The following is a 288358-nucleotide window of genomic DNA, read 5'->3' as shown; positions in this document are numbered from 1 at the left end:
ATACATTACCTCACAGCAGTCCATTATAAAGAGGGATAGAGAAAACACTTTTCTGCCATCACCACTGACCAAGTGTGCCCCCAGAGTTAAATCTCTCAGACGTCTGTGATGTTGCCTGACCTGTTCAGTGTGTGAAGCCAGATGTAGCTAACCTGTGGCATTGTGTCATATCCAAGTGAACATGAAGAAGTAGTGGGATGTGTCAAAGTCTGGGCATTGGCCTCAAGCAGAACAGTATAGCACAGGACAAACTGAGGCAGGCAGCTGATTGCTGCAGAAACAGCTGAGGAGAAGGAAAGGCAGAAGGCCTAGGAGCTGGGTGAGGCCCAGAGAATCTGAGGTGGCATGTCAAGTGTATTCAATACAGGGTTCATGTTTTCAATTAGAATTGTTCTTAAACCACTACAAACTAGCCCAGAGTTTGGCACATTGACATTGCAGGCCCTCAGTAAAGGTGGATAATGAATGAGTGAATACGTACAAGACATCGTTAGGTGCTTGGAATACAATAGGAAGGAAAGTACAGATTTCCGGCAGATAAATTCACCAAGAAAGATTAGGAATCAGTTAGTTCTTTTTGGGGAGCTCAGTTATGCTGAGGGCAGCCTGGACTTTTCAAAAATGCTATCCTGACCTGGGTTCCATGCTTTGATCACCAAAACATTTCCACATGATGAAATTTTAAGTATTCCCTGAGGAGCATTGTATTATGTATATATATAAATATACATATATATTTATATATTACAATGTTTTGACACCTTGAAAACCCTTCCTAACTGGAGAGCGACTAGCAATTCTTAGAGATAGCAAAGGGCCCAGCCAGGAGCGCACCCTTGATATGCAAACTGAGCCATCCAGAGCCAGACCTCTGTCTGCCTGCGCACCTCAGGAAGCAGTATTCCTTTGCATTACTTTTCCCAGGGCCAGGCACCAGGAAACTAAGGACAAGGACCACCCCTATAGCTCAAAACCCCATAAAATTATTAAACTAGCCAGCCCTAAACTAGATATCCTGTTCTGCCTTGCCCTTCCCGGGAAATCCCAATAAAACTTCTGGCCTAAACCTTTCCCCTGGCTTCTGGCTTCTGCCTCCTAACCACCCTGGTGGTTTTCCATGTGGCCCTTCAGGGTGTGCCATGCCTCTTGCCTCTAGCACCTATGTGCATAATAAACTTTGTTTTGTGTTTTTCCTGAACCTCTCCTGTATCTCCTCTTGAGGTATTACCTGACTGACCATCTCGGAAAGAATACGAAATGAACACCAAACTATGTACAAGGCATTATATAATTTAAAAATACATATATCTGTATATATTTGTATGTATGTATGTGTTATATCTGTATCTGTGGATAAATCTATATATATGTTATACTTATATCCATGTATATATCCATACATACACTATATATTGATCTGGCATGGCAGATAGCATATCACTCATAATTTTTAGAGATATAATTATTAAAATATTAACTACAACCACTTACTCCTACAATAATTATAACAATCATATAGCACTTACATGTCCTATGCCCTGTTCTGAGGGTTTTGCCAGTGTCACCTTATTTTATTCTCACAACAGTTCTATGAGATAGTGCATAGCCAATATATCCTGTAGGACTTTTTCTTTGAATTAGTGTATATTCTATTTTAGGGCAGTTTTAGCTTTCAGAAAAATTAAGTGAAAAGTACAGAGTTCCCATATACTCCCTCAGCCCTGTACACACACCAGATTCCAGTATTATTAACATTTTGTGTTGGTGTTGTACACTTGTTACACTTGATGAACCAGTGCTGATACATTAACTGGTGTTCACAGTTTATATTAGGTTTCACTCTTGAGGTTGTGCATTCTATGGTTTTTGACAAACATATAATGTCAATATCCACTATTCCTGTATCATATAGAATAGTTTCACTGGCTTAAAAATTCCATGTACCGCACCTGTTTATCCTCCTTCCCTCCCCCAAACCCCTGGCAACCACAATCTTTTTGCTATCTCCATAGTTTTGCCTTTTACAAAATGTCATATAGTCGCAATGATGTAGTATGTAACCTTTTCAGACTGACTTCTTTCACTTAGCAACGTGAAAAGTTGGCGCAAGGGGAGCCGTTTTAGAATGGAGTCAGCGCCACAGTGCTGGAGGAAGTGTTTTGCACGTCTTACTCTTTGAACCTTTGGAATGTTCGAACGGGGCAAAATAACCTTTGGACTGGGTCAGAGAAGCACTGTCTTCCAAAGTGCTGTTTGTAAAGCTTACAGGAAAGCGTATCTCCGAACTATAGGACTAAAAGTTAAGGACGTTCTTTAGAGTTAACACCACCATGTATAGCTGAAGAATCACAGTTTATTGGACCAGTAGAAATTCCTTCCTTCTACTCATGTAATTATTGTCCTTCCCTTTCTCATAAAAACCCCTTGCCTTCACCTCATAAAAAGAGCACTATTTGGTTTCTTCACGAATCAGTGCTTCCCAAATAGCTATTCTTTGTAATCTCAAGTAAATTTGTTGCTTCTGAATTCAGCCTTTTATTTTTAGGTTAACAGCAATATGATTTTAATATTCCACCATGTTTTTTCCTAGTTTGATAACTTATTTCTTTTTATTGTGGAATAGCATTCCATAGTATAATATACCACAGTTTATCCACTCACCTACTGAAGGACATCTTTGTTGCTTCCAAGTTCTGGCAATTATGTATAAAGCTGCTATAAACATTCTTCTATAAATTTTTGTGTGTGTAGACATAAGGTTTCAACTCATTCAGGTAAATACCAAGGAGTACAATTGCTGGATCATATGTTGATATCTCCTGTAGGATTTTTATAGGTGTAGCTACAGGGATCCCGAAAGGTACAAGCCTAGTTATGAGGGTCACCATACTCAGGGAAGCCGGAAGCTTGGTGTCCTCATCAGGTATTTATAGCTCTTTTCTATTCCTCCCAGTCCAGATTCAGTTTACCATTCAGGAATCAGTGTTACTGTAAACAACAATGTCTAGGAACATAGTTGATATCTCTCCTTTTTCCAGGAGAACATAGCTGGTTAGTCAACCAATGTTTACATGTCACAGAACAATAATAGGTTTTGTTAAACCCTTTGCTCCCAGATAGGTACTTTCATTTCCCCCATTTCTCAAATGAAGAAACTGAGGCACAGAGAGTCAAGTAAGTTACCCAAGGTTACATACCTAGTAAAAAAGTAGAGCCAAGAATCACACTCAGGCATCTGGCTCCAGAGGCATCTGTTCATAAATGCCACCTCAATCATTATTTGCTTTTCTTATAAATGGAGGTGTTGTTTATGTAAATAAGTCATGAGTTAATATTCCTAGAATATTGGTTATAAGCCTGTGACCACTAAACTTGCTGTAATGCTGATTTTATCCAAGAGCCTCTATATTTCTGTGCTTTGGGGAAATTTTTTTCAAAGTCTCTAATTTCCGGGACTGGGGAAGTCCCCAGGATTTCTGGGGACTCTCACCGACTCGAGGCCTCCAGATCTTCTCTGACTCAGGCCCCTGTACCAGAGTTTACTGTCTCTACTTCCCACAAAAACCATGATGCAGAACTTGGCCACTTTACTGGTTTTCACAAGAAACCCAGTCACCTCAAGTTTTTTTGTGATTTTGTAAAATTTCCTGAATGTGCATGAGGTCATGGAGAGGAGTCACCTTGCTTATTTTATAATATTCCATCAAATATGACATTTGCTCCCATCCTTTGTTCTCCTTTTTCTGTCTCTCTCTCTCTCTCCTCCTTCTGCCCCACCCCAGTTACAAATAGATTTCTCTTTTTGCCTCTCTTTCGTCCTCAGAAGGCTTCAAACTATCTAACACCTATACCCTGTGGGAAAGTTTTCACTCTTTTTTTTTTTTAATTAATTTATTTATTTTTGTTACAGATGTTTCTCCTTTTTCCCCTACTGATTCTCCCCATCCCCCCTCCCCACCCTGTCCCCAGCTTTGTTGTCCATGACCTTTGTTCATGCACACATGCATATAAGTTCTGTGGTTTATCTCTCCCCCACCACCCCCTCTTCTGGGGATTGTCATTCTGTACCCCACTTACACGTCTCTGGGACTACCCCATTCTTAGACTGTTATGTTCATTATATTCCACAAATAAGTGAGATCATATGATACTTGTTTTTTCACTCTTTACGGGCTCCTCAAGTTTTTTCCATAAGAAAGGTGAGTTTCCCCCAAGAGGAACTCATGTACCATTTGTTATATATTTTTCCATCTGATTTTATTGTGATGCACTTAGGTGATCAGCAGCCCATTCTGATGGGCCTTCGGTGACTAGACCATACTTGATGACTGAATAAATGACCAAAATATTTCCAGAAAGGTATCACTAGAGATCTTTGTTTAGTGTATTATGTTCTTGTCTTCCACTTTTAATTTTCCTTTCAGTGTAGCCAACCAAATGGTAGAGAGAACATTAGTAATTTCTTATTTCTCATTTAGCTGAAATTGTACTTTTCTTATAAACTTCAAGTTCTACAACCTAGGAATTATTTTATCCAATTGGTCTACTCTGTGTCATCAAATGTTCATTAGTTCTTACTTAAACGGGTCTTTATTTACAATGCCTGTCTTTGTGAATGTTCAGCCAAAGCTGTGGTTGGCATGTTAACAACAGTTTGAAACATTTCATCTCTCATTCATCATCTCACTCTTGAACTAATATTTTTATATTTGCCATGTGATGTAATTTAGAACAGAGCTATCAATTTCTTGTGAGATCCTGTATTAACTAGTTTTTAGTTCAATTCTACTCTACAAATATTTTGAATGCCTGTGATTTGCAAGGCACTATGCCAACTGGTTGGAGAGATACCAAGATGAATATGGGTCTGTCTCTTACCTCAAGAAAGCTTCGAAGGACAGATAAGACGTGAACCTCATGACTGTAACATAAAGTAGCACATAACTGTCACGAGAAAGAAACAGGTATGAATATTTTGCTATGGGATTTTATTTTATTTTATTTATTGATTTCTAGAGAGAGAGCAAGGGAGAGGGATAGAGAGATAGAAACATCAATGAGAGAGAACACTGACTGGCTGCCTCCTGCATGCCCCCGTGGGGGATTTGGCCCATCACTTGGGCATTTGCCCTGACCAGGAATTGAACCAGTGACCTCTTGGTGCGCGGGTCAATGCTCAACCACCGAGCCACACAGGCCAGGCAATTGTTATGGGATTTTAAAAGGAAAGGTTGATCACATCCAGTTTGGAAGATCAGGAGATGGCTTTGGATTAGGTCTTCGAAGACTAAATAGAATTTCAAGAGATCGGAATGATGGGGAGGGTGGGAGGCCCACACAGGCGATGCTCTGGAAGTGAGAAGGTAAGGGTAGCAAAGTGCTCTTGTTTGGCAGGAGCACTGATGTTGAGAGAGGACTTTGAGTGACAAGGTTGGAAAGGTAGGGTATGTTTCAAGAAGCTGAAAACCTGCCTTAAAATAGTAGAAATAGTTGAGGCTGGAAAACCTTCCAGTCATGAAGTTATAAGCAGTTTCACCCTCTGGGGTAAAAACTGGAATTTACTTTAGAGCCAAATTGCTAAATCAGTTTTTGTAAACATCATTTCAATGAGCCTTTTAATTGTGTGGGTATAAGGGCAAGTAAACATTCACTGTTTTTCTTAAAGAAGGCCCAAATGCAATGAAGTAACCCAAGTGCAAATGCTTTGAACAGTCTATTTAGTAATGTAAATTGGGTGTGGCTTAAGCTCTATTATGTTCCTGCCGTTATCATTTCTTTGCTCAATCTAGATTTAGAATTTCTTAGGTCTGAAAATTGCTGGTTGTTCTTGGAAGATGTGTTGATGGGTTCTTTCCCAAGAGTTTGTAAGTGATCAGCAATGAAAACCCACTGCTGTAAGGGTTTGAAGGACCAGCCTACTCCTCACTGCATGCTGAAGAAAAGGCTGTAGAGGAATTGCATTTGGCCTGTGGTATTGCTTCCAGGCTGGATTCCTGGTGGCCCACATGTGCTATTACATAGGACTAGACAGCCTCGGGTTAATAAGTGTGGTCTGAAAGGGTTGGACCTGCTGAGCCATGGTATCCTGACGGATACTGAAAAATGATGGTAAGGGGTAGATGTCCTTAGTACCACTCATCCTGGCAAAACAATCCTAAATCGGGACTTGAGGGCTTTGAGGACAATGATTTTCTCTCTCTAGGCCTGGGTATGCTACTGGGTCTGCACTCTAGCATGAACTTTATAGGAGAATTTGTGGCAGAGTGAGCTGACCCACACTGAGGCAGGAACCACTTATTTCAAGACTCTGAGGTCATGTTTTAACCTGTGGGCTCTAAGAATAGCAGCTTTTAGTCGCGGTTTGACATTATTCTTTGTGTTATGCTTGCGTTACCCTCAAGCTCTGAATGAAGTTTTGTTCCAAAGCTACAGCCTGGCCTCTGGTGTGCCGTGAGGAATTAAGGTGTGCCCATCCAGGGTTTGGAGTGAGAGGTCACAGGCATGACGGGCACTGTCTCTGAGTCCTGAGAGGATCTGAGCGGCGGCCGTCACCAGAGGAAACAGCTGGGCCTTCTCTTGAAGTGCAAGGGCAGCAGCGGCAGCCACACAGAGGGCTGTGGAGGCAGCCAGCCAGCCGGATCACGCATGAGGCAGTGCCCTGGGGAACTCTGAAAAAATAACCTTGAGAAATAATGAGAGAAACTTAACTGAAGGACATTCCACAAACAACTAGCTTGTACTCAAGAATGTGACTTTCATAAAAGGCACAGAGAGGCTGAGAATCCATTTCAGAGTAAAAGAGACAAGAAACATGGCAAGAAAAGGACATGTGTGATCCTGGAATGACTCCTGGGTCAAAGAAATAAATGCTGTAGAGGACATGTCATTACGGGGATAATTGGTCACATCTGAATATGGGATTATGTTAGATAATAGTAATATATTACTGTTTTCTTCAATTTGATTATTGATTGTGGTTATGTAAGAACACATTCTTGTTCTTGGGAGGTATTTAGATCTTTAAGAGAGCCCTGGCCAGTTTGGCTCAGCGGTTGGAGTGTTGGCCCGCAGACCAGAGAGACCTGGGTTCGGTTCCCGCTAAGGACACATATGTTGGTTGCAGTTTGTCCCCGGCCCTGGTTGGGGTCATGTGGGTGGCAACCACTCGATGTGTCTCTCTCACACTGATGTTTCTCTCTCTCTCTCTTCCTTCATCTCTGCCTCCCCCTCTATCTGAAGATAAATGCAAAAATGTCCTCAGGTGAGGTTAAAAAAAAAGAACCAGAGATCTTTAGGAGATACAATCGGTATTTAGAAATGAAAGGTCATGATGTCTGCAACTTATTCTTAAATGGTTTAACCGTGACTTTACTTAGATGTATCCAATAGTACATCTTAGTAAGGCCTGAGACATACTGGTGACTTTATTTGGTAATATCTTTGCAAGACCTGGGAGATACACAGTATATGTTTATAATTCTTAATACTCTATCCATAAGCACTGGTAAGTATACATACTACATAATAATGTATCCCCTTTTCCTATGCCCTGTAACAGTGATTTGGAGATGGAGCCTTCTTTTCTCTTTTTTAGTCCTCACCCAAAGATATGTTTATTGATTTGAGAGAGAGAGAGAGAGAGAGGCACATCAATGTGAGAGAGAAACATCTGTCAGTTGGCCCCGTACACACCTCAACCAGGAATGGAACCGGCAATTTAGGTATGCGCCCTGACTAGAATCTTTTTAGTGTATGGGATGACACTCCAACCAACTCACCCACCTAGCCAGGGCAAGATAAAGCCTTCTAATTGCTTTGCTTTATATGATATATAACTGGTGTGCTGACTGACATGCTTGGTTCACTTGCCATCCAGAAAACATTTTGATTTAACTCATTTTTGCCTCTAACAATGTGCTAATAACGTTGGTTAATAATGAACGAAATAAATTGAATAGCTATATAAACAGAACTTAAAGGAACCAATGAACTTCTGTATCACTCGATGAGATACATAGCATGGGCAAAAAGGAAATTAAAAATGAACAAATCTTCCTAATGAGATCAGCGGACAGACCCTATGCAGAAACATGTGTGTGCTGTGGTATCCTCTTTAACCCAGATTTACATGTGGTTTTAATCTAGTTCCTCTATGACTTGGATATGTTCTGGCCTTATTCCTTCCTAATTGGGGATCCCAGCAACTGGCTCCCCTGAGTTCAACCTTGTTTCTGGCATTTGCTAAATCCATCTACTTGATGCATCCAACCTTGAGTAGATGAAGATCTTGATTTCTGTCATGCATTTCCCTCCCTGAGGACTAATAAATTAGGAACCACATTGAATTGAATGTCAAGCCCATTCCAAATTATTGACCAAAACATAGAATTTTTGGCTGGGAAGAAATAACTACCAAACCTTATTGCAGAGCTTGTATCCAGTGTTGTGTGTGTGTTCTGTAGGCAGAGTAGGCAAGGAGGTGAGAATTGGTAGATGTTAGCCAAAGCCAAAATTTATATCTGTCCATTTAAAAGTACTGTGCTAAGCCCTGAGGTTTTGTGAAAAGATATGGTTTCTAGAGAAGGGAGGCACCTGAACACATAACAGAATAAACATTTGGAAAGTGCAGTGATGTTGATTTGCATAGGAATCACCAGGGGACCAGAGCTGTAGTTCTGAATGCGGACTTACAAATTAGACAGACTTGAGGTTGATATTAGCTGTCTGAAGTCATGTGGTTCTGGAAAAGCAATTAAACCACGTAGACCTCATTGTCCATCTGGGAGTAAAATCTACCTCATAGGTTTGTTGTAGAAATTAAGTGAAATAATGTAAGTAAAGAACATAAAACAGTGCCTGGAACAGAGTAAACACTCCCTAAAAGGATAATAACTAGGGTTATTATTATATGTATAAACTATGTATTAGTAGTGTTAATCTGGGGCAAAATTTGAAAACTGTCAAATAATGTTTCTCCTAAAAAGGAAAGATGTGGGTCATATTGCAGTGGTTTCACTAACAAATCAGCTACAATTAACCACATTTCTTTTTTGACATGATTACCACCACACCTAGTTACTGCCAAGTCAGATAAAAAGAGCTAAGTATTAGTGGGTTTTCGCAAGGCAGCCAGCGGAGTCTTTCATACCACCCCGTTAGGAGTTTGGGGAAACTGGTTAGGCCAGGAGATGGTACAGGCTGGTGGGTTTGCACGTTGTTGATACCTTTTACCAAAGGGGGATGTAAATGTGGAGAAAAATGTATAGGGCCATGGCTTTTCCCTACGAATTCAAAAATGTTATGAATAAATTAGAAAAGAGCATTAAAGGTAGTCTCATAATACAGGACTTTTCGTGAGAAGAGATGAATAATATGTTACATGATGGATTCAGGACCCCAGATGAGCTTTCTCCACAGACCAGCGAAACAGGTCTAGGCTCCTTGAATTTTTTTTCAATGTGTAATCTTCAAAATAGTTGTAATTATTATAGACTGTATGGTCTGAATTCACAAAGAAAACAATAAATCTCAAGTGCTCTACTCCAGGCTAAAAGCAGGGAAAATATTAAACTATCCATTTAACAATATATTAGAAATGTATTCCTTCTATAGAAAGAGAGACATTGTGCTTTAAATCATACAGTATTTCTGTTGTACTAGATATGATATGATACAATAAGATTCTAACTCAGTTTCTTGATGTTCCAGTTTTATCATTTTATCATTCAGATAGCTGAAACTTTTGGTGACAAAATATAAGCTTTCTCTCTGAATTTTATTATAAGCTTCCAAATTACACACAGATTTTGGCCTCAAGATTAAAATGAACGTATTTCCCCTAAGCAATTGATTACTCAAACTTCCCCCTTGGTGTTTAATAAAACCGGCATGGGTATTTGCATAGCATTGTGCCTTACACCACAGTTTATTTGCTTCTCTTTCCATGGAGCCTTATAGGTTATGTTGAGTTGAAAATATGTCATCTCAATAGAGAATATAGATATACTTAAGTGAGACAGATGTTTATTACAATCTTTCTACTCCTTGGAACCTCGATAATAGCCTTCTCAGATATGAAAAAGCAAAGTGAATCTGTACAATAATCTGTGCATCACCAATCAACCGCAGCATCCTTCTGGAATGCATTAGTCTCTCCTTACATTGGGGTTAACTTTGTAAAGCAAGTAACTGCTGAGGCAGTGACCCAGTTCCTCCTTGCTCAGCGCCAGTGGAGATTACCTTTGGTGTGCTCACACGAAACCTCCACTGGGTGGACTTGTGTCCCCCTAAAATTCCTGTCTTTCACAGAATCTCAGAATGTGATCTTATCTGGGAAAAGCATCTTTACAGATATAATTAGTTAAGATGAGGTCATATTGGAGTTGGGTGAGGGCTAAGTCCAATCTAACTGATGGTTGGATAGGAAGAGAGGAGTCACAGACCTGCACACAGAGGAAAGGTGATGTGAAGACACAGACACACAGGGAGAGAGCACCAGGTGGTGACAGGCAGAGGTGGAGTGATGCATCTGCAAACCAAGGAACACCAAGGATTGTCTGCAGTACCAGAGGCTGGATGTGAAACAGTCTCCCCTGATGCCCTAGAAAGCATGGCTCTGCCACAACTTTGCCTCAGACATTCAGCCTCCAGAACTCAGAATTTAATACGCCTCATCCTCAGCTTGGACATCTCTCCCTAGGCCTCTCCTGCCCCTCCTACGTGCCCCCTGTGCACACTGTGCTTTGCCCAACCTTACTCATCTCTCTGTGTTGCACTTGCTCATGTGTGTAGCAAACAGGAATTTTACTCTTCCCTACTCAGGTACAAGAAATGTCACATTCCATTATTTCTAAAATTAAAAATAGATGTGCTCCTCATTCTCATCCTCTTGAATCATAAGAATTCAGTCTTTGGGCTTCCTCCCTGTCCCACACTCCCATGAGATTACCCAAGAATTATGTGTTCATATAATAGCAGAAAACTGGTTCTCCAGCTGCACGAAGCAGTTGCATGCTGACCTGTTGGGTACTGGTTGTCTGGTGAACTCAGGACAACCCCCCACCCAACAGTCCTCTCCACCAGCTGCAGGAGGACAGAGACTTCACAGCCGCTCAAAGCCTCAGCATGGACTGGCAAGTCGATTTGACTCCTCACTAAGGCAGTGATTCACCTCACTGTACAACTGTGTACACCTCACTACCACATAAAGCAACCCCTCAAACTTAGTACTTCCATCTGCATGTAGGGAAACCTCCGCTCCCTGTCCGCCATGCGCGCGCGCGCGCACACACACACACACACACACACACACACACATTTTCATAGGAGCATATTATAGTAGCCAAAAAGTGAAAGCAACCCAGGTGTACATTAACAGATAAATATATAAGCAAAATGTGGTACATACATACAATGGAGTATTATTCAGTCTTTGAAAAATGAAGGAAATTCTGACATTTGCTATAACATGTATAAACCTTGAAGATATTATGCAAACTGAAATAAGCTAGTCACAAAGGGAGACTGTATGATTCCACTTATATGAGGTAGAGAAGTAAAATTAAGATGCAAAATAGAATGGTGGTTGCCAGGGACAAAGGGGAAGGGATAATGAGGAGTTTTGTTTTTTAAATGGATTCAAATTTTTAATTAGGAAGATGGGTTCTGTGGATGGATGGTGGTGATGGTTGCACAACAGTGTGAATGTGCTTAATGCCACTGAGTTGTACACTTAAAAATGGTTAAGACAGCCTGGCCCATGTGGCTCAGTGGCTGAGCATTGACCCATGTACCAAGAGATCACTGATTGATTCCTGGTTAAGGCATGTGCCCAGGTTGTGGGCCAAATCCCCAGTGGGGAACATGCAGGAGGCAGCCAATCTATGTTGTCTCTCATCGATGTTTCTATATCTCTCTCTCCCTGTCCCTTCCTCTCTCTGAAATCAATAAAAATAAATAAATTTTTTTAATGGTTAAGATGGTAAATGTGTTACGTATATTTTACCACACATTTTTTAGCATTTTTTAAATACTAAAGCAAATAAAATAAAACCCAAACAAGGCAGTTTGACTTTTAGCCAGTTTTATTATTATTTTTAAATTATCTGAAGACAGTGCATCTTAGTATTGCCTGAACTCCGGGCAGACCACACCATATCCACCAGTTGGTATTCTCCTGGACTTTGGGCAAGTTACTTAATTACTTGGGCAAGTCACTTAATTACCTTTTTTGCAAGATCAAGGTAACTTCTTCAAGGAGTTGTTGAATGAATTAAATAACTGCCCTTGGCACATATAATTGCTTAGCAGTGGTATTGTATTCATTTTTAAATGAGTTTAGGTACCAGGAAAGTGATAGAGATAATGTTGGCAGAACTAGAAACTGGCAGCATGATAAATGGGACCTTTATGAAGAGAGAATTTTGACTGTGTGTAAGATCAAGGAGATCTGCTTACAGCTCTCTTGGCAACAGTTGGAAAATTAGAAGAGAACATGGAGTGATAGCAGCCATGTTTAGCTATAACTAGAGCTTCCTCTCTTGTAAAGTTATAGGGATAATCTTTAGAATGCTTTTCTTTACCGTGTGTAAGAAAGTGCAGTGTGCGGTTTTAAGCTACAGTTTCACTTTGGTGATGATGAGTTCCAGTGAGGGTCTAGGCCCATCTCACTGCTGCTACTACCCACCCACCCCAAGCAAGCATCCTGCCCATCCTTGAAACGAACAGGAGTCAGCCTGGCAGATTTATGTTGCTCCCTTCACCTACACAGCACCTGGAAGGCACATTGAGGCACTAGCCCCAGCAACTTGGTCGGTGTCTCTTTGATCTGCTTACAGCTCTCTTGGCAACAGCTGGAAAATTAGAAGAGAACATGGAGGGAGAGCAACCATGTTTAGCCATATTTAGAGCTTCCTCTCTTGTAAGGTTATAGAGATAATCTTTAGAATGCTTTTCTTTACAGAATGTATTAATTTTCAGAGGCAGTGTCTGCTTCTGCAGCGCGAAGGAAGTTGTTCTTGTTCCTGCAGAAACAGGATATCATTGACCACATCTGACATAACAACACAGGGAGGACCCTGGTGTCTTTGCTAAGTGTATGACACCAGCTGCTGTTACAAGAGTTAAAAAAAAAAAATAGGAAAGCCAGTATAGTGTACAGAGCACATACCACACAAAATAATCACTGCAATGTTTTTGGTTCTAAAATTAAAGACTAGTAACTTAATATGCTTTTGATTTCATTGTTTTTATTAATTATGGAAAACAAATTTTCCCTATCCCCAGCATAATAGCAGGCAATTTCAAACATGTTTTATTATAACTGACAACTACTAGGGGGATTCTGGGATGCAATAGCAGTAATGTCATCAGAATTAGGTAGGAAATTAATTTTTTCTAAAGAGTGAATAAAATAATAATAAGCACTATTTTTCAAAGGAAGTAAAGACAAGTGATATAAAGAAAATTATCCGCCCTGGACGGTTTGACTCAGTGGTTGGAGAGTCAGCCCGCAGACCAGAGAGTCCCAGGTTCGGTTCCCGCTAAGGGCATGTGCCTCGGTTGCAGTTTGTCCCTGGTCCCGGTTGGGGTTGTGTAAGTGGCAGCCACTCGATGTGTCTCTCTCACATCGATGTTTCTCTCCCACATCGATGTCTCTCTCTCTCTCTCTCTCTCTCTCTCTCTTTCCCCCTCTCTCCCTCCCGCTCTATCTGAAGATAAAATGCAAAAATGTCCTCAGGTGAGGATTAAAAAAAGAAATAAAATTATCTTATCTTATTTGACACACCATAAATAAGTATCCAGTGAATCTAGGCAGAAGTTTTTTAATTGAAGGACATTCTAAAAGGCTGCCATTTGAATGAAAAAATGAGTTTTCTGTACCACCACTAACTACCACCACCACCGCCTCGTCTTTCTTCCTGGATCCTGGTGAAAATGTAGAAAGAAACATGTTAAAATGTAACTCAAACCTGGAGAAGAAACAGAACTCATATAACCTAAATTAGGCATAGGATTCTTACTGACAAGAGGAAGGAAGGGAGGAAGGAAGTAGGAAGGAAAAGCAGGAGGGAGGGAGGAAGAGGGAGAGGAGAGAGAGAGAGAGAATGCACTTAAATGTCTTTTCAGTCTCTGTTATTCAAATTGTGGTCTAAAAGCTGCAAAGTCGGCCTCAGCTGGGGACCTGATAGAAATGCAGATTTACAGAACCATAATCTGGCCCTGGCCGGTTTGGCTCAGCGGTTAAAGCGTCGGCCTGCAGTCCTGAGAGACCCGGGTTCGGTTCCCGCTAAGGGCACGTACCTCGGTTGCAGTTTGTCCCCGGCCCTGGTCAGTTGTTCGGGTGGCAGCCACTCGATGTGTCCCTTTCACATCGATGTTTCTCTCTCTCTCTGTTCCTCTCTCTCCCCCCCACTCTAAATGTAAATACTGATGTGTCAAAACAAACAAACAAACAAACAAAAACAGAACCATAATCTGCATTTTCATAAGGTCCTCCAGATGGTTTGTGGTGCGAGCAGCACTGTCCCAGAACTGTGCCAGACGAGACCGCGGCAGGGCCTCAGCCACACTCTCCTTCGTACTGAGGTCTGGTGCCCCAGCTGGAGAGAGCAGAGACAGTCCAGGCTGATGCCAGATCAGGAGGCAAAGTGGTCACCAGAGCCGAGGCGGGGCCCAGGCACAGGGTACAGGGTACACCATGTCTATGCCACACAGAAGGCATCGGCCACGGGACTGAGGCCTGTGCCTGGAGATGTGGCTGGAAATCAACCCAAAGCCCTGCCACTCTGAAGATTGTGTGTGGTTAGAAATCACCTTTGGAAGCCAAAGGGCTGAGAGACACATTCTCTGTGTGTCTGCCTGGCTACTGTGGAAGCCATTTTGTTGTGAATTCTGTCCCTTTCACACAACAGGGCTTTAGAACTGAGGTTACTCTGGAAAGTGTCAGGTAAAAAAAATTTTAATTAAAATAAAGCCATTTGACAAAGGAAGTTTTGTTGAAGTAAGAGAGAATTTAGAAAGGAGTGCATTAGAAGGCTCTTGACTGTCAGATTGTCAATGAAGAATTATCAAAGACACTGCTTATTTAGGCCCTGGGACATGGCTACCAACAAACCTCCAACCCAGGAAAACCCATTAGTGAGCACCCTCTCAATAGCCTCTTATAAAGAAGATGTCAGTAAGAACAAACAAGTAAGCCCTCCCTCTTGACAAAACAGGACGTCATTCTGTTGATAACACGTAAAAAGGGAAGTACTTTATAGAGGTCAGTGAATCAAATGATACTTCAGCAAATAAATTCTCAATCCAGCAATTTTGACATAGCCAAAATAAACTGAAGTTATGTTGGGCAAGGACGTTTGTCAATACTACTTAAAATGATTTGTTCTATAGAAAATATAAAACCCTCCCTTTTCTGGAGGGTCTTGGAGCTTCTCATAAGGAGAATACTATGTGGTCAAGAATCTTCCAAGCTGTGCCAAATTCAGCTCCATTGCTAGAGTAACCAAACCTGGTGAATGGGACATCCTTTGCTTGCCTTAATTCAAGGACAGATTTCTCTTTATAGTTAGGAAAAAATATTTTTTAAATAAGAATGTTATACAAGGAATAGAGTGGTGAGGATCTTAGAGAAAGATCCCTTCCAGTAACCAGAGTACACCACAAGATCTTGGACCCTGTTCCTTCCTTCATATTTGGCATTAACCAGTTTTTTGTCCATGTCCAGACTAATGCTATGGGCTGCATAAGCAGTGAAGTGCTACAATAAAAGTCTCTGTTCATCCAGCATAAAACTGTGTCAATATGCAGACTTTTAAGATCCAAGAGGGGCTTTTGTGCAGAGAAAGAACTATTTACAATTACCTTGGCTTTAAGTTAATATTTACTTATTAACATTACAAAATTTAAAACCTAATTTCCTTACATTTTAAGTGCAGTTTGCAAGTCGTGTTATTCTATTTACTATTTTTTTTTTTTTTAATCCTTACCTGAGGACATTCTTGCATGTATCTTCAGAGAGAGGGAGGAAGAGAGAGAAAGAGAAACGTCGATGTGAGACACATGGAGTGGTCGCCACCCACACGACCCCAACTGGGGCCGGGGACAAACAGCAACTGAGGTACGTGCCCTTAGCGGGAACCAAACCTGGGACTCTCTGGTCCTTGTGCTGACGCTCTAACCACTGAGCAAACCGGCCAGGGCTCTATTTACTATTTTAATAAAATATTAATCATTTTTACTTATTCTTTTACTAATATTTGATTAACTCAAACTAAACATTCTAAATTCTTTTTGGTTTTTTTTTTTTTTTTTTTTTTTTTTTTGGTACATGCCCCTAGTGGAAACTGAACCCGGGACTCTCTGGTCCACAGGCCGATGCTCCAACCGCTGAGCCAAACCAACCAGGGCCATTCTAAATTCTTCTTAATAATAATTTCCATTTATAAACTTAGTTAATTTCTCAAGTTATTTAGGTACTTTCTTAAATATATTAACTATATTTTACATATTTACTCTTCTCTCTTAAGACTTCAAGTGTTTGACAAGGTAAACTAAACAATCTTTAAAAGCAAAACAATTCCATAAGCTTATAAATTTAATGCAAAAATATATAGTGAATCTCAAATTATACCAAAAATATAAGAACTATTCATAAAATTAGCTAAATTCTTATGCTTATGAATTTAAAATTATAAGTCTGAAATCAATAATGCAGGTAAAGCTAAAAACACACGGTAATGTGTTAGATTCTCTTTTTTTTATCCTCACCTGAGGACACTTTTGCATTTATCTTCAGATAGAGCAGGAGGGAGAGAGGGAGGAAGAGAGAGAGAGAGAAACATCGATGTGAGAGAGACACATTGACTGGCTGCCACCCACATGGGCTGGGGGAAAATGCATCCGAGGTACAGTACATGCCCTTAGCAGGAACCAAACCCAGGTCTCTCTGGTTCACAGGCTGACGCTCTAACCACTGAGCAAAACTGGCCAAGGATGTTAGATTCTCTAAAGTATTACAGTTTAATACATGCAGTAGATTACCCCAATGATTACTTACTTATTTTGTTTTTTTGTTTTTTTTAATCCTCACCCAAGGACACTTTTCCATATTTTGCTCAGATAGAGTGGGAGGGAGAGAGAGAGAAACATCGATGTGAATGGGACACATCAAGTGGCTGCCACCCACACGACCCAACCAGGGCCGGGGACAAACTGCAACTGAGGTACGTGCCTTTAGCGGGAACCGAACCCAGGTCTCTCTGGACCGCAGGTCGACACTCTAACTGCTGAGCCAAACCGGCCAGGGCATGATTACTTATTTGTATACTTTACACAAAAGTATTATTTTTGGGTTGGTTGATTTTATTATATCTAATTTTAATTCTAAGCTCCATATGGTTGCAAGGACATTTACCTGGAAAGAAGTGAAGCAGTAACATCCTAGTCAAGTTGAGTGACTGTGATGACCATGAGACCCTGAGATTGTTGCTTATCAATTAGAGATTCCAGGCAGGGACAAAATCCTGAGGATACATACTTGCAAAGGGAAGAGCTGTGACAAGAGAGAATTCTCATATTTGTTTCCTGGGTTTGTTTTACCTTTTTTTTTCCTTCAGTTTTATTTTTTTCATAATTATAGCTTGATTTTGGTAGATGGAATTCTGCAAACCACCTGACTCTTTCCTGAACTAAACTAATCCCTTTATTGCATGACTGTGTCTGTATCTTTTTAGATCTTTCTCAGACAACAACTCTCCATCTCCTAAATGTCATCTCAGATCATAAATTTCTCTCAATCTGCTGTCTGGCTTTGTGACCACAAATCTAAAAATTATACTCATAGGAAAATGTTATGCTAATCATTAGTATACTCTAAACTGAATCTCTGAATACCTGTAGGCAGATTATTAGAAAGTTTAAGAGAATTGACCCACACCATTTACATTGGATGTGTCACATAATAGATTGATGAATATATTGACAAATATATATTCAAAAATCCCTATACACATACATAGCATACAAAATTGGGACTATACTGAAAATATTTTAAAACTGTACATTTATCAGCTGTTATGCCACAAATATTTTCTCTTGTAATTTAATATTCTTCAGAAATGTAATGACTGTTGAGAATTCTAGTTCTGAAATGGAGGAAGAACTTTCTCCATGGACCCACTCCCCAGCAAAACAACCATATCTTGTGAAAATTATAAAGCAAACAAACAACTATTTGAAGTCTTTGGAAATTGGCCTAAGTGTATACATATAGCAAATGAAGACACACTTATTTAAATATATATATATATATATATATATATATATATATATATCCATAAGAACAGCAAGTCTATGCACTTGAGCCATGACCTGTTTCCTCCTTCACCATCCCTAGCTCATCATGATGAAAGTGCCAATACAGGTAGGTATGGCCAAGAAGATGAGACTGCCCCTACCCTCAGCTCCTAGTAAAGGGGATGGATAACTCCCCAGGACAAGCAAACCCACCAGCATTTCGCATCCTCCTAGTTCCAAGTTGCAGAGGCTAAATGGGGAGTATGGCTAAGAGGGTGGAGGCTCCCTTCCTCCATCCAACCTCCATACATGTGGTAAAAGCTCTATTCTGCACACAGCAGGCCAAGAATACTGGGGCTCCAATTGACCTCACTGGAGGATATTCCCTCCCTTTCATGCCTTACTCATAAATCAGGTGTGTTACTCTGATAAAAGTGGACCCCTTTCTCTGCCTTTAGCTCTGGAGCAATGGCTCAGAGATTTAGCCCAGGAGTCAAGCAGTACTTAAGGAAAGAGAGCTCTGAAGTACTGCCCAAACAAACTGACATTATTTGCAACAGAGAGTGAAGAAATTCAAGCCTAAGGGCACTCTTGAAAATAGCAGAGAATTTGGTGGTAAGCAGTTAACAGTGAACTGGTACCTCATGAAAGCAAGAAGCTAAATTTGGCCACCTAGTTTATCAGTGAAAGCCAATGAAAACAACAGCAATGAACTTCTATGTTTCCCCCCCTTTTTTTAAATCCTCACCAATTTTCCATTGATTTTTAGAGAGAGTGGAAGGAGAGGGAGAGAGAGAGAGAGAGAAACATTAATGTGAGAGAGACACATCGATTGGTTGCCTGCTGCATGACCCTGACTGGGGCCAGGGATCAAACCTACAACCCAGATGTGCCCTTAACTGGGAATCAAACCCTTGATCCTTTGGTCTATGGGGCCAGTGTTCTAACCGCTGAGCCAAATCAGCCAGGACTGAACTTCTAGGTTTCAAAAACACATATCCTCAAAGATTGGTCTCAAGAACTACCCCTGCAAAGGAACGTGAATGTAATTGGGTCACGCTATGGAGCAATTTATGCCCCAGGACACGGCTGAATACTATAAGGTACTCAGGCAGCAATTAAGCTCAGGGTGACTGTGCACATGCCCAAGAATATGCCCTCTGAGGGACAACATGCAGGCTTTACATTGTGGAGAAATAGATTTGATTGATGTAGTCTAGCCAAGTTACTAAACAAATAAGCAAGCAAACAACAATAAAAACAAGCCCCAGAATGAGGGACAACAATATCCAGTGTTGCTACAATATAGTATCTAAAATGTTCAGTTTTCCACAAAAAAGTATGAGACATGAAAGAAACAAAAAACAGGAAGTATGACCCATACATGGGAAATAAAACAGGTACAAAAACTGTCTGTGAGAGTCCCCAGATGTCCAATTTAATAGATAAAGACTTCAAAGCATCCACTATAAATAATGTTTGAAGAATTAAAGGAAGCCTTGCTTAAAGAAATAAAGGGAAGTAGGATGACAGTCAAAGAGAAATAAATTATAAAAAAGGACCAAATCAAAATTCTGGAGTTTAAAAAAAACAAACAATAGTGGAAGTGAAAAATTTACTAGAGGGGCTAAGTAGTATATTTGGACTGGCAGAAGTTAGAATCGGCAGATTTGAAAATGTATCATTACAGATCATACAGTCCAAAGAATAGGAAAAAAAAAAAAATGAAGCAAAACAAAGAAAGCATCAAAGAAATGTGGGATACAATTAAGCACACCAGTATATGTGTAATGGGAGTATCAAAAGGAAAGGAGAGAGAGGAGTAGACAAAATACTCAAAGAAATAATGACTGGAAACTTCCCTAAATTAATGAAAACATTAATCTATGCATCCAAGAAACTCAAAGAATTCCAAGCACAATAAACACAGATTAACATTTAGAAATACCATAGTAAAAATGAATTATATACTTTAAATGGATAAATGCTAAGTTATGTGAAATATATTTCAATAAAGCTGTTACCAAAAAAAAAAAAATGTAATGCTGTAATAACTTACCATGACTACAAAATAATCTCTTACATGGATATGATAATCTGTAATAAATTTAATCATTGGTCTGTTTTAAACAATTTTGTTGTTTTTAATTTTGAGTATGTTAAATAATGTTTATAATAACCATCCTTATAATAAACTGCATCATTTCTGATATATCTGCAGGATAAATATGTGCATAGATAAACCTAAAAAGGAAATATTTTACAATAGTAACAATACTTATCTCTGAGTGGGGAAATTATGGTGACTTTTATTCTACTTTTCTCCATTTTCAATACTATATTATTTTTATAATCAGAAGAAAATCAAAATAATTATATTATTTACATTTACATGAACTTGGAAAGAATTAAGTAGTTGAATATAATATATACCTAGAAATAAATGAACCTGTCATACAAGACTCCTTGACAAAATGACTCCCAACTTCCTCAGCAGTCCTGTCCCCCAGCATTCATCAATCTCAGCAGGGACATTTCTCACCGAGGTGCAGTCTAATGTGGTCGTACAGAGCACGCTCAGTGGGCCTGCACTGCCTAGGTCTGAATCCCTGCTCTGTCACTTGCTACCTGAGGGACCTTGGGCAAGATGCTAACTCTCTTTTTTTATTTATTCCTCACTAGAAGATATTTTTTTATTTATCATCAGATAGAGTGGGAGGGAGGAAGAGAGAGAAAAACGTCGATATGATAGAGCCACATTAACTGGCTGCCTCCCACATGACCCAATCTGGGCTGGGGATGACCTGCAACCGAGGTATGTGCCCTTGAATGGAATCGAACATGCTACTCATTGTTCTGTGGGCCAGTGCTCTAACTCCTGAGCCAAACTGGCCAAGGCTCTAACCCTCTTTTAAGTCTTAGTTTCCTCATATGTGTAATCAGGATCATCATAATTACTGTATGTTCCTACAAGATTAAAATGAGAATTAGTTGAGTTTACTAGCTAGACACCAGTAATAATCTGCCATTATTTTTCTTCCTAATAGTTCTTCCATATCTCCACACTTTTTTAATGCATTTGCTCTATCTAGAATGTATTCCACCTTGTTCCCTCCCTCTATTTCTCTTCTGACAAGCACCAATCAGCCTTTAAATTTCAACCAGACTCACCTCTCTCAAGCCTACTTCATTCTACCAAAGTATGTATTTCTCCTCTGGACCTCCAAACCATTTATTCATTACTTTTGCCCTCTTTGCATATAGAAGAATAACTATAGTGTAGATGTGACGGAAGCACGAATGTTCAGAAAAGAGAGGCTCGAAGAGCTCTGTGAGCATATTGCAAAGGAACACACACTATATTCTTAAATTGTGAGCTTGAAGCAACTAAAGATGGAGAAAACAAGAGTTTTCTGCATTTTGGCGTATAAGTCCTAGTTACTTCCTTCTCAAAGACATTTCCAACACCTTCTCACATGGAGAACAAGAAACAGAAACTTAAATTTCATCCTTTAATTTAGGAAACATCTGTAACCCCAAACCACATTATTCTAGAAGGAAATCAGATGGAGGAGTGATAAATGAGTTAGCAGAACACAAGGAGGTATTATCTATGTGCCTGCAGAGCTGATACTGTCCAGAAGTAAACTGATTTGACTCACTGGATCCCAGTATGGCTCAGAAAGTGGAGATACCAGTACCTTGCAAGGTAAGGATGAATGTTAATAATAATAAGATTGTTGGAAAGTCTGTAAAAAGAAAAATTGGGTCCTTACATCTTCATTCCCACCTCTCTCAGCCTGGCGACCATCCCTCTGGAGAAATTTGAACCAGAGAGAATACTAACAAAGAGAATGATGAGTGAAAACAGGATGTCAAACAAATATATGCATATTCAAGCTCAAGAGCCCTGCCGGCTCCTCTCCCTTGTCCACTGTGAATGTGAACGTCCAGGTTTACACCTTCCAGTAGGGGGTTGGAAGGTTCTCCCCTGGAGAAACTGACCACACGCACCAGAGAAAGTCCTTTGGCTATTGACATATGGAGTTCATAATGAGAAAGCAGGCTGGCCACACCTCTACACCAGGGTTTCTTAACTTAAGCAGTGTTGACATTTTGGACCAGATAATTCTTTGTTATTGAGGGGTGGGGCAGATCAAGGAGAGGGCTCTCTTCCTGGTTTGCAGATAGCCATCTTGCTCAGTCCTTGCATGGCGGAGAGCCCAGAGAGAGGAAGCAAGTTCTCTCTAGTCACTTTGGCATCCCATCATGAGGGCTCTACCCACATGCCCTGATTACCTCCCAAAGACCCCACTTTCAAATACCATCACACTGGAGATCAGGGTTTCAACATATGAATTTTGGAGGGATAGCTTCAGTTCAAGGCACCTGACAGCCAATTACCTTATTAGATATGAACAGTCTAGGTAGCAAATGTTCCACTAACAATCAAATAGATGAAGCAATTTGATACATATATAGATACCAAAAAATTAGATTTTATTCCTACACTATACACAAATAAATTCCAGATTAAATGAACATATAGAATAACCTTATAATCCTAAAATGGGAGAGACATTCTTGATTGAGGAGGAAAAAAGAATCCATGTTTTTTGTCATGTACCATCTAAATTTTATCCACTAGTCATTGTTGGCAAAGTATCTAGAGTTATAGCATTTTTAAGGGCCTCTCATATACCACAGACATGAAAAGAAAAATAATGCTTGCTCTAAAATTTTAAAGCATTTAATTAAATGTTTACAAAATATGTCAACTGGATAACTCTAACTTCTTTCAATAATCATATAATTATATATAATACAATTTATATCATAAAAACAATAATATTTTACACATAATAAAATTGGGAGACTATAAAAATTGTTGCAAATTTTTAAATGTTACGAGAATATGCTTCGTGTGGAACATGGAAGCAGTTTAGTGAGGCTGATTAGATACAGGGAAGAACATAGGTCCTGGTTTGTCTCTGAGAAGGTCTGGTTACTCCCAGATACCCCTGTTGTACTGCCCAAAGACAGCTCCATTTGGCCCTCATCCTGTTCTCCCCTGAGCACATTACTTCTCGGTGGCATAGATGTGATGACTACAAAACAACTCCTTAAAATGTGAAGCTGTTTTCTGGCTTTGGGCTTAATTGCTTCTCAGAGTTATGCTCTTCTTTCCCCCTCAAAGCAAACCTTCTAGAAACTGACCCATACTATGCAGTTTTATGCATAATGCATGCTCAGTGAAAGACAGAAAAGCCCCAATAAAGTCAGCTTCATTTTCTCTATTCTGGTGTTATTTCTTCCTAATAACCTTCTTGGGAAGCAGTATCTACTTTTATAATATTCATCTGCCAGTTATCTCAATGATTCTACATACCAGCAATTTACCAGGAACCATAATTGACAGTACCAATTATTCATAACTGTAACTTTTTATAAGTACATTTACATTTACGTCACCTCTCCATTCATTTCACAGTGAGAGGAAAAATTCAGAAACTAGTTTCTGTTTTGATTCTCTCTTATAAGTACAAGAACAGCAGCTAAAATATATTTTAAAGTCCTGAAAGAATTAGTTGTATAATTTTACACTTAGTTAGACTCATATCTAAGCAGTTATTTGTGTCTTGGAGGCCTATGATATCAAAATGAAATCCTTCTATTTATGCTTCTATTATAACATTTCTTACATTCAATTGCAGTTAACGTTTTCCACAATCATCTCTCTTGAGTTTCTTACTATGTTATCTCTATATCCTTAGAAATAGCATGTGCTTAGTTCCTATTAGATGTTCAATACATGTTTCTGAAATAATTAATTTGTACATTCCAACGAATTAATATAGAAATGATTAAGCTATATCATAATTTATCTTCAAGTAATAATTTGCAGTGCATTTCAAGGCTACTGTAATCCATCTCCAATAATTCTCTACTCTGAGTATTGCATATTCGTTTTTTATTTCTTTTGCATTATCTCCATCATCATACTGATACACTCTGATTTCCTCTTTTTTTTTTTTATTAATTAATTTTTGTTACAGATGTTTCTCCTTTTCCCCCCACTGTTTCCCCCTCCCTTTCCCTCCCTGCCCTTTCCCCAGTTTGTTGTCCATGTCCACTGTTCATACATACATGCATATAAGTTCTGTGGTTTATCTCTCCCCCACCACCCCCCTCTTTAGGGGATTGTCAGTCTGTACCCGACTTCCGTGTCTCTGGGACTACCCCATTCCTCAGACTGTTATGTTCATTATATTCCACAAATAAGTGAGATCATATGAAACTTGTCTTTCTCTGTTTGGCTTGTTTCACTTAGGATGATACTTTCAAGGTCCCTCCACACAGTCTCAAAGGATAAAAGATCTTTCTTTCTTACAGCTGCGTAGTACTCCATTGTGTATATGTACCACTGCTTTTTTATCCATTCGTCTACTGATGGACACTTGGGCTGTTTCCAGATCTTAGCGATTGTAAATAGTGGTGCTACAAACATGGGGGTACATATATTCTTTCTGATTGGTGTTTTAGGCTTCTTAGGGTATATTCCTAGAAGTGGGATCACTGGGTCAAATGGAAGTTCAATTTTTAATTTTTTGAGGTAACACCATATGGTTTTCCATAGTGGCTGCACCAGTCTGCATTCCCACCAGCAGTGCACTAGAGTCCCCTTTTCTCCACACCCTCACCAACACTTGTTGTTTGATGATTTGTTGATGGCGGTCATTCTGACAGGTGTGAGGTGATACCTCATTGTTGTTTTAATTTGCATCTCTCTGATGATTAGTGATGATGAGCATTTCTTCATGTTTCTTAGCCATTTGTATGTCCTGTTTGGAGAGGTGTCTATTTAGTTCCTCTGCCCATTTTTTAATTGGATTCTTTGTCTTCCTTTTGGGGAGTTGTATGAGCACTCTATATGTATTGGAAATTAACCCCTTATCTGATATATCATTGGCAATTATGCTCTCCCATACAGTGGGTAGCCTTTCCGTTTTGATGATTGTATCTTTCGCTGTGCAGAAGCTTTTGAGTTTGATGTAGTCCCATGTGTTCATTTTCTCCTTTGTTTCTATTGCCTTAGGTGATGTGTCAGTAAAAATTCTGCTGCATATGATGTCTGAAATTTTGTTGCCTACAGTCTCTTCTAGGATTTTTATGGATTCATGAGTAACATTTAAGTCTTTTATCCATTTTGAGTTTATTCTCGTGTAGGGTGTAAGTTGATGGTCTAATTTCATTTTTCTACAAGTAGCTGTCCAATTTTCCCAGCACCATTTATTAAAGAGGCTGTCCTTACTCCACTGTATGCTCTTGCCACCTTTGTCAAATATTAACTGAGCATATTGCCTTGGGTCCATTTCTCGGTTCTCTGTTCTGTTCCACTGGACTATATACCTGCTCTTCTGCTAGTACCAGGCTGTTTTGATTACAATGGCTTTGTAGTATAACCTGAAATCTGGTATTGTGATCCCTCCAACTTTGTTCTTCCTTTTCAAGATTTCTGTGGCTATTCGAGGCCTTTTTTGGTTCCATATGAACTTTTGAAGTAATTGTTCTAATTCTGTGAAATATGCCGTTGGTATTTTGATGGGGATTGCGTTGAATCTATAGATTGCTTTGGGTAATATGGACATTTTAATGATGCTAATTCTCCCAATCCATGAACAGGGTATGTGCTTCCACTTTTTTATATCTTCCTCTATTTCTTTTTTCAATGACCTGTAGTTTTCTGCAAATAGGTCCTTTATTTCTTTGGTTAAGTTTATTCCTAGGTATCTTAATTTTTCTCTTATCTTAAAAAAGTTATCTTGATCCCTTTTCTCTCTCCAACTATTGCCCCAAGTCTCTGCTCCCTTTACAGAAAATCCTTTCCAATATTTACTATATTGTTTCCAATCCCAGTAAGGGAATGGGCAGGGGGAAATGGCTTGGCTGATTAATCATATCCTGGAAGCAGCAAAAATGTGAAATTAGAGACATGTAAGTCTGGGGAAGACTTGTTGTGTATAGATTTCTGGGAGTGGCCACAAAGAGTGTGGATCTTTGTGTTTTGCTTTAATATCTACCAGAAAATACCCACCACCAAGGAAATACTCGACAACGAGGTGGAATCAATAACTCTTCTTAGATGACCCAGTGCTTACATGTGTGCTCACATACAGAGTAGCCATGTTGGCAGGGTTGGAAGCTATGCATGGGCTCAACATCACAGGTTCTCTTACCGTGGCTGACCTTACTATTGCAACTGCTGAAAATAACCTGGGAAGCAACAGAGACTAAAGCTATGTTCTCATTATAGTATCCCCTGAAAAGTCCAACTAGCTTCTTGGAAAAATTGGTTATTTCAGATCCTTTCAATCCTGGAGGGGCATTAATTAGTCTTTGACACTTACTTTGGATAAGAGTCTGACTTATCTATCTGCAAAACTTTTGACAGCACCACTCTTGAAATGCTTATAGAATGTACTTTACCAACATAGAATCTCATGTAACATTACCACAGACCAAAGGAGCCATTTTACAGCAAAACAACATATGATAGTGAGCATGTAACCATGGGATGCACTAATCTTATTATATACCACACTGAGTCAGCCTGATAGGTCTTGGGAAAGGTTTGATTAAGGTGCCAACTTGGCAACAATGTCCAATGGGGTTGCCACAGAGTCCGTTAGAATGTAATATGCCTTTAACAATTGCATGCTATATGGTGCCTGTTCCTCACAAGTGCACTGCACAGATCCGGGAACCAAGGGATTGGCTCCTCTCAACACTGCTCTCATGGGTCCACTTGCAGAATTGATGTTTCCCATCCCTACAACTCTAGGTTCTGCTGGACTAGAGGTCCTGGTTCCTGGGAAGAGGGAATACTTTCACTAGGCACATAATCACATTTCACTGAAGCCAGAACTATAAACAACAAATGCCTGGTTGGTCACTTTGCACTTCTCACATTCATGAGCCAGCAGGCAAAGAAAGAAGTTAACTCTATTGGCAGAGATAACTGACTTTGATTATAATGAAGAGGTAAGGTTACTGGGATAGTATGGGTCAGAGAAGAGTTTGCAACTCAAAGGACTTAGAGCATCCTAAGGACTTCCATTCCCAATGAAAACAAGGAACAGACAAGTGCAGTAACCATGGTCTGACAGAATAAGGCAACCAAGGCCTCAGATCCCGAGAGATGAAAGGCTAGGTCATTCCACCAGGCAAGGAATCCTGAGAAGCTGAAATACTGGCCAATGGTGAAGAAAATATAAAGTGGGTTGTAGAGGAGGGGGATGAAGAATTTCAGTCATGGTCTTGGGAACCACTGTAGGAACAGGAACTATGGCTGGTTTATTTTAGAAATTATACATAGCCCTCACCCTGAAGAGTCAGTTAGCAGTAGAGCATATCTGAGTAGTGTAAGGGTTAGACTGTAACCGATATTTATGGTGCCTTGCACACATGCTCTCAGTTCATCTGAAGAGAGTGTAGCTAAGATGGAGCAGTTGAGGGCATCTCTCTCAACTTACCACAGCCTCTCTATGGTTTTCTACCTAATGATATACCAATTTTGTCAAAACTTCAAGTTTTGTTTTTAAATGATTTGACGGACAGTGAAGGTATTATGAAATATTAAGGTTCAGAATTTCAGTTAAAAGATGATGTCACCAGCATAAGTAACAAAAGAAAAAATAAACTGGACATTATCCACATTAAAATTTTAGTGCTTCAAAAGACACCATGAAGAAAATGAAAAGACAACCCTCAAAATGGGAGAAAATTTTTGCAAATCATGTCTGCTAAGGGACTTGTATCTGGAATATAGTAAGAACTCCTGCAATTCAATGATGCAAAGACAAGCAACTCAATGAAAAATGGGAAAGGATCTGATTAGACATCTTTTCAATGAAAATATTCACATGGCCAACAAAGTGCATGAAAGATGCTCAACATCATTAACCCCCAGGGAAGTGCAGATCCAAACCACAATGAGCCACCATTTCACACCCTATAATCAAAAAGGATGAGTATAATAATAAAAAAGACAGATAATGATAGGTGTTGGTAAAGATGTGGAGAAATTGGAACCATGTACATTGCTGGTGGAAATGTAAAATGGTATAAACAGTCTAATAGTTCCTCAAAATATTAAACATAAACCTATCAGTCCCATTCCTAGGTGTAGACCCAAGTGAAACGGAAACATACATCCACCCAAAACTAGTACACAACTGTTTATAGTAACATTATTCATAATAGCCAAAAATGAAAGTAACCCAAATGTCCATCAATTAATGAATGAAATTTATCCATAAAATGAAATATTCAGCAATAAGAAATTAAACACTGATACTCGATCCAAGAAGGATGAACCCAGAAAACATAATGCTCGGTAAAAGAAGCCAGTCACAAAAGATCACATATGGTATGATTCTAATTATGTGAAATGTTCAGAATAGGCAACTTCATAGAGACAGAAAGTAGATTAGTAGTTTGCCTGGAGCTGGGATGTGGGAAGGAAATTGGGAGTGTCTCTTGATAGGTACAGGGTTTTAGGGAGGAAGTAATAAAAATGTTATAAAAATTAATTGTGATAATGGTTGCCCAACTTGGAATATATCAAAAGTAATGAACTGAATACTTTAAATGGATAAGTCATATCGTATGTGAATTATATCTCAGTAAAGCTATTATTTAAAAATAGGATAAGTGAAGGTATGGGGAATATGGAAACTCTCTGTACTATCTTCCCAATTTATCTATAAATCTAAAACTATTCTAAAATGTTAATTTAAAAAATAACAATGTCACCAATCTGAACTGTTGCTTAAAATGATGAAGATTCAATGTGGGGAGATCCACAGTAAACTGATGAAGAAATATTGGTTTTGGTGTATCAGGCGAAGTTCAATCAGAGGCAGAACCACTAGGTATGTAATATACACATAAAAGGATGGGGCATAGCAGTTTGTTATTATGTGATTGTGAAGCTGCTTACTGTATCTCTGTAAGATTGTCTCTGGAAATCAGAAAGGAAGATTGACATAAATTTAGGGAAAGCAAACACAAGCTAGAGCCCACAAACATAAACTGGAGCCCAGGAGGATGTACTGGAATTTGTGTCAATTGCTGTGGCTCCTGACCTTGATGTACTGATATCCTGTGGAAGCCAGTGGGAAGCTGAGCTGACACGCTCCCCACTACGGAGACAAGGCGGTGCAAGTTGGTGTCTCATTCTCCTGGAGAAAGGTGTCAGCCGGACTCAATGATAAGCTGAACATGCACATCCACCTGACCTCAGGCTACATCCCAAAGGGAGACTACTGCTTCAAAAGAAAATTAAATAGAATCTAGACTCTCATAATATAACATCCTACATATTCAAGATACAACTGAAAATTACTTATTATATAAAGAATCATGAAAATCACAACTTGAATAAGAAAAAAAAAAAAAAATGCTTATCCAGTGCAGTTTACTGCATCTGTTTATTCCAAGAAAGTTAGAATTATCTGACAAGGATTTTTTTTTTCAAACCATCACCCAAGGATATTTTTCCATTTATTTTCAGACAAAGTGTGAGGGGGAGAGAGAGAGAGAGAGAAACATTGATGTGAGAGAGACACATCAATTGGCTGCCTCCCCCATGACCCCAACCAGGGCCGGGGACCAAACCACAACCAAGATACATGATCTCGACCAGAATTGAACCCACAACTCTTTGACCAGAATTGAACCCACAACTCTTTGGTCCTCGAGCCAACATGCTAACTGCTGAGCCAAACCAGCAAGGACCCTGACCAGGATTTTAAAGCAATCATCATAAAAATACCGCAAAACAGAGTTATAGCCTGGCCAGTGTGCTCAGTTGGTTGAACATCATCCCATGCATCAAGAGGTCACCAGTTTGATTCCCAGTCAGGGCACATGCCCAGGTTGTGGGCTCAATCACCAGTAGGACTCACACAGGAGGCAACTGATCGATGTTCTCTCTCACATTGATGTTTCTCTCTCTCTCTAAAAATCTATTAAAGTATATTTTTAAAAAATAGTTATGAACTTCCGGTCAAGATGGCGGCGTAGGTAAACGCGGTATTGCGTCCTCCCACAACCACATCAAAGTTACAACTAAACTACAGAACAACTATCATTCAAAACCGCCTGAAATCAAGCTGAATGGAAGTCCTACAACTACGGAATTAAAGAGGAATTAAAAAAGCAGCCACAGGGAGACTGGTAGGAGGGGCGGAGGCGGACGGGCTGGTCCCACACCCACGTGTGGCGGATAAAAATCAGGAGGACACCTCAGCTGGGAACATCCTCTCTGAGGACTGAAGGGTCCCCATCCCACACCAGGCACCCATCTCAGGGTTCCAGTGCCAGGAAGAGAAGTCCCCATAACTTCTGGCTGAAAAAACCAGCAGGAACTGAGGCTCAGGGAGGCTGAGGCGGCTGGAGCCCCAGGCAGCTCCTTAAAGGGCCCGCGCACGGACTTATCGGACTCTCTCCCTCTAAGCTCGGAGGGGAGGCAGCTCGAGGGGCGCCAGAGACATACAGGGAAGAACTGAGCTGTTTGGCACTGGAGCAAGGGCTGAGGGGGTTTTCTCCGGGACAAACATGCTGTCAGAGGCCTTTGTTCCTTTGGTGAGCCCTTCCCAGGGGCGGCAGACAGTCACCATATCTGGGACTCCAGCAACCTGGCTCACACTGGTTGCCCTGCCATGGTGATTCCCTGAGGCCCCGCCCCACCCAACTTTTAGGCGCACCCAAGCTGTTGCCAGTTGCTTAACCATAGGATTGGCCTGGCTTGGATCCTGCTTCAGGTTTTCCTTAATTCTTTCAAACAAGCAGCATCTGGCCTCAGCTAACCCCATACCACTCATGAACTAATACACAGAAACAAACACAGGGAGGCAGCCAAAATGAGGAGACAAAGAAACAGGTCCCAAATGAAAGAACAGAACAAATCTCCAGAAAAAGAACTAAGTGAAATGGAGATAAGCAACCTAACAGATGCTGAGTTCAAAATACTGCTTATAAGGATGCTCAATGAACTTAGTGAGAACCTCAGTGAACTTAGTGAGGGCCTCAAGAGCATAAAAAAGGACCAGTCAGAAATGAAGGAAGCACAGTCAGAAATGAAGGAGTCACTAACTGAAATAAAGAATAATTTACACAGATTCAATAGTAGAGAAGGTAAAGCCAAGAAGCAAATCATCAATTTGGAATACAAGGAAGCAAAAAACACCCAATCAGAACAGCAAAAAGAGAAAAGAATCCAAAAAAATGAGGATAGTGTAAGGAGACTTTGGGATAACTTCAAGCATGCCAACATTTGCATCTTGGGGGTGCCAGAAGGAGAAGAGAGAGAACAAAAAATCGAAAACCTCTTTGAAACAATAATGGCAGAAAACTTCCCTAACTTGGTGAAGGAAACAGACATACAAGTCCAGGAAGCACAGAGAGTCCCAAACAAGATGAACCTCAAGATGCCCACACCAAGACACATCATCATCAAAATGCAAAAGGTTCAAGACAGAGAGAGAATCTTAAAAGCAGCAAGAGAAAAGCAGATTATTACCTACAAGGGCGTTTCCATAGGACTGTCAGCTGATTTCTCAAAAGAAACTTTGCAGGCCAGAAGGGAGTGGCAAGAAATATTCAGAATGATGAAAAGCAAGAACCTACAACCAAGATTACTCTATCCTGCAAAGCTGTCATTTAGAATCGATGGCCATATAAAGACTTTCCCAGACAAGAAAAAGTTAAAGGCGTTCATCACCACCAAACCGTTATTATATGAAATGTTGAAGGGTCTTTTTGAAGAAAAAGATAAAATATATGAACAAGCAAAATGGCAACAAATACATATCTATCGACAATTGAATCTACAAGCAAAATGAACAGGCAGAACAGAAACAATCTCATAGATACAGAGAACATTTTGTTGGTTGCCAGATGGGAGGGGGTTTGGGGGGGGACGGGTGAAAAATGTGAAGGGATTAAGAAGAACAAATTGGTTGCTAGACTGACAAACCTCAAAGAGAAGGGGGGTGGGAGGAAATAAACCAAAGAACTTACATGCATAACCAATGGACACAGACAACAGTGGGAAAAGGCAGGAGAGGGGCGGGAGTGGGGAGGAGAGGGTCAATGGGGGGAAAATGAGGAACATTTGTAATACATTCAACAATAAAGATAATAAATAAATAAATAAATAAATAAATAAATAAATAAATAAATTTTTTAAAAAAGAAGTCAGACAAGGGCACACCCTGTGTGACTCCATCTATATAAAGTTCAACCCCAGGCAGAACTGCTCTGTGCTGTCCGAAGTCAGGGTAGGAGGTTTCCTTGCCATGGGTGACAGGTAAGGACCGAAGGGTTGTGAGGGGACAAATCTTGGGTCTGGTAATGTTCTCTCTCTTAATTGGGTGCCGATTACATGACTGTGCCCAGTTAATAAAAATTCATTGAGCCGTTTTAAAAAAATAAAAATAAATAAATAAGTTATGAATTCTCCTAAAACAAATGAAAATATTAAAAATCTAACAAAAAAGTTATAAACAAAGATTATAGTACTGAACAATACAATAACAAAAATAAAATCTCAGTGATGACAGAGAATACAATTAGAATCAGTACCTTAAAAACAAATCAATAAAATTTACGCTATCTGAAAAACAGAAAGAAAATAGTCTGAAAAAAAGTCTCAGAAACCTATAGGACAATAACAAAAGAACTATTTTGAATCATTGAAGTCCCAGGATTAAAAGAAAGAGAGAGGATGGGACTGAAAAGTATTTAAAAGAATAAGGACTGAAAACTTCCCCAAAAGTCTTTGGGGAAATACAAACCTACAGATTCATGAAGCTGAGAAAACCCAAGTAAGATAAAACCAGATAAATTTACATCAAGCACATCATAATTAATCTTCTGAAAACTAAAGACAAAAAATCTTGACAGCAGCCAGAGAGAAATGACACAATGCTTATAGGGGAACACCAACTCGAATGGCAGAGATTTCCCACTGGAGACCATGGCGGTTAGAAGGAGGTGGCACAACGTTTTCAGGAGCTGATAGTAAAGAACTGTCAACCGCCCTGGCCAGTTTGGCTCAGCGGTTAGAGCGTCGGCCTGCGGTCCTGAGAGACCTGGGTTCGGTTCCCACTAAGAGTGCGTACCTCGGTTGCAGTTTGTCCTCGATGTTTCTCTCTCTCTCTCTGTTCCTCTCTCTCCCTCCCACTCTACCTGAACAAAAAAAAGGAAAAATGTCCTCAGGTGAGGATAAAAACAAAACAAGAACTGTCAACCATGCATTTTATATCTGTCAAAAATATCCTTCAGAAACTAAAGAGAAATGTATTGTCAGACAAAAGAAAACTAAAGAATTTGTTCATTAAAAAAAACCTTCCTTTAAAGAATAGCTAAAGGAAGTTCCCTAAACAATAAAGAAATGATAACACAGGAAGGTTTGAAATTTTAGAGAGGAATAAAAAACATAAGATGGGATACAAATAAAGGAAATTTAATAGATTATCCTCATAAGTTTCTTTTTTAAAAAATTTACACTATTAAAGTGTATACTTCAGAGTTTTTTTTTACTGTATCTACAAAGTTGTGTAAACGATACCACTATCTAAATCCAAATTATTTTCATCACTCCAAAGAAACCCCATATCCATTAGCAATCACTTTCTATCCTACATTCCTACCCATCTACTTTCTGTCTCTATGGATTTGCCTCTTCCAGTCATATTCAACAAATGCACATTCTTTTGTGAATAACTTTTTCATAGACCATATGTTTTTAAGCTTCATCTATGTTGTAGCATGTATAAGTATTTCATTCCTTTTTGTGGCTAAATAAGATTCTTGTATGGATGTATCACATATATTGATCCATTCATCAGTTGATAAATGTTTGGGTTATTTCCTTTTCAGCTATTATGAATAATTCTCCTTTGAACATTCATGTACAGGTTTTTATGTGGGCATATGTTTTCAGTTTTCTTGGGTATATACCTAGGAATTGAATTGTTGGGTTATATGGTAACTCTATATTTAACCACTTGAGGAATTTCCCAAAGTGGCTTATTATTTTACATTTCTACCAGCAATATACAAAGGTTCCAATTTCTTCACATCCTTAACAACTTGTTGTCATTTGACTTCTTGATTATAGCCATTCTAGCAGTGATCTTATTGTGGATTTGGTTTGTATTTCCCTAATGACTAATGATGTTGAGCATCTTTTCCTGTTGGAAATGGCTTGTTGACCATTTCTGTATTTTTTTTTGGGAAAATGTTAGTTTTGTATATGGTTCAAGATAAGGATCCCACTTCATTCTTTTGCATGTGGATACCCAGTTGTCCCAGCATCACATGTTGAAAAGATTATTTTTCCCCATTGAATTGTCTTGATACCTTTGTTGAAAATCAATTAACCATAAATGTCAGGGTTTATAACTGGATTCTCAATCTATTCCATTGTTACCATTGTGCCTCAAGTGTTTCTTAAATCATTTTAATGGTGGAAGCAAAAATTATAACACTATCTGATGTGGTGCTCAATTTATTCTAATATTTAGGACAACTACATTTAAAAAGTAGAGAAGATAGCCCTGGCCAGGTTGCTCAGTGCATCTTCCCATACACCAAAAGGCTGCAGGTTCCATTCCTGGTCAGGGCACATACCTAGGTTTTGGGTTTGATCCTGATCAGGGTGCATACAGGAGGCAACCAATCAGTGTTTCTCTCTCATCTCTCTCTCTCCCCTCCTCCTTCCTCTCTGTCTAAAATTAATAAAATATATCCTCAAGTGAGGATTTTAAAAAAGTAGAAAAAATAAAGAGGCCTAAAAGAAGTAAGTTTTCTGAACTTCATTCAAAGTGGAAAAACACTGATACCAGTATGATTGTGATAAATTGCATGTCTATATCACCATACCAAGAACAAGTTCTAAGAAAACTATATAAAGGGATCTAAATGCAATGACACCAAACAACAGAGCATCAGAATACACAATAAAGCTATCTCCACCCTGAGAAAGAGGCCAGCTGATGGGCTAGAACAACTTGTGTAAATACAATGGATTTGGGACAAATGCTTACATACCTTGCACAGCTGCTGTGCAGGGAGCCAAAAGACAGGAACAATATTATACTCCAGAGAGAGTGCCAAGGACCAAAGCCAAAGGCACATGTCTAGAGTGGTGATTATAGGAAGGAAGACTTTAGAGGATAATGCAGTCAAGACTCAGAGAGCTGGGACTATAGAGTGCAGAACTGTAGCTGGAAACACAAAAACAACAGCAGCAAGAATACCAAGGCAGAGTGAGGGATTTCTTGCTACAGATGAACAAGTGGCATGTCCAGATAGCTGGTTGTGTGGAATTCAGGGATCCTTTTAAAAGGCCTATAATATCATTAAAATTTGAAGATGAATTCATTATGACCCAAACTTTTCCCAAAATAATAAAAAATTTACAAACATTGAGCACTTCCTATTTGTCAGGCAATAGCAACATGTATGCCTTATCTAATAATTTTCACAATAGCCCTATTGTATTAGTTTTCCATTGCTGCTGTAGTAAGTTGACATAACCTTGGTGGCTTACAACAACAAAAATTGATTATCTTATAATTCTATAGGTCAGAAGTCTTACATGGGTCTCACTGGAATAAACTTAAAGTGTTGGCAGGACTGTGTTCCTTCCTGTATACTGTTGATAGGACTTGTTTATTGCCTTTTCCAGCTTCTAGGGGTACCCACATTCCTTGGCTTGTGGACCCCTTTATCTTTGTAGCTAGCAAAGGCAATTCAGGTCTTTCTCACATCACTTTACTCTGACCTCTTTTGCCTTATCCTTTCTCTCACTTTTAAGGACCCTTGTGATTACATTGGGTCCCCAGATAATTCAGAATAACCTCCCCATTTTAAGGTCAGCTGATAGCAATCTTAGTTCCATTTGCAACCTTAATCCCCCTTTACAATGTAAGGTAACACTTATAGGTTCCAAGCATTAGGATGTGGACATATTCAAGAGCTATTATTCTGCCTACCACACCTGGTATAATCCATAAATTAAGATCTGAAGCAGTGATTCCCAGCTGGGGTGATTTATTTCAATACAATGTGCAATGTCTGGCGATAGTTTTGTTGTCACAGCTGAAGAGAGTGTTACTGGCATCTAGTGGGTAGAGACACCAAACATCCTACAGTGCACACCCCATGCCCCTACAATAAAGAATTATCAAACTGTCAGTAGTGCCACTTTTGAAAAACCCTGGTCTAAAGAAGCCGAGACTTGGAGAGGATAAGTATCTTGACTATAGTCATAACTAATAAGTTTCAGGGCCATGATCTAAACCCAGGTCCACCTGACTTTATATCATAGACCCTTTCCAGCTTTGCACACACAGCACTATGCCATGAATTGTCCTGTGACAAGCAAAACTGAGTGTCACCTCCATGGATGTACTCATACACAATGAAATGAGGAGTTTTTTAGTCTCCTTATTCTGACGATGCATATGTCCAGCTCCAAATGCTTTGATGATTTGGACAGAGCAGTCTTGTTTAGTAGTTGAAGCAAGTGTAGTTATTTCATGGAAGCTTTCATTGAACATAGTTCACTCAGGTCTTAGAGTAATAATAATAATAAAACAAACCCAAATGTGTGGAGGAGCGTGCTCTTTCAGAGCCACAGGTAAGAAAGGAATTGGTCCTGGGAGATGAAATGTCATATCAATCTTTTGCTTCTATTTACCCAGCTCCCTGGTTTCTGTTACACCACTTACCAGAATGTCAGTTGCTGACAATGTTCAGAAATATGTGTTGCCTGTGAGGATGGAAAAATACCAGAGTGTTTGCATTCCAAGTAAGCACTAAGTGTAAATCTTGCAAAGTCCTATCCCAGTATATTTACATAGATGATAAACCATGTAGGAAAGCAACACATGATACTTGTCATCTAACATGTGAAAAAAAAATTTCTTTAGTATAATACAACAAAAAGTAGATTATTGAGTCACAGAAGATTTTTTTAATGATAACATAGTTTACTGTTTTCAATAATCACATCATTAACAACCCATTGCATCTGAACATTAACATTGCATAAACCATTACATCATTAAATAAACACTAAAAATAATTATAGCAACATTATTTTCTAGAGCCACATGTTCCCTGAAGCACCAAGAATTCATTTGAACATAATTATGGTATCTCAAATATACAAATGTCAGCATGAATTTAAAAGACTTTAATTAGAGAACACCTTCAGCTTTCATTGGGTAAACAGTTACATTCCAACATCAATAACAGCAATTCAGATAATTACATATTTGTGTAAAGGGTTTACTTGGTCTAAATTATTTAACAGTTTGAATCAATTTTATTGCCTTATAGAATTTCAAATTCAGACTATCACAGTTCCACTAAAAAAGAAAACGTCAGCTAAATGCAACATGTATATAAAGAAGTTGTGCATTTTTTAGAAGTGGTCACTTATGATTTTAGGCTCTATAAAAATCAATCACCCTGCTGTCTCCCCTGAGTTTTACTGATGAGAAGATTAATCCATTTTCCAAGAAGCTAGCGACTTTCCCAAGGTCATCCAGGTCCTGAAATCAGAACTAAGACCAAATCTCAGGTCTCCCAATTCCAAAATTCTTGAGATGAGAGATCACATCTTCCTCATTCCTGTTCTGTCCTGAGGGCACAGAGTAAGGTATCTGCTGACTCAAATTCTCAGTCTAATATTCTATCAACTTATCACGTTCTTGCAAATGTCTTGTTTTTTGTTCAAAGCTAATATTCATCTAAATTCTCAGTCTATCTGATCACCCCCTCCCTGACCGCCCCACAATCCTTGGACTGGCCATAATCTAGGAACTAAAGGGGATTTACTGGCCTCCTGCTGCAGGTCTATGGTCGATGTCCGTTCTGATTGTCGGTTCTTTCCATAGCTACTGCTAAGGGCTGTGAACACTGCCCTGATTCATATCTAACAAACTTCAGACTCTACATTAACTTACCTTTCCTTTCATTTTAAAATGGATGAGAATAATAATGGTTCTATTCATAGGAGTTGTGGATTATATGGAATCATTTGTATAAGGTTCTTAACACAGTGCCTGGCATCTAATAAACTCAATGTTAATTAGTATTATTATTATTACTTTGCTAGCAAAAATTGTGTGCTTAAAAGAAGTCAGTGCAGAGCTATTTAAGATGCTTAAAATGCCAAGTTCAATATATTTAAAATCTAAAATGATTTTTATGTAATTAGAATAAGAATAATTAAAACCATAGCAATTATACTTGGGTAGAACCTTAACATGTTGACAAAGTGCTTTCTCACACATTATTGAACTTATACCATGAACTAAAAAGTCGTGGCTAATCTTAGAGATTCTGTGGTAATAATAGGCTCATTTCAGTTAAAAGGAGAGTTAAATACAATTTTAAGTTGAGAAACACTAAAGAAAGCTTAATGCACAATAGATTTCTCCAATGCAGTGTCTGAATTCCAATACTATAATAAAGATAATAACTTTATTTTTGCCAACCCTTCCTCTAAAATGCAATTGTTTTTCTAACTGCCGATAGCTCAGGCTAAAGGCATGAAATATATTTTCTTAAGATATATAATACCTACTGCCCCAGGGCAGTCAGGGCTTCTTAATAAAATTTAAAACAGGACAACTGGGAATAAAAACAGACCAGAAACTACTTAAAAAGAACAGAGAGGTAGAGAATACCAGACTTCAAAGAGTGAAAGGTGGGCACTGAATTTATTTTAATATCTTGGCAACTATGACAGACATTGAAAGCATCTTGCGTAACATGGTCTATGTTTTTTCCTGACCAAAAAAAAAAAAAAAAAAAGCAAACATTGTCTACAAATACATACTTTCTCCTTGGAACAAGTAGTACCAGAAACATAGCCAAAACTCTTCTGATTTGAGTGTGAATCTCTTAGGATTGACTCATTGTCTTATGGGCAAGAGGTCAGGTGAGGAATTTAGAGTTTTCCTATTTAGTTAGCATTCCTGTCACAGTCGAATGAAAATCTGCCTGCCTTTGCCTGGTTAACTTTTGCCCTTCCTATGTACATCATGTAAAACCATAACGTCAGTCAAAGTTAGACTCAGCTATCAAAATAAAAGAAAATATATTGCAATTAATTTAATATGTAAAAATTCATTATTTATCATCATTAAACTATAAGATAGCCCTGGCCGGTTTGGCTCAGCGGTTAGAGTATCGGCCTGCGATCAGTCCCAGGTTCAGTTCCCACTAAGGGCATGTACCTGGGTTGCAGTTTGTCCCCAGTTGGGGTTGTATGGGTGACAACCAGTCAATGTGTCTCTCTCCCATCAATGTTTCTTTCTCTCTCTCCCTCCCGCTCTATCTAAAGATAAATGCAAAAATGTCCTCAGATGAGGATAAATAAATATAAACTATAAGATAAATTTCAAATGATTAGAGTACTAATAATGACAATAGCAATACTATGTATATAAAACTTTATAGTGTACAAAAATATTTTCACAGACATTATTGTAATCGACTAATTAATTCAATAAGTATTTATTGGACATTGACTATGTGCTGGGTATGTGAGCTAGTAGAGAATAGTATAAAATACACTATTATTCTTGCCTTCTCAGACTCACAGTTTAGTGGAGGAAGTTATACCTTGAAGAAATAATTGACTGAATAATTAATAAATGTGATAAGTGCCATGATGAAAAAAGGGATATGAGAGTGTCCAACAGAGAATCCTGGCATAGACCAGGAGGTCAGGTAAAGCCTCCCTGAGGGACTAAAATGAATGTTGAGACCTGAAAAATAAGTGAATAACTGTTATGCAAGCAAAGAAGAGAGTGAACATTAGATGCCAAGGAAATAGTCTGTGCAAAGGGTCAGAGTTGGGAAGGGTCACAGACTCTTCCAGGAAGTGATGAGAGAACACCAGTGTGGCTGGGCGTCCAGAGCCAAGAGACAAGTCACATAAGATTAGAGAGAATAGGCAGCGAGACCAAGGGTCACATCATGCGGAGCCTTGAAGACTATAATCTTTTAAGGATTTAATCATAGGACCTCATAAATTAGTACGTATTGGTGGATAGTGAAGGGCAACACTAGCCATAATACATGGGTGGGTTCCATGTGGTTTCATTTAGTCACATTAAAGAAGGTTGAATATTGAGCCAGCTAGCTTCAAACTACAACCAACCACTGTAAAAGAGTCACCTTGCCTCTCTAGGTATCTAAATGACTTCAAAGAATAGACTGTCAGGGTATTGTTAATAACAGTCAGGCTTTCTTACCTTAATTCTAATTCTGACCCACTGCTTCATGATTGAAGGCAAACTTTTAGCTACTCTGAGCTTCAGCTTTTTTTATTTACAGAATGAAGATAGTTTTTTTTTTGCCTCACCTGGTTATTCTAAGGATTAAAAAAGAAAAGCACTTTGCAATGAGACAATAAGTGCTCAGTGTTGATAGTTTTATGATTCTGAGTCATGCAATGTTTTCCTCAGTGAAATTCCTAAGTTCTAAAAGGTTTTAGAATGTCCTCTTTTATATGATTAAAAAGTAGCTTGGTGAGGCCCTGGCAAGGTAGCTCAGTTGGGTAAAGGGTTGTCCTGATACACCAACGTTGAGGGTTTGATCCCTGTTCAGGAAACATACAAGAATCAACCAATGAATGAGGTGGAACAACAAATTAATTTCTCTCTCTCTCTCTCTCTCTCCTTTCCTTTCTCTAAAATCAACAAATAAAATTTTTTTAAAAAACTAACTTGGTGTAATAGGAAAAGCTTTGAAGTTGGAAACACCTGAAGTTAAATGCTAGTCCTAGTATTTCCTAGCTGGGTAACAATGGATTTTTCATCTGCTAATTGGGGCAGTAAATTATATCCCCATTGTTATTTTAAGTATTAGATGCTATAACATTGGTGAGTCTCAAGCTACAGTCTCTATTATGTAACAGATCAGCAGTAAATGTTCCCTACTTTTAGCACTTTTTTCAAGGAGAAAAAAAAAATGTGTGTTGCTTTTAAGAAAGTAGTATAAACTAATGGTTCACAGATTTCAAACACACATGGGAAACACTTGGGGATTTGTTCAAATGCAGATCCTATTTTGGTAGGTCTGGGATGAGACTCCAGGGTTAAGCATTCCTTTAGAGCTCACCAGTGCTCCTATCCCAGTGGTTCGCAGACCACACTTTGAGTAACAAGAGTCTAGATCAGTGGTTCTCAAACTTCCTAATGCTGCGACCCTTTAATACAGTTCCTCAGGTTCGACCCCCAAAGGGGTCACAACCCACAGGTTGAGAACTGCTGGTCTAGATGATGGGCTAGTTTACAAATACCATTAGCCTATTATCTACAACAGAATAAAAGTTAGCTTATACTGGGATGGATCTTGGTAGGCCTCCATGCTTCCTGGAAAAAGGATATAAACTCTAGCACTTTTTATTGTTTGATTCCATTAATATTTCTTGATCCAAAAATAAGCAACATATTCCCACCATAGAAAAATCTAGCCCTGGCCAGTTTGGCTCAGCGGTTGAGCGTTGGCATGTGGACCAGAGAGTCCTGGGTTTGGTTCCCGCTAGGGGGATGTACCACAAAAACAAAAACAAAACAAAACAAGAAAAGAAAAATCTAGTACGAATCATTCTTAATATAGAGGTTTAGTGATAACTCATTTGAGGCTCTCTCAAGAATACTAAGAAAAACTAAAGGTGAAGAGGAACAAAAATGTGCCTATTACAAAGAAAAACAAAGTTTCTCTGGCTTTTTAACTAAAAGAGTGATTATGGAAGCCAAGAAATCACTCTAACTGTGGCAGAGAAGGTAACAAAGAACAAAATTCCTCTTTTTTAAAATTGTGGTAAATATATATAACCTAAAATTTACCATTTTAAAGTATACAATTAACTGGCACTGAATACTTTCACGTTGCTGCAACCATCACCACTATACAACTCCAGAACTTTTTAATCATCCCAAACAGAAGTTCTGTGCTCATTAAGTAATAATAACTCTCCCTGTCCCCACTCTCAGTCTCTGGTAACCACTATTTTACTTTCTGGCTTCATGAATTTGACTAGTCTAGGGTCCTCATACAAGTGGAATTATATGATATCTATCCTTTTGTATCTGGCTTATTTCACCCAGCATAATGTCTTCAAGGACCATTCATGTTGTACCATGTATCAAAATTTATTATTTTCAAAGCTGAACAACATTCCATTGCATGTATATACCACATTACGTGTAATCCATCAGTCCAGTGGTAGACTTTGGGGTTATTTCCACCTTTTGGCTATTAAATAATACTGCTGTGAGCACTGATGTACAAATATCTTTTTGAGTCCTGTTTTCAGTTCTTAAGGTTATGTACCCAGAAATTGTTGGGTCATACAATTCTATGTTCGTTTGTTTGTTTGTTTGTTTGTTTATTCTTTTGAGGAACCACCTTTTCTACATCCGCTGCACCATTTTTATATTCCCACCAGGAACACCTGTCTCTGTGAAAAGAAGAAAAATCATATTTTTCAATAAAGAATCATTTTTTAAAAAATACAATGGGATTGCAAGCCCCTCTCAAAAGGGGCTACCTTTTGAGCTTCTGATCAGATAAATATTTTCTGATCACATATTTTCCCCCAAATATTTTGTTTTTGGTGCTCCGGGTTCAGTTATAGAACAGAAAATGTTCATCCACCCGGTGTTAGCAAAGCCAAACATAAACACCAAGAATATTGGTTATTTTATTGGATCAGTTTGGTGTCATCCAGAATAAAGGAAAGCGAATGCTCAAAAGCCCAAACTTCCCAATGGTGTGTAGGTTACATAGTATATAGAACAAAATCACAAGACACAGTGGATTGAAAGTTCAGGGTCATACTGGGAGCTGATTGGTCAGAGATGAGGTAAGGGTGATAAATCATTTCTTCAGGTCTTGAGGACAGTTCCAAGGTCTGTTCCAGTGTCCCGCTGTCTTGGGTCATTCTACTTTAGGGCTCAGGAGCCAAAACATGTCACGTCAAGATATTATCTTTAGCCTGCCAGAGGTCCAGACCTTGTGACTATTAGTCAGGTCTGAGCTACTGTCATCTTCTGCCTCGGGGGTTGCTGATTATACCAGGAAAAGGGTAGGTCTTCAAAGAAATTTCTGTAGACAAGGAAGCTATTAGTGTGCTATAGCAGAAGGAACAAAGTATTTTGGGTGTAGTATCAGAAAGAATAGGGGAATGGGGTCAAAAGATTTGGGTTCTAGTCCTGACTCTGCTTCATACTAATTGTGTGACTTTGAATGTCACTAAACCACTCTAAATCTGTTTCTTCAAATGTAGACTAGGAATAATAGAAATGCCTTTTCCACTGATGTGGAGGCCAAATGAGATAAGGCATATCAGTGATCTTTATACAGGAAACTGAAACCCCAAGGCAACACCTCCCAAACACGTCCTACACGCACGCGCGCACATACACACAGGATTTCCACTTTTATTCATTTTAAATATTAGATTTCTCTCTAAGATTGGTTTGAAGAAAGAGCCCTGTGGCTAACAGAAATTGAAAACTGCTGAAATATGTGGTCCTTGCTTCCTGTCTCATTTCTTTCTCTTTTAAGTTTTCTCTTTTCAACTTTTCCCCCCCTCCTTCCTGGCCATCTTCACACATGAAGATCTTTCTAATAGAGTAGAAAGTGCACCAAGGCAACTCTTTTTTTAAGTCCCCTGCTCCTCCCATTTTTCTTTCTTTCGTTGCTAAATTCCTGTAAGGAGTGACCCCACCCTCTGCCTCATTTTCTTTCCACTGCTCTCCTTTTTGTCTCTTATTACCTGAATTCTGGCCTGAGGACTCCATTGCAACTATGTACTTAAAATCAACTCACTAAATTCCATTCCCATTCTCTCAATAGCTTTTGAAATTTTTACTCCCTCCCTGCTTCTTGAAACCCTTTTCTTGCTGGTGTTCAGCAAAATGATGAGCTTCTGCATAGCCCCTCCTCTGGCAGCTGCTTTCTCCTTGACGACTCCTGTCCCAGGACAGTGGTGGGTCCTCAAGGATCGGTTTTGAGCCATCTGCCCCTTTCCCCTCTGTCCCTTCCTCAGAAACCTTATCCAGCTTCACAACATCAGCTGTCACGTTAGGAAGAAACAAGTACCTCTCCTGGGCTCCAGTTCCCTGGCCTCAGTTGCCTGCTGAACATTTCATTTGGCAATTGGTGATAATGATAACTGAAATCATTAACCTAGTCCAAAAATACCTTCCCTTCCAGACTTCCTATCTATGTTATGGCATCTATACTGAAGGTTGTACTGAGATACCCTCATACTTGTGTAATCCCTTGTTCTCATCTCTTTCTTCCCACATCTGCTTAGGCACCAACTGCTATTGATTCTTTCACTCCGGTGCCTCTGAAATCTCTTCCTCCTATGTCATTCCTCTAACATTCTGATCTAGTCCCTTTAGCAATAGTCTTCTGCAGAGACTTTGTCTCCTGTGTCTGTCTTCCTTCAGCTTTTTCTGTGTACCATTACTTTACTTTACTCAGTGTCCTATTAAAAACCTTTAATTCCTCCCTTTTACTTCTAAAATACAATTCACACTCCTTAAGCTGGCATGCTGACTCTTCTACAATCTGACTTCCACTTACTTTTCCAGACAAATTTTCTAAGTCTCCTTCACTTTAAATTGTAACTTAACTTTAGTCAAACGTACTGACTCAATCTCTTGTCCAAGTTCCAAGAAGTGAGAGTTCCAAGAAGAGAGAGTGTTATAAACTCATTTTGAATCAAAGGCCCAACTCTGTCCAGTTGGCCACCATCTAGGAGTCATGGTCATGCTAAATTTGCCTTTCCTGAATATGGATAGAGGAGTTTTCTACACACAATGTACAGACAAGGAGAAAATTATTTCTAGTAGTAAGAGAATGCTAAGTCAGTGCCAGCACCAAGAAAGGGTGGTGAAGAAGCTTTAGCCCCTTTTCCCTGACCCTTCCTAATTAACTTCCATCTTTCTTTAATGAACATGGGATTTAAAATTTCCTCAATCTTATGCAAATATACTCTCTAGTCTCCTCCCCCATCTAGGAAGGCTGCAGACCACAACCTCTCCCTCACCCCCAACCCCCAGTAGCCACTGAAAGTCTATGCAAAATGGTACACTTGTTGGACATTTGCTGTGGACAAAATGACAGCTGATTTAAGTTTGTTTATTTGCATATTTGTTTTTGAGGCTACAAATATGATATTTGTACTGAAAGTATTACAACCTGAAATTTGATATCCCATATATAAAGGATTGTTCCAATATTTTGCTTTCTTGACTCTCTTATCAATTATTAGGATAGATAACAGACCCTGCTGTGTATAATAAGCCAGAAAGATACTGGTTATAACAATTGTTAACTCACTTATTTTGTCTTTACCAACATATTTTGAATTCTATATTGTCCTAACTAAAAGTTGCTATTAATGTCATAGAATAAACATTAAACTTTAGCATTAATATGAAGAATTGTTTTAAGAGAATGGGAAAAACTATTATGGATCTAATAAGCAGGTTAAGAACTTGACATTGAAATGAATTTGTCAACAAAAGTAGAGGAAAAATGTGGAAGTGTCTTCACATTGTGTAAGAGATAGAAATTCTATAATCTAAAGAGATGTCGGAGAGCATCTAAGTTAAATATCCATATTATTCTTTTTCATAGTTTTATTGGATAGATTTCACATTCCATAAAATTTACCCATTTAAAATTTATAGTTCAATATTTTTTAGTATATTCACAGAGTTATGCAACCATTATCAAAATCTTTTTATAAAACATTTTCCAGGCTAAAAAAAAAGTTTGAAAATGTAGCCCCTGGCAACTATTAATCTACTTTGAGTACCTGATTGCCTGTTCAGGACATTTTACATATGTGGAATGATAAAATATGTGGTCTTTTGTGACTGGATTATTTCATTTAGCATGATGTTTTCAAGTCTCATTCATATTGTAACATGTAGCAATACCTCATTCCCTTTTATGGCTGAACGTATACTTCGTTGTGTGGCTATGCCCCATTCAGTTTATCCATTCATCATTTGATAAATATTTGAGTTGTTTTTACTTCTTGGTAATAATTAGTAATGCTGTTAACAATTTTGTTTTAATGTGAATATATGTATTTATTTCATACACACACACACACACACACACACACACATATGTAGTTGTAGAATTGCTAGGTCATATTCTAACAATATATTAAACAATATCAACTACATTCTTAATAGTTTTAGAAACTGCCAAACCATTTTCTGAAGTGGCTATGCCATTTTACATTCTAATTTCTCCACATCCTTGTCAATACTTGTTATTGTCTGTCTTTTTTATTGTAACCATCTTAGTAGGTGTAAAGTAGTATCTCACTGTAGTTTTTAATCATCCTTATTTTTAGCAAGAGGAAACTGAAGCCTTGAGTCTTATACTTTGTGTCCCAACTAGTCATGGGCAAAATCTGACCAACAAGCTGTTATCTTAGACAAAGATATGGAAGAATACCTAACTACTTGTTACTCTTGGTTAGTAGAAGGTAGAGAATTAGGAAAGAAAGCAGAGAGACACTATTAACTTGTTTCTTTATACTCACCTATTGCTAAAATGAGTATTGTATATATTTGTATTGCTTTAATAATTAAAACAAAAATAAAAAAATAATAATAAGAAAATTCATGTCTTCTGATTCTTAGTTCTGAAACCTTCAGGAGTTTGGGCTAAAGTCTTTTCTGCATAAAGATTATGTACACATATGTGTGTGTGTATATATATATATAGTATTGATATGAGATAATACGTTTATGATATTATAGGTATATAAAAACTTACTTAAAATACTAGCTAGGTCAAACAAATAGAATCTGAGAGTTCTGTGGCAAGAGTTACACAATGGCTAATGATTTGCCGGAATGTTTGGATAAAAGTGTTACACTTTCAGTGTTTTCAGGTTATGAAGCATTTGGCTGGAAGAAACTTTTTCTTGTGATTAAAACGCAATAGAGATATGGTGGGTCATATTCTCCTTGCTATCTTTGAACATAGTTTAATAAATAAAAAAAAGACTCATGACTTGATAAGCTCAAGTAAGCACCAGGTTGTGCCATTTGAGCAGATTTGCTGCCATGCATCTGAGGACTGTTTCTTTCTGATCTGGTGTGACACGTAACCCACAAAAAAGCATTTATACATTATCCAACATTAAAAAGAAACCAAATAAATTTAAGTGATTTTCTATATTTAACAGCAATAAAACCATATGGATTAAATATAGTTCAAGTGAGTAAAATTTATGATTTTTTTAAAACAATGAAGCCCAATGGATCTTCTATAGATCCTCTCAAAACTTTTTTGATATATTTTTTATATATCCATATTTCATCAGGATATGCAAAAAATATGACAGATATAATACATTTTCCATAATTTTATTCTTTAAGTACTATATGGTGCTCCCTTTCAGTTTTAGCAAACTGTCTAGTAGATTTTAAGCAAAGCTCAAGTAAAAGAGAGAGAGAGAAGCAGATTGAGCAGGACCTTAACAGTCTCTCAATCCAGTTATTACTACTAATCAACTATCTACTACCTATAAAATTTATACTGGAGAATGAAAGCTTTATAATAAATACTCCAAAAAAAAAGGGTTTAAGTTAAGAAAGAAAGGATACAAATTCAAACAGTAATGGAAATAGAAGAGAGTTACTCTGCTTTTTTTGCAATACCTTTTTGAAAGTCAGTCAGTGGAAACCAACAAGAGTGACTAGCACTTTATGAGGCTCTAGGAATGTGTTTGGGACAGATAGTATCAGAAATGACCCAATTTCAAAAGGATAACAAAGAATGCAAATTCCAAAGACAAGAATCTACCACCAACAATGTGCCTTTGCTTGCTCTAGAACTTCAGACCTTTGGAATGAAGAGTAAAAATTAACTAATCATCATAACATGGATTTATAGAGGTAGATCTAAGAAGACTGGCTCTAGAACACATAGTAATCTATTGCTTTACATATCCCTGACACTAGTTAAAATTTCTAAGGAGCTGAATTTGTAAATCTACTTGAGATGAAAAACAGGCTCCTCTGGTCAGAGCCCTAGAGGTGTAGGTAGGGAAGAAAATTCAATTCAATAGTCCACTGAGTATCTTACTATATGTTTTGTGGTGTGTAGTTTAGATAAAAATATTCTAATATAAATGGAAGAATCCATTTAAAAATATAGGTGGCAAAAAACAACTAGATCACAATACTGGATATCAGGTTATACTACAAAGCTGCTGTAGTCAAAATAGCCTGGTACTGGCACAAGAACAGGCAAATAGATCAGTGGACTAGAGCAGAGAACCCAGAAATTGACCCAAAACATTATGCTCCATTAACAAAGGTGGCAAGAGCATACAATGGAGTAAAGACAGCCTCTTTAATAAATGGTGTTGGGAAAATTGAACAGCCACATGCAAAAAAAAAAAATGAAATTGGACCATCAACTTACAACATACACAAGAATAAACTCAAAATGGATAAAAGACTTAAATGTGACTCGTGAATCCATAAAAATCCTAAAAGAAAATGTAGGCAACAAAATTCAGACATCATACGCAGCAGAATTTTCACTGATAGTACATCACCTAAGGCAACAGAAACAAAGGAAAAAATGAACACATGGGACTACATCAAACTAAAAGACTTCTGCACAGCAAAAGAAACAGCCATCAAAATGGAAAAGAAACCCACTGTATGGGAGAGCATAATCGCCAATGATACATCAGATAAGGGGTTAATTTTCAAAATATATAGAGTGCTCATACAACTCAACAAGAGGAAGACAAAGAACCCAATTGAAAAAAGGGCAGAGGACCTAAATAGACACCTCTCCAAACAGGACATACAAATGGCCAAGAGACATATGAAGGAATGCTCAATATCACTAATCATTAGAGAGATGCAAATTAAAACAACAGTGAGGTATCACCTCACACCTGTCAGAATGGCCACCATCAACAAATCATCAAACAAGTGTTGGTGAGGGTGTGGAGAAAAGGGGACTCTAATACACTGCTGGTGGGAATGCAGACTGATGCAGCCACTATGGAAAACAGTATGGTGTTTCCTCAAAAAATTAAAAATTGAATTGTCATTGTAATCAGTGATTCCACTTCTAGGAATATATCCTAAGAAGCCTGAAATACCAATCAGAAAGAATATATGTACCCCTATGTTTATAGCAACACTATTTACAATCACTTAGATCTGGAAACAGCCCAAGTGTCCATCAATAGATGAGTGAATAAAAAAAGCTGTGGTACATATATACAGTGGAATACTATGCAGCTGTAAGAAAGAAAGATCTCTTATCCTTTGAGACAACATGGAGGGAACTCGAGAGTATTATGCTAAGCAAAATAAGCTAATTAGCCCTGGCCAGTTTGGCTCAGTGGTTAGAGCGTCTGCCTGCGGTCCGGAGAGACCCGGGTTCAGTTCCCACTAAGGGCATGTACCTCGGTTGCAGTTTGTCCCCGGCCCTGGTTGGTCGTGCGGGTGGCAGCCACTCGATGTGTCCCTTTCACATCGATGTTTCCCTTTCTCTCTCTTCCTCTCTCTCCCTCCCACACTGTCTGTACAAAAAATGGAAAAATGTCCTAGGATGAGGATTAAAAAAATAATAATAATAAGCTAATTAAAGAAGGACAAATACCACGTATCTCACTTGTTTGTGGAATATAATCAATAGGGAGGGCTGATGAACAAAGTGGACCCAGAGACATAGAAAAGAGTACGGTTCAGACTGACAAACCTCAGAGTAGGGAGGTGGGGGAGGCGGGGGGATGCATGAGATGAACCAAAGAACTTGCATGCATGTATGCATAACCAATGGACATAGATAATAATGCTAGGGGGTTGGGGGATGGAGTGGGGAAGGAGGGGGTCTGGGGGGAAGGGAGAAACATCTGTAACAAAAGTTAATTAATAAAAATTGAAGAAAAATAAAATAAATAAATAAATACAACAACAACTAGACCTTAAAAAATGTTTAACATTAATATTCATTCAATGTTATGCAACTAATAAAATATTTTGGAATGGAAGAGAGGTAATGGAGCTCAATAAATTCACTAAAAATGTAGATATATAACCAAGTCACATACTTTCCCCTAAGTAATATCATCTAAACCTGTGCCCATTATATTCACCAAGAAATAATGTACTGTTTTAAAAAAATTTCATTCTGCTCTTTACCTAGTTTATAATACCTTGACTTTTTACCTCTTCTTACTAATTTCATTTCTTATATGATTAGCTCACTTTGTCTGATGCCAGGGCTCAGTTTGACTTAGCTCATCTCCGCTCATTCAGAGGCAGATTCAGGTTAGTACAGATAGAAGTTTACATAATCTAGGGGCCCTCTTACAAGAAAATAGTACAAAATTACAAATGCAAAATTAGGTAAAAATTAGAATAATAAAAATCACAATAAGTTTAAAATTTTTTTAAATGCTGGGCAATACCACAAATAATACAAACTCCAGGAAAATCACATAATTTTATTAATTAACTGCCTGACATACCATTATAATGCTCCTAGATATTTTTTGTTTAATACTCTTTAGTAGTTTCTTTTTGCAACAGCTATTTTGTAATACTGTCTTCTATAAAAATAATGGAAAAGTAATTCAGTGTTTCCTCCAGCATAGTTGATCAAAATTTGTTTTATTTATTTATTTATTTATTTTTTATCCTCACCTGAGGATATGTTTTTTATTTATTTGAGAGAGAGACAGAGAGACAGAGAGAGAGAGAGAGAGACATCAACTGGTTGTCTCCTGTACAGACCTTAACTGTGATCGAACTTCAAACCTAGGTAAGTGCCCTGACTTGGAATGGAACTTGCAACCTTTTAGTGTACAGGACAATGCTCCCACGAACAGAATGACCCAGCCAGGGCAAAATTTGTTTTAAATATTGAAGTTAAGGATGTATAAATCATCCTAACCTCATATATAGACATATTTGCTGTTTTCAGTTCTGTCACATGTTTGTGCCCTAAAATCAAAAGAATTTTGATCAATTCAATTTCACATAATTCCCATCACAAGAGAAAGACATACATGGTGTCTTGATAATTGTAGATGTTGCATCATTATATATATTCCAACTGGAAGACTATAGTGATTCCTAGGTTTTAATGCAAACTAAATCCTCTGCTTACAATTTTATATATCTGATGATTGGAAGAATTTTTCATAGACTAGCTTAGAACATCTAAGACACATTTCTCCACCACTTACCTACATAGTCCTGGTAAGAGGTGCAATAGGACTCATTCGTGTTGTATAAGCCTTGGCTTTGCACATTTATGTCATGATGATGAGTGGATCAGCATAGTGGGAGGCAGAAATATTCCCAGAAACTGTTCCTTTCCCAGGTCACGTAGCTATAACTTAACTAATCACAGAAATTACTGCAAACCACATGAATATATTTTATGAAACCTAAACTAAATGCATCACTAATTGAACTTCCCCTTACCAGAATCCTGTAATACCCATAGCCACTGCAGCATAGCTAACACAAACGCAAGTACTACAGAAAGGAAGTCAAAGGGGCAAGAGAATACTGTTAACTGAGGGTGGCTAAAATATCTTTATTTTCTAAATTTTGCAAAAACTTATGACATGTGAACACATTGCTAAGGCCTTCTCCAAAGCCTCAAAAAGACGGGATGTGAAGCTTCAGCATCCCTGGCTCCAGTCTGCTCCTGATCTCCTTTTGTCTCAGTTATTGAATGCTCATTCTGTGAGCAACACATGGTGAAGCATAGATATGGCCACACAGAAATAAATAATGTGTTGTAAAAGTCTGCTCCTCCAGGAGAAAAATAACTTTCACTATTATAGTGAATAAACTTTACAGTTGGAGCTATATTCCTCTGAGTCTTCAGAAACCTTTAATTGAATTGTCTGGGAGAAGTGAAGGGAAATAGCCTAGTTGAGAAAACAAGGAACAGTACCATGGAAATGAAACTTAGGTTCAATCAGGTTCTGAGTGCCAGCCCACCTTGAACACTAGCCCAGGGCTGTTATCACAGGTGTGTGTTAGGCAGGGCAGCAGGTGTGGCCTGGAAGAAAAGAGGCCCCAGTAGGGGAGATGGAAAACATCAAAGATTAACTATGCTATCTAGACAGTTTATGCCGGTGACAGAGTTTACCAGGTGCCCTAAAATAAATCTAGATGTAGACTCTGAGGTCAGCCCAGCAGGTGGGATTTACACAATCAGAAGGAAAACAGGCAGTATTAGAAAAGTGTTTTAAATCCTTACATATAATTTATCCTTCCAAATTAGATCAAGATTTATTTGTATCTGAAGGCAGGAGTGATTAGATGACTTTCTAAATCATTCATCATCAATCTATGATATAATATAAGAGAAGAATGAAGATTTATTCTCAGAGAAAGATGAAGGTTATATATTGTAGGTTTGAGGACTATTCATGTAGTGCTTTCTACAAATCGCCTGGTGATGTTTCATCTTTCATGGCAACAGTTGGCTAGTCTGTTGTAAATAAGCTAAATAAGTCTTGGTTGCTTTAAAAAAATGTTGTTATATAGTTCTTTAAAACATCAGATATTTAATGTATTTATTTCCCCACACAATTGGATAAAATATTGGGGGTGGGATATTTTAAAACCTGAGCATAAAATGAAATTGAGGTCAAACTGGGAAGGTGAAACAACATGCTAGAGATTTTAGTGATCGAACTCCAAATCAGTGCCAAGATTGTATAATGACAATGCTCTCCTTTTCAGCCCTTCATGTCTGGCTTAGGTAAAAGTCACCTACAGAGGTAAATGCCAACAATGGCTTTTGAAAAAGAAGCTTGCAAATACTGTAATAATTTTAAGAAAAAGGATCTGCAATTGTAACTACATAAAAATATTTACCTATCGCCGGGCCCGTGTGGTTCAGTGGTTGAGCGTCGACTCATGCACCAAGAGGTTACCAGGGCACATGCCCAGGTTGTGGGCCCAATCCCCAGTGAGGGGCATGCAGGAGGCAGCCAACTGATGTTCTCTCTCATCAGTGTTTCTATTTCTCTCTCCCTCTCCCTTCCTCTCTTTCTAAATTCAATAAAGAAAAATTATATATATATATATATATATATATATATATATATATATATATTTACCTATCAATAGGACTGGAAAGTAACATGTATAAATAAAAATGAGCACTTCACGGATGAAAGAGTAATTTTTTTTTAATTTTTTAATCTTGTTTTTCTTTCGGGGTCTCAATAACAATGATTTGAAAATGAGTGCATCAGCCCAATAGTGCATCCAAAGTAGCCACAGGCCGAGCCTCTCAGCCAGTCATACTGGGGTCCAGTCCCATCCAACAGCATACCTGCAACAACCATGGTTCCAACACAACAGAAGGGTGTATGCAGCTTACACAGGAAAACACCCTGGAGTACCTGGCTCTGGTGGCCAGTGGGGATTGTGCTCCTGGGCCCCAGAGGGCCACTTCCTCAAAACCAGAAGACATAGCTGATCTTTCTACTACATAGAAACAAACACAGAGAATTAGATAAAGAAACATGTTTTAAATAAAAGAACAATATGAAACCTCAGAAAAAGAACTAAATGAAATGGAGATATAAGCAATCTACCTAATAAGGGTTAAAAGTAATGGTCATAAAGATGCTCACTGAACTTGGGAGAAGAATGGATGAACACAGTGAGAACTTCAAAAAAGAGATAGAAAATATGAGAAAGCATCAGTCACAGTTGAAGAATACCATAACCAAAATAAAAAATACTCTAGAGGGAATCAAAAGGAGATTAGATAATACAGAAGAATTGATTGACAAACCTGGAATTAGAGTATGGAAATCACACAAGCTGTACAGTAAAAGAAAAGAAGAATTTTTAAAACTAAGTATAGTTTAAGAGACCTCTGAGACAACACTAAGTGTATTAAATTCTCATTATAGAAAAAATAATAGCTGAAAAGTTTTCTAATCTAGGAAAGAAAAGAGACATCCAGATCCAGGAAGCAGAGTCCCAAAGGAGATGGACCTAAGAAGGTCCACATTAAGACATATTATCAAACTGTAAAAAATTAAAGATAAGGAGAGAATCCTAAAAGCATTAAGAGGAAAGTAACAAGTAACTTACAAGGGACTCTCCATGAGACCATGAGCTGATTTCCCAGCAGAAACTTTGCAGGCCACTTCCAATGTCTAATAATTTTAAAAAATAAAATAAAACTTTTATCAAAATAATCTTAACATTCCCAAAAAATGTAGGACATGAGTCTCTTAAATTAAAAGGATCCACTGAGTGCTCAGTACATGAATTAAACACAAAAGCATATTATGATATTTCAGGGTACCAGGGTTAAAGAAGATCCTAAAGATTTCCTAAGGAGGAAAACAAGGTTTACATAAAAGGATGTTTTCAGAAAGGCATTCAGACTTCTTGGTAGCAACACTGGATACTAGAAGACTATGAAACAAGGCCTTCAAATGTAAGAGGAAACATTAATTCTAATCTAGAATTCTAAATCCAGACAATCCAACTAAGTATGGGGCTAAAATAAAGTTTAGACTTGCATGGTCTCAAAATTTTACCTTACCATGTGCCCTTTCTTAGGAAGCTACCAGAGAATGTGCTTTACCAACACAAAGGAGTAATCTAAGTAAGAAGGTTTGGGATCCTGGAAACATAAGATCTCACGCAGGAATGCAATGAAGGGAAGTCCCAGGATGACTACTGTGTCAAGAAAGTAGGATGGGGATTTCAGGAAGTAAGTCTCTAGAAAACTTAGAACAAAGTGTTTAAGTATATGGAAAATATAGGAAATAATGAGACAGATGTTGGGAAATTAGGTGGAAAGAATAAGATAGGTACAAGGGAAACTAGGTTAATGATAAAATAAAACAATTAGAACTACACCAAATACACATTTTTGGATGAGTGTAACTGTGTCACAAAAGTAAATTTGAAATTTTATTTTATTTTATTTTTGGGGAGAGAAAGAGAGAGAGAAAAAAAAAAACAGAGAGAAACATCCATCGGTTGCCTCCCACATGTGCCCTGACCGGGAATCAAACCCGAAACATGCCAGTGTACGGGACAGTGCTCCAACCAATTGAGCCACAACCAGTCAGGGAGAAATTTTATTTCTTAAATGTTATTATTTTATCTCAGTTTAGTAATCATATTTTAGAAGTTTGACATTAAAATATACAATGGTCTTGTCAGCAATTTGATTGATCTTTCAGTCATCATACTGCACAACTGCAATAGGTGCTCACTTTCAACAAGATGTGCACTACAGAATACTTTTTCAGAAAAAAAATATTACTCAATAACTTGTTTTTTTAAAGGGAACTATGTCCCCTGTTTAGGCAAGTCTCAAAATATTTTTATTTCCAGAAATGATGCATAACGTAGTGATTTCAACAAGCTTTATTTAAATTTTAACCTCTGTTGGCTCAAAAACATAATGAATTATCTACCTCTTTAAAAGTAATATTTTGAAATTTTGTAGTTTTTCATCTTTTATACTTTTTTTGCTATCAAGATAGTTGTACCCAGCCTGGTTGGCCACAATGGCTCAGTTGGTTGAGCTTTGTCCTGTGCACGGAAGAGTTGCTGGTTTGTTTTCCAGTCAGGGCACATACCTAGGTTGTAGGTTTGACCAGGGATCGAGGCATGTACAGAAGGCAACTGATCAATGTTTCTCTCTCTCACACACTCCTTTCCTCTCTCTAAGCATGTCCTTGGGTGAGGATTAACAACAACAACAAAAAAAGGCAAATTATATCCAGTGACAGATCCATAATAATGCTTTAGATAATTTTTCTATGAGTTACGGTTGAACAAATATACTTTGTTCATATTACTATTATATACGCTTAGATAAATTTTGATTTAATTAAAAAACAAAAACAAAAATATCTGGCCAAAAAATAAATTAAATCAAGAAAGGAAAATTTACAAATTTTTTTAAAAGTACATTATAGAAGTAGAAAATAGAAACAATATCCTTTCCCACCCAGAACAAAACAAAGTCCGTTTTGAAAGAACCTATGTTTAAGGTCTCCAAAACATTGGCTTGGAAAATCAGCAATTGGACTGAATTCCCAAGAGTAGAGGGGAGATTACTTTTGAGAATTGTGCTGTCTCATTTCTAGAAGGTTCCCTTTTGCAAGACAAAGTATACCAATCTTTATTGCTTACTGGAATTTAGAGTTAAAGGCAGTCTGATAAAAACAGATTCGAGATCTGTCATTGTGATGTTAATGACTGTTATCAGTAATACTGCAACTCTTGAAGCTAAAAGGAAGCCAGTTTGGTTTGTCAAGTGGGTCTTATGACTATCTTCTGGTCAAAACCGGACAGTGCAAGGTCAAAATACGAAAGCCAGACATGTGTTTCCAAGCAGCCTAGCCTAGGTCAGTAGTGTTAGAGTCTTTTATGTCTCATTTAAATAATGTTAAGAGAAAACAGTTCTGTGTGGTCTTGGGCAATTTACTAAACCTGTTTGAGACTTGTTTTCTCATCTGTAAAATGTGAATAAAAATACCTACCTCATTGGGAGGTTGTGAGAAATAAATGAGATAATGTTTACAAAGCACTTAACAAAGTACCCAACACATAGAAATGACTTGAATAAGTGGGTAACTCTATTATGTGAATAATCAAACTTGACCTAACCTGTTTTGCAGAGGCTGCTCCCAGAGTGTCTTTTAAGTAGATGACTGCTGAAGGTCAGGAAAGGAATTCAGGAGAGCAGACCTAGGACATTGCTGGGAAAGCAAAGGATCTTCTATGGGACTATAAATCCTGTGAAATATTTTATATATGTGCATATATATATATATATATATATACATATATATATCAAATTTTTACACAAAACATTAGAAATTTTTAAAATCTGACATTTTAAAAGTGGTATGGAGTAACTTAAGAAACTTTAAATCAAAATAAATATGGTAAAGTAATTAGAAAGATGCTCTCTTGACCAGGAGAAATACATGGTGCTTTTTTTCTAGGAGCTACAGTGAATACAAAAATGAACCAGACATGAATTCTGCCTTCATGGGACTTACAGTCTTTTAGAAGAGTTAAGACATGGTCACTGGACATAGCCACTGGTGGAATAAGGTATCCCATGTGAGTATACAACCAAGGATTAGCCAGATGTATGTGCCCATGTGTGACTTTGTGTCCTGAGCAGGTGATGAAAGATGAAGGATGATGAGAAGAGACTGTTGGCTTCTAGATCCCAGCTGCAGTGGGGTATGGGGACAATAAAGGTGTGGCATCTATGACACATGCTTCTGTCTACCTGACAAAATCCCCTGCCTGTTTTTCAGCCTCCCATCCATTCTGTGAATCATCACTACATCAGTCAATAAATTGTTCATAGTGTTTTCTTTCTTTAAAAGTAACCAAAATTGGCTACTGTGTTTGTAACCAAGAATCCTAACTTATTTAGAAATTTGAAATTTGCCTTTTGGGGAAAATTTCATGGAGGGTAGAGCAATTGAGTTGTATTTTGAAGAATACTGTAAATAGCGGCAATGTGGTACAAGAACATTTCAAAATAATAAAATTGCATGAATAAACAAAGGCATCTGGTGGGAAATTTACTCATTCATTCTCTCAATATGTATTTCTACATACTGTGGATACAAGGGTGGACAAAATAAGATAATAGTTGGAGGTTGGGGGAAGTAAAATGGGGTGAGGAAAAAGGGTTGAAATGACAATAATATTACAGAAATGAAATTGGCCAGATTTGTAACTGACTGGATATGGGCAAGGGGTTGTGCACCCAAGTGACCAGGAAGACAGTTATTAACATAAGGAAAACAGGAAGTAAGTTGGGCAGGGAAGGTGATCATTTCTATTATAGACTTGGTGAATTTGAGTTTTTGTTTTTTTTAATGTTTTCATTGATTTTTTTTTTTAGAGAGAGAGGTAGGGAGAGAGAGATAGAAACATTGATGTAAGAAAGAAACATTGATCACCTGCCTCCTGCACACCCCCTACTAGGGATTGAGCCTGCAACCCGGGTATATGCCCTGACTGGGAATTGAACTGGGACCTCTCAGTCCATGGGAGGATGCTCAATCCACTGAACCACACTGGTTGGGCTGAGTTTGAGGTTTAAAGGGGCAACTTGCTGTAGAAATCTAGCAGGCAGTCAGAAATGAGGGACTGAAACTTGAGAGGACCATAGGGCTGAAGATTGGAATAGAGATTTTGAAGTTCATGTTTATAGAAGTAAGAGATTGTGAAGCAATAAGAATATGGTCGTGGTGGAGGGACACAGGTGTCTCTCCGTGTTTGTGTGCATGTAGTAGACTGACAAGAGAAGGGGTCTAGCAGAGATCTTTGAAGATCTGTGTTTAGGGCTCCAGAGAGATGGTATATATACATAAATAAATGTAGTCCCATGTAGAAAGGGGTGTGTCCTAAAAGAAGTACAGATGGTCTTAAGGACTTTATAAGAAAGAGATTGCTTCCAGTTGAGGAGTTCAGGAAAGGCTTCATTGAGGATGGGTCTTTAAACTGCGTCATGTGGTATTTGGGATTGGATTTGGGGAACCTGGGGCCTTGATGGGAAGAAGTGGGTATTGGATTCAGAAGGAATAGAATGAGCAAAGACAGGGAGATGAAAGCACAGTACTTGGCGTAGTTCAAGGCCTAGGGCTTTGCAGATATGAGTAGCTCTAAAGATTGTCATGGGAGTTGTGTAGGAGCCCGAGTGTTCTCTCCCCTCTCTGCCACTTCTGGTCACTTATTTTCCCAAATGATCGGTGTGATTTTTTTCATTGATGACATTTTTCAGGCCCAGGCAAACATTATTATATCTACTTCTTTGTGAACTTTTCTCATTGCTGCATTTGTTAGAAGTCTGAGCAATGTCTGTGATTTTACTTAAACACGAAGATTGTGTCATCTGAGATTATTGGGCAGGTGCAGTGTCCACAGATTATGAAAAGTATTTCTACCAGTTATCTCTTTCATGTGACTAAACTTTGTCTAGAGTAAAACCAACTTGTTTCTCGTGGCCTTGTTCCAAGTGATTTTTAGACATTTGGTTGGTTTTGTTTGCTTTGCAGGGCTGTTTTTTAATAAAGCACTCCTTTGGTTTCAATCTTTTTTTTTTTTAATCCTCACCCGAGGACATTTGTCCATTTACCTTCAGATAGAGCGGGAGGGAGAAAGGGAGAAAAAGAAAGAGAAGCATCAATGTGAAAGATACATATCGATTGGTTGCCTCCCACCGGACCCCAACCAGGGCCACGGTTGAATCTTGGCCAGAATTGAACTCGGGACTCTCTGGTCTGCAGGCCAATGCTCTAACCTAACCAAACTGGCAAGGGCTCAATCTTTTTTTGTTGTTTGTTAATTCTCACCTGAGGCTTTCTTTTTTCTGTTGATTATTTTAGAGAGTAGAAGGGAGGGATAGGAGGTAGGGGAGAAAAAAGAGAAAGAAACATCTATGTGAGAGCGAGCCACACATTGATTGGTTGCCTCCCACACTCGCCCCTACTGGGGCTGGGATAGAACCTGCAACCCAGGTACATACCCTTGACTGGGAATCAAACCCCAGACCCTTCAGTGTATGGGCCAATGCTCTAATCACTGAGCCACACTGGTCAGGACTGGTTTCAATCTTTTATTAATATTGTTGTTTGTTTACAGTTTATCTGTTCCTTTATCTTCCCCTGTGTGTGCTATAGTTTTACTATTAGCACTGACTCGTAGGCTGTATGGTTCACCAAAATTGCCAGCACATACACGGCAATTAGAGTCTTTTGCTTGCTGGGGTTGGATAGATTGCTCGAATCAAGGAAACAGGCAAGAGTCAAGCTGTCAAGGCATGCTGTTGCCCACAAAGTATTTAGGTAGTATTGACAAAATTCATGTCACCTACAATAGGCCCATTTAGAAATCAACATATGAAAAGTATTAAGGAAAATCATGTGTGCAAACTTCAACTTGGTCAATGACTCCATCTTTTTCAGTCAACTGTGAGAAGATTTGAAATAAAAAGAGAAAGCAAGTATCATAGAATATTTGAATTTTTTCAAGGCTTTCCAGAAAAACAGTAGACAAAAACAAACAAAAGACACATAACAGGAACTCTAATGAGATACAGCACAATCTATGGTACCTGTAGTGAAAGGTACCATTTCTGGGAGGAGAACCACTGTGAACACAGGAGTTTTATACTAGAATTCAGTTTGGCTAAAGCAGTAAATTCACATAGCACATTCCTTGTCCCTTTCTATTGTGGTAAAATATACCTAACATAAAATTTAGCATTTTAACAATTTAAAAAAAAAAAACAATTTAACATTTTAACAATTTAACAATTTAAAAAAAAATTTAGCATTTTAACAATTTAATAGGTCATAGCCAGTCAGAGGCAGCCAGTCGATGTTCTCTCTCATCGATGTTTCTCTCTCTCTCTCTCCCTCTCCCTGCCTCTCTCTCTAAAAATCAATAAAGAGAAAAAAATTTTTTAAATAAATAAATAAAAACCTATAAAACTATGAACAAAAGACTTTGAAGACAATGTATTGTCATTTGTTTGCAATCAAGTCTTTTTAATTTTGTTATTAATTTTTCATGTTTCATTGTCCTTTTTAACATCCCTCTTTTATTTTTCATTATTTTATCTTTTATGGTGAAATTGCCTTAAGACCAACTGGTTATTCAGCAAAAATGCTTGAGGCAAAAGTGCTTGTTGCAGAGATTATGGCAAATGTGCTCACGGTGAAAATACCTGATGTGGGTCTCCTAGCTTCTAATTTGTTGTTGAGATGGCCTTTGCCATTCTGATCCACGGCCCCTTGTATGTGACTTGTTTTTATTTTCACTCTGGAAGATTTGAAGTTCTTATTTTTGTGTCCATTACACTGAAATTTCACGACATGCCTTGATTTAGTTCTTTCTCTATCCATGATTCTAGGAAAATTGGCTATCTCGGTCTGGAAGTGTGTGCCCTTCAGTTCAGCTAAATTTTCTTGAATTATTTCTTCCCTACAATTTTCTCAATTCTTTCTTTTTGAAATCATCCTTATTTGGACGTTAAACCTGCTGGACTGGAACTCCAATTTTTAAATCTTTTCTCATGTTACCCATATCTTTAATTTTTTCATTTTGATTTGGGGAAAATATCAACTTTCTTTTCTTTTTAAAATATGTTTTTATTGATTTTGTAGGGAGAGAATAGGGAGAGAGAGAGAGATAGAAACATTGATGTGAGAGAGAAACACCTATCGGCTACCTCCTGCACGCCCCCCAGTGGGAACTGAGCTTCCAACCTGGGCATGTGCCCTGACTGGGAATTGAACCAGGATACCTCAGTCCATGGGACGATGCTCAGTCCACTAAGCCACATCAGTTGAGTCCCAACTTTATTTTCTAACCCACTTATTAAATATTTTTTTTAATTAAATTTAATTTTTGCTGTCATGGTTTTACATTTTAAAAGAAGTTTCATGTCTTCTTTTTATATCATCCTGTTCTTATATAATTTCTCTCTCTAAAGATATTGTTGTCTTTTTGGAGGAGGGTGTTCTCTGTATTGTTTCTGTTTTCTCTGTTTTTCTGGTTCTATTATCTGTCATGCTATGGGATTTATTCAAATTTTGGCAATACTTTTTTTTCTTTTATATTTAAGAATGAGATACTGTTATGCTATTTGCAAGTTCCATGTGCATGAGTAGGACTTACTTTAGAATTATGTGTGGACCCACTTATTTGGTTGGAGGAATCCAGATTGATAGCATCTACAAAACTTTTGCGTTGGGCAGGTCCACTTTTCTAAAAGAGAAATCTTCCACCCTCTTGCCTCAAGGATATAAACTTGTCTGTCAACAGTAGTCAAATTCTCATTAATCCCACTACTTTTCATATGGTACTCTAATCCCATCCTGAGCTCTGCCTGGTGAACCCAAACCAAAGCCCATCTGGTTCAACCCATCCAATCTTCTCCTGAGGCAAAGGGAAGCGAGTAACCTGTCTGCACGTGGTTAGAGAGGAAATTTGGGGTTCTAACCACTTGTTTTAAAAAACTTCAGTTGATCCTTGTTTTCTTTGAGCCCACTTGTATCTTTGCCTTCCAAAACAGCTGAGGTCTCTCATTTCTGAGATGATTCTGGGTCTTTGAAGCAGGAACTGGCCAGAGGTAGTGCTCTCCATTTGTAAGCTTAGGTTTTAGCTTTCTGTTCTGCTAAGACATGTATAACTTATCCACTCACCTTCAGTTTCTAAAAGAAGAATTTGTCAGTTTTCATTTCTCTTCCTCTTCTCTTTGTCTTTCTGGGTTTATGCCTTATTTTCTTCTTTCAGTGTCATTAGTACAGTTTGGAGAGGAAACATTGATGAATGCATGTCATGTAATCGGCTGTGTTTATCCAGAAGTCCTCTGACTGATTATTAGTGTATCACCATGGAAGATGTTTGTCAGTTAGTGTTGAATTACTAGTCTAGAGAAACCAACCCTCTGGAGAAATTTTCCTTCAACTGCTCTTAATTTCATTAAATATTCATCATTGCATTATAAACATTTTACTTTTACTCATGGTTTGTATATTTAACAAATACATTTTGTTATAAAATAATATATGTTTATCTTACAAATGTGGCAAATAATATATGCTTATCTAGGAAATTTTGGCAAATTATTTTAAAAGAAAAACTACAATCCCACCACTTCTAACATTTAGAGGATATCACTCAGGGTCTATTTTTTGGTAATATATAGTTTACTTTATAAACTACATCAAGTAAAGAAACTGAATTAACAATTTAAAATCTTCCACAAAGAAAAGTCCTGATCCAGAGAGTTTTACTGGTGAATCCTATCGACATTTATGGAAGAAATGATTGCACTTTATGCAAACTCTTTCCGAAAATAGAAGTGTAAGGATTATTTCCAAATTCATTTTTATGAAACCAATATTACCCTAATACCAAATCCAAACAAAGAAAATACAAAAGAGAAAACTACAAGACAGACGGAGCAGAGCTGATCTTATTTTCAACATTTTAACCTATCTGAGACTGCCTGAAGGACTGGTCTCTGTTTTGTCTAACTTGGATCTCTGCGGGTGCTGCTCAGGAAAATTGAAGGGAGACTGACCCACACACATCTGCGGTGAGAAATTATGGGTGGAGGCCCCAAAGAGAGACACTTTGGGATGTTAAGACATTTAAAAGCAGCCATGTACATAGGGAAATAAAAGAAGATACTCATGGGCCCAGGCAAGATGTGTGTTCAGCCAAGACCTAAAAAGACCTTAAGATTTCTCCTTGGGCTGACCCCAGAGCTTAGAACCAAGGCTCAGCTAATTAATGAAGAACTTCCTTGGCACAGAGCCAGCCTCCAAAGACTGGGGAAGGTGGCTGTTGTTTCAAATGTCCAGTGTTTAATAACAACAACAACAAAAACCACAAGGCATACAAAGAACAGAAAACATGACCCAGTCAAAATAAGAAAATAAAGTGGCAGAAACCAGCCCAAAAGAAACATAGACATCACACTTAACAGACAAAAACTTTAAAAGAACTGTCTTAAATATCTTAATATTTTTATATTAATATATAATATTAATGCTTTAGTCACCATCATGCTATTCCACTCAGCATTACTTTTAACCAAGAAACTCATTTTACAGCAAATAAAGGCAGCAATGTGTTCATGTCCATGGTATTCACTGGTCTTACTATGTTGCCTATTACCCTGATGTAGTTGATCTGATAGGATGACAGAATGGGGTTTTTCTTTTTATTGTGATAGAAAGTGTACTATTTTTTTTTTTTTTTACTCCTCACCTGAGGATAGTCTTCCATTTCTCTTCAGATAGAGTACGAGAGGGAAGGAGCGAGGGTGGGGGTGGGGTGGGGGTGGGGGTGACACATTGATTGGTTGCCTCTAGCACAATCCAACCAGGGCTGGAGACCTAACCCAATTGACCAGAATCAAATCCTTAACTCTTTGATCCACAGGCCCATGTTCTAACCACAGAGCTAAACTGGCCAGGGCAAAAATGTACTATTTTTATCATTTAAAAGTGTACAATTCAGTGATGATAAGTACATTCACAATGTTGTATAACCATCACCACTATCCAGTTCCAGAATTTTTTTAAAATATGTTTTTATTGATTTTTCAGAGAGAGTGGAAGGGATAGAGAGAAACATCGATGTGAGATAGAAACATTGATTGCTGCCTCCTGTATGCCCACTACTCGGGATCAAGTCCACAGCTAAGGCATGTGCCCTGATCAGGAATCAAACCAGGACCTCTCAGTTCATGGGATGACATTCAATCCACTGAACCACACCAGCCAGGCCAGCCAGTTTCAGAAGTTTTTCATCATTTGAAACCAAAACCCCATACCCATTAAGTAGTCATTCCCCATTCTGCCCTCTCCCCAGCCCTTGGCAACCACTAATTGGCTTTCTGTCTCTATGCATAGTTTGCCAATTCTGGATACTTCATATAAACAAAATCATATAATATGTAGCCTTTTGTATCTGGCTTCTTTTGCTTATCTTGTTTTCCAAAGTTCATTCATGTTACAGCATTGGAATGCCTTTGAAGACTCAAAAATTGCTCCATCTGGGTGGCAACACCCTGTGGGCCTAGGATAATATTCCCCAGGTTTTGTTCTAAATCTGAATATACATCCACAGTCCAGGAATCAAGGCATAGCACTTGGAGTGAATCCTCTCACTTTTACCCCTAGTAAATCACAGATAAAATTTTACTTACCATTCCTGCAACTTTGGGCTCTCCTGGTCCAGAGGTCTTAGTCCTCAAAAGGAATGCTTCCACCAGGGTACATTGCAAGAGTTCAATTAAACAGAAAGTTGATTCTGCCACTTTGTCATTTGGGGATCCTCGTGCTACTTAACTATCATGCAAAGAAGGGGGCTTCTCTAGCACCTGGAGTGATTGATCTTGAGTATTACTCATATTTTGAGTTGCTGCTACACAATGGAGAAGGGAGGAGTATGCCTGGAATGCAGGAAATAATGTGGGGTGCCTCTTTAGTACTTAGTACTTGCATATTCTGTGATATGAGTTAATGGAAAACTACAACCCAATAGAAGTAGAACCTCTAATGGCCTGGATCCTTCTGGAAAAAAGGTTTGGGTTGCCCCACAAGGCAAGGAACCACTATCAGCTGAGATGCTTGCTGAAGGCAAAAGGGATATGAAACAGGTAATGAAGAGAAAGTAATTGTAAATAGTAATTAAGGACTGTAATAGGAGCATTTTTTTTCTCATTTTGATATGAACATATTTGTTTACTGTATTAACCAATTAGTACTCCCCTCTGTCCCCCCAAATATGTTAATAGTGGGTAACCTTTTATCTTGGTATTTAAATTATAGGCTATCAAAGGGATACTGGAACTCAACAAGAAGAGGAATGGATATCCCTTACTCTATTGTCTTTTGAAAAGGGAAGGGGTTGTTATGGATTGTATGAGAGATAGTTGCATCATATGAACATAAGCATGATTTTGCTATGGTCTTTATTTGAAAATTAAATACAATTAAACAAAGTGTGTATAGATGTCAAGTTGACAAGAGTTGGACTGGGGAAGTTTTGTACTGTCAACTTAGCTAAGGTAGAACTACATTTCCCAGAATTCTCTTTTACGATTTTGGTTTTGGTTGGCCCAGTGATAGAAATTTGCAGAAGACTTAAGTGGGAGGGAAGCACCAGCCGTTACAGTTGGGAGGTCCATGCAGGGTCCCAGGCACTATTGCAATTCTGCACATGATCTGTTGCCTCACCTCACTGGCAAGAGGAAGCAGCGGGGCTTGCAGCTCCTCCAGCTTCTGTGTCCCTGGACAAGGCACACGTGTAGCAAATCTCTCTCTCTCTCTATATGTCATCCTCCTATTGGTTCTGTTTTTCTGGAGAACACTAATACACCCCCCTAATCATTGTAAAAGAACAGTGAAAGCAGTTGAAGTTATCCCATGGTGTAGTGGAAATACATAGCTCTAAGATCACACAGAACAGAGTTCGGTGGCTAAATCATTTATGGTCTTGGAACCTGATTCCTCATCTGTGGAGCCGAGATCAAATGTTTACTTATGTGGCTGTTATGTAGGGTTCAATTCAACACTGTATGTAAAATACCTATTATGGCTCACAGTGGGTGCATAGCAAATGTTAGCACCCCACTCTGCTGAGGGAAAATGTGCTGTTTAGTTAGTGCCCTGAGTCTTATTAAATAATTTAATTGAGCCCTGGCCTGTTTGGTTCAGTGGTTAGAGTGTCGCCCCATGGATCAAAGAGTAGCAGGTTTAATTCTGGTCAAGGGCATGTACCTCAGTTGTGGTTCATCCCAGCCTGGTCTCTCTCACATAGATGTCTCTCTCTCTCTCTCTCTCTCTCTCTCTCTCTCTCTCTCCCTCCCTCCCACTCTGAAAATTTTTTTAAAAGTGATTTAATTGAACTGAGTCTCTTAGATATTAAACATGATGTAGTTATTTGGCACATACTGTCTGATATCACACCAATACCACCTTCTGAGCGGTTAGTTGTACCACAGAATTCAAACATTATTTGAGGTTAGTTCTACCACTTATCTGTGTAAGGTCTACCTAGGGCAAATTATATTTCCCTGAGCCTAGTTTCTATGTAAATACTACTATCTCAGTGTTGTTTTTCTTTTCTTCTTCTTCTTCTTCTTCTTCTTCTTCTTCTTCTTCTTCTTCTTCTTCTTCTTCTCTTTCTTCTTCTTCTTCTTCGGCGTCGTCGTCGTCTTCATTGTCAGAATAGGAGAAAGTGTTCAGCTTAATCTTAAGCATACAGTAGACGCTCAATACATCTACTAGATATCGTGGTAGGATTAGGGTTTCAAAGATCAGCTGGGTCAGTTGTGACACTAAAGGAGAGCTTAGCATTTAGTGAAGACAAAATCCATGAATCCACAGTGGAAGTTATATTTCTTTTAAGAGTAGAGAGCAGACAAGTAGAAAAATACCCATGGATGAGATAAAAAGTTTTAAGTGATATAAAAGAAACAGATGTCATGGAAAGAGGATAAAACGTCTTGCAGATACTTGGTGATTTATGGGATTATGAGCATTTAGTACCTGCTCTCATCAGTAATGGCTATGCAGTACTTTCCACCTTCCCAGTGGCCAGTCATAGCAAATAAGTGGAAGGGTGGGTGCCTGAGAGCAGAGCCAAATTAACAATTTTGCCAGCAGGGGAGAGCTTGTTCCTGCTGACGTCCTAGAGGTTGGAATGCATTTGGAACAATGGGTTGCAGCTGAAAAGCTTTGACAGTTTAAATAAGAAGAAATGTGACAAAGGGAACCTGCAATTTATACATCCAGCTTACAAACCAGGTCAAGAGTTCTTTACATTCTCCTGCTTTCTAAAAATCAAAGCCAACAAACACTTTTGGTAAAAGGGCAAGCAGTCTCCTTTTTTCCTTTGTCTTCTTAATTCATCCTTTCTCATTTTTTCCAGTGCACTTTTTCTCAGTCTCGGTGTTTTCCCTCCACCCCTTCGCCCCTTCTCACTGCCGCATCACCGGCTCCCCAATTCCCCGCTTGGCCAGGGACCCGCACCTGCCAGAGAAGCGCGCGAGCCACAGCCCCGCCGAGGGACTGGCCGTGACGTAGCCGGGAGCACGGTGCCCGCGCGGCCCGCTGACGTCACTGCCGCAGCGGTCCCGAGCAAAGCCCAAGAATGGGCATTCGGGGAGGGAAACGCGGCGGTGAACCCCGCGGTCAGGGCTGAGCGCTGCAACTGCGCTGCGCGCTTGGGTTCCTGGGTCGAAAGGCCGGAGTCGCGCCTCTCGCGCAGGCTGAACCCACTCCGCACCCTCAGCGCTCTCGAATGCAAGAGTTTAGCGATGAGGGGAATGTCCCTACCCGGCGGGGCCTCGTGCGCACGCGCCTTGGGTGGGGAGCAGAGAGGGGAGAGGGCCGAGGGGGCTGCGGATTGAGGTTGGCAGGGGAGGAGGGCGGTGTGTGGCGCGAGGACAGCGACAGAGCTCGGGGTGCAGAACAGAAGGAAGGCGGCTCGCACCCTCCGCCGCTAGCCGTTTCCCTGGGCGCTGCGGCGGCGCGGGACGCGGGGCCTGCGGCGCGGCGTCCTGACGTCACGGAGGCGGCGGCCGTGGTTGGCGCAGGGTCCGCGGCTGCAAAGTGTGAATTACGCTCGGCTCGCACCGCTGGAGGAGTGAAGTCAGGCTCCGGGAGAGCAGACGGGAGGGGAGGGGAGGGGCAGGACGGCGGCGGCGGTCCGAACTGGTGCTGCTCCGGAGCACGGTGCATCCCGGGTCTCGACGCTGGCTCCAGCCGTCTTTTCTTGCATCGCTGTGCTCTGCCCTTGTTCCGCTCCAGCTCTGCTCCTCTCGGCGTTAGAGCCCTGGGGCGGTGGGGTTCCCCCTCCGACTTTGCCTGCGCTGCCCCCGCTTGCACCCCGGAGCCGGACGCGCGCGGGTCCTGGTAACTGTCGCCGCGGCCGCCGAAGCGCCTTCCCGCCGGCGGCCAGGGCGCACTGTTCGAGTGGCGGAGGCGCGAGCGCGGCTCCCTGGCCCCGAGTCGGCACACGCCCGCCCTGCCCCCGCCTCGGCCCGGTGCCCCGCAGCCGCGGCCCCTTCCCAGCGCAGGGGCCGGCGGCCGGGGCAGGGCGGACGTATTCAATGGAAGTATGTTACCAGCTGCCGGTGCTGCCCCTGGACAGGCCGGTGCCCCAGCACGTCCTCAGCCGCCGAGGAGCCATCAGCTTCAGCTCCAGCTCCGCGCTCTTCGGCTGCCCCAATCCCCGGCAGCTCTCACAGGTAAATTGCTGTCGTCCCCGGGGCTCACACTTGGGGGCTTCTCTCTTTGTTTCCCTCTTCCCACCAGTCTTCACCTCGGCGACACCCCCAGCCTCACCGTTCTCACAGACCCAGCGTTACCCATTGTTTGGGGCTTTCTAGGCTGGCCCTTTGATTTGAGAGACGTTTCTTTTATCCTCGGGACTGTCCACGCTCAGTCCCCAGCCCCCAGGCCGGTGGTCTCCGGGAGCCCTTCAGACCCTCCCCACCCTTCTCAGAGGTTTAACCCTCATGAATGACTTTGTCTCCTTCCTTTTCTCGACGTCTCGGTCTGGAAGTTGGGCCTCTTTTCTTTAGTTGTGGCCCTGGCACACCTGTCCCCCCCACACACACACACACCTGTGCGGGGTTCGCGCCTCGCCTCCCCCGGCTCCCGCGCGCCCCGTGGTGCTCAGATGAACCTGCGGTTCTCAGAACAATAGACAGATTCCCTGTTGCTGTTCTGCCAACTCCGCAATTCTGTAGATGGACCCCTAAGTGATATCGGAGAAACAAGTATCGAGAGTGTTTTCTTAATGCCTCGGTTTCTGCAAAGTTGATAGCCAGGGATCAGTTTTGTTTTTAATTTGATAAGAAGATTTTAGGAGAGAAACTACGGATGAACACTCATAGAAAGACTTTGTTTTGAATGGTCCAATAACAGTTGCTTCTGAGAATTTCGTTTTTTTCTGTGGTGATGCTGTTGGCCCACTTCTTACTTTGTGCTGACTTTGATTGCCAGATTTAAAATAAGGAGGCAAAAATAATTGTATGTTGTTTACATTTGAACTGAGTGCCCTCCATTTCTGCTGCCAGAATGTTACATGTTCATGATCACTTTTTAATTCAAATGTATTTATTTTTTCTGTTGGTTAATATTAATATCTTTTCTCTCTCTGATGATATTGTAAATATCTCGAACGGGGTCTCTGTTGTTTTTTAAACAGATAGTGTGGAGCACCTGGGTAGAGATATTGCTTACAACAGGTGTGTCCAGTAAATATTTGTCATTTGCTTCCTTGCCTAAGTTGCTTGTAGAGAGAGAGTAAGAGCCTGTATTTGGGTTTCTCTATGAATTGTTATTTAAAATCAGACTTCTTTCATAGGACAAGGTGATATACTAATGAAGTCAGAGCCCTCGTAAAAACTACTATGATACTAAGTGACATTTTAAATAGCACTACATTGTTATTTTGAAAGTTAGGTTCAGGATCTCACTTTATAGTACCACTTAAAGCATTTTTAGGTTGCAAAATGAATGTTGAGGAGATTGATGCAGGGCTGAAAAGGGCTTTTAATTGTAACTTTTCACTTTTAAATATTATTTTACTTTCTCAGATCAGCAGGCACATGACTAATACCCATTTCCTATTCAATCTAAATAATAAAGGCAATAAGTAATCAATTATAAAATCTAAAATATGAATAGTTACTTTTGCTCCCTGAGGAGAATATGAATGGGAAGGGAGATTTCAAGGGAATTAAAAACAAGTAAGGCTGTTGGCAGGAGTTTTACCTGATATCTTAATTAATCTAAAGAGACCAATTTTAAGTTGCACTCCTTCTTGACTCATTTCCTAGCCTTAGGTTTTACTGGGTAATGGAATGTAAAAAATAGGATTGTGGCAGATAAAGCAAATTATGTAGCCACCATATTTTACCAACTCTTAAAACTTTAAGAAAAATTTCTATACCTCAAAGTGAGTATATTGGAACTTCTGAAAATTTGGTCAGAAATTTTCCTGAATTAACACTTTTCTAATCAATGTTGCTCAACATTAAAATGATGGTAAACTTACTATGATGCTGAAATGGGTATGCTTATTGTTACCAAGACTAAGAGTATCATTTAATACTAAAGCATATGTTGATAGTGATTTCTTTAGCTAAATGGGAATTTGTAATAGGAAAAATGATAGAAAATGTTGGAATCTTTTTCAGAGCTCTATAAAATAAATAGTTAAGTCAAAAACTTTCTTTAACCTTGAATCTTCAGTTTCTAAGTCTAAAGAAACCTACAGATATAAAAAGTTTAGGTGGTTTGTAGTTTCACTTAAAAGACTTAAACTGTTTTTGGTTTCTAAGGCACTAAATAGAACAGTTTTTTTTTTGTATTAGAGTTTTACTATCTTAAATATGTTGCAAACTAATAATCTTTTCAGTTCTTCACCATAATATTGAATCCCAGGTCCTGGTAATATTAAATATTTGTTGAATGAGTGAATAGATAATGAAGTTGTCTCTGAGCCTCAATTTTAAATATGAAAACAATGTAAGGACTTTCATCAACATATAGGAATAACTTATTTATTCGCATGTTGGTTTGGAACTTGTAACTATAGATTTTAGCAGATTCAAGAAATAGAAGATTTTAAGCAACCAAATAGATTTGCTGAACCTCTCAATGCCTGTGTGTTTCAGGCAAAATTATGACAAACTTGTTTTCCAAGTAGCAGCAAATTTGAAGGTGGCTGGGAGGCTGCTAGAGTCATGTTCACACTGATAGTGGCAGAAGCTGACAGCTGACACACCAAAAGCCAGGGATCAAAAGAAAAACTCTTCAAAGCTGCAACTTGTACAAAGGCACCCTGGGGACATACAGTTTAGGCACTTGAGTGTTGTACAACACAGCAATTATTAGAATAATGTAAATAGAACCTATTTTTTTCAAGGTTGAAGATTTGTGCTGTGTGTTTGCTTTTAAAAAGTTCTCCAGCCCCACAGGTGTAGCTCAGTGGTTGAGCATCTACCCATGCATCAAGAAGTCACCGGTTGGATTCCCGATCAGGGCACATGCCCAGGTTGTGGGCCTGATCCCCAGTGGGGGACATACAGGAGGTAGCCAGTCCATGTTCTCTCTCCTCAATGTTTCTCTCTCTCTCTAATATCAATAAAGAAAAAAAATTTTTAAATAAAAAAGTTCTCCATGCCGAACAATTTAGGTGTTGGTTACTAAATGGACAAGTGTGAGGTATCTGGAAAATCTGTTTATGTGGAACATCAGCTCTTCCAAGGATACCAAGTAAATGAGGTATTAACTTTTTGTTTTAAACCAGGTTGTGCACTACTTTCTCAAATGGTTAATAGGAGTTTTTTAATTATTTGGAAAATAGGGATAATAAAAGAAGTTTGTTTTTGCCATTTGATACTGTTGATAGCTGGGATTAAAGATTTATTGTGCTGATAAAGTTCTTATTTGGAAAAAAAGATTGCGAGAGCAGAAATTGTCTTGTTCACCGTTGTGGCCAGTGCTTTGCATAGGCAGGTACTTAATTAGGTGTGGAAGTTGAGTTAGTAGTTTGATGGCAACCAAAGCACTGCACCTGGGATTTATTTCAGTGAAATTTTTTTTTATGTACTGAAAATTAGTCTTATCTGGGTCAGAAACTTGAAATGTCATTTTAAAATTAATTATAAATCTATGATATGTGTTATTACTGAACAAAATATTGGGATCCAACATGTAAACATATGCTTTTAATACCATAAGAAGCTAAATTTGATTTCTAATTTAGCATCTATGTCTTATTTTTTAATAGGCTGGTTTTTATTTTTAGAGCAGTTGGAAGTTCACAGCACAATTGAGTGGAAGACACAAAGGTTTCCATGCACTCCTCCTGACCCCAGACATGTACACCTCCCCCCCCTTATTAACATCCACCACCAGAATGATACATTTGTTATAATTGCTGAACCTGTATTGACACATCACTATCACCCAGAGTTCATAGTTTACATTAGGGTTCACTCTTGGTGTCTTTTTTTTTTGTAAAATACAGAAACTATTCCACAAATACTAAACACCTTCTGTGAATGAGGCTTCTTGTGTTAGTTACTGAGAGAGATAAAGAATTAGTAGTTTAAAAGTGATCACTTGTGCCCTGGCTGGTTTGGTTCAGCAGTTAGAGCATCAGCCTGCTAACCGAAGAGTTGGGGGTTTGATTCTGGTCAAGGGCACCCGTACCTTGGTTGCAGTTCAGTCCCTGTTCAGGGTCGTGAGGGAGGCAACCAATTGATGTGTCTCTCTTAAACATCAATGTTTCTCTCTTTCTCCCTCCCTCCCTCACACTCTATCTGAAGAAATGGAAAAAAACCCTTGGGTGAGGATTTTAAAAAAAGAAGATCACTTGTGAGCCTGCCAACCTAACCAAGTTTTTCTTTATATATAAACATTTTCGCCTGTAGTCAGTGTACCTCTGTATTGTTTTTAGCAGTGTTCTTAGTATATGACAAGTTATTGAAGGCCCTATATGTGCCAGAATAGTTCAAAACCCCTCAATAAAAGTTAATATGATTATATATGATGCAATTTTTATATGGAGTTATCAAGGTGTGGTGAGACTACAGGAAGGTATGCCTAAATTTCCTGGGTAAATCAGAGGAAGCTTCATGTATTACTTGAGGCTTAGGCCAAGACCTGAAGGTTAAGTAGGTGTTTCTAGATAAATGGGTGCATATAGGGGGAGAAGGAGATGTGGATCAGCACTGTCCAACAGAACTTCTGGGAATGATGGAAATGTTCACTGCAGTATCCAGTGTAATAGTCACTAACCATATGCAGGGTGGGCAAAACTAGGTTTACAGTTATGAGTATGTAAAACCAAGTTTATTCTTTTTTTTTTAAATCCTCACCCGAGGACATTTTTGCATTTATCTTCAGATCGAGCAGAAGAGAGAGAAACATCGATGTGAGAGAGACACATCGAGTGGTTCAACCCCAACTGGGGCCGGGGATGAACTGCAACCAAGGTAACGTGTCCTTAGGAGGAACTGAACCCGGCACTCTGGTCCGCGGGCTGACACTCTAACCACTGAGCCAAATCGGCCAGGGCCAGAATTTATTCTTGTATTATTTATTAGTTATTGTATTTTCCATACGAACAACTATAAAACTACTTTTACCCACTCTGTATAGCTAGGTGAGCCCTTGAAATGTCACTAATTTGACTGAGGAACTTAATTTAATTTTTATTTTTTTATCCTCACCCAAGGACATTTTTTTGCATTTATCTTCCTATAGAGCTGGAGGGAGAGAGGGAGGAAGAGAGAGAGAGAAACATCAATGTGAGAGAGACACATCAACTGGTTGCTACCCACACGACCCCAACCGGGAACTGGGGGCAAACTGCAACCAAGGTACGTGCCCTTAGCAGAACCGAACCCGGGACTCTGGTCCGCGGGCTGACACTCCAACTGCTTAGCCAAACCGACCAGGGCTGAGGAACTTAATTTTAAATTTAGTTTTATTCAGATATCTATACATGGGTAATGGCTATTATATTGGCAAAACAGATGTATAGTCTTACTGAATGATCATTAGTAATGACGTAATGTTGCTCTATCACTAACATTCTCTGAATGTTGGACATTAGTTACTTTCAGGTTCTTGCTATTGTACACAAAACTTTATTTAATACCCGTATGCCTATTTGATAAAGTCTTTAGAATGGAATCACTAGGTTGGTTCAATACCTAGTAACATGTTTTGGCTCTCTAGAATGCTCTATCCTTTTACAGTACCAAGATAAATGATCATATCTCTGTTGTCTACAATATGTTATTAGATTATACTACAGTATACTTATTTAACAAACATTTTGTATTGTATAAGCATTTATATAAAAGTTTTCCTACGTTAGTAGATGCACTCCGTGAAGATCCACGGAGTTAGTTTTAACTTGCCATAAGTCTGTATATATACTTCCTGAAGTGTTTTTTGTGCATTTGCATTTCCTCTTTTGTGAAATTACATTTGCATAGTCTGAATTCACTTATAAGGGCTCTTATATATCAGACATCAGTTTGTAAATGTGTACTATTCCAAATTACTGTTACCATAGTAGTTGCCTCTTCACAAATCTATATACAGAAGCCAGTAGAGGGGATATTATGAACCAGAGTGGAATACCCTCTGGGAAGTGGTGGGGTACCCCCAGAGGAGTGGTTCCTTTTGGCTCCCTTCCTCCCAGCCCACTCCCAAAATACTTGTTCTTTTGGGACCTTGGTTTCATTTTTCTGTTTTCAGAAATGCATCATATTTGTATTTAAATTTAATACTACCATGTTTTGACTTTTACTTCTGAACTAATATATATTTATACTACAAGTAAATGCTCCAACAAAGTATTAATGTAAATTTATAGTGTATTAGGGGTGTAGTTCTGTTTGAGAGTACGGTTTTCAAATTGCTAGTTTATAAAATGTCATCAGGAATGTGGTTAGTCTCTGGGATTTAATTTGCCCAGATTTTGCTGCTTTGTTGTTATGCCTAGAGTTCTATCAGTTGCACGTATTGTCTAAGCAAGAATTCTTTTGTAAGCACAAATGTTCTGCAAGAGGTAAAATATTAAGTAAGCCCTTTACAGGAGTTAAGAGATTAGGGAGCGCACTTTGGGGAGAAACAGGGAGAGGTACCATCCATTCTCTTTGAGGCAATTTGATAAGACTTCTGCTAATACTTGAGTATACATTTCAACCTACCTTCACTCCCTCTTCTTTTACTTTTGAAAAGGGATCAGGGAAGTGACTTCTTTTCTGGAGATGGATATAGAGACAAGTTTGGGAAGAGAAAAGCTAAAGAAAGGGGAAGTGGACAAAATTTAGCTTGTCAGTTTTTTGTCTAGGATCATTTCGTCATTTAGTTGGACTAAAGACACATAGGATATTTAGGTGACTTAGAACCTTCATTGCATGCAGATCCTCTTAAGGAATTTAATTTTTTTCTGTATTAAAGAACTTTCTCACATTTGTTTGTGTTTATATAAAATCAACTTCTAATTTGGTTAGAAGTGTCTTAACTAAAGATCTTTTCATAGTTGGATATTCTTACAATCCCTTTGGCCACTACAGAAAACCACAACAATTAATTTTTAATCTTCCAATTAAAAAAAAAACTCCAGCCCCGGCCAGTATGGCTCAGTAGTTAGAGCATCGGCCTGCAGACTGCAGAGTCTCAGGTTTGGTTCTGGTCAAGGGCACATACCATACCTGGGTTGCCGGTTCAATCCCCTGCCCCAGTCTGGGTTGTGTGGAAGGCAATGAATTGATGTGTCTCTCTCACATCTATGTGTGTCCCTTCCCCCCCCCCCGCCCAACTCCATCTTTAAAAAAAAAAAAAAGGAAAAGTTTCTTTGGGTGAGGATTTAAAAAATAATAGAATAAAAACAACTCAAAACTTTTTTTTTTATCCTCACCCGAGGACATTCTTCCATTTTTTTGTTCAGATAGAGTGGGAGGGAGAGAGAGATAGAGAAACATCGATGTGAAAGGGACACATCGAGTGTTTGCCACCCGTACGTACGACCCAACCAGGGCTGGGACAAACTGCAACCGAGGCATGTGCCCTTAACGGGAACCAAACCCAGGTCTCTCTGGACCACAGGCCAATGCTCTAACTGCTGAGCCAAACCGGCCAGGGCAAAACAACTCAAAACTTTTTTATTCTGGCTACAAATTGCTCATATTTTATGATTAATTTGAATTGAGAGAAAATTGAGTGTTTATTCTCTTCCACATTTTAATGCCCTGTTCTTGCCTAAAAGTAACATAGATAGACTGTTGATTTTTATACTATTGCCAAATGTGCCTTTCAAAAGGATATTCACAAATAAATGATACTTTTGTGCTCAGGTTTAAGTGTTCATATGATCAGTATATGAGGAAAGGAACAAAAACTACATTTGTAGATGAGCCTTCTGAGCTTGCAGGGCTTCATTTTGACTGCTGGCAAGTGCCTTTCCTAAGGTACCTGTGTCACTGCTTCTGTGGCTGACCTCAGAAGTGTTTCCGCTTATAATTTTGAATAGGAATTTTGAATTGCTACTCCATGCCTCCACCTGCTGGTGGGGATGGCTCTGTTTTTTTTTTTAAGATGATGGCTAGAGGGAGGAGAGGACAAAGGTAGTACAGAATAGCAATTGGGGGAAAATAAATTATTATTTGAATAATTAAGTTTCAGCAAAGCCTCCTCTATTCCTCAGAGTTTTGAGGAAACCACACTCTAGCTCAGGACCATATAAAGTACTTGGCAAATGTTCTCGGTAAAGTTGCAGTAGCGTTGGCTTCAGTAATGACTATATTTGTTTCCATTGATTGAGTACCTCCTACATGCCAAATGCTATAATTGATGTTTTTAACCTTTAAGAAAACTTTGTAAGTGATATTACTCCCATTTTTACCAAGGAGTAAACTGAGTTTAGAGACATTAAATCACTTGCCTGAGGCATCACAAGACGATCAAGAAAGGCCTCTCATGTTTCATAGCCTCCCTTTAAAACTGGCCTGCCTTCTCCGTGAAGGTGAGTGGAATATAGTTAAACTTTTAGGTTTATAAATCTGGATTAAAAAAATACAAATTTGATGATTTGAGGTGATTATTTGAAGTGATAACCTCCTTTCTGGTCTTTTCAAATTACATCTGGAGTATTTGTTTTAGATGCCATGTTCTAGGAGGACAGGCAGCTAAATCATGCTCTGAAGTTAGTGACTAGGGTGGATATGTTTGACTGAAGAAATTGGAGACATTTATAGTCTGGAGAAAAGACTCAGGATTTGGGCCGAGAGGGTTGGGAATGGAAGTGGGGGAGTGGTTGGTGAGAGATGATAGAGCATTGTGTCTTCAGTATTTGTAGGACCACCATGTGAACAAGAGGAAGAACAGGACTAGTTTAGATTTGATTGGTTGTATGTTGTCTTTCTCCTAGCACAAGAGGAAGTTTATTTAGCATGCAAAGTGAAAGCACACTTGAAGAGAAGGTTAGAGTGGGCTGCTCAGAGAGCTGTCTTGGCCCTTTAGAAAGAAAGTCACAGAGACCAAGAAGTAAGCCAGCGGGAATGTGTGGACTCAGGAAACAAGTTACAGAGGCGAAAGGAGGCCCTGGAGACAGGTTCAGGGGCTTAGTCTGGGGCAGCTACGGGCTGCCCGCTGCTCCCCTGGCTGCAAGACCCCTGGGAACCTGTAGAGCTTAGGAGAAGGAAAGCAAAGCTACAGGCCTGAGGAAAGGAGGGTGGGGGGTGAAGGGTGCAGGGAGGCACCAGCATGCTCCAGTGAGAGCTGCCTGGTTGTACATTCTCAGTTGCTGATATACAGGAGAAGATAAAAGCTTCAAGTTGTTACTTATCCAAGGTAACACAAGTAGGTAGTGGAAGTGGACTAAACTCTGGGTCATTCTTACCTCAAAGCCCATGCGCTCTCTTCTACTTCCTTTTACCACATGGGGAAAGGATGTTACCTCAGATGATAGAATAAGGGCTTGCAAAAAGGGGGGAAAGCTGGATGTATTTCAAAATGCTGACTGAAGCTATCTATGGATGGTGAAATTATAAGTAATTTTAACTTTTTGTTTAGAATTTTGTGTAATTTTACCAACGTAGTTTTTTTTTTAAAAACATGATTCTCCTTTTAAACCACAATAATCCTAGAAGAAGTCAGACAAGTTGATTTGGAGCCCAGATCTCTGATGGAGATGTCTAGAGAGAGAGTGGGCTGTCTCATGAGATTATAAATTCCCAGTCGGTGGTTAAGACAATAGCTTGAAATATATTTGGATAAGGATATTAACAATGGGATGAACTCTGTGATTCTTTCCAGCTTCATGATTCTGTAATTCTTTGGGTAACTGAGTTATATGCATGACAGGTATTTTTGTGTAGCTCTAAGAATTATAAAGTAATTTCACTCTCCATGGGATATACTGGGAAGTACATTTAAGTAGAGTTGTCTTGAAGAAGAGCTATTTGACGACAGCTTGTGAAGAGATGTTGACAGCAGTGAAAGGAGTAGAGATGTGAAGAAAGTTAGGAGTTAGGTCCTAGGAACTGATTTGACTTGGGAAGTAAAAAAAAAAAAAAATCGGTCACTTTAATTTGGAAGACTAGGTAGATCATTAAGCTAGTAACAGAGGTACAGGTAGGAAGAGTAGTCAGGTTTTGGTTTTCTTTTGTGTATGTGGGGGCAGAGGAAGGAGTAGATGGTAAGTTTACTTTAAATATGTTGAGTTCAGGTGTTTGGGGAGCATCCAGGTAGGGATGTCCAATAGCCAGTATCTTAGAAGGTTAGGACTATGATAAGTTCTGACTTTTACTATAAGGGTTTTCAAACATTTTTGCTCTATATCCTTTCAAAGAACTTGAACACCAAACAAATAGAAAACTATATACCTTGTACATCTAGAATTTTTCCTTTAAGTTTTAGTATTTGTAAATGGTGTCATTTTTGATGTACAACTTAAATCATGATTTTAAATATATCCAGGATAATTTTAACAATTTAATATCCCCCTGTTATTTTTTTTAAACATGTGAAAAAATGTTTTAAAGACATTTTACATTCCTATTTTTCTCTTTGAACTCCTTTTTTCTATTTTGCCATCTGTACATATTACCCTAATGTATCATTTTATACTGGAAAGCATTTTCTCAATCACACTATCATACTCTTCTACAGAAAAAGTAATTAAATTCATTCATGAATTTAATTGATGGGAATAAATAGCGCTTTATTTTAGCAGTGTCATCCAGTTCTGAGTTCTATGCAAAAATAATTATAATTTAAATATTTAAAATTTCTGATGTCCACAAGTCTGTGTCAAGTTTATTTTAGACTGAGTTGTCAATACAATGATACAATACAATAATTGTCAGTGGACAATCAAGACAACATGTGAATTATAAAATATAGTAAGTAGTAAATAAAACAGTAAGCCCTGGCTGGTTTTGGCTCAGCAGTTAGAGTGTCAGCTTGCAGACTGAAGGGTTGTGGGTTTGCTTCCCTGTCAAGGACCCATACCGGGGTTGCAGGTTCCATCCCTGGCCCCTGTCGGGGTTTGTTCGGGAGGCAGCCAAGTGATGTGTCTATCTTACATTGATGTTTCTCCTCTCTCTCCCTTCTTCCCACTCTACCTAAAAATTCAGTGGAAAGAGGTCCTCGAGTGAGGATTAACAACAACAACAACAACAACAAAATCATAATAAATAAATAAAACAGTAAAATTTTGTTGGAAATGCATTTTATTTATTTTAAATTATTTTCTAAATATATTTTATTCATTTATAAATATTATTAGAAAGGATGGGGTTCTGCATTGATTCTCTTTTTTACTCTAATAGTGAAAGTATTGAGAAATCTCATTCACAAATTTAGTAGATGGTAATAGTGTTTTAGTAATGCTACCTATTCTTCTGAGTTGACAACAAAGTGATCCACAATTGAAATTATTTTTAATGCTTTCTCAGGTAGTACCTGGATTTGATTCTCCCTCAATTTTCATGGAAGTAAAAATTAGTGACTCCTTGACTTGAAAAACATTTGATACCTTGTCTGTAGAGTAATTAACTCTCTCAACATGAATATTGTGAACTCTCCTTTTAACTCTCAGGTGTTATTAGACCCCATCTCCACAGTAACTTTCAAGAATTGTTGATAATTACAGCTTTCATTTATGAAGTGGCAGAGGAAGAGAGATGAAATGGGAAAGGAAGTAAACGAAAACTGACTGGTGTCAGCAGCATGGTTCTAGAAAAGTGCACATGGGGAAGTTGAGAACCTAGTGATCAATTCTCTTGAAACTCTCCATGCTCGTATACTTCCCAGGGTATGTGTGCATGAGCCAGTGTGTTGTGGACCGCTGGTTTACTGTCTCTGTGCTCATATACTTCCCAGGGTATGTGTGCATGACCCGGTTTGTGGACCACTGCTTTACTATACCACCTTGTTATTAAGGTAACGAAGTGTTGCTGTATTTTACCATTCTCCATAGATACACAGAAATAATACCTTATACATCAGTTATTTTTCTGGTTTTTGATTGTTTCTAATCCTGGATCTCCATACTCTAGACCTTCTTTGTTAATATAATCAGATATTAATGCTTGAAAGGAACCTATCAGTAATTTAATTCATCTTCAACATTTTAAAGGTTTGATGGTTGAGACTCAAAAAGATTGATTTCTCGCCCTGGCCGGTTTGGCTCAGCGGTTAGAGTGTCGGCCTGCGGTCCCGAGAGACCCGGGTTCGGTTCCCGCTAAGGGCATGTACCACGGTTGCAGTTTGTCCCCGGCTCTGGTCAGTCATGCGGGTGGCAGCCACTTGATGTGTCCCTTCACGTCGATGTTTCTCTCTCTCTCTCTGTTCCTCTCTCCCCCTCCTACTCTACCTGAACAAAAAATGGAAAAATGTCCTCGGGTGAGGATAAAAATAAATAAATAAATAAATAAAAGATTGATTTCTCTAAGATCTCACAGTTAGAAAGTGGAAAAGTTAGAGCTTTGAACTTAGTTCTCCCAACTTTGAATCTTTATTTTATTTATTTATTTTTTTACTATATCCCTCTCTTCCTTGTAAAACAGTGGTTCTCAACCTTCCTAATGCTGCGGCCCTTTAATACAGTTCCTCATGTTGTGGGTGACCCCCAACCATAAAAATATTTTCGGTGCTACTTCATAACTGTAATTTTGCTATAGTTAAGAATTGCCATTGGAAATATGTGTTTTCTGATGGTCTTAGGTGACCCCTGTGAAAGGGTTTTTTGACTCTCAAAGGGGTCATGACCCACAGGTTGAGAACTGCTGTTGTAAAAGGCCTGGTGTGTAGGACTTTCTTAAGTAGCAGTCTTCAGTGAACATTATACCTTGTGTAGCAGGTCTTTAATTCATTTAATCATCTTTTTATAGACTACTGATTATTTGGACTAGTTAGAGTACATACACACTCAATTTAAAAAAATGTCTGAGTTACTTCTACTTAAACTAAAATCAGATAAAGCAAAACCAGTATTGAAGGTATAATGGGCCAGTTGGGAAGCTACCATTTGATTAGTTGAAATGTGATTTATGTATAACTTAACAGAAATAACCTTTTATAAAGAAAGATATATTTTACCTATATTTTAAAAGTTAACTAAGAATAAAGCTTTTTTTTTTTTTTTTTTTTACTTTGGGGAATAAAAGAATTAATATTCCTTATGTACAGAGAGACTACTCTAGCCTTTTATATATTTACTAGGTATGAAAGGGCAGGTGGTGGAATATTTGGTAATCTTTTTAACTTTGTTTTACTTTTTGTTTGAATTATTCATAGTGAATGTATGTTAAAAATGAAGTTATTCTAAATATCAAACTTTTTAAAATGGACTATCTTTTTAGAGAACTTGTACGTTCACGGCAAAACTTAGAGGAATGTGCAGAGATTTCCCATATACCTCCTGCGCCAATACATGCATAGCCACCACCACCACCACCACCACCACCAGAGTAGTATATTTGTTACAATTGATGAACCAACATTGATATATCATACTTATGCAAATCCATACCATACATTAGGGTTCACTCTTGGTATTGTACTTTTCTGCGAGTTTGGACAAATGTATAATGACATGTATCCATCATTATAGTATGATAGAGTATTTTCACTGCCCTAAAAATGCTCTGTGCTCTGCCTAATTATCCCCACCCCCATCTCTAGCAACCACTGATCTTTTTACTGTCTCCATAGTTTTGCCTTTTCCAGAATATCATACAGCATATAGACTTTTCATATTGGCTTCTTTCACTCAGTAATATGCATTTAAGATTCCTCTGTGTTTTTTCATGACTTGGTAACTCATTTCTGTTTAGCACTAAATAATATCCCATTGTGCCATACCATAGTTTATCCATTCACTTACTGAAGAGCATCTTGGTCACTTCCAAGTTTTGACAAAGGTTTTTGTGTGGACATAAGTTTTCAACACCTTTGGGTAAGTAGCAAAGAAGTGTGATTTGGGGGATCATGTGGGTAAAAGTATGTTTAGTTTTGTAAGAAACCACCAAACTGTCTTCCAGAGTGGCTGTACCATTTTGCAGTTGCATTGTTGTTTGAATTTGCGTTACCTGATGATATATGATGTGGAGCATCTTTTCATATGGTTATTTGCCATCTATATTATCTTCTTTGGTGAGGTGTCTGTTAAGGTCTTGGGCCCATTTTTTTAGTCGAGTTTGTTTTCTTGTTGAATTTCAAGAGTTCTTTGTATATTCTGGATGACAGTGCTTTATCAGATGTGCCTTTTGTAAATATTTTCTCCCACACTGTGGCTCGTCTTCTCATTTTCTTGACATTATCTTTCACAGAGCAGAAGTTTTTAATTTTAATGAAATACACTTTATTGATTTTTTTTTTTTCTCATGGATCGCCATACTCTCAGTGTTGTATCTAAAAAGTCATCGCCATATCTAAGGTCATCTAGATTTTTTTTCCTAACTTTCTTCTAGGAGTTTCATAGTTTTGTATTTTAAATTTAGGTCTATAATCCCTTTTGAGTTGATTTTTCTGAATGATGTAAGGTCTGTTGTTTTAAGCCACTCAGTTTGGGTTACTTTGTCACAGCAGCCTTAGGAAACTAATACAAATGGCTTTGATTGCTTTCAAAGTATTTGTTTATTCTTTCAAACAGAAGACATGTACTAAGCACTTTTTATGTGCCAAGCGCTCTGCTAGGTATATCAAAGATCATTCTTGGAGTTTAGTCTAGTAGGAAACAGCTATACAAATACATAAACACCCATACACTTGATAGGTATTCTCATTAGGACAATATATGAAGTTCAGTGGTGGCAAATGGAGCTGGGAGAACTAGGAAAGATTTTATTTTTAATTTTATTTATTTATTTTTATTTTCTTTATTGAATTTAGGGAGAGAAAGAGAAACATGAATGAGAAAGAACATCATTTGGCCGCCTCCTGCATGTCCCCCACTGGGGATTTGACCCACAACCTGGGCATGTGCCCTGACCAGGAACTGAATTGGCAGCCTCTTGGTGCATGGGTTGACATTCACTCAACCACTGAGCCACACCAGCCAGGCTTATTTTTAATAATTAATTTTTTTAATCCTTTCCTGAGGATATGTTGTCATTAATATTCAACCCCCACTGGGGCCGGAGACCAAACTGCAACCCAGGTACCTGCCCTTAACCAGAATCAAACCCGCAACTCTTTGGTCCGTGGGCCGATGCTCCAGCTGCTGAGCCAAACTGGCCAGGGCAAGAAAGGTTTTATTTACAGAGACCTTTGTGCTTGGTTTTAAAGAGCTGAAATCAGACTCTGGAATTCTGCTTGATTCTGCCAGTACTAGTGCTACCATTCCTACCCAGTTCAGGCAGGCTTGGCCTGCCGCAGTAGCTACCTGTCACTAGAATTCTCTCTACAGATCTGATGAAGTAATACTTAATTTTTTTTTTTTTTATCCTCACCTGAGGACATTTTTGCATTTATCTTCAGATAGAGTGGGAGGGAGAGAGGAGGGAAGAGGGAGAGAGAAAAAAACATCGATGTGAGAGAGATACATCGACTGGTTGCCACCCACACCACCCCAACCAGGGCTGGGGACAAACTGCAATTGAGGTGCATGCCCTTAGCAGGAAATGAACCCCGGCCTCTCTGGTCTGCAGGCCAACGCTCTAACCACTAAGCAAAACCTGCCCAAACTGACAAAGTAATATTTAAAATGCAGTCAGATTATGCCACTCCGCTGAAAACATCAGTGAGTTCTTATTACAGTGAAGATTAAATCCAAGCTCTTTTTCATGATATGGCCCCATATTAAGTGATCCCTGCCAACTTTTCAGTCTCATTCCCTTTCACAGTGGTCTTCTTGCTGTCTGTGAACTTGCCAGGTTTGGGCCTATCTTTGACTTGGCACTTGCTCTTCCCTGAGGCTCAAGCAAGATCTTCCCATGGCTCATTGTCCTTCAAGTCTCAGCCCACTCTTTGCAGAGGAACCTTCCTTGATCATCCTATTTAAAATAGCACCTCTCCCCCATCCATGCTGTTACCTTGTTTTGTTTTGTTTATGGCACACACCACTAACTCAATTTATTTGTTCTCCCTGCCTGGCTTCACCCACCTTACTCCCAGCCCTGCCACTGTGGAATGTGTGGTCAGGAAATGGGGATCATGTTTACCCTACTCACTGCTATGCCTCACATAGGAGGTGTTCTATACAGAAGAATGAAGAAAACTTCCTCTTTTAGTCTCATGTTTATCATGTCAGATCTCTTTATTATGAATCCCAAGTTGTTTTTTTATAATTTCATTTTATAGTCCCTATTTCTTCTCACCCAGTCCCTCTTTAATCTTTTTACCCTTTTGAGCTACCCTCTGTGCTATTGGAGCTATCTTAATCTCTAAATTTATTTAATGTTACTTTTTAAAATTGATTTTAGAGAGGGAGGAAGGGAAAGAGAGAGAGATGGATGGATGGATGTGAGAGATACATTGATTGGTTGCATCCTGTACACCTCCTAACCAGGAATCGAACCCATGACCTTCCGGTGCATGGGACAACCAACTGAGCCACATCAGCCAGGGCTATGTAATCTTATTTAGGATACACTGAGGTTTAGAAAAGTTGCTCAAAGAAACACAGCTGTAAATGGTGTTTTGAGGATTTGAACTTAGAGCTCTCTGACTAGAGCTCCTCTCTGTTGTACTGGTTGCAGGGCTGATGTTTTTGGCAAGTGGGAGGTAAATATCAGAATTAGAATAGGAACCCCATTTGGAATAAAAATAGCAAACACTTACTGTGTGTTCTGTAAGAACTAGGTGATGTTTGTTAAAAGGAATTCTAAAAAGTAACTTGAATTTTTTTGGACTGATATTAATATGTGCTTGTTATAAAATATATGGAATATACAAAAAATATAAAGAAGGAAAAAGAAAGTAAACACCAAAAGAAAGGGAAAAGTAACACCCAGAGATAACTAGTTAACATTTTATAACATTTCATCCAATATTTTTCTGTGCAGAAATAAAATATTATGATGTCATTTTCATACATAAATCTTTCCCTAAATTTGGAAGTCATTTTCTAATGTAATTACTAGATCAAAACATGTTATCAAATTTCTTTCCAGAAAGGTGGTATCAATTTATATTTTAGTGAGCAGGATGTGAGTGCCTTTTCATACCTTGCTAATTTTTTTAGTTTTTATTTCTTTGATTTTTGTTGATATTAAACTTGAAATATATATTTGTTAATTACCTACTATTTCTCTTATATGACCTGTCTATATCCATTGCCTATTTTTCTGTTGATATTTTAAATCAATTTTTAATTGTTTTTACTTATAATGAACATTTTGTCATATTTGTGGCAAACTTCCATTTTTTTGCCTTATTTTTAATGATGTTCTACCTACACTAAATCTTTTCTAACAAGTATTAGTCTCTTTAGTGATGTAATCATGGGAGTAAATATTTCATTAATAGAAATTCTCAGTATTTTTAATTATTTTACATACAAACTTATCTTCAACATACTAATTTGATAAAGATATTTTTCATTTTAATAAGTTGTGTGAAATAATTGTCAATAAGAAATTATCACTAATTATCTCTCTTTATATTTAATATAAGGTAGAAGAAAGGGGACAAGATAAATATTATTCTTAGAACTGTGAATATGGAATTTGGAAAGAAAACTTTTATGCCAGGAACATTTGATTGAAAATGAATGAGTTGAGTCCTTCTGCATGTTACTGCTGAAGCACTGTCACTGAGAAAGCAATTGGCACGGTCTCTCCCCTCAAGCAAATATTTTAAATTTTGTAGTAATACCTCAAATTTTATAGTAAAAGAAATGGAAAAAATAGGGCCCATTTATTTTTATTTAATCCTCACCTGAGGATATTTTTCTGTATTTATCTCCAGATAGAGTAGGAGTGAGGGAGGAATTGTGGGAGGGAGGGAGAGAGAGAGAGAAACAAACATCCATGTGAGAGAGACACATTGGCTGCCTCCCACTGGACCCCAGCCAGGGCCAGGGACGAACCGTAACTGGGGTACGTGCCCTTGACTGGAATCAAACCTGTGACTCATTGGTCCATGGGATGGTGCTCTAACTGCTGAGCCAAACTGGCCAGGGCTAAAATCTTTACATTTTTAAAGGGAATTTATATCTTACAAACATTTAGTTATTTTCTTTCTGGTTTATAATATTAACATAAAAGAGGTCAATTTGAAGATAAAAGCAAAGCATAGTTTACCTGAAATGTGTAGAACCAACATTTTCACTTATATTTGATGATTCACAGTGAAAATACTCCAAATTCATTTTCAGAAAAACTTTCTGGAAGTGATTTCAAGGATTTTTGTGGTTGGCCTCAGCTCATTTCCATTTGAAATGTAGTTTTAATAACTTTGACAAGGCTTTCCACTTTCATTTTCCCATAACCGGTGTTTTTAAATTTTCTTTTTAAATGTTAGGATACCTTGGAGCAGGATTCAAGTGGGCTAATCAAGAAAAGCCATTGAAGATATGAAAATAGAATTTTATAACTCTTACATATATATTTATTTTTAACCGTATTTTCTTAGATCCTAATTTTTATCTGTGTTGCTTTGAGTACATAAAAGTGTATGGATATACAGTAAGTCCTCACTTGTTGATAGGCTCTTGGAACTGTGGTGAACTAGCATATAACGAAACCAATTTTACTATAGGCTAATTGAGATAAAATATGGCATTGCATTCACATTAAAATGTAATAACATTGTTTTGGGACCTGCTGTAAATTATAAATAAATGCACTACAAGTTTTGAGACCACTCCCTCAAAATATGTGTATTGCTATGAATTCTTTCACACACATACTATGCAGAAATGTATATAACATTTCAAAGGGTTCTTGGAGTGTATTCATCATACTTCTAGAATGCCTGGAATCCCATTAAACCTTTCTTGCCTCCTGAGTCCACTTAGCTGAAGCATTTTGTCTACTCATTTGACTTTTTTAACCAACTCTGATTTCAGACCTTAAGTTTACAGCCCAGGATTAACTCTTAGAACAGCTTACTGTACACTGATCTATCCTGACTTCAGTTTGATTAGAATATGAGCTTTTTTTTTTAATCCTCACCCGAGGATATTTGTTTCCCATTTATCTTTAGCAATAATGTAAGGGAAAGAGAGGGAGGGAGGAAGGGAGGGAGGGAGGGAGAGAGAGAGAGAGACACACACACACACACTCATCAGTGTGAGAGAGACACATCAACTGGCTGCCTCCCTCATGACCCCAACCAGGGCTGGGGACTGAACTGCAACCAAGGTACGTGCTCTTAACCAAAATCAAACCCGAGACTCTCTGGTCCACGGGCCAGTGGTCTAACCGCTAAACCAAACTGGCCAGGGTGAGTATGAGCCTTTAAAAAGTAGACATTTTATTCAGCTCTGTTCAGCCCAGTGCTGCACACAAAGATAATCAGCAAGTATACAGAGTATACATCAGACCTTTATGGAGTCTTTCTGTGACCCAGCCCTACTGAGTCCAGCTTTCTGCTCTAGTCACACTCTCTCCTAGATCCTCCATCCACAGTGCCCCCTCAGACTCTGTATGGCATCCAATCATGTCTGTCTTTTTTTTTTTTCATCCTCACCCAAGGACATTATTGCATTTATCTTCAAATAGAGCGTGAGGGAGAGAGGGGGGAAGAGAGAGAGAGAGAGAAACATCGACGTGAGAGAGACACATCTAGTGGTTGCCACCCACACAGCCCCAACCAGGGCCAGGGATAAACTGCAACCAAGGTACGTGCCCTTAGCGGGAACTGAACCCGGGACTCTTCGGTCCGCGGGCTGATGCTCTAACCGCTGAGCCAAACCGGCCAGGGCCAATCATTTCTGTCTTGAAGGATTTTCTGCCATCTCAAGATGGCCACTGATGGATTTCTGTAGAGCCTCTTGAAGTGGTACTTGTATTCAGATCCTCTCATTCAGAGTTGGTAAATGACATGGTCAGAATGAGGGACAGGTTTTCAACCCTTAAGGACTTTATAACAGAACTCTAGATTTCTCCTGGGGCTGTGGTTGTCATAATAAGTTTAGACCCCTGTTGTCAGGAACCAGATGACTGTAGATAGCCCTTATCTTCAGGACCCTTTGGGACATATTCCTAGGTTAATGCACCTTCTTTTTTTGTTTGTTTGCACAAAAGTATAAAACCAGAGAGTACTAAACCAAAAGAAAATAGTTGTAAAATGTGCTTGTTAGGAACTCTACTGGCTTTTTCAGGTATAACATCAGTGACCCCCCCCCCAATCAAAATATAGTGTGAGCCACATATGTAACTTAAATTTTTTGTGGTCACATTTTATTATTTATATGTTTGTTTGTTAATCCTCAGCTGAGGATATTTTTCCATTGATTATTTTTGATAGAGTGGAAGGGAGGGAGGGAGGAAGGGAGAGAAAAAACATCAATGTCGAAGAGACACATTGATTGGTTGCCTCCCACATGACCCCGACCTGGGCCCAGGATCGAACCTGCAACCCTTCAGGGCACAGGTTGATGCTCTAACCTCTGAGCCAAACTGGCAAGGGCTGTGGCCACATTTTAACAGTAGAATAAAACAGGTGAAATTAGTTTTAATATATTTCCTTTAATCAGCTGTATCTGAAATACTAATTTAACATGTAATCAATATCTAAAAAGTTGTTGATATATTTTATATATTTTTGGAGAGCATGTCTTCATTCTGACTGCACCATTTTGAGTACTCTGTAGCCTTAAGATTCTCTCATTGGACAGTGTAGGTCTAGAAATAATGATATTTTGTTAGAGGGAATCAAGACCACCTCTCTTGTTTTTTAAATTTTTAGACAGTTTTGTAGTTATATTTTATGTATGTTTCCTCTATTCAAACTTTTAATTTTTAAGAGGCTTGGAAATATCAAGATACTTATAAATGAGCTTGATTGGCCTGGTGGTTCTGCCAGCAAAAAGCAGGCCCGTGAAGACCTCAGCTTAAAGAAGGCTAAGCTCTTTGGATGGATATGCCCAGTGGCATTGTTTGTGGATGTGGATTTTCACAGGTTCAAGGGAAGAACTGTGGCTCAGCTCAAATAGCCTAGGATTGCAGTCCAGTTTGGAGCAAATATATTCCTGGATGAGGTTGCACATAAGCACAAGAAAGACCTGAGAAACCCCAAGGTATTTACCTAATTTTGACTGACCATGAAGTTGCGTACATGCACCTACTAGACCTAAAGGGGCCCTATGGAAAGATAAACCTGGGGCAAACTTGAAAACAGACTGAAGTTCAGATGAATTAGCTTCTGTAGTCACACACATATCCATTGGCAGAGGTGGGGCCTTAACTGGCTTTCTCCATCCAGTCACAAGTTGATCTCTAAAATTTGCAAAGAGGTAACCTCTAGGAAGCCAGGCTTAAAAATAAAAATAAGAATATATTTAATACAAACTGAGCAGAGATAGTGACTACCTACCACAAGGAGACATTTTACATGTATAGCCCAGGCAAGATACTAAATAAAATCAAAAGAAAACAGCAACAATGCCTTTAAGGGGGAGAAGAGTAAGAATCCAGAGTTACCTCAATATAGCATATAAAATCTCTAGGTTTAACAGCAGAACTACAAGCTAGTAAGGAATTAGGAAATGTTGGAGTTAGTAAAGACTTCAAATCAACTATAATAAATATGTTAAAAGAGCTAAAGGAAACCATGTTTAAATAATTGAAGGAAAGTATGACAGCAGTAGGTCAATAAATGGGGATTCTCAAGGGTATAGAAATGATTAAAAACAGTAACAACCAAAAAAACAAACAAAACTACCACCCCTTGATATGATGTCATGAGAGTGTTTCACTTCCTTAGTGTTCTTTTTCAAGACTTATAACCAAGTCTGATCATGAAAAAACAACAAAGTGAAACTCAGACTTATTCTATAAGAGCACCTGACCAGTACTCTTGAAAACTGTCAAGGTCATGAAAAACTGGGAAATTGTTACGGATCAGAGTAGGCCAAGGAGAAATGACTGAATGCAATGTGGTATATCCTAAATTGGATCGTGGTACAGAGAAAGGACATTCATGGAGAAACTGATGACATTTGAATGAAATCAATAGTTTATAATTTTGTACCAATGTTAATTTCTTTCTTTTGACAAATATACCATGGTTATCTAAGGTATTAACATTAGGAGAAGCTGGTTGAAGCATATATAGCAACTCTCTGTACTGTTTTTGCAACTTTTCTATAAATCTAAATTTATTCCAAAGTAAAATGTTTTTTGAAAAACTCAAACGGAAATTCTTCACTTGAAGAATACAATACCTGAAATGAAAAATTCACTAGAAGTACTCGACAGCAGTTTTGAGATGCTAATAAAAGGAATCAATAACTTTTTTTTTTATTGATTAATTTTTGTTACAGATGTTTCTCCTTTTTCCCCCACTGATTCCCCCCTCCCCCTCCCTCCCTGCCCTTTCCCCAGATTGTTGTCCATGTCCACTGTTCATGAATACATGCATATAAGTTCTGTGGTTCATCCCTCCCTCACCTTCCCCCTCTTTAGGGGATTGTCAGTCTGTACCCTGCTTCTGCGTCTCTGGGACTACCCCATTCCTCAAACTGTTATGTTCATTATATTCCACAAATAAGTGAGATCATATGAAACTTGTCTTTCTCTGTTTGGCTTGTAACTTTAAAGACAGACCAGTAGATGCGATTCAATTTGAAAAATGTGGAAAAATGACGAAAAATGGGCAGAACCTCAGAGATCTGTGGAAAACATCAGAGTACACATATGCTTTATAGGAGTCCTAAAGCAGAGAAAGGTACAGAAAATAGCCTTTTGAGAAATTTGAGGAAAACTTGACAAATCCAGAAACTCTGTGAACCTCAGTAGGATAAATACAAAGAAACCCGTGCCTAGATGCAGCATAGTCAGTCTGTTCAAACACAGAGAAAATATTGAAAGCAGCAAGAGAAACATAGCTCCTTACATGCAGGGGAGCATCAGTATGATTAATGGCTGCCTTCTCATCAGAAACACTGGAGGCCAGGAGGTAGTGGGATGACGTATCCAAAGTGCTGAAAGAAAAACAACTGTCTATGAAAAATTCTGTGGTTAGCAAAACTAGCATTCAAAAATGAAGGCGAAATAAAAGAATTTGTAGTAAGCAGACCTGCCTTACGAGAAATACCAAAAGAAATTCTTTTTTTTTTTTTATTTTATTTTATTTTATTTTATTTTTTATCCTCACCCGAGGATATTTTTCCATTTTTTGTACAGATAGAGTGGGAGGGAGAGAGAGGAAGGGAGAGAGAGTGAGAAACATCGATGTGAAGGGACACATTGAGTGGCTGCCACCCGCACGACCAACCAGGGCCCGGGACAAACTGCAACCGAAGTACGTGCCCTTAGCGGGAACCGAACCCGGGTCTCTCCGGACCGCAGGCCGACACTCTAACCGCTGAGCCAAACTGGCCAGGGCCCAAAAGAAATTCTTAAGGTTGTCAGGAAATGACAGCAGATGGTAACTCAGATTCACTGGAAGAAATGAAGACATTGGAAATGTGAATATGTAGGTTAATCTGAAAACTAAATACATTTTTTCTCAATTTTTAACTTTTTTTTTTATAAGCATGGAATTCATTCTAAAACCAAACTTAGTGTCTATAGCATTTCACTCCTTCCCCACCCTCACCGTGTTATAGTTCATTCATCCCAGCTGTTTGCCTTTTGGGCTGTAGCATCTCAGAATTTTGTTTTAGACCTCCTTTCCATTCTAAAAAAGTATTGAAGGAGCTTTTGCTTATATGGGTTTTATGTATTGATATTTTTTATATTAGAAAATAAAACAAAAATAACTTTGTTAACGTAAAAATAACTTTTTTTTTTTAATGAAAAAATATATTTCCCAAAGCAAAAGAGTTAGCAAAGAGAATGGCATTGGTTTACCCTTTTCAAATGTCATTAGTGTCTTTGAACAGACTGACTATGCTGCATCTAGGCATTAGAAGACAGCTGGATTCTCATATAGGCTTCCACATTGAACTTGTTGCCATATGTTGTTTTGGCTGAAGTATATGAAGAAAATCTAACCCCACTCAGATTTAGTTGGAAAAGGGAGGTGTATTTTAGTAGCCTTTCCTTATAATTATGAACATTTTCCTTTGATGTCAAACTCAAGAAGTGGTAGTTGCATAATGGTTAGTTGCGGAGTGCAATCTGAAACATATCAATGAATTTTAAAATTCATTGTTATATTAAGCAATGTACTTTCTTACATGAAAACCCATTGTTTCTGTTTATTTCTACAGGATAATGAGATAAATAGAAATTTTCTGTCTGAAGTAATTACATTTGGAAAAATATTGTTAGGGTAATTGAATATTGCATAAGAATGTCTTTTGAACTGGTTTTTAATTAATTAGTATTTGAGATTTCTAAATTTAATGCCTTCTGTAAATTAGGGTTTAGTTTAAACTCCTGGAAGCTAGAATCACCGATTATCATTACTGTGTAATTAATTTAAAACTTAGTTATATCATCACCATCATTATTGTAAAAAAATCATATTTTTGATAAAATTAAATAATTCAGAAGGATATACATTAAAATTAAAGGCAATCTCTTCTTACCAATTCTCCATAGATAAGCAATGTTTATGAAAATTTGTTCACATACAGATATCTGGATATGTATTGTATATAAACACACAATAATCTTTTTTAAGTAAATGGAATCACACATATTCTGTAAATATGTACATTTTGAATATTTTCATATCAGTGTAGTACATATGTCATTCTATTTTAATTCTTTATGTTACCAGTTTGGTTATCAGAAGAAAAAAATTTAGTAATTAAGTACCACTTTTAAATTAATTTCCCCTCAAATATTTCTCCTGTTTTTTGTTTTTAATTTTTTTTCTTTATTGATTTTTAGAGAGAGAGGAAGGGAGAGGGAGAGCTAGAAACATCGATGAGAGAGAACATTGATTGGCCACCTCCTGCATACCCCCTACTGGGGATCATGCCCACGACCTGGGCATGTGCCCTGACTGGGAATCGGACCAGCGACCTCTTGGTGCATGGGTTGATGCTCAACCACTGAGCCACACCAGCTGGGCTCCTGATCATTTGTTGACACTTTTATTGGTCAAATACAGTAAAATCAGTTGCAAAACAAAATTGCGTATTGCAAAGTATGCTGGTTTTTGTGACGTTCATGGGTGTGATGTTAGAGAACTCAAAGCTATTGACAGTGGATTGACAATTGAAGAAGAGAAAATTATCAAGGGTGATGACTACTAGATGCTTCCCTACTACCTGATCTTGCATGTGTGTTTATAATTCTAGAAGAACTTATCATTGTTAAAAACTCCCCTCTTCCCTCTCATTGCCCATAAAATATCTTACTGGTATTTTTATTGGAATTGTTTGAATATGTAGTTTGGACAAATTGGCATTATTAGAATGAAACCAAATAGAGTGGTTAGAGCAGTTCCTGGCACAGAATAAACAGAAAAGACTAGCTGCTGTGCTGGATGTGGGGGTTTTTTTTGTTGTTGTTTTTTTTGTTTTGTTTTTTGCCTTATCAAATATATTCTTCACTCTCCATCTTGCTCTCTGTCTCAGGTGGCTGACTTCTCTGGAGCGCATCGTCTGGGCTCTCTTGTCTCTGCCTTCTTGTTGGATTTGGTCAATAGGCGGTCTGGAAAGAGGTAGAAGAGTGGGAGGAAAAAGGTTAGGGTATATTTCCCAGCCTGTCACCAGGTAGGGCAGGAAGTTTTTGTCTACCTAAAGCCACACCTTCTGCCAGGTGGTTCTTCTCCCATAGTGCGAGTCCTCTCCAGGGTCTGGTAGTAATGGTAGTAATAGCTTCCTGCTGTTACTAGCCCCTGGGATCTTCACCCTGCCCAGACCGTACTAAATAGTTCTTCAGTGAGTTTCTCTTCGGTTAGTCCTTTGAGTGTGCCATCAGTTTCCTGCTGGAAGCCTGGCTGATAAATCTACTCTCATCCTAATATTGAATCTTGCTATTCCATTATTCTTCGAGAATCCCTCAATAGAGATAAAAACTATCTTCACAGAACCCTTTAAATTTTTTGTTTTTTCATACCCAGGTTTATTTTTATTCGGTAGCATTTGTAAGTGGAATCTTTTCTTTCATTGTCTTTTCTAATTGTTTATATGTAGGCAAACTATTAATTTTTGTATATTTTATCACTGCATACTGAATTTTTTTACTGTTTCTAATAGTTTTTCAGTAGCTTCTCTTGTTTTTTCATAATCACCTGCAAATGCATCACTTGCAAAGAATGAGTTTGCCCTTTGTTTTTTTGTTTGTTTGTGATGTTCATGTTTAATTCTTATGCCAAACTGTTTTCTGATGAAGACAGCATTGTGCTTTATGCAAGAATGGAAACCTCAAAATAATCATCATGAAGCTTTTCTCTTCACTTTTTATTAAGAGTGTCTATTTGGAAGTGGTTAGTTATTTTATTCAAATGCATTTTAGGGCATCTTTTGAGATACTTCAAGTTTTCATCTATGATCTTTAATTTGAAAATTATCTTAGTAAATATTCTATTATTAAATTACCTTTATGTTTCTAGAATGATTCTTACCTGGTTAAGATATATTATTCTTTTAATGATTCTACTTGCTAGTGTTTTGTTGAGGACTTTTGCAGCAATATTCCTTTCTGAAAATGATCTATTCCTTTCTCTCCCCTATCCAGAGTCATGTTGTGGTGATAGTACTCTGTTGATAACCATCCTTGTATTTTTCGAGGCAGGTTAAAAACAGTAAAGCAGTACCTGGCCAGTGTGGCTCAGTGGATTCAGCATGGTCCCATGGACTGAAAGGTCCTCCCAGTTCAATTCCAGGTCAGGGCACATGCCAGGGTTGTAGGCTTGATCCCCCCCAATAGGGGGCGTACAGGAGGCAGCTGATCGATGTTTCACTCTCACATCATTGTTTCTGTCTCATTCTCCAAAAAAAACCAAAACCCAAAACAACCAAAAAACAGTAAAGCAGCAAAGGAAAGAGATAATACAAAGATCCTTAAAACACTGAAGTTAACTTCTTACCAGGGAAACTGGCATCATATATTGCTGCCTGTAGGATGTTTTATATCAAAGTTTAACAAAGTACAGTTGCTACAAGATTGGAGATATGTATGTAGTCTTAAGATGTATATGTAGCCCTGGCTGGTTTGGCTCAGCGGTTAGAGCGTCGGCCTGCGGTCCTGAGAGACCCGGGTTTGGTTCCCGCTAAGGGCATGTACCTCGGTTGCAGTTTGTCCCCGGCCCTGGTTGGTCATGAGGGTGGCAGCCACTCGATGTGTTCCTTTCACGTCGATGTTTCTCTCTCTCTCTCTTCCTCTCTCTCCTTCCCACTCTACCTGAACAAAAAATGGAAAAATGTCCTCTGGTGAGGATAAAAAATAAAAATAAAAAAAGCCCTGGCCAGTTTGGCTCAGCGGTTAGAGCGTCGGCCTGTGGTCCGGAGAGACCCGGGTTCGGTTCCTGCTAAGGGCATGTACTTCGGTTGCAGTTTGTCCCCGGCCCTGGTTGGTCGTGAGGGTGGCAGCCACTCGATGTGTCCCTTCACGTCGATGTTTCTCTCTCTCCCTCCCTTCCTCTCTCTCCCTCCCACTCTATCTGATAAAAAAAATGGAAAAATATCCTTGGGTGAGGATAAAAAAAAAAAAAAAAGATGTATATGTAAGGTATGAAGTGGTGACATATAATATCATCTTTCACATGATAGTCCTTTCATCTACTTTATCTCATCCTGTGAAGAGAAATGGGTAGGGGTATTAGCCCCATTTAACAAATGAGAAAATTTAGGTTCAGAGCAATTGCTGTTTGCCAGAGGTCATGTGGCTAATAAGGATTACCTCTACACCTAAAAACCAAATCTTCGGACTGATGGTCAGTGGTCCTTTACTCCATTATCTTGAGGAGTATAGTTAATGCAGTTTCATGAATCAGATCACCTGCATATTTCAAAACAGGCTGATTTTTTTTCTTTCAAAGTGATCATATGTGAAGAATTCAGCACTGTTCTTATAATGCATATTATAATTCATTTAATGCCTACATCTCCTTGAGGGAGCCAGAGAAAAGGATTATGACTGTGCTATAGATAGTAGCAAAAACTGGAGCTACCTTCCTACCTGCAAAGGATTGTGTAGGCTCTTCCTAGACTCAGATGGAAGAAAAACAATGTCGTCTTGTGTTCATGAGCAAATAAAATATTAAATTCCTTCCTTTTAAAAGCATGAATTGTATTTTTCTTTTTACTAAAGCAATGCATATTCATGATGCAAAATTTAGAGGAAAGAGAAACCAAAATGTAAGAATCATCTGTAATCCTACCATCTAGCAGTAACAATGGGAACATGTTGTGTAGCTCTACAATTCTAGTATATATCCATCTAAGTATATTCTCTTTCTCTTACTGTGCATAATGTTTTATAATTTTTTTAAATTTATAATATATTAGTATTTTCCATATTATGAAATATTTTATTAAAATATTTTAGATACTAAAGGCTATAAATTATTAGAAACCCAAATATATGCAGTATTTTATTGGTAAAATTTTTATATTATTAATTTATAACTTTATTATGAATTTTAAAAGGTTGATTTGATGAACAGAAAAAATTGAAATAGGGTATCCAGCAGGATACTGGTAAATGCTTATAGCAGCTGGATCTCTGAAGAAAAAATATCCCTGATTTGTGGTGTTTGCCAATTTCTATAGTGTACTTACTCTTACTGTGAAAGTGTTGATGCAGCATCACTGAATAAGTTGTTGGGAAGAGTTGTGTAGAATTGGCTGTCTTGAACCAGTGTTAGCAGCCTCTAGTTCCCCACTGGCTGTACAGCTAGACTATTTTTTGTACTTGTTAATCCTCAACCAAGGATATTTTTTGGTTGGGGAAGGTGAAGGGTGAGAGAGACAGACATCTATGTGAGAGAGACATATCGATTGGTTGCCTCCCACATGACCCAGACCAGGGCTGGGGATCCAACCTGCAGCCCAGGTACGTGCCCTTGACCAGGAATTCTGAAACCACAATTCTTCAGTCTGGTGGGCAGACACTCTAACTGCTGAGCCAAACTGGCCAGGGCCAATTAGACTGTTTTTAGTTTCAGGTAGCAAAAAATTTATACTGATTGCTTTCCTCAGACAAAAGACTGAAAATACTCAAGGTTGAGATTTAGTTAATCAGCAGCTCAACGTTATCTGTCATCACTGATAAGCGTTCTTTCTGTATTTGTGTTTTGCGATCTTCAGTATGTTAGAGTTGTCCTCACACTAGCTTCCAGCATGGTTGCAAGGTGGCTTTAAGAGTTCTGTGTATCCAGCCATGACAACTTGCAGAGGAAGAGAAGAGCTGTCTCTTCCCTTTTGTGACATTTTAAGTGTAAGGAAACACATTCCATGAGGCTCTCCCAATGAACTTACTACTACACCTGATTGTTTCACATGGCCATTTCTAAACTAGACCCTGACAAGAAAGATGGAACCATTATGATTGGTTTGGATGGGTCAGGGCCTACTCTTCAGGTGTGAGGCTGCATCCACACACTCATAAAGCACATAGCTGCCCAGACACCTAAACGAAACTTTGTTTCTTTTAGGAAGGAGAGACAGATGGGTGGGTGTTGATTACACAACCAGCAGTGTCCACTGCACAGGGGTTGTAGATGGCACTTCTAATCAGCTTCAATATTTAATCTATTTTTCTATTTTATTTTGATTGGAAAAATTGCAAATGTTAGCAGTATTCTTCTGAATTTATTCTGTGAGGCCAGTATTACCCTAATACATGCTACAACTTGGATGAACCTGGAAATACATTGAGTGAACAAAAGGTCACATTGTGCATAATCCTGTTAATATGAGGTATCCAGAAAATGTATTTCCAAAAGGACAAAAAGCAGATTGGTGGTTGCTAGGGATTGTTAGGAGGGAGAAGGACGAATAACTCCTATGGGTATGGAATTTCCTTTGGGTGGTGAAAATATAAAATTAACAGTGGTGATGCTTGAACATAGCTATCTCTAGTGACTGTACTAAAGAACACTGTATGGGAAGATTCCAAAATGGTGGTGGAGTGAATGGAAGCTACACAGACTATCTCCCAGGACCAAATTGGAATTACAACTAAAATAAAGACAAATCATCGGGGGAAAAGCAACAGAAAAGCAGCTTGCGAGGACCATATAACCAGAGACACTGAATCAAACGTGGTAGGATTTTGGAGGCATGAGAGAGAGGCTGGGGACCCACGGACAGCAGCAGTCTTAGCTGTGAGCAGTGCCCCCAGGGTTAAAATCCCAAGCCCACTCCACAGTGCAGAGGTGGGATAGAGAGCTAAAATTGTCACAGCAGCTCACCTTGGGCTCTGGCGGAGGGAGGGCGGACCGGACTGGAACTCTGTGGGGACACTTGGAATTTGAAGGGTGTTCAGGGTTTTGCTGAGTTACAGCCACGGAGGATGGTGGCCATCTTACTCTTTACCAGGACTCTGGGGAGAAACAGTGGCCCCTCCCTCAGAGATTCAACCCCACCCAGGTGGGCAATTGAAATGCAAATTGAGGCTCATTAACAACCAGCATCTGCCCCAACCTCAGGAAATCCTCTTATGCAGAACACCTGAGGGAGTTTTTCATTCAACGGAGAAACCAAGGCTCTTTAGGTAACCACGACTAGTAGCCTCCAGGCAAAAAGCTAGAGGATAACCGAACCTTTCCTAAGTTTGCAAACCTACCCAGGAAAGGAAGACTTGACAGTGGTGTTTAACATGGGTCCTCCCACACTCATCTAAACCCATTAGAGGGAGTCACAAACAGCAGAACACCAACACCCAAAGGGAAAATTTGGCAGGCTCCAAAACCCACTGAGATAGCCAAACTGGTGAAACAAAGAAACCCCAAATGAAAGAACAAGAGACCTCTAATGAAGAAGAGATAAATGAAATGCAGTTAAGCTAGTTATCAGAGGTAGAATTCAGAGCCATGATCTTGAGGAAGCTCAACAGCATGAGTAAGGACATCAACACCATGAGTAAAGACATAGAAACATTGAATATCAACCAATTGGAAATGAAAAACCACCAAGAAGAAATGAAGAATGACATAGCAGAAATAAAGAACACATTGGAAGGAGTAAACAGCAGAGTGGAGGAAGCTGAGGACTGGATCAGTGAATCAGAATACAGGGCAGAAAAAATCAACCAATCAGAAAACCAAAAGGAAAAACAATTAAAAACAGGAAGACAGATTAAGAGAACTGTGGGACCACTGGAAACATAATAATGTTCGCATCATAGGAGTCACGAAGAAGAAGAAAATGAGCAAGGATTAGAGAATATATTTGAAGAAATAGTGACAAAAACTTCCCTAATTTGGTGAAGGAAGAAGGCATTCAAGTTCACAGAAGCACAGAGAGCCCCAAGTAAGAAGAACCCAAACAGGCCCACACCAAGACACATAGTAATCAAAATGCCAAATATTCGAGACAAAGAGAGAGTCCTAAAGGCAGCAAGAGATAAGCAACAGGTTACCTACAAAGGAACCCCTATAAGGCTCTCAGCTGACTTCTCAACAGAAGCACTACAGGCCAGAAGGGAATGGCACAAAGTAATCAAGGTAAAAAAAACAAGGATCTGAATCCAAGACTACTCTATCCAGCAAGTCTATCATTCAAAATAGAAGGTCAAATAGCTTTCCAGACCAAAAAAAAAAAAAAAAAAAAAAAGGCAAAGGGAATACATTAGCATCAAACCAGCACTGCAAGAAATGTTAAAAGGCGTGCTCTAATTAGTAGAAGAAATAGGAAGAAAAATATAACCACACTAAACAAAAATGGCAATAAATAAGTACATATCAATAATCACCTTAAATGTAAATGGACTGAATGCTCCAGTAAAAAGACACAGTGGCTGATTGAATAACGAAGCATGACTCATACATCTGTTGTTTACAAGAGACCCACCTCACAACAAAAGACTCACATAGGTTGAAAGTGAAGGGATGGAAAAAACTTTTCCAAGCAAACAGAAAGGGAAAAAAAGCTGGGGTAGCAATACTCATATCTGATAAAATAGATTTTAAAAGGAAGGTCATAACTAGAGACAAAGAAGGTCACTACATAATATTGAAAGGATCTATCCAACAGGAAGATATAACATTGGTAAACATATATGCTTCCACTATAGGGGCACCAAAATATATTAAAAATCTTTTGGAAGACTTCAAAGGAGAAATTGACAGCAATACAATCATAGCAGGGGACTTCAACAGCCTGCCGACATCACTGGATAGATTCTCTAGACAAAAAATTAACAAGGAAACAGAGACTCTAAATGAAGCACTAGCCCAAATGGTTTTAATAGATATCTACAGAGAATTACACCCCAAAACTACAGAATTCACAGTCTTCTCAAGTGCACATGGGACATTCCCAAAGATAGACCACATGTTAGGGCACAAACTAAGTCTCTACAAGTTCAAGAAGATTGAAATCATATCAAGCATCTTCTCAGATCACAATGGCATGAAACTAGAAATCAATTGCAACAAGAACATGCAAAGACATTTCAACACATGGAAGCTAAATAGCATGTTACTAAACAATGAATAGGTTCCTGAGGAGATCAAGGAAGAGAATAAAAACTCCTGGAAACCAATGAAGATGAACACACAACACCACATAATCTGTGGGATGCAAGGAAAGCATTTCTGAGAGGGAAGTTTATAGCACTACAAGCCTACCTCAAGAAACAAGAAAAATTTCTAATAGACTACGTAACCTCACAACTTAAAGAACTAGAAAGCAAACGAAAAGAAAACCCCAGAGCAAGTAGAAGGAAGGAAATAATAAAGATCAGAGCAAAAATAAAAGACACAGAGACCAAAAAGAAAAAATTCAAAGGATCAATGAAACAAAGAGCTGGTTTTTTGAAAAGATAAACAAAATTGATGGACCCTTAGCTAGACTCACCAAGAAACAGAGAGAACCCAAACACACAAAATCAGAAATCTAAGAGAAGTGACAACTGACACCACAGAAATACAAGAATTGTTAACAAAAACAATGAGTAGTTATATGGCAACAAATTCAACAATCTATGAGAAATGGACAAATTTCTAGAAACACGTAGTCTTCCAAAACTGGACTGAGGAGACAGAAAACTTGAACAGACCAATAACAACTAAGGAGATTGAAGATGTAATCAAGACTCTCCCAGTAAACAAAAGCCCAGCCCTGGCCGGTTTGGCTCAGCGATTAGAGCGTCCGCCTGCGGTCCGGAGAGACCCGGGTTCGGTTCCCGCTAAGGGCATGTACCTTGGTTGCAGTTTGTCCCTGGCCCTGGTTGGTCGTGCGGGTGGCAGCCACTCGATGTGTCCCTTTCACATCGATGTTTCCCTCTCTCTCTCTCCCTCCCACTCTATCTGTACAAAAAATGGAAAAATGTCCTCGGGTGAGGATAAAAAAAAAAAAACAAAAGCCCAGGCCCAGAGGGCTTCACATGGGAATTTTACTGAACATTCAAAGAAGAACTAACACCCATTCTCCTCAAACTATTTCAAAAAATTCAAGCAGGAAGACTTCCAAACTTGTTTTATGAGGCCAGTATAATTCTAATTCCAAAACGAGAAAAAGACACTACAAAGAAAGAAAACTACAGGCCAATATCCTTGATTAACATAGATGCCAAAATTCTTTTTTTTTTATTTATTTTTATTTATTTATTTATTTATTTTATCCTCATCCGAGGACATTTTTTCCATTCTTTGTACAGATAGAGTGGGAGGGAGAGAGAGAGAGGAAGAGATAGAGAGAGAGAAACATCGATGTGAAAGGGGCACATTGAGTGGCTGCCACCGCACGACCAACCAGGGCCGGGGACAAACTGCAACCGAAGTACGTGCCCTTAGCGGGAACCGAACCCAGGTCTCTCCGGACCACAGGCCGACGCTCTAACCGCTGAGCCAAACCGGCCAGGGCGATGCCAAAATTCTTAACAAAATACTAGCAAATTGGATCCAGCAATACATCAAAAAAATTAATCACCGTGACCAAGTGGGATTCATCTCAGGGATGCAAGGCTGGTGTAATATTTGCAAATCAATAAATGTGATACACCATATAAACAATATGAAAGATAAAAACCACTTGATCCTATCAATAGACGCTGAAAAAGTATTCGACAAAATCCAGCACCCATTTCTGATAAAAACACTCAGCAACATGGGAATAGAGGGATCATATCTCGACATAATAAAGGCTTATATGTAAGACCTACAGTGAACATCATACTCAGTGGGCAAAACTAAAAGCATTTCCCTTAAGAACAGAGACAAGACAGGGATGCCCACTTTTGCCACTCTTATTTAACATAGTACTGGAATTTTTAGCCACAGCAATCAGACATGAAGAAAAAAATAAAAGGGATCCAAATTGGAAAGAAGTGAAACTCATTATTCGCAGATGACATGATATTATACATAGAAAACCGTACAGACTCCATCAAAAATCTACCAGACTTAATAAATGAATTTGGCAAAGTAGCAGGATACAAAATTAACTTCAAGAAATCGATGGCAGCCCTGGCTGGTTTGGCTCAGCGGTTAGAGCGTCGACCTTCAGTGTGGAGAGACCCGGGTTTGGTTCCCGCTAAGGGCATGTGCCTTGGTTGTGGTTTGTCCCCAGCCCTGGTTGGGTTGTGTGGGTGGCAGCCACTGGATGTGTCCCTTTCATGTTGATGTTTCTCTCTCTCTCTACCTGTTTCCCTTCCACTCTATCTGAACCAAAAAAAAAAAAAAAAGGAAAAATGTCCTCGGGTAAGGATAAAAAAAAAAAAAGGAAATCAACGGCATTGTTATAAACCAATGATGAACCCACAGAAAGAGAAACAAAAAAAACAATCCCATTCTCTATCGTAACAAAAAAAGAAAGATACCTGGGAATAAACTTAACCAAAGAAGTAAAGGACCTGTTTGCAGAAAACTACAGGATATTGAAAAAAGAAATAGGAAGATATAAAAAAGTGGAAGCACATACCTTGTTTATGGATTGGAAGAATTAACATCATTAAAATGTCCCTACTATCCAAAGCAATCTATAGATTCAATGCAATCCCCATCAAACTACCAACAATATATTTCACAGAACTAGAACAAATACTTCAAAAGTTCATACAGAACCAAAAAAGACCCCGAATAGCCACAGCAATCTTGAAAAAGAAGGACAAAGTAGGCAGGATCACAGTACCAGATACCAGGTTATACTACAAAGCTACTGCAATCAAAACAGCCTGGTACTGGCACAAGAACAGGCATATAGACCAGTGGAACAGAACAGAGAACCCGGAAATTGACCCAAAACATTATGCTCAATTAATATTTGACATAGGTAGCAAGAACATACAATGGAGTAAAGACAGCCTCTTTAATATATGGTGTTGGGAAAATTGGACAGCTACATGCAAAAAAATGAAACTAGACCATCAACTTACACCATACACAAGAATAAACTCAAAATAGATAAAAGACTTAAATGTGACTTGTGAATCCATAAAAATCCTAGAAGAAAATGTAGGCAACAAAATTTCAGACATCATACGTAGCAGAATTTTCACTGATACATCACCTAAGGCAATAGAAACAAAGGAGAAAATGAACACATGAGTCTACATCAAACTAAATACCTTCTGCACTGCAAAAGAAACAACCATCAGAATAGAAAGGAAACCCACTGTATGGGAGAGCATAATTGCCAATGATACATTAGATAAGGGGTTAATTTCCAGAATATATAGAGTGCTCATACAACTCAACAAAAGGAAGACAAAGAACCCAATTAAAAAATGGGCAGAGGATCTAAATAGACACCTCTCCAAACAGGACATACAAAGGAATGCTCAGCATCACTACTACGCAGAGAGATGCAAATTAAAACAACAGTGAGGTATCACCTCACACCTGTCAGAATGGCCGCCATCAACAAATCATCAAACAACAAGTGTTGATGAAAGTGTGGAGAAAAGGGGACTCTAGTACACTGCTGGTAGGAATGCAGACTGGTGCAGCCACTATGGAAAACACTATGGTGTTCTCTCAAAAAATTAAAAATTGAATTTCCATTTGACCCAGTGACCCCACTTCTATGAATATACCCTAAGAAGCCTGAAACACCAATCAGAAAGAATATATGTACCTCCATGTTCATAGCAACACTATTTACAATCACTAAGATCTGGAAACAGCCTAAGTGTCCATCAGTAGACAAATGGATCAAAAAGCTGTGGTACATATACACAATGGAGTACTATGCAGCTTTAAGAAAGAAAGAAAGCTCTTATCCTTTGAGATGACTTGGAGGGACCTGGAGAGTATTATCCTAAGTGAAACAAGCCAAGTAGAGAAAGACAAGTATCCTATGATCTCACTTATTTGTGGAATATAATTAACATAACAGTCTGAGGAACAGGATAGACCCAGAGAGGTGAAAGTAGGGTACAGACTGACAACCCTCAGAAGGGGGGGGAGTAGGGAAGAGATACACCACAGAACTTATATGCATGTATGCATAACCGATGGACATGGACAACAAAGTTGGGGACGAGGTGGGGGCGTTGAGGGGAAAGTGTCAATAAAGGAGAAACATCTGTAACAAAAATAAATTAATTAAAAAATAAAAAGAAAATATTAAAGACCACTTAGTGCTTAAGGAAAAAAATTGTATGGTTATTTAAATCAGTAAATTGTATGGTTTGTGAACTATATCTTAAGAAAGCTGTTTAGCCCTGGCTGGTGTGACTTGCTTGAGTGTTATCCTGTGATTCTGGTCACAACACTTGCCCAGTTTGGTGGTTCAGTCCTAGTCGGGGCACTTACTGGAGCCAATCCTGGATGTCTCTCTCTCTCTCCCCCACTCCCCTTTCTCTCCCTCTCTCCCCCTCTCTCTCACTCTCTACCCCACTCTTATTCACTTTTAATGATTGTAGGTATTCCATATTTCTGTTTTTATAACCAACTAGTTTCTTATGATAATTTTCTTTTTTTTATTTATTTTTGTTACAGATGTTTCTCCTGCCTCCCCCCTCCCCCCCACAGACACCCTCCTCCCTATCCTGCCCCCCTAAAGCATTGTTGTCTATGTCCATTGGTTATGCATCCATGCATATGATAATTTTTTTTTAAGGATAATTCCTAGCAGCGGTATGGCTAGTTAAAACGTTACGTGTGGTTTTAAACTTTCTGGTAAACATTGCCAAATTACCTTCCAGAAAGCTTATATCATACACTCAACAGTAATGTAAGTGTACACCAAAATATCTAAAATGGAGTACTAATCAAATTAGTAGTTATGGAATAATCATGGGGATATAAAGTGCAGCATAGGAAATACAGTCAGTAATATAATAACTATGTGATTGGTCAGATAGTTACTAGGTTTATTCAGGTAACCACTTAATAAGATATATAAATATCTAATCACTGTGTTGTACACCTGAAATTACTATGGTATTGTATATCAACGTAATTGAAAAATAAAAAGTTATTACATAAATAAAATCAAACAGAGTACTACTACTATCAGGGGCCCTACAGTGAAGCTGGGAAGTTGTTAAAGAAGTCACACTTTAGGAAATCGCTTCCCAGATGAGGTTTGGCCCTTGGACTTTGGTGCTTGCCCTAGAAGTAAGTACATGCTGGAACTGGCCCCCACCCCCATGCCTACTCTCACCTCAGAGTTTCATCACCTGGACCTGACCAGTCTTTTATGAACTAGCCAGCACACGATGTTAAGTAGCTGAAGGAAATGTTTCTTTGTTCCAGTTTGTGGTTTTCGTCTGTATAAGCTTTGTCTTCCTGGAGTACATTTGAATCTGTGTCTCCTTGATTTGAATCCTTTAAGACCCCAAATAAACTTTTAATGTGTTTTATAGCCTCAGATCTTTTTTTTAAATTTAATTTTGTTACAGATGTTTCTCCTTTTTCCCCCATTGACACCCTCCTCCCGATCCCCCCCAACCACCCTATTCCTAGCATTGTTGTCTATGTCCATGGTTACACATACATGCATATGAGTTCTGTGGTTTATCTCTCCCCTCCCCACCTCCTCTTCTAAGGTTTGTCAGTCTGTACGCTACTTCTATGTCTCTGGGTCTATTTTGTTCATCATATTCCACAAATAAGTGAGATCATGTGATACTTGTTGTTCTCTGATTGTCTTGTTTCACTTAGGATAATACTCTCTAGGTCCCTCCATGTCATCTCAAAGGATAAGAGATCTTTCTTACAGCTGCATAGTATTCCATTGTGTTTATGTACCACAGCTTTTTTATCCACTCATCTATTGATCGACACTTGGGCTGTTTCCAGATCTTAGCAATTATAAATAGTGCTGCTATGAACATAGGGGTACATATATTCTTTATGATTGGTGTTTCAGATTTCTTAGGGTGTATTCTTAGAAGTGGGATCACTGGGTCCAATTAGCCTCAGATCTTTATTGGTCGACATAGAAAGACTCATATCGGTTGTAAAGTTTAGTAATACAATAAAAAACAATTTTTAAATATATGGAGTAATGTTTGCCTCCCAATTAAATGTTTACTAGTCTAATTTTGAACATGTTTTATGTCTAGCACTTTAGAAACTTTTCAGTGAACAAGAGTCATAATTTCAAAATCAGCTATACTTTAAACATAGCCACCATGGTCACAGTTTGTGTTCCAGGTTCTGAACAAGAAACTTAAAATACAGCTTCTTTTTTTTTTTTAATTTAATTATTTATTTTTGTTACGGATGTTTCTCCTTTTCCCCCCACTGATTCCCCCCACCCTGTCCCCAGCTTTGTTATCCATGTCCATTATTCATGCTTCATTATCAGTTGTAAATGGCCTGTACTTGATCTAAGTGGTTCTTGTCCATAGAATGAATTAAAACTTACCGCTGCATCAAATCACTTATTTTAGTGCAGTTTTCTTAATTAAGCTGCCCTGGTAAATCTTGAAATAAGCCATTCTGATGGTCAAAATGACTGAATTTTATTTTTCTCTTTATACAACCACATATTGGAGATGTTAAAACTAACACAATTTTCCCAAGTGGTAGAGAATTCATTTCAGGCCGAGGGAATGAGTTGTGTACAACTGTGACAGTGGTAATGTTCAGTCTATGTTCAGGAAATTGTGGTTAAATTATTTGGTTGGAATTAGGGTACATATATGGTGTAAATGAGATGGGGTTAAATTTTTACCATAAAAGACAAATTGTAAGTGGTTTTCTATATTTTTTTGGTAATAAAAAAATATTCTATAGGGTGTGGAAGGATGTATGATGAGGTGCTGTGTCTGCGCTTTGATGAGAGTTAAATATTTTATGTTCTTTGGCAAGTCCTTTTAACGGTGGGCATATAGCTTTTTTCTCATATCACCTTCCTCCCACCCCCCCCACCCCCAATTTTATCATCTTTTTAAAAGAGATATGATAGTGTATACAACTGGGTATATCTCTACCAGAAGGGTATGTGTGTGTGTGGGAAAGTAGAGCGGTGTGCACACACACACACCTTGTCTTCTCATCTTCTGGACAGTATCCCCAGTTGATAATGGAAGATCCCAGGAGAATCTGGGACTTGGGCAAGGGATTCATGAATCCACATGTATTTGAAATAATAAACCTGAAAAAAATAAATCTTATACATATATACTAGGGTTTTTCAAATACAAAATGATACTGTTGTTATTAATACAGTTCATTTAAACATAACTGCTGAACTCACAATGTTGTATTACTTTGTGTTTTCTCAATCAGTTGATATGTTTTGTATTCTTTTATGAGATAGTCATTTAGGTGAGGCCACAGGAGAGGCTCAGGAAGAAACAAAGTTGGTTATACTCATAGGTCCTAGAGACGGGAGACATGGCACACCACACAGGACTACATGGAAAACACCAGCGTGGTCAGGAGGCAGAAGACAAGAACCGAGGGAAAGCATTAGGCCGTGGCTTCTGTTGGGGTTTCCACAGGAAAAGGAGGGCAGGGTGAACAGTTTAGGATTGACTAATTTGAATAATTTTGGTGGGCTTTAGGCTGTAGGACTGGTCCTAGTTGCCTGGTGCCTGGCCCTGTGATGATTAAGACTTCTTGGGGTGCTAGGGTCTGATAGAGAGAGGTGTGGCTCTGGCTGGGCCCCTATCTAAGAATTGGCTAGCTCAGGGAGGGGCAGTTTTTCCCCAGCAAGAAAGCTTAACATGTCAAAACATCATAATATATAATAGTAATTAAAAACATACATACAGTACAGGATATTAGAAGAATAACTCCTATCATGTAGGGGTGTTCAAAGTTTTTAACACTTAAGATCATTAGCATCACCTATTGCCAGCCATGTTAGATTTTCTAAAAGATTAAAATATGATTTAGACCCTAAATCATTTGGGCAAATTTCTGACTGGTTTAACATTTTTAAATACATTCCTGTTATTGATGTAGAGGACTAAAATTGGGCTATTACCATTGTGTAACAGCTGACAAAAATTTGAGAAGTGGAGCATTCTGGTCAAATTTAATGAGTACATTGATTAGTTTTTTTGTTTTTAAATTTCATAACTGTATCATACTATAACTTACAGAAACTGGCCATTTAAATGGGAGCTAGGTTGATTAATGTCTGTTCTGTAGAGAAGGGAAACCAATTTAAAGAATTTGAATCGAGCCTTTGATATGCCTGAATATATTATCAAAGCACTGGTTAAAGGGTGTTAGATGGTTTTTAAAGGTTTATAAATTTTAGTTAATGAATCTTCATTTGGACTGTGTCAGAGAATTGGATAAGGACACCTTGTTGAAGAAGATCCTGGATTATCTTTATGGAACCATATCTGTTTATTTTAATTCTTTCTCTTTTTTTTTTTTAATAATATATGTTTATTGATTTTTTTTTAGAGAGAGAAATCTTGATAGGTGACCTCCTGCACGCCCCCTACTGGGGATCGGGCCCGCAACCCGGGTATGTGCCCTGACCCAGAATTGGACTGGGACCTCTCAGTCCATGGGAGGATGCTCAGTCCTCTGAGCACACCAGCTGGGCTGTCTGTTTTAGTTCTTACCTCTTTGTGTCCAAGTACCTTCACATTATCGAAGTGAAGAAAACTGAGGCTTTTAGAATAAGCTGTCCAACAAAAGAAATCCAGAATCATGGAAGTAGGGAACAGACTGACAAACTTCTGAGGGATGGGGGGTGGGAGGGGTAGGAAGGGATAAAGCAAAGAATTTATATTCATATTTGCACAACCAATCGACATAGACACTAGGCTGAGGAAGGCAGGAGGGGGCTGGGAGCAGGAAGGAGGGGTTCAATGGGAAAAAAAGGGGGACATCTATAATACTTTCAACTATTAAAGGAAAAAGAAACCAGGCTTTTAGAATGTAATTGTATAAAAATTCCATGGTTAAAACAGAGAAAGACAAATATCATATGATCTCACTTATTTGTGGAATATAATGAACATAACAGTCTGAGGAATGGGGTAGTCCCAGAGACGTGGAAGTGGGGTACAGACTGACATCCCCAGAAGAGGGGGTGGTGGGAGAGAGATAAACCACAGAACTTATATGCATGTATGCATGAACAGTGGACATGGACAACAACCTGGGGCCTGGACAGAGAGGGAGAGGGAGGGGGAATCAGTGGGGGGAAAAGGAGAAACATCTGTAACAAAAATTAATTAATAAAAAATAAATTAATTTAAAAAAATTTCATGGTTAGAAAAAATAGACCTCAAATTTTACTCCAAGATCACATGACCCAAAGCCTGTGCTCCCATGATCCAGTTTTAAGAGGATATCTGTTTTTGCATGAATTTCAGACTTAAGAGAATTCTAAACTTTAAGGAAAATCAGATGAAATATTTTTCTTATGTTTTTTTTTATTGTACTAAAATAAACCAAACATAAAATTTACCGTTTTAACCATTTTTAAATGTACAATTCTTTGGCATTAAGTGCATTTGCATTGTTGTGCAACCATTACCTCGGTCCACTTCCCAGACTTTTTCATGATGTCATAAGGAATAGGTGTACCCGTCTTTCCCCAGCCCCTGGTCCTTTATTCTACTTTCTGTGTCCATGAAGAAAATATTATTTTCAGTGAGAGAGTTTTGTTGACGTAAGGTGATATAAATTAAGTTTTGCATTTCTTTGTAGAGTGTTGCTTATAAATGAATTTCTTTTGAATATGTAACATGTACTTCAATGAAAATTAAGTTATTTTTGCCTTTTTAATTATTTGTCTATTTTAAAACAAAGCATTATAATTATATATGCTAAGTACAGGATCTTTTGTGTTCTCTTCATTTTATTAAATATAAAAAATCGTGTTGATAAATGACATGAAACGCTATTGTTTTGTGTGGAGGTTTGTAGGTGCCCTCTTCCCATGCTCACTTGTCTACTTCTCTTTTCCTTTGCCTTGTTACCTTTAATATTGGTTTATGCATCTGTCTCTTCAACTAGTTTGTTTTTTTCAGGATAAGGACCAATATTTTTTCATTTTTGTAAGTAACATAACATGTATAGACAACCTAGTAAAACATATTTTTAAATAAAAAAAAAAATTGTGTTGATGTAAGAGAAAATAGTCCTTTTTTTTACTGCTTTTTATACATTGTTCTGGTTAGAGCTCCTTAAAGTAGCATTAGTCTTAATTACCTTTGCAGTTAAGTTCATCAAAATGGTAGTAAATCCAAAAGATGAAAATCTTTTTGCCAGCCTGCATAAATTTGTATTGTGTTCTTCCAGCTGATGGTTGTCAAATTGCACATAATTTGATTCAAGCTATTTTTTAAAATGAGGGTGGAATGTAATTATTATTGCTCATTGTATTTAATTAGTCATAGTTACTGGGAGGAGCTCTACACTTTGGCCAGACCCTGGGCTTTGGTCTTTTTTTTGTTCCATAAAACCATAACATTGTGAAAAACTCAAAGCTCAGGTTCACCCACTTCACTTTGACCTCTGAGGGTGAAAGCCAGCTTCAGAACTCTGCTTACCTTTGTGCATTCCTGCTTTTACTTAGTTTTGCCTGATGTTCCTTATTTTCTTACCAGCTCATGGAGTCATTTCAGTAGATATTTTCCAGCATTTCGGTTGTTTTCAGTGGTAGGTTTAATTCTTTACAGTAGTCCACTTTTGGAAATGCAAGTGGTCTTAGAGACTTAACTAAACAGATTCATTCTTGCCACCTAGTAAATAGTAATAACAACAATGGAATAGGAACACAGGTTTTGTCTTGATGAGCTACAATTTATTCTTGGCTTCTTCCATGTCAGTATCTGTTATAGAACTGAATGAAATAATTTTTAATATTGTGTGCTGTGTCTTGCTTTCATAAAGGAACTAAAGGAGCTTAGATTAGAGGGAGGGACTGAACCAAAACTTCTCTAGCCCAGGTCTGGAAGGAACTTTAAGCCTAAAGGGAGTTTCAGTTTGAGATTTGTTGCGCAATGACCTTTTCTAATCATTCGCTTTTTGTGTTGTATTCAAAGCTGTTTCTTACTGGCTTTACTATGACTGCCTGGCTAAGAGGGAAAGAAATGTTATTTGTATATGTGTATGTGAAAGACAAAAACAGATAGTATGGGAGGTGTTCTGTTTAGTTTGACTAGTTACCAATTGTGAGTTCTGGCATTTTGCCCTGCCAGTCTTTCCTGTTTATGAGCCTAAAGATTTTAGTTTTAAACCTCTTCTCTTCTCTCCTTGGGTAATCTTACTCACTTTATGGTCTTCATTAGCAGAGGATTACTCCTAAATCCTTCTCTCCAGCCCACCTATCTTTCAAGGCCTTGGGAGCACAAGCCCAGCGACCAATTTAACACTTCCACTTAGTTATCCCTGGAGCACGTAACCCTGTCCTGAAACATTAAAGAAAATCATCTCTCGAATCCCATCACCTTTCTTCATTCCCATGACCACTGCCCTAATCCAAGCCAGATGTCCTGAAGACTGAAGTCCTCCATTATGTTTACCTGTTCCACACACAAGGCCCAAAGTATTCTTCCAAAGTATAATTTATAAATCACTTTCCTAAATAAAACTTTTCAGTGGTTTTTTTTTTTGTTTTGTTTTCTGTATACAACTCAGACTTCTTAAAACTGTTGACAAAGTCTTTATTACATCTCTAGTCTCAACCCCCTCTCCACTCCCAACTTCACTTAACACTCTAACTGAATTAAATGTCCTTTGTGGGTGGAAGAGGATAGATATTGCTCCTCTGTTTGAAATTCAACTTTGTGCGTATATTAGGTGCCATTGAGTCAGCTTAACTCCTGGCAGCTCTATGAATGAGTGATGTCCATCATCTACTGTCCTCAGCAGCCCTGCTCAGCTTTTGTAGACTGATGCCTATGGTTTCTTTTACGACATCTATCTGTTACTCAATTTTACTGGGGTGTAATTTATACAGTTTGGTGAGTTTTAACAAATGTGTACACCATGTAACTAATACCTCAATCAAGATATTGTACTCTGCAGTCACCCTAAAAAGTTATCTTGGGCCCCTTTGCAGTCAGTCTCCCCCAGCCACTGCCCCAGACAACCACTATTCATTAGTTTTGTCTCTTCTAGAACTTCATAGGAATGTAATCATATAGAAGGTATTCTTGATTTTTCACTTAGCACAGTGTTTCTTGAGATTATCCATGTTGTTCCTTGTGTCAGTAGTTTGTTTTGTTTTATTGCTGAGTAGTATTCCATTGTATAGGTATACCACAATTTATTTTTCACTGGATGGATGCTTGTGTTGTTACCAGCTTTGATTATTATGAATAAAGTTGCTATAAATATTTATGTTCAGGTCATTTTTTGGACATGTTTCATTTGCAGAGTTATGATTGGTCCACATCCTTGTAAACACTAGATATTGTCGGTCTTTTAAATGTTAGCCATTCTCGTAGACATGTACTGGTATCTTGTGGTTGTGAACATTTTTTCATCTGCATTAGCTATTTGTATATCTTCTGTTGTGACTTGTCTGTTCAACTCTTTAGCCTATATTTTAATTGAATTATTTGTCTTACTAAGTTATATGTTTTTAATATATGTATAATAGATTCTGGATACAAGGCCTTTGTCAGATTTATGTATTGCAGATATTATCTTTGAGTCTGTAGTTTTCTTGTTCATTTTAACACTGTTATTGAAAAAGCAGTTTTCAATGATAATGAAGTCCAGTTAACGTATTTTTTGTTATCATTAGTGTTTTTTACTTAACCCAAGATCATGTGTATATTCTCATATATTTTTCTTAGAAATTGTATAATTTTATCTTTTATGTTTAGATATATGATCTATGTTGATTTTTTGTATAGCAAAAGATTACATGTTGAGGTTTCTTTTTTTCCCCATATGTTTACATAGTTTTTCCAGTGCCATTTGTTGAAAAGACTACTTCCTCTTGAATTACTTTGGTACCTTTGTCAAACATCAATTGACCACATAAGTGTAGGTCTGTTTCTGAACTCTCTATTCAGTTCTACTGATCTGTATCTGCTTTGTGTAAATACCATACTATCTGGATTACTATGGCTTCACAATAAGTCTTCAAGTCAAGATAGTGTAAATCCTCCTTTCTTGTCCCCCCAACCCTCCTGAAAAATCTTGGCTATTCAGTTTCTATGTAAATTTAGAATTAGCTTGTCAATTTCTACAAAACATGCTGGAATTTTCATTGGAATTAAAGATTAACTGGGAGAAAATTGACACCTTAATAGTATTGAACCTTCCAATCCATAATCATGTATAATAATTTCCTAAGGCTGCTGAAACAAAGTATCCCAAACTGGGTGTTAAAGCAACAGATATTTACTCTCTCACAGTTCGAGAGTCTTTAAGTCAGAAATTAGAGTGTCAGCAGGGTCATGCTCTCTCTGAAGGCTCTATAGAAGGAATCCTTCCTTGTCTCTTCTATCTTCTAGTGGTTGCTGGCTGACCTTGGCATTCCTTGGCTTATGTAGTAGATGTGTTATTCCAGTCTCTGCCTTCATTGTCATATAGCCTCCCCCCGTGTAGTTGTGTCTGTGTCCTGATTTCCCTCTTCCTATAAGAACACCAGTTACTTATATTGGATTAGAGATCACTCTAACCCTGTATGCCCTCATCTTAACTTGATTACATCTACAAAGAACCTATTTCCAAATAAGGTCACATTTCGCACATATGACTTCAACATATTTTGGGGAGGAACACAGTTCTGTTTCATAACAGCTTGATATATTTCTCCATTTTTTGTAGGTCTTTTTAAATTTCTCTGAAAATTTTTTATAGTTTTCATTGTACAGATCTTGTACATATTATTTTTTAAATTTGTCCCTAAGTATATCATGTTTTTGGATGCCATTAGAAATAGTATTTTTTAAATTTCATTTTCCAATCATTTTTACTAATATATAGAAATACAATTGATCTTTATATTGACTTTGTGTCCTGTGACCCTACTAAATTTTATTAGTTTTAGTAGTTCTTTTGTAGCTAGTGTCTTTAGGATTTTCTAAACAGTCATATTGTGTGCAAATAAAAGAGGTTTTTTTCTTCCTTTCGAATTTGTATGCCTTATTTTTTTTTCTTGCCTTAATACATTGGTTCTGACCTTCAATATCATGTTGAAGTGGTGAGCAGACATCCTGCCTTGTTCAGGATCTTAGGGCAAAAGCATTTAGTTTTTTATTGCATATGCAATGGCTGTAGGGTTTTCGTAAATATTCTTTATCAAATGAGGACGTTTCCTTCTATTCCTAGTTTATTAACAATATTTATTGTAAATGGGTGTTGAATTTTGTGAAGTGCTTTTTTTTTATCAATTAAAATGATTATATGATATTTCTTTTTAGTCTGTTAAGATGTTTAATTACACTTATTGGTGTTTTTAAAAATTAAACCAGTTTTGGATACCTGGGATAATCTCCACCTAGTCATAGTGACATCCGAGACTCTTAGGGAGGCCAAGAGAGGCCTCAACCCAGTGGCTGTGTCCAGGTTCTTTCCCTGTATAAGAGTGAATTTGAGATTGAGACAGAAAGATTCATTAAAGCACAGAGGTTTTATTAAAGTACATACTCAGGAAGTGCAGGCAGACTTGAGGAATTGTGCAAAAGGATCGGCGGGGTGGGGGGGGCGGACATAGGGCTCATATTTTGGGCTAGTGGGGAGGAACTCAAACAAGTGAATCTGGAAGAGATAGAGGCAGAGCAGGGGAGGCACCACCTTTGGAGTGAGAGGGGGAGTTTTTGTTGTTTTTTGGTTCTTTCTGGAACTGTCATGGCATCTTTGCATGGTGGGTACTGGTCTATCTGCAATGCTAATGATGTTTATAATTGCTGTAGATCACCTTCCATTCACGGGGGTGCTTGACCCTGTTGCATGGAATTGGCCCATGTTTGTCTCTGCAGTTTTCCTTTGCAAGCTTGCTTCCTCTTGCAAGCCTGTTTCCTTACCCACGGAGAGGGAAGAGGGGCCTTGTACCCCAGTCTAGCTATCCTGCCTCCATTGTATATTTCCTTTTTATATATTGTTGGATTTGATTTACTAATAGTTTCTTTAAAATTTTTTTTATTGATTGATTTTTTTATAGAGAGAGAAATGATGAAGGAGAGAGAGATAGAAACATCAATGAGAGAGAACATCCTGCATGCCCCTACTGGGGATCGGACCCACAACCTGGGCATGTGTCCTGACCGGGAATCAAACGAGCGACCTCTTGGTGCATGGGTCCAAGCCCAGCCGATGAGCCACACCTGCTGGACTACTAATAGTTTCTTTAAAATCTTTGTGTCTGTGTATATGAAGGATTTGGTCTGTGGTTTCCTCCTCTTGTAATGTCTACCTGGTTTGGTATCAGTTGGTTTTCAGCAGTTTGTGATATATTTTGGTGTGGTTTTCTTTGTGTTTCTCCTATTTGGGGTTCATTGAGCTTCTTTGACATCTGGATTGATAGCTTGTCATCAAATTTGGAAAATGTTTAGGTAAGATCTGTTGATCACTTATTCTATAGTGTTTAGTCTGATGTTAAGTACAACTGGGAATATTTTATTATAGATACTGCATTTTTCAACTATAGGTGGATTCAGATGTCCCCAGCTCCAGTACAGTAGTTCATTCCCTGGTAGTTGTTCTTTTCCTGGCCTCATGAATCTCATTCTGCACATGCCTAACTTAGTATTCAGACTCAGGAGACACACTTTCAGACTTTGGAGCCCATTATCTTCACAGCTCTTTGTGTCTGGTAACTCAGCCCTGCAAATTCCAAGTGCCTCAGCCACTGAACTCCAGTGTCTGCGTCCTCAGCTTTGTGAAACTGCTGCACTCTTCAAGGTTACTGCACTCTGCTTCCAGATTTGGTAACTGCCTTCAAGAAGAAACCTGGGCAGTTGCAGGGCTCACCTTATTTCTTTTCTCTTTTTCTCCTTTTCTCAGGGATTGTTTTGTACTACTTGTCTTAGATCTGAAAACAGTGTTTCATATGTTTCATACAGAAAGCCTAGCTCTCTAGTTGTTTATGATGAGAGGGCTAGTCTAGGACCAGTTACCTTCTCATTTATTGAAACTTGTTTATGTGTTTAGTTGGCCATGATTTTGCTTATTTCTGATGCTTACACATACTGCTTTTTCTGCTTGGAGTTCTTTTCCTTGCCTCTTGTATGACAAACTCGTATGTGTCATTTAAGGGTTAGATTATATGTCCCTTTTCCCCAGTAGTCTTCTTTGATGCTATCAAATCCTGTGTCATGCTTGGTACTCGTAGCATCTTACATTTTTTTGCAATTGTAATTATTTACTATTGTAATTGTAGCGCCCACAAAAACCTGAGATGTGTGAGGGCGAGGACTGTGTTTCATTTACATTATATCTCTTTTGCCTAACACACCATAGATGTAGAGATCTCAGAATCTCTGTCTCGCCCATCCTGTGTGGCTCAGTGGACTGAGTGTTGTCCCATGAACTGAGAAGTCCCAGTTTGATTCCCAGGCAGGGCACTTGCCCAGGTTGCAGGCTCGATCCCCAGTAGGGGGCGTGCAGGAACAGCCAATCAGTGTTTATCTCACATTGCTGTGTCTCTCTCCCTGTTTCTCTCTCTGAAAGTATATATATACATACATATATACATATACATATATATACACACACACACACACACAACATATTTAAGAAGTACCTTTTCCCAGTGTCACCCCAATAAATTTCATTTTAAAAATTAAAAAAAATAAAATGTACTTTTTAAGGTAAATGCCAGTAACTACTTAGTTGTTCTAGTAGATGTGAGGAGGTCAATATGCTAGGTCTGTGGGGAGTGGTAGTGGAAGCACTTCCCATTGAAAGCCTTTAATAACAGTAGCTCTCTTAGGCTTCTTTGATTACTAAATTATAGTATTTGCTGTTAGAATTGGCAGAGATCTTGAAGGTCATTTGTTCTAGCTTGCCCCACAATTTCCTAGACAGAGGCCAGTTTGGGGCAGCTTCTTTTAATTTACATGGTTTTGATTGTAGGAAGTTCTTAGAAAATAGTATTGAGTCAAAACCAATTTTGTACAGACTTCTTCCTATTGGTCCCACCTCCAATCTGTAATTTCACAGAATAAAGCTAAACTCCCTAGGTTATTTTATCTTACAGCACTTTAACACCTATTCTGTCCCTCTTTTTATTTCTTTGCCTAAAGCATCTCAGTTCGTAAAACTGTTCCTTAAATATTGTCTTTATCTGCATTTTATTTTTTCCTTTATCGACTTGAGAGAGAGAGAGAGGAAATGAGAGGTAGAGATAGAAACATCGATGAGAGAGAACATCGATTGGCTGCCTCCTGCATGCCCCCCCACTGGGTATCAGGCCCACAACCTGGGCATGTGTCCTGACTGGAAATCAAACCGGCGACCTCTTGGTGCATGGGTCAATGCTCAACTACTGAGCCACACTGGCTGGACTTTATCTGCATTTTAAAATGTCATGTATGTATATATCTTCCAGTGTAATATTCAGAACCAAACTCAGTCTTAAAAATGTTGCCTATATTGAGAATAGTGGAGCATTCTTGATCTGGGCACTTCTCTGACTCAGTACCTCCTAAGATTGCCTTTACTTATACACTCTTATTAACGTAGAGTGTGACCATTCTGGCCTTTTATCTATGTTTTTGTCTGTTTTAGGAAACTTTAAAAACCCATTTCCATTGTTCTACATTGGAATACATACACATGTATATCTATGTGTGTGTGTGTGTGTGTATTTTTATTTTTTTCATTTTTTGGTACGTGCCCCTAGCGGGAACTGAACCTGGTCTGCAGGCCTACGCTCCCACCGCTGAGTCAAACCGGCCAGGGTGTAATATATTTTATATCAAAGTGTAGTCTTTATTTATTTATATTTAAATCCTCACCTGAGGCTTTTTTTTTTGCATTTATTTTTAAGTAGAGTGGGAGGGAGAGAGGGAGGAAGAGAGAGAGAAACATCAATGTGAGGGAGACACATCGACTGGTTGCCACCCACATGACCCCAACCGGGGCCGGGGACAAACTGCAATCAAGGTACGTGCCCTTAGCGGGAACCAAACCTGGGACCCTCTGGTTCACGGGCCGACGCTCTAACCACTGAGCCAAAGTGGCCAGGGGAGTCTTTATTTATTATTTTAAGTTAGTTTGTAATTAAGCATGCTGGTTTACCCTTTGTCTTTTCATGTGCAGATTTGATATGCATTTGTATGATCTGCACCCTAATAAATAAACTGTGGAACATGATAAGGTCAAATGCAAAGTTCTGTGATTTATCACTAGAATTCTTCCACTAGTTTGATATCAAGTACCTAATTTGGGGGTATTCATTCAGTCAGCTAAGGAGCCTGCCTACCTGTGCTGTGGGTCTCACATTGTTCTGTTTTGTTCTTAAAGGATGTCACCAGAGACTGTGTGCAGCCTTGCTGAAATTAAGGTGTCCTGTGTCTGGGACCTTCTCCTGGTCTAATGGACTAGAGGCCTTATATTTACATTTATACTTTGTATACCCCTTTTCTAAGTCCAAACTCTACAGTTGTGGAATCTACACTACTGTGTTTTTCTTTCTGAAAATTGTGACCATTTCCATTTTTCCATAACTTAAAAAATATTTGATAAGCAAGTCTCTAAGTTCTTTTTAATATCACCAGATGTAGTTTTCTGGACCAGAAGACTTGAATGTTTGTAAAATGTTAAGGTGTTTTTATTACTTCACACTTAGACTAATCACATATCCATTGCCATCAAGTACTAGGATACTGTATAACAGAAAACTTAATTCAGGACTCTAAATCAGTATCACACAAAGGCCCTAATTAACTTATAAAACCCCCGTGTTACGATAGTTTTAAAATAATTTTTGTTTTAAAAGTTAGTTACCAAAATTTTTTGTCAGTTATACATCTCTTGAGATTCATACCATATGAAAAACAAAAAGCCCTCATGTGGTTTTTAGTAAAAGAAACAAAAAAGCCACCTTGACTTATTATTTGTTATTAAAATTGGTGAAATTCAAAGTTATAGAAGCACAGTTGGAGGGTTTTGACTATAGTGTTCACATTTTTCTACTATAAATTTGGTTATAGCTTCTACAGACACTACATTTGTATAAAGAACTCTGGGATAGGCTATTTCTGTCAACAAGATTCCAAAATTATAGACACTGATGTCAATGCAGATGAGCATAGCCTAATTTGGTGAGGAGAGGGGCATGCTGAGTCTCTATATGGATAGCTAAAGGCTATTGCCAAGATTGACAGGTGTCCTGCGGGTGGCAGAAAGCCTCAGGGATAAAATTTGCACTTGGATTGCTTCTCTAAGACACAGTGATCAAAGTCATACCTCTTATTTTTATTGATCATACCCACTCCTGAAATAGTGAGGTCTGCTTTTAATGCCTTAATTTTTTATGTATTAGTTTTATAAGCCCCAGAAAGATAAAAGTTTTTCACTTTTTTTTTTAATCCTCACCCGAGGATACTTTTGCATTTATTTTCAGATAGAGGAGGAAGAAGAGAGGGAGGAAGAGAGAGAGAGAGAGAAACATCAATGTGAGAGAGACACATTGAGTGACTGCTACCCACACGACCCCAGCTGGGGCCAGGGACAAACTGCAACCGAACCCGGGACTCTCCAGTCCATGGGCCGATGCTCTAACCGCTGAGCCAAACTGGCTAGGGCTTCACTTTCCTCTTACAGTATCAAATTCTGTTTTGGAAAGTTGAGCTGTATCCTATGCATTAATTTTTTGGTATAGTCAAGTGCTTTTGTTGGTGGTTGTTGTTACCCTGCCATATTTCAGTAAGACTTTGAGAGGTGAGAAAAGTTAATGTAAAAGAATACATTTGTTATTGGTGTAAAAGGTAACTCGTTTTTTATGGAATAATAAATTGCTTGATTCAATCTTGAAAGATTAATTTTTAGAATTTTTAATACACAATATTGTAAAGGCATGTTTATACTAATTGAATAACAGTTTTTTTTTATTTCATCTTACTGAAATTTTTTTTATTATTCAAAATAAATTAGTAGTATTTCATATTTCAACATAAGAAAAAGTTTTAAAGCACTTAGGTTCATGCCATTAAGAAAGTTAAGTATATTGTTTTAAGAAAAAACAGCTGTATTGCCTGAGATTTTTGTAAGAGATTTGAGAGATGTAAATGTGCCATTAGCAGTAAAGAATCTCTGATTTTAGTCATAAACTCAATAGCTATCTCTATTCAAAGAGGACATTTTGTGACCTGGAGGATTGTGTCTTGATTATCTCTATATTTCAGTGTTAGAAATATAGTAGAAATTTAGGACAAGGTTGCTGAGGGGACCATTTTTAGGGAGCCAACCTGTTCACCAGTGTGAAAATGAAAACCAAGACCCTAGCCCTACTAGAGCTCAGGAAAGGTTCGTTAGGGTGCTGGGCAAGCACAGTGCACCACTATCATTACAATTAAGCCTAGAGTTAGGGTGGAGCTAGAGCGGGTTAGGCCGTTATTCTTGGGTCTTCAGTATTTAATTCAGATTCAGTTATAATTTATTTGAAGCTTACTATGAGCTAGGTATTCTTTTATGGTTGTTATTTAACTCTTGGTAAGTAGAAGAAAATCAGGCCCAGAGAGGTGGTGACTTTGCCCAGTGACACTGAGCTCTTGGCAGTAAAGCTAGGAAATAAACCCAGGCTCTTGATTGGTGGAAATAATCTCAGCAGAAACTCTTTTTTCAAAAAAAATTTTTTTTCTATACTGATTTTAGAGAGGAAGGGAGAGGGAGAGAGACAGAAACATCGATGAGAGAGAACATTGATTGGCTGCCTCCTGCATGCCCCCCACTGAGGATCTGGCCCACAACCTGGGCATGTGCCCTGACTGGGAATCGAAACGGTGACCTCTTGGTGCATAGGTTGATGCTCAACCATTGAGCCATACCGGTTGGGAGAAACTCATTTAAAAGAGAACTTTTGGGACTGCCTTTCTTACTTTTTCCCACTCCGTGTCTCAATTCTGATTTTTTCCCTCTTCTTCTCTTTAGTCCTTTCTATTTACATAAATTAAAAGTACAGAGTCTTGAGTTCACCATTAACCAAAAAGACGTTTATAAAAATGTGTAAGTACTATGCCAAAGATAGCAATATTGTATTTGCTTCCCAGACCTTGAGCTTTTAAAGTGCTGATTGGAAAGGAAATATTCCTGGACCAGGCATCACAGTGTAAAGGGCTAATTTGGAGTGTGCAACCCCGGCCAGAGCAGCAGATGTCGACCTCGAGCCCATTTTAGCCACTGGCCCAGGCTCCACAGCCCCTCAGAGACGGACACCAGCATTGCTCCTGAGAGTGGGGCTGGCACACATTCTGCTACTTGTCCTGTCCCTGGGCATCCTTTGAGTTTGATTACTGCAACCTCACTGGACTACAGAGAGTAATCAGAGACCTTGACAAATCACGTCACACCTAATTTCATGACAGAATTAATGTTACTCCGATGTGTGCAAGGATTAACGTGAATGGCTTCCATTTAGAAAAAAATTTATTTCGCCCTGGCCGGTTTGGCTCAGCGGTTAGAGCGTCGGCCTGCGGTCCAGAGAGACCCGGGTTCAGTTCCCGCTAAGGGCATGTACTTCGGTTGCAGTTTGTCCCCGGCCCTGGTTGGTCGTGCGGGTGGCAGCCGCTCGATGTGTCCCTTCACGTCGATGTTTCTTTCTCTCTCTCCCTTCCTCTCTCTCCTTCCCACTCTATCTGTACAAAAAAAAAAAAAAATGGAAAAATATCCTCGGATGAGGATAAAAAAAGAAAAAAATTTATTTAGACCTATTAGTTTAATTTATACTTCATTTTGACAGGTCAAGAATTAACTTTTCTGTTAAATAAACACTTTGTACTGAGGATTGGATAGTGAAAATAGCATTATATTTGAACTATCTGGGCTATGCTCAAATATTGTAGAACCATCGTTTGTGTACCATTGACATGCTGGTGACTGTCTCCTCAAGAACTGTCATCCATGCCATGGTCCTGTCACTTGTTGAGGATTTCAGGTCCACTTCTCTTCATCTCACCACCCAGTCCAGTCCGGACAGTCATCGCCTCTCTCCTGGACCTCTGCAATGGCCTCCTAACTTCCCACACAGCCCCCCCCCCCCCCCCCCCCCCCCAGCTATACTTGATCAAAACCAACTAAAATTTTTCAGCACGTTGGCATTGGCTTTTAAGATGAAGACACAGCCCTGGCCAGTTTGGCTCAGTGGTTAGATTGTTGGCCTGCGGTTCAGGGAGACCCGGAATCAGTTCCCGCTAAGGGCATGTGCCTTGGTTGCAGTTTGTCCCCGGCCCTGGTTGGCAACCCCTCAGTGTGTCCCTTTCACATCGATATTTCTCTTTCTTTCTTCCTCTCTCTCCCTCCCACTCTATCTGAACAAAAAAGTAAAAAATGTCCTTGGGTGAGGATAAAAAAATAGATGAAGGCACATCATGGGGCCTCCCCTCTAGCTTTCTGCGAGCCTGCGTTCCAGCCTCCCGTACCCTTCTCCATACGCACTGTACTTGGTTTGGGCTGCTCCTTGGCCATCGTCATGCCTTGTCCCTTCATTTCAGCTCAGGGACATTTCAGAGACTGGGAAGAAGTCCCTCACCCCTTAACTAGGTCATAACCAGGCTTTGTTGGCGGTTTCTCAGTTCCTCTGTTGGCAGTATCTCAGGTTCACTGCACTTGGTACAGTTGCAGACGTTGATAATGTAGATGGACTAAACTGTAAGCTTCACAAGGGCAGGAGCCATGTCTGTGTTTAGTCACTGATAATGCCCCTGCCACCTACATCTCGCACGGGTGCTGGTACATAGTAGTAACTTAATACATATTTGCTGAATGCTTCGTGAAAGTTTCATGAAAGACTTTTTCTCAGCATCATGAGGATGGATGAATATAGACTCACTTTGCCATTATAGAGCTCACTCACAGCCAAGAGAAGGAGACATGTGCCAAAAACATTGTAATGTAAACTAGATTGCAGTTAGGGCTTGGAACTACTATGTTTTTAATTGAAAATGTACTGAATTCAAAATGAGTGAATTATAATGTTAAATAGCACAGACAGTATTTATGAAAGCCTATAACATTCATACAGTAAACCCAGCTCTAAAGGAAATAAAAAGTTGAACAAATTCAGTATTAAAAGTTGAAAAGATAGAATAAAATGCATTAATATCTTTAAATGCCAGGACATTATACCTATGAAGCTGGTTTATGTGGAAGAAATGAAGTTTTTTGTGCTGCCAAACATTTTTTAAAAGTTGTTTCAAAGCTCTCTGTTAGTATGAACATTGTAGAAGTGTTTGGGGCTAGCCTGAGACCTCTCTTGTCTCCATTTTGTGAGACTGTTAGGTCAGTCCTCAGCAAGGTTTTCCCTTTTTCTCTTCCAACATTACTGACGCTGTTCTCCCCCAACCCTGGGTTGTGGCATTAAGCACGCGCCGGGTAAGAAGGCTGGCTGGCAGCACATTCTCGGAGGAGTCAGGTGATCAGGTGATCGCTGTGTGAAGGCAGCTGCTTGAGGTTCAAGGCCGTCAGTGTTCCCTCTTCTGCCTCGGGACAGCTGGTTACTCTCAAACTCCTGACAAGCCTTTCTCCTTTGCTCGCTGGGGGAGGAGGGAGATTATGCCGCCAGCTTTTGATTGATCCAATGGGAATTACATTGATCTGGTGTCTGGCCTTGGTTCTTATCAAGTGGATTGCCTCTAAGGTAGGCCATCTTTATTATTACAATTATAACATTAGTTATTAGTCTTTATATTTGGTAGGAATGAAATTACTAGTCCAGTTTCTTCTCCTTTTACTTCAGTTTTTATTTCTCTAACTAAAAGAAGTATGGGTTTAACCTGTCAGCTGAAAAGCTTAAAATTATGTTTATTCTTCTCCCACCTTATTCTTCCCCAAGGACTTTTTCTGGTGTCATTCCTTGGAATAATTTCTTTAAAGAAGTTTTTATGATGAAAGCAATTCAACTTTTAAGATTATAAAACTAATAAACAATTTAGACTTTTGGTGTACATATTTTAAACATTCTCTCTGGAGATAAAGAATTTACTAATGCTTATAAATTTAAAGTATAGTTATTGAGGATTTCAAAACACAATTATAATATATAAACATTTTAAAAACTACCTCCATCATGGTCTCTCAAGGTCTTGCTGCTACTAAAATGCATGCCTTACTTATAATATACTGAAAACATTTAAAAGTATTATATATCCATTTTTTAAAAAATTTTCCTTCTAAATATCAGGCTTGAGAAATGCTTGTTAGAACCCTAGCCGTTTACCATCTGGATGAGAGTCTAAAGTAGGATATATTTAAGATTATACTATTTGAAATTATTTTTCTATACTCATATAAACATGATTATATCTTTTATCCACCATGCAGCTTTTGTCTTAATGTATTAAGAAATTGAAGATTGTTAATAAAATGTTCAAAGTGTCACTATTTACCAAGTAACACAAAAGTTCCTATAGAGTTGTTTCTTTTTCAAGTAGGGTTTTAGTCCCTAATGTCATTTTTTTTTTCACATTTAAGCATAATGTTTTAAGCATATTTGTCTCTTAGTTGAAGCAGTTCTGTTTCCTTAGGTATATGATTGAAGAACTCTCTTAAAAACCGTGTACTCCAGTTTTTCGAATCCTTATGTTTTGTGAGTTAAGAATTAATTTTGTTGCACTCACAGAGATTTACTCATTGTTTTTAAAGGATTAGCTTGCCAAGTTATTGAATGAAGGTCAAGTTAATATTAATTCATTAGTTGAATTGTGGATGTTTTCAGAGGCTTTACTTTTCATATAACCACCAAAAATTTAACTTTTTAAGCAAAAAGAATGCTAATATTTTCTTCGTGATTTTTTTTTTTAAGTACTTTGTCTAGGGAATAAGAATGGGAAGGATACTGTTCAGTGGATCAATGTAGTCTTCAGCTAGGCACTCAAACATGAGCATGTTTTTCTTGCATATGTAAGATGAGTGTACTCTTAAAAAGCTCATTGTACTGTATCAGAGAAAACTGCTTTCAGAACTTTACCTGGGCTTGATCTTTTGTAGCATGTTACTATTTTTTGGTAATGCTACCAAAAAATTAATTTAGTGCTACTATGTATAAGGCATTTGACCATCAGTTTACTGATCAGAAAAACTAAGCCAGTGAAACAGATCTCAGAGGTCTGTATGGGTTGTGAGATTTTTGTTGTTGTAAATCCTGGCTTGAGGATATTTTTTCCATTGATTTTTGTTGTTGTTGTTGTTAGAGAAGGTGGAAGTGGGGACGGGGGGGCATCAGTGTGAGAGAGACACATCTATTGGTTGCCTCCCACTTGTGCCCCTGACCAGGGCCAGGGATTGAACCCAAGACACTTCTGTGTTTGGGCTGACCCTCTAACCACTGAACCATGCCTGACAGGGAAGTTGTGACATTTTGTGTGGAAAGCGCCTGAAATATTTTTTGGCACAGAATAGGAAGGAGATCACCAAGTGTTAGTTAATGTATTATTACTTGTACCATGTAAGAGAAATAAATATGCTTTTTCACAATAGATCGTTTTAGTGGAAACTTGAACGAGATAAAAACAGTAGCCCTTAAAATATCTTTGGTTACTTTTAAAACATGTTTGTCTTTCAAAGTTATGTATTAACTAATCTCAGGAACAACTTTTACACCTTTGGTCATTTATCTTGTAAGTCAAGTCTTGTGGAAGTGATTCACCCTGATTCAGGGTAGTAAGTGTCTTAACCTGGGCCACTCAAAGCTCCTGGTAGTGGCAGCGGATCCTTTGGAACCTTAAAATTTAACTTTGTGCTGGGACATCAGTTTCTGATTAGCTCAGCTTCACTCATGTTTTGACCTATACTAGTTTGCTTTACAAGTTGTTCCCAGGATGGCTAAATTAGAAAAGTCACGAGGAGAAGCTTCTCAGCTATTTCCATTCACTGGTGAGGTAAAGCGGGATTGTGGGTGATAGCTGAGTGTTTTATGACTGACCATGTGACATAGGAATTTGGTTAAATTTGTTTTACTATTTTTATCAAAAATAGAGTTGTACTACATGGCTTTATTTTTATTTACTTTTAATTTGTCTTTATTGTTTAAAGTATTACAGATGTCCCTTTTTCCCCACCGATCCCCCCTTCACCTCATATCAGTTCTTTGGTTTATCTCTTTCCTCCACCCAACGCCCTCTTCCGTCTGAGGTGTCAGTCTGTTCCCAGTTTCCATGTCTGTGAATCTATTTTGTTCATCAGTTTATTTTGTTCATTATATTCTGCATATAAGTGAGATCATGCAATACTTTTTCTGACTGGCTTATTTCACTTAGTATAATACTCTCCAGCTCCCTTCATGTCATCTCAAAGGGTAAGAGGTCCTCTCTAACAGCTGTATAGTATTCCATTGTATAAACATACCACAGCTTTTTTATCCACTCATCTATTGAGCGACACTTGAGCTGTATCCAGATCTTAGCAATTGTAAATAGTGCTGTTATGAACATAGGGGTGCATATATTCTTTCTAATTGGTGTTTCAGGCTTCTTGGGATATATTCCTAGATGTGGGATCACTGGGTCAATTGTCAGTTTCATTTTTAATTTTTTGAAGAAACACTGTATTGTTTTCTATTTTTAAAAAATATTTTCTTTTCTTTATTGATTTTAGAGAGAGAGGAAGGAAGAGGGAGAGAGAGACATCAATGAGAGAGAACATCGATTGGTTGCCTCTTGCATGCCCCCCACTGGGTATCTGGCTCACAACCTGTGCATGTGCCCTGACCAGGAATTGAACTGGCAACCTGTTGGTGCTTGGATCAATCAATGCTCAACCACTGAGCCACACCGGCCAGGCCACTATACTGTTTTCCATAGTAGCTACACCACTCTGCATTCCCACCAGCAGTGTACTAGAGTCCCCTTTTCTCCACATCCTGACCAGCACTTGTTTGATGATTTTTTGATGGCAGCCATTCTGGGAGGTATGAGGTGATAGATACCTCATAGTTAGTCTTTTTAATTTGCATCTCTCTGATGATTAGTGACATTGAGCATTTTTTCATATGTCTCTTGGCCATTTGTATGTCCTCTTTGGAAAAGTGTCTTTTCATGTCCTGTGCCCATCTTTTAATTGGATTGTTTGTCTTCCTTTTGTTGAGGTGTATGGGTATTTTATATATTTTGGATATTAATCCTTTATCCGATGTATCATCGACACATATATTCTCCCATACAGTGCGTTCCCATTCCATTTTGTTGCTGGTTTCTTTTGCTGTGCAGAAACTTTTTAGTTTGATGTACTCTCATTTAGTATATGACTTTTATTCTTTTCTTTATTGATAATGGAGAGAGGAAGGGAGAAGGAGAGAGATAGAAACATCAATGAGAGAGAACATCGATTGGCCGCCTCCTGGAGATTGGGCCCACAACCTGGACATGTGCCATGACCAGGAATCGAACCAGCGACCTCTTGGTGCATGGGTTAATGCTCAACCACTGAGCCACATTGGCCGGGCTAGTATATGACTTTTAAAATGGTAATGTTTAAAGTATGTATGTTAAGTCTGTGCTGCAGTGTTGGTGTATAAAGCACTTGTAAATATTTTATAAAATACAATGATCCTACCCTGGCCAGGTGGTGTGGTTGGTTGGACCATCGTTCCATGCACCAGAAGGTGCTATATTAAACCAAAAACCAAGACATGACTCTTATGAAATAAATCCAAATGAGACAGAAATATTTTTGTTTCTCAGTTGGGGCGCATAATGAGGGCAACAATTCAATGTTTCTCTCTCTCTCTATCTCTCTCTCTCTTTCTTTCTCTCCCTCTCTCTCTAAAAATAAGCATATTCTTGGGTGATGACTTAAAAAAAAAAGAATAATAATAATAAATAAAATACCATGATTCTAACATGTAATTCAAATTTTTGTAGTTAGAATTTATCATTTATAATGTATTTTTCCAAAATGAGTTACTTGCCCTGGCCGGTTTGGCTCAGCGGTTAGAGCGTCGACCTGCGGTCCTGAGAGACCCGGGTTTGGTTCCCGCTAAGGGCGCATACCTCGGTTGCAGTTTGTCCCAAAATGAGTTACTTTAGCCTGGCCAGTGTGGCTTGGTGGTTGAGTGGCGACCCATGCTCCAGGAGGTCGCTGGTTCGGTTCCCAGTCAGGGCACATGCCCAGGTTGTGGGCCAAATCCCCAGTGGGGGACATGCTGGAGGCAGCCCATCAATGTTCTCTCTTATCGATGTTTCTGTTTCCCTCTCCCTTCCTATCTGTCTAAAATCAATAAAGAAAAAAAATATTTTTAAAACAAAATTAGTTACTTTATTTATTTTTTAAATTATTTATTTTTGTTATAGACATTTCTCCTCCCCCCTCCAGATACCCTCATCCCTAACCCGCCCCCCTACCTCCACCCCACAAGCATTGTTGTCTAAGTCCATTGGTTACACACGCATGCATATAAATTCTTTGGTTTATCTCATCCCTCCCAAAATGAGTTACTTTAGATTATTCTACAATAAAGGATATTTTACCTTTCTAATTAGTGGCTGTTTTAGTAAATACCCTTCCTACTTTGGAAAAACAAAAAACAAAAAACCAACCACTCTTTCTAAGGAGGACTGTTAGAGATAACAGGCTAAAATTTGTTTTAACAAGCTGCTATCCAAATTATTATTGAGCACTAGCAGGTTGATAGATGTTGACCATGACAGGGTAGGTATTATATAATAATATCTATAGTCTCATTAGTATGATCTAACTGATAGAAATATTTATTTCTGCATAATATGCTTTCCAGGGTACTGAGTTTTCCACTAAAATGGTAATGTTAAGGGAGACCTGTAATACAATATTCTAACTATCTTTGTAGTGGGGATTGGAATAGTAGGTGTGAGAGGTGTCTTTCCATACCAAGTTTAAAGTGGGTGTTTGCTCCAGAAAAAATAGTTTAATGAAACAGTGCAGGAGGCTTCCTTAGGCTATTGTATTGGGGGAAGAGGCTTTAAGCATGTTGCTGCCAGTAGTGTGTTCTATATCCTTTAGCCCCTTGGGATTGGAGCTTCTGCTCTGTAGTGTTTTTATAGTAGATTCTTATTGTATTTTTAAATTTGATTTATTTAGTGAATGTATAACCACATGCTACAAAATTCAAAAGCTGTGCATTGAAAAGTTCTTCTCCACCTCTGTGTCACTCTGCCTCCTTGGAGGCAACCAGTGTTGAAAATTAGAATTTTTTTTAAACTTTTGTTTCATTCATATTTCATATTGTTTTTTGTGTGTGTTTTGTTAAGGATACATGAAATCATGTAAGAATTTACTTGATAGTTTTCTCTTAAATGATAAGCATTAAAGGAGATAATGATTTGGGAGTTGTTTTGCATACTAAATTTAAATGAGAGCTTTAAATAAATTTTTCTTTATAATAATAGTAAAGTTTTTTTAAAGGAGATTTCTAGGTGTATGTTGAGGAGTTATAAATCTTATGCCAGAGATCTGTGAGGGAAGAACATTATTAATCTGATAAGTAAAATGCAGTCTCACTGCTTTAATGTGTATTTTTTTTGTTAATGAAGTCAGACATTTTTTTTCTTGTGTTTACTGGCTTATTTCTCTTATTGCAAATTGCATGTTTATGTTCTACCTGTTTTCTGCATTATTCATCATTTTGTAATTGATATGTGAAGCACTTTTTCCCCCCTTTCATTTTTAGGCTATTCTGTAGTCGGGGGAAATTAGCCCTTGTCATATCTGTTCAATTCATTTTTCTTGGTTTGAGGTTTGTATTTTGCCTTTGTTTATGATATATTTTACCATATATAATTTAACTTTGTAGTAGCCGAAGTGATCCATTTTCATGACTTTTGGATTTATTAGGACAGTGAGAAAGGCCTTTTCTATTTAAGAATTTTTTAATATGGTCATATTTTCTTTTCATTTAACTTCTAGGTTTTTAATATGTCTTCATATCAGTGCTATTCATTAACTTATTTGCAAAAAAACACTTATTTACCAAATGTTTATTTAGAATCTACTAAATAATAGCTACTGTTTGGAGGGACAGGAGTACAGTGGTGAATAAGATAGACACAGTTCCTGCTCTTGTGGAGATTTATTTTAGAACATGCAAACAAGGTAACAACAGCTAAGTGCTGTACAACAGCTAAGAGCATGAAGGTAGGGAGCTGTGGAAGAGGGTGATCTTAAGTGACTTCAGATTTGGTAGTCTGGGAATGCTTCTCGGAAGAGGTGACATTTCATGTAGAACCTGAGAGGTGAGAAGTGGACAGTGATGCAGTGATCCCGACAGGGGAATGGCAAGAATAAAGGCTGTACGTTTGGCGAGATTGAGGAAGAGCATGGAGGCCAGGGTGGCTGGGTCGTCATGGTGAGGATACGGTGAGAGAGATAGACACACCATGGATACCTCTGGAAATCAGAGCTTGGTGTTTGGACTTAGTGAGAGCCACTGGAGGGTTTGAGCAGTAAGCTGAAATGTTCACTCTTGCTTCTGTGTGAAGAGTGGACTAGGGGCCTAGAGATGCATCAGGAAAACCAGTCAGCAGCCCATTGCAGGTGCCCAGACAGAACGAAGAAGTGAAGATAGAGGAAGGGAGTTAGATGTGAAGGCAGAATTGGCAGGGCTTGCTGAGGGTGTTTCAGCTCTTATAAAGTTGTTTCTGTTTTAGTAATTGTATTTTAAATTTGCAATATTTGCTTTTTTGTAATACCTTCATTGATATGTAATTCACATACCATACAATTCATTCATCTAAAGCATACAATTCAGTGATTTTTAGTGTATTCAGAATTGTGCAGTCATGACCACAGTTAATTTGAGAACATTGTCATCACTGCAGATAGAAACCCTGTACCCATAACTCTCACTCCCCGTTCCCGCCTACTTTCCCAACTCGAGACAACCACCAGTCTGCTTTCTGTCTCTCTGGATTTGCCTATTTTGGACATTTTGTTTAAATGGAACCATATCCTACGTTTTACTTTGTAACTGGCTCCTTTTCCTCAATATACTGTTCTCAAGGTTCATCAGTGTTGTGTCGTGTGTCAGTATTTCATTCCTTTTTATGTCTGGATAGTACTGTTGTAGGACTATACTACATTTTATCTATCCATTCATTAGTTGATGGACATTTGGTTGTTTTCATTTTGTGGCTAGTATGAATAATGTTGCAAGATACATTTTTATATGCGTCTATTTTAAAACAAAAAATACATTTTAAAATCTCCTATCTTTCACCCTGGCCACTGTGGCCCAGCGGTTAGAGTGTCGAACCGTGGACCAGAGAGTCACAGGTTTGATTCCTGTCGAGGGCACGTACCTCAGTTGCAGTTTGTCCCTGGCCCTGGTCGGGGTCGTGCAGGAGGCAGCCAGTCGATGTGTCTCTCACGTCAATGTTTCTCTCTCTTTCCCTCCTTCCCTCCCACCCTATCGGAAGACAAATGGAAAAATATCCTCGGGTGAGGATTTAAAAAATAAATAAATTAAAAAAATAAATAAATAAAATCTCCTATCTTTCAATGACATCCTGTTTTATATTTTATAAATTCATTGACTTCTCAAATCTGAGTACACTCCTTACTTTTAAAAAATTCTCTTATTTCTTGCTAACCTCTGGATCATTTGTTGTTGTTTTTTATTTCATTCCATTTATTTTTATTTTATGTTAATTCTCACCCAAGGATATTTTTCCATTGATTTTTAGCTAGAGTGGAAGGGGGTGGGGGGAGAGAGAGACACATCAATTGGTTGCCACCCACACAACCTCCACTGGAGCGAGGATCAAACCTGTAACCCAGGTACATGCCCTCACCAGGAATCAAACCTGGGACCCTTCGGTCCGTGGGCTGTCTCTCTAACCACTGAGCCAAACCAACCTGGGCTCATTCCATTTATTTTTAGCTAATGAGTTTCTTCAGATGTCTGTGATTCTTGTTTGTCTGCTAATTCATGTTTAAAAGAAGGGAATAGTAAAGCAGTTGAGCCATATCTCTTTTTTAGTTCTGTTTACCTCTACAGAAGGTCTCTCCATGAGTGGACTTGTGTGACATACTCCAACATTGAATTTCACTACTGTGCATGCCTCACTCTGAAGCCATGTTTGTGGTCATGCTTAACCATCTGGTGTTATGACTACTTGTCCTCTTTACAAACTGTAGAGTTCAAGAGCAGATGCCATATCTAATTTCATTTTGTATATCCAAATCTCCCTTCACTATGCTTCACGAATAATAAATACATTTGTTGAATTGAATTTTATATCACGTTTAATTGTCATGCATTAAAAATGTGTGTATTTTTTTTTTTTTTTTTAGAGGCGTGGAGCTATTTCCTATGACAGCTCTGATCAGACTGCATTGTACATTCGTATGCTAGGTAAGCATTTTTGTTTTGTACCAATATCAGTTAATTTTATTATCTACTATTATTTAAAATTGAGATACTGTATATTTAATTGGGTACTTTACATCACTGTTTGCACCAGAAATAATCTATTACTGTTTGAAATTGAAGCTAGAAACCAGTGTTGCATGAGATGTGAATCAAGCGGCATTTTAGTGATAGGTAATTGAGAAATTTGGCTTAATCACTGGGACTCTGTCACTAGTAACTAATTTTAAATTGCATCCTGAGTATTCTTCCTAAAAAGAGGTAGTAGGGCTATTTTTGCCCAGTGTGGCTCAGTATTTGAGCAATGTCCCATGGACCAAGAGGTCGCTGGTTCAATTCCCAGTCAGGGCACATGCCCAGGTTGTGGGCCAAATCCCCAGTGGGGGGCATGCAGGAGGCAGCCAATCAATGTTCTCTCTCATCGATATTTCTATCTCTCCTTCTCTCTTCCTCTCTCTCTAAAAATCAATAAAAACATATATTTTTTAAAAAGAGTCTTAGAGTTGTGGAGTTGCTAAGCACTAAATAGATGGCCATGTGAACACAGACAAAGATGAGGCCATGAAATACCTGATCGGAGAGTCCTGTTGCTGGATGTATTTTGTTCTCAGTTGGCTGGCAAGGAAGACCATTTGTCTTCTAATCCCAGTTCTTCAGTGTTTTTTTTTTGTTTTGTTTTGTTTTTTTTATCCTCACCCGAGGACATTTTTCCATTTTTTGCACAGATAGAGTGGGAGGGAGAGAGAGGAAGAGAGAGAGAGAGAGAGAAACATCGACGTGAAAGAGGCACATCGAGTGGCTGCCACCCGCACGACCAACCAGGGCCGGGGACAAACTGCAACCGAGGTATGTGCCCTTAGCGGGAACCGAACCCGGGTCTCTCCGGACCGCAGGCCGATGCTCTAACCACTGAGCCAAACCGGCCAGGGCAGTTCTTCAATTTTTAATGTATTACTTAGATCCACAAAGTAAAATGAATTTTCATGTATGTGTGTGTAATTTTCTTCCTCTCTCTCTGCCAGATTTAGCTCTTTACTAACCCCACACTCTTTTTTTTTTTTTTTGTGGTACATGCCCTTAGCAGGAACCGAACCCGGGACTCTGGTCCACAGGCCAACGCTCAACGCTCAACTGGCCAGGGCTAACCCTACACTCTTGATCCCTCTTACTTTAATTCCTACTGTTAAAATGTACTGTTAAGATTCCAGTAGGCAAACTGCTCATCTTTTCTTCAAAGCATCTTCCATGATGACCCCTCATGCTTTGAATTCTTCCCTTGATTCTGTGATATTGAGCATTCCTTATTCTTCACCTACTTTTTGTTGTTGTTGGGTTGTGTGTGTGTGTGTGAAGTCATTAGTTCCTTTTCATACTCTTAAGCCTAAATGTTCTCCCGTGTCCTGTTTTAGCTCTGTTTCCTTTTTTCCCTCTTTAATGTAGCTTGTGTATCTTACCTACCTCTGTTTCATTCTCTCTGGTACATATTTTCCCCCATGAATGTTCAGCCCTTTCTTCTTCACTGTGTCCATCGCTCTCTCCAAACCTATTCAGAATTCCTCTGTCCTTGAAAAAGAGCTTTAGACTCATGTTTTTTTAAAACTCTATTGAACTTGTCCACATGTGTGTATAACAGGTACTTCATATTTAACATGTCTATTAAACAAAAGATTTGTGTTCCCAAGGCTGTTCACTTTGCAGTCTTGCCATCCCAGAAAATGTAACTCCATTCTCCTGGAGTCATTCTGACTCTTATTTGTTATGTACTCTTTGTCTACTTCATCGGAAAATCTTCTTGGTTGATTCCTGCAAAATAAAACCAAAATTCTGCCACCCCAAATGCTGTTACAATCTGATCTAAGCCATAGTTGATTTTTAACTATAGTCACGTTGTTGTACATTAGAGCCCCAGAACTTATCTTGTATAACTGAATGTTGTGCCCCTTGACCAATATTTCCCCCTGTACACCCCCCCCCCCACAAGCCATAGTTATTGCCGTGTTTATTGCTCTCACTCCTTAATTGATTTCTCTGTATCTACTTATGTGACTGTACTCAACTCTAGTCTACCCAGCCAGAATGAGACTCTTCAGACATGAGTTAAATAAATCACTCTCACTTGTACGTTCAGAGTTCTCTAATGGCTTTCTGTCATAGAGTAACTGCCAAAGCTATTGTAATGTCCCATGAAAGTCCAACGTGATCTGGCCCTACTACCTCTCTGACCTCACCTCCCACTACTTCCCTTCACTCACCTCACCCCAGCCATGCTGCCCTCTTTGCTTGACCTTGAACATGCCGAGCATACGTCCATCTAAGGGTATTTATACTTGTTCTTTCTTACGCCTGGACCGTCTTCCTCCACATAGCCTCACAGCCTCACATCCAGCAGGTCTCTGCTCAGATGCCTTTTCAGTGAGGCCGTCTCTGACTGCACTAATGAATCACTCCTCCCTCCTGTTCCTCTTACCTTACTTCGTTTTCTCCATGTTACCTGTTGCCATCATCTGAAGAATGAAATTATTTATTTATGTATTTATTCATTCATTTATTTATTTATTTTTAATTCTCATCCGAGGATAATTTTTCCTTTAATCTTCAGATAGAGTGTGGGTGGGGGGAGAGAAATGTCACTGTGAGAGAGACACATCTACTGGCTGCCTGCTGCCTGACCCTGACCAGGGCCGGGAACGAACTGCAACCGAGATATGTGCTCTTGACTGGAATCAAACCTGAGACTCTTTGGTCTGCGGGCTGATGTTCTAACCATTAAGCCAAACTGGCCAGGGCTGAAATGATTTATTTTTTATTTGCCTCATTCCGTGAAAGGATAAGCTTCATGAAGACAGGGACTTGATGTATTTCACTTACTGCTGTATTTCTCAAACCTGAAGTGTGGTTGGGTGCTCAGTAAACATTTATTGCAGAATGAAGGAATCATCGCATGAGAAAAGTGATTAATCATTATGGGATAGACTCATGGTAGATGACATGAACCTTGAAAGAAGTGATGGCCTACTTCCTGTCAAGAAGGCAGCATAAGTAAATGGGGTACTCACCTCCTCCCACAACCACATGAAAATTACAACTAAACTACAGAACAACATCATTCAGAACCACCTGACATTGAGCTGAATGGAAGTCCTACAACTACGAAATTAAAGAAGCAGCCACATCCAGACTGGTAGGAGGGGCGGAGGCGCAGACGGGCTGGTCCCATACCCATGTGTGGCAGATAAAAACCAAGAGGGACACCTCGGCTGTGAAGGTCCTCTCTGAGGACTGAGGGGTCCCCATCTTCCACCAGGCTCCCAGCTCAGGGTTCCAGTGCCAGGAAGAGAAGTCCGCATAACTGGCTGTAAAACCATTAGGAACTGAGACTGAGGGAGGCTGAGGCTGCTGGAGCCCCAGGAAGCTCCTCTTAAAGGGCCCACGCACAGACATACGTGGACTTGCTCCTTCTGGGCTCCAGCGTTGGGGAGGCGGCTTAAAAGGCATCAGAGACATACAGGGAAGAACTGAGTTGTTTAGCATTGGGGCGAGAGCTAAAGGGGCAACTTTCTCCCAGACAGACTTGCTGTGGGAGGCCTGTGTTCCTTTGGTGAGCCCTTCTCTGGGGCAGCAGACAGCCACCATATCTGGGACTCCAGCAACCTGGCTCACACTGTTTGCCCTGCCCTGGTGATTCTCCAAGGCCCTGCCCCACCCAGCTTTTGAGCTCACCCAAGCTGTTTCCAATGGCTTTACCATAGGATTGGCCTGTCTTGGATCCTGCTTCAGAGTTTCCTAAAATATCCTCAAAAAGCAGCATCTGAGCTCAGCCAGCCCCATACCTCTCATTAAGTACCCCCAGGCCTGGCACTAGAAGCAGTCAGCCTTGGTTTACAACTTGGCTTTTCCTGGGCACCTCCAAGCCCAGCACAAGAAGCAGCCATCTGCAGTTCACTTTGTAGCTTATACTGGGTGGCCCTGGGTAGAACACAGGCAGTGGCTGACCTTACCCCAGAGCCAGCACACCCAGTGGACAGCTTCAGACCACATCGAAACACCACCACCCAACCACCTCCACAAGTGACACACTCAATGATCAGACTCAGCGGGTACCAGAGCCCTCATGAAGTAAGTCTTGCTCTGTGTGTTAGGCCCTTCCAAGGGAGTCAGAGGCCAGTGGTCATTGGGCGCAGCCAATCCTTGCAGCTTATCAGCTTGAGTAAATTCTTCCCGTTGATGTGCCAACAGCATTCAAGACTCAGTTACAAGAGAAGGGTGTGCAGTCCATACTAGGGATCACCTCAAGGACCCAGCTGGGGTGGTCAGGGAGACTGTGCCACTGGATCCTACAGGACACCTACAACAATAGGCTACCCTAGAAAGCCTAAGAGATATAGCAACTCTGCCTAATACATACAAACAAACACAGGGAAGCAGCCAAAATGAGGAGACAGAGAAAAATATCCCATATGAAAGAACAGAATAGAATTCCAGGAAAAGAACTAAACAAAATGGAAATAAGTAATCAATGAGATGCAGAGTTCAAAACACTGGTTATAAAGGTGTTCAAGGACTTTAGTGAGACCTTCAAGGAACTGAGAACATCCACAACATAAAAAATGACCAGTCAGAAATGAAGGCTGCATTAACTGAAATAAAGAATAATTTACAGGGAATCAATAGTAGAGTAGATGAAACCATGAAGCACACCATTGATTTGGAATATAAGGAAGCAAAAAACACCCAATCAAAATAGCAAAAAGGAAAAAAAATCCAAAAAATGAGGACAGTGTAAGGAGCCTCTGGGACAACTTCAGGCGTACCAACATTTTCATCATAGGGGTCCCTGAAGAGAAAATAAGAAATTGAAAACCTATTTGAAACAGTGATGACAGAAAACTTCCCTAACTTGGTGAAGGAAACAGACATACAAGTCCAGGAAGCACAGAGAGTCCCGAACAAGATGAACCCAAAGAGGTCCACACCAAGACACATCATCATCAAAATGCCAAAAGTTAAAGACAAAGAATCTTAAAAGCAGCAAGAGAAAAGCAGTTAGTTACCTACAGTGGAGCTCCCATAAGACTGTAGGCTGATTTCTCAAAAGAAACTTTACAGGCCAGAAAGGGGTGGCAAGAGATATTCAAGGTGATGAAAAGCAACAACCTACAGCCAAGATTACTCTATCCTACAAAGCTATCATTTAGAATCAATGGCCATATAGAGAGTTTCCCAGACAAGAAAAAGCTAAAGGAGTTCACCACCAAACCAGTATTATATGAAATGTTAAAGGATCTTCTTGAAGGAGAACAACAACAAAAATGTGAACAATAAAATGGCAATAAATACATATCTGTCAACAATTAATCTACAAATAAAATGAGCAAGCAGAACAGAAACAGACTCATAGATATAGAGAACTTTTTCTTGCTTGCCAAATGGGAGGGGGCTGGGCGATGAGTGAAGAAGATGAAGGACTTAAGAAGTACATATTGGTTGTTAGACTGATGGACCTTAAAGGGAATGGGGGGGGGGGGCAGAGCGGGGAGAGATAAACCAAAGAACTTCTATGTATGTGTGCATAACTATGGACACAGACTATAGTGTGGGGAAGGCAGGAGAGGGCAGTATTGGGGAGGAGAGGGGGTCAATGGGAGAGAAAAAAGAGGACATCTGTAATACATTCAACAATAAAGATAAGTTAAAAAAAAGAAGTGATGCCTTACTTAGAGAAACAAAGAGTAGGCAGAAAAGCCTCAGGGCACGTAGAATTGCAGGAGCACAGGGACAGGGACTAAAGACTTAAAGGTTATGAACCTGGAGGCTGTGGAAGTATAGTGGAGCCACAGAGCAAGGTTTAAACCCTGACTCACCCTTTACTTTGTGGCATCTTTAAAATGAGATAAAGGTCCTACTGTCAGTTGGTTAGAGATTTAAATAAATAATGTCTGTAAGGCCCAAAAAGAGTGCCTGGTCCATGGCATGCTGTGGTGCTGTTTGGAGCAGTACATGTGAGCATTACTGTAGAAATAATGCTGAGCTTGTAAAGACCAAAGTGTAAGCCAGCTGAAGGCCATGGGTATACCCACTGTCAGTGAAAAGAGATTGATCAGATTACACAGGGCTGATCTGGAACATTTTAATGTTCTGTACATTTTTAAAAATTGTACGCTGCTTTAGAGTAGGCATTTTCTGTTTCTTCATATCCCCTATAGTGTGTAGTATAGTGCTAGGTACAGAGTAGACAGTTTATAAATATTAGTTTCTCCTGTGGCTTTTTAACATTTTGTGCTGAGGATTTTTTTAAAATTCCAAGTGAGTAATAAAAGATTAAGTTTAATTATCATACACTTGAGTCATCTTTCAGAAGGCTAACTTTAAAATATAGATTATAATAATTATTGTAGGAGTAGATTTTGAAAATCAACAAAAATCTTCATCTAGCTTTACAACTCAGTAAAATTTATATAAATCAACTCTTAACTGCTTATTCCAAATATATTACTAGTGAGCCATTACTTATGAATTCGATACCACATAGACCTTTGTTGCATGAGGGAGCTTCTTCCCAGATGGTAGTCTTCTAAACCTATGTTTCGTTCTTGTTCCATCCAGGAGATGTACGCGTAAGGAGCCGAGCAGGGTTTGAATCAGAAAGAAGAGGTTCTCATCCATATATTGATTTTCGTATTTTTCACGGTAAGTGTTGGCAGACACAATATTTCTCTCAGATGTTGAGTAGACTTCAGATCTTTGTAAAATTATATAATTTACCAAGGAAAAAAGACTATAAGAAAAAACTATATTATGTTTGGAATGTTTTAAAAACACTGGGTCATGATAAATGACATTTATTCCTAGATAAAGTTTGTAAAATGTTTAGAGATAATTAGAAATATGACAGCTAATGTACTTTTTCTTCTTTTTAATTGAAATGTGAAATTACTTTGGTACATTTATTTTATTTAAAAAAATTTTTTTCTCTATTTTAAAATTTTATTTTTAAATTATAGTTAACATTCACTATTATTTTGTAATAGTTTCATGTGTACAGCATAGTGGTCAGACAATCATATACTTTGCAATATTATTGACTATATTCCCTATGCTGTACTTTACATCCCCGTGACTATCAATTTGCGCTTCTTAACTTTCACCTCTTTCATCCAGCTTCCCAACTTCCTTCCCTTCCAACAACCATCTGTCTGTCCTCTGTATCTATGAGTCTATTTCTAAAAAAAAATATTTTTTTAAGTTTTTTACTCCAAGTGTTTTGTCTTCACTACTCCAGGTGTTTTTGTGCAAATGACATTTTCTAAAGGTATTGCATATTTAACAAGGTATCTCCTTTTAGTTAATTTGAAAATGTACATCACCTTTAAAGATGTCTGGTAGAATGCATATTTTGAAAATAAATGGAGGAAAGAGAAAAGGGGAAAAAACAGAACTTCTAAAACCTTTAAATATTAAACACATTAAGTCTGTTTCTGGAGAAGTTCCACTTTTGGTAATGTTGGATAAATTATTTTGATTAATACTCTATTTGAAAATATTAGAAAAATTGAAGATGTATTTGAGAATGCTTTTAAGGCAGAGAGATGTGCTACTTTTCCCCTTAATAGTATCTGTTGATTCTGGGAAAGGTGAATGATAAGCTGAGGAGAGATTCTGGTGAACACTCAAGTCTAGAAAAACAAAAACAGGTGTTTATAACTCACCAAGGGTTGGAGATTGGTCCTGGTAAACCTTCGATGTCTAAGTTGGAAACACCAAAGTGCTAAACCTTAGAAATAAATCCCAGCTTTGAAACATCTCAACCAGTGACTAGATTAAGGTGATCTGTTATTTTGATGCCCCTAGTCACCTGCTAGAAGTAAATATTAATCCTCTAAGTCTCAAATAACTTCTAAATTTTTTATGTGCAACATCAAACAATGAATTAAAAATAAAAAGTCATAAAGAGACAAGACAATGTGACCAAAAATGAAGAAGAAACAACAGGTAATAGAAATATTCATAAGGCATCCTAATTTAGAATTATTGTGCATGGGCTTTAAAATAATTAAATATAATTGCATTGATAAAAAGAAAGAGACAGGACTGAGAATGTCATTGGAATACTGAAAATTGTGAAAGAAGAACCAAATGGAAAGTCTAAAAATGAAAAATATACCTTAAATATCAACACATTGGAGATGATTTAACAGCAAATAAGACCAAAATGAAGAGATAATTAGTGAATTGAAAGATTGGTCAGAAGAAAATACTTAGAATGAAACACAATGAGGCAAAAGGAAGAAAATACAGAAAAGACATGAGGAATATGTTCAGTTACGTATTGCTCTGTACCTGTCAAGAATTGTGGAGAATCTGGGATTTTTACCTTCTAAACTAACAAGTTTGCCTGGTACTGCTTCATGGATGCTGGTAGGAGGCACAAGACTCCTGGATCAGAGACAAAGAACTTTATTATTCATGACACAGCAACATGAATATCATTCTGTGTCATTTCTTCCACCACCACCCTTCCCCATATCCTACAGTGGCAACAAGGATGGGTTTATGTGGATATTTTACAAACAACGAGTTTTCTTTTTATCACGTCTGAGTAATATGAGCTTGGGGAATTTACCCCTTTTATATAGTAAGAATACCCTTTGTCCCAGCGAAAGATCTTATTTATCCCTTAAGGATGCTAGCTGCAAACACAGTCCTGCGAAATTGGTCAGGTCATAGGTTCTTGACACATCCACGAAAAATTGAACTGACAATGGGGTCTTTGTGGAGGATTGCTTTTCTCAGTAGTAACAAATAATCCCAAAACATATGGGCATAAAACAGCCTTTTGTTATGATCATAAATCTGAGAGTTAGTAATTCAGTCTGGGTTTGATTTGTCTCTGCTTCACAATGTCCTCATCTTCACCTGGGGCAGTTTAAATAGCTAGAGATGGTTGGGATGGCTCCATCTTTTGAAAGATTCTGGCATGATTATAAATAGTAATAGCAGCTACCATCTTGATAGTTACTTCTTTTCATGAAATTCACCAAAGCTTATTGACTGAAATTCACCAAAGCTTATTGGCATCATACAGACAGGAAGGCATGGTCTCTCTACCAACGTCAAAAAAAATACAAGGAATATATGTTTTTACATTGTTTTTCATTCCTCATAAGGGCATTATTATTATTTTTTTTCATTTTCTATTTCCCCTGGTGCATGGTAATGTTCCATTCCATGTAAATGTATTTTGCCCATTATCTTGAGCTTTTTATTCATTTTAGCATTTTATGCAACCCCATACTAGGGCAGTAAGAGAATCTTTTCAGGATACTTACATCATAGCATAAAAGCTGTTAACTTTAAGCTTTGTCTTGTTCATCTTTGTGTTCCTGTTCTCTGGCAGTCTCTGGCTCATCGTAGAGATTGAATAGTTTTGTTGCATCAAATTGTCTAAAATCGGCCCTGGCCTGTGTGGCTCAGTGGGTTGGGCATTGTCCCATGCACCAAAAGGTTACAAGTTTGTTTCCTGATCAGGGTACATGCCTGGGTTGTGGGATAGATCCCTAGCAGCGGGTGTGCAGGAGGCAGCTGATCAGTGTATCACTCTCACATCGATGTTTCTCTCTCCCTAAAAAAAAACTGTTTATCTTCTATCAGTTAGATTGTATAGGGTCCCATTTGTATTTCTCTAAGTATAATGTGTATTAACTGTTAACCAAATTCAATCTGGTTACTGCCTTTCTGTTGAATCAAATATCTTGTATTGTTTTATGTAATGTTCCACTATGAAAACATAAAAAACTCTCCCTAAATTTTCCCTTGATCTTCATGTGTGTTTGATTTGGGGTTGTTTCCTGTCTTTCTACCAGGGCTGTGTTAGACTTGGATACTTGTTTCATGTTTAGTTATATGATCAGAAAGAACATCTGTTTTTGTGTGTATTTTGGGCTTAAAAGCTTATGTCATACTGATTTGTTTTAAATTATCTCTGTCTATAATATATAGTAACTCTCATAAGGGTAGATCCTATTATATTCAGAAGCTTTTTCTGCTTCTCACTTTAAGCATAAAAGTTGGTGCTTGGCATTTCCCTTTGCCATGACTTTCTTTGTTACAGTGTTTGTTTTTTTTTTTTTATTGTATTTCCTACTGTACTGCCTAGTCATTATTAACTATTTACAAGCATGTTTTTTCAGCCATTATTTGTTTGATCTGCTAAAGTGGCTTTGTTTGATCTCCTTCAAGTGTGAGCATGCCAGCCTCTACTCATAGCTGTGGTGTTGTGGACTAAGGTCATACTTTAAGTTTTAGTTTGTTCCCAATCATTCATTTGAAATAGTTTCTGGTTGTTTCAAAAACATTTCTGTCATCATTTGTGAAGATACAACAGAAAGCAATAATCTCATGTCCTTTTTCATCATGAAGGTTCCTGCCTCCTTCCTGTAACACTTTCCTCACTAAGCAGTGCTTGTAGAGATGAGCCCTGTTGTATTGAATCAAATTAGGAAGCAGCATTCTGCCCTGTGTGCGTGTATTTTTAAAAACTTATCAAGTTTTCAGGTGATTGTAAAATGCCTGCATTGAAAACTACTGGTTTCTTTTTTTTTCTTTTTTTGTTAATCCTCACCCAAGGATATTTTTCCATTGATTTTTAGATAGAATGGAAGAGGGGTTGGGGAGGGGAGAGAAAGAGAAACATCGATGTGAGAGAGACACATCGATTGGTTGCCTCCTGAAGGACCCTGGTCAGGGCCGGGCACTAAACCACATCCGAGGTACATACTCCTGACCAGAATTGAACACGTGACCCTTCAGTCCCAGGGCTGTCGCTCTAACCACTGGGCAAGACTGGCCGGGGCAAAACCACTGATTTCTTATCTACTGGATATCTTCTCTAACTTCGTAGCGTAAATTAGGGACTTTAATGGTAATGTAAGTCTACTTTGGAGAATTGGGGAAATTGGAGATTTAAGTTTAGGCTTTATTTTGTGTGCTACCCATTAAGGCCGTGTGTACTTTCTTTCCTTCTTTTTTCTCAGCTCACTAATAAGGGAATTAAAAATATAATAAAGTCTGGCTGGTGTGGCTCAGCGGGTGAGCGTCGACCCATGCACCAAGAGGTTACCAGTTCAATTTCCGGTCAGGACACATGCCCAGGTTGTGGGCCTGGTCCCCAGTTGGGCGCATGGAGGAAGTGGCCAATTGATGTTCCCTCTCATCAGTGTGTCTATAACCCTCTCCCTCTCACTTCCTCTCTCTAAAATCAATAAAGGAAAAAATAAAAATTTTTTAAAAATATAATAAATGAGGAGCTATGTTCAAGTCCTGAATTTAAGCATAAGAGGGAACCAACACAACCCATAACTGAAGAGCGGAAATGCCCAGTCCATACAATAATAAGACTAATCTTTTAAAAGGATTTTTTTATCTTTATTATTGAATGTAGTACAGATGTTCCTCGTTTTTCCCCCATTGACCCCCTCCTCCCCACTCCTGCCCCCCTCCCCTCCTGCCTTTTCCCACACTGTTGTCTGTGTCCATTGGTTATGCATATAATTTCTCTGGTTTATTTCTTCCCACTCCCCAACCCCCTTCTCTTTGAGATTTGTCAGTCTAGCAACCAATTTGTTCTTCTTAATCCCTTCACCTTTTTCACCCATTCCTTCAACCCCCCTCCCATCTGGCAACCAGCAAAATGTTCTCTATATCTACGAGAATGTTTCTGTTCTCCCTGTTCATTTTGTTTGTAGATTCCATTGTCGATAGATATGTATTCATTGCCATTTTGTTTGTTCATATATTTCATCTTTTTCTTCAAGAAGACCCTTCAACATTTCATATAATAACGGTTTGGTGGTGATGAACTCCTTTAACTTTTTCTTGTCTGGGAAACTCTTTATATGGCCATCGATTCTAAATGACAGCTTTGCAGCATAGAGTAATCTTGGTCGTAGGTTCTTGCTTTTCATCACTCTGAATATTTCTTGCCACTCCCTTCTGGCCTGCAAAATTTCTTTTGAGAAATCAGCTGACAGCCTTATGGGAATTCCTTTGTAGGTAACTAACTGCTTTTCTCTTGCTGCTTTTAAGATTCTCTCTTTGTCTTGAACCTTTTGCATTTTGATGATGATGTATCTTGGTGTGGGCCTCTTGGGGTTCATCTTGTTTGGGACTCTCTGTGCTTCCTGGACTTGTATGTCTGTTTCCTTCACCAAGTTAGGGAAGTTTTCTGCCATTATTGTTTCAAAGAGGTTTTCGATTTCTTGTTCTCTCTCTTCTCCTTCTGGCACCCCCAAGATGTGAATGTTGGCACACTTGAAGTTATCCCAGAGGCTTCTTACACTATCCTCATTTTTTTGGATTCTTTTTTCTTTTTGCTGTTCTGATTGGGTGTTTTTTGCTTCCTTGTATTCCACATCGATCGTTTGCTTCTTGGATTTACGTACTTTACTATTGAATCTGTGTAAATTATTCTTTTTTTTTTTTATTTTTTTTTTATTTTTATCCTCACCCGAGGATATTTTTCCATTTTTTGTACAGATAGAGTGGGAGGGAGAGAGAGGAAGGGAGAGACAGACAGAAACATCGACGTGAAGGGACACGTCGAGTGGCTGCCACCCGCACGACCAACCAGGGCCGGGGACAAACTGCAACCGAAGTACGTGCCCTTAGCGGGAACCGAACCCGGGTCTCTCCAGACCGCAGGCCGACGCTCTAACCGCTGAGCCAAACTGGCCAGGGCTGTAAATTATTCTTTATTTCAGTTAGTGCCTCCTTCATTTCTGACTGGTCCTTTTTTATGCTCTTGAGGCCCTCACTAAATTCGCTGAGGTTCTCACTGAATTCATTGAGCATTCTTATAAGCAGTATTTTGAACTCAGCATCTGTTAGGTTGCTTATCTCCATTTCACTTAGTTCTTTTCCTGGACATTTTTCTGTTCTTTCATTTGAGACCTGTTTCTTTGTCTCCTCATTTTGGCTGCCTCCCTGTGTTCATTTCTATGTATTACTTAACGAGAGGTATGAGACCAGATGCTGCTTGTTTGAAAGAGTTTAGGAAAACCTGAAGCAGGATCAAAGATAGGCCAATCCTATGGTTAAGCAACTGGCAACAGCTTGAGTGGACCTGAAACCTGCGTGGGGCGGGGCCTCAGGGAATCACCAGGGCGGGGCAACCAGTATGAGCCAGGTTGCCAGAGTCCCAGATATGGCGGCTGTCTGCCTCCCCAGGGAAGGGCTCACCAAAGGGACAAAGGCCTCTAACAGCACGTTTGGTTTGTCCCGGAGAAAGCCCCCTCTCCAGCCCTCACTCCAATGCCAAACAGCTCAGTTCTTCCCTGTATATCTCTGGTGCCCCTCGAGCTGCCTCCCCTCCGAGCTTAGAGGGAGAGAGTCCGATAAGTCCGTGCGCGGGCCCTTTAGGGAGCTGCCTGGGGCTCCAGCCGCTTCAGCCTCCCTGAGCCTCAGTTCCCGCTGGTTTTTCCAGCCAGAAGTTATGGGGATTCTCTTCCTGGCACTGGAACCCTGAGCGGGGCGTCTGGTGTGGGACGGGGACCCCTCAGTCCTCAGGGAGGACCTTCCCAGCAGAAGTATCCTCTTGATTTTATCTGCCCAAGTGGGTGTGGGACCAGCTCGTCCACCTCCACCCCTCCTACCAGTCTCCATGAGGCTCCTTCTTTAATTCCGTAGTTGTAGGACTTCCATTCAGCTTGATTTCAGGCGGTTCTAAATGATGGTTGTTCTGTAGTTTAATTGTAACTTTGATGTGGTTGTGGGAGGACGCAGTACTGCGCTTACCTACGCCGCCATCTTGACCGGAATGTTCTTTAAAAGGATTTTACATTGACTATTTTATCAAACCTGTCAAAATGAACATTGAATTCTGCAAACTAAGGTTATTAGAATTGCTTAAGGTAAAGAATATTGGTTATACAGTTTATCCTCATGTTCACACTGATCTAATTTTAGGTTATAAATAACTCATTTCTTTGATTTGTAATAAAGCTTGGATTGTCTATATAGTCATTTTAAAGTAATGAGATTATATGCATATTTTGAAGCCTTTTAAATGTGTGCATTTTCTGTATGTAGTACATAAAAGTATGCAGTGGTCTTTGGGTTGAAGCTGTACTGTCATGAAGAATAAATTTGGTTTTGTAAATAGCTGCAGTTATGTGTATAAAAATATTTGAATCTGCAATTAATATGGCATCATACCTCAGTGAATATATTTGATATGTATAGTAACTATAGCATAAAGTTAACTTTATTTTTTGCTCCAAAAGACCTATTACATGATTATCTCATTTAATTTTTACAACGGTCCTGTGAGGCTTATTTTGTAGTGAGGACACTGAGGATCAGGACCCTTAAATAATTTCTCCAGTGTCACAGAACAAGTAACAATGGCACAGCTGGGAATTCAGGTGCATGAGTCCAAAGCCCGTCTGTATCCTTTCTGCTCTACTGCCTGTACATGTCAGTGTGTGCTACTTTACTAAAAACCATTGCTCTGAGCACCTCACTGTCCTCCCCCATTTATCCATACATGCTGAATGTAAAAACTCTTCCAAGAAAACTTCTCATAAATAGAGATAAATGTACTCATTCCATATTAACGGGAAGCTTTCAGGTATGGCTCCTCCTGTTCTTTTTGAGGAAAATTAAAGAAAGGGGAGGTTAGAATATAGAAGGTCTTCAGATTTTTTATTCAATTATTATTCAACATGACATTGCCCTAGACTAGAGTTAAAACTTTACAGCACTGATTTTTTTTTAATTTTAAACAATCTCCAAGGGTAATTTATAATTATACGCATCAAAATGATTTTTATGATTTTAAGGTGGCAGACCCAGTGACTGGAGGGCTCCCTCTTGTGGACCATTAAAGCAAGTAGTAGTCACGTGTTTTAAAACTAAATATTAGTGACGTTTTCTGCCCTGCCATTTGGATAATAGAGAAGAGAGTCTGTGGGAGAGTTGGGAGGAAGGTGTCGATTCTTCAGCCCTTTTGTTTCCTTAACCTATTGCCTGTATTTCCTGTCCACTTTCCAATAGGAGGGAAAAGCAAGAGAAAAACATTGCTTCTGAATTTGCCTGCTAGCCCACATTTCACTTTTTTGGCTCAGAGAAGCTAAGAATGGGTGACTGGAAGTAATTCCCATTATCATTAAGTAACGCTGCTCATTTAGTTTTGGTGGAGGCTGATCAGTTTGTTCATGGTCACATCGTGAGGTAATGTGATATTTTAGAAGAGAACTAGCAGAGCCAACAGCTCTTTAATAGTAACTTGATTAATTCACGGAGCCTGTTGGCTTTCTAAGCTGGGTTGGAATGTGGGTAACCATGTAAACTAGAACAAGCCTGGGACTTAAATAGTCCTAGCCTGGCAAAAGCTGGGCTTCAATGAGAAGACAACTTTTATCTGTTGTGTGGTATGTTATGAAATAAATAATGACGTATCTCATATTACAGAATGAGTTTGTGATGATATTAGTAATAGGGTCAGATTTTATGTATCATGGTCAGAAGGTGAGGTTTTTAGTAATTATTTAAATGAAAGTTCTAGTTAAGTTCTTACAGTCACCATTTTCTGTTCCCAATTCCTTCTTTTATATATTCCTAATTACTTACTCAATACTCTTCTTTGTGGTGACCTGTACTTGCTTGTTTCACTATAAGAATATTACCTCGAATCATTGTAGGGAGTGTGTGTGTGTGCGTGTGTGCGCGCACAAAAGGAAAGCGTTGGGGGGAGGGGAGACCAGACCTGAAGGAACTAAACATTTCCATCTTAAATGATCTCACATCATGCTTCATCCTTGATTTATAGTTATTGATTCCTTTCCTTAGACCATATTTTGGAAGAGCTTCTAGGACAGTTCTAATTTTCTTTTAGAAAATGTAGTCTCCAGTTTGGCATTGTGTTTAGAAGTCACTGACATGTGCTCCTATATGCTTATTCTACTTCTGAGGGTTTATTTTAAGGGTATCAGTAAGGAAGTACTCAAAGATTTAGTTATAAGAATGTTACACAATTGTTTGCAAGAAGAATGAAGGTTAGCCTTATATCAAGGGGACTCACGCTAAAGTACAAAGTTAAATATTTTACATGCCACACTTGGCCTATGGTCTGGGCTGAGGGGAGAGGTGGGTGCAGTCCCCCTGGGCCCAGTTTAGAGAAATAGCAGAGGCACATTTGTAAGAAGCAGTCTGCCTCTTTGGCAGAGAAGGAGAGAGCCATTTGGGTAGTGAAACCCAGAGAGCTTCTCTGCTCTCTCCTAAGACTTCACTTTCATTTGCATTAAGAACGCGGTGTAAAGGGTTAGCCCAGGAAAATTCAGCCCATTTAGTAGTGACTCTTTAAAACAGAAACAGGCACATCAGGTACTTAATTAAGCAAAACAGTGGAAGAGAACAGCAGAACTTCACAGTGATTGAAAAGCACTTCACAGAAAAATGTTGCCTTCGAACTGATGAAAATTTCTAGATTTTCTGCTGCTCATTTTAAAAACTAAATGAAGCAATAACTCACTGTAAAGTAAAACTTCAAGAACTCAGGGAAAAGATAATAAGACAACAAAAATAGTTGAAACATGAATCGTAAATGTGAGCGAATGTTTCAGTATATCTCAGAAATGACATTTGGTAGGAATATAAGGTAGATTATGCACTAAACAAGATAATGAGCATAGAGAATAGAAATGGGAAAACAAAACAGTTTAAAAGATTTGGAGGAAACATGTGAGATATAGCAGACAAGCAAAGGTGTTTCAGGATAACAGTCTAGAATCTCTGAATAAAAAGCTAAAATAGTTCGAGATAACATTAAGGAAAACTTTTCAGAAAGAACAGAAGATTTAAATTTACATGTTGAAAGAACACACCATGTACCATGGAATGACCCAGAACGGTTAACACGAGGTCTGTCCTAACAAAGTCATTGGACTTGAAAGATAAAGAGCGATTCTGTGGGTGGCCATGCAAAACGATCAAGTCACTTCTGAGGGGAAAATAATGGGTTTGCCTCAGATTTTGCATTCAGTACGAGAAGACAATGAACCAATACCGTCAAATAAACTCAAAGAAGAAAAATGAGGGCCATGAATTTATACCGCATATTGATATTCAGTCTGTCCTTTAAGTACAACGACCACCATTCAAGAATATTTGGTTATGAGATACGTTGTTTTCATGAATCCTTCTTGAGGAAACTATGAAAGAATGAACCTAGCAAACAAAAGATAACTGGGGAAGCCATGGTAAAAAGACTTAACTATTGAATGTATTTAGTCTGGGGCTGAATCTAAAATTAAACTGGGGATTAGAGAGAAAGAAAACCAGAGTGCTCTGAAAAGTCACAAACATGGGAAGCGGAAGAGGCAAGAAGATGGGATAGAAGGTGATTTCCTCATGAGTAATAACAAAAGTTAAAGGATGATGTTTAAAGCTGTTAAACAAATAGAACTGTAAGCATATTTAACAAAATGAAGGCATTTTTGCACATTGTGAAGTTGTAGCAGAGCCTTTCAGTGGAAGGCTGGTTGAATAGATGATTATGGTTCATCCATATGACGGAATACTTTACAGTCTTAGAATGAGGAAGGTATTCTTTGGGAGATAGCTCTAAGATAAATAAAAAGCAAGATGCATTTAGGTAAAAGTAGTAGAAAAATAGTATAGAATGATGTTTCCATATGTTAGATTAAAAAACTCAGGGAGGATACACAAGGAACTTTAAGAAAAAGATGATCTGCCCTGGCCATTTTGGCTCGGCGGTTAGAGCATCGGCCTGTGGTCCAGAGAGACCCGGGTTCGGTTCCCGCTAAGGGCATGTACCTCGGTTGCAGTTTGTCCCTGGCCCTGGTTGGGTCATGTGGGAGGCAGCCACTCAATGTGTCCCTTTCACATCGATGTTTCTCTCTCTCTCTCCCTCCCTCCCACTCTATCTGAACAAAAAATGAAAAAAAATATGTCCTCGGGTGAGGATAAAAAAAGAAAAAGATGATCTTTTGGGGGGGGGCTTATGGTCAGTTGGAAGGGGGCCTCATAGGGGTGAGGTTTTTTTGTTTGTTTGTTTTTTTCTTTTTCTTTTTATCCTCACCCGAGGACATTTTTTGTTCAGATAGAGTGGGAGGAAGAGAGAGGAAGAGAGAGAGAGAGAGAGAGAGAGAGAGAGAGAGAGAGAGAGAGAAACATCGACGTGAAGGGACACATCGAGTGGCTGCCACCCGCACGACCAACCAGGGCCGGGGACAAACTGCAACCGAGGTACACGCCCTTAGCGGGAACCGAACCCGGGTCTCTCCAGACCGCAGGCCGACGCTCTAACCGCTGAGCCAAACCGGCCAGGGCGGGGTGAGGTTTTTTACTGTTCTTTTCTTCCTCCTTCCTTCTTGCTTATTTTTTGAAGCATGTGAGTGCATTACATATTCAAAAATTAGATTGATGAAGAAATCAAATATACCTCCCTCTCCCCTGCGTTCTGGTCCTTTATTAAATCTCCGGCAGTGCTTTGAGGTAGTTTTAGTTGCCATCTCTGCAAAGTCTTGTGGGATTTTCAGTTCTTTTTTCATAATGTAATCTTTTTAGGTGTAGGCTCCTCAGACCATCTAGGTGAAGAGAACACCTCTCTAGATGATTTGCCGTTTCATCTGGACAGGTTCTCTGTCCTTTCTTAGGTTGTCTGTGAAATAATCGCTAATTATCAAGGCCAGTTCTGTCATTGAGTGAAAGTCTGTTTATCCCATTGTGTAGGTTATTTTCAGAATTAGACTTGCTGGAAGGTTTTGGGCTCCTATGATGAGTGAGCACTCCCCCTGCGTTAATGTCTAATATTCATTCTCACCTTAATATGATCAAAACAGAACTCAATAATGAGCCCCAACTCAGGGCTCTGTGAAACAGGAAAAAGACATGAATTATGGTTAGTTTTTTTCAGTTAAGGAAAATGAAACATCTGGAAGTTGTGACTTGTCAGGAGTCAGCCAGAAAATAAGAGTAAGACGGGGAGGGTACAACGATGATCTTGGGGGAAGAGTCCTGGCTCCCAGACATTGCCAGCTGTCTTAACCACTGACGGTGTGAATCCCGCCGTATTGATACAGGGACTTAGCATGGTGGATTAAGTTGCTGGGTTTTCCCTTCAAATGAGGCTCATTAATTATTTGGATCTTATGCAGTTATCCTCCCAAAGAGATTCTCACATTTAATTGAAGATGCATTAGTTTGGACATGTAATTTGAAAGCAGTGCTTCTACTATTAGTGTATATGTGGGTGGGCACCCAGTGTAATGTAATTGCTGATGATAAAATTGTTGTTACCTTTTGTGTATAAGATAAATTGAAGTGATGCTCATGAAGTTATGTTCATGACCTTGAACTCTTTTAGGTTACTTTTCCATAATGAATAGAATACATGTCTTCTGCAACATTTTGTAAAACTGGAAAGTACTTTATAAATTCAGAGATAGCAGTGCTAGTCTTATATTAATTAGATCTCATCTGCTCCCCACATATTCACTTCATTCCACTCTGTTCTTTCCAGATCTACTGTTTTCTAAGCGAAAGACTAAAAAGGGTCACATTAAATACGCATTCCTGTAAATCAGTTTTTCTCTCTCTGTTTCTTTTTGCACATACTTGCATTTAAATAATGACAATTCTGAATGATTATGTACACAGAAGTTTTATAATAAACAGTTAAACAGTACAGTAGAGATATTAAAAGAAAACTTACGAGTAATACTGTGAGCATAGCCTTTGTAAACAGACAGATCTGTGTTTTAATATCCAGTTGTTGCCCTGCCAGTGTGGCTCAATTGGTTGAGTATCATCCCATGTACACCCATGCACCAGGAGGTCAAGGGTTTGATTGGCCCTGGTTGCAGGCTCAGTCCCCAGTAGGGGGTGTGCAGGAGGCAGCCAATCGGTGTTTCTGTCTCTCTCTTCCTCTCTCTGAAATCAATAAAACATATTTTTAAAAAATAATACTGTTTTTAAAAATCCAGTTGCCATCCTATATTGGCTCTATTACCTTGGGCAGGTTATTTAATCTCTTGTAGATTCAGCGTTCTCGTGTGTCAAGTGGAAGCTAATATTTTGACATTATTGGGGGCTAAGTGAGGTACTTCTGTGAAGCACTGGGAACATTGATTCACTGAACTCGGTCTGCCCTCATTTCCTCAAACATACTAATTCTGGTTCAAACATAATCTCTTAATACTAATAGTTTTGCATTTTGGTTCTAGTCCTTTTAATATGAGTTACATTGTCTATATCTAAATTTAACTCTACAACTGTTCTAGATACTTTCCATTTACACTCACGGAATGAAAATGAGAGCAGTGAACCACAGAACAGTGAGCATTATTTTATTTCTGCCTTATATGAGTATATGGGAACCTCACAACTCACCATAGATTTTGAAAACAGTATGTGTTTATTCAACATTTATTCAGTATATTTTACACATAACTACTTGGCACTATTTTTCAGCTTTGGAATACAGAGGTGAAAAAAAATAGTGTGTGCTGCCCTGGTCAGTTTGGCTCAGTGGTTAGAGCGTCAGCCCGCAGACCAGAGTCCTGGGTTTGGTTCCCACTAAGGGCACGTACCATGATTGCAGTTTGTCCCCGGCCCTGGTTGGGGTCGTGTGGGTGGCAACCACTCCATGTGTCTCTCACATCGATGTTCTCTCTTTCTCTCCCTCCCTCCCCACCTCCTGCTCCCCCTCTCGCTCTATCTAAAGATAAATAAAAAAAAAAAAAAATGTCCTCGGGTGAGGATTTAAAAAAAACAATAGTGTGTTCCTATATTGGAGGTCATCATTTGTTGAAGGAGACAGGTGGATGAGCAATTACAGTACGATATCAGGAGCAGTCTCGTAGGTGTGTGCACAGGCAACTTGGAGAACCCAGAGGAAGTTTTTCCCATCTCTCTTAGGTAGGGAGTGTGTGTGTGGGTGGATGTTCAGGTGTGCTTCCCTGAGTCGGGTCTGGAGCAAGCCAGACCCTGGAACATGGATCCTTTTCTTCCAGGCTAAGGAGATGGAGTTCATTTTAAGATAATAGCAGCCAGTGAATACTTTTATTTAGAGCATCATGATCGGATTTGGAGCTTACAGTAACTACCCAGAAGCATAACGACAAGCAATGGCATCAACATGCATTTTAGCATCTACATTGCCACTGTTTAATACCTACTTGTATCTTCCTTTTGCACATGTTATCTCATTTAATCCGGCACCCATTTATTATCACCATTATTTTGTAGAAAAGAAAACACAGGGTAATACAGGAGTTAGGGACTGGGCACACAAGAGAGAATATGTTTAATTACCTGCCTTTTCACCTGGTTATTCTATGTTCATGGAAGTTAAAATGAGAGATTGATTTGCTTATCCTGGTCCTCATTTTCATGTGTTTTATATTGTGAACATTTCACTGACTTAGAATTTAAAGATAACATTTTCCCCTACAAGATAGCTTTTAGGCCCTGGCCAATTGGTTAGAGCGTTGTCCCCATATGCTAAGATTGTGGGTTTTTATCCCGGGTCAGGGCACATGCAGGAATCAACCAATGAATGCATAAATAAATGGAACAACAAATTGATTTCTCTCTCTCTCTCTCTCTCTCTCTCTCTCTCTCTCTCTCTTTCTCTCTCTCATAAATAAAATTTTAGCCTGGCCAGTTAGACTTGGTGGTTAAAGCGTCCTCTTGTGGACCAAAGAGTCGTGGGTTTGATTCCAGTCAAGGGCACGCATACCTTGGTTGTTGTTTGATCTCCGGCCTTTGTTGGAGTTATACAGGAGGCAACCAATCAGTGTGTCTCTCTTACATCGATGTTTCTCTCTCTCTCCCTCCTCCCCTCCCATTCTATCTGAAAGTCAATGAGAAAATATCCTCCAGTAAGGATTAAAATTTTTAAAAAAATTTTTAATAAAAAAGAGAGAGCTTTTACCACAAGTTTGTTATTTAATCTGTTGCTCAAAAAAACTGGTTTATTCTAAAATGGTTGATAGACTTACTGACAGAGAACGTGTCAGTGTCCAGCATGGAACCACATCTTTGGTGGAGGTTTTATCACAGGGTTTTCATCCCTGTCCTTTACAGCATACGGACTGCTTTATTCTCTATTCCGTTTCCCAGTCCTCTGAGTAAAATTACCTTAAGGAAATAATTGAAAGGATACCTCATTAGGATTTGAGATGTTTTAATTGTGTAATTGTTAAAGTCTCAAATGTAACTTGGGACCTGGCTTCTCAATATGAAGCATAGTTTCAACTAGATTTTGTCTTTCGGTTCCACAGTGTGTTTATAGTGTATTGAAGCCATAGACTGAGAAATGATCATTCTTGGAAGTTAATAAAAGAAGCTGATTATTAATACAGCCTCACCCCTTCATTTTTAGTTCTTTAATAGGAATACAAAGTACCTCTTCTCTCCTAGAATTGTTGTGTAATGATTAATTTAAAAATATATTTGTATATAACTAAAAGGGGGTATTACAAGATAGTATATACACAGTTTTGACTTGCTGTAGTCACCTTTTACTTCTTTTATTTCAGCTCAATCTGAAATTGAAGTTTCTGTGTCTGCAAGGAATATCAGAAGGTTACTGAGTTTCCAGCGGTATCTTAGATCATCACGCTTTTTTCGTGGTACTACTGTTTCAAATTCTCTAAACATTTTAGATGATGATTATAATGGACAAGCCAAGGTGTGTATAACTTTTTCAAGAAACGTTAACTTTTTGATAAGTTTAATGAAGCCTTCTTCTCCCATCTGATACTGATTTATAGAGCCTTTTTTTGTATGTGAAAATCAGTTGAACCCATTTATTAAGTCAGGGCAGTTCTTTTATGATTAGGTGTTATAGAGCAAGGGAAATTTCTGAAGTAACTAAATAAATGAAAGTATTTTTATTTATTATAACATTAAGTAACAAGTAGAGCAATAGAACATTAAACTATAAGATCAGAAGACTCTTAATGCTGGGAAGAATAATATGGATTATCTGATCTAATTTCTGTATTAAATAGCTAAGGAAACTGTGACCTAAGGAACAGAATGTCTCATGACTTTCAGCCAAATGATCTTCATTGTCTCTTGCATCAGTGACATATTTTGAGGATTTAGGTGTTTCTTAATTAAACCCAGTGATTGTGAGCATTATTTTCTTTATGTAGTTTAAAAGAAATGTCTTAATGAAGTTGGAGATTAGATGAGCTTATTTTTGACCAAATGATGATTTTTAATAATTTTACATTCTATATTTTAAAAATTATTCTTTATCTTAATATTTATAGGCCAGATTTTGTAAGTTTGTGTAGATAGGGCTGGGATACCTTTACGATATCATTAAGGTGAAAAGACTTGCTTCCCTGTTTGATGAAAGAAATCAGTGGAAAATGTCCATGCCACCTTTAAACTTTAAAAAGTTCACAAGGGCCCTGGCCGGTTTGGCTCAGCGGTTGGAGCATCGGCCTGCGGACCAGAGAGTCTCGGGTTCAGTTCCCGCTAGGGGCACGTACCAAAAACAAAAACAAAAAAGTTCACAAGGTCTTCTTTATAGAATAATATTATGGTCTGTGTATGATTGGTTGTTAGTACTCTCATAATCAATCTCTACTAGCAAGAGTCTTGGTATTGCTTATGTTGATCTATTCATAAATGTATACAACAAGGAACTTTTGGAAACAATTTTTTTCTTGAAAATTTTGTGGACTTTATTTTTAAGTTAAAAATATATATAATAATCTATGTTTAATAATATAACAATCTATATAATCTGATTTTTAAGGTCATTGTAGGATTTGTTTGGTTGAAATACACTTTAATCTAAAAATTAATGTAGTAAATGTTATTTCATAAGGATGTTTAAAGAATATAAATAAATACGTATAAGTTGGGAGTGTTTTCCAAGAAAACTGAATAACATAATTTAAGCATAGCATAATATAGATGTCACATGCCTAGGTTCCAGAATCAGACACCTGATTTAAGACCCCAGCTCTGTTACTTTCTAGCTGGGCAAGTAAGTTACTTTTTGCTTGTTTCCCCGTCTCTAAATGAGGATTGAAAACAGTGCCTACCTGATAGTGTTGGTGTGAATAGTAAGACGAGTAAAGCACTTTTAACAGTACCTGGAATATAGTAAGTACTCACTTATTACAACTTATTTTTACTAGATTTTTAAAATCTAGTTTCTAGACCTTGCAACATATGAACCACACTTCTGTGATGTTAAATTATGTTCTTGAAGTTTGTGGGAGTATAGGAATAAGTTTAAAAAAACACTAACCTTACCTATACATTTATTCATTGGGAAACAAAATAAATTTGTTTTTTCAAATGGAGTTTATTCCTTTAGACATTTTTTGGAGCCAATTGGAAAGGTCATGATTAAAAGGATGATGATATATATAGCATTTCTTACAGTAAATCAATCACTTTCCATTTTCATTAACTTCTCTATGAACCATCTACAAAAGATAGTGTTATTGAAATTAAATTACAGTAGGAATGTTTGGTTTTCATTTCAGTGTATGCTGGGAAAAGTTGGAAATTGGAATTTTGATATCTTTCTATTTGATAGACTAACAAATGGTAAGTGAAGAATTTGACTTACTCAAATTAATGTATTCTCTAGATACTGCATTGATGGTACAACCACTGGTGGGTTGCTGCTTCCATTTAGTTAGGTCTGGAGCCCTCTGCTGGCAGGGAGAAGAGCATAATTTTCTCTCTTTATGACTGATCTGTAAGCCGAGTTTCAATCTCATAAGTTTCTTTATTTTTATTTTTTTCTTTATTGATTTTAGAGAGAGGAAGGGAGAGGGAGAGAGATAGAAACATCGATGTGCGAGAACATCAATTGGCCACCTCCTGCATGCCCTGCACTGGGGATTTGGGCCACAACCTGGGCATGTGGGGCATGTGTCCCGACCGGGAATCGAACCGGTGACCTCTTGACACTCAACCACTGAGCCATACTGGCCGGACTAATCTTGTCAATTTAGTTTTGATTATTGCTCTTACCTTTAGTCAAAAAATCAATCGCCATCACTTAGCCATTCCTCATTAAGGCTACTATTATAACCCCAAGTGAACATTATTATCTCATGTTCTTGATTTTTCTGTTTTGGTTTCTTTTGGATTGTGGCCATTTACAGTGACATCTTTTGAGATTGTGTTCCAGCTTTAATAGCTGCAGAGATGAGGTAGATCACTGACTTTCTGAGAGACATCCTTTCTTCCAGCTTTGTGGCTCTCGGGCTTTTCTTCTCTGCACACTGGAGAGACAGTGTGTGGTCGCTGCAGTGAGGCCCCGGCACTGCTCCCCCTGATGGGCAGGGGACGAGCTGCAGCTCCTGCATGGGGTTTATCAGAATCTGGGGAGGGTGATTCTGCTCTGTCCAGCCCACCCCAAGGTTTTTTGTTTTGGGGAAGGATTCATGTTACCTTATTGTCTTTGGGGATCAGTTTTATTTAGGGTACGTTTTTTGGCATAAAAAATGGTGCTATATGTAGTTCCACTAGACTTTGTCCCTTGTATCTAAATATCTTTTTAATAAGTAAAGCAGAGTGGAGAGCACACTGAGAGGTAGCCAGTCCTGACTGTTCAGAATAAAGTGCATCTGTGGTTCACTGCTGTCCTCTGAAATCATCCTCTTTTTCTCTTATTTTACTTTGGAATAAGGCTCCTTTTGTAAGGAAGCCAACTATAGAAAATAGATAAGCAAATACTTTATTCATCTTGAGGATCAATGTGGATCTAGCTTTTTACTATCACTACATTATTCCCTCTCTGAGCTGTGAAACATGTGTAGTGGAAATACCTTTGTAATCACCGTCTGTTTGTCTTCTGACTGTTGACAGAAAATAGGCAAAATTGTAAAGACAGTGAAGTTTGCCTGATCAGCATACCTCCCTCCTGCTTCTCTTCCCTTTGTTTTTCCCTTTTCTAGTTCTCTCCCGCCTCTCCATTGCCCTTTGGTGACTCAGTGTGGCGTTCCTCTCCCCGCCCCCACGTTGGGCTGTCCACACAGGAAAGGCTCATATCCTTTGCATAGCAGTCCTTCCTTTCAGCCTCTGTGAAAATACAGGTAGTGAAGTACCAGGTGGCTCAGCTTCTTCTAGATCCGGGAAATGCCCCTTTCCTAACGCAGCATGAATTGCTCATTTCAGGATAATATGGAAAAAACAGTGCCACGCTTAATACCTTTAAGGTTTAGCCTTATAAAACTGTACGTTCTAACAGTTCATAGCCTGTGTCTACTGGAACATTTGTCACTCATTGGAATAGTTGACTTTTCTCTAAATTTTATTTTTAAACATTTTTTCCCTTTATTTTTTTTAGAGAGAGGGGAAGGGGGAGGGAGAGAGAGAAACATCAACGAGAGAGAACATCGACTGGCCTCCTCCTACACGCCCCTCCCACTGGGCATTGGCCCACACCCTGGGCATGTGCCCTGACCGGGAATCAAACCGGCAACCTCTTGGTGCATGGGGTGACACTCAACCACTGAGCCACACTGGCTGGGCTAAATTTTATTTTTTAACAGTACTCGTTAGGGGAGTTGGTGATGAATGTGTGTAGGGTAGCAGAAGTAAAAACCATGAGACCACACTAGCTAATTAGCTCTGTGCTGTCCATTTAATCTCCTCATTCCTTTTGTGGAGAAGACGGCTGAATGGTTTCTTCTTAGGGTTGATTATTAGGGGTTAGTAGAAACTGTCAATTGTTAGCTCCCACCTATGATTTTACAGATGGTGAGATAGAGAGGGAGGAAGGGATGGAGAGAGAGAAAGAGATTTTTTTTTTCTGTAAACTACAGCTACCCAAACGTTACAAAAATTCTGTATTTGAAGAGAGATTCTTGGGAAACAAATCAGAGGAAACTTTCTTTCACTCACATTATTTAGTTAGCACTGCTTTCCTTTCAAAACTGCTTAGCCTGACATGAATTCTGGATGATATATGTACACGGTTTCCAAATGTATAGTTTTCCCTTCTTGCTTTTGACCCTGTGCTTTCTGTTTTTCTTACTCCGGTATTTTTCCAAATGCTATTATGAGGAAGGCAGGGAGGAGGCAGAACTCAGTGACTGCCACCAAGACATCTGGTCCCCAGCTTGTCTGCTGCAAGGAGGAAGGTAGTAGCGTCTGGTAGGATACAGCTGATGTTCCTTTCTCAGGGACGCGAGTGCGGGTATATGAGAGGGCAAGATACGCCTGGTCAGCCCTGAAAGCTGCCGGGCGTGTGAGGTCGCCCATCACCAGGCCTGTGACCTGGAGGCAGCCTAACCCTGTCGGGTCCCGTCTGAGTCATGTTCTGAAAATTGTCAGAGGCCACTGTACCTTTGGCATTTCTGTCCTTTGATATATTTTTATGAGGGTAGCTTTTAATAAGTATAATTTTTGTCCAAGAAAGTGTTTGTTTCCATGTTCATATAGAATAAGTTCTTGTGTGCCCATTTCTTGTTTAACATATCATCTAAGCATCACTTGTTTTGAAGTGTTTCATTGATTTGTGTTCTTATTCGCGGTTATTAAAATAGTCTGTTGGTATCTTATGAACTGAACATGAAAAGAAAATGTTTCTTGTAGCTTTTTGATTCGCTATGGGTAGTACGCTTTAATCGACGGGCTCTTGTCCGGTTCCTGTAAAGTTCTTGATGGAAGATGTCACACGTGTTTCTCACTGTGTTGTGCCCAGATTGCAGAAGAGGGTATTGTACCGTTAGACTGCAGCTTCCCTGACACTTACTCTAGATCCTGGAAATGTGTCGTTTGTGTCATTAGGCTAGGAAACTAATTTTGGGAGAACACTATCATGACCTATATACAGAAAAAATATACATTTTTAAAAATTGACTTATATTTATTAGCTTCATGTGTACAGTATGATGACATGATATTTATATATATTGTAAAATAATCACCACAATAAGTCTAGTTAACATCTGTCACCATACATTGTTATAAAATTTTTTCTTGTGACCAGAACTTTTAAGATCTCTTCTAGCAGCTTTCAAATGTGCAGGACGGAATATTAACTCTAGTCACCGTGCTGCATGTTAATCCCAAGACACATTTATATATTTATTTTACAACTGGAAATTTGTCCCTTTTGACCTCTTTCACCAGTTTTGTCCACCCGCCCCCCAACCCTGCCTCTGACAGACACAATTTATTCTATCTGTGAGCTCAGCTTTTTTGTTTTAGATTCCACATATAAGTGAGATTATGCGGCATTTGTCTTTGACTTATTTCACTTAGCCTGTGCTCAAAGTCCATCCATGTTGTTGCAAATGGCAAGGTTTCCTTCTTTTTATTTTATTTACTTATTTATTGATTGAATTTATTGGGGTTATTGGTTATAAAATTATACAGGTTTCATATGATTCTATATTACATATTGTGTGTTCACCACCCCAACTCAAGTCTCCTTCCATCACCGTCCTGCCTTTACCCTCTTCTTCCTCCACTGCCTCCCTTCCCTCTAGCAATCACCTGCTGTTTCTGTGTCTGTGACGTTGTTTGTGTTGTGGTTTGGTTTGGTTTTTGCGAGCGCGCGTGTGTTTTTTTTTGCGGGTTTTTTTTTTTGCTTAATCCCTTCACTTTTTTCATCCAGCATCCCTCCCCCCTGATAGCTGTCAGTCTGTTCTCTGTTTCTATGAGTCTATTTCTATTTTGTTTGTTTATTTTGTTCATTATATTCCACATATAAGTGAAATCATATGGTACTTGTCTTTCTCTGACTGGCTTATTTCACTTAGCATAATACTCTCCAGGTCCATCCACACTGTTGCAAAAGGTAAGAGTTCCTTCTTTTCTACAGCTGAGTAGTATTCCATTAATTAATGCCACAGTTTTTTTATCCACTCATCTACTGATGGGCACTTGGGCTGCTTCTAAATCTTGGCTATTGTAAATAGCACTGCAGTGAACATAAGGGTACATATATTCTTTCAAATCATTGTTTTGGGTTTCTTTGTATATATTCTCAGAAGTGGAATTGCTAGGTCATAAGGTAGTTCCTTTTTTTTTTTTTTTTTGAGGTAACTCTATACTGCTTTCCACAGTGGCTGCACCAGTCTGCATTCCCACCAGCAGTGCATGAGGGTTCCATTTTCTCTACGTCTTCCCAACACTTGTTATTTGTTGACATAGATCAGTAGAACAGAATAGAGACCCCAGAAATAAATCCACACCTTTATGGTCAATTAATATTTGCCAGAGGAGTCAAGAACGTACAGTGGGGTAAAGGCAGTCTATTCAATAAATGGTGTTGGGAAAATTGGACAGATATGTGCAAAAAAATGAAACTAGCCCACCTTCTTACACCATACACAAGGATAAACTCAAAATAGATTAAAGACTTAAATGTTAGACTTGAAACCATAAAAATTCTAGAAGAAAACATAGGCAGTAAAATCTTGGACCTTTCTCTTAGCAGTATTTTTTCTGATGTGTCTCCTTGGGCAAGGGAAACAAAAGAAAAAATAAACAAGTGGGACTACATCAAACTAAAAAGTATTTGCACAGCAAAGGAAACCATCAACAAAATGAAAAGACAGCTCACTGAATGGGAGAACATATTCACTGATACATCTGATAAGGGCTTAATATCCAAAATTTACTAAGAACTTATAAAACTCAACACCCCCAAAAAATCTAATTTTTAAAAATGGACAAAGGACCTGAATAGACACTTTGCCAAAGCAGACATGCAGATGACCGGTAGACATGAAAAGATGCTCAATATCACTAATCATCAGAGAAATGCAAATTCAAACCACACTGAGATATCACCTCACACCTGTCAGAGTGGCTGTCAACATTATATCAAGATTTCCTTCTTTTTATGGCTGAATCATATTCCATTTTTCATATTATTCCAATAAAATTCCGTACACATATATCAAATTCTCTTTATCCATTCGTCTAGCCATAGATACTTAGGTTGCTTCCATATCTTGGCTATTGTTTTGTTTTTTAAAATATTTTTTCTGTATTGATTTTAGAGAGAGAGGAAGGGAGAGGGAGAGAGAGATAGAAACATCAATGAGAGAGAACATCAATTGGCCGCCTCCTGCATTCCCCCCACTAGGGATCAGGCCCACACCCTGGGCATGTGCCCTGACCGGGAATCCAACCGGCAACCTCTTGGTGCATGGGTTGACATTCAACCACTGATCCATACCCGCCAGGCCATATCTTGGCTATTGTAAATAACGCTGCAGTGTTTTGGATTTCTTCAGATAAATAACCAGAAGTGATAAATAACTACATGCTGATTCATGTAGTAGTTCTATTTTTAATTTTTTGAGACACGTCTATACTGTTTTTCATAGTGTCTGTACCAATTTACATTCCCACAAAGAGTTCCCAAGGCTCCACTTTTCTCCACATTCTCATCAATACTTATTTCATGTCTTTTTGATAATTGCCGTTCTGACGGGTGTGAGGTGACATCTCATTGTGGTTTTGATTTGCATTTCCATGATAATTAGTGATGTTGAGCATCTTTTCATGTGTCTTTTGACCATCAATATGTTTGTTCAGATCCTTTGCCCATTTTTTAATTGGATAGTTTTTTTGAATATATATTCTGAAATATCTGTGAATATACCCAAAGAAAAGTTCGTGTTGTAACTGCAATAACAGCAATATAGCTCACTTTTCCACAAATACTTTCAAACCACATGGGCTCATGTTTGTACAGTAGAGTGTTGTCAGGATTTGAATGCATCTTATTGTTTAATTTCATAAAAATAGAAGATCTGAAATTTTTTTTTCTCCCTTTGAAAGTGGATATGTCAGGTAGTTTTGAAAAAGAATGTCTTTGGGGCTGCCACATTCTTTACAGTGTTGCCCGTGCAAATATTCTTCCAGGAGTTTACTTCTTACCTCAGCCATGGGCTGCTGTTGACAGCTGTTTAGGCAGTTTTAGATAATGAGTTTAGCCCAGTAGTTCTTTATAATCCTTCATAAATATTACTAAAATTTTTTAATGTGGGACTAGTTAGGTCTTTTATTCATTTTTGTAAGAATCATAGATTTAAAAAAAATATTAGAATCATGTTTATGTTGTTATTGTTCAAATGTTGGCAGTAATTATGAGCTTATACCACTTTAAAACACATACTCTATTTAATTGTTAATTTAGCCTATGGGTTCTACAGAGGAAATTTTCAAAACATTGAGAAATATAATGGAAAGTATAAAAAATTGAGAGAGTTGTATCTTGGAAGGACAAACTAAACATTATAAAAATGGTAGTTTTTCCAAATTTAATTTCTACCCTTGATGTGATTCCAGTTTTCAGTGACAAAGGAGTGGAAGTTGACCATGAAGGTGATCCCCGTTGCATGTAGCAACACTACCAGAAAACCTCGCTGTGTAGGGGCGTGGAGGGTGGAACTGGAGGGCGCCTAGGGAGTGGGAGATTCTTCATGGTTTCAAAGATAAGAGACTCAAACATGTCTGAGTGCTGATCTTACTGGGACAATATATGGAAGGGAGAAGGGAGGGGTATTTTGATTCAGTGGGGCTGGGGGCTGGGGGTGGTGGTGGGACATTGGTAGATGTTTATGATGGACCAAGGAAGGTTCCCGAGAAGCTGTGGAGAGGTAGAGGGCTTGGCTTTTGAAAGAAAGGGAAATTTGAGAGCTTGTGTTTTTTTCTGTGAAGTATGAGGCTATTGAGGATGAGGGGGTGAATAGGATGTGTATGTTGAAAATTTGAGGAGTAGAGAAAGCTTGCAATGGGCATTTTGAAAAGTGAAAGAACCATTGCACTAGAAAATACATAAGATTGCTCGATAGTATTGTCTGTAGTGATAGATTCTGCCTGGTTTTCACACACACACTCCCTCCCTCCCTCCCTCTCCACCCCCCTCCCCCTTCCCCAAGCAACTCTCAGATTTTCTGCTGCAAGTATGGGAGAGGCCAGAACTGAGTTCAGAGTTTTGATCTTGGTAGAGGTGCTCACTGACCCCTTGTACTAGCCTTATGTGTTTAGAATAAACACAGCCTCCACTTAACAAGGCAGTAGCCAAGGCACCTTGCTCTGGGACATCCCTGTCTAGCTAAAGCAGGTGGTCCAGGGTGTGTTTAGGAAGTAGTTAAGTGCAGCCATGTTTTAGGTGCTTTGGGAAGTCGACTTAAACTGAGTGTGGGACAATTTTCAAAGTTTCTATTGATTCTAATTATTTTGGTGTCTTTTCAAAAAAATCAGTCTATTAAAAAATGTTTATCTTCCGGTTATTTGGTTGTGCAAAAATGAAACAACAAAAAAGTTTTTTCTCAGAATGGAAAAAAATTGATATTTGAAGTACATAACTGTTCTAATAAGATGGGAATTTTAGACAGACAAAAAGCAGGAATTAGTACTGTCTGTGTGTATATTTAAAACCCATATTTGGATGAACGATGCAATTATGTTAGCTATTAATCTCTCTCTCTTTCTCTCTCTCTCTCTTTTTTTTTTTTTTAGGAAATAGTCTAGTAAGTTTAACCTGTCATTTATTTAGTCTTCATGGACTAATTGAGTACTTCCATTTAGATATGGTGAAACTTCGTAGATTTTTAGGTAAGTGATTCTAACTCATTTAGCAGTAGTGAGATTTATATAAGAACTTTAAAATTTTTGGTATGAGCTAGCTATGGCCAGAGCAGGTCGGAGGAAAACGAATGGCACCTGGGGTGGGGAGCTGCGGAGGCTCAGCCCTGGGTGGGGGCGCGGCGAGGAGCTGGCGCGGCCTGTGTCAGGCTCTCCCATGGGCCACAGCTGTCTGCCTGAGACGGCACCATCTCTGTCCTCGACTCAGTTTGAGGGCTGAAACTTTGAAAGATCTGGTACATTGCACTTCGGTCTCCTATTCGACAGTAAACTTTAAAGACTGTTTTGAATATGTTTAAATATACAGGGAGAAAAGTTGAAGCTTTTCACTGAATAAAGAAATATGTTGGAGAAAAATTGGTAGCATGAGGATTCCTTTTTTTTTTTAAAGGAAGAAGTGTTTTCTTTCTTTTTAAGTAACAAACGAAAATAAACTTATTACCTAGCATTTTTGAGAAACTTTTAAAGCACATTTATTTACAAATTGTATACATACAATACTGTACTAATATATAAATTATAAAACACATACAAAAATAGATATTACAGGAGTATTTAAAAGGCTACTTTAAATGATGGAATCAAAGAAATTCAGATCTCTTTCCTGCTGACTGACGGGTTGTAGTCGCCACGTTGGGGCTAGTTCTAGTTATCAGGAGACGACTTCGTTTTCGAGTGTCCTGCTGCTGGGCCACAGCGCGGGTTTGCTGGCGCACAGACAGCTCTCCTCTGGTGTTGGTCCACCTTCTCGTGATAGCATAACAGACAGGGAGCGAAAAAGAGAGGATTAGCAGAAGGTCCATCCCTACAAACTGACAGATGAATTCCAGATCCAAAACTTGCCTCCCTAATAATGTGCCCACTGGATCACTTTCATAGACCCCAATATTTACACTGTTTTAGCATCATAAACATTTTTTGTTCACTGGTGAATTACCTGGCACTGTAAATATTTGTTGAATGAATTGTACTGTTTTACTAAACTGAGAGACTCTTTTTGGTCTCAGTTGAATAGATTCACATTTTAAAAGAGAAAAAGAAACAATATTTTAAAATTTTGACATGAATACCTTTTCATTTAAAAGTTTCAAACAAGCCCAGCTGGAGTGGCTCAGTGGTTGGTTGAGTGCCGACCCATGCACCAAGAGGTTGCCATTTGGATTCCTGGCCAGGGCACATGCCCAGGCTGTGGGCCAGATCCCCAGTGGAGGGCGTGCAGGAGGCAGCCAATTGATGTTCTCTCTCATCGATGTTTCTATCTATCTATCCCTCTCCCTTCCTCTCTCTCTAAAATGAAATAAAAATTATTTTAAAAAAATACAAAAAATAAAAGTTTCAAACAAGTTATGAGTCAAAATGGCATTGATTCTTTAGGTGTACATGGAGTTATGGGGTGATCGCCATCTCTCTGAATCTGAACAGCTTAGCAGATAGCATATGGGAAGTATCCGTGGAGAAGTTGTGATTATCACTGTTTTTCACTTGCCCGTGCCTCCCATTCACAATTAGTTTGGGGGTTCTTTTTCCTTTGTTGCAGTGATGATTCAAGAAGATTACCACAGTCAGAACCCTTATCACAATGCAGTCCACGCTGCAGACGTTACTCAGGCCATGCACTGTTACCTACGAGAGCCTAAGGTGAGAGGCCGGCAGCTGGAGCAGGGGGTTCTAATGAAGTTTCTTTGCTTTACTTTCACATATTTTCCCCTAAAGTTAGTGATTTGACTCAGAATCAGAATTTCCTTCACAAGAATATGTGGAGATGTATTTGTGTGATATCCAAATGAATATCTAATAGAGAGTTGGGTGACAGTGTGAAGTGTAGGAGAAAAATCAAACTTAGAACTTACTTTCCCTTCACAGAACTTTTAAAAATTCAGTTTTTTTTTTTCTTTTCATGTTTTATTATTAATGATTCACTGTTTAATCTACCTGAGATTGATGTCACATGTCATCATACATTAATTTTTTTTAAGTCTAATTCTGGATTATTGGATTCTCCCGGAATGGTACATGTCTGTTCTTCTGCCACTTCCCCTCTGCTTTAGCTGTCGTAAGAATATAGCATTTGCATATTTCCTGATAAATTCCTTGTTCGTGGGACATCCACGCCGTACCCCCACGTTTCTACGCTGGGAGGGGGTTGCGTGGTGTGCCACGGTGCCTGGGGTTGCCTTCGTTCTCCTTGATTAGTAAGCAGTGCTTTAGAAATCTGTGTTTTAGATGCTTTCACAAATCCTAAAGAGGAAATCATTTTCTTCACCACCTTCTCCCCATTCATTGAACTTCTCCATGAACCGATTATAAGCAATACAAGAATAAACAGTAAATATTGTCTGTCTTCAAACAGGTTGCAGTTTTCCAGGCATTCAAGCCTTAGTGTTTTGTTTTTTTCAGCCTGAGATGAACTTGACACATGGGATGGAAAAAATATTCATTCTGGCATAGAAAGAAAATGTTAAAATTTGAATCACATTTTTATTTATCTCATTTAAAAATTTTTGAATTTTCATCTTTGTTTTATCAGTGCAGTATATGTTAGTTCAGTATCATAATCTATAAGTAAGTGTACCGATAGTGCTGGTATATGTCACATCTTTGTACTGCTGGGGCCAGGCTCAGACAAGTCCAGAGAGCATTGACCTAACGTTCCCTAAATGAAAGTATGTTCTGCTGAGTATGACAATGGCTGGATATGTGGAGTGCTGTAGGAACTCAAGCCAGCCATTGCTAGGGAAGGGGCTGCCAGCGAGAACGGGTGGTGTCGTGGTCAGTGGAGCTGGGCCTTAGAAGCTAAGAAGCTGGCCAGATAGTGAGAAGGGGATTCATGAAAAGTAGGTGATATATATATAGCAAGGGGATCACTTTTTAACCATTGAAATTTTCAGGCAGGTAATAAACTGTTTTACTATGATTATTTTATTGTATCAAGTAAGGTTAGTAATGATTATTGGGAGTAAAGAGGTAATTGTTAGTTTACACTGCTTTTTCTGACAAGAGTACATTGGGTATACTGTTCTGCATGTATCATCCATTGAGAGAGGGTTTAGTACAGACCTCACGTAGACTTCTGCTCTGATTACACAGCAGCCTCCTTAAACAGGAGCACCTCAGAAATAGCCTCGATTTTTAAATTCTTAATTGAAATCCAATGAACAATTTTTTGATAAAAATCTGTTGTGGGTAGATCTCATGTTAGGTGTTCTTATAATAAAAAAATCTCCTTAAACCTCATAGGTCTTCTCTGTTGGTAATGGCTGTGGTGATAAAAATACACAAACCTGTGTTGATTGCTTTAAAACCATTGTTTCTCAAAAAGATGGTTTATGCTCCACCATTTTGATTAAGCTTGTTTACAATGAAGCAGCGTAAGGATGGGCCCGCGAGCGCCAAGTCCTGCCTTCCCTCCGCGTGGTGACGCCGCCAGCACCCGCCGGCACGCAGTGGACTCAGCGAACAGTCTGAAAAGCATGAAATGGGAGGACACTGTCAACACTGCCATTTTGGGGCTAATTCAGAACTATTGTAATGGTGCAGAGTTGATTTCAGATAGGTCTGTAATTAATCATTCTTTTGTCGACTTTAGCTTGCCAGCTCGGTAACTCCTTGGGATGTCTTGCTGGGCTTAATTGCAGCTGCCACTCATGATCTGGATCATCCAGGTGTTAATCAGCCTTTCCTTATTAAAACTAACCATTATTTGGCAACTTTATACAAGGTTAGTGCAGTTTTATCATCAACATTTAATTATCATGCATTCCTGAAAATGTTTCATGTTTTCAAGAAGTGAAAATGGTTAACAAATTCTCAATGAGTGTTAGAATTTTAACCCGATTAATATTGCTCTCAAATGATATAATTCTTTATGTTCAGAAGAGATTTATTACCATTAAGTAATTCAGATGTGCTTTTTTTTTTTCCCTAAGAATACCTCAGTGCTGGAAAACCACCACTGGAGATCTGCAGTGGGACTGTTGAGAGAATCCGGTCTATTCTCACATATGCCATTAGAAAGCAGGTAGGCTGGAGTCTGATGAACTTAATTTGCTGTGAACCACGAAAATTAAGTTGGCAAAACAATTTGATAAAGTTTTAAAAATTACATTACTATGTTCAGTTGTTCCACAGTTTTCAGTTTTTGTTAAATTTAAGGGGTAAATTTTTTCATTTTACAAATTTATATCAAAATTTTAATAATTTAAACCTATAGTACAGTTAGTAGTATTGTTAGTGAATTATTATGAAAGGTCATCCCATAGATTGGAGCACTATAAAATTCATTCCAAATACACAAGGGCTCAATCAGTTTATTGCTTATTTATATAAATAGAGTTACACATTTCCATTTTGTGCTTTTTTTTTTTTTTTTTTAAGAATAAAATTTTGTGGGTTTTTGTAGATAGGAAAGGAGAGAGAGACAGAAATGTGGATATGAGGGAAACATCAATTGGCTGCCTCCTACACGCCCTCTACTGGGGATCGAGCCTGCAACCCGAACTCTGCCTGGGAATTGAACTGGGACCTCTCAGTCCATGGGATAGCGTTCAATCCCTTGAGCCACACTGGCCGGGCCATTTTGTGCTGATTTAAATAGAGCCTTAAGTTCTAGGTATAAATTGAATAGAAAGCAAACATCCTGTATAATAAATTTATCTATTAAAAATCTATTTTAGAAAGTTTCAAAACTGATAAGAAAAAATGCTGGAGTCACTTCTGGAGCTGTAGGATGAAATAATGAAGGAGCCCTGGCCGGTTTGGCTCAGCAGTTAGAGCGTTGGCCTGCGGTCCAGAGAGACCCGGGTTCGGTTCCTGCTAAGGGAACGTATCTTGGTTGCAGTTTGTCCCCAGCCCTGGTTGGGTCATGTGGGTGGCAGCCACTCGATGTGTCCCTTTCACGTCGATGTTTCTCTCTTCCTTTCTCTCCCTCCCACTCTATCTGAACTAAAAAAAGAAAAAATGTCCTCGGGTGAGGATTTAAAAAAAAAAAAAAAAAAAGATGAATGGAAAGAACAGAAAAGCTAATTTTTTATATTTTTTATTTTATTTTTTATCCTCATCCGAGGACATTCTTGCATTTATCTTCAGACAGAGTGGGAGGGAGAGAGAGAGAGAAACATCGATGTGAGAGAGACACAGCGAGTGGTTGCCGCCCACACGACCCCAACCAGGGCGGGGGACAAACCACAACCGAGGTATGTGCCCTCAGCGGGAACCGAACCCAGGACTCTCTGGTCCGCGGGCTGACGCTCTAACTGCTGAGCCAAACCGGCCAAGGCAAGAAAAGCTAATTTTTTAGAATAGATCATTTATGTTAAGCAGGCCATTTGAAAGCCTAATAAAGAGCATTAATGTGAATGAACTCAATATGATGATGGTTGTTAACAAAATCTCATGTCATTGTCCATAAACAACAGCTTTTAATAATGACTGCCTCACAGAGAGAAGATGCACTTAAGAAAACCATGTAAATGGTTTATATAAACCAAGTAATTCTAGAAAAGAGGTGTGGCATAAAAGTATGTTTGAGTATTAACATTTAAGTTACTGTCATGGTTCTTTCCTTTTTCCCTTTCATGATTTAAAAACTTGCATGTTTTGTGTAATGACCATAAGAAAAAAGCTGGACTTTATTTTTTATTTTTTTAAAATCTTTATTCATGGATACCATTTGGAGTTATGACAATACGTCTGGTAAGTAAAATTGTTTCTTGCTGAGTAAAAATACAAAAATTGCTTAAACCATACAGTGTTTGTATGTAGCAATTATCTTTTCCTTCATTAAGGTAGATTAAAATGTTTGCTTTGTTATTCCCTTTTTATCATGTTTTTGCATTTGATGATTAACCCTGTTGAATTCTTAGATTTAATACAAGTGAAAACTGAATATAAGGAACACTACACCACAGCACTTTAGTTTTCTTCTGTAATATTCAATATTGTGAACCTTTCAATCTATTGACAGCTCTGATCATTATACAAAGAAAAGATTTGTTATGGCCCATTGACACAAAAGGCAGGAATTTTTTTTTAATCCTCATCCAAGGATATGTTTATTGATTTTAGGGAGTGGGCAAGAGAACGAGAGAGAGAGAGAGACAGACAGACAGACATCGATTTAAGAGAGAGGAATATCGATCAGTTGCCTCCTGCATGCACCGTAACTGGGATCAAACCTGAAACCTTTTGGTGTACAGGATACCACTCAACCAACTGAGCCACTAGGCTAGAATTTTTTATTTTTTTTTATTTCTCTTGTTATTTGACTTGAGACGGTTTTTTAAAAAATATATCATGTATTTCTTATTTATATCAATGTTACATTTTATCCTCCAGAAAATTTGGAATAATAAATTTAGATAATTGAATGATTCTTAAATATACATATACAGCTATATACAACAGTTGCACTATACATATAATTGAATCTAAACTTTCTTAAACCATTTAGTGGAATTTCATCAGGATTTAATCAGGCATCTTAGTCAAAATGTCTGCAGGAGTGAGTTGAGGCTCCTTTTGAAACTCCCTTCTGCCTTCCAGATTTCAGACACCAGGAAGGAAACCAAGCTGCTTACCCTCAGCACCTCCCAGAGAAGAACTGCCTCAAAAAAGATACCAGTCTTAGTATTTTTTTTAAGCAAAGAATTCCATTTTGGCTGGAAAAATAAAAACATCTTTTGGGGATATTTGTGTATTGGTATTTTTCTACAAACTCGCTTGGTTTTAGTTTTGATTATTTTCGTAGTTTTTTTATGCATTCTTTAAAATTCATTTTTTTGGTGATAAGTTAAAAGCTAAGTGGCAATTAGAATATCTTAGGGCTTTATAAAGCTTTCTGAATATTAAGTTTAAGGAAAAAAATCAAGAAGTAACTGTTTAATTGAAAGTCTTGTATTTTTTCTTTGTATTTTTCTAATTCCAGGAAACAAATGGAGACTCAGATAGGTGCTTTGATACTAGCCACAGACATCAGTCGCCAAAATGAGTATCTGTCGTTGTTTAGGTCTCATTTGGATAGAGGTGACTTATGCCTAGAAGATGCCAGACATAGGCATTTGGTTTTACAGGTAAAATTGGGCTTGGAAAGATTCCATGTCTAGGGTAAATCATGTGACTGTTAGAATAAAAATGAAATATTCTAGTGTAGTGTTCAGAGTGGTTATTTGGGTCTTGAGAGACAACTGTGGGTCTCCTTCCCGGAAGGGGGTGCCCACTCCCTAGACGCTGGGGGGCTCCTTCCCAGAAGGGGGTGCCCACTCCCTAGACGCTGGGGGGCTCCTTCCCAGAAGGGGGTGCCCACTCCCTAGACGCTGGGGGGCTCCTTCCCAGAAGGGGTGCCCACTCCCTAGACGCTGGCGGGCTCCGTCCCGGAATGGGTGCCCACGCCCTAGACGCTGGGGGTCTCCTTCCCGGAAGGGGGTGCCCATTCCCTAGATGCTGGGGGTCTCCTTCCCGGAAGGGTTACCCACTCCCTAGACGCTGGGGGTCTCCTTCCCGGAAGGGGGTGCCCACTCCCTAGACGCTGCGGGGCTCCTTCCCGGAAGGGGGTGCCCACTCCCTAGATGCTGGGGGGCTCCTTTCGGGAAGGGGTGCCTACTCCCTAGACACTGCGGGGCTCCTTCGCGGAAGGGGGTGCCCATTCCCTAGAAGCTGGGGGCTCCTTCCCGGAAGGGGTGCCCACTCCCTAGACGCTGGGGGGATCCTTCCCGGAACGGGGTGCCCACTCCCTAGATGCTGGGGGTCTCCTTCCCAGAAGGGGTGCCCACGCCCTAGAAGATCACTGTAGCTCTGTGTTGTTCACACCTGGGGATTCTGACAAAATTTTTTTTTTAAGATTAGGGCACCATCAACTATGAGTATTTTATTTAGTAAGTTCTCACATCTAAAAAATGACAAGGAATTAGGTGATTTATTTGTAGCTTTATAGTTATTGCAGGCCTTGTGCTCAGCTATACAGTTCGGTTCACAGTCTTGCAGCATTTCTGGAGAAATGATTGGTGGACCTAATAGAGTCATAAAATTAATATAAAAATTGAATTTTCTTTTGCAATATTTTCTTTTTCTTTAAAGGTGTTATTTTTACTACTATTAGAGTAGATTTAAACTTAGTACAGTTGAAATTTTACTTTTTTTCTTAAAACAATGTCAATATTTTGCTTGCTAGATGGCTTTGAAGTGTGCTGATATTTGTAACCCATGTCGGACCTGGGAATTAAGCAAGCAGTGGAGTGAAAAAGTAACAGAGGAATTCTTCCATCAAGGCAAGTTACACTATTGAATACTAATTAATCTGTTCAGTTCATTTTTTTAGCATCATATGTATAAAATAACTTGGACATTTATAGGGATCTAGTGGTAGATCATTGATATTTTTAGGGGCAGTTTATAGTAGATGTACATATAACCAATAATGTACAAATTGAGCATGTTTTGAAAATCAGCAGTTCTCTTCATTATCAGATGTGTATGTATGCATTTATGAATTGAAATAGGTCAGGCTGGAAATTTTGCTAAACAGAAAGATTTCCCTGCCCTTACCCCCTCTTGTCCTGCGTGGAGGGCGTGGCCATATGAATACATAAGATGTTTTTGTGATTTAAAGCCAAGAACCAAGGATCTTCATTTCCTGCATCTTCCTTTTAGAAATCTAAGATTTAAAGTGTTTACAGGATTACGGTCCTGGGATAAAACATCCAGTAAAAGTTTTCTGCCTCCTCCATTTAAAATAGGATATGAGACCTGGTCAGGTGGCTCAGTGTTTGAGCATCGACCCATGCACCAAGAGGCGGCTGGTTTGATTCCTGGTCAGGACACATGGGTTGTGGGCCCGATCCCCAGTGGGGAGCATGCAGGAGGCAGCAAGTTGATGTTCTCTCTCGATGTTTCTCTCTCTCTCTGCCGCTCCCTTCCTCTCTCTCTCAAAATCAGTAAAAAAAAAAAAAAAAAAAAGATGACACATTTAAAATAAAATAAAATAGGATATCAGCCCTGGCCAGTTTGGCTCAGCAGTTAGAGCATTGGCCCACAGACGAAAGAGTCACGGGTTCAATTCCCAGTCCAGGGCACATACCTCAGTTGTGGGTTTGATCCCCGGCCCCAGTCCAGGTCATGAGAGAGGCAACCAGTCAATGTGTCTCCCCCCCACCCCCCTCTCCCTCCCTCAGTCCCACTCTGTCTAAAAAAAATCAATGGAAAAATATCCTCAGGTAAGGATTAAATAAATAAACAAAACAAAATAAAATAGGATATCAGCTTGGCAATCTTTTCTATGTGTGAATAATTTAAAGAACTAATTTAGAGCTGTCCTCTCCTGAGGATTAATATGTTGCCTTTTTCCTAAGGAATTTACAGGTAAAATGTAGACTTTAATTATATACATAACCAATAGGTGTGTTCCACATTAATAGTTCTCTCTCTTTTTTAAAAATTTCTAGGAGATATAGAAAAGAAGTATCAATTGGGTGTGAGTCCATTTTGTGATCGTCAGACTGAATCTATTGCCAACATCCAGATTGGTAACTATACATAGATACAACTGGTTAAAAAAATGCCACTGAGCCCTGGCTGGTTTGGCTCAGTGGTTGGAGCATCAGCCTGTGGACCAGAGAGTCCCAGGTTCGGTTTCCACTAAGGGCACGTACCTCGGTTGCGGTTTGTCCCTGGTCCCAGTTCCCAGTTGGGGTCGTGTGGGTGGCAACCAGTCCATGTGTCTCTCTCACATCGATGGTTCTCTCTCTCTTCTCCCCCCCTCCCTCCCGCTCTATCTGAAGATGAATGAAAAAAACAAAAACAAAAACGCCACTGATTTTAACTTTGTCAAGAAAAAGAGATATAAAGTATATATTTGAAATACAAAGTATCAAAAGTATGCTCAGCCCTGGCTGGTTTGGCTCAGCGGTTAGAGCGTCGGCCTGCGGTCCTGAGAGACCCGGGTTCGGTTCCTGCTAAGGGCACGTACCTCGGTTGCAATTTGTCCCCGGTCGGTCGTGCGGGTGGCAGCCACTCGATGTGTCCCTTTCACATCGATGTTTCTCTCTCTCTCTTTCTGTTCCTCTCTCTCCCTCCCACTCTACCTGAACAAAAAATGGAAAAATGTCCTCGGGTGAGGATAAAAAAAAAAAGTATGCTCATTTCTGTTTTTTAAATAATTAAAAAATTTTACTCTTGTTTTTTCCTTTTTAACCTTTATAGTTTATTCTCATTTGACTTTAGGTTGTAAAAAGTATAATTTATGCAGAACATGTAACAGTAACTTTGTTTTTGTCTTAAAACTGAAGGAAGACATTATTTGCCCTTGTGGAAGCTTTTTTGCATAATTCTGGGACTGCGTTTTCACGTGACAAAGGTCACCACTGAGCTGAACGGCTGTGAGGACCAGTGTGCACTGCTGCTCACTCTCCCTTTTCATCACTGCCTCTCGGTTCAAGTCATTCCTCCACATGCTGCACAGGCCTCTTGAAATCTAGCCTCGAATTGTCCTTTAAATCTTCACCCCAACAGCATCCCCTCGTTTACCTAGAGCAGCTGGCACCCTTCCGTGTTCCCCAGGTCCACACTGCTCCTTCTGCCCAGGGGGCTTCTTTTTCTTGACACGTCCTCCAGAAGCCACCTTCCACTCTCTCCAGCTGGTTGGACATCGTCTCCCAGCCTGGGCATGTCTCCCTGAGCTCTCAGGCCCTGTGGCCTGAGTGGTGTATTCTAGCAGCCAGCACTGCACCCGGGAGCAGCAGGCACTGAGAGCCACTGAGAGTGGACCGTAGCTGGAGGACAAGGCATGGTGCAGCGGAGCTGGACGTCTGTGCCGCTGGCTGCAGGAGAGCACAGGAAGGACGGGCGAGGGTCAGGCCTCTGCGGATAACTCAGCAAGGGTTCAAGGAATGACCGATTCTGGTAGCTAGTGTTGAGTGGGGCCTTTGAGAATTAGACTGGACATAGGGAAATGTATACACAAGCTTCAGAAAGATGAAGTTTTTAGAAATTCAGAAGGTAGCATAATACTCTGAAAAGAGGACCATGCTGTAGGCTCAGACATTCAGAAATATAATTTCTATTGTGATCGCAAAGGACCCTCACGTGGAAGACAGTGGCTAGTAACTGACTTGACTGCAGGGGGACAAGTGGACAAGATGCAGAGTCAGGCAGAAGAGTGTGGCACAGACCTATAGAAGTGGTGCAGGGACACTGGATCTCCTTGGAGCCCAGACTGGCCAGGAAAGCTGAGAAGGTTCACAGAAGGATAAGACAGGACGTAGATCTGCTCTGTCTTGATTCTCAAGTAGACTTATCTTCAAATATAGAAGACTAGGTTAGCCCTGGTTGGTGTGCTCAGTGGTTAGAGCATACGCCCACACACTGAAGGATCATGGGTTCAATTCCTGGTCAAGGGCATGTACCTGGGTTGCAGGTCCAATCCCTGCAACTGGTCGGGGTGTGTGCAGGAGGCAACCAATCGATGTGTGTCTCGCATTTCTCTCTCTCCCACTAGCCCTCCCTCCCTCTGTCTCTTTCTCCCACTCTCTAAAATAAAAATCAATGGAAAAAAAAAATCCTTGAATGAAGATTAACAACAACAAAATAATTTTTAAGAAAAACAATAGAGTAAATATAGGCAAAAAGGAATTGAAGCTAGGTGAATGAGTACTAAACTCACTGTAACTACTTTAAATGTCTTTGCCTGAGCAAATTACTCCCTAGATTAATGAGGGAACTTGCAAATGAGGTTTTAAAAAGTGCAATGTTTAAAAGGAAAAAGAAGTTGCCCAGCCCATGTGGCTCACTGGTTGAGCGTTGACCCATGCACCAAGAGGTCGCCAGTTTGATTCCCAGTCAGGACACATGCTCAGGCTGTGGGCCTGCTCCACAGTGGGGGGCATGCAGGAGGCGGCCAGTCAATGTTCTCTCTCATCGATGTTTCTATCTCTCTCTCCCTCTCTCTTCCTCTGTCTCTGAAATCAATAAAAACATTTAAAATAAAATGTAGAATGGATTATCAGAGGGACGGGGAAAGGTAAATGATGACGGTAGGTTACATCTACTGACTCCTACAGCCACACCAGGAGACAAGTAATGCTAGCTTCTCTTTTTCAGATAGTTTGCCCAGTTTATACAATTGACAGGTGCTGGTCTTTCTGATGTCAAATCCCAGGTGAAATGGGACTTGGAAAGACTCTATTTGTAGGGTAAATCATGCGACTGTCAGAATAAATTCTGACTAAGCAGTGATTACTCAAAGCCAGCATAGTCAGTAAGTAGAAACCCTATTTAATTAATATAGTTTTCTTCTTTGATAGGAATACTATTTTCATTGAACAAGAGTGTCGCATACTGGTGGGAGCCAGGCATCTGACACGTGTCTGGGCGCTGTGCAGGGAGCCCGCACGCGGGCTGGTACAGCTGGGGAGTTCCCGGGGGTGAGCCCGACCGAGCCCCGCGCTCTGCGCTGGCGCTGCCGGCCGCATCCAGGGCCCGGCCTATTCATTTCTGTCATGTGCTTAAGACCTAAAAGATTTTAGGTTAACACAGAGCCAGAAATGATAGTTAATTTGTTAGATATTAGAGGCTGGATTGAAAAGCTTTCTACAAATTGGAACAGTGGGAGAGTCAAATGAGTCACGTAAAACCTACAACGAGCTTCTGCATTTGGGTACAGAACTTCAGCTGCTCAGGCCTTAGCTGTGGCACCTGAGAAAGACCGGGCTCTGGTGGCTGGTCCAGCCTGACGTTGGTGTGGGATGGCTGCCCAAAAACTGCTGCGTTTGGCTGCCGTAGGACATCTTTCTGGTTGTCCCTTTCTCCGTCCTCACCAGGACGTAGCTCCTTGAGGGCAGATCTCGTCTGCTGTTTTCGCTGCTCTGTCCCCAGCCGCCCTGGAACAGTGCTGGCTCACAGTAGGCTCTCGGTCGTGTATATGGAGGAAACAGAAGAAATGAAAGAAAGCCTTGTTTCTAATACCTTTTTTTGTGTGTGGTACGTGCCCCTAGTGGGAACCGAACCTGGGACTCTCTGGTCCACAGGCCGATGCTCAACCACTGAGCCTAACTGGCCAGGGCTTGTTTCTGATATCTTAACTACTATTTCAGATTCCATAATTTCTGCACGTAAAAAAATTGAACCATCAGACCATATATGACTTTTCTAATTAAAAGTAGAGGGTGCTGCTTTAGCCGGTTTGGCTAAGCGGTTAGAGCGTCAGCCCTCGGACCAAAGGGTCTCGGGTTTGATTCCTGGTCAAGGGCATGTACCTTGGTTGTGAGTTCAATCCCCGGTCCTGGTTGGGGTCATGCGGGAGGCAACCAATCGATGTGTCTTTCTCACATTGATGTTTCTCTTCCTCTCCCACTCTATAAAAAAAAAAATCAGTGGACGAATATCCTTGGGTGAGGGTTAACAGTAACAAAAACTAGTGGGTGCTAACTGCTTTAATTTCTGTGAGGTTTGTTGGCTGAATGGAACCTGTGTTGCCTGTAGTAGGCATAGTGTTTTGCTGCAAAGAAAAGGTTTTGGAGATGAAGAAAATGTAAAAACTGGTTTACATAAGCAGTGATAGGTTTGAATGTACATTTCTCTTGCCCTTAACAGATCAGAAGTTAGTGAGATAATTATATATGATTTCATTGATGAGGTATTTTCTAGGGGCTTCTTCTCACCTTGGGTTGGATCCTGTGCATTAAGTCAGGCACAGTGTACACCTGAGTGCTGTTGAAGGAGCTGAGCAGTCCTGGAATCACGCGTTTGCCCTTTCTGACTATGAATTGAGGAGATCAGTATATGAGCTGTGTATAAAGTAGGACCCCAGTACACTTTGATGTTCACTTGAATGATTGTTTTAATTAATCTCCTCTGTTCTGTTTAGACTCCATTTTTGTCAGGACTTTTGGCTTATGAATTCTGACTTAAAATAAAATGACTTACTTTAATCTGACCGAGTGTGAAGATTACCATCCCTGAGGGTATAAAGAGGGAAATCACCCCCAGCTCCCCCCTTAGCCTCCAGCCATCTGTCTCCTTGGAACTGCCCCCCTCGTTCTGTGTCGCCTGCTGTCCGCAGTCCATGTGGCCACTGTGTGTTCACTCTGACACAGGAGGTGGTCGTGCAGCTAGAGGAATCATCAGAAAAGATTCAGTATGTTTGTCAGTTCACCTTTAAGTGGCTTGAGACTTAGAGTCTTCAGAGAAGATTTGTAAATTTACACACACACTAGAAACAAAGTTTAGGTAATATTGAATAGGACTTGAGAGTAAACACTGTAGAGGCATTTTAGAGATAAAGTTTCAGAACGTAATGTTGGTACCTTTTTCTCTTACTTCCTTAAGGTTTTATGACTTACCTAGTGGAGCCTTTATTCACGGAATGGGCCAGGTTCTCCGACACCAGGCTGTCCCAGACAATGCTCGGGCACGTGGGGCTGAATAAAGCCAGCTGGAAGGGTCTGCAGCGGGAGCAGTCTGCCAGCGAGGACACCGAAGCTGCGTTTGAGGAGTTGAACTCACAGTTATTACCTCAGGAAAACCGGTTATTGTGACCCCAGAATCCGTGCAACAGGCTGCCTCCTGGAGGCTTTGGAAATGTGAAGTGGGGACTGGAGTGAGGGGACTGACTTGACTGCCCAGGTTTCCACGTGGAGGGTGCCAGCATTACATGTCCAGGATTTCCTCTGTTGGATCATTTGAACCCACTTTTTAATCAGTAAGACCTGAACATACAGTAATATGGATTTGGCTCTCACGGGAAACCTTGAATCTGCAAAGCCCTGAGGAGTGACTGGAAGGAGAGGCCAAGGAAGTTTTGCGGAGCGCCACGTTTCTCAAAGCGTTTCTTCTTCGAACCATGAAACTTGAACTGAACTTTTCAGCAGAAATCTCTTGGAGTTTAAACAGCCTGATGCAACCTGGTGTATCTGTCCCTTCCACTAAGCTCTCTGAGAAATGGAAATGTGAAGTGCCCAGCCTCTGCTGACTCGATGTTTACAAATCAACTCTGAAATACTGGTTCTAAATTTGCCTTGGAGCATAATTGTGAAGGAACCACTAAGAATTTTAAAGATCAAACTTTAAACTGCAGCTCCTCCCCCCTGGTTTGCCTTTTTTCTTCTTTGGATGCCACCAAAGCCTCTCATTTGCTATAGTTTTATTTGTGCACTGGAAACTGCATTATCATAGAGTACGCCAAGCTTTCCCTCCAGTGCTGTTTGGCAGTGCAATTTTTTAAACTATTAGTTTTAATTTGGGGCGGGTGGGGAAGAACACCAGTGTCCTAGCTGTATTATGATTCTGCAGTGAAGACATTGCATGTTGTTTTCACTACTGTACACTTGACCTGCACATGCAAGAGAAGGTGGAATGTGTAAACACCATAATCAGCTCAGGGTATTTGCCAGTCTGAAATAGAGTGGGATGGGGAAGTGTGTCCTTCAGAGCAAGGTACTAAAGTCCCTTTCGCTGCAGTGAGAGGTATGTTGTGTGTGAATGGGCGGACGTGTGTCTGTGTGCATGTTGTGCATGTGTGACTGCATGTGTTCTATTTATCCATGTGGGAGAGGATTGGAAATGTACGCTTTATTTATTTTCGAATGTGACCTAAGGAGCAGCCACGCCCGGGGGAGGGGAGGGAGGGAGCTGTACAGATCGCTCCAGTTGCCTTAAACTATGCACAAAGCTAAGTGACCAAACTTCTCGTTTTGATTTGAAAAACGTGCATTGTTTTCTTGTCCCCCCCCCCCCCTTTTTGATGAAACGTACCCTTTGATGGGCCTTTTGATGTGAACAGATGTTTTTTAGGACAAAAATCTAAGGACTAATTTTAAACTTAAAACATTCCACTTTTGTAATTTGTTTTAAATTGTTTTATGTATAGTAAGCACAACTGTAATCTAGTTTTCAGAGAAACCAGTGCTTTCTTTTAGTTCAATTGTATTTCCCTTGTTACTGTAAAAGACTGTTTATCAATTATGTTTACAGTTTGTTGCAACAGCCATTTTCTTGGGAGAAAGCTTGAGTGTAAAGCCATTTGTAAAAGGCTTTGCCATACTCATTTTAATATGTGCCTGTTGCTGTTAACTTTTGATAAATAAAAACCTATCTTTTCACATTTTATCTTTGATATTTACCTTATAATTAATCCTTTGGAAACTATAATACTAAATTACTAGGAAATCAGAGATGTAGCTTCTTGGCCATAGTGTTCACTCATCAGATATGTATTCAGGCAGAGCTGGGTGCAGGCACAATCCTGTGGGGTGACCTGCACCTCACCACGAGCAGGCTGAGGGCTGGTTACAAAGATTGCTCAGAGGTCAGCTTCAAGCCCAGACTTCTTGACCCCACAGTTGGAAATTGTGTAAGACTCAACACCTCGTGCAAGTACTGCAGTACTACTTGTATTGATTGACCTTTTTAAAGTAATAAGAAAGGACCTCTTCTGTATCTTCCCAGGTCCAATTCATTAGCAGGGATGCAGTGCGGACTTTAAAATCAAACACATTGTCATTATTGGCATAGAAGAGTGATGCCCAATAGAAATATATGTGAGCCACATAAGTGATTTTCAATTTACTAGTAGCCACATTTAAAAAGGAAAATATAATTTATTCCAATGTAGTATACATACTTTATTTCAATATGTAGTCATTATAAATAGCAATTGAGATGTTTAAATTCTTTTTGTTTGGTACAATGTCTTTGAAATGTGGTATGTATTTTATACTCACAGTGCATCTCAATTCATACTAGCCACATTTCAAGTGCCCGATATCCACATGGGGCTACCATATTGGACAGTGAGGGTGCAGAAGGCTGACTGTAACAAAGCTGAGTGTTCCTGGGGAAAGTCAACTGGCCACTTATGTGTGTGGCATCACCTTGGCAAATTGGATGCATCCAGAGTCTGATAAAGATCAAGTGTTGCTATTTAAATTTACAATGGGAAATATAACTATCAATCATTCTCTCCCTTTAGGCAGATCTTCTTGGAAAGCCAGATTGTGATCAGCCGGTTACTTGGTGAGCATGGATTCTGAGCAAGGGAAACAAGTTGCCTCATGCATCCATCTCCCTATGGGGCCATACCTGCTGACATTCATGTTTATGGAGCAGGGTTCCCTCTTCCCATGGACGATGCTAGAGGTTCTCTGCCAGTAGCTGCTTCTCCACATCAGCTTCTGATTGGCACTTCCAGTAGATATGTCAGTACCTTCAGCCTTGTCTCCTCTGAACTGACCTGGGCTCCATCTGCCTGTGTCTGATTGATTGCTTCTGCTCTGATCCACTGTGTTCCTTACTGACATTCAAAGGATTGTCTGATCTCCATTCTCAGGGGGAGACTCCTCAGTGTTGCTCTCATGTCCTGCCTAATACACATAATAAACCCATTGAACTTTTTTTGTTAGTATATGTGGGGATCACTGTTTATACTGCTTTTTAAATATGACCTATATTCCTTGAACATTAATTTTCTAGAAAATTTTGAGGAAACAGTTCAGTAATTTAGATCACATTTTAAATAAGTAATTAGATATATTATGGAATGGAATGCAAAATTTTAAAGATAAAACAGGAGACTTCAAAGAATTGTTGAGCATGTAGCAGCCCATTGGGCTCTAGGCCTCTTTTCGGTCGTGGGGGGTCATCTCTGCTTGGGGGTAAAGGTTCTCAGAGAGAAAGTTGTGGGAAGTCTTAGCTTAATGAGAAAAAATCTGGTTCCTGGTCAGTATTTTACTCTGTAAATGTGATGGTTCATAATGATTCTCAATATAAAATAAGTAAATATTTTACGTCCTTTACAAACCTGGGAAATATATTTGTACCTGACATACAGGCTTAGAGGTGCTAATAATTCTTTGAAGATTCCTATAACAGTCTCTTTTTCCAAAATGCTTTTGGCTCTTAAAGCTTTCAATTTTCTTAAAACTTTCACATCAGAGGTTTATAATGTTTTCATGTATACTTTTTAAAATGTATAAATATTTTGTTTAAATCTCCTCCCAATCAGTACCTCCTTGCTTAGGAAAATACATAATGACTAATAGCTACTGATATGCATTCAGTAATGTTTTTAAATAAATGTGGATATTAAACATCATAGTGTCAGCATACATTTGAAACAAGGTTGTACAGATTTGTGCAAGACTTAGTCTGAGCGATTCCTTGCTTGCTACCTGTCCTTTGGAAGGTCCCAAAGGTCCGTGGTGGAATGACCATACTTGGGGGTGAGCTGACAGGTGTGGGGGCGGGGGCACAGGTCTCCATCTTGTCTCTTGTGCTCAGCAATGGGGCTAGTGTAAATTGGGCCATCAATGAGTGGTTGTTGAACAAGTAACTTGGTGGTTTAATTATTATGTGTTTCCTTTTTAGCTATCATTAAGAGAAATTATACTGAAAATAATCTGTTTATGCTGAAGTTATGTGGTAAGCAATATCCAAGTTCCTATTTTGTGCAGAGCACTGCACTGAATGTAATAAAGGTATTAAAAATCCAAAACATGGCCTCTGTTCTCCAAGTGTTTGGTGACTGATGTGTGAAGTGTTTGTTATTCAGTATAGCAGGTTTTCATACTGTACAAAATGAATGCAAGGTGTCGGAGCGTTTAGAATGAATGGTTTAGTTCATTCTCTTCCATATTGTCTGTTCTATTCCCAAAGCTTTCGAATGCATTCTTCATCTCATTTACTGAATTCTTCGGCTCCAGAATGTGGTTCTTTACTCGCAGCCTCTTTGGTAAAGTACTCCTGTTCATTAATTTTATCCTGAACTCCTTAAACTAAGTTTCTTGGATCTCATTGTTTTCATAACTGCGATTTTGAATGCTCTGTCATTTAGCTCACAGTCTCCCATGACTTTGATTGATTTCTGAAGAACTGTCATTTTCTTTGTGTTCCCGTGTCACTGTGGTGGTTCACATGATTGATGGGTTGTGCACCTGAAGTAATGAGCACCTTTCTTGTTTCAGGACGATACTTAGAGGTCTTTCCTTTTCTTTCAGTGGATATGCTGTTTGTAGCACAAGTTTTGTTTTCTTACCTGTGCTATTTGCCCCTGCTGTGCCTGAGTCTCAGAGCACCACCACTGGGGAGGATAAGGTGAGTGGGCGGCCGCCAGGCTTGTGAGCCTCGGCGCAGTTTCCTGGGTCCCTGTGGTCAGAAGCGATGATGCATCTCTGCTGTTGCTACTGGGCTCCACCGCAAGCGAGGGAGGGAGCCAGATTTTCAGACACCAGTGCTGTTGTTGCCCTTTATCCTCCCTGGGCCATAGTGTGGGACTTACACCCCAACTCCTCTGCCTCCACCACGTTAGCTGGGCTGCAGGCTCAGCCACAGCGGCAGGGAACCAGGTCTACGGGCCCTGTCCCTCTCCTTCCCCCACCCTGACTCCCGTGTACTGATGTGTGGGCCTCTTGGGTGTGCTAGTGGGTTGAGTAGAGAAACCTTTGTTAGGTTATAGATGTCCAAATAGGTGTAGATTTCAGGGGAGATTCAAAGGGGGGGGGGTCTTCTCTACTGTGATGCTGACTATATGATCCTTTTAAAAAATAATCTGAGGTTATGTTGTTACTGATTTTTTTTAGAGAGAAAGGGAGAGAAACAGCGATGGGAGAAACAGTGATTGCTTGCCTCCCGTCCCAACCGTGGATTGAACCCGCAACCTAGGTGTGTGCCCTGACCAGGAATTGAAACCACAACCTTTTGGTGCATGGGACAACACTCCGATCAGCCAAGCCACCTGGCTAGGGCTATATGAGATTCTTGAGCATACGTTTTAAGTGTTTATTGTTGAACCATAGCCTTTAAAATCAGGAGGCTACATATCCCAAGTTCCTTTATCAGCTTTTCAAAGAAAGTATCCTTAATGGAATGTTTAAAGTTTCTAGTCGAACATTTGAATTTTCATCTAAGAATCATCACAAGCCCTGGCTGGTTTTGCTCAGTGGTTAGAGCGTCAGCCCACAGATCAGAGTCGTGGGTTCAATTCCAGTCAAGGGCACGTACTCAGTTGCAGGTCAGTCCTCGGCCCTGGTCGTGCGGAAGGCGGCCAATTGGTGTGTCCCTCTCACACCGATGTACTCCTCCCACCCTCACTCTGAAAATAAATGGAAAAATATCAAATGAGGATTTATTTTTATTTTATTTTATTTTTTTATCCTCACCCGATGACATTTTTGCATTTATCTTCATATAGAGCAGGAGGGAGAGGGGGAAAGAGAAAGAAACATCAGTGCACATTGACTGGTTGCCATCCACATGACCCCAATTGGGGCTGGGGACAAACTGCAACCGAGGTACGTGCCCTTAGCGGGAACCGAACCTGGGACTCTGGTCCGTGGGCTGATGCTCTAACTGCTGAGCCAAAACACCAAGACTCAAGTGAGGATTTAAAAAAAGAATCATCACAAGATAGGAGGTTAGCTTTATGGGGAACAGAGACTCACTCAGATTATTTCAGGTTACATGGGGCTTTATCCCGAGGATCCGTGTTCACGGGAATGGGGACAAACTGTGAGGGCTGCTGGCAGCTGCCTGCGGTCTGATCATCTGAGGGGCAGCCCCACGCTGTCTGCTCCCTCCTCCGGCTCCTCTCCTCATCTCTACCTTGCACCTTCTGCTTAGAAAGGCAGCATAACAAGATAGTTTTTATTTTTATTTTTTATTTATTTATTTTCTGTATTTATTTTTATTGGGAGATAGGGGTTGGGTGATTGGGAGGTTATGCCCCACCAGGGTGCTGTCCCTTCTAATCTTCCTGGGATAGCTCTTGGAGCTTTTTCTTTTTCTTGGAGCCGCTGCTCTTGCTACCAGCAGCCTCTTCAGGTCCACAGCTAAGAGGCTCCTCCTTTGAAGAGAATTTCCTCTTTCTCTTGGGGGCACTCCTGTTTCCTGCCTCTTCAGGTCGCTAACCGGTCCCTCTGGGGAAAGATTTCTTCCTCTTGGGAAGATTTCCGCTGCCAGTTGTCTGTTCAAGATCACTGCTGACCAGCTCCTCCTTGGAAAAAGATTTCTTTTTCTTGGGTTTGGATAAAAAGACAGGAAGGTCTTCCGTTCCATTCTCCTGAGGAGTCTCCTGGAGCTTTAGCTTTTTCTTCTTTTTGGGTTTTTCACTTGTCTCCTAAAGGGGGAGATGAGCATATAACAGTGTCACTCACTGTATCAATACCCCCACATCCCACCCCGTTCGAGTTCCAGCAATTAAGTAGGGTAGAGAGACTGGTGGAAATGTTGTTAAATTGTCCAATGTTTCTGAGATGGTTTCTAATTATATGGATGGAACTTTGGAAATGTATCCCAAAGGTGACTCCCACTTAGGTGGGGATAAATATATTATTGAAGCCTGTTTAAAAGAAAAAAACTCACCATGTTGATCACAATAGAAGCATCATGCCCAGTTCCAGAGGGGACGCTGAAATACTATTTGACAAACTGGGCACTATGAAAATCCCAGGGAAGATTCTAATGTTGGAGACCTCCCTGTTCGCATTCCCACTATGAAACTGCTATCACCTCCAGACACACAGCCAAGAACAAACAGTAGGAATTCACACTACCCCCAGGTGAGGACTCCTGGGAGGCAGTCGAGGACAGAACATGCCCAGGGGACCAGTTCCTACAGTCCGCTCTCTGGGCTCTTGAACAAGTTCTCTCAGCACCTGTCTCCTTCCTCACACTCCTCTGGTGCGCTACCGCTAACAAGATAGTTTTTAAAGTGCTGTCTTTGCAGCTAGACAGACCAGACTTGGGTTTGGGTCTTTTGTCATCTACTAGCTGTGAGTCCTTGGGCAAGTTACCTAATCTGAGTGGCTTCCTAACCTGTAAAATATGTTTCTTAAAAGTAACAATGTTATCGACACATAGTTAAGTGCTGAATCAATGGCCTAATTCATCTCATAATCTGTTTTGTATAAACTGCTCAGAGATATAGTTGTCCTTCATGACAACTTTATTTTAGCTCCAGGTACCGACTGCCCCTCTGTCCAGGTTACCTTTTCCAGTTTCTGAGGGACTGATTGGACCAGCTTATCAAGGCTGTGTCCTCGGTCACCGACCAGTCTGAGCACTGCCAGGTGTTCCCGTGCAGAAGGGAAGGGAAGGCACAGGTTCAGTCCTGGGCAGTTTGCCTTCCAGTTGGGTTAAGGAGTATTCAGATAACCGACACCCGAGATCAGTGCCATGTATCCCCTACCCGTGTTGCTAACACCAACATTTCAGATGACTTTCCAACCACAGTATTTCTCGCCCTTTGATAAAAAAGCATGACTGGCCGATGAACAGGGATGGCCATTAGGTAACATTAACAGATTTTTCATAGCTCTGGTAAAAATCCTGTTATGAAGAGTTTGGCCCTTCTCCCCAAATTAAGGATTCTCCAGCTGGGAAGAAAGCAAGTATGAGGTACTGCCCGGTGATAGCCATAGCTGCTTGGTGTGGAATGGGAGGCACCATTTGGGTTATCTTGTTTATTTATACTCATGGTCTACTCTAACCTTATGGAGGGAGCGCTCTGTGACCTTTAGAAGAGGCTGGAGAATGTACCAGAGAGAAAACTTTGAACAGCTCCCACTGTGAGAACATTAAAGGCATCTAGCACACAGGAAGTGGATTAAGGACCAGTCTCAGAGGGAAACAAACGATTTCTGGATCCTTATTTGGTGAGGCTATTTTTATTATCCTGTCTGTTCTCAGGTACCAATAAAGAACTAGCCTGCTTACAAGATTTACAAGGAAAAACTAAAAAGAATTCTAAGCTTTTTTTCTGTGCCCATAGCGCTCTGCAAGCATGGTGAACCTTCCCCAAACCAGCCGGACTTTCTGTAGAAGTGTGGCAAGCATCAACCCCATGAAGTAACACAGTACAAGAAAGACAAGGGTCCTGTGTGCGCGCAGGGAAGGTGGTGTTACTACAGGAAGCAGAGTGGCTACGGTGGGCAGACTAAGCCGATTTCACTCAGAAAGGCTATAACTACAATGAGGCTTGAATAGGTTGAGCCCAACTGCAGATCTGAGAGAATGTGGGCTATTAAGAGATGCGAACATCTTGAACTGGGAGGAGATAGGAAGGGAAAGGGCCAAGTTATCCAGTTCTAAGCTTCATATTTTATTATGTGACAATAAAACCTTGAGGATAAAAAAAAAAATTTAAGAAATAGATTTGGTGGGGTAGCTCAGAAAAATTTAGAATCTCTAGAATGAGAAGGCAAAAGTATTCAGGAATGGTTGAAAACTCGTGAGAAATACTATGGCAATATAACTGACATTGTCATTAAACCAAGTGTCTTGTTCTGCTTGACAATCCCAGAGCTGATTTTATTGGGTTAACTCCTAGAAGTTCAAGCTTCCATTGGCCAGATTCTATTCCAGAAAGAATGTCTATTTTGGGGTAAGTTATCAGCAGGACAGTTTTTCTCAAGTATTTGTTTTTGGTAGTTGTTACCTCATGTTGTCTTCTTTACAACTTAAGACTCAGAGAAATTTTTTTTTCTTTCTTCATTGATTTTAGAGAGGGAGAGAGAGAGAGAAACATCGATGAGAGAGAACATCGATTGGCTACCTCCTGCATGCCCCCCACTTGGGATTTGGCCCACAGACTGGGCATGTGCCCTGACTGGGAATTGAACTGGCAATCTCTTGGTGCCTGGGTCGATGCTCAACCACTGAGCACACTGGCCAGGCAGGAATTCTTAATACATTGAGAGGACAGGATTCTTCCATAGAAGAGCCTGTGGAGACAACCAGAACCAAGACTGTAAGTCCTGCTGCTTCACCCCAAGCCTGTGCAGGTGTCGGGGACCAATCACACATAGGAGCAATCAGTCTACTGGAAACTACAGTAGCCTTGTATAAAAGTGATGTAAGTAATAACTTATTTAGACCCTACTTACTGTTTATAGAATGTGTTCAAAATCATTATTTCATTTAATCCTCAATAATTTTTTGAGCTGAGCATTCTTTTTTCTTTTTTTAATCCTCAACCGACGACATTTTTGCTTTTATCTTCAGATAGACCGGGAAGGAGAAAGGGGGGGAGAGAGAGACACATCGAGTGGTCGACACTCACACGACCCCAACTGAGGCTGGGGACAAACTTAGGGAGGTACATGCCCTTAGCGGGAATCGAACCCGGGACTCTCTGGTCCACAGGCCAACGCGCTAACTGCTGAGCAAAACCGGCCAGGGCATTGCTGAGCATTCTCAATATAAAAACAGGTGTGCCCTGGCCAGTGTGGCTCAGGGTTAGAGCATCAGCCCACCCACGTGGGGGTCCGGGGTTTGATTCCTGGTCAAGGGCGTGTACTTGGTTTACAGGTTTGATCCCTGACACCTGGGTCAGGGCGAATGCAGGAGGCAACCAATCAATGTTTCTCATCCCCACCCCCCACTCTCTCTAAAAACCAATGGAAAAAATATTGTCAGGTAAGAATTAACAAATAAAACAGAGGTGTGACTTGGCCAGGATCACATACACGGATCACATTAACTCCAAGTCCAGTGTTCTCTGACTCATACTATTATATATAGCAAGTCCCTGGACTAGTCAGAATTATAGTAAACATTGTATCAGGTACTTAAAATTTTTTTAAACTCATCTATTTTTTAATGTATTCAGATGTTCCCCCCTTTTTCTCTCCATTGACGCCCTCCTCCCCAATCCCGCCCCACTCCTGCTTTCTCCACACTATTGTTGGTGTCCATTGGTTATGCATATATGCATAGAAGTTCTTTGGTTTATCTCATCCTACCATCCCTCCCCCCTTCCCTTTGAGGTTCATCAGTCTAACGACAAATTTGTACTTCTTAATCCCTTCATCTTTTTCACCCATCCACCCATCCCCCACCCATCAGGCAAGCAACAAAAAGTTCTCTGTATCCATGAGTCTGTTTCTGTTCTGCTTGCTCATTTTGTTTGTAGATTCAATTGTTGATAGATATGTATTAATTGCTATTTTATTCATATATATATATATATATATATATATTTTTTTTTTTTATCCTCACCCGAGGACATTTTTCCATTTTTTGTTCAGGTAGAGTGGGAGGGAGAGAGAGGAACAGAGAGAGAGAGAAACATCGATGTGAAAGGAACACATCGAGTGGCTGCCACCCGCACAACCAACCAGGGCCGGGGACAAACTGCAACCGAGGTACGTGCCCTTAGCGGGAACCGAACCCGGGTCTCTCAGGACCGCAGGCCGAACCGGCCAAACCGGCCAGGGCTATTTTATTCATATTTTTGTTCTCCTACTTCAAGAAGACCCTTCAACATTTCATATAATACTGGTTTGATGGTGATGAACTCCTTTAGCTTTTTCTTGTCTGGGAAACTCCTGGTATGGCCATCTATTCTAAATGACAGCTTTGTAGGATACAGTAATCTTGGTTGTAGGTCATTGCTTTTCATCACCTTGAATATCGCTTGCCACTCCTTTCTGGCCTGCATAGTTTCTTTTGACAAATCAGCTGACAGTCTTATGGGAGATCCATTGTAGGTAACAAACTGCTTTTCTCTTGCTGCTTTTAAGATTCTCTCTCTGACTTTAACCTTTGGCATTTTGATGATGTGTCTTGGTATGGACCTCTTTGGGTTCATCTTGTTTGCGACTCTGTGCTTTCTGGACTTGAATGTCTGTTTCCTTCACCAAATTAAGGAAGTTTTCTGTCATTATTGTTTCAAATAGATTTTCAATTTCTTGTTCTCTCTCTTCCCCCTCCTTCTGGCTCCTCCAAGATGTGAATGTTGGCACGCTTGAAGTTGTCCCATAGGCTCCTTACACTATCCTCATTTTTTTGGATTCTTTTTTCTTTGTTGTTCTGATTGGGTGTTTTTTGCTTCCTTATATTCCAAATCGATGGTTTACTTCTTGGCTTTATCTACTCTACTATTGATTCCTTGTAAATTATTCTTTATTTCAGCCAGTGCAGCCTTTCATTTCCGACTGCTCATTTTTTATGTTGTTCATGTTCTCACTAAGTTTCTTGGAGGTCTCACTAAGTTCCTTCTAATCTGTGTTTTGAACCCTGCATCTGATTGCTTATCTCCATTTTAATTCTTTTCCTGGAATTTTGTTTTCTTTCATTTGGGACATGCTTGTCTTCTCATTTTGGCTGTTTCCCTGCGATTGTTTCTATGTATTAGAGTTGCTAATGTCTCCTAGGCTCTGTAGTGTGGCCTATTGTTGTAGGTGTCCTGTAGGATCCAGTGACACAGCCTCTCTGATCACCCCAGCTGGGTTCTCGAGGTGCACCCCTAGTATGGATTGTACACCCTTCAGTTGTAATTGAGTCTTGATTGCTGCTGGCATGTCAATGGGAGGGATTTACTCAGGCTGATCAGCTACCAGGACTGGCTGTGCCCACAACCACTGGCCTGACTACCTTGGCGGATCAGCTGTGTAGGGGTCCACCACACACAGCGAGACTTACTTGATCAGGGCTCTGGCACCCAGAGTCCGCTCATTGTGTGTGTCACTTGTGGAGGTGGTTGGGTGGTAGTGTTTTGATGTGGTCTGAAGCTGTCCACTGGGTGTGCTGCCTCTGGGGCAAGGTTAGCCACTTCTGTGTTCTATCTGGGGCCACCCGGCATAAACTACAAAGTGTTTTGCAGATGGCTGCTTCCTGTGCTGGGCTTGGAGGTGCCCAGGAAAGCCAAGTTGTGAACCAAGGCTGGTTACTTCTAGTGCCAGGCCTGAGGCCACTTAAGAGGTATGGGGCTCACTGAGACCTGAGATCTGTTTGAGAGATTTTAGGAAACTCTGAAGCAGGATCCAAGACAGGCCAATCCTATGGTAAAGTCTTTGGAAACAGCTTGGGTAGACCCGGAAGTTGGGTGGGGCATGCCCTAAGGAATCACCAGGGCAGGGCAAACAGTATGAGTTGGGTTGCTGGAATTCCAGATATGGCGGCTGTCTGCTGCCCCAGGGAAGGGCTCACCAAAGGAACACAGGCCTCCACCAGCACGTCTGGCCAGGAGAAAGCCGCCTCTCTAGCCCTTGTCCGGAGGCCATACAGCTTAGTTCTTCCCTGTATGTCTCTGCCTCCCCTCTGAGCTTAGAGGGAGCAAGTCCAAGTGAGTAAGTCGTATGTGTGCCCTTTAAGAGGAGCTGCCTGGGGCTCCAGCAGCCTCAGCCTCCCTCAGTTCCTGCTGGTTTTTCCAGCCAGAAGTTATGGGGACTTTTCTTCCTGGCACTGGAACCCTGAACTGAGAGCCTGGTGTGGGACGACCTATAAAGCTGAGGTATTCTCCTGATTTTTATCTGCCACAGGTGGGTGTGGGACCAGCCCCCCCACGCCTCCACCCCTCCTACTAGTCTAGGTGTGGCTGCTTAATTTCGTAATTGTAGGACTTCCATTCAGCTCAATGTCAGGTGGTTCTGAATGATGGTTGTTCTGTAGTTAAGTTGTAATTTTGATGTGGTTGTGGGAAGAGGTGACACTGAGTTTACCTATGCTGCCATCATGACCGAAGTCCAGGTAGTTAACTTTTTAAGCCTCAGCTATAAGATGCAGAATTACACTGTTTTTAAGATTTTTTCAGTGTGTTGAAAGAGAAAACCAGAAACTCAATGAGATGGGTGTGGGGGGAGACAGAAAAAGATTTCACCAATTCCAGAGGTATATTATAGGCTTGAATGCTTAAAGTCATCCCAAGTGACTGCCCTTCTGTTTGTTTGTTTTTTTTAATGTTTTAATGGTTTTTTAGAGAGAGTTAGAAACACTGATCGGCTGCCTTCTGCACGCCCCCTACTGGGGACTGAGCCCACAACCCGGGCATGTGCCCTGACTAGGAATTGAACTGGGACCTCTCTGTCCATGGAAGGATGCTCAATCCACTGAGCCACACTGGTCGGGCTGCCCTTCTGTTTTAATGCTGGAATCCCTTTAAGAGAAAGGTGAATGAGACAATTTTAAGAAGTAAATTTCCACTTGAAAAATGTAGAAAGCAAATTCCTCTTAAGATTCTTTAATATTGCACATGTAGCTTCTTACCTATCATAAAAAAGAAAGAAAACATGTATATAGGCTTTATGGTCCAAGGAAAATAAAAGTTTTATTTCAAAACAGTGACTTCCTTATATTGAAGCACTGGCCAAAATTCAATACTGGTAACAAATGTATAATTTCTTAGGAGGTCAAAATACATGTGTCAGGTGAACTTTATGAACTAGCTTTAAAGGCAGAAATTTTAAACCATATAAAACAATTAGAAACAATGTACATCAACAGCATGTGTAAAATAAGCCACATTCAAGTTTAAGCTGAATAACCAACCCATATAAATTACCTCAACTAATATTTGCTAACATCTAGAACATTGCACACATTTTCAATAACTTAAAAGTTAAGGTCTATCTACTCTTCTCATCTCCCACTCCCTAGAGGAAATACAACTTAAAAATATTATTTATAAACGATAAATGCAACTATTCACTCATGGTAGGAGACTCTGGCATTATCTATGGCGGAGATTAACAGAAATAAAGAAAATCATGAAGATTTATCAAGTATTGAAAAATTATCACTTGTAGCAATTCATTAGAAGCCCTAGATGAGAAAGGCAGCTCTCCGTTTTCTGATAACAGCTAAGGTTTATGTTGCATAATGTAATTCAGCAGAACAGCATTCTGACCAATGATGTATACCTTATAGGAAAATTTTTCACCTATTCAGTGTTCCATTTTTAAAGCTACTATTTTGACCAATATTAAAAATGTTCAGCTCCATTATGTCAACAATCTCCAGAAGTATTAACTTAGCAACAAGTTGTTTTTATGATGCCATTTATTAAAATGAAAGAAAAAGATGGAACATTCTGGGATTTACTTAAAAAGAGATTTAATTCAAGACTTTGATTCCTTCCTATTTGAAAACTATATTTTCTTCCTCAGAATGGATTGGCATTGAGGTGACTTCCCTTTTTAAAGGAAAGCATTATGAAATTTCAGCAGCGAGCATTGAGTAGGGACTATCCAGTCCCTACTCAAACTCCATCTATAAGAAAATGTGAGAGAAAGTCTAAGATAAGAAAAGGTTCTGTTTGAGGTAAGAAGATTTCAATCTCATTCCAACAATGTTTCATTTCAAGAAACTGGGTTATGCCAGCTTTTTGTCAATGACTAGTAAATGATTGCTGAAAACAAACAGTAGCACCCTCAGTATATGTTTTACACAGACTGCCTTATATCCAAATATATGCATACGCAACACTTGTATAGATAAATTAGTGTTAAGAATTTAAAACGCTCATCTACAAATGTTCGTTCTTCCTTCTGAATCCACATCATTGTTTTCAGAACTGGAAACCTAAACATCCTGCCTATACATTAAAAACATGTCAGAATAAGTATGTTCTGGAAAACTTCAGAACTGACCTTCTGATGTAAGCAAACACAAAGAGTGCTTTCGCTACTGCTTAATCCTCTAGTTTGATTTAAAAGGCGACTACTGAATATTAAGACTACAGAATATTAAATTCAGGTATTTACTAAACAGTGTTGATTTCTACTAGCCAAACAGCACTAACAGCTGAACCAGGTTTCTCAGGAATTTGAAACATTTTCAATTAAAGCCTTCATTTTTCCTGTAGACTTCAGCATGTGTGGCCCAAACTAGAAAAGAAACAAAAAGTATAAAGATATTGGTTCATATAACAGTAATGATATATCCCCTTCCCAATCATGGATCAAAAGGCTGGTATGTTCTATATGAAAACCAAACAGCCAGTTCATATTAAAACCTTTATGAACTGATAGTTTGTTATAAACATGACACATCAACAGAATAAAAGGAAAAGAGGTGATCACACTGCTTCCTAGAAAAGTGCAATCACCTTAGGAAGATCTAGCTTAGTCCAGTTTTACTTCTGTGAGTAAAAGAAGGAAGCACCACAAAGTTTCCTTTTCAATGTCTATAAAGGCTTTCACAGATGCTAGAATTTCTAAGATATCTGTCTCTCTGGAATAGATAAGCACATGTCTCCCATGACAGCAACTTGAATAAAAGGAAGCTCCTATCTCCACCTATGATCTGGCACACATCCTGCGAGGCCCAACCTCTTCGGAAGACTTTCAAAGGGTGCCCTAAGAGAAAATGATCTTTTTTCACTCTGAATTTCTTCAGCACAATATATAGTACTAAGATATAAATTATTATGCTTAAATATAAATAAAACACAGCATGAAAAATTTACTATTGGAAATATTAAGCAGTGAAACCAGGGGTTAAACTTTTGCTTCCTTCTTTATGCTCTTCTGTAAGTTATCTGCTTGTGTAGAAGGACCAAATCCATTTTAGTCTTGCAGAGGACACAGCTGACTAGCTTGCGAAGTGTAGGTGTCCAGCAATGGCGTGAACTACTAAGTTGTGCTAGGGAAGAGGCCTGACCTAATACTCACCAACACTGTTTCTGATGCGGCCTCTGATGCAGACTTGGGAATTCCTTTGTCAGCCTCACCTTGGCTATCACTTCGATACCGGTAAGCAAATTTCTTTTTCAGAGCCTCTGCTATGAGGGCAGCAGGGTCAGTAGCATCCACAGGTTTGGGCTTTGCATCTTGTTCTGACCTTAGAGAAGTGAACAGAAACCAAGGGGACATTTCACTGTGCCGCATCCCAGTGGGAAGTGCTTTGTGTGCCTTTCCATGCCCGACAACACTTCTCTAGCACCACATATATGCAAGGAAGACACTGCAGCACTGAGATGGAAGCCCTAGATTTGCTCAATAAAAGAGCACAAAGGTGCCCAATGAATAGCCACTTAGCTCAACTTAAGAGCACTGATTATGTTCTTCCAGGGCAAATATGGTTCCATTCTTCTCCAGAAGCCTAGTAACTGACTACCATAGTGGGTACACAACAGGTTTTATTGAGGGAATGAAGACTTTACATGAAAGGTTTATTTTGCTAATTTCTTAGTTAATTGTGCATAGGAGCCACCGGGGCCCATCTTTTGTAAATTAAAAACTTGAACTATTCATGGTAATCATGTTATAAAGCAAAATTCTCAAGAAGCCCAGTACTTTGTTTTACAAGACATTAAAAAATGAGGGAAGTGAGAAGAAGGTAAATGTATCCTCACCTTTTTACTGAACGAAGTTTTACACTGTTCATATCTTTAAGGATCTCTAGCATGTTTGGCATATCAGGTTTCTTTGGGCTGTGCTTATCCAACATCTTCCCAGTACCAGCTTTTCTCTCTCTCCGTTCTCTGATGAGATCAATGGTCGATGTACTTTGGTGGAGCACTGGTGGAGGGAGAGGTGGCGGAGGGGGCGGTGGTGGGACAGAGGGTGGTGCAGTGGTAACAGACTTGCTAGAATCTAAATCACCTACAGAAATAGGAAAAAGCAATTTTAATCCTGACAGTAACAGGCAACATTTTTAAATCATGTTAAGGACTTCTGTATATCTGAAAACAACATCCTTAAAAAGAATCTCAGTTATGTAAGTAAAAAGGAAGTTTCGATTACTTGGTTCGAAATCTAAATGCCTGAATCTCAGTCACTGTATCATTTAATCCCAAACTCTCCAGATGGAAAAGTTCCACTTAACAGGAGTGTTTTTGTGATATCAAATGTTCAAGCCTGACCGTGGTACAGTCTGTGAGAACTTTTAGATGAAATATCAAGTAGTCTGTACTGCATAAATAACTAGCTTCATTATATAGTTAGATAATTAATACTATGATAACTTTTAAAAAACTACTGGATAAATTTGTGATTTATTTTAAGTATATTCACATACAAGATTTTCTAAGAACACACCTGCATTGACTAGAATGTATTTGAAAAATTTAGATGAACTGAACAAATTTCTAAGAAGAAAAAAACAGTGTTATCTTAAATTTTTTGTTTTGGAAATTAAGAATTACAGTGGTTATATAATACCTAAAAAATTCATCTTTCTGTATAATTGGAGGTTAGAAAGTTTTCTGTTGGGTGAACTGTATTGATTAGAAGATGCAAAAAGTTTTACTCAAGGATTTTAATTATAACAGCACAACAACCATAAATCCCCCAATTACCTCAATATTTATGGTACTTTTCCTGGTCTGCCAGGAGAGGGAGGTAAAGCAAAAGAGAACTGCAACTTAAAGTTAGAAAAAGTGCAAGATTTTTTTTTTTTTTTTTTTTAAATCCTCACCCGAGGATATTTTTCTATTTATCATCAAATAGAGTGGGAAGGAGGGAGGGAGAGAAACATCAAGGACGTGAGAGGGACATACCGACTAGTTGCCTCCTGCACGACCCAATCAGGGCCGGGGTTGAACTGAGGTACGTGCTCCACAGGCTGACGCTCTAACTGCTGAGCCAAACCAGCCAGGGCAGATGTTTGGTTTTTAAAGTTACATGCAAATTTCATTTAACACTGATTAGTCAAGCACTGGGTGCCCAGAGGGCATTTGCCCTCTGTCCACCTTGGCCATATCCAGGTCGGATGAGATTTACATGTTGGATTACATTAAACTCCAGGAGCACAAGCAAAGTGGGTCAGAGGCAGAGTAACTGTCCTTATCCTTTAGACAGAATTGCTTAATCCTGAGTCTAGCAAGGACTCAGGAACAATACTAGGAAAAACAACTACTACTTGCCAGCAGGTTAATGGACTAGGATTTCAAGGCTATGGCAACTTCTCCAAAGTAATAGTGCCACACAAATAAAAGCAACAGCAGTATTAGATCAGGAGCTAGAGGACCTGAATTCAGTTTCTACTCTGGGCAACAGAAAATGACTATTAAATAAGTACTGTGTGCTAACGGTATTTTATATCACTTCCACATTTTCTCCCATGATAATGCCACAACATAGGTCCTGTTAGTCCCATTTTAGAGCAGGAAATGGAAATAGAAAGGCCAAGTACTTGCCTCAGGACTTCCAGGTTAAGTAAATAGCAGTCAACCCCGCTGTGGTTGTTTTGAGATGATCTCATGTCTGATAGGATTGGGTGCCATTAAGTTCCCATAGCACTCACCTAGGTAGTAAATCAAGTGCAGGAATTTGTGTTTTCCAAGTATGTCCACTCATCATCCTCTCTGAAAGCTCCAAGATTGTTTAAAACAAGCAAAAACCACTTAAACTTAACTGGGATCTGTACTAGACTATGCAGAGGACTGACTCTTGGTTTATGGCTGTTACTTGCCAATAAATTTTTAAATTAGTGACATTCTTCTGATTTCCAGTGTGCTGGTTAAAACAGATGTAGGACTTACAGACCTGCAGTGAGATTTGGCTGTTCTTGCAGGGTCACAATTTTGGCAATCTGAGCTCTGAGCGCAGCAAGCTCATTTTCAAGAGCACAGATCTTCTGTAGTGCTTCCTCGTTGGCCAGTGTTGTCTTCAGTGGAGGCTCTTCCGGAGACAGGTTTGGTAAGGAAAACTGCCTGCTTGGGGGCTTCTCAAAGAAAGGAAGGTCATCCTGAAAGGGTTGCCTTGACCGGACCTCTGTTCTGCAAGGAAGAGAGAAGGTTGGCTGTCACAAGCTTTGTTAAAAAAAACCAAACAAACAAAAAAACTGCCAATTAATCAGAAAATACCACAACAGAACATCTGAGAACCACTTTTCCGGCTGACCTTACATAGATCCCCTTCTGTATGTTTCAAAACAACAAAGTATTTGTGAACCTAATGTGGACACATACCAGGCATGGGTTTCTTGTTGCCATCATTCTTCTGAAGCTCTAGATAATATGCATGAGACATCACAGATTCCAACAATGTTTTTGCTAATTAATGTTTTGCTTTTAACTAAGTGAAGACACATTTTAATACTCTTTAAAAAGAGTTTTATTTGTTACTAGTTGTATTTAACAAAATCAAATCAGTAATGCATTAGCCCTTCCCCAGAGTCTTGGCTTCTACATTTCAATGTCAGTATTTCTTATGTATGATAGAAATACATCAAATTGCAATAATATGGGCTAAATACAGCATCAGAAACTGAAAAGGGGCATTACAGTTAAACCCATTCAGTAACTACATGGTAACTAAGTAACCACTTGGGTGTAAACATTTAATGTGCACTGCTCCACAGCTCCAAATGGAAGTCTGTTGGGGTTGAGAATAAAATTCAGATTTCTTTTGCACTGTCAATTTATATGCTTATCCATTTCTTCCTATTTTATATAATTAGGTTTTCCTGGCCTCTAAGCCCTTTTCCTTTCATGCTTACTGATTTCAGAAAGAGATGACTGGTTGCCTTCTGTATATGCTCCGACCTGAATGGAACCCGCAACCAACTGAGCCACACTGGCCAGGCCACCTTTTCCTCTTTTTCTTCTTCCAGCTTTATTGAGATATAATCGACAACTAAATAGTGTACATATTTAAGATGATTTGATGTGTATACATTTTTAAATAATCACCATAATCAAGTTAATTAACACATCCCAGACCCTGGCCAGTTTGGCTCAGCAGTTAAGAGCATTGGCCTGTGGACCAGAGCCTCGGGGTTTGATTCCGGTCAAGGGCACGTGCCTTGGTTGTAGTTCCCTTGCCCTGGTCAGTGTAGTGCAGGAGGCAACCAGTCAATGTATCTCTTCTCAGCCTCCCTCCTTCCCTCCCACTCTATCTTAAAATCAATGGAAAAATATCCTCAGATGAGGACTAAAAAAAGAAACTTCCCAGCTTCTCTCAGTTTCATGTGACTGAGTTTTGGCTAACAATATGTAGGCAGACCACTGTGAGTCATCCATCTAGGAAGGCTGCTTAAAGGGAGATGCCTCCACGAAAAAGTCCTCTCATCTCTAGCCTCACCCCTTCTTCTCTGGAGAGCAATGAGTGTGCAAGGTGATGATTGAGTTTGAGAGTCATAAAGGGCCAGAAGCTAACCTTGATATGGAAGCCAATGCTAAGAGTGGCAGCAAGCCTGGTTGGGACCCTGAGGACACTGTGGAGCCACTGTCAGCTCCAGACTATCCACTTTGGCCATGTTTTACTTGAAAAAGAAATAAACTACATTGAGAGAAAAATAAACTCCCACCTTGTTGAAGTCACCATAATTTTGGGCTTCTATGTAATCAAATCTAATCCTGTAATATACTAACATTAAAGTCTATTTTCGTTTTCCTTTAACTGGATATTGGTATTTTATTTTTGCTTGAGAGCTGTGATAATTTTACCTATGTTCTGAATGGGGGAATTCTTGGATTCTTAGCTTTTGTTATTATGCACTGAATTCAGGTGTTTTTCTTTATATCTAACTTTGTTCATGCCCTGTTAATTGAATTACCATACACAGAGGATGCTTCCAAATTGTTTTTTAGCTGTAACGTTATCGAACAATAAGAATGTACTAGTTTATTGCCTGGTAACTACCTTTATTAATTTTATTTGGAATATGAGTGGGATAGGAAATGTGTTGCATTACCACTTTCTTATACCCATAAGAAGGGATGGATGATTTACTGAAGCTTTGGGAGGGGGGATATTTATATAGAGTAATTATTTAATATTAGTATGTCAAATATTTATTATGCCTCAACTATATTCTTGATAACTTTTTGTCTTTAACAAACTGAATACACCCTGGCCGGTTTGGGTCAGCGGTTAGAGCGTCCGCCTGTGGTCCGGAGAGACCCGGGTTTGGTTTCCGCTAAGGGCACGCACATACCTCGGTTGCAGTTTGTCCCCGGCCCTGGTTGGTTGTGCGGGTGGCAGCCACTCGATGTGTCCCTTTCACATCGATGTTTCCCTCTCTCTCTCTTCCTCTCTCTCCCTCCCACTCTGTCTGTACAAAAATGTCCTCGGATGAAGATTAAAAAAAAAAAAAAAAAAAAACTGAATACAATAATGATTTCTTAAAAACTACTTAGTGAAAAGAACTAGGGGAACTGTGGATAGGTAGGATAGTGGTAATGACAGAATTCTAGTCTTAAGAATAATCTCGGCCCTGGCTGGTTTGGCTCAACGGTTAGAGCGTCGGCCTGCGGTCCAGAGAGACCTGGGTTCAGTTCCCACTAAGGACATGTGCCTCAGTTGCAATTTGTCCCCGGCCCTGGTTGGTTGTGTGGGTGGCAGCCACTCAATGTGTCCCTCTCACATTGGTGTTTCTCTCTCTCTCTCCTTTCCACTCTATCTGAACAAAAAATGGAAAAATGTCCTCGGACGAGGATAAAATATATATATAATAATCTGGGTAAAATACAGAAATCTCAAATGTAGAATTAACACGTTCAAAACAACAGTGTTGAGAAAGACAGAAGAATAGTAGTAACTGAGACTGAATTTAGAGGAAGAAACCAGTCAGAAGCAGAGTGTTCTCAGGACAGAGAATGGACTCCAACACTGTGGGCACCACAGGGATGACAACTGGATGGAAGTGGAACTGAGCAGAGAGGAAAGAAACAGAACCTGTGGATCAGACTTGTCTCTGTCCCCCCCCCCCCTTCATGTTCACATGCTTAAGGTAAGATACTCACATCTGAGAGTGGAAGTGAGGATGGTGGCTTGTTTTTAACAGCAAATAAAGTGAAATTTTGGATACTAGAATCTTTAGTGCTACTAAACAAAAGTTAAAATACTGTTTATTCAAGAACTAGTGGTCACTTTAGTAGAGAGCATGTCTCCACTTAAAATTCTCCTAGACATCACAGGGACCAAAAGTATGAAATGCTTAGAAGTTGGTTTTTAACTGTTATTCAAGTACGGCATTCTTCAAATCCATGAACGTGTACTCTAAAATATCCAAAACTGGAACAAGATAACAAGACAATTTGGATTAAGAGCAACAAGAAGGCATGCTTGAATATTTTATTCTCTTTACCTTCTACCCAAAATAAATTGTAAGAGAAAATTAATGAGTATTGAACAGCATTTTATACAATGTGTAAAAAAAAATTAATCTTCTACAGCTCCCTGCAACTTTTACAAGTGAATTTTATCCTTTTGTTTTTCCATCTACTGAAATTAAGGACAAAGCACTCATCAACCTGTAATATCAGTATGACCACATTAAGAGAAAAACAGCTTAGGGCCTTTATCAAAATTATTTAAGCAACATTGTCAGATCACCTATATTTTATATCCATGCTATTTTTATCATTTTGATAACGTAGATTTTGCATTTCTCTATGTGAAATACTGTTGATGGTTATAGGTTCAAACAAATCAATTACAGAAAATGTAGGAGTTTAAATGTGGACTTACAGAAGCTAAAAAGGCAAAGTAATCCTGAAATGATCATGCCTTCTCAAAAGACAGAGAGACTGACATCTACTGGAGCCCAAGAACCAAAATAAGAGTTGCTTTGTAATATTCTTCCTTTTGTATGAAAATTTTCACAGACTCCTTGCTTTAAACACACACACACCCTTTTCCCATAGACGTCTGTTCTATAAGATAGTCAACAAATAAACCATTATCAGAACCAGTCTGTTTTGTCATTTTTCAGAATAGGGGGCTATTAAGAGTTAGAATACAGAGGTAGAATTAATATAAACTAAAAGAAATACTCTTCAGATATTTTTGTGTATAATTCAGAGAAACAAAAACAAATATAAAAACCAAAAGACGGATCAAGTGTGGATGTCCCCAAAGCAGAAGACAAATAGCTAAAATATGACTGTTTTTATAAGTCATTTTCTTCACACCAACTTATGATGAGATTTCTACTCTTGATTCTTCCCATTATTTGATTTTGGCTCCAACATGCCTTACAATAGAAGGGTATAGGCTCCTATTCAGAGTGGCATTACACACAAATTATCTAGCTCTCTTATCTTTTCAATGATAGTATTAAGGACAGCCTCTTTTGGAGTACAACTTACATAAATATAACAAGGCTTTTTTTTTTTTTTTTTATCCTCACCCGAGGATATTTTTCCATTTTTTGTACAGATAAGAGTGGGAGGGAGAGAGAGAAACATCGACATGAAGGGACACATCGAGTGGCTGCCACCCGCACGACCAACCAGGGCCGGGGACAAACTGCAACCGAGGTACATGCCCTTAGCGGGAACCGAACCCGGGTCTCTCTGTACCGCAGGCCGACCCTCTAACCGCTGAGCCAAACCGGCCAGGGCAGGCTTTTTTTTTTTTTAAAGCTCCATTGACCATTTCAAAAAAGGTCTAAATTATATAATGTACCTCTGGGGTTCTTTCCCCTTATTACAGTTGATGAAAACTCAAAATCTGAGGCTGTTTTAAATTGGCCCAGTGTCCTAGGAAAGATCCCAAAATAATTTTTAGTTTAGAGAATAGCTTAGAAAGGTATAAAATACATCACGTTGTCAACAAGGTCCAGTTTAATTCCCTGAAAACATGAAATTGGGTATAAAACTAACAATCTTTTCAAAGTGAATAAGAAGTTTAATAAAGACAACTGGACTGGGGAGATTATTTTGACCAAGGGAGCAATCCATGAAAGAATTTATAGTGGGGAGCTGGCAGGAGTGTTATGAGGTCAAAGACCCAGAGTACTACTGGGATCCATCACATTAGCTGTTCAAGGCTCTGTTCAACACGAGTCTCTTGTATTTTAAAAGCCAGATTTTACTAAAAATGACATGTAATGGAAATGATGCTCCTTGAATATAGTATTTTACATTATCAGTTAATGTGTAACGTCAAGTAACTAAGATTAAAATGGGAACAAATAACACCTGTTGTTTTCTGTGAGTAGGTAACTCCTGCTCTGATTCATGGGTCAGTTTCCTGGTCTACACTCACTGGCACCTACTGAACATGTGGACTTCCTGCTTGCTGAGTCATTGCCTTTGAAATCTAGTTACTCATTGTCATCCTTTATGAGATTGGGGTTCTTCCCTAACACTCCTTAAAAAATAGCACATTCCATTTTACACTTTGTACCCAAATTTGAAAAATTAAAAGCTGGTTATCTTTAATCAAAGTCCTCAGACTCACTTTAGTCACTATACTTATATTACAGATTTTTGTAAATATGTTCATCTTGGCAATTAGATTACGAATATTCTGGTGTAAGAAAAAGGGCTACCTGTAATACTATGAACCTATAAACTTTTATTTAATAGTTTGATATGTATATAGCACTCAGAATTAAGAATTAGATACAATTAGAAATTAAGGTATTAATGTAGAATGATCAGAGTTCAACTTGAAATATTTCAATATTCCTTAAATAATGTTCTTCTACTCCAAAAGTTACTCAAATACATGACAATATCTATGATGTCTACTAGAAGCCAGAGATTATATTACATAGTCTAATTTCATCATACTTAATGCAAGTATTATGCTGTATATATATCAAAAGACTACAGCCCTGGCCAGTTTGGCTCAGCGGTTAGAGCGTCGACCTGCGGTCCGGAGAGACCCGGGTTCAGTTCCCGCTAAGGGCATGTACTTCGGTTGCAGTTTGTCCCCGGCCCTGGTTGGTCGTGCGGGTGGCAGCCACTTGATGTGTCCCTTCACGTCGATGTTTCTCTCTCTCTCTCCCTTCCTCTCTCTCCCTCCCACTCTATCTGTACAAAAAATGGAAAAATATCCTCGGGTGAGGATTAAAAAAAAAAAGACTACACATTTCCCTTAGGCTTCTATTTTTTTTTTAATCTTTATTGTTGGAAGTGTTACAGATTCCTTAGGCTTTTATTACAAAAGACAAGATGATCAGTTATATCAATTCTTTCAAAGAATCTCAGTGCTTCTTACAAAAATTAGATCTCTAATTCTGAGGCCTTTCTGTTCATTCAAAGGGAAATAAAAATGTGCATAGAAAAAAGAGGCCTTACAAAGTTCATGCCACTTTGCTAAGGGTTTTCTCATGTTATCTTTAAAAATCCTGCATTCAAGGTAGGGATTAATACTTATAATTTAGAGATGCAAGCTCCCTTCCATGGGAAGATGGTGAGACATAGATGCATCAGCCTGTTTTTTGGTGGTAGCGTGGGGGGGGGAGATGACGACACCAAGAGTACCCTTCCCAGCCATCTAGATTTACATATACAGTTTGTCACAATCAATGCAAAGAGTAATATCACACCACACTGTAAAAGAGAAAGTCTGCTCAATTTTTCTAATCACATGGGCCATGTCACTGACCTTGGAACACGGGTGTGGGGGGGGATTCACTACCTATCTGTTGACTTTCTCCTCTAGAGCGAGATTTAAATCCAATTGGGTCTCCTCTGTTTCTTCCTCACTTTGTTCAAGTTCAGATGATCCTTACCTACGGTACCTTTAGGCACCTTTTCAAAGACCCTTAAGCCAATTATTTTCAACATCACACAGTCCATTATCCAGAGCCATTATGCCAAATCAATTACTCTATAATCACAATCCCCATGACTACTCCATTATGTCACGTCCAGTGCAAATATGACATTTGTGTTTTAAAAAAATCCTATAGAAACTTCTTTTTCCAGGAAGATGGAGCAGATGTACTGTTCCATCTAACTATATTAACTCCCTGCTAACTATAACTGAAAATATTGGACACTGTATATAAAATAAGTAAATGTAATAAGACTCTGAAAAGTAGAAAGAAGGTAGATTAGCTGGGACCTTGGGAACTAAAAAACCTAAAGAAAAAAAACCAATAACAACATAGGTGAGCTCTCTCAGTTTTCCTTTTGCCTTATATATTCCAAGCTGCTAAGCCAAAAATACCATTGGATGCAGGGGGGGGATGCAGGGGGAAAAGCCTGCTTTCTCAGCTACAGGTCCAAGAAAGGAGCAGCCTCCCAAGATAGATAAATCTAGCCAACACCACAGAAAATATTGTGACTCCATCTCTACATGCAGCAAAGGCCAACTTCCACCCTCATCAGGCTGTAACAAGGTACTTCAAACCCTGGAGGAAGGCTGTCAGAGAGGGCACAGGGACTTTTAAAAAGGTATCTCACCTCCCTGTGCTATCAGTGGACACAATTTAGGGAGCCTGTAATTGCACCCCACCCAGCAGAAACAAGGCACACTCCCTTACCCGCTGGTGTAATATCACAAGAAACCTCATGGGGAGCCGGAACTCCAACTGGTCCAGCAGTAATAAAGAGCCTGCCCTCTTTGATTTCATTTATATGTGAAACAAACTAAAACAAACAAACTTTAGATACAAGAAACACTGATAGTCACCAGATGGAGCATTAGGGGATGGGTAAAAAAAGTGAAAGAGATTAAAGAAGTATAAATTATTGCCAGTTACAAAAAATGGTCATGAAGCCCTGGCCTCTCTGGCTCAGCTGTTAAGAGTGTCAGCCCTTGAAAGGGCCTCGGGGGTTTGATCCCCGGTTAAGGGCATATACCTGGGTTGCAGGTTCAATGCCCAGCCCTAGTTGAGGTTGTGCAGGAGGCAACCAACCAAATATCTCTCTCACATCGACGTTTCTCTCTATCCCTTCCCTTCCTCCCGCTTCCCCTTTCTACTGCATCTAAAAAAATCAGTGGAGAAATATCCTCGAGTGAGAATTAACAAAAAGTTATGGAGGTGCCCGGCCAGCATGGCTCAGTGGTTGAGCGTTGACCTGTACACCAAGAGGTTGCTGGTTCAATTTCCAGTCAGGGCACATGCCCGAGTTGTAGCTCAATCCCCATGTAGGGGGTTTGCGGTGCAATCCTCGTGTACGGAGTGTGCAGGAGGCAGCCAATCAATATTTCTCTCTCGCTGATGATACCATCTAGTTCTCCCTCTCCCTTCCTCTATCTCTAAAAATTAATAAAAAACATTTAAAAAAATAGTCATGGAAATGCAAAGTACAGCACAGGGAATACAGTCAATAATACTGTAATAACTGATAATATACTATCAGTTGGGTATTAATCTTATCTGGGTAATCACTTCAAAGATACATAAATGCCTAGTCACTATGTTGTACAACTGAAACTAATATATTGTAGGTCAACTTAAAAATATATATATGTATAATTGTTATTTTATTTAATTGATTTTAGAATGAGAGAGGAAGGGGGGGGGGGAGAAACACAGATTTTTATTGTTCCACTTACTCATGTATTCATTGGTTGATTCTTGCATGTGCCCTACCTGAGGTCAAACCCTAAACCCTGGCTTATCGGACAATGCTCTAATCAACTGAGCTACCAAGTCAGGGCCTATTGTTATTAAAAACACACACACACACACACACACAAACTGAATATAAAAAAAGACAATATATGCCTATTCTGGGATAATAAAGATGTTAAAATTATCTGACAGATTTTAGAGCAGCTGTGATATATAGAATTCTATACGCTATTACCATCACTTTTCAAGCTAATGAACTAATGAGTCTCTGCAAAAAAACACACTATAAAGGAGAACCAAAAAATTTTAAAACTAAAAATACAATAACTGAAACAATGGATGCGATAAAAATCAGAACGGAGAAGAGAGGGGAGAATCAGTGAATTTGGAAGACAGAACAACAGAAATGATACAATCTGAAAAACAGAAAGCAAAGAGACTGGGGGAAAAAAGTGTTAATGACCTGTGGGGCAGTAGCAGAAGATGTACTGTTTGTGTCATCGGGGATCCCAGAAGGACAAGAGAAAGAAGGCAGGTTGAAAAATACAGATAGGATCAACCCAATTCCATGCCAAGACACATTACTCAGACTTCTGAAGACAAAACAAAGAAGACAATTTTAAACAATTTGGAGAGCCTGGCTGGTGTGTCTCAGTTGGTTGGAGCATCCATGCCATATACCAAAAGGTTAACTGATCAATGTTTCCTCTCACTTTGATGTTCCATTCTCTCTCTCTCTCTTCCTCCCACTCTATCTGAACAACAAATAATAATAATAATAAATGAATAAAAAAAAGAAAGAAAGAAAGAATCTAGAGAGAAAGAACACCTTCCCTACAGTGGAAAACTTTGTGTATGACAGAGGACTTCTCAACTGAAACACGGAGGCTTGAAGAAACTGACATTTTTCAAGTGTTTAAAGAAACAAACTATGAGACTTCCGGTCAAGATGGCGACGTAGGTAAACGGGTATCGCGTCCTCCCACAACCACATCAAAGTTACAACTAAACTACAGGACAGCCATCATTCAAAACCGCCTGAAATCAAGCTGAATGGAAGTCCTACAACTACGGAATTAAAGAAGCTGCATCGAGACTGGTAGGAGGGGCGGTGGGGACAGGCTGGTCCCATACCCACCTGTGGCGGATAAAAATCAGGAGGACACCTCGGCTGGGAAGGTCCTCCCTGAGGACTGAGGGGTCCCCGTCCCACACCAGACGCCCCGCTCAGGGCTTCAGTGCCAGGAAGAGAAGTCCCCATAACTTCTGGCTGGAAAAACCAGCAGGAACTGAGGCTCAGGGAAGGTGACGCGACTGGAGCCCCAGGCAGCTCCTTAAAGGGCCTGCGTACGGACATATAGGACTCTCCCTCTAAGCTTGGAGGGGGAGGCAGCTCGAGGGGCACCAGAGACATACAGGGAAGAACTGAGCTGTTTGGCACTGGAGCGAGGGCTGGAGAGGGGGTTTTCTCCAGGACAAACGTGCTGTCAGAGGCCTTTGTTCCTTTGGTGAGCCCTTCCCTGGGGCGGCAGACAGTCTCCATATCTGGGACTCCAACAACCTGGCTCATACTGGTAGCCCTGCCCTGGTGACTCCCTGAGGCCCTGCCCCACCCAACTTTCAGGCCCACCCAAGCTGTTGCCAGTTGCTTAACCATAGGATTGGCGCGTTTTGGATCCTGCTTCAGGTTTTCCTAAATTCTTTCAAACAAGCAGCATCTGGTCTCAGATAGCCCCATACCTCTCGTTAAGTAATACACAGAAACAAACACAGGGAGGCAGCCAAAATGAGGAGACAAACAGGTCCCAAATTAAAGAACAGAACAAAACCCCAAGAAAAGAACTAAGCAAAATGGAGATAAGCAACCTAACAGATGCTGAGTTCAAAATACTGCTTATAGGGATGCTCAGTGAACTTAGTGATGGCCTCAAAAGCATAAAAAAGGAATGATGGATGCACAGTCAGAAATGAAGGAGGCATTAACTGAAATAAAGAATAATTTACACAGATTCAATAGTAGAGTACATAAATCCAAGAAACAGACCATTGATTTGGAATATAAGGAAGCAAAAAACGCCCAATCAGCCCTGGCCAGTTTGGCTCAGCGGTTAGAGCGTCCGCCTGCGGTCCGGAGAGACCCGGGTTCGGTTCCCGCTAAGGGCACGTACTTCGGTTGCAGTTTGTCCCCGGCCCTGGTTGGTCGTGCGGGTGGCGGCCGCTCGATGTGTCCCTTTCACATCGATGTTTCTCTCTCTCTCTCTCCCCCTTCCTCTCTCTCCCTCCCACTCTATTTGTACAAAAAATGGAAAAATATCCTCGGGTGAGGATAAAAAAAAAACAAAAAACAAAAAAAAACGCCCAATCAGAACTGCAAAAAGAGAAAAGAATCCAAATAAATGAGGATAGTGTAAGGAGCCTCTGGGACAACTTCAAGCGTGCTAACATTCGCATCTTGGGGGTGCCAGAAGGAGAAGAGAGAGAACAAGAAATCGAAAACCTCTTTGAAACAATAATGGCAGAAAACTTTCCTAACTTGGTGAAGGAAACAGACATTCAAGTCCAGAAAGCACAGAGAGTCCCAAACAAGATGAACCCCAACAGGCCCATACCAAGACATGTCATTATCAAATCATCATCAAAATGCAGAAGGTCCAAGACAAAGAGAATCTTAAAAGCAGCGAGAGAAAAGCAGTTAGTTACCTACAAGGGAGTTCCCATAAGGCTGTCAGCTGATTTCTCAAAAGAAACTTTGAAGGCCAGAAGAGAGTGGCAAGAAATTATTCAGAGTGATAAAAAGCAGGAACCTACAACCAAGATTATTCTATCCTGCAAAGCTGTCATTTAGAATCGATGGCCATATAAAGACTTTCCCAGACAAGAAAAAGTTAAAGGAGTTCATCACCACCAAACCGTTATTATATGAAATGATAAAGGGTCTTTTTGAAGAAAAAATATATGAACAAACAAAATGGCAATGAATACATATCTATCGACAATGGAATCTACAAACAAAATGAACAGGCAGAACAGAAACATTCTCATAGATACAGAGAACATTTTGTTGGTTGCCAGATGGGAGGGGGGTTGGGGAAATGGGTGAAAAAGGTGAAGGGATTAATAAGTACAAATTCATTGCTAGACTGACAAACCTCAAAGGGAAAGGGGTTGGGAAGAAATAAACCAAAGAACTTACATGCATAACCAATGGACACAGACAATAGTGTGGGAAAAGGTGGGAGGGGGGCGGGAGTGGGGAGAAGGGGGTCAATGGGGGGAAAATGAGAAACATCTGTAATACATACAACAATAAAGATTTAAAATAAAAATAAAAAAGAAACAAACTATGAACTCATAACCTCATATACAGCAAAAATATCCTTTAAAACTGGGCAAGAATTCTCAAATGAAGGAAAACTAAAAGAATTCACTGCCAACAGAACTACTCTATTAGAATGACTAAAGGAAATACTAAACAAAGAAAGCAGAAAGAGGAACTTTACATCAGGCAGAAAGAAAAACAGTGAGCAAAATATGGATAAAGAGACTTATTTTCTCCTAAGTTTTCTAAATTAATAGTTGAAGCAAATATACTATTGTCTGCTTATTCTAAATGTCTATAGAAAATTATTATTTTTTAAAAATATTTTTATTGATTCAAGAGAGAGAGAAAGAAACATTGATGAGAGAGAACATCGATAGGGTGCTTTCTACATGCCTCCCACAGGGACTCGGGCCCACAACCTGGGCATGTGCCCTGACTGGGAATAGAAGCAGCGACCTCTTGGTGCATGAGTCGACATTCAACCAGTTAGCCTCACTGGCTGGGCTGTAGAAAATTATTAATGACATTATATTATTAAAAAAGGAGGGTATAGGGACATAAAGGAAGACCTGAACTGCTAAAATGACACCACCAAAAGAATGTGGTATGTCATGTATATACAGTGTGATGCAGTAAGTCCTCACTTAAAGTCCTTGATAGAGTCTGTAATTTTAAGTGAAATGAAATATAATGAAACCAATTTTACCATAGACTAATTGATATAAACAAATTAAGTTCTTATGGCTTCTCATCAACGTTATAATTAAACAATGTTGTACAAAACCAACCTCATTTGAGGAACGGCTGTTCCTAGATCAACCACCATAAAAACTATACAAAGAAAGATATCTCAAAACATAGATAAATCAACATGAAATTTCAAAAAAAATTTTATCCCACAGGAAAGTAAAAAAAAAAAAAAAAAAAAAAAGGAAACAGAACACAGCCCTGGCCGATGCAGCTCAGTTGGTTGGGTGTCATCCCATGCACCGAGAGATTGCCAGTTCGATTTCTGATCAGGGCACTTGCCAGCTCAATCTCCACAAGAGGAGTGTGCAGGAGGCAGTTGATTGATGTTTCTTGCTCTCAATGATGTTTCGTTCTTCCTCCCTCTCTCTCTAAAATCAATAAAAACATATTTTTTTGAAAAAAGGAATGACCTAGCTAGTGTGGCTCAGTGGTTCAGTGTCTGCCCATGCACCAAGAGGTCGCCAATTCAATTCCTGGTCGGGGCAAATGCCCAGATTGTGGACCAAATCCCCAATGGGGGGCATGCAAGAGGTGGCCAATCTATGTTCTGTCTCACTGATGATTCTCTCTTTCTCTCCCTAAAATCAATAAAGAAAAAAATTTTTTTAAAAAAGAAATGGTTTAAAGAAAACAGAACACAGAAAAAGAAAAGCAGGAAAGGAACCAGACTGAAGCCCTAACATAACAGTAATTACATAAATGTAAATGGTTTAGCCCTGGCCAGTTTGGCTCAGCAGTTAGAGTGTTGCCCATGGACCAGAGACCCAGGTTCAGTTCCCACTGAGGGCATGTACCTCAGTTGCAGTTTGTTCCCATTCCCAGTTGAGGTCCTGTGGGTGGCGACCAGTCGCTATGTCTCTCTCACATCAATGTTTCTCTCTCTCTCCCTCCCTCCCACTCTATCTGAAGATGAATGCAAAAATGTCCTCAGGTGAGGATTAAAAAAATGAATAAATAAATAAATGGTTTATATATACCAATTAAAAGACAGACTGCCAGAGTGAATTAAAAAATATGACCCAATAATGTGCTGTCTACAAAAAAACTGTTTATTTTTTTAATGGATTTTTAATTGATTTTTTTTTGAGAGGAAGGGAGAGCAAGATAGAAACATCAATGTGAGAGGGAAACATTGATCGCTGCCTCCTGCACATCTCCTACTGGGATCGTGTGCCCTGACTGGGACTACGCTCAATCCACTGAGCCATACCAGCCAGGTTATAAGAATCTCAGTTTAGTCGTGTGTGTGTGTGTGTATTCCTTATGTGCAATTAAATATTATGAATATATTATATAGCACAATTCTATTATTATATAACAATCTGTTAATATTAATAAATTACTAAATTTATAAATATTTTAAACCTCAGAAAAAAAAGAATCTCAGTTTAAATATAGTGATATAGGCAGGATGAAAGTAAAAGGGAAAAAAAAAGATATATTATGTAAACATTAACCAAAAGAAAACAGCTGTGACTATAATAATTTAGATAACAGATAAAGTAGACTTAAGAGCAAAGAAAATTATCAGGGACATTATATAATAGTAATGATAAAAGACAGCAATCTTAAATGTATATGCGCCAAACAGTAGACCTCCAAAATATGAAAAGCAAAAACTAGCAGGACAGAAAGAAATACACAAATCTACATAATACAGTTGAAGACCACAATAACCCCTTTTGAAAGATTTTTAGAATAGAATATCAGGAAGAATATAAAAGAATTCAACAACAGCATCAACCAACAGGATCTAATTGATATTCTTAAAGCATTCCATTCACAACAGAAAATACATTCTTTTCAAGTACCCATATAATATATACCAAAATGGTTCTTATCCTGGGCCAGTAAAAAACCTCAACAAGCCCAGCTGGTGTGGCTCAGTAGTTGAGCTTCCACCCATGCACCAGGAGGTGGCCAGTCTGATTCCCGGTCAGGGCACATGCCCAGGTTGTGGGCCCAATCCCCAGAGGGGGGCATGCAGGAGGTGGCCAATCGATGTTCTCTCTCATCGATGTTTCTCTCTCCCCCCTACGGATGTTTCTATCTATCTCTCCCTCTCCCTTTCTCTAAAAATCAATAAAGGAAAAAAAAATTTTAATACATGTATGCGTAACCATGGACATAGACAACAATGCTGAGATGGGTTGGAAGGGGGGTAGGGAGGAGGGTGTCACTGGGGGGAAAAGGAGAAACATCTATAACAAAACTATATTAATTTAAAAAAAAAACTCAACAAATTTAAAAGAATGGAAATATACAGTGTGTGTTCTCTGACCACAACAGAATCAAACTGGAAATCAATTAGAAAGATGATAGGAAATTTTCCAAACATTTGGAAACCAAATCACAAACTTCTAAATTATTCATGAGTCAAGGAAGATGTCAAAGGAAATTTAAAAAATACAATTAACTGGATGAAAATAAAAATACAACAAATCAAAACTTGTGGGACACAACTCAAGTAGTATTGAGAGGGAAATTTACAGCACTAAGCGCTTATAATAGAAAAGGTCTCAAATAATATAAGCCTACACCTAAAAAAAAACTAGATAAAGAAGAGCAAGATAAACTCCAAGCAAGCAAGTGGGAAAAAATAATAAAGGGCAAAAATTAATAAAACTGAATAGAAAAAGTGAAATAGAGAACTGGTTCTTAGAAAAGATTAATAAAATTGACATAAAAAGAATAAAGAGAAGACCATTTACTGATATCAAGAATGAAACAGGATATCACTATAGACCTTATAGTTATCAAAAGGATAATAAGAGAATACATTATGTTCTCACTTAACATCCTGGATGGGTTTTGGAAACTGAAGCTTTAAGCAAAAGGCCATATAATAAAACCTATAATTAGCCATAGGCTAATTGATATAAACAAGTGTTAAGTTCCTATGGTCTATTTCTGGTCACCAAAACATCACCAAACTTCTAAATAAAGACCCACAAAACTTCTAATATTAAACACTGAAATAAATGTGAGGTGTACATATATTCAAGAAACATTGATAAGAACAAGTAATATAATTTTTCCAACCCACTTATTCCAGTTCAGGGGTGAAGAGGGAAGGAGTCTATCTAGGCAGCTCAAGATGTAAGACAGAAACCTACCCTGGACAGGACTCCATTCCACTGCAGGGCACACTCATACTCACACTGAGCTCACACACACTGGTACAAATAGACGTGCCTAACCTAACATGCACATCTTTGGGATGTGTGAGGAAAGTGGACTACCTGGAGGAAACGCACAAAGACATGGTGAGGATGTACAAACCCCACACAGACAGTGACCCTGCTAGGAATTGATTTTTTTTTCTCATCAATGTTTTAACAAAATGGTATTATTCGAGCACCTACAGCACAAAGGACTTAATACACACATAAATCTCACCATATAGATGAAATGAATCAATTCTTTGACAAGCAGAAAACTAATCTATCTTATCCAACGTCAAAGTGATAAAATAGTCCAATAATTTTACTAAGAAAATAGAACTCATAAGTTTAAAACTCCCAAAAGAAATCTCCATACCCAAGTGGTTTCACTGGAGAATTCTACCAAATGTTTAAAGAATTAATACCAGTTCTACACAATCTGTTCAGAAAACAGAAGAGGGACACTTTCTTCATTTTTATGAAGCTAATATTACCCCAACACCAAAACCAGACAAAGGGTCACATACTAAAAAAACAAACAACAACAAAAGCAACCACCACCACCACTAGGAGAAAATCTGCAGGATCTAAGGCTGGGCACAGAGCTCTTACACTGACACCAAAAATATTATCCATTAAAAGAAAAATTGATAAAGGGACTTTATCAAAATAAAAAACTTCTGCTCTATGAATGACCCCATTCAATAGATAAAAAGACAGCTATAAAGTGGGAGAAAATGTTTACAAACCACGTATCTTAAAAGGACTCATATCTAGAATACATAAAGAACTCTAACAAAAGTGACAATGCCAAATGCTGGTCAGAAGGGAAAGAAACCAGATCAGCCACACACTGCTGCTGGGAACAAAAAATGGCATGGCCTTTCTGGAAAATAGTTTTTAAGTTTTTTCAAAGTTCAACTACCTTATGACTCATAAGACCCAGAAATTACATTTAATCCAGAAAAATGAAAATTTATGTTAATTCAAGAACCTGTACACAAATGTTTCTAGCAACTTTATTTCAAAAACTGGAAAGAGCCAGATGTCCGTTAATGGTGCATGGTTAAGCAAACTGGTCCATACACTCAATACTGCATTCTGGTTCCAGATGGCGACATAGGAAGAGGGAGATCCAGAACTCATCATCTCCTCCCGCGTGAACACACCAAATCTACAGCTACATATGGAACAATTTCTTCTGGAAAAAAAAAAAAGTGAAAACTAGCCTAGCGCCCTGGCCGGTTTGGCTCAGCGGTTAGAGCGTCGGCCTGCAGTACAGAGAGACCCGGGTTCGGTTTCCGCTAAGGGCATGTACCTCGGTTGCAGTTTGTCCCGGGCCCTGGTTGGTCGTGCGGGTGGCAGCCACTCGATGTGACCCTTCACATCGATGTTTCTCTCTCTCTCTCTTCCTCTCTCTCCCTCCCGCTCTATCTGAACAAAAAATGGAAAAATGTCCTCAGGTGAGGATTAAAAAATAAATAAATAAATAAAACTAGCCTAGCAATGACTAAACATACACATCAAACAAAAAAAGCACAGTGAAGCTGGAGAGGCTGAGACACAATCTTGTGATAAACCCCACTCCAGGTGCGGTGATCCATGCTGGGAAGGAAACTCAAAACCCATGGCTTCTTCCTGTAGAGCAAAGAGTCTGAACACCACAGTGTGTTCCCCAACTTTTAAGACCTACATCTCGGAGACAAACACCCAAAACATCTAGCCATTAAAACCAACAGGGCTTCATCAGTAGATGAGTGGATAAAAAAGCAGTGGTACATATACACAATGGAAAACTATGCAGCTGTAAGAAAGAAAGATCTCTTATCCTTTGAGATGACATGGAAGGACCTGCAGAGTATTATCCTAAGCGAAACACGACAGTCAGAGAAAGACAAATATCACATGATCTCACTTATTTGTGGAATATAATGAACAAAACAGACCCAGAGACATAGAAGTAGGGTACAGACTGACAAACCTCAGACATGGGAGGGAAGAGATAAACCACAGAACTTATATACATGTATGCATAACCATGAACATAGACAACAATGCTGGGGGGAGGGGATTGGGAGGATGATGTTAATGGGGGGAAAAGGAGAAACATCTGTTAACAAAAATAAATAAATAAATCCAACCAACAGAGCTTGTATCCAAGAGACCCTCAAAGCTATAAGTGATCTGGGAAACGGCTCTTAAAAGTGCTCTTGTCCTGTAATTCACCCCAGCATCCAGTACAGAAGCAGTTGATCCTGCCCAGATTTTGAGTCTCATTTGCTCATCTTAAAGCATGGGCCTGCGGGGCAGTCATCTAACTTACACATCTAGGGGCCTGCGGGGCAGTCATTTAACTTAAACATCTAGGGGCCTGCTGGAATGTATTATGGGGATGCACGCTGGCAGGCACTGACTTGAAATGCTATCTTTTTTTCCCCCAAAACCCTAGGCTTTCTGCCCCCCCCCCGCCCCCACAGATACCATCTTTACCCTCTCTGTTCTGCCCTGCTCCAGAGAACTAGTATCCTCCAGAATGAAACTTTCATATGAGTCTGTGCCTTGTTTTTCAATCCTCACCTGAGGACACTTCCATTTATCTTCAGATAGAGTGGGAGGGAGGGAGGGAGAGCGAGCAAGCGAGCAAGAGAAACATCGATGTGATAGACACATTGATTGGTTGCCTCCCCACAATCCTGACCAGGGCCAGGGCCAAACTGCAACCAAGGTACGTGCTCTTAACCAGAATCAATCCTACAACTCTTTGGTCTACCAGCTGACACTCTAACCCCTGAGCCAAACTGGCCAGGGGTGTGCCCCGGTTTTTACGTCTAGTGCCCCAATTTTTGCGACTATCATTCAGGGGACAACTCTTGATCACCTGACTCTGAAGGCAAGGAAGTTTTGCATTCCTGGTTCCCATGGGACTAAAACAATCAAAGAGACAGTTCTTGGCAAACTGAAATATCCTAGTGTTTCCGAGGCCTATTTGCTCATCTAGAAGCTTTGACCTGAGGGGCAGGCTTCAGGTTTGGCACACTTCTATAGGCCTACAGACAGGTTCTCAGGGAACTGAGGCCAGTAGCCGCAATCTCTGCACTCTTCCTCTGCCTCTCCTTACATCCATGTAAGGTACCCTGATTTTTAAGCTGTCACCATGGGACACCTCTAGATCGCCTGACTCTTTTGGCTGGTGATACTACTTATATTCATGGGTCTCAAAGGAGTATAACCAAGGAAGAAAGAGTTCTAAAACAGAACAGGACACAGCAAGAGGCAACAGACCCAGGAACTCAATCTTTCTGTGAAAGGAGGCCTACTAGTTTAGTTTATCATGATAGTTACAACCTGAAGGGCAGGCTTCTAAATAATCTTCTTCCTGCTCTCCCTCTGCCACATTCCAGAGCACCATTATCTCTCAGAAGGGAACAAGTGTTTGTTGCTCTGGGTTTTGAGGCTGCTGCCCCTTGATTCCTTGACTCTGGTGGCCAGAGAGGCTTGCATTACAGGGTCCCACAGGAGTGTGACAGTTCTAGGCAGGCTACTACCCCCAGAACACGGCACTGAGAGTGGACTGACACACCCTGCCAGGCTTTCAGTGAAAAAGGCCTATATTTGCTTGTCCTGGAGCTTCAGCCTTAGGGGCAGAATTCAGGTTTGTCACACATCTGGAGTCTTACAATGGGGCTCTAAGGGGAATATAGGCTAGAGAACAGCATCTTCACTGTCTCCCTTTGTCTCACCACAGCTCACTGGTGTTTCCCAAAAAGCTAACATACTCTTCTGAAGCCCCAATTTTTGCAACTGCTGCCCAGGGGATACTTCTGGATTGCCTGATGGTCAGCAGGACTTATACTTGGGTCCCACAGGTCTGTATATATTTGCATACTTTAAAAGTGCTCCCTTGCCCTGGCCAGTTTGGCTCAGCGGTTAGAGCGTCAGCCTGCGGTCCGGAGAGACCCGGGTTCGGTTCCCGCTAAGGGCACGTACCTCGGTTGCAGTTTGTCCCCGGCCCTGGTTGGTCGTGCGGGTGGCAGCCACTCGATGTGTCCCTTTCACATCGATGTTTCTCTCTCTCTCTCCCTTCCTCTCTGTCCCTCCACTCTATCTGTACAAAAAAATGGAAAAATGTCCTCGGGTGAGGATTAAAAAAAAAAAAAAAAATTAAAAGTGCTCCCTTAACCCAGCTGGTGTGGCTCACTGGTTGAGCATCAACCCATGGACCAAAAGGTAACTGGTTCGATTCCTAGTCAGGGCACATGCCCTGGTTGTGGGCCCAATCCCCAGTGGAGGGCATGCAGGAGGTGGCCGATCGATGTTCTGTCTCACTGATGTTTCTCTGTCTCTCTCCCTCTCCTTTCCTCTCTAAAAATCAACAAAGGGAAAAAAGAGCCTGGCCATTGTGGCTCACTGGTTGAGCATTGACCCATGTACTAAGAAGTCGCTGGTTTGATTCCCAGTCAGAGCACATGACCAGGTTCTAGGCCAAATCCCCAGTGGAAGGCATGCAGAAGGTGGCCAACTGATGTTCTCTCTCATTAATGTTTCTATCTCTCTCTCCCTCTCTCTCTAAAATAAATAAAGAAAAAAAAATTTTTAATAAATAAATAAAAGTGCTGCCTTGGGATCTGGCTACTGATCAGCCTGAAATCTGGGTCCTGAAATCTTTCCCTTTGGAACCCTGACATGTCTTAGCACACCCTCAACTACTGGGAAGTATTAAAAATAAAATAGACTGTGTGGATAATCACAGAAGTTTGAGGGACAACTACAAGCTAGGTCAGGGTTGAAAAAGAAGGTTTACCTCCTACACAAGTCCACTCCTTCAAGACTGGGAGAGGTAGCTGTTACGATTAATGTACAGAAACCAACACAGAGAGTCTAACAAAATGAAGAAACAAAGGAATATGTTTCAAACATAAGAACAAGATAAAACCTTAGACAAAACCTTAATGAAGACCTGCCGTGTCTCCTCAGGCTGCCAACTCAAAGCGCGAGCAGTTCCAGAGGTACCTGGAGAAGTCAGGAGTGCTGGACACACTGACCAAGGGTGGTGTTTCATAAAATGTCACCCAACGAGACATTCTTTTTGGAAAGTACCAACAGGATTTACAAAGATGACATTTCCAATAGCTCCTTTGTGAATTTCCAACTATGGGATTTTCCTGGGCAAGTGGACTTTTTTGACCCATCTTTTGACTATGAGATGATCTTCAGGGGAACAGGAGCATTGATATATGTCATTGATGCACAGGATGACTACATGGAGGCTTCACATTACTGTTTCTAAAGCCTACAAAGTTAACCCAGCCATGAATTTTGAGGTTTATTCACAAAGTTGATGGTCTGTCTGATGATCAGAAAATAGAAACACAGAGAGACATTCACCAAAGGGCCAATGATGACCTTGCAGATGCTGGGCTAGAAAAACTCCACCTTAGCTTTTATTTGACTAGTATCTATAACCATTCAATATTTGAAGCCTTTAGTAAGGTGGTACAGAAACTTACTCCACAACTGCCAACCTTGGAAAACCTATTAAATATTTTTATATCAAATTCAGGTATTGAAAAAGCTTTTCTCTTCGATGTTAGCAAAATATACATTGCAACAGACAGTTCTCCTGTGGATATGCAGTCTTATGAACTTTGCTGTCACATGATTGATGTTGTAATGGATGTGTCTTGAATATACGGGTTAAAGGAAGATGGCAGTGGAAGTGCTTATGACAAAGAATCTATGGCAATTATCAAACTGAATAATACAACTGTCCTTTATTTAAAGGAAGTGATTAAATTTTTGGCACTGGTCTGCATTCTTAGGGAAGAAAGTTTTGAACGAAAAGGTTTAATGGACTACAACTTCCACTGTTTCTGAAAAGTTATTCATGAAGTTTTTGAGGTGGTGTGACTTCTCATAGGGGCTGTGGTCACCAGACCAGTGCCCCAGCCTGAAAGCATTGGCACACCGAGAAATGCTATCTAGCCTGAATTCCAGTGGTCGGGCTCTGTGCCAGCTTACTCTTCATTACAGGATCAGGTGCCACGTGCTACAGGACATGGGAGTTGCCACTTGTGGGAATCTGGTGCCTGTTCCACTACAGATGAAGGGTAGAGTTTCTCATTTGGATGAAAACCCCTTCAACCAGTGGTCTACAACTGAATCTACTATTTCTTTTTAAAAAATGACAAAAAGGAATTCCAGTGACCACAGAACTTCAATTGAGTAGTCTCTAAAAATGCTGCTTTGCTTAAGCTCTAACACTGCCTCTCAGATTTCAATTTTGAACATTGCATACCTAAGACCTTTTAAATGCATTTGCTTGCTAACTCAGAAGACTCATGGTCTGACTGCAGCAAAGGACATTCCTATATTTGTTACTGAAGAAAGGAGAAACTTTCATGTTGCATCAGGTTAAAGGCAAGGTTCAGCAGTGGAAGAACTGAGGAAAAAATTTTACAGCAGAAAAAATTTTTGCACCGGTGTTTTGGGTACCAGATATCTGGGTTCTTCTGCATAAGATGAATGATCATGATCGATGTAGCAAAGGGGATTAAAAAAAATTGTTTTCCCTACAATCTCCTCCTCCTAGGGGAGGAACTCATATGTCACTGAAATATTTAACTCATTTTTCTTTAAACTCAATACCAGCAGCTACATACCTATTATTCTAAGTTATCTGGATTCCTTAAGTACTGCTGTTTTGTTGATCATGAATGACCCTCAGGCACTGGTCCTCTGGGAGTCAGAGAGAGCACGTTACTACAGTCATGTTGTTCAACATACTTTATCTCCAGTATTCTGACACCAAGTGTCAACTGTGGTACTTCCTTCGCCTAGCATATTCATAATTTTTTCTTTTTGTTGTTGGTTTTTACCCTTTCTGTTGATTTAAACTTACACATTATTTTTACTCCTTGTGCCCAGTAGTCATTTATTCCAAAGCCACTGGACCACTTGAGTACATAAGTGCCACTGTTGAATGAAATGTGTATGTTCAGGTCTGTAAACCTAATAGTGTGACTTGGAGTGCTTCTTGCAGATGACTGACTGCTGAGTATTTACACGTACCATGGTGATATCCAAAAGTAAAATGCTTTTGTATTTATAGATTATTTCGTTGAACTATATAAAATGGGTATCAATAAATGTATTTACACCAAAAAAAAACCCTTAATGAAAAGGAGACAGTAATTTAGTTGGTAAAAAGTTCAAAGTAATTGTCATAAAGATGCTCACTGAACTCAGAACAATGGATGAACACAGTAAGAACTTCAACGATGAAACAAAAAATATAAGAAAATACCATATGTCTATTTGTCACAGAGCTGAAGACGACAATAACAGAACTAAAAAATATACTAGAGGGATTCAACAACAAATAGATGAAGCAGAAGAAGTACCAGTGAACTGAACGACTGGGCAGTGGAACTCACCCAATGAGAGCAGCAAAAACAAAGGGACAGAAAACTTATTTGAAGAAATAATGGCTCCCTAACCTGGGAAGGAAACAGACGTCCAGATCCAGGAAGCCCAACAGTTCCAAATAGGAGGAATCCAGAGACTCACACTAAGGCACAGAAGTCTGGAAACAGTGCTCCAACTCTGAAGAAGTGAGTGGCTCTCAGAAAGGCAGAAAAGCAAGCAGAAATACATCTGGTATGTCAAAAGTTTCAATTAGGGTACACACATTTCAATGATTTAAAGTTTTACATAGAAAAGACTATCACAGAAGGAATATATAGAAAGATAAAGCTGAGTTGCAGGTGTCAGGGGGTCTCAAAACAATCAAATTGCCTTGAAGCTCTTTGAGGTGCTTTTTACCAGAATGTAGAACAGGCACTGCTTTTCTGTCATCACTGACTTTTTCTTTTAAATATTTTTTCTTTATTGATTTTAGGGAGAGGGAAAGAGAGACAGAAATATCAATGAGAGGGAATATCTACTGGCCGCCTCCTGTATGCCCCCCACTGGGGACAGGTCCATAACCTGGGCATGTGCCCTGATCAGGAATCGAACTGGCGACCTCTTGGTGCATGGGTTGATGCTCAACCACTGAGCCACAAAAGCTGGGCCGTCATCATTGACTTTTAGTGTTGAAACCTTGAAGGATTTATACCTGTCTAGCCCCCATGCTTTTGCTTCAGGAAAACATTTTAGGGAGGCTCTTTCTTGGTTACTTATTTAGTTAGAGGAGTTTAAGCACCTTTTCTTTTCCTCACTGTCATACGAGGGAGTAATACTCAGTAATAAAAAGGAACAGATTATTAATATATACAACAGTTCAGATGAATCAAGAGAAATATGCTTAGTGAAAAAAGTCAGTCCCAAAAGGCTGCATATTGTATGATTCAATTTATATAAACGACATTCTTGAAATGACAGAATTGTGAAAATAGAACAGATAAGTGGTTGTCAGTAATTGAGGAGGGGCTGGAGATGGAAGGAACGTGAGGGAAACTTGTGGTATGGAAATGTTCTGTATTTTTATTTTATCGGTATAAATATCCTTCCTGGTTGTGATACTGTACCATAGTTTTGTCATTATCATTGGAGAAAACTGGGTAACGGGTACAGGGAATACACACACACACACACACACACACACACACACACACACGTGTGTGTATTTACTTTAAATCCTCACCCAAGGATATTTTTCTATTTATAATCAGATAGAGTGGGTGGGAGGGAGGGAGAGAGAGGAGCGGGGGGACATTGATGAGAGACACACAGCGACTGGCTGCATCCCACACGACCCGATCAGGGCCGGGACGAACTGCAACAGAAGTACATGCCCTTGGCCAAAATCGAACCCGCGACTCCTTGGTCCACGGACTGACGCTCTAACTACTGAGAAAAACCGGCAAGGTCACAGGAAATTTCATATAATTTCTTACAACTACAATAATCTTAAAAAGTTTAATTAAAAAAAAATCTTAAAAAAAGAAAGGCTCCTTACCTGCTAATTCTGCAATACCTGGTCTATGTTCATCTATTGCTATATACTCACTTCTACTTGTCATTCAAATCAAATTCTTTCTATTCTCTTGGATTATTTGACTTATTTTATTCAGCTAATACCCCTCAAATAAAATTACTCTTGCTAAGGTCACTGATAATCTTCCAACTTCAACACAAAATTGAAACTTGCTAGTTTAATTTACCTAGCCTCTACGTTATTTGACACTGATAACTAGTTTACTCCCCTTCCATGAAAACCCTCTATCTCTGCTTCCATGACAACACCCTCTGCCATTTCTCCTTCTGCCTCTTGAGCTGCTTCTTCTTGGGGCTAGGGGCTGAGGGATGAGGAGAGGGGTGGTTCTCTTTTTTTCCCTGATTAGTTCTCAAACGCCTATTTTGTCGAGAATACAATTCTATTCATGTCTTATATATGCTCCACGAGCACAACAATTATCAGTCATTCTATCTACAAGTTGAAGTGCAAGCATTTATTATCAATATCTAGCTATGGTTCTGGAGCAATATGAATGTCCCATACAAAACTCAAATACAACATATTCCAGACTGGACTACCTCCTCCTAGTCTCACCAATCAAAAAAAAAAATTTAAAAATCTGTTTTCCATATTCCTAGTCTTAACCCCAATATCTAAAATATTTCTATCTTTACAATTCTTCTCAGTATCTCAACTTTCTCCCTCTTTTCCATGTCTTCTATAAGTTTCTTTCTTTCTTTCTTTTTTTAATCCTCACCCAAGGACATTTTTGCATTTACCCTCAGATAGAGCAGGAGGGAAAGAGAGAGAGAGGAAGGGAGAGAGAGAGAGAGAGAAAAAAACATCAATGTGAGACACATCAACTGGTTGCCACCCACACAACCCCAACCAGGTCCGGGGGCAAACTGCAACCGAGATACGTGCCCTTAGCAGGAACCGAACCCGGGACCCTCTGGTCCACAGGCCGACACTCTAACCACTGAGCCAAACTGGCCAGGGCTATAAGTTTCTTAATTTAATCAAATTCTAATTATCTCTTATTTGGCATATTTCCTGACCTGGATCCCTTCTATTCTTTATACTGTTTGCAGGGAAATTTTACTAAAAACTAATCTGATAATGCTGTGGTGCTTAAAAATCTTCCACGGCTCCACAATGTTTCAGTAAAAAGTCTATAAATTTTTTAGCCTAACATGTATAACCTCTAAACCTCTACCTACTTTCTATAATTATCTCCTATAGCTTATCCTTCTCTGCTACCCCCTAGCCCAGAGGTTCTCAACCTTCCTAATGCCGCGACCCTTTAATACAGTTCCTCATGTTGTATGTGGGCATACTTGCATGTGGGTGGATCCACCTAGAGATGGATAAAGGAGCGGTATCTTGGTTCCTAAGACCATTGGAAATGTGTATTTTCCAATGGTCTGAGGCGACCCCTGTGAAAGGGTCGCTCGACCCCCAAAGGGGTTGCGACACACAGGTTGAGAACTGCTGCCCTAGCCTCTCTAAGCCATTTGGAGTTTCCTAAATATGCCATATAGTTTTCTAATTAGAACATTTAATCACACTATTCACTTTTCCTAGAATACAACTTTCCTATTGAATTGTCTCCTACTGACCCTTGTCACACAGCTCTAGCATCCCCTTTTTTAGAAGCCTTGCCAAACTTCTCTTATCCCACAGTGGCCATCTGTATTTACCTAGCAGACATTACAGTATCAATACTACTGGTTTCCTCTTTAATATTCTCTAGCACACCAAATATTCCCAGAGAGTTGGGACTACAATTTATCTTTGTATCCTCAATGCCTAATAAGAATAAAGAGTTGAATATGTTGAATAACTGTTTATTAGATTGATGCATAGTAATAATTTATTCAGCGTCTTTCAAATAAATGGAAGTCCCTTTCTAACTCTTATATGTTTCCTTTGCATCACAACTCACTTTGATTCAGAATATTTAGGAATCATTCTCCAGTGATGACACAAATTCCCTAATATAACCCACACTGATTTTTCTACACCAATAAGATCATTTTAATACTATATTTATATGAACATATTTATGAGTTTTTTCTGGTCTCTCATATTAGAACTTCTAAGAAGTAGGGGATTCTGTAATCTTTTTTTTTTTTTATCCTCACCTGAGGACATTTTTCCATTTTTTGTTCAGATAGAGCGGGAGGGAGAGAGAGGAAGAGAGAGAGAGAGAGAAACATCGACGTGAAGGGACACATCGAGTGGCTGCCACTCGCACGACCAACCAGGGCCGGGGACAAACTACAACCGAGGTACATGCCCTTAGCGGGAACCAAACCCGGGTCTCTCTGTACTGTAGGCTGACGCTCCAACCGCTGAGCCAAACCGGCCAGGGCGGGGATTCTGTAATCTTAAGGACACAGTAGCTATATGTATCTAGGAACTTTATAAGTACTAGCTAAGTCTTTAAAATAAACATAAAAGATGAGTGCTAAAAATAAAATAACTGGGTTAGTTACTAGAGATCAAATTCAGCTATTAAAATGATAATACTGCAAAGGTATCATCTTTTTATGTCCTATCTCAGCTCTAATAGGCTTCCAGACTGACCTTCTTCTTGTTGAGCACTCTCCTTCTTCTTCTGCTACCCATCCAACATCAGCAAAAGATGCCACTGCATCCTCCTCTGGGTGACTGGGACTCCCTTCTGTTGTAGGGCTGGTAAGCTATAAATTATAAATAGGGAAAGATTGTCATCTCACACCAAAATATTAGAATAAAACTTTTTAATGACCTAAACGAAAATCATGAGTTTTAGTGTAACAAACATATGGGCACAGTTTCATCTCTATTAAAGGTCCCCATGAAAGGGACCATTAGTTACATCATCTGTTGCCTAATAATGTATGACGATCTTTGAATTATAATTTAACTTTATTCAATTTTTATTTTACAGTTCAAATGAGACTGGTTTTTTAAAAACTCTGGTCATCCTAAAACATTAAGAAAAATTTTTTGAATTTAAGCATTAAAAATCATTTCTTCCAGTCAAGGCACATACAAGAATCAACCAATGAATGCATAAATAAGTGAAACAACAAATCAGTGTTTCTCTCTCTCTCTCTTTGTGTGTGTCTCTCTCCCTTTCTATCTAAAATCAATCAATAAATTATTTTTAAAAATAAAAATCATTTTTTCTGAAGAGATCTGGTTTTAAAAAGTAGTATAGGAACAATAACAAGTGACCAATTTGTGCTAAATCTAGGAACATTTTTAAACAGATGTGTATAGATATGTTGTTATAATGCTGAAAATAGGTTAATTGAAAAATCCTTGTAGCTCTTGATTTTTAAATAAAAGTATTGATTATGCTAAAGAACAAAATATGCAAGTAGCAGTAGAATAGAATTCTCCAGCTAACCTTAAACACATATGAAAGAACAGAATATTTTGAAATAAATACAACAAAGAAAAAGTATGCAAGTTCTGAAGTTTACCTTAAAAAATGGAAATATAATTGAATTAAATTTTTGTTATAGTGTAATGCCCAATCCAGATGGTCAATGGATAATAATTTTAAAATAAAGTTATTAAATTTATATAACACTTCCAACAAGTTGAAATGAGGTTTTAAGTGAAAAAAGAAAATGAAGATTTTTAAATAAAGAAAATAATATAAAAAAGATTTACTTATTAATGTATTTATCAAAACGGTGTGCCATAATCTATGCTTTGTTTGAACCTAAGGTTTTCATTGCCAGATCAAGCTTCTGGAAGCTAAACTTAAATAATGCTTCTTCCTCAAATGTAAAACATATCATGCAAACATAATACTAATATAGTTTAAAGTTTAAAATATCTTTATTATGAATAAAATTTTAATGAAACATATTAGCTGCTGATATATATATACCCATTATGTATCATAATTACCTATCAACTTAATAAAGCAGCATTAGAAAACTGACATTTTAAATAATATACAAGAACATCAAGTATTTTAAACACCTTAAATTGGCTTCTGGGGAGGACAGGGATACAGGCAAGAGAGAAAACACATTGTATTAAGAATAGAGATTTAAAAACCTAATCCTGAGCAAAAACAAAACTACTACTAATGGAATGAACATGAAAAGGCTTTCAAAATACCAATGTTTTGCATGCAGTGGAATAACTGGTCAGCATCAGTAAATACATCATCAAGGAAGATGATCAAAGAAAAACTAAAAATGAGATTTTTGTACTTTATGTGCTTCAGAAATTTATGCATGTGGAAATAAAAACAAACAAACAAGTAATTCAGACCCTGGCCAGTTTGGCTCAGCAGTTAAGTGTCGGCCCTTGGGCCCCACTGGTGTGGCTGAGTGGTTGAACGTCGACCCCATGCACCAAGCAAAGGGTTGCCAGTTCGATTCTCGGTCAGGGCACATGCCCAGGTTGTGGGCTCGAGCCCCAGGGGGAGCATGGAGGAGATGGCCAATTGATGTTCTCTCTCATCAATGTTTCTATCACTCTCTCTCCCTGAAAAAAAATCAATAAAAAAAAAAAAGTGTTGGCCTTCGTACCAAAGGTTCAATTCCTGGTCAAGGGTGCATTCCTGGGTTGCAAGTTTGATCCTGTGAGGGAGGCAACCAATTGATGTCTCTCTCTCCAATCAATGTTTCTTTCTCTCTCCCCCTTCCACACTATCTAAAAATCAATGGAAAAATATCCTCAGGTGAGGATTAACAAAAAAGAAACAGACATTCAGGAAAATGGGTATCATATATAACTGAAATAACTTCACTGAAGTAGCACCACATCTGATCTCAACAGCCTGAGAAATCTGGTAATATTCTGTTCCTAACCATTAGTGAGAACAGAATGGTATAATAATATTCCTGTAATATTACAATAGGGAGATTCTACGCGGGTTATGTGGAGATCCTTGAACAAGAAGATCCCCAAGCCCTGTAGAAGTTCCTAGATGATAGCGTATTAACGAGCTGTTTTGTACAAGAGAGAGATCATAAAAGTAAAATCTGGATGATGCTTTTCTAAGGTGCTAGTTCATGAAGAGCTATCCTCACCTAAGGACATTTTTGCATTTATCTTCAGATAGAGTGGGAAGGAGAGAGGGGGGAAGTAAGAGAGAGAAACATTGATGTGAGAGAGACATACCAACCGGTTGCCACCCACACAACCCCAACCGGGGTCAGTGACAAATTGCAACTGAGGTATGTGCCCTTAGTGGGAACTGAATCTGGGTCTCTCTGGTCCACAGGCTGACACCCTAATCGCTGAACCAAACTGGCCAGTGCAGTTTTTGCTTTTTTAAAAAATGTAAATTTAATCTGAGACTCTGGGCTGTATGATTTTTCAATTTGAGAGCATTTTCTACTGATATATCTCTATAATAGTCATTACTTATAAACAAAATATTTACTTTAAACTACTTTACTAAAATAGTATTATTAGATGTGAGCTTTTCATGCATGGAACAATGTTATGTTTGCCACAATGCAAGTGACCATAAAAAATTACATATCTCTGTGGTCATTAACACTATGACAAGTATGTCTTTGTTCCATTCATGAAATGACTAAGGTATCACATGAGAGTGTTCAAATTGTTGTAAATGGCATTTCCTCATATAGTTATATTATCATGAAAAAGATGTGGCAATTATGGTGGTAACATAAAATTATAAGAGATCTAATGTAAAATATATTTAGTTTAAAATATACTGATGGCTGGGTATTTTTGTTGTTCATTTTAAATCCTCACCCAAGGATATGTTTATTGGATTTTAGAGAGAGGAAAGGAGAGAGAAATATCAATTGGTTGCCTTTCATACATGCCCCACAACCTAGGCATATGCCCTAACTAGGAATCAAATGGCTGCGACCTTTCAATATATGAGAGAATGCTCCAACCAACTGAGCCACACCAACCAGGGCCGATGGCTAGATTTTTGGGGTTTTTTTTGCATTTATCTTCAGATAGAGCGGGAGGGAAAGAGAGAGAAACATCGACGTGAAAGGGACACATCGAGTGGTTGCCACCTGCACAACCCAACCAGGGCCGGGGACAAAATGCAACCGAGGTATGTGCCCTTAGCGGGAACCGAACCCGGGCCTCTCTGGTCTGCGGGCCGACACTTTAACCGCTGAGCCACACCGGCCAGGGCTGATGGCTGGTTTTAATACATTTGATTATGGATATAACCTGACCAAAACAATAATTACAAATATTGCCACAAGACACACTTTTTAGAGTTTGTGTTAAAAGACGTCATTAAACATATATATTCTTCATAAGCCTACCAAGTTGATAAATCCCATCACCCAGTGGTTGGTCCCTGTGGTATATGTTTCAGACAGATTAATAACTTGCAAAGATTTTTTTAAAAATTGAATATCACTGATTTCCAGGACTAAAACCCATTTCTAACTTTCATTTGCTAATTAAGTTGCTAAATGTTATCATCAAGCCCTAATGTTGTCTGGGATTCTATAGCTTTTGAATTGAGTATCACGATCACCCTGTATGTCATCTAGCAACTGTGTTGGAGTAAAATTTTTAAATTATTATAAAAGCCTTGGCCAGTTTGGCTTAGTGGTTAGAGCGTCGGCCCATGGACAAGTCACAGGTTTGATTCTGGTCAAGGGCACGTATCTTGGTTGCAGTTTGTCCCTGCCCCTGGCCCTGGTTGGGGTCCTACAGAAGGCAATCAGTCGGTGTGTCTCTCTCACACAGATCTCTCTCCTCCTCCCACTCTGTGTGAAGATAAATGGAAAAATATCCTAGGATGAGGATTAAAAATAAATAAATAAAATTATTATTAAAAAAAAGAAAGACCATTTCAGTTGTTGCTGAAGTGTGCACTGAGTAACATAAGCACAGAATGAGGACAACTCAGTTAATAAAGAACCGGTTAAGGTGCAGTCAATGCAGGCAAGGGGAATGACAATATGAAATTCTTGAAGTACGATTTAGACGCCACTACTGACATGCATGAATGACTGATGGGAAATTTGAAAAAGAAAAGGCCAACTTACTGAAGGTTCCAGCAAGGTCCTGTCCTACCATGGCTATTGTTAGTAGGAAAAAAATTTTAAAAATGGTGAAAGGAATAGAATTTTTTTAATCAAGGGCATTATAAAACTTTAAATTAAAATTAGTGCTTACTGATTTCTAAGCGTCCAAATTCCTTTCAGAAAGTATGGAAAAGCATTTCAATCAGAGTAAAGATTCAGTAGTAGTATTGTATTTTTACTATTTTAAGTAGTTCAACTGAACATTTCATACAATTTAAATAATCTAATATCCAATTCTATTTCAAAATTTTTACTGAAATAACTCAGATAATATATTCTAATAATGTAAAACTACACTAAGGCAATCGATTCATTTAATAAAATGATTAAAAGAAATATACAAAGCATGAACAAGAGTTGAAATACTTAGAATGAAATATTAAGAGTTAACTTAGTTCACATGTAACTTCATAAAATAAACACACTGGTACAAGGATGCTCTCAGTTTCTTGCCCAAAAGGATGTAATAGTAAACAGACTCAGTCTATTTTACCACCATTTGTTCATAGCCAAATACAAAACATGTATTCTTAAAATGAACACAGTAAATAATCTCTAGCTTTTTTCTTACAGACTTCATTATTCCTTTTTCTTTTTTATCAATTCCTACCATAGTAAGAAAAACAGAAAACAAAATTTCTGAATTTTAACATGACATACAGTGACAGCAGTAGCCCAAGAGATGTATCTGTGCAAAGAACACCAATCTGAAGGATATAATACTCAAATATTCTAGCAGAGACTCAGCCACTACTTTCTGAGTATTAATGCTTTCTATTCATGACACACCTAGAATGGGGGCAGGGGTAGTGAAGAGGAAAGGGAGGAGGAAAGTGACCAGAGAGATAAGAGGGAGGAAAATTTGTCTCTCTCTCACAATAACCTAGGAATTAAGAAACAGTATCCCAGGGTCCAACTGTGATTCCCCAGTTCTACACTTTCTATAGTAGTATTTACTCATGTTATACTTCTAGACAGTTCAAATACATTCCATATCAATCAAATTCCCCAAATGAGACATAAAAATAGCAAAAATGCATTTTCAATTTTATTACTCTAAACTGCATCCTTTATGATTTGAAGACTCTACATTTTTAATATTTCTGATGTATTAAAATAGAAGATACAGAATAAAAATAGCAGATTTATAATATGTAAGTAACAGATAAAATACCCACTTTAATACTGATATTGAATTTGAAATGACTCAGTATGCTACAAAACTGCCTGGAAATAAAAGTCTCACTATAAACAAGTATGTCTTCTGTCTTCCAGTACATTCTCAAGCAAGCGACCAATATTTTTATCTTACTTTATTCCTCTCCTTATGTTATCTATCTCTTTTCCAATAAATCTAAATAAAATTAGATTTATTTTCCAATAAATCTAATAGTCTTTTATTCTATTCATACCCTTTTAAGTAACTAATAACAATGAGAAAGTGTTATTTCCTTCTAAGGAAAGGTACCTGGCTCTAGTACTTCAGCTAACTGTCAAGGCAGATTTGGGTTGCTACCAGAAAATGCTAGATTATCTCCATGTCCTGTTACATGAACACAAATGTTGAAGCAAGTTCTTCTGCAACTAGTTTAAGTAGATAAATATGCAAAAAGAAAATTTTAATGGAACTGAGCAAATCAGAAAAAAAAGTTAACAAGTCTTAGTAAACACAATAGATACTTGAAGGAAGTTAAATGAACTGAATTCTTAGAGATTGTGCTGGAGAGACTCACTACCACAGATTTCTTTAATTTGAAAAATTACTTTTTAGAAAGTTCTAAGCTGTCAGTTTCTAGACTGATGCACAAAAGTTTTCCCAGTCAATTTGTAAGTGGGACTATAGTATAATAATGAGCAACTTACTAGTCAAACTGATCAAACACTAATTGCTACCACTTACTTAGGAACATATTTTTTTATTTTTTACCTCTATCTACCAGGAAGAGTGGTTTATGAGTATGACATAATATCAAATAAGCTCATAGGGGTACTTTTGAACTTTTAAATTAAGAGTTAAATATATCTTATGCATTTTACATGCTAATCTATTATTTAAATTGGTATAAATATATGTTGAACTTTATATTCTTAAATGTTGAACTAAAAGGTTTTGTGTATAACTGTTGTACAGAATTAATGAAAAACAAAGCTATGTGATGCATGTCTAACACTACAACAGCAATAAAGAACAAAAGCCCAAATCAAGAAAATCGCAATTTATCTCCAAGCAAAGAGTAGGGTTAGTTGTCCCTGATTTGGTGCTAGAATGCTAAAACCTAAATAAACATTCTAAATTATTCCTAATTCAGGGTTTGACTATCACCACATTCAGAGAACCACAACTACCTGTCTTTACACTGTTGTTGCCAAGGCAATAGTTCCCACAAATAACGCTAAACTTTAAAGGAAGGATGGAGAAAGCAACTTACATAGCAGGCACAGAAACATCTAAAAATAAACTAGAGGAACAGAGTAGCTGTCCAAAGAGGAAAGTGTAATAACTAAAGAAAATAATGTAGGTACCTGAAGCTCCTAGAGCAATATAAGGCCTATGTTTGAGGTCACCTGGGAAATTAACAACTGCTTGGCTTAGTATGTGCTTCTAAATCCTCACATATGTATTCTTAAGAAGGATAAATGTCTTCAAGATTTTGAATAATCACTTCGCAGAGAAACTAAGATTAGAAAGACTTTACTTTGGTTTTTATCCTCTTTTGTTTTATTGACAGTAGCATTAATAGGGGGAAAGGGTCAACAAATACTATTAAAGCTGTTTTGCCTATTTACATTTCTAATGAACACATTAATACAAAATTTGGAAATACACAGTACCTGAAACTGAACTCTTGGACACTGGATCAGAGATAAATTACTACCAATTTTCCTTACAATACTTCGAGATGAACCATATGGCTTCCCAGACCAAAGTACCTGAGGAAGTAGGAAAAAAACAAAAGTTTAATTATATGACTTATAATACTGTTAATACAAAGCACTGGACAATTACTTGCATAATATGCTGACACATTAATTACAGAATCATAATGTCTAAATGTTATGGTAAATGAGCTAATGCTTCTCAATTTAAAAAAATTAAAGAATAAAGATAAAAAAAGGGAATAATTAAAAAGAGAAAAAAGAAAATTATCTATATATGGTTGATTATTATTAATGCAGGCATTATATAAAAATACAGAAAAGTAACCACTAATTGTAAAATACTACATTTGAAGTAAAAGCGTTAATTATTTTCATTAAGTTTTTATACTGTTCTGCAAAGGAAATACTATTTTACTTCTGCTATAGTTTTGGTTTTAGAATTTTACATACACATAAGTCTTTGAAAACTTTGAGCTACTTTTGCTATAATGGACTTTTCAAAGCAAATTCATATCAGTACAAAGTTCAGGATCTGAATTTGTACCATGCACGGTAATGCATTTTGTTTGCTATACAAGAACGCCAAGCCAAGGGTGAGCAGGGGTCAAAATCCAGTTGTAGTACATTTTCTTATGAGGTCTTGTTCCCAGGAGAGAGCCCGCTTTCCCTAATTTACAAAAAGGTACTAAATGGGCTAGTGGTGGCCCTAATGAACAAAATTTCCCAGATGAAATCATAATACACAGAGGACATTATACTACACTTAAAGCTAAAACCCCAAAGCAAAATGCAAATAAAAAAACATATATGTAAAAACAACACCAAAAACCATATATATAGAGAATGTTAAATCATTACAAATTATACCTTGAGCCCGGCTGATGAGGCTCAGTGGACTGAGCGTCCTCATGTGAACTGAGAAGTCCCAGTTCAATTCCCCGTCAAGGCACATGCCTGAGTTGCGGGCTTGGTCCCCAGTAGGGGTTGTGCAGGAGGCAGCTGATGGATGTTTCTCTCTCACATGGATGTTTCTTTCTCTCCCTTCTCTCTCAAAAAGAAAAATCAATAAAAACATATATTTTTAAAAAAAATTGTACCTCTGGCCCAGCCAGTGTGGCCCACTGGTTGAGTGTCGACCCAGGCACCAAGAGGTTGCCGGTTCAATTCCCAGTCAGGGCACATGCCCAGGTTGTGGGCCCAATCCCCAGTGGAGGCATGCAGGAGGTGGCCAATCAACGTTCTCTCTCATCGATGTTTCTATCTCTCTCTCTCTCTCCCTTCCTCTCTCTAAAAATCAATAAATAAAAAGTATTAAAAGAAAAAAGTTGTACCTCTGAACTTCTCCCCAAGCATATGATCTTTCCTTAAAGAGAAAAACTATCCGTTTCGAGTGCTACCCTTGAAAGCCTAGACAGAAGAGGTAAAAAAAGGCAGTATGCTATTAAAAGCTATTTTAAAAGAAAAGAATGAAATTGATAAAGACTATTATACTTCATTCATTAAACTTTTAGTATTCAATTATATCCTAAAACTAAATAACCAAATCAGCTGAAATATATTCTGAGCAATGGACAGGGACTCTTTTTAAAGTCGCTCCATGGATGTTCTAATTTAAAGAATGAAATTGCAGAAACAGTATGGCTAAGCAATAAATGTTACTATAAACAATGGTGCCTCCAACATATAACCCAAAGTAGACTTTAGACCATTTTAAAAGTATGCGCAACTCATAAAATAAGCACAGAAGTAATCTGACTTTTTAGATTTTAGCAAACAAATCCAATTTAGGGATAACAACACGTCAGGACCATGGGGGAATATATATATAATATTTCTGGCATCTGCCTCAGCTATTATGTAATTCTCTTCATGATGTTCAAAGTTTCACTGACTGTTACCTGGAAGAGTTCCTAAAACCTACGATTGGTTACTATAACCAACAAAAACTATAACATGTGCTTTGGAAACATAAATTTAAAAGATGGTACAGATCAGCTCTGGCCTGTTTGGCTCAGCGGTTAGAGCATCGACCTGTGGTCCTGAGAGACCTGAGGGTTCGGTTCCCGCTAAGGGCATGTACCTCAGTTGCAGTTTGTCCCCGGCCCTGGTTGGTCATGCGGGTGGCAGCCACTTGATGTGTCCCTTTCACATCGATGTTTCTCTCTCTCTCTCTCTCTCCCCCCCCCCTCTCCCTCCCACTCTATCTGAACAAAAAAAAAAGGAAAAATGTCCTCAGGTGAGGATAAAAAAATAAATAAAAGAGGGTACAGATCAGAAAATTGGTCAGTATAAAGATAAGACATCATCAATGTTGAAATATGAATATTAAAAAACATAATGCAAAGTTACTCTGACACTTAGAAAGAAATTACCTGTAGTTCAGGAACTCAAATTATGCCTACCAATGTTTTTATAAAGGATTATCACACAAATAGTATCAATAACACACAAGGACAATGGGAAGCATTACTATTTACAAAATTAACATAAGAGGTCAAGAAAAAAACAAAAACTTGGGCAAGTAATTCTAAAACAGTATTTAAACAAACTCTTTACCTTATACTTGTTAATAGGTCTTGATCTTTTAAAAATAAATCCATAGGGCAATAGTATCTATATTTCAGTCATGTCTCTTCTCGAGTCTTCCTTTTAGTCACAAATCAAATTCTATGATATAGAAGTAGCGGCCCGGCCGGTGTGGCTCAGTGGTTGAGCATCGACCCATGCACCAAGAGGTCGCTGGTTCAATTCCCAGTCAGGGCACATGCCCAGGTTGTGGGCCCGATCCCCAGTGGGGGGCATGCAGGAGGCTGCCGATCCCCAGTGGGAGGCATGCAGGAGGCGGCCGGTCAATGTTCTCTCTCATCGATGTTTCTATCTCTCCCTCTCTCTCTAAAACCCAATAAAGAAAAAAATATTTAAAAAAAAAAAAGAAGAAGAAGTAGCGGAATACTATTTATGCATCACTGTGTGACAACTACATAGTCTAAAGTAAATCTCCCGACCTTCTAGTAAGCAAAGATCTTAACTGGAGATGAAGAGGACGAAAACGTCACAAAGAAAAATTTAGAAAGGATTTGCCAAGGTTAGGAGCTAAAGTTTCTGCCAGCTTTTAGCATTCCTTGTTATGCATGCTTCAGGGCTGTTTTAACTACTATTACCTTCCCATCTGCTTTTTAACAGAAGGAAACAATACCAGGTGCCTTCTACAAGAGAAGGCGAACAGAGATTGAGTTTTTGCTTATAAGGAATAAGTAGACTACTTAGGTGTATACAAAGTTAAAGGAAATAAAATAGATTGCTTTATGTGATTTTTTTCAAATATACATAGATTAATATAATGTTGTCCTTCTATTACTTGTGAATTGTATAGTAGTTAGCACTGAGAAATATAAAGTGTCTATGTAAGCTAATGACTAGAATATTTAGAAAAGAGAAGAGCCATAAAACCTTTACTGAATTATAGAAAAAAGTGAGCACCTAACTTCCAAGATCTCTAAAATTAGATCTTTATTATTTTCCTTTCAGACCTCATGTAGGGGGAGAAATTATAAATGACTGTAAAGAAATAATGAACAGATGGCATTGAGAAGTCACCATCTGTATCCTGGTAGGCTGTATAGCCCAAGTGTACCTCCAACTCTAATGGTGGCTGAACTCTATGTTGTCAGTATACTTGTCTAGAGAAGGAAAAATTCCTTCTAATGATCAACTGTCATTACTAGTTTTTCAGATGCAAGAGACAGGACAGAGAGAAAACTATCATTACTAAACAATTTGATGTCATTAATAAGAATTCAATTCCATTAAGAAGCAATTAAATAATAAGTTATTTGTAAGAACTGATAAATAATCTAATAATGAATCTGTGTGTGTTTCCATGTCTGTGTAGTAATGACAGTCCTTAACAATTAGCAAGTGTTTGAAAGTGATGAGAGCAAGGAGAAGGATGACGACAGGAGTGTAGTTTTATTTTTTTAACATTGTTAAATGCTACTGTAGAAGTGTTGAAGTGTGAAGCAGGAATCTGAAGCTGTCATCTGTCTCATTATGATGACTGCGCTCAAGCATTATGTGGTAATTCATTTGTTATAGACTGGTTTAATCTCCTCTATTATTTGAGACGCACCATTTAACAGGAAAAAGTATAAATTTAATCCTAAACATGCCTAACTGGTAGGGCTCAGTGGCTGAGCATCAATACCATGAACCAAGAGGTCAATGGTTTGATTCCCAGTCAGGGCACATGCCTGAGTTGTGGGCTTGATCCTCAAGAGGGGGTGTGCAAGAGGCAACCAAGCGATCCATGTTTCTCTCATTGATATTTCTATCTCTCTCCCTCTCCCTTCCTCTCTCTAAAAATAAATTTTAAAAAACAACAACAACAACAAATTTAATCCTAAACAAAGGAATTTTTCTCAATATGTACTATTTATATATAATATTAACACAAGGATTCTTATTCTGGGGTTAACATATCTCTGAAATTACATGCAAAATAGTCTATATATACAACATTTTACTGGGAAGAACATCAAAACCGTTATCAAATTTTCAGGGAGTTTAGAACCCAAGGAAGTAAAAGTTAATTCCAAGGAAGGCAAGAGAAAATTAAAAGTGTGTGCTGAGGAGAGTGGAGTAGAAATAGAAAGATGAAACTCTTTTAACAATTTCAAAATTCTTAACATAAACTTTCTTCAGTTTTCTTTCTTACTCTGAACTCTTAGCTACATTCACATTCTTCTTCCAGGAAACAACAACAAGAAACTAGGGTACAATTTTTAACTATTACTGAAATAAAGTAATAATACAAATTAGATATTTCCTATAACTCTTTTCAACATAAAATACTGAGATTAATCAGAATCACGTTAGCTTCATATTGTTCTAGAGTTCTCTATTTTAAAAATATTTTTGTTTAAGGATATAGATATAATAATAGACTGAGGAGAAAGTCTGAACAGATGTGAATATATGTTTGTAAAATCTAAATGTTAAGGCTAATGGAAGGCAGTGAAGAGACAACACAGAGGCCAGGGCAGCACACAGGCCTGGCTTTAAAAGTAGATACAATGAAAAAAAAAAAGAGCCCTGGCCTATTTTTCTCATTGGTTAGAATATCTGCCCTTGGACCCAAGGGTCGCGGGTTCAATTCCAGTCAAGGGCATATGCCTTGGGTTGCAGGTTTCCCTGGTCCTGACCAGGGCTGTGCAGGAGGCAACCAGTCAATGTATCTCTCTCAACATCGATGTCTCTCTCTCTGTCTCTCCCTCTCCCTCCCTTCCTTCCACTCTCTCCTTAAAAAAAAAAAAAAAATAGCCCCGGCAGGTTTGGCTCAGCAGTTAGAACATCGGCCTGAGGACCAATGAGTTCCAGGTTCGAATCCGGTCAAGGGCACACACATTAGTTGCGGTTCGTCCCTGGCCCTGGTCAGGTCGTGCGGGAGGCAACCAGTCAACGTGTCTTTCTCACATCGATGTTTCTCTTTCTCCCCCTTCTTCCCACTCTATCTGGCGATAAACAGAAAAATTACCTCAGGTAAGTATTAAAAAAATGTTTTTTAATAAATAAATGGGGAAAAAATTAAATCCAAAGAAAAAGAAACCTATATAATTTTATCGTCCAATGACACCCCAATAAAGTCAATAAAAAAACTGGTTCTATCACTTATTGCCTGTATAAACCTGGCCAAATGCCCAGCCGGTGGGGCTCAGTGGTTGAGCATCAACCGGTTCAATTCCCAGTCAGAGCACATGCCCAGTTTGTGGGCCAAATTCCCAGTGGGGCACTTGCAGGAGGCGGCCAATCGATGTTCTCTCTCATCAATATTTTTATCTCTCTCCCTCTCCCTTTCTCTTTCTCTAAAATCAATATAAAGAAAAAAATTTTTTAACCAAAAAAAGCCTGGCCAAATTACTGATCCTTCTATGCTTCCACTTCATCATCTATAAGATGGGGATAATATCTACTTCATGAGTCTATAAGTATGAAATGATTTAAGATATTTATATATGCCTTTTTTTTTAATCCTTACCCGAAGATATTTTTCTATTTATCTTCAGATAGAGTGGGAGGGAGAGAGGGAGAAAAAGGGAGAGAGAGAGAAACATCGATGTGAGAGGGACACATCAAGTGGCTGCCTCCAGCATGACCACGACTAGGGCCAGGGATGAACTGCAACCGAGGTACATGCCCTTGAGCAGAATTGAACCTGCAACTCTATGGTCCGTGGGCTGGCGCTCTACTGCTGAGCGTCAACTCATACACCAAGAGATCGCCAGTTCGATACCCAGCCAGGGCACATGCCCAGGTTGTGGGCCAAATCCTCAGTGTAGGGCATGCAGGAGGCGGCGAATCTATGTTCTCTTTCATCGATGTTTCTATCTTTCTCTCCCCCTCCCTTCTCTCTCTTAAATATATTAAGAAAAAATTTTTTTAAATAAGTCTTCTTCCCTTCTATTATAAAAGGTAGCAAAACAAGGAAGGATTTTGGAATCAGAATTGGGTTCATATTAGAGCTCTGCCACTTATTATTAGTCAGTTAATTTTGGTCAAGTAAGTTAAACACTCTGAACCTCTGGTTCCTCATCTGTGTAAAAAAAAAAAAAAAAAAAAGTATTGTTCTAGTGAACATACATAATGTGTATAATATATAAGTGGGCATAGTAAGCCAATTAGTAATAACTATTATGGTGATGCTAATGTGTAGAGTAAAATACAAGAACTAATCATCACCAGCTGTCCTAATGGCAAAAACAAAACCCTGATTATCAAACCTTACACTTTGCTTAAAGCAGATAAAATAAGTCAAGAATGAAGGTAATTTCTTCTCTTGGAAGACTTTCAAATATAGTTCAAGTTCATTTATTTATCAAACCACCGAGTAAGTATCACTAAAAGGTGAAGCTAAAAAGTTTTCTGTGTTTTTTTTTTGTCAGATGCCCAAAGGTAAAATCTTGGTAAACTATACCTTTTTACTGTTTGGAATCAGACTAAGAGACCTTGGAAACTAAGAGAAAATTACTCCAAAGGAGCAAATTGCTTTATGTTAGAAGAAAATTTGTTTTACATAGATTTTCAGTTAACTAATTAAAGTCGATGATTATATGTTACAGAAAACAATGAACTTGTTCATGTGCTATTAGTGGAAAAAGCCCTCAGTTGTGATTACAATACTGAGAGTAAGTTAATGCTCTCTTACCTGGTCTATTTGATAAAAAGGCATCCGTTTTACAGCTCAAAATGAACAAAGCTAAATAAATGAACAAGCTAACGTGTGTTATCTGTTCCTGAAACAAAATCCTGTACTTTGGCCTCAATCAGCACTAGTCACGTTCACCTGACTTGAGATGAGGGGATGACATAGCAAAACCATAGGAAACTAACAATTTTTTTAATGTACTTACACTATAAAGAAGCCACTGTGCTAGATGTTATATATACTTTCATTTAATCCGCATGCTAACTCTGCAGTTCTTCTTGTAATTTGTCAATAAAGAAAATAAGTGGCAAAGATAAATACCTGACCCAATTTTTCCACTAAACTATACTTCTGACTAAAGTTGCAAATAATTAGGAATTATAAATGGTAGATCTTCACTTTTGAGGAATCATAAGTAATAAGGATTCACATCTTTCTAAAATCAAAAGAAATTCTTTTGCTGTCAGTACTAAAATGGTAATCTACCCTATGTAGACAAATAATAATAAGTAGCAAATAAGAAAGGTGGTATAGCTACATTAAGTGAAGTCCAAAACATAGAAAAATGTAACTGAAAAAGATGAAAATACTATTAACTTTACAAATCATTCTCCTACAACTAATCCTCAAGCTAATAATCTCAAAAATATGCAGTTATTTAAAAAAAAAAAAAAAGGTGAGCCCTGGCCATTTGGCTCAGCCGTTAAAGCATCAGCCCATGGACCAGAGAGACCCAGATTCGGTTCCCACTAAGGGCATGTACCTCGGTTGCAGTTTGTCCCTGGCCCCAGTTGGGGTTGTGTAACCAGTTGATGTGTCTCACATCGATGTTTCTCTCTCTCTCTCTTCCTCCCTTTCTCGCTCCAGTTCTATCTGAAGATAAATGCAAAAATGTCCTTGGGTGAGGATAAAAATAAATAATTTTTTTTTTTTTTTTTTTTAAAAAGGAGAGTTTATTTGGTTCTTTGCTTTTTAATGCCAAAGAAAACAGGTGTGGGGGATGGAATGAATTAGGGGGAGTTCAAAGTTCAACTTTCTCTTAAGAAGACAACACACAAAACAAAAACAAAAAAGTAAAAGTAGTGCATTAAAAAATATATCCATATTCAAATTATGTTATTTGCCTATATCTTTAATAAACAAAACTTAATTCCATGTCACTGATAACATAACTTTGAAAATGAAAATAAAAAATAAATATTCCACAAAATGTGGCTGGCATAACTATTGCTTTAATAACTCTACACTGGATCTGAAAAAAAAATGTATACAAAAAAACACTCTTAAAAATGTCAAGATCAGACCTGGACTAGGAAAACTAGGACACTGAAGAAAGAAATGTAGGCCCTGGCTGGTGTGGCTCAGTTGGTCAGAGCGTCTTCCCATGCACCCAAGAATTGCAGGTTTGATTCCCAGTCAGGGTATATACCCAAATGGCAGGTTTAATCACCAGTTGGAGCACACACGGGAGGCAACTAATCTCACATCAATGTTGTTTTCTCTTCCTTTCTCTCTAGAATCAATGGAAACACACACACACACACACACACACACACACACACACACACAGGCGCAAATGTATCCTGGGGTGAACGAAGGAAGGAAGGAAGGAAGGAAGGAAGGAAGGAAGGAAGGAAGGAAGGAAGGAAGGAAGGAACGAACTTGAGGCACAAATAAATGGAAGTATACACGATGTTCATGGAGTGAAAGAATTAACATCATTAAAATGTCCACACTACTCAAAGCAATCTATAGATTCAACGCAATCCCTATTACAATACCAATAGCATATTTCACAGATCTAGAACAAATATTCCAAAAATTTATATGGAACCAAAAAAGACCCCAAATAGACTCAGCATTCTTGAAAAGAACAACAAAGTTGGGGGTATCAGAATATTGGATAGCAAACTATTCTACAAGGCCACTGTAATCAAAACGGGCTGGTACTGGCATTAAGAACAGGCATTAAGAACAGGCATATAGATAAATGGAACAGAAATCAACCCACATCTCTACGGTCAATAAATATTTGACAGAGGAGGCAAGAGTATACAATGGAGTCAGACTCTTCAATAAATGGTGATGAAAATATTGGACAGGTACATGCAAAAAAATGAAACTAGACCACCAACTTACACCATACATAAAAATAAACTCGCCCAGCTGGTGTGGCTCAGTGGATTCAGCGTCATCCCATGGACTGAGAGGTCCCAGTTCGATTCCTGGTCAGGGCATATACCTGAGTTGTGGGCATGAGCTCCAGTAGGAACTGTGCAGGAGGCAGCCAATTGATGTTTCTCTCTCTCTCTCTCCCTTTCTCTCTCTCTCTAAAAAAGCAATAAAAACATTTAAAAGAAGAAGAAAAAACTCAAAATGGATAAAAGACTCGCCCTGACCGGTTTGGCTCAGCTTATAGAGCGTCAGCCTGCAGTCCAGAGACCGGGGTTCAGTTCCTGCTAAGGGCATGTACCTCAGTTGCAGTTTGTCCCCAGCCCTGGATGGGTCGTGCGGGTGGCAACCACTCGATGTGTCCCTTTCATGTCAATATTTGTCTCTCTCTCTTCCTCTCTCTCCCTCCCACTCTATCTGAACAAGAAATGGAAAAATGTCCTCGGTGAGGATTAAAAAAAAAAGGATAAAAGACTTAAATGTAAGTCACGAAACCATAAAAATCCTAGAAGAACTGGTGTGGCTCGTTGGTTGTGCAGTGTCCCATGCACCAAAAGGCTGCTGATTCAATTCCTGGTCAGGGCACATGCCTGGGTTGTGGGCTCGAATCCCTTTATGGGGCATACAGGAGAAAGGAGATAAGCCAATTGGTTTTGCACTCACATCAATATTTCTCCCCTACTCCTTCCTTCCCTTCTCTCTAAAAAAAATCAATAAAAATAATTGGAAGGAGGGTGTCTAGGAAAAGGAGAAACATTTGTAACAAAAATAAATGAATAAAAATGGCAAAAGAAAATCAATAGAAATATCTTCAAACAAAAAAAATCCTAGAAGAAAACATAGGCAGGAAAATCATAGACATCTCTCATAGCAATATTTTGGCCAGTGTATCTTCTAGGGCAAGGAAAATAAAGAAAAAACAAAAACAAAAACAAATGGGACTACATCAAACTAAAAAACTTCTGCACGGCAAAAGAAACCATCAACAAAATGAAAAGGAAACCTATAGTATGGGAGAAACATATTTGCCAATAATACATCTGATAAGAGGTTAATGTCGAAAATATATAAAGAACTTATACAACCCAACACCAGAAAGACAATCCAATTAAAAATGGGCAAAGGACTTGAATAGACACTTCTCCAAAGAGGACATATCAATGGCCAATAGATATATGCACAAATAATGCTCAGTGTCACTAATCATCAGAGAGATGCAAACTAAAACCACAGTGAACTATTACCTCACACCTATCAGAATGGCTACCATCAATAAATCAACAAACAAGTGCTGGTGAGGACATGGAGAAAAGGGTACCCTATGTACTGTTGGTGGGAATGCACAATGGTGCACCCACTGTGGAAAACGTTATGGAGCTTCCTCAAAAAATTAAAAATGGAACTGCCTTTTGATCCAGAGATCCCACTTCTGGGAATATATACTAAGAATCCCATAACATCAATTCGAAAGAATATATGCACCCCTATTCATAGCAGATCTATTCACAATAGTTAAGATCTGGAAACAGCCCAAGTGCCCATCTAGAGAGGAGTTACAAAAAAGCTGCAGTACATTTACACAATGAAATACTACATGGCTATAAAAGGGAAGGAACTCTTACCTTTTGTGACATCATGAATAGACCTGGAGATTATTACACTAAGCAAAATAAGCCAGACAGAGAAAGACAAATATCATGATCTCACTTAAATGTGGAATCTAATGATCAAACTTAACTGGCAGACAAAATATAACCAGAGGTATGGATAGATACATGGAACAGACTGACAGAGGTCTGAGATTTGGGGGTTTGGGTTGGGGGAGACTAGATGAAAGAAGGTAAAAAGATTAGCTAAAGAACATATGCATTGCCCATGGACACAGACAACAGTATGGTGGTGGCCAGAGACGGGAGGTGGATGCTTGGTGGAGGTTGGAGAAGAGGGAGAAATGGCAGTCTACTGCAATAATGTCAACAATATATATATATTTTTAAAAGTGAAGATCACAATCCATCTTTGGCATGAAATAACCATATTTTACTAATTTTTTCTTCATGTTTATAGTTGTTTTACAGGAGACATGACTTACCTTTTAAACAATTGTGTGATAAACCACATTATAATAGCATTCAATAATAATTCTACAACTCTGAGTTGTCATGCATTAGTCAAACACATTTCATTCAGAGGTTTCTATATATATTTAACCCTTTTTCTCCCTAATAACAAATGCACTGCTTTTTATTTTTTTTATTACTGATTTTTAGAGTGAGAAAGGAAGGGAGAGGGAGAGACAGAAACATCGATTGATCACACCACCCCACTGGGGATTGGCCCACAATCTGGGCATGTGCCCTGACTGGGAATTGAACCACCTACTTTTTGGTGCATAAGTCGACATTCTACCACTGAGCCACACCGGCCAGGCACAAATGCATTGTTTTTAACAATCAAATGGATATTGGTAAGTTTTCAATGTAACCCAGAACGTTACTGCCTCACTTAAGATGCTAAAGATTATCTTCTATCATTTGAATAGTAAGCAAATTAAATAGTACATAAACAGCCCTGGCTGGTTTTGCTCAGTGGTTAGAGCGTCAGCCTGCGGTCCGGAGAGACCTGGGTTCGGCTTCCGCTAAGGGCATTTACCTCAGTTGCAGTTTGTCCCCGGCCCTGGTTGGGTCATGTGGGTGGCAGCCGCTCGATGTGTCCCTTTCAGGTCAATGTTTATCTCTCTCTCCCTCCCTCCTACTCTATCTGAATAAAATATGGACAAATGTCCTCACGTGAGGATAAAAACAACAACAACAACAACAGTACATAAACACAATGAATTGTTGATCATATTTAGATTCATTTCACTTTCTCAGAAAAAAATTCTTAAAATTTAAATGTCTGCATTTTTAAAAATCAATTTTGAGTACTCACCGACTGCATGCTTACTCCAGCCTGTTGAAAAACCATCCTAATTAGGCGCTTAATCCAGCCAAGCATTTAGATGGCAAAGTCTCTCCAAATTTGCATTTCAAGAACTTGAGGCGTACATAGCAGCACATGGTCCATAAAACACACTAAAAATTTTAAATGCAAATATTAAAATAAAGTAATCATTTAGAATTTTTATTGTCTGCAACATGTTTCACAAAATAAGTCTAGTCTAAAACATTTTAAACATCAAAATTTATTTAAGAGAAAAACGTTGCTTATAATCAACTGAGTAAACTAACAGTATAATTTTTTTAAGTATTTTTTTTCCAGTCAGAATTCTTAGTTAGAAGCAAAAAAAAACCCTCTACTTGTGGCTAATTTAAGTAGGAAATATATTTATGCAAAGGTATCTAGGAGATAACAATCTTACAAGAACCTGACTTATAGGCTACAGAGCCAGGAAAGACATCCAAAACTCCTGCAGAATTGGTCCTGGGAAGACACCACTGCTACTGCTACTGCTACTGCTACCCCTGACAGAACAGAATCTACCAGGTCCTACTTTTGTCTCACTGGCTCTTGAGTTGCTGTCCATACTGGTGGCACTTGTCTGGTTAAATCTACCCAGCTGTAGTTATAAGCAGGTTTTGCAACCCACCAAAACGCATAAGGAAATTCCAGAAATATGGAAAAGGAATTCAGGTGCAAGGAAGTAAAAAATAATGACAAAAGTTCTTTTACACTCATTTGCGCACTATAACCCCGCCACTCAACCACTTCCTGTCAATATATGGTATATCTGATAGAATTAAACTGTGTAATCATAAGGTATAAACCGGTTTACTGAAAGTAAACTGTTTACAGCCTCCAATGAGACAAGAAGTATGTACCAGACTATAAATCAATGCACTGCTTCCCTGTGAAAGCAGTCTTGTTTAAAAAACAAAATGAAAAAATAGTTGAACAAAACAGTTTACTTAGTAGTATAAAAAGTTTCTGGTCTACACTTGAAGAAGAATTTAATGAAAAATTACAGAGGGTGGAGGGGAAAAATAAAGGTGCCCCAAGTATACTAGATACTGGGTAAAAAAGAGCCAGTCCCTAATGACAGATGACAGTAATTGATTCTAAGTACGGGCAGGCATGTATAATTTACTGATAACTATGAAATGGTCACTACTAGAATTTTGGTGACACATATATTTTAATGTTACCAACATATATTATTGCCTGTAAAAATGAATACTCTTTCTGAGACTTAATTAAAAAAAAATTGAAGGGTTAAAAATGTCAAACCTAGCCCTGGCCGGTTTGGCTCAGCGGTTAGAGCATCGGCCTGTGGTCTGGAGAGACCCGGGTTCGGTTCCCGCTAAGGGCACGTACCTCGGTTGCAGTTTGTCCCCAGCCCTGGTTGGTCATGTGGGTGGCAGCCACTCGATGTGTCCCTTCACATCGATGTTTCTCTCTCTCTGTGTTCCTCTCTCTCCCTCCCACTCTACCTGAACAAAAAATGGAAAAATGTCCTCGGGTGAGGATTAAAAAAAAAAAAAAAAGTCAAACCTAAAATTGAGAAAAAAAAATTGGTCAGAGAAAAAGAATGGTTTTATGTAGAATTTGAAAACATATCACTTCTTTTAAAAAAAAAAAAAAAAATTGAGATACATCACATCTTGGTCATTTGGCTAAGATCAAGTGTAAAAAAAATGAGATACAACTTAAAATGCATAAATTTTAAGTGTCCAGCTTGATTCATTCTTATATATGTATAAACCTGTATTGCCATCATCCATATCAAGATATAAAACATTTGCAGAACCTCAAAAGCTCCCTGGGGCCTCTATGAAGTGGATGTTGATGCCTCACTTATCTAACCACTGTTGTAACTTTACAAGCATACGTTAGATTCTGTTGTAAGGCTACTAACTTATAATTCAAAATAAAAAGCGTTCTTCATCTGGCACCAAAACATTTGAGTAAAATTTTTTAATCACCTAAATTAGAAAAACCATCAGATCTTAAAGGGTTCACACACAAACTCACTCGTTCCAAGCTCCTGCAAAGAGGCAGCAGATTAGGAAGTGCCTGGGTCAACCCAGGAAAGTAAAACTTGACAGTGGTGTTTAATGTGGGTCTTCCCACACTCATAGAAACCCAGTAGAGGGAGCCACAACCAGTGGAACACTAACACCCACAGTGAAAATTTGGCAGGCTCCAAAATTCACTGAGACAGCCAAAATGGGGAAACAAAGAAACAAATCCCAAATGAAAGAACAAGATAATTCGACACAAGATGAAATACAGTGTACCTTGCCACTTCATGCTTCAACTTTCGCATATTTGAAAAAACCCCAATAAAGTGAAGCCATGAAAGTCAAAACACAAAGTGGTGAGGTACGACTGTGTATAAATTTAAAAAATCCTACTTCACAGAAATTCATTTATCGCAGTAGAGTCTGGAATGGATTAACCACAATAAACGAGGGCCAAATGTAAATAAAAGGGAATTGAGCAAGATATCAGAGAGAGATATAGAAGCACTGACCCTGGTCACTGTAGCTCAGTGGTTGAGCATTGACCCATGCACCAAGAGGTCCCTGGTTCGATTCCCGGTCAGGGCACATGCCCAGGTTGTGGGCCCTGGCCAATTGGGCTCAGCGGTTGAGCAATGGCCTGAGGACCAGAGAGTCCCAGGTTTGGTTACTGCTAGGGGCACGTATCACAACAAAAAAAGATATAGAAGCACTGAAAACCAACCAATTGGAAATGAAGAAGGGCATTCTAGAAATAAAGAACACACTGGAAGAAATAACCAGCAGAGTAGAGCTGGCTGGGGATCGGATAAGTGAGTTAGAAGACAGGGTAGAAAAAAAATGCCCAATAGAGAACCAAAAAAAAAAAACACCAATTAAAAAACAGGAAGACAGCCTAACAGAACTGTGGAATAATATGAAAAATAACAACATCCGCATCATAGGAGTTCCAGAAGAAAAAGAAAATGAGCAAGGGCTAGAGAATATATTTGAAGAAACAGTGACAGAAATCTTCCTTAACTTGGTGAAGGAAAAAGGCATACACGTACAAGAAGCACAGAGAGCCCCAAGTAAGACGAACCCAAACAGGCCCATACCAAGACACATAATAATTAAGATGACAAAAATTAAAGACAGGGAGATGGGGAGGAGGGTGTCAATGGGGTAAAAAAGGAGAAACATCTCTTAACAAAAATTTAAAATAAAATAAATAAATTAAAGACAAAGAGAGAATCCTAAAGGCAGCAAGAGATAAGCAACAGTTCACTTACAATGAAACCCCTATAAGGCTATCAGCTGACTTCTCAGGAGAAATACTATAGGCCAGAAGGGAATGGCATGAAGGAATCAAGATCATGAAAAACAAGGATCGAATCCAAAACTACTCTATCAGCAAGGCTATCATTCAAAATAGCAGGTGAAATAAAGAGCTTCCTACACAAAAAAGGCTAAGGGAATATATTAGCACCAAACCGGCATTGCAAGAAATGTTAAAAGGGCTGCTGTAATTAGAAGAAATAGGAAGAAAAATATAACCACAATAAACAAAAATGGCAATAAATAAGTACATATCATTAATAGCCTTAAATGTAAATAGATTAAATGCTCCAATCAAAAGACAGAGTAGCTGATTGGATATGATGATTTGTACCTGGCCGGTGTGACTCAGTGGTTGAGCATCGACCCCTGCACCAAGTGGTCACTGGTCCGATTCCCGGTCAGGGCACATGCCCAGGTTGTGGGCCTGATCACCATGGGGGGCATGTAGGAGGCGGACAATTGATGTTCTCTCTCATCGATGTTTCTATCTTTCTCTCCCTCTCCCTTCCTCTCACTCTAAAATCAATAAAGAAAAATTAAAAAAAAAAAAAAAAGACAGCATGACTCGTATAAATATTGTTTACAAGAGACCCACCTCACAACAGACTCACATAGGTTGAAAGTCAAGGGATGGGAAAAAAAAAAAACCTTCCAAGGAAACGGAAAGAAAAAAGAGCTGGGGTAACAATACTCATATCTGATAAAATAGATGACAAAATGAAGGCCATAACTAGAGACAAAGGCGGCCACTACATAATATTGAAAGGGTCTATCCAACAGGAAGATATAATAACCTTGATAAACACATATGCACCCAATATAGGAGCACAAAGTATATTTTAAAAACTTCTGGAGGAATTCAAATGAGAAATTTGATAGATATACAATCACAGCAGGGGACTTCAACACTGCACTGACATCACTGGATAGATCCTCTAGACAAAAATTAACAAGAATACAGAGACTCTACAAAATGCACTAGATCAAATGGATTTAATATTTACAAAGAATTACACCCCAAAACTGTGGCATTCACATTCTTCTCAAGTGCACATGGGCCATTCTCCAAAACAGACCACCTGTTAGGACACAAACTAAGTCTCTACAAGTTCAAGAAGACAGAAATCATATCAAGCGCCAGGCCGGTGTGGCTCAGTGGTTGAGTTTTGACCCATGTACCAAGAGGTCGCCGGTTCCATTCCTGGTCAGGGCACATGCCCAGGTTGTGGGCCCAATCCCCAGTGGGGAGGAATCAATGTTCTATATTATCAATGTTTCTATCTCCCTCTCCCTTCCTCTCTAAAATCAATTTAAAAAAATTATATATTAAAAAAATCATATCAAGCACCTTCTCGTATCACAATGGCATGAAACTAGAAATCAATTAAAACAAAAACACACAAAAACATTTAAACACACGGAGGCTAAATAGCATGTTATTAAACAAAGAATGAGTTACCAAGGAGATCAAGGAAGAAATAAAAAATTTCCATCCGGCTGGTGTGGCTCAGTGGTTGAGTGTCGACCCATGTACCAAAAGGTTCATGGTTCAATTCCCAGTCAGGGCACATGCCGCAGTTGTGGCCCCGATCCCCAGTGGGGGGCATGCATGAGGTGGCCAATCAATGTTCTATCTCATTAATGTTTCTATCTCCCTCTCTCTCTCTCACTTGCTCTCTCAAAAATCAATAAAGAAATTTAAAAAAAAAAAAAAGCCCTGACTGGTTTTCTCAGTGGTTAGAGCGTCTGCCCGCGGACCAGAGTCCTGGGTTCAGGTCCCGCTAAGAGCACATACCTCAGTTGCAGTTTGTTCCTGGCCCCAGTTGGGGTCATGTGGGTGGCACCCACTCGATGCGTCTCTCTCACATTGATGTTTCTCTCTCTCTCTTCCTCCCTCTCTCTCTCCCACTCTATCTGAAGATAAATGGAAAAAATGTCCTCAAGTGAGGATTAAAAAAAATAAACTCCCTGGAAACCAATGAAAACGAACACACAACAACACAAAATCTATGGGATGCAGCGAAAGCAGTCCTGAGAGGGAAGTGCATAGCACTACAGACCTGCCTCAGGAACCAAGAAAAATCTCTAATTGACTATCTACCTCACAACTTAAAGAACTAGAAAGCGAACAAAAAGAAAAATCCCAAGCAAGTAGAAGGAAAGAAATAAACGACACAGAGACTAAAAAAAAAAACAATTCAAAAGATCAGTGAAATAAAGAGGGTTCTTTGAAAAGATAAACAAGATTGATGGACCCTTAGCTAGACTCACCAAAAACAAAGAGGACCCAGCCAAGTAAACAAAATCAGAAAGGAAAGAGAAGTAACAACTAACACCACAGAAATACAAAGGATTGTTAACAAATACTATTAACAATTATACACCAACAAATCAGATAATCTAGGCGAAATGGAAAATTTCTAGAAACAGTCTCCCAAAACTGAACCAGAAAAAGACAAAAAACTTGAACAGACCAATAACAACAAAGGAAATTGAAGATGTAATCAAAACTCTCTTAGCAAAGAAAAGCCCAGGCCCAAACAGCTTCATGGGGGAGGTTTACCCAACATTTGAAGAAGAACTAACACCCATTCCTCCCAAATTATTTTTAAAAATTCAAGAAGGAAGATTTCCAAACTCATTTTACAAGGCCAGCATAATTCTAATTCCAAAATCAGAAAAAGACACTACAAGAAAGAAAACTACAGGCCAATATCCCTGATGAACATAGATTCCAAAATCCTGAACAAAATATTAGCTAAATGGATCCAGCAATACATTAGAAAATTATTCAGCATGACCAAGTAGGATTCACCCAAGGATTCAAGGCTGGCACAATATTCACAAACCAATAAATGTGATACACCACATAAACAAAATGAAAATTAAAAACCATAGGATCTTACCAATAGATGCTGAAAAAACATTCCACAAAATCCAACACACATTTCTGATAAAAAAGCTCAGAAAGGTGGGAATACAGGGATATTTCAACATAATAAAGGCCATATATGAAAACCCTACAGCCAACATTATACTCAATGGCAAAAAACTAAAAGCATTTCTCTTAACAACAGGAACAAGACAGGAATGCCCATTTTTGCCACTCTTATTTAAAATAGTTACTGGAAGTTTTAGCCACAGCAATTAGACATGAAGAAAAAAATAAAAGAGATCCAAATTAAAAAGGAGGAAGTGAAAATGCCATTAATTGCAAATGACATGATATTGTACATAGAAAACCCTAAAGACTCCATCAAACATCTACTAGATTTAATAAACAAAAATAGCAAACTAGAAGGATACAAAATTAACATCAAGAAATCAATGGCACTCTTAACACACCAATCATGAACTCACAGAAAGAGAAACTAAAAAAAAAAAACATTTGCCAATGAGGCAAAAAAACTTAATCAAAGAAGTAAAAGACCTATTTGCAGAAAACTACAGGACAGTGAAAAAAAAGATGAGGTTATAAAAAAGTGGAAGCACATACCTTATTCATGGATTAGAAGAATTAACATCACTAAAATGTCCATACTACCCATAGCAATCTATAGATTCAATACAATCCCAACTGAAATACCAACAACATATTTCACAGAACTAGAACAAATACTTCAAAAGTTCATATGAAACCAAAAAAGACCCCAAATAGCCACAGCAATCCTAAAAAAGAAGAACAAAGTTGGAGGGATCACAATACTGGATATCAGGTTATACTACAAAGCCACTGTAATCAAAACAGCCTGGTACTGGCATAAAAACAGGCATATAGGTCAATGGAACAGAACAGAGAACCCGGAAGTTGACCCAAGACGTTATGTTCAATTAATATTTGACAAAGGTGGCAAGAGCATACAATGGAATAAAGACAGCCTCTTTAATAAATGGTGTTGGAAAAATTGGACAGCTACATGCAAAAAAATGAAACTAGACCATCAACTTACAACATACATAAGAATAAACTCGCCCTGGCCGGTTTGGCTCAGCGGTTAGAGCGTCGGCCTGCGGTCCACAGAGGCCCGGGTTCGGTTCCCGCTAAGGGCATGTACTTTGGTTGCAGTTGGTCCCTGGCCCTGGTAGGGTCATAGGGGTGGCAGCTACTCGACGTGTCCCTTTCACGTCGATGTTTCTCTCTCTCTTCCTCTCTCTCCCTCCCGCTCTATCTGAATAAAAAAGTGGAAAAATGTCCTCGGGTGAGGATAAAAAAAAAAAAGAATAAACTCAAAATGGATTAAAGATTTAAAATATCACTCGTGATTTAATAAAAATCCTAGAAGAAAACGTAGGCAACAAAATATCAGACATCTCACACAGAATTTTCACTGATACAATGCCTAAGGCAAGAGAAACAATGGAAAAAATTAATACATGGGACTACATCAAACTGAAAAGCTTCTGCATAACAAAAGAAACAAGCATCAAAATGGAAAGGGAACCCACTATATAGGAGAGCATAATTGCCAACGATATATAAGGGGTTAATTTCTAAAATATACAGAGTACTCATACAACTCAACAAAAGGAAGACAAAGAACCCAATTAGAAAATGGGCATAGGACCTAAATAAACACTTCTCCAAACGGGACATACAAATGGCCAAAACATATGAAAAAATGCTCAACGTCACTAATCATCAGACAGATGCAAATTAAAACGACTATGAGGTATCACCTCATACCTGTCAGAATGGCTGCCATCAACAAATCATCAAACAACAAGTGCTGGTGAGGGTGTGGAGAAAAGGGGATTCTAGTACACTGCTGGTGGTAATGCAAACTGGTGCAACCAGCATTGAAAACAATATGGTGTTTCCTCAAAAAATTAAAAATTGAACTGCTGTTTGACCCAGTGATCCCACTTCTAGGAATATATACTAAGAAGCCTGAAACACCAATTAGAAAGAATATATGTATGCCTGTCTTTTTTTATCCTCACCTGAGGACATATTTTACATTTATCTTCAGAGAGAGGGAGGAAGAGAGAGACACATCATGTGGGTTGCCACCCACATGACCCCAACCAGGGCCAGCAAATTGCAACCGAAGTACGTGTCCTTAGCGGGAACCAAACCTGGGCCCCTCTGGTCCGGGCCAACACTCTAACCACTGAGCCAAACAGGCCAGGGCCATACCCCTACCTTCATAGCAATTGCTAAGATCTGGAAACAGCCCAAGTGTCCATCAACAGATGAATGGATAAAAAAGCTGTGGTACAGCCCAGGCCGGTTTGGCTCAGCGGTTAGAGCGTCGGCCTGCAGTCCTGAGAGACCCGGGTTCGGTTCCCGCTAAGGGCACGTACCTCGGTTGCAGTTTGTCCCCGGCCCTGGTCGGTCGTGCGGGTGGCAGCCACTCGATGTGTTCCTTTCACATCGATGTTTCTCTCTCTCTCTCTGTTCCCCTCTCTCCCTCCCACTCTACCTGAACAAAAAAATGGGAAAATGTCCTCAGGTGAGGATTAAAAAAAAAAAAAAAAAAAAGCTGTGGTACATATACACAACAGAACACTATGCAGCTGTAAGAAAGAAATATCTCTTATCCTTTGAGATGACATGGAGGGATCTGGAGAGTATTATGCTAAGCCGAAAAAAGCCCATCAGAGAAAGACAAATACCACATGATCTCACTTATTTGTGGAATATAATGAACAAAAAAAGCTGATGAATAAAACAGACCCAGAGACATAGAAAGGAGTATGGTTCAGACTGACAAATCTCAGAGGAGGGGGTGGGGGGTAAGGTGAGAATGAGATAAACCAGAGAACTTATATGCATGTATGTATAACCAATGGACATAGACAACAATGCAGGGGGTTGAGGGGTGCAGGATAGGGAGGAGAGTGTCGGCGGGGGGAGGAGAAACATCTTTAACAAAAATAAATAAAAAGTTTTTTAAAAGCCAGCTGTAGGACATTAAAAAAAAAAGTGCCTAGGTGATATGAGGAATTCAAGAGACTAACTTCAGGGCAATGTCTTGAGGGGCAGGGATCGTAGGGGTTGGTGGGAACTTTCTCAGGGTACAGAAGTGTTGGTGGCCCTGGCTGGTTTGGCTCAGCGGTTGGAGAGTCAGCCTGATGACCAGAGTCTCGGGTTCGGTTCCCCTTAGGGGCACATACCAAAAAAAAAAGAAAGAAAACAGAAGTGCTGGTAGACACCATCATTCCCTTGTTGAGTTCTACTTTCACCTAGTTGGCCCAGCCTAGGCAGTCACAAAATCTGTCACTCTCCATTAACCTGGCTAACACCTGTTGTGCTGTCCTGGCATTTCCCTGAGACCCCTCCCCAACCCATTCCAACTGCTGGGTCAATCCTCTCCCAGCAGCTTCAGACACTCCACGTAAGGCACAGCCAGCCTTAGGTGCACAGCACAGTCTCTCCCAAATGCTCTCCAGCCTAGCACAGGCAGTGACCCGCTTCGGCTTGCATTATAGCTCCTACCAAGTGGTCGCAAGCTGTCATAAGCAGTGACTACCTTCAGCTTGCTTTGTAGCTCCTACAAAAAGGCTACAAGCCTGGCACAAGTGGTAGCTGGCCTTGGCTTGTATCAAAGCCTCTCCTAAGCAGTCCAAGCCCTACACAAGCAATGACCAGCTTTAGCTGGTCATTATAACTCATGTCAAGTGGCCCCAAGCCTGTCACAAGCAGTGACTATCTTCAGCTTGCTTTACAGCTCCTACAAAGAGGCCACAAGCCTGGCACAAGTGGTAGCTGGCCTTGGCCTGCATCATAGTCGCTCTCAAGCACATCCACGCCCTACACAAGCAGTAAGCAGTCACAACTTACATCATCCCTCCTACTAAGCAGCCCCAAGGTCTACACAGCAGTGAGAGGTCTCAGCTGGCATCAGCTGGCCTCAGCTAGCACCATAGCCCCTCCCATACTCAGCACAGATGCAGCAGGTTCTTGGCCATCCTCAGCCACACCACATCCTCAGCCACACCAAAGAGACTAAAGACCACACATACCTGGCCTATAACTACACCAGAGCCCCACCCAAAAACTCCACAACCTACAAACCTGACAAGCTGTCCTGGCTGGCACCAGAGCCCTGCTAAAGCAAGTCTCACTCCCACCAGCAACCACACACCAGCTTGCCCACTATAGTCATGGCCTGTATAACCAGTTGGCCTAAGGATCAACTCCACCCAAAGATGTGCCCGCAGCAATTTCAACACAACTACAATAGGCGGGTACATATAATCTACATCGGAATATCCCTGGAGCTATGGTGAACAGGGGGACTGCACCCTTGGGCCCCACAGAACACCTTCTACATAAGGCCACTCTTTCAAGACTGGTAAATATAGCAGACCTACCTAATACATAGAAACAAACAGAGACATAGCCAAAATGAAGAGACACAAATGAAATAACAGGACAAAACTCCAGAAAAAGAACAGAACAACATACCCAGGTTGTGGGCTCGATCCCCAGTGAGAGGCTGTAGGAGGCAAGCTGATCAATGTTTCTCTCCCACATCGATGTTTCTATTTATCTCTCTCTCTAAAAAATCAATACTAAAAATAAAATGCTGATATTTTAAAAAACACACAAAAAACCCTGGCCAGTGTGGCGCAGTGACTGAACACTGACCCATGCACCAAGAGGTTGCCAGTACGATTCCTAGTCAGGGTTTATGCCCAGGTTGTGGGCCAAATACCCAGGGGGGGACATGCAGGAGGCGGCCAATCAATGTTCTCTCTCATCGATGTTTCTATCTCTCTCTCCCTTCCTCTTTCTCTAAAATCAATAAAAAAAAAAATTAAAAATAAATAAATAAAAGAACAGAACAAAACGGAGACGAGCCATTTACCAGATAAGAGTTCAAACAATGGTTATAAGGATGTTCAACAAACTCAGAAGAATAGGTGAACTGAGAGAGAACTTTAACTGACAGACAGCAAATGTAAAAAAAAAACATAATACAATAACCGAAATGAAAAATACACTCGAGGAAATTAACAGCAGATTAGATAATGCAGAACAAATCAGCAATGTAGAAGACAAGGTAGTGGAACTCACCCAATGGGAATAGCAAAGAAAAAAGAATCCAAAGAAATGAGGATAAAGGACTATCTGGGACATCAAGTGTACCAACATTCACATCATAGGGGGTCACAGAAGCAAAAGAGAGATGGTAGGGGGGAAAAACCCTATCTCAAGGAAAAAAAAAAAAAAGATGAAAAACTTCTGGTGAAAAAAATAGGCATACAAGTCCAAGAAGCACAGAGTCCGAAACAAGGTGAACCCAAAGAGGTCTACACCAACATCATTATTAAATGCCAAAAGTTAGAGAAAATATTAAAAGTAACAAGAGAAATGCAACCAGTTATGAACAAAGGAACCCCACATAAGAAAATCAGATTTATCAACCGAAACTTTGCAGGCCAGAAGGGAATGGCAAGATATATTCAAAGTGATGAAATGAAAATGCCTACACCTACTAATACTCAACTCAGCAAGATTATCATTCAGAATTTAAGGAGGGATAAAGTGTTTCCCAGACAAGCAAAGGCTAAAGGAGTTTATCACTACTAAACCGACATGTTAAAGGGACTTCTGTAAGGGGAAAAGAAAAGGCCAAAGCTAAAAATAAGACAACAGGCCTAAGCTGGTGTGGCTCAGTGCTTGAGTGTCAACCCATGCACCAAGAAGTTGCCAGTTCGATTCCCAGTCAGGGCACATGCCCAGGTTGTGGGCCAAATCCCCAGTGGGGCCGTGCAGGAGGCAGCCAATTAATGTTCTCTCTCATAGATGTTTGTCTTTCTCCCTCTCTCTTCCTCTCTCTCTAAAATCAAAGAAAAAAAATTTTTTTAATAAATAAATAAATAAAAATAAGAAAATATAGGAAAGAAAAATCTCACTGATAAAGGCAAACCGTAAAAGTAGATCAACCAATCACAAAGCTAGTAAGAACTTTAAAAGACAACAGTAGTATAATCATGTATAAATACAATAATAAAATAAGGGATACAGTCCAGCCAGTGTTGCTCAGTGGTTGAGCATCATGAGGTTGCTGGTTCGTTTCTGGTCAGGACACATGCCCAAGTTGTGGGTCTGATCCCCAGCGAGGAGCATGCAGGAGGCGGCCAATCGATGTCCTCTCTCATTGATATTTCTATCTCTCTCTTCCTCTCACTCTAAAATCAATTAAAAAAATTTTTCTTTTATTATCCTCACCCGAGGACATTTTTCCATTTTTTGTTCAGGTAGAGTAGGAGGGGGAGAGAGGAACAGAAAGAGAGAGAAACATCGACGTGAAGGGACACATCGAGTGGCTGCCACCTGCACGACTGACCAGAGCCGGGGACAAACTGCAACTGAGGTACATGCCCTTAGCGGGAACCGAACCCAGGTCTCTCAGGACTGCAGGCCAATGCTCTAACCGCTGAGCCAAACCGGCCAGGGCAAAAAAAAAATTTTTTTTAATAAATAAATAAAAATAAGGGATACACACACCCACGCACACAAGATATAAAACATGATGACAAAATCAAAAAAGATTAGGGTAAGTAAATATACGTAGTGCTTTAAGAATGTGTTCAGCCCTGGCCGGTTTGGCTCAGCGGTTGGAGCCTCGGCCTGTGGACCAGAGAGTCCCGGGTTCGGTTCCTGCTAGGGGCACATACCAAAAAAAAAAAAGAATGTGTTCAAACTTAAGCAACTATCAACTTAAAATGGACTGGCAAAAACATAGTTTGGTATATATGAATCTCATGGTAACCACAAAACAAAAACCTTTAACAGGTATGCAAAAAATAAAAAGAAAGGAATCCAAACAAACCACTATTAACAAGTAATCAATTTACAAGAGAGGAAAAGAAACAGAAGAGCAAAACAACTAGAAAACAATAAAATAGCAATAATTACATAACTACTCCTAATTACTTTAAATGTAAATGCCTAAATGCTCACATTGTTACTACAGACAGAGCAGCAGGGAGTCGTCTCCTCCATTGTCCAAGATGGTATGTTGGGAGATTCTTACACTAAGCATGCTAAAATCTAGAAAAATGAAAGGAACTGGGCCTAAGAGCAGCAAAAGCTATAAGATGAATGGTCAGGACCCAAGTGCACCAACAACTAACAACATAATTGGATAGAGAAAAAATAAAGCCCTCCCCTCCCTATTCATATCCCTATAAGAACTGTGGGTTTGCCCTGGACAGTTAAGGTCAGTGGTTAAAGCGTCAGCCCGCAGACCAGAGAGTCCCAGGTTTGATTCCAGCAAAGGGCACATACCTCAGTTGCGGTCTGACCCCAGCCCCGGTTGGGTTGTGCGGGTGGCAACCAGTAGATGTGTCTTTCTCACATCAACGTTTCTTTCTCTCTCTTTCTTCCTCCCTTCCTCCCTCCTGCTCTATATGAAGATAAATGGAAAAATATCCTCGGGTGAAGATTAAAAAAAAAAAAAGGGCACTGTGGATGCACTGTGGATGGAGAGGTGGTCTTTGAGACAGAAGTATACTTCTCCCAGGTTGCAGAGCACTTGAATAAACCGTATTTCATTTTGCATCAGCACCTGCCTCATGAACTTCGCTTTTGTTGCAGCAGGAAGCTAAACTCCATTTTTCAGTTACCCAATCAAAATATATATGGTGGCTGAATGGAAGAAAAACTGTATATATGATGCCTACAAAAGGCTCACTTCAGATTGAAAGACACACAGACTGAAAGGGAAGGAATGGAAAACGAAATTTCGTGTAAACACAAACAAACAGAAGAGCTGGGGTAGCAATACTTATATAAGGCAAAATAGACTTTAAGACAAAGGCTGGAACAAGAGGGAAGGAAAGGACATTGTATAATGATCAAGGGACCAATACAAACAAGAGAAAATAACTCTTATAAACATCACAACCCAATGTAGAACACATATGTACATAAACAAAATATTAACAGACACAGAGAGAGATCCAACAGTAATACAATAATAGTAAGGGACTTTAACACCTTATGGACATCAAAGGATAGATCATCCAGACAAAAAATATCAACACGGAAACAGTGGCCTTAAATGACACATTAGAGCAGATTAACTTAATAGACACTTACAGATCATTCTACCCCAAAACAGCAAAATACACATGCTTTTCAAGTGCAAATAAAATATTTTCAGGAGACAACATGTTAGGCCACAAAACAAGTCTCAATAAATTTAAGAAGACAAAAATCACATCAAGCATCTTCTTTGAAAACAAAGATATGAAATGAGAAATCAATTACCAGAACCCTGGAAAAACAGACATGTGAAGGCTGAACAACATGCTACTAAACAATTGATGGATTAACAAATTCAAGGAGGACATCAAAAGATATCTTGAGACAAATAACAATGAATACACAACAACCAAAAATCTATGGGGCATAGTAATAGCATCATAGTAATAGCATTAAGGAAATGCACAGTAATACGGGCCAGCCTCAAAAAATGAAAAAAGAAAAATCTCAAATAAGCAACCTAACCTTACACCTAAGGGAACTAGAAAAAAACAAAACAAACAAACAAACAAAAAAACAGAGCTGAAGTGAGTAAAGGGAATGAAATAATAAAGATGAGAGAGGAAATAAATAAAAATTTAGCCCTGGCTGGTTTGGCTCAGCTATTAAGAGCGTTGGCCCCCAGACCAGAGTCTCAGGTTCAATTCCAGTCAAGGGTACATACTCTGGTTGCAGTTTGATCCCAGGCCCTGGTCAGGGTCATGCAGGGGGCAACCAATTGATGTCTCTCTCTCACATCAATGTCTGCCTATCTCTCTCTCTCTTTCTCTCTCAATCCCCTTCCCTCTCACTCTATCTGAAAATCAATAGGAAAATAGGTCAGGTGAGGATCAAAAAAAAAATAATACAAAAATAATTTTTTAAAAAACAATAAAAAAGCTCTGGCCAGTTTAACTTAGCAGTTAGAGCATCAACCTGTGGACCGGAGGGTTGCAGGTCTGATTCCCAACCCTGGCCGGGGCTGTTGGGAGGCAACCAATACAATGCTGTGTCTGTTTCTCTGTCTGTCTCTTTCTCCCTCCCCGTCCACTCTATCTAAAAATCAATGGAAAAGTATCCTCAGGTGAGGATTAACAAAAAACACAAACTAAAACAATAGAAAAGATCAATGAAATGAGTTGGTTCTTTGAAAAGATAACAAAATTGACAAATCTTTAGCAAGACTAATGGAGAAAAGAAAAGCCCAAATAAAATCAGAAATGAAAGAGAAGTGACACCACAGAAATACAAAGGATTATAAGAAAATACCACGAACTATTATATGCCAACAAAATGGACAACCTAGAAAAAATGGATAAAATCCTAGATACACACAATCTTCCAAGACTGAACCAGGAAGAAACAGAAAATCTGAACAGACCGATCACTAGTAAAGAAACTGAATGGTAATCAAAAAATTGCCAACAAACAAAAATCCTGGGCCAGATAGCTTCACAGGTGAATCTCCAAACATTCCATCTTTCTCAAACTATTCCAAAAAAACTGAAAAGGGAAAGCTCCCATACTCATTATGAGTCCAGCATTATCTTGATACCAACATCAGACAAAAACACTTCAAAATAAAAAAAAATTATGGGCCAACATCCCTGATAAACACAGATGCAAAATTCCTTAACAAAATATTAGCAAGCCTAATTCAACAATATATTTTAAAAATCATACACTACGATCATGTGACATTTATTCCTGGGATGCAGGGTTAGTTCAATATACTCAAATCAATCAGCATAATATACCATATAAAGAAAATGAAGAACAAAATATGATCGCAACAGATGCAGAAATAACATTTGACAGAATGCAACATCCATTTATGAAAAAATTCTCAGCAAAGTGGAAATAGAAGTAAATACCTCCACATAATAAAGGCTACATATGACAAACCCACAGCTAACACCATGTTCAATGGTGAGTAGCCAAAACCATCTTCTCTAAGATTAAGACAAGTGATTGCTCACTGCAATCACTTTTATTCAACATAATGTTTTAAGTCCTAGCTACACCAAGCAGACAAGAAAACAAGAAATAAAATGCATCCAAAGTGGAAAGGAAGAAGTAAAACTCACTATTTGCAGATGTCATAACACTACATATAGAAAACCCATTCCACCAAAAAAAACCTGATAAAATAAATTCAGTAGAACTGTAAGATGCAAAACCAATAAAGAACTATAAGAAAGAGAAATTAAGAAAACAATCCAATTTGCAACTGCATCACAAAGAATAAAATACCTAGGAATAAATTTAACCAAGGAAGTAAAAGACTTGTACTTGGAAAACTTTGAGACACTGATGAAAGAAATTGAAGATGAAAATAAACAGAAGGATATATGTGCTCATGGACTGGCAAAATTAACATTATTAAAATGTCCAGGGCTTCCAGTCAAGATGGCAGCATAAGTAAATGTGGTACTTGCATCCTCCCACAACAACATCAAAATGAGAACTAAACTGCAGAAGAATCATCATTTAGAACTGCCTGAATTCTAGTAGAACAGAAGTTCTACAACTGAGAATATAAACAAGAAGTCACATCGAGACTGACAAAAGGGGTGGAGATTCAGAACGGGCTGATCTCACAACCACGTATGGCAGATAAAAACTGGGAGAGATAGCTTGGTTGTGGAGGTACCCCTGAGGAGTGAGGGGTCCCGCCCCACAGCAACATAGGGTTCCAGTGCTGGGAAAAGAAATCCCCATAACTTCTGGCTGTAAAAACCAGTGGGGATTGTGGCTGAGTGAGACAAAGGGCAGCTGGAGTCCCAGGTATTCCTCGTTAAAGGCCCCCAACCATGACACTGGCTGGTTTGAATCAGCGGGTGGAATGTAGGCCTGCAGACCAGAGAGTCCCGGGTTCGGTTTCCACTGGGGGTACGTACCAATACATAATAATAAATAAATAAATAAAATTAAAATCAAGAAAAACGGCCTGGCTGGTATGACTCAGCTAGTGGAGCATCAATCCATGTACCAGGAGGTCACCTGTTTGATTCCCAGTAAAAGCAGATGCTCGGGTTTCAGTCTCGATCCCCAGTAGGTAATGTGTAGGAGGCAGCTGAAAAATGTTTCTCTCTCTCCTTTTCCCATCCTCTCTCTGAAATCAATAAAAATATTTTTAAAATAAAAAAACTAAGCCCTAGCTGGTTTGGCTGAGCGGTTGGAGCGTCCGCCTGCGGTATGGGGAGACCTGGGTTTGGTTCTCGCTGGGGGGGTGTGCCTCAGTTGCAGTTTGTCCCCGGCCCTGGTTGGTCGTGTGGGTGGCAGCCACTCAACGTGTCCCTTTCGCGTCGATGTTTTTCTCTCTTTCTCTCTCTCCCTCCCACTCTGACTGAACAAGAAGTGGAAAAATGTCCTTGGGTGAGGATACCAAAAAAAAAAGAAGAAAAATAAAATCAATAAAAACATATTTTATTTTTTTAGATAAAGATTTATTTTTTTATTTTTATATTATTATTTTTTGTGGTACGTGCCCCTAACAAGAACTGAACTCGGAACTCTCTGGTCTGCAGGTTGACGCTCAACTGCTGAGCCAAACTGGCCAGGGCTAAAAACATATTTAAAAATAATAATAAAGTTACAGTAGTTTATTTTGAGAATATGTCATTCTTGCCATTTTTGATGTTACTTTTTAAAAAAAAATGTCCTTACTTGTCACAATGAAAAGTTATCAACCCTATGTAAACAACCTAAGCTACTTTCTGGAAATTAAATGTGAAATTCAAGTCTAGTGGCCACTGCTACACTTCATATAGGTCTGGTTGAGACTTTAAGTCATAACACTTTACCATACCACAAAACAATAATATAGTATTGAACCTAGGGGTAAAATTTACTGGCAATAATTTAGAATTGATATTCTATACTGTTTAAAGAAAATTATGTGTACTGGTATATAGTCTCCCACCACCTAGCACAGACTCTGACATAATAATTGTCATTTTTTTCGATCCACAGTTTGGCTCAAAGGTTGGAGCATTGGCCTGAGGACCAGAGAGTCCTGGGTTCGGTTCCTGCTAGAGGCACGTACCAAAAGAAAAAAAAAAAGTTTTATTTTTTTTTTTAAATCCTCAACCGAGGACATTTTTCCATTTTTTGTTCAGATAGAGTGGGAGGGAGAGAGAGGAAGAGACAGAGAAACAATGAGTGGCTGCCTCCCACACGATCCAACCAGGGACAGGGACAAACTGCAACCAAGGTACGCGCCCTTAGTGGGAACCGAACCCGGGTCTCTCTGGACCACAGGCCGATGCTCTAACCGCTGAACAAAACTGGCCAGGGCAAAATGTTTCATTTTTTTAAAATATGTTTTTACTGATTTTAGAGAAAGGAAATGAGAAGGAAGGAGAGAAGGAAGGAGAGAGGGAGGGAGGGAGAGAAACATCAACCTGCTGCCTCCTGCATATGCCCTACTGGGGATTGAACCTACAACCTGGGCATGTGCCCCAACCAGGAATCAAACCAGCGACTTCTCCATGCATGGGAAGAAGTTCATGCCAGCAAAGACAAGATATTTAGTTTTTAAAAGTTGTTAAGGGTATTTACCACTACTGAAGCATTAGTTGTAAAAGATAAAATCTAGAGGCAGGACTTCTGGTCAAGATGGCGGCGGAGATAAGCGAGGTAATCACCTCCTCCCACAACCACATCAAAGTTACAACTAAACTACAACACATCCATCATTCCCCTGGAATTGCTGAATGGAAGTCCTACAACAACGAAATTAAACAAGCAGCCACAAGAGACTGGTAGGAGAGGCAGAGGTGTGGATGGGCTGGTTCCACACCCACATGTGGCGGATAAAAATCAGGCAGGATACCTCGGCTGTGCAGGTCCTCCCTGTGGAGTGAGGGGTCCCCAACCCACACCAGGCGCCCAGCTCAGGGTTCCAGTGCCAAGAAGATAAGTCCCCATAACTTCTGGCTATAAAAACCAGTGGGAACTGAGGCTGAGGCTGCTGGAGCCTCAGGCAGTTCCTCTTTAAAGGTGCCTGAGAAGAGAATTATTAGACCTCACACCCTCCAGACCCCAGTGTAGAGGAGGCAGCTGAAAGGCATCAGAGACATACGAAGAAGAACTGAGCTGTTTGGCATTGGGGCTAGAAGTGGAGCAGCAACTTTCTCCTGGAAAGACTTGCTGTCAAAAGCCCATGTTCCTTTGGTGAGCTCTTCCCTGAGGCAGCAGACAGCAGCCATATCTAGGACTCCAGCAACCTGCCTCACATTGTTTGTCCTGCCCTGATGATTCCCTGAGGCCCTGACGCACCCAACTTTTGGGCCCACCCAAGCTGTTTCCATGGCTTTACCATAGGATTAGCCAGTCCTGAATCCTGCTTCAGACTTTCCTAAAATTTCAAACTAGCAGCATCTGGTCTCAGGCGGCCCCATACCTCTCAAGTGGCCCCAGGCCTGGCACTAGAAGCAACCAGCCTCGGTTCACAACTTGGCTTTTCCTGAGCACCTCCAAACCCAGCACAAGCAGCAGCTGTCTGCAGTTCCCTTTGTAGCTTATACCAGGTGGCCCTGGGTAGAACACAGGCAGTGGCTGTCCTTGCCCCAGAGCCAGCACATTCAGTGGACGGCCTCAGACCACATGGAAGCACCACCACCCAACCATCTCCACAAGTGACACACTCAATGAGTGGACTCAGTGGATACCAGAACCATGCTGAAGTAAGTCTTGTTCTGTGTGGTGGGCCCCTACACAGCTGATCCTCCAAGGTAGTTAGAGGCCAGTGGTTGTGGGCACAGCCAATCCTTGCAGCTTATCAGCCTGAGTAAATCCCTCCCATTGAGGTGCCATCAAGACTCAATTACAACTGAAGGGTGTACAGTCCACACTAGGGGTGCACCTCGAGGGCCCAGCTGGGATGACCAGGGAGGTTGTGCCACTTGATCCTACAGGATACGTAAACAATAGGCCAAGCTATGAAGCCTAGGAGACATAGCAACTCTACCTAAAACATAGAAACAAACACAGGGAAGCAGCCAAAATGAGGAGACAAAGAAACATGTCCCGAATGAAAGAAAAGAATAAAACTCCAGGAAAAGAATTAAACAAAATAGAGATAAGCAATCAATCAGATGCAGAGTTCAAAACACAGGTTATAAGGTTGCTCAAGGAACTTACCGAGACCTTCAAGGAACTTAGTGAGAACATCAACAACCTGAAAAAGGACCAGTCAGAACTGAAGGATGCACTAACTGAAATAAAGAATAATTTACAGAGAATCAATGGTAGAGTAGGTAAAGCCAGGAAGCAAACCATCGATTTGGAATATAAGGAAGCAAAAAACACCCAATCAGAACAGCAAAGAGAAAAAAAGAATCCAAAAAATGAGGATAGTGTAAAGAGTCTCTGAGATAACTTCAAGGGTGCCAACATTTGCATCATGGGGATGCCAGAAGGAAAGAGAAAGAGAAAGAGATTGAAAACCTATCTGAAACAATGACAGAAAACTTTCCTAACCTGGTGAAGGAAACCGACATACAAGTCCAGAAAGCACAGACAGTCCCAAAGAAGATGAACCCAAAGAGATCCACACCAAGACACATCATCATCAAAATGCCAAAGGTTGCCCTGGCCGGTTTGGCTCAGAGGTCAGTGTTAGCCTGTGGTCCGGAGGGACCCGGGTTCGGTTCCCGCTAAGGGCATGTACCTTGGTTGCAGTTTGTCCCTGGCCCTGGATGGGTCGTGCAGGTGGCAACCACTTGATGTGTCCCTTTCACATTGATGTTTCTCTCTCTCTCCCTCCGCCCCTCCCACTCTATCTGAACAAAAAATGGAAAATGTCCTCGGGTGAGGATAAAAAAAATAAAAAATAAAATTCCAAAGGTTAAAGTCAAAGAGAGAATCTTAAAAGCAACAAAGAGAAAAGCAGTTTTGTTATCTACAAAGGAGCTCCCATAAGACTGTCAGCTGAGCCCTGGCCAGTTTGGCTCAGTGGTTAGAGCGTCAGCTCACAGACCAGAGAGACCTAGGTTCGGTTCCCACTAAGGGCACCTCGGTTGCAGTTTGTCCTCAGCCCCAGTTGGGGTCGTGTGGGTGGCAACCACTCGATGTGTCTCTCTCACATCGATATCCTCCCCCACCCCCCGCTCTATCTGAAGATAAATGCAAAAATGTATTCGGGTGAGGATAAAAAAATAATAAATAATAAATAAATAAATAAATAAAAAGACTGTCAGCTGATTTCTCAAAAGAAACTTTGCAGGCCACAAAGGAGTGGCAAGAGATATTCAAAGTGACGAAAAGCAAAGACCTACAACCAAGATTACTGTATCCTGCAAAGCTATCCTTTAGAATCGATAGCCATATCAAGAGTTTTCCAAACAAGAAAAAGCTAAAGAAGTTCATCACCACCAAACCAGTATTATATGAAATGTTGAAAGGTCTTCTTGAAGGAGAAGAACAAAAATATACTCCCCTAGCTGGTTGGCTCAGCAGTTAGAGCATCGGCCGGCAGACCAGAGAGACCCGGGCTCAGTTCCCGCTAAGGGCACATACCTCGGTTGCAGTTTGGCCCCGGCCCCGGGTTGGGGTCGTGTGGGTGGCAACCAGTCTATGTCTGTCTGTCTGTCTCTGTCTCTGTCTATCCCTCCCTCCCACTCTATCTGAAGATAAAGTGCAAAAATGTGCTAGGGTGAGGATGAAAAAAAGAACAATAAAATGGCAATTAATACATATCTATCAACAACTGAATCTACAAACAAAATGAGCAAGCAGAACAGAAACAGACTCATAGATATAGAGAACTTTTTGTTGGTTGCCAGATGGGAGGGAAGTTGGGTGAAAAAGATGAAGGGATTTGGAAATACAAATTGATTGTTAGACTGAGGGAAGGGGGGAGGTGGGGCAGGAAGAGAGAAACCAAAGAACTTCTATGCATATATGCATAACCAATGGATACAAACAATAAATAGTGTGGGGACGGCAGGAGGGGGGCGGGATTGTGGAGGAGGGATCAGTGTGGGGGGAGGACATCTGTAATACATTCAACAATAAAGATAAGTTAAGAAAATCTAGCCCTGGCTGGTTTGGCTCAGTGGTTAGAGTGTCAGCCCATGGACCAATAAGTAGAGGGTTCAATTTTGGTCAAGGGCACGTACCTAGGTTGAAGGTCCTCCCAGGCCCTGGTTGGGTCCTATGGGAGGCAACCAGTGGATGTGTCTCTCTCATGTCAATGTTTCTCTCTCTCTCTCCCTCCCCCTCTATCTGATGATAAATAGAAAAAAATATCCTCAGGTGAGTATTTAAAGAAAATCTAGAGGCAAACTAAAAGTCCATAAATAAGAAAATAGTTAAATTCACTATATCTACTCATTCAAGTTCATGGCCATTAAAATAAAAATATGCTAAATGATAAAATGCTAAATGAAAAGCTGCATGTGATATAATTTCTTCAAAATTAAAACAAAGCATAGAAATAGCGGTAACATAGATATTTTATACATACAAGAAAAAGATTTGAGAAGATACTAAAGCTTAACATTGGCTCTGTCTGAGGATTGGTGATAGACTCCAGTCTTTTTTGCACTCATGCACTTCTTATTGTTTACATGGTTTTTAACAAAATAATATAGTACTTAGGCAATTTTTAAAGACCAATAACATTTTTTAAACTAAGTAAATGAAGTCTAAAAAGTAGAGATATAAAAATTATTCAAACTTTGGACAATATAAGTAAATAATATAATTAGCAATATATAAACTTTAGGGAAACATTATTTCCCACCTTCAGACATTATGAGTTATGATTTTTTGTCGTATCTTAATGCTTTTAATAATTTAGTTTAAATCAACTTTTTGAAAAATGTTTCTTTATTGATTTCAGAGAGAGAGGAAGAGAGAGGGAGATGGAGAGATCGAATAAAGAGAACATTGATTGTCCACCTCCTGCACACCCCTCACTGGGGATGAGGCCCACAGCCCGGGACAGTGCCTTGACCAGGAATCAAACCAGCGATCTCCTGCCCTGGCCGGTTTGGCTCAGCGGTTAAGAGTGTCAGCCTGCGGTCGATAGAGACCCAGGTTTGGTTCCCACTAAGGACACATACGTCAGTTGCAGTTTGTTCCCAGCCCTAGTTGGGTCATGCGGGTGGCAGCCACTCGATGTGTCCCTTTCATGTCGATGTTTCTCTCTCTCTCTCCCTCCCCACTCTATCTGAACAGAAAAAATGGAAAAATGTCCTCGGGTGAGGAAAAAAAAAACCAGCGACCTCCTCTTGCATGGGTTGATGCTCAACCACTGAGCCATACCACCCAGGCAATTTTTTTATTTTTAAATCTTTACCTGAGAATATTTTTCTCTTGATTTTTAGATAGAGTGGGAGAGAGGGAGGAGGGAGAAACACTGATGTAAGAGAGACACATCGATTGGCTGCTTCCAACAGGACCCTGACTGGGGCCAGAATCAAACCTGCAACCAAGGTACCTGCCCTTGACCAGAAATCAAACCCAAGGCTCTTCTATCTCTCCACTAAGCCAAACCAGTCAGGGCAAATCAACTAACTTTTTAAAAAATTAAATAAATTTAACATCATCCCAAACAATGACATCTATGTAATCAAATTTAGCTAGTTCAGAATGTTTTTTTCAATACATTTTAAAAAACTTAACTATAGGTTGCATTCCTTACCTAAGCCCAACCATATTGGGATAAAGAGAGATACTATGGGCCCTGGCCAGTTTTCTCCACGGTTAGAGCATCAGCCCTCAGACCAAAGGGTCCCAGGTGTGATTCCCGTTCAGGGGCATGGACCTGGGTTTCAAGTTTGATCCTCAGCCCCGGATACCCTGCCCCAGTCGGAGTCATGCGGGAGGCAACCACTAAAATAAATACAAAGCTGATCCCCATTCCACCTAAAATCATCTCTCTAAGATGTTAGCCTACTCTTTTGAATGTACACATTATAGAAAGCCACTGTATTCAAAACAGCCTGCTAGTGACACAAGAACAGGCACACAGATGAATGGAACAGAACACAGAGCCCAGAAATGGGCAAAGGACCTGAACAGACAACTTCTCCAAAGAGGACATAAAGATGGCCAACAGACATATGCAAAAACACTCAATATCACCACTCATCAGAGAGATGCAAATTAAAACTACAATGAGGTACCACCTCACACTTGACAGAATGGCTACCATCAATAAAGCAACAAATACTGGTGAGGATGTGGAGAAAAGGGTACTCCAGTATACTGCTGATAGGAATGCAGACTGGTGCAGCCACTATGGAAAACAGTATAGAGTCTCCTCAAAAAATTAAAAATTGAACTGCCATTTGACCCAGTGATCCCACTTCTGGGAATATATCCTAAGAATCTCAAAATGCCAATCAGAAAGAATATATGCACCCCTATGTTCATAGCAGCATTATTTACAGTAGCTAAGATTTGGAAACAGGCCACATGCCCAACAGTAGATGAGGGGATAAAAAAGCTGTGGTATATTTACACAATGGAACACTATGCAGCTGTTAAAGAAAGGACCTCTTACCTACTGAGACAGCATTGATGGACCTGGAAGTTATACTAAGTGAAAAGAAGCCAGTCAGAGAAAGACAAATATTACATGATCTCACTTATTTGTGGAATCTAATGAACAAAATAAACTGACCAACAAAATAGGTCCAGAGGCAGCAGCAGTTAGCATTTCAAAGAACAGTGAAACAATAATAATACTCATCACCAAGATGACCTAAGAAAAGAAACCCAAGAAAACTGGTTTACCAGCATTTCAGAACCTCCTGCACCACTATACCACGCTGTCTCTTCTCTCTTTTTCAGACTATTTTTTCCTCCATTCTTTTGCTTATGTCCATCGTTCTCCAGTTACCTACATCTATTACTTTTATATTCACCAGGTCAAATTTTGTCTCAGGGGATATGGCTTTTATCATGTTGAGACTGGCCAGTAAAAAAGGACAAGAATAGGTAAACTAAGACAGATAGTTAAACATCAGTTTGCAGAAAATCTAGATGCCAAGTAGTTTGCAGCTATCTTCCCTAAACCAGGGATACTTAAGAGTACATGGTTTCCCGGGAAAATATGGGGGGACATCTGTAATACTCTCAACAATAATGATAAAAAAAGAGTAAATGGCTTGCATAAATCCAATTAATGCCATTTGCTGACCATACCCAAGGACAGATGAGATTAAGAGGTTAAACCAGCCCTGGCCAGCTTTGCTCACTGGTTAGAGCATCAGCCCGCGGACCAGAGTCCCAGGTTCTGTTCCCGCTAAGGGCATATACCTCGGTTGTGGTTTGTCCCTGCCCCAGTTGGGTTTGTGCAGGTGGCAACCAGTCCATGTGTCTCTCTCACAAGGGTGTTTCTCTCTCTCTCTCTTCTTCCCGCTCTATCTGAAGATAAATGCAAAAATGTTCTCAAGTGAGCATAAAAACAAAGGTTAAACCTCATTTTAGTACATGAGCATAAAACTGATGAATATTCTACTGAGATCCTCCCCCAAACACCCAATCTTTAAAACCTCTCAAAAGGAAAGTTTAATGCCTGCCCAAGTTTTCCCCACCCGCTTCTTTCCCCACAGGCATGCATCTCCTAAACTCTAAAGGACCCCAGGCTTGCAACCAGGGCAGCAGTGGGCAGTGGCAAACCTCCTGAACCTGTCTATTCCCCAGGTTTGATTTTTTTAAAATGGTTTTATTAATTTTTTATAGAGGGAGGAAGGGGGAAACAATGATGTGAGAGGGAAACATTAATTGGCTGCCTCCTGCAACCCCCTCCCCCAACCCAGGCATGAGCCCTGACCTGGAATAGAAGCAAGACCGCTCAGTCCACTAAGCCACACCGGCTGGGCCATCCCTCAGTTTTCATAAACATCCTCTAAAATTCACCTGGAATCATGTTGTGAAATATTTCCCCCACAAAGTCAAGAATCCCACACATTACCACTGGCCCTAGACAGACTCATTCAGAGCCAGGTCCCCTTTCCAGTAACAATGTCACTTCTTTGCTCAAATTCCTAATCTTACTTCTAGACTTCTTAATTACTCCCCTACAGTAGGAATCCTAATCTCCAATTCTACAGGTCTTCGCTACTGCCCTCTGAATAAGCCCAGCTATATCTAGTTCCTTACTCCTCTAACACTGTTTGGATGAAGATTTTGTCTTAGAAGATTGGAAAGATGAGGGATACAGATTAAAGTATTCAGAATAAATAGCCAATATATGCAAAGTGCCAAAGGAGGTAGAGACTATTCACTGATGTATGTATTTCACCCATTTCCCACTGCCCTTTAACTGGCATCTACTATAGGAAAAAAACAGCAACACTTGTACTTATTGAACTGTATCTATACACATTGCTCATAACTGTAAATTCAATTGTATTAACATTTTGTGGTTTCAAAGAAACAAAAATACCTATACTGTTATTTTACTCATGCAAATTCCCAGGGTTTTTTCCCCCCCATTATGGACTTGTAGCTCAATAGAATTAATTTTCCAGTTACATGTATGCCACTGTATGACTTTGCAGTGACCAGGGTCAGCATCCTAAATCCGAGGTGTGCCCCTTGCCCATGCTTACATCAGTGTGACCTTAGGCAAACTGGTCAACTTCTCTAAGCCTCTTTTTTTCCTTATCTGTAAAATGGGGTGTCTACTTCACGCAGCTGTTGTAAAAATTAAATGAAGAGGTAGAAACAATTTCAGAATGCTTCATACATATTAAGAATGGAAATGATCAGTACTAGTACTACCGCTCCAAACCAGTAATGCTACTCCCAAGACTAGATTACTAGGTACCTTTGTTTTCAGTGATTTTGAAAACCCGAACAGAGAGTAAAATTGCCCGGGGGGGAAACTGCCACATTCTTGCAGCACAAACTAAATTAACGATGCGCTGCCTTCATTTTAACGTATGCCTTATTTTACACAACCCCTCTAGAAAGCAAACGACTGGAAAAGAAGCATGACTGCTGATCACCCCAAAACCATAAAACTATGTCAAAGAGATCAAATGATATGTCTGGGATTTGCTTCGAATTAACCCGGGGAGGAGGAGCAACTCCGGCCACGTATTGGTAACTGATGAAATTGAGTTTTTCACACCATCTTCTACCCTCAGCCAAGTTTGAACATTTCCATAATAAAAGGTGTTTTTACATGTCCAAAGGACGATCATTTCTTCGGAGCTTCAAGCAAATCCAGGTCACGGTCGGGAAGATAATTGGGAAATTCTGGGAGGCGAAGAGTCCAAAGCAACACAAGCCAGGTGAGGCCGGTTAAAGCTCCCAGGTGGACCAGCTGGGTGCTCCTCCTCCCTGAACCCCCGAGGCCGGGCCTGGAGGTGCAGCCGTGGAGTCCGCTCAGCCCCGGGACAGGACGCAACACCCCAGGGAACCGCCGCCTGGCGGCGGGTGCGCGAACGGCGGGCTACGAAGGCGGAGGAGTGGGCAGACATCGGGTAAATTGGTGGGTGGGTGAGTCCCAACCTTCGGGGCAGTTCTGCCGACTTCCCTCCGCTCCGCCAAAGCTCCAACCCCACAGGACCCTCAGCCGCCCGGCTGCGAGAACCTCTCCGCTTCCTTTCAGCCACGGCGCAGCCACCCAACCGGCCCATGAAGCCCGCCGGCCTCCCCGCAAGCCCGAACCCCTTCAGCTCTTGCCCTGACTGTTACCAGGACTTCCAACCGCCGTGAGGCCAAGGGGGCGCCTCGACCCCACATTAACCGCTTCCCCGAGTGCCCAGGCGTAGTTACCTCAGCCGCGAGGCAGCGAGGCGTCTTCCTCAGCTACTCCGGCTTCCAGCTTGGCGGTCCCGGGGAGTTGCTGTCAATCACCCAATCTCCTCCCCAAGCCACGGCCAGACTGACCAGTCAGCGACTTCCTCCGGCCCGGAGGCGGGTCCAGAGCCCCGAGCGGAAGGCTACGGTACCGCCCCACGCGCCGGCGGCCGCCTCTCGGAGTCAGTGTGCGCACGCGCGGGCCTCGGCCCAGGGCAGACGCTCGCTCTCGAACTTCGCTTTGTGGCCTCACTGCTCCGCCGCGGGAAGTAGTTTGTGAACCTCAGGTTCTAGGTGTGCAGGACAATCCGCATTCTGAATGTAGCCTAAAGTGTGTATTACCTTGAAAGAAGCTGTGAGTGTTAAGCCCTTGTTAACCTAACATATGTTGAGCCCTTTCGCCCCACGCTGTGGAGACGGGTGTTCACGCGGCCGATCGTTCGCCTCTACTGACCTCGTGTCTGCGGTGTGTTTGTGCTTAAGGAGTGAGGGTGCGGGGTCGTACAAAGTGCCTGACGGATGAGAGAGAACTTTACCGTCTTCAGTTCTAGCATCTATTTACTCTGGTCAATTGGGACACGTGCTCTTTAATAGTTGACTATTCTAGGACACTGGATTTCAAGTAATTCTGTTATAAAAAATATAACTAACATTAAGCATGGTAACTTGTGAAGACCTGATAAAAGAATCATGTAGGGTGAGAAACCTATCAGTATTTCTGGTTGGCCTTTCAAGAGGCGGTTGCTGATTGGCTGCCTCACTTACCCGCCCATAATAATTGATACCAGAGGTCATTGGGCAGGCACCCGAGCTCTGGTGTTCTGATACCAGCTCCCAAGTCTCTCCCTGGTGAGGGCTTTCCTCTTTCAGCCAAAGCATTAGTTCATTTACTCAACGGGCGCTTTTGGGGGGCCCCACTATGACAATACAAAGATTTTTTTAAAGCTGTGAACCACACCCTCTGTGAGCCTAAAGGCTAACATGGAGATAGAAATAGAAATGTAACCTATCTATAAACAAATGTTCTAATGAAGACATGGAGGGAGGGAGCCTGGAAACTAAGCATGCCTGGGGGCTCAGGGAACACATCAGAAAGAAGAGAAAAAAAACACACAGAAAACAATGAGTGCAAGTGAGTGGGTGTACTAGTTGCTATGGGGGTGTCATTGAATCTAGCCTCTCAGCACACAGAGCTAGGAAATATATTACCAACTTGTTTTTTAATTCTGTTTTATATCTCTGTGATAGGCAGTCTCTAAGATGGCCGTCGATGATCCCTGCTTCCTGGTATTCATACACTTTTGTAATCCCCTCTTGTTGAGGGTGGGTTGGACCTAGTGATTACCTTCTAATAAATAGAATACAGCTAGCATCATGGAAGTCACAAAAAGATTGTGGTTTCCATCTTGCTTTCTCTCAGTGTCTCCTTCACTTGCTCTGGGATATGCCAGCCATCATATTGTGAGCTGTCCTTGTGGAAAGGCCCACTACCAAGAAACGGGAGGAGGCTTCTGGCCAATAGCCAGCAAAGAACTAAGAGCCTATGTCCACCAGCTGGTGAGAAACTGAATCTTGCTAACAGCCATGTGAGTGAACTTGGATACAGAGCCTCTCCCACTTGAGCCTTCAGATGACTGTAGCCCCACTGACACCTTGATTGCAAAGCCTTGTGAAAGACCCTGAGCCAGAGATATCCACATGGATACCTTATACACAGAAGACTTAAGATAATAAATGATTGTTGTGGTAAGATTACATTTTTTAGTAATTTGTTAGGAAACGATGAACTAATATGATAATCTGTCTCTGCCACAAGATCAAAGGTTCTTAAATATACTTTGGAGCTTATTTAAAAGTACATAAGCCCAGGCCCCTTCCCAGAATCTTAGTCGATTGTTCTACGTAGCTAGCTAACTTTGGAAACTAATGTACAAGATTATAGGCAAACCATTTGGGGATTTTAAAAGAAAATAGACTTTCTTTTCTTTTTAGAGTATCTGATCCTGGAGTTCTTTATCTTCATTATTAATGGCTCAGCTTTCTTGGCAGAATCCAGAATGACTGTAACTTCATCTGCTAGTGGAATATTTTTTGAATAGAGGAAAAGAATCAGAGCTTTCACTCACTTTGTGGCCTTGGAACAATACTTTGACCTTTCTATGCTTCCGGATTGCTAACAGCAAATTAAAGGATTATAATGCCATTATTTAAGCAGGGGATTTATCCATTATTAAGTGTATATTAGGCTGGTATTTCATGTGATCAAGGCCCATTGTGGGCAAGCTTCCTTGTAAAGATTTAACAAAAAGTCAGGTTCCCATTTGTTCATGTTGGTAGTGAGCTTAATTCTGTTGTAGAAAGAATGTGGGCTTCCAAGTCATCTTCAAATATGCCTTTGCCACTTACAAGCTGTGTGACTGTGGGCAAACTAATCAGTTTTCCTTGGTCTCAATTTTCTGATATGCACAGTGGGGAAAATAGAAACCTCAAAGTGTAGCCCATGCCCTGGCTAGTTTGGCTCAGTTGGTTGGGTGTCATCTCATGCACCAAAAGATTGCTGGTTTGATTCCCCATCAGGGCACATGCCCAGGTTTCAGCTTGATCCCCAACAGTGGGCATGCAGGAGACAGCCAGTCAATGTTTTGCTTTCACATCATTGTTTTTCTCTCTCCCTCTCCCTTCCACTTTCTAAATATCAATAAAATTTTTTTTTTTTTTTTTAAATAACAGGTAGCCCTGCCCTGGCCTGTTTGGCTCAGCAGTTAGAGTGTCAGCGCACAGACCAGAGAGTCCTGGTTTTGGTTCCCGCTAAGGGCACGTCCCTCAGTTGCGGTTGTCCCCGGCCCCGGTTGGAGTTGTGCGGGTGGCAACTAGTTGATGTGTCTCTCGCACATTGATGTTTCCCTCTCTTTTCCTCCCTCTCTTCCTCCTCTCTCCCTCCTGCTCTATCTGAAGATAAATGCAAAAATGTCCTCGGGTGACGATAAAAAAAATAACAGATGCCCTGGCTGGTTTGACTCAGCAGTTAGAGTGTCGGCCTGGGAGAGAGACTCGGCTTCGGTTGCCGCCGCTAAGGGCTCGTACCTCAGTTGCAGTTTGTCCCTGGCCCTGGATGGGTCGTGCAGTGGCAACCACTCGATGTGTCCCTTTCATATTGATGTTTCTCTCTCTCTCTCTCTCTCCCTCCCACTCTATCTGAACAAAAAATGGAAAAATGTCCTCCGGTGAAGATAAAAAGGAAATAACAGGTAACCCTGAGGACTGATGTAAAATACTAAAGGCAATGCCTGACTTATCACAAGGACCCTATACATAATAGCCATGAAGGACATCCAGTTAGCTCATGTAGTTGTGATCCAGTGTTAGTAGAGGACAGACAAATGTCTACATGTGTCCATCAGCCTGTTTTTCTTTCTTTCTTTTTCAGATATATTTTTATTAATTTCTTAGAGAGAGAGATAGAAACATCGATGTGAGGGAAAAACATCAGTTGGCTGTCTCCTGCACGCCAGCAACTGGATATTGAGCCAGAAACTCCAGCATGTGCCCTGACCAGGAATCTAACTGGATCCTCTCAGTCAATGGGATGATGCTCAATCCACTGAGCCACACTGGTCAGGCAGCCTGTCTTTCATATTAGGTTTAATGACAGTCTCATTTGGTGAGATAGGTAATAATCTGTGACTCTTACACAGTATCTTCCTTGGAAATCTAAATCCTTTCTCTAGTTCTGCTTTTGCTCCAGCTCTGATTGCCTGTCTATAGGAAATATAGAGGAATGGACTACTTGAAGATTGAACTTCAAGTAGTCTCGAGTTGAAATCTAGGAACTCCTACCTGGTAAAAGACCACTGGGTAGAACAGTGAGGGGTGCCCATGTGAGGGATGCATTAAGAGAAGGTTGGACTGGATGTGTCTGGGAGAGGTTCAGCTATAGGACAACCGGTCAAGACTAATTGGTGGGCCAACATCATCTTATATGAGGTGAAAGTTCAAAGATGCAGCTAAATACATTCATTGTCTTCAAGCTCTGATAACTATTAAAGGCAGATATTGTTGGGAGAAATAAAATTTAAATCCATTTCAGTCATGTAAATCTCAGCTCAAATAAATGTGTTTACCATGGTGCCCAGTGAAAAATTGTTGAGCTATTTTGATTTAATTATACAGTACTGGGTATATTTGGTTGTTCTGAGCTTTGAAACTATTTCTTCCCATATTAGTATACAAAGTGACCTGATGTATGTCCAAAAAGATGTATATCCAAATAGGTGAAAAGATCAGTGCCATCCAGAGACTGTGACATTCTTTTTATAAACCAGTTTTGGGGATATATACCCTTACCTACAGAACTCTTTTCTTTTTAATGTTTTTTATTAGGTTTTATTTTTTTAATAGTAATTATGGAAAATGTCAAACATGCACAAAAGTGAAAAGCATATGCAATGAATCCTATGTATCCATCATACAGTTTCAGCAATCAGCAACTCATAGCTTCTGGTTTCATTTATATCTTTTCCAGGCTTCTTTGATTCTTTTGTTTGTTTTGGAGACGCTGGGGAATGAACCTCCGGACCTTATATAGGCAAACTCTTTGATTCTTTTGAAGCTATTCTCAGGCATGTCATTTCAACCATAAATATTTCAGTATTTATCACTAAAAGTTTAGGAGACTTAAAAAAAAACGAATATAGCCAGGCCAGTGTGGCTCACTGGTTGAACGTCGACCCATGCACCAAGAGGTCGCCAGTTCGATTCCCGGTCAGGGTGCATGCCCAGGTTGTGGGCCCAATCCCCAGTGGGGGGCATGCAGGAGGCAGGCAATGGATGTTCTCTCTCATAGATGTTTCTATTTCTCTCTCCCTCTCCCTTCTCCTCTCTCTAAAATAAATAAATAAATAAATTGTTTTTAATTAATAAAGAAAAAAAATTTTTTTTAAAACCCCACATAATTATAATATCATTATCAGGCCTAAAATATTGATCATAATGTTTTTTAGCATCATCAATTTAGTGTTCAAATTTACTAGGGCGTCTCCTTTATTTTAAAAAAATTTTTTTATTCTCACTGTTGACACTCTTACAGATGTTCCCATTTTTGTCCCTCCCCCCCTTTATTTTTTTAATTTTTTATGGTTGGTTTCTTTGAATCAGAATCTTAAAAAGAGCTACACATCGCATTTGGTGAATATGTCTCTGAAATATATTTTACCTACAAAGCTCCCTTCCCCCACCTTTCTGTTTTGTTTTGAAAAAGAAACAGATTTTTTTTTTTATCCTCACCTGAGGACCTCTTCTTGCATTTATCCTCAGATAGAGCGGGAGGGAGAAAGGGAGGAAGAGAGAGAGAGAAACATTGATATGAGAGAGACACATCGAGTGGTTGCCACCATATGACCCCAACCAGGGCCAGGGACAAACTACCACTGAGGTACATGTCCTTAGTGGGAACCGAACCCGGGACTCTCTGGTCTGTGAGCTGATGCTCTAACTGCTGAGCCAAACAGGCCAGGGCGAAACTGAGATTTTTGTCCTGCAGAAATTTCCCACATTTAGGATTTTGCTGATTACATTCCTATGGTGTCATTTAACAAACTCCTTTGTCTCTTATTTTCTGTAAACTGGTAGTTAGATATAAAGGCGTGATTTGATTCAGGTTCAATTTTTGGCTAGAATACTTTATAGGTAGTGGTGTGCAAGTCTATCAACAGCTATGTAATGTTCATATGTTTCTCTTCTTTGTAACATTAACAGCTAGTGGTGATCATTGCCTATATCCATGATCTCATTAGGGTTTGCAAAATGGTGATATTCTATCATTCCTATTAGCTAATTGGTTACCTTGAGGAATGTATTTCTTTTTTTTTTTTTTTTTCCTCACCCGAGGACATTTTTCCATTTTTTGTTCAGGTAGAGTGGGAGGGAGAGAGAGGAACAGAGAGAGAGAGAAACATCGATGTGAAAGGAACACATCGAGTGGCTGCCACCCGCAAGGAACACATCGAGTGGCTGCCACCCGCACAACCGACCAGGGCCGGGGACAAACTGCAACCGAGGTACGCGCCCTTAGCGGGAACCGAACCCGGGTCTCTCAGGACCGCAGGCCGACGCTCTAACCGCTGAACCAAACCGGCCAGGGCTACCTTGAGGAATGTAAAGAAAAGCAGGTTGAATGCTTCTTTCTTTTTTTTTTTGGTATGTGCCCCTAGCGGGAACTGAACCTGGGACGCTGGTCCACAGGCCAGTGCTCCAGCCGCTGAGCCAAACAGGCCAGGACTGAATGCTTGTTTCTTAATATTTATCAGTTTTCAGAATAATTATCCCACATCAACTATTTTGTTACCCTGATGTGTAAGACATATAAGAAAGATAAATATCCCTGGCCGGTTTTGCTCAGTGGTTAGAGCATCGGCCCGCGGTCCAGAGAGACCTGGGTTCAGTTCCCGCTAAGGGCGCGTACCTCGGTTGCAGTTTGTCCCCAGCCCTGGTTGGGTAGTGCGGGTGGCAACCACTCGATGTGTCCCTTTCACGTCTATGTTTCTCTCTCTCTCTCTCTCTCTCTCTCTCTCTCTCTCTTCCTCGCTCTCCCTCCCACTCTATCTGAACAAAAAATGGAAAAAGTGTCCTCGGATGAGGATTAAAAAAAAACAAAAAATAAATAAAATAAAATAAAATAAAGAAAAATAAATATGTTTGGTTTGATTCTCTTTATTTACTAGTTTTCAGGAAAATGAGTTGATACCCTCCAATTCTCTAAAGATACTTCTTTTCTTTATTCCCTCCTCCCCGCCCCACCCAGGATCAATAAGCACTTATGAATTTTATAATAAATTTGCTTTTATCAGATTTTTTCTGGATAGCAGATTCTTATACAGAGAGAAGTGGAACTAAATATACATTTATGGAATATCTTCTAGGCACTGGGCCATGTGCTCTGACACTATTTTTGTTTAATTCCCACGGCAGTCTTGTAAGACAGGTGCCTTGGTCTCTGTTTTTTAGAGGAAACTGAGGTCCTTAGTAGCAAAGTGACTAGTACAAGGTCATATAGCCAGTAAATGGTCAAACTCAGACTTGTTTGACCCACATGGCACCATGTAGCCTTTTTTTTTTTTTTTTTTTGGGGTACGTGTCCCTATTGGGAACCGAACTCGAGACTCTCTGGTCCACAGGCCAATGCTCCAACCGCTGAGCCAAATCGGCCAGGGCAACCATGTAGCTTTTTTTGAATGAGGTCCTACAGACAGAGTCACTCAGTAAGTAAGGCTCACTTGTTACCCCTCCAGCTTTCTGTCTTACTTATCATATATTCTCCTCAGGTGTTACTGTTTTGTGATTCCAAGTTTGTCACTCTCATACTTGAAAAGCAGTTCCCTGGTACTGTTAACACCCTTCTGCCTCATAATCGAACACATAGATTTTTCTTGAATACATTTTATTACATTTACATATATGATTTTAATTAATGTGAATTTATTACCTTTTATATAAAAAACATATTCACACCACCCCACAGGATAGTTTATTTTTATTTTTATTTTTTTATCCTCACCCGAGGACATTTTTCCATTTTTTTTTTTTTTATCCTCATTCGAGGATATTTTTCCATCCTTTGTTCAGATTGAGTGGGAGGGAGAAAGAGAGAGAAAGAAACGTCGATGTGAAAGGGACACATCTAGTGGCTGCCACCCGCACAACCCAACCAGGGCTGGGGACAAACTGCAACAGAGGTATGTGTCCTTAGCGGGAACTGAACTCGGGTCTCTCCGGACTGCAGGCCGATGTTCTAACCACTGAGCCAAACCGGCCAGGTCCATTTTTCCATTTTTTTGTTCAGCTAGAGTAGGAGTGGGGGAGAGAGAGAGAAACATCGATGTGAAAGGGACACATCAAGTCGTTGCCACTTGCACGACCAAACCAGGGTGGGGGACAAACTGCAACTGAGGTACATGTCCTTAGTGGGAACTGAACCCAGATCTCTACTTATACAAACGTGTAGGATATGAGTTGTTATTGTTTTTAAAAAATTAGATGATAACATACATACTTTTAAGCATCCTACTTTTATCACTTAATACTGTGGAAATTCCTCAATGTTCCTTCCTGTAGCTCTAATTTCCTTTTCTTAATGTCTTTCTAATATATTTGTCATAATGGTCTGTGGCCTCTAGATATACTATCGTTTACTAAAACATTCACTACTGATATGCATTCATTTGATTTTTATTGTTTATTTGTCAATACTAACAATGCTACAACACATCTTTGTTCTTATGTTTTGTATAAACGGGTGCTTTGTATTTCTTATGATTTAGATTTTTGAGAATGCAATTGCTGGGTCAAAAGATATATTATTTTTCATAATAGATTTTGCTGGATTGTTTTCTAAAATGCTGTGATAATATAGATTTCCACAGCAATATCTGAGAGTCCTCACCCATTATTTTTGCCAGCAACTTTGTGCCATTTTGATTTTTGACAGTCTGAGCAGCATCAGGTGACTATTCTTGGTGTTATATTAATTTACATTCCTTATTACAAGTGAGTTGTCTTTTCATATTTATTGGCTACGTGGATTTTCTCTTGATTAAATTCCAATTTATATTCTTTTTTTTTAATCTTCACCCGAGGACATTTTTGCATTTATCTTCAGATAGAGTGGGGGTGGGGGGGTGGGGGGGAGAGAAACATCCATGTGAGAGAGACACATCAAGTGGTTGTCACCCACATGACCCCAACCAGGGCCAGGGACAAACTGCAACCGAGGTACGTGCCCTTAGCAGGAACTGAACCCTGGGCTCTCTGGTCCGCGGGCCGACCTTCTAACCACTAAGCCAAACTGGCCACGGCCCAATTTGTATTCTTTTTTATTTTTCATCCTTACCCCAGGGCATTTTTCCAGTTTTTGTTCAGATAGAGTGGGAGAGAGAGCGAGGAAGAGGGAGAGAAGAGAAACATCTACGTGAAAGGGACACATGGAGTGGCTGCCACCCGCATGACCAACCAGGGCCGGGGACAAACTGCAACCGAGGTACGCACCCTTAGGTGGAACCGAACCTGGGTCTCTCTGGACCGCAGGCCGACACTCTAACCACTAAGCCAAACCTGCCAGGGCCCAATTAATATTCCTTTTTTTTTTTTTTTATCATTCTCACCCAAGGACATTTTTCCATTTTTTGTTCAGGTAGAGTGGGAGGGAGAGAGAGGAACAGAGAGAGAGAGAAACATCGATGTGAAAGGGACACACTGAGTGGTTGCCACCCGCACAACCAACCAGGGCCGGGGACAAACTGCAACTGAGGTACATGCCCTTAGCGGGAACCGAACCCGGGTCTCTCTGGACCGCAGGCCGATGCTCTAACCGCTGAGCCAAACTGGCCAGGGCCCAATTAATATTCTTTACACAATTTCTATAGGGTTGTTTATTCCCTTCTTGACAATTTGTAATTGATTTTTGAACGTTATCCTTGTCAACAAGCAAAAAGATTAAAGAAGTTGTGTCTAAAAATAAATGATAAAGATTTATTCAAGTGTCTTTCAAATCATAAACACAACTAGACACTATCCAGAGTGTTTTGAAGAAGAAGAAAGAAAAGCTGAGAGTTCTTATAGTAAAAATTACCTTTTAAGAAAACTCAGTCCTGCATTCTTGGCCTCTGCATTGGTCTGAGAAGATAATCTTCCAGAAGTATGGTGGTCTGGATAATGGATATCAGGTACTTTAGACATGTAAACATTCTTTCCTATATTCCTCAGAGGATTATCTATCTATATGGTATATATATGTATATATAATCTATTTTTTATTAGAATAATTTCCTCATGCCTCAGCATACTTGGTTTTAGTTGACAATGGTGACTCCATTTTATTCTTCATTCTTTTCCTGACCTCCTATCTGCCCACTGAGTTGCAGATTTACCTCATAGCTACTTTCTTTTGACATTGCTTATACATATTTTTGCAATATAAAATTTTTTCTTAAAAATAAGTCAAATGTGTCAAAAATAAGTCAAATAAGTAAAAAAAAAAAACCTTCCTTTTTTTTTTTTAAATTTCTGGGTTTTCAGTCTTGTTTAATGACTCCCTGCTTCTTATCATATGTAGTAACCAAGATTTTCTAAAAGGATTTTATATTTTATTTTTTACAATTGAGTTGTTTTTTTTTTTTTTACTTTTCATTTTTTTAATCCTCACCTGAGGATATTTTTCTGTTTATCTTTAGATAGAGTGGACAAGGTTTGGCTCAGCGGTTAGAGCATTGGTCTATGGTCTGGAGAGACCCAGGGTTCAGTTCCTGCTAAGGGTACTACCTCGGTTGCAGTTTGTCCCTGGTCTTGGTTGGGTTGTGTGGGTGGTAACCACTCGATGTATTCCTTTTATGTTGATGTTTCTCTCTCTCTCTCTCCCTCCCACTCTATCTGAACAAAATATCGAAAAATGTCCTCGGGTGAGGATTAAAAAAAAAAAAAATAGAGTGGAAGAGAGAGAGAGGGAGAAAGAAACATTGATGTGAGAGGGACACATTGACTGGTTGCCTCCTGCATAGCCCTACCCCCACCAGGGCTCTGGAGGAACCTCAACCAAACGACAACCAAGGTACGTGCCTTGACCGGAATTGAACCCATGACTCATTGATCTGCTGCTCTACCGCTGAGCCAAACCATCCAGGGCTATAACTGAGTTTTTAATCCATCTGGAATTTATTTATTTTTTTGGTAAATGATGGATATGGGTACAATTTTATTTTCATCCAGGTGGATAGCCAGGGCTTCTATTTATAAATATTTATCATTCTTTAAAAATTTTGATTTTGACATTTTTTTTTTATCCTCACCCGAGGACATTTTTTTCATTTATCTTCTGATAGAGTGGGAGGGAGAGAGGGAGGTGGAGAGAGAGAAAAACATCGATGTGAGAGAGACACATCAACTGGTTGCCATCTACAGGACCCCAACCGGGGCGGGGACAAACTGCAACCGAGGTACGTGACCTTAGTGGGAACCAAACCCGGGACTCTCCAATCCTCAGGCCGATGCTCCAACCACTGAGCCAAACCGACCAGGGCTTGACATGTTTTTAAGTATTAATATGATAGTATATGTATAGAATTTATGGATAAATAAATACATATATATATATTGGAGATACATGCTCAAAACATTTTTTAAGTTGAAAGGTGTACTTAATCAAAAAGTTTGGAACCCATTGCACTAGACCATGAGCTCCTTGAGGGCAATAAGTATGGTTTTCCTTATCTTTGAATTCATTGCTAAGACTGTCTCTGGTACATTGTGTTTCTTTTTTTTAAATATATTTTCATTGATTTTTTAGAGAGAGAAGGGAGAGAGAGATACAAGCATCAATGTGAGAGAGAAACATTGTTGGGCTGCCTCCTGCATGCCCCTACTGGAGACTGAGCCCGCAACCCGAATATGTGCCCTGGACAGGAATTGAACTGGGACCCCTCAGTCCATGGGACAAACATCAATCCACTGAGCCACATCTACTGGGCCACTGTGCTTCAAAAATGGTTGTTGAAAAATTGAATGACGAAACTGCCATTATCTTATTTATGTGTCTTAAGCAACACAGCCATTGAGAAACTTGACATTCCAGCTGAGTCCTGTGGCAAGACATCTGAGGCTAAGAACAAGCAATGACTCATAATAGCAAGTAGTATAACTTCACTGGTATCAATTTAATGCACTTTTAATCTGAGAATATAAATTCTTAAAGACTTCTCTATGGCTTGTAATTCATAGATGTTTATAAAACTGGTAATTATTATTATTATTATTATTGCAAATACATCCCCTGCTTTTTATTTTATTATTTTTTTAAAGCCTTGAGTCTTTAAAACTTTTTAAAATTTATTTGAGGTGGGGAGGAGAGAGAGAGAGAAAAAAGGGTACAGAGAAACATTGGGATGATGCTCTAACAAATTGAGCTACCCAGCCAGGGCCCACCTCCTGCTTTTTTTTGTTTTTTGTTTTTCCCTTCCGTTATTGATTTTTTAGAGGGAGAGGAAATGAGAGGGAGAGAGAGATAGAAACATCAATGAGAAAGAACATTGTTTGGTTGCCTCCTGCATGCCCCCCACTGGGGATCAGGCCCACAAATTGGACATGTATCTTGACCAGGAATCGAACCAGCAACCTCTTGGTGCATGGGTCACCTCTCAACCACTGAGCCACATCCGGAACTCACCTCCTGCTTTTTAATGCCCCTTATATACTCTCTCTAATGGCAGTTTACTAGGAACAATGTCTCTATACTTTGATGTCAGAAGTGTGATCACATTTAATTTTAGATTGTGAACTTCTAAAAGACAAAGACTCTACTCAACATATATTCTGGATAGTGCCACAAACCTAAGTCATCAGTTACTTGGGAAAATTTCAAATGTCTCTTCTCATTCTAATGTATAAATTAAGCTTAACAATCAATAATAGCACTGTTACTTTCCAGGGTCAATGAGTTGTGTCTAATAATACTTCTGAATGAAATTTCATTTACTCAAATGGGTTTTGTGTCACCTGACTGTACCCTTTGAACTTAAACTTTTTATTCATTTATTTTTTTGGTACATGCCCCTAGCGGGAAGAACCCGGGACTCTCTGGTACGCAGGCAGAGACTCCAAACCGCTGAGCCAAACTGGCCAGGGCTGGACTTAAACTTTTTATAGCTTTCAATACTTACGATCACCCCCACCCCCCACTCCGCTGTTTATTTTTCAATTCCAGCAGTTCATTGGTCTGCTTGATTGTTAACAAATGAGGCTGGTGTTTCTACCACTGGACATTATACATCATCTTTTTTCCTTGTATTTTAGATTCAGTGTTCACGTATAATCACTCCCTCTCATGACTTTGGGAAACAGAAACCATGCCCCACTTGCTTTTGCTATAGGTCAAATAGTGGGAAAGAGACCTTTTGTACTTTGCTCCTATTTACTTTGTGAGTTTATTAGAAGGAAGAGAAGGATAATCAGTAATTACAGAAGGTAAGTAAATTTGAGCAAAAATAAACATTTGGTTTTTAAATTCACTTACAGAGGAATCAAAGTACTTTGTGGACTTCATACTGCTGGGAAGACAGTGTGAACTGGGCTATTTTAAAAAATCAAACTCCATTCTGATTAGTTATTCCCTCATGTAAATACCTGAGCAATTTTCTAAAAAACCTGAGACAGACACCCAGAGGAACCATAAAGATAAGGGGTTAAG

The 288358-nt window shown here is 39.4% G+C and overlaps 2 protein-coding genes and 2 pseudogenes across 5 annotated transcripts; 3 read left to right on the top strand and 1 right to left on the bottom strand.

Moving 5' to 3' along the window:
• Positions 1 to 69096: 69096 nt before the first annotated feature.
• Positions 69097 to 181720, top strand: PDE7A (phosphodiesterase 7A). 4 transcript variants are annotated; one of them, XM_036263981.1, is made up of 15 exons: positions 69097 to 69249; positions 133985 to 134045; positions 140664 to 140747; positions 154358 to 154411; positions 156620 to 156771; positions 158597 to 158660; positions 165381 to 165416; positions 166557 to 166652; positions 168220 to 168320; positions 170269 to 170400; positions 170609 to 170700; positions 173605 to 173749; positions 174847 to 174943; positions 176117 to 176197; positions 180996 to 181584. In XM_036263981.1, the coding sequence occupies exons 1-15, from the start codon at positions 69112 to 69114 to the stop codon at positions 181202 to 181204; spliced, it is 1542 nt and encodes a 513-aa protein (XP_036119874.1). In that variant the 5' UTR covers positions 69097 to 69111; the 3' UTR covers positions 181205 to 181584. The 4 variants fall into 4 exon arrangements, with proteins under 4 accessions (XP_036119874.1, XP_036119876.1, XP_036119877.1 ...); XM_036263983.1 differs by lacking the exon at positions 165381 to 165416 and having other exon boundaries at positions 180996 to 181225; XM_036263984.1 differs by lacking the exons at positions 154358 to 154411; positions 165381 to 165416 and having other exon boundaries at positions 180996 to 181287.
• A 3310-nt stretch (positions 181721 to 185030) lies between these two features.
• Positions 185031 to 189954, top strand: LOC118631549 (annotated as a pseudogene).
• Positions 189955 to 194492: 4538 nt separating this feature from the next.
• On the bottom strand, positions 194493 to 275162 carry MTFR1 (mitochondrial fission regulator 1). The gene is made up of 8 exons (XM_036263986.1): positions 275107 to 275162; positions 247027 to 247169; positions 234675 to 234773; positions 227374 to 227489; positions 199868 to 200100; positions 197734 to 197983; positions 197051 to 197219; positions 194493 to 196264 (listed from the first exon to the last, which is right to left on the bottom strand). Exons 2-8 carry the CDS (start codon positions 247090 to 247092, stop codon positions 196196 to 196198), a joined length of 1002 nt encoding a protein of 333 aa, XP_036119879.1. The 5' UTR covers positions 247093 to 247169; positions 275107 to 275162; the 3' UTR covers positions 194493 to 196195.
• LOC118631830 lies at positions 201369 to 221807 on the top strand (annotated as a pseudogene).
• Positions 275163 to 288358: the final 13196 nt, after the last annotated feature.

Source organism: Molossus molossus, unplaced genomic scaffold (genome assembly GCF_014108415.1).
Source record: "Molossus molossus isolate mMolMol1 unplaced genomic scaffold, mMolMol1.p scaffold_m16_p_16, whole genome shotgun sequence".
NCBI lineage: Eukaryota > Metazoa > Chordata > Mammalia > Chiroptera > Molossidae > Molossus > Molossus molossus.
Note: the sequence above shows the minus strand (reverse complement) of the source record. Positions and strands in the feature narration are given on the sequence as shown.

Bases quoted from the DNA above. Each gene is read 5' to 3' on its own strand.
- MTFR1 (XM_036263986.1), bottom strand. From the start codon at position 247,092: ATGCTTGGCTGGATTAAGCGCCTAATTAGGATGGTTTTTCAACAGGCT. The intron at 197,220-197,733 runs GTGAGGATACAT...CACTTCTCTAAG, and splicing joins AAACTTCGTTCAGTAAAAAG to GTCAGAACAAGATGCAAAGC. The intron at 196,265-197,050 runs GTGAGTATTAGG...TTTCTTTTCTAG, and splicing joins CCGCATCAGAAACAGTGTTG to TTTGGGCCACACATGCTGAA.
- PDE7A (XM_036263981.1), top strand. From the start codon at position 69,112: ATGGAAGTATGTTACCAGCTGCCGGTGCTGCCCCTGGACAGGCCGGTG. The intron at 156,772-158,596 runs GTGTGTATAACT...TTTTCATTTCAG, and splicing joins ATTATAATGGACAAGCCAAG to TGTATGCTGGGAAAAGTTGG. The intron at 176,198-180,995 runs GTAACTATACAT...TACTTCCTTAAG, and splicing joins TATTGCCAACATCCAGATTG to GTTTTATGACTTACCTAGTG.